The sequence below is a fragment of the Pan paniscus genome, chromosome 12, assembly GCF_029289425.2.
Source record: "Pan paniscus chromosome 12, NHGRI_mPanPan1-v2.0_pri, whole genome shotgun sequence".
Classification (NCBI taxonomy): domain Eukaryota; kingdom Metazoa; phylum Chordata; class Mammalia; order Primates; family Hominidae; genus Pan; species Pan paniscus.
In genome coordinates, this window is record NC_073261.2 from 51,146,984 (window position 1) to 51,435,341 (window position 288,358).

The 288,358-nt window shown below is 40.6% G+C and overlaps 2 protein-coding genes across 2 annotated transcripts; one reads left to right on the top strand and one right to left on the bottom strand.

Annotated features, from left to right (window-relative positions):
• The first annotated feature begins 41,473 nt into the window (after window positions 1-41,473).
• On the top strand, window positions 41,474-197,460 carry TACR1 (tachykinin receptor 1). Its single transcript, XM_003810318.4, has 5 exons — window positions 41,474-42,875; window positions 122,991-123,185; window positions 190,163-190,313; window positions 192,477-192,673; window positions 194,197-197,460. Exons 1-5 carry the CDS (start codon window positions 42,487-42,489, stop codon window positions 194,486-194,488), a joined length of 1,224 nt encoding a protein of 407 aa, XP_003810366.1. The 5' UTR covers window positions 41,474-42,486; the 3' UTR covers window positions 194,489-197,460.
• A 77,176-nt stretch (window positions 197,461-274,636) lies between these two features.
• On the bottom strand, window positions 274,637-285,875 carry POLE4 (DNA polymerase epsilon 4, accessory subunit). Its single transcript, XM_003810319.6, has 4 exons — window positions 285,470-285,875; window positions 284,937-285,021; window positions 284,220-284,261; window positions 274,637-274,960 (listed from the first exon to the last, which is right to left on the bottom strand). Exons 1-4 carry the CDS (start codon window positions 285,677-285,679, stop codon window positions 274,947-274,949), a joined length of 351 nt encoding a protein of 116 aa, XP_003810367.1. The 5' UTR covers window positions 285,680-285,875; the 3' UTR covers window positions 274,637-274,946.
• Window positions 285,876-288,358: the final 2,483 nt, after the last annotated feature.

A 288,358-nucleotide genomic window follows, 5' to 3' on the forward strand; every position in this document is an offset into this window, starting at 1 on the left:
TGCTTTCTACCTCTCCGTCTCTCTTGGGGGTTCGGTTGATTTCGCGAGGATGACTAATCATTCCAGTTTGCCCAGGACTGAAGGGTTCCCAGCATTTTGGACTTTCAGTGCTAAAAAAAAAGGAAGATCCAAGACAAACTAGGACAAGCTGGTCACCTTAATTCCACCCTTAAGTATTTCTCAAAACCCTCCACTTCCCATCATCCCCACTGCTTTAACTCAGACAACCACAGTCTCAAGTTAGAATTCCTCCAGTGGCTCTTGCTCTAGTCTCCTCGCTCCTAAACTTATCCTTTCCCATACATTCTCCATATTATTGATAAGATGCTCTTTCAGGGATGTAAATCTGATTAGCCCCAAATTAAGTCATCCATTAGCTCCTACTGTCTCAAGGATAACTTCTAACTGTTTAACACAATCCACTGCAAATCCTCCCGAATGTGGCTTTTGCCTGCCAGTTCCATTCCTTAATTCCCTCCCCTTTTTCACAGACATGTACACTCCAGTCATACCGAATGACTCGTAATTCCTTAAATATGCCATGGGATTAGATGCTTCTGGGTCTTCCCAACAAAATCTACCTAAATTGCTCTCCTCAGTTTCTTTACCACCTGGTAACCACCTACTTTTTACTGAAAATTCAGGTTCAGAGTCACCTCCTCAGGAAAGTTGTGTCTGATTCCCCTTCTCTACTCCAGCTTGAATTAAGTGTCACCCTTGCATGCATTGAGGTGCTCCCTGTACTGGGAGCTATCATGGCACTTATTGTGTTGTATTAACTTATGTATCAGTCTCTCTATTAGACCATGGAATTATTGAAGGGAGGTGATGTGATTTCTTCTCGTTAATTCCACTGCTTAGGATATGCCCAGAATAAGAAAAAACAAGGAACTGGGAGTTTGAAGGTTTGAGAAACAGTCCTGGCTCTCCCCTTAAAAAGCCACTTATTTCTCCTGGGCTGTGGCTTCCTGTCTTCCCTTTGCTTGGCTGCCACTTCTCATTTTTCAGGTCTTAGCTCATATATCACTGGCTCTGAGAAACCTTCCCTGATCCCCCAAGACAAGGTCAAGGTTTGGTTAAATCCCATAGCACCCTATTTTGCCCCCACTTGTTGTCTATAAATCTCATTAGTGGAGGAATTATTTCTGTCTTGTTTATCTCTGTCCCCAACATCTGGCATATTACCTGGCACATGGTAGAAAGTCAATAAATAATGGTTGGATTGATAAACTTTAAACTACAGGGCATCAAACAGAAGAAGATGATCTCTAAGATTCCTTTAGGCTCTAACCTTCTATCAAGCAGAGATAAAGCCCTATATTTCCACAGTGACCAAGAAGCATTAAATTATGATTGCCACCTTTGGAAACTGCTCTAAATGGCATTGTGTCATCCATTGTTCAGGCAAACACACATTCAGTCGAGTTTTTGCCAAAAGTAAGGGCATGATGAGATAGAAATTTGAGTAAAAAGGGTCATCTAAAAGCAATGCTAGAGAAAGAAGGAGCATGAAAGGCAAACTATTTGTTCCTCGTGAGTGCAGGAAATGATGCATCCTCACGAAAGGACCTGACGTCAACCCACAGCAGGCCACATAGAACCTTCTGGCATCCCAGTTGGGGAAGACCATGGATGCTCTGATACCTTGTCCATTCTACCTACTCCCACCACCAGGGACAGAGAGAGCCCTTAGGTCAGCCCAGGGACAGAGCAAGCCCTCAGGCCTGCTCTTACTGTTGCTAACCTGAAGAACCGTAACTGTCTTACTACACAGGCACCCCCAGCCTGAACCAAGCCTCCCTAGCTGTCTAAACTGCAATTTCTTCACCTCTCACTTTCCAGAAATCCCTGTAGCTCATGCCTGTCCAGCCTACTTTCCTTCTGACAACACTCTGTATTTTGGCAAGTGGAGGGAACTCAATTTTAATCACTGGCAGTGACGTCTTGTTGTTGCTATTCCTACATAATTATATTCTTCCTCAGAGAGTCACTTCCTATGTCCACTGATTACCACCATGGCTTCCTGCCCGTTATCTCCACAATACAGCTCTGTGTTAATTTTGTATCTAAAGAGAACATGGATCATTCATGAAGCCTTCGTCCAGTCGATTTCTTAAATTATTTGCCAAACATTATCCTCAAACCAGAACCGAAAACTTTCAAATGGCCAGACAAGATTAATGTATTGCTATTAGAAGGATTACTTGGATCCTAGAGATTTCTCTTCTTCTTCCTATTATTGTCATAGTGTTTCAATTTCCTCTCCTCATGAAGAAGCAGCTTAACGTAGAAAAAGCTTTAAAGTAAAATACAAGTCTCATGTCCAAAGGGCTGATTTTAGAACTTATGGAAGTTGGTGAATGATGAGAAAGAAGAAGGCTATGAAGAAGAATAGAAATTAACTTCTGTGGCGACCCCCGTGTGAGCCCTGAGGAGAAAGCGGCTGCAGACAGAAATGGAAGGCACTATTTCACTGAAAGACTCAGACACTGGGGTGCAAAGAGGGTCACACAAGAGGAAGATGGATAATGCCCCCAATTTCTTCTTACTCTTATGGTCAGAGAGTCTTGAGGGTGGCAGCTCATTGGTGGGTAGCTGGGACAGAGAACTACACAGGCCTCATTAAAGAAGGCTAGAGAAGGGTAAAGGAAATAACAAGTGCTATGTGGTAGCCAGAAGGATTTGTTAATAAGCCCTGATGAGAGAGTCTGTGGAAATAACTGGGAGTTTTCAGGGTCTAGAGGTCCCTTTAAGAAAGGAGAGGCCAGGATCCAGTGTAATCAGATTATTGTAGTTAATATGACCCTGAAATAAACTGTGGTCTCTGTGAACAGAGGTTACACATTGGAGGATCTAACCCAAGGTTTTTGATGAATTCTGACATGGTGCCCATTTGCAGAATAAAACAATCACTATTCATAGAATAAATCCAGGAGGGCATCTGCATCATGGCTGCCTGACCACTGGCAGAGTCATGTCTTGAAATATGTGCCAATGTTCAAAGATTAGGCTGGTCCCATTTCCTTTTTTCCCCAAGGAAGGAAAAAAATGAAGCTAGTTAACTTCCTGGGGGAGAACACTGATTGGGCTTGATATGGCGGACACAGAGTTGGACCTTCACAAATTTGTGAATAGCTTTAAGAGGGAAAATTATTAAATGAAGAGAAGTCCTAGAAGCCAGTATCAAAAGAAAACAAATTTATGAAATTATTTTTAATGGGGTCTTTCCTGGAGCTGGAAAAAAGACTTATGATAGCAAGTAAATTTGGATCAATTCAAACGCCCTTTGAATCCCCTGGGATGAGCTTCTGTGACAGGCAAGAGGGAAAGCAGTGACACCTGGAGGAGAAGCAAACAGTACACCAAGTGGACATGTTTGGAGACTCAGTGACTCCCAGTTCATGCAGAAGAAGATTTCGAAATTGGGTTAGAATGCACTGCTGAGATGGTGCCTGCCATGGTCTGAATGTTTGTGTACCCCCAGAATTCATATGATGAAACCTAATTACCAATGTGCTGGTATTAGAAGGTGGGGCCTTTGGGAGGTGATTAGGTAATGAGGGCAGAACTCTCATGAATGGCATTTAGTGCTTTTATAAAAGAGGTCCTAGAAAGCTGCCTTACTCCTTCCACCATGCAAGGACACAGCAAGAGGTTGCCATCTATGAACCAGGAAGTAGGCCCTCGCCAGACATCAAGTCAGCTGGTGCCTTGATTTGGACTTCTCAGCCTCCATAACTTGGAGAGACAAGCTTCAGTTTGTGGGCTGCCCAGATCATGGTATTCTTCTGTAGCATCCCAAACAGACTAAGACAGTGCCATAATGGCACGTCCCTGAGAAAAATCACAAAGTCAGTGTTTCTTCCATTAGAGGTCATTGGAGCCTTGAAGTGACTGACTGCTAAAAAGCAGGTGGAGATTTAACACGGCATCACAGTCCAGGCAAAACCACCCCCAGCTGGACCCATACCAAAAGTAATCATTACAAAAAATAGTGAAAAAGGGCCAGTAGATTTGAAGACTGGCTAATGCAGGCCTATTTGGAACTTGTGACAACAGACGCTATAAACAGTGACATGCTACTGTGGTTACTCAAACTGCTTTAAAGTCTCCAGGCCTCTTTAGATTTTCACTGTCACAGTTAATCAGGAGAAGCAAATGAACAGAAGAAAAAGCACAAGATACAGAAACCCTGCTTCAGGCTTTAGTGGTAGAAGTCAAAGCAAATATGGCCCAGCAATTTGAGATCATGTTGAGGTCATTAATGCTTTCAGGGGGTAGACAAGGCAAGGTCTTATCTCTGTTAGCAGAGAACCACCCCCAACACACACATAAACACACATACACACACACACACACAAACACACACATTATTCTGCAGGGAACAGGATGGGAATAATTTATCAGTTCCAATGGCTGGGATAAACCATCCTCTGACTGAAAAAAAATTAGAGGGAATATCGGAAAAGTATATTTCTTTTTTACATTATGAAAGAAAACACCTAAAGTGTCTTAAATATAAATGAGTAGTATGTTGGATAAGTATAAGTGAAGACTCACATAACCACCACATGGGACAAGAAATAGAACATTGCAAATCTCCTGTATGTTCCTTTTCATACACCCTAAAAATAAATACTACCCAGAATTTTTTTGGTAATTGCTTACTTTTTTTCTTTAAATTATTACTAATTAAACATGCATCCTTAAAATTATAGTTTACTTTTTCATGTTGTTGAATTTATATAGAGGAAATTTATTGTGCATAGTCCTCTATAGCTTGCTTTTTTTCCATTCAGCATTATGTTCATAAGATTCATTCATGTTTTTGTGTGTTATTCTAGTTGATTCATTCTCATTGCTGTATATTATTCCATTGTATGGCCATAGCACAATGTGTCTATATATACTACTGCTGATGGACATTTGTGTAGTTACTGGGACAACTATGAACAATGTTGCTGTCAACATTTTTGTCTGTGCATCTATTCATCTTCTCCACTTTCTCCATGGTACCCACCCAAGGGTGGAATTACTGGGTTGTATAGTTAGCATATGTATTAGACCAAGTTATTCAGAAAAATAGAACTGGTAGGATGTGTGTCTATATAGTTATAAAAATATTTGTTTTAAGACATTGGCTTTTGTAATTATGGAGGCTGGCAAGTTCGGAATCTACAGGATGCGCCAGCAGGCTGGAGACTCAGGAAAGAGCCAAGCATACAGTTCAGGTCCAAAGACCATCAGCTGCAATGTCCACCTATTTAAATGTTAATCTCATCCAAAACACCCTCACAGAAATATCCAGAATGTCTGACCACATATTTGAACAGCATGGTCCAGCCAAGCTGAGACATAAAATTAATTATCATAGTATATGTTCAACTTTTGTAAGTAAGACTATTTTCCAAAGTGACTGTACTAACATAGAGTCATTATGGGTGGGGATCTTCAACTTCTCATTAGGATATGGTTGACACTGATAAGCACCCTATTTTATTCCTATAGAATGAGTAGCCCCCCAAAACTCCCAGAGGAGTGGGGGTTCTGAAATAAGGCCTTGACTCCTGATGCTCAGTGGCTAATGTAATTGTCAAGTCTTTCTGTCATCAACAACAGGCCAGCTTTCTACTATAAAAACTGACAGGATGGGGTGCCTGTGTCTGAGTGCTGGCACTTCTGCCTGTGTTTTCCATCAGCAAATGATGTCACAGTCCACCGAATAGCACAATCAGGAACTCAGGTCTCGTCTCTGACTCTACCACCTGTTTATAGCTAATAACTCATCAGTTTCTATTGACTCTGCCTCCCATGACTCTGTCAAACTCATCCATGTCACTCTATCCTCTCTAAAACTACTCAAGTTCAGGCAGTCCCTTGCAAGCATCTCTTAACTGGATCCCTGCCTCCTGTCTTGCCCACTCCAATCCATTCTGGACTCTAAGAAGCCAGAATAATTTTTCTAATATATATCTGTGAAGTTATCACTCTCCTGCTTAAAATGCCCACTTTGACATTGAATGAATTCCTTTCTCCTTAATATGAATTAACAAAGCTCAGCACAATGAGAGCCCCTATCTGGGTTTTCTTTACTCTCTTCTCTTACTTCCTTCTCCCAATATTGCCCTCACAGCATTTCAACCACAGAAAACTTCTGTCAATTCCTTCAATGATCCACATTCTTTTTAGTCTCCAGGCTTTCACATACATAATCCTCTCTGCCTGGGATACTCTTTCTCCCATTCCATTCCTTTTATCTCATTAACTACTTACAACTCTTCAGGTTTTTGGCTAAGTGGAGACAATATTTTATGTTTATAAAATCTTGTTTAATATTTCCCTTTCTTAGGCACATGGAAAAGTACACTTCTCGGCCCTTATGATATTAGGGAAAGCTATATCACTAGCTTTTACCAATGAAATGTGATTAGAAGTGATGTGTGTCATTTCCAGCCTGTGGCAATGAAAGCTTCTGCCCGATTCTCATGTCTTGCTTCACCTGCTATTGCAAACTCAGAGGTCTCAAGTTGAGAAGGCAGAGCCTTAAGCCTGAAGGGGCAGCATCTCTGAGTGACTACAAAAAAAAAGAGTCAGTCATCCAAGCCGACAGCAGGCTTTGTGTGAGCAAAAAACAAGAGGTTTTGTTGTTGTTGTTGTTAACCCACTAAGCTTTGGAAATATTCCTGACCATAGCATGGCCTAGTATTTTCTGGCTAATACAGAAAATGGTGTCAGGAGTTGGATACTACCACAGTAAAAACTAATATATGTGGCATTGGCTTAGCAGATGGGTAGCAAAGGTAAGAAAATAGATATTCAATGCTGGGAAAACATTAATCCATGTTATAAAGTTGAAAATATTTAGTAAAATTGTTGTCTGTGAATACTTGGAAAAGACTTCCCTAGTGAAGTTGTTCAGCTCTAATGGAAGACACTGGAAAGAAGAAATTTAATAATCTGTGTTATTTGTTATTTGCTGCATTTGGTGAGGAATTACAAAAAGAGTTGGAATCAGGAAATTAAGCAGAAATGAAGAACAGACAGCTCAGAAATTCGTAGCTGTGAAGGACTGGAAAAGCCAATTTCTTTTATTCCTCAAATAGGAAGAGATAACAATGTTAAAAAAAAAAAAAAAGTCTTTGAGTGGTGGCAAAAGCCTGTTAAAATTCAGTCTTGGGTCAGAGATGAGGCTAAATGTGAAGCCTTTCAATAGACACTCAAGACCTTCTCCATTAAGACAGCTTGTGGGGGATGAAAAAGCAAAAATAGAGAACACGTATGAGAAGCGTGTTGTGATGGTTAATATTAAGAGTCAACTTGATTGGATCGAAGGATGCAAAGTACTGTCCCTGGATGTGTCTGTGAGGGTGCTGCCAAAGGAGATTAACATTTGAGTCAGTGAACTGGGAGACACAGACCTACCCTCAATCTGGGTGGCTAGCATAAAGCAGGCAGAAGAAGGTAGGAGAGGCCTACTTGCTGAGTCTTCCAGCCTTCATCTTTCTCCCATGATGGATGCTTCCTGCCTTTGAACATCAGACTCCAAGTTCTTTGGCTTTTGGACTCTTGAACTTACACCAGTGGTTTGTCAGTGGCTTTCAAGCCTTCAGCGACAGACTGAAGGCTGCACTGTCAGCTTCCCTACTTTTGACATTTGGGGACTCAGACTGGCTTCCTAGCTCTTCAGCTTGCAAATGTCTTATGCTGGGACTTCACTTTGTGATTGTGTGAGTCAATACTCCTTAATAAACTCCCCTTCATATATACATCTATCCAACTAGTTCTGTCCCTCTAGGGAACCCTGGCTAATACACATGTCTTGTAAAGAACTTTGGGTATAAGTACAGACACAAGACACTGAGAAGAATCAGATATGTTTTTGAAACAGTTAAGCTGTCAAAGAAACCAAGAATGAGGAAAAAAAGAAAATTATGACTGTTCAAGACTTTTAAATGACACTTGGGTCCCTCATTTTACAGAGGTAACAGCTGTGCTATACTCAAGGAGAAATACTCCTCAATGCTCCATTTAGATGTGACCATGAAGAAAAATGGGGAGAAAAGAACAAGGCTCCAAAAAGTAAGAACTAAGACCCAAAGCCACGGTGGATGAAGAAGCAAGATCAGGGTCTACTCAAGGAATCCTTCTTATCCCAAGCTCAGGGTTCTCAGCCTTGGCTTTATTGAACTTTTAGACTTAGTAATTTTTTTGTTAAGGGATGGGGGCTGTCCTGTGCATTGCAGGATGTTTAGCGGCATCCCTTACTTCTACCCACTAGATGCCAGTAGATTCTCTTCCCCAGTTGTGACAAAAAGAAATGTCTGGAGACATTGCCAAATGTCCCCTAAGGGATAAAATTGTCCCTGGCTGGTAATCACTGCTTTAGGTGAAAGGCATCCCATAAAGTCTGCCCAGGAGGATTTCCGAATTGCCATGGACTAGTGACTGCTATGTATTTCCTATCCTTCTCCCTTCTAAACAAGAATGTTTATTGTGATTTCCCCTGTCTTATTTTACAATTGCATATTTGGTGTATGGTGGAAGAACAGATACTCATCTATTTTTAGTTCATATGAGAATCTGTCAATATATTCATACCTAGAAACATTTAAATATGCATGCTGTACCATATTCTTAATCATCTAATTTATCCAGAAATCCTGGACTTTGAATTTGGTACAGTAACTGGCTGAGATACTGAATTGACTGTATTCTATGTGCGGAAGAGAGAATAAAATGGGTATCTGGTAGCCAGAAAGATGGATTGAGGCAGAGACAATGCCATTCAAAATTCTGTTTCACAGTCCTCCTTTCCGAGCTCATGACAATCACCGTTCCTAAGCTCTTTGCAGCTCAGGGGGACCATGTGACTAGTTCTGACCAAAGAACTGTGATTAGAATGCTTCTTACAGAAGCAAGAAATAAAACCCCATTAGTTAAGCCACTGGGATGTGGGGGCTGTTTGTTACTGCAGCATGGCATAGGCAGCTCAGATGTCACCCCATTGTGAAGCCTGCCCTGACTCTCCAGCTCAGGGCCAGGTTCCCTGTATGTGCTCCATGCTTCCCCTAATATTACATGTATCATGCTATATTGTACTTGCCTTTTTATATGTCTCTCTTGTTCGGAACAGGAATCATACTTATTTACTGTATGTGTAGCACAGAATCTGGCACTTGAATATTTGTTGAATGAACCGATAATGATTACTAATCTTATATTGTTGAGGTTGAAATGCACTGAACAGATTATAGAAAGATAGAGACAGCTGTTGTGACTGTTGATATCTCATGGAAATAGTAGAAGGGAAAAACCTTTGACTGGGCAAACACTACCCCATTAAAGGTTGTGGCTGATAACAAATATTTAATTATGTTCTCCATTAATCGTGGCAGACTTCCAACCAGAACGTGGAGAAAAGTAGAAAACAAAATAACTCCCAAACCATTTTCATCCCCAGCACTGTTCTAGAAAATTCCGTAAGCTGAGTTCAGGCAAATTTAACTTTGATGACTTTTCAATTTCTGAGACATGAAGGAGAGACTGAAAGTGCAGTGGGAGCAACACAGTTGTCTCTACAGAATGTGGTATGGGGTGTGTCAAAGCAACCTGAGCATCCTGAAGCTGAATGACTCAAGAGCATTCGAGGAAAGATCTATTGACAATTAATGACATGAAGAATCATATTACAGAACTGGTGTTTAACTGGACCATTACCAAGATCCAGAGTCCATATGCTTTCCCCATTGTGGTTATGAGAAAAATGTCTGGAAACATTTGAATATGTGTGGTGTATCATACTCTTAATTATCTGATTAATATTGATGATTACACAGCACCCCAAATAAAAGACATGTCGGATTACTTGATAGGAAGTCGGCAGTTCACTGTTTTACTATTTCAGAGTAGATATACCATATGCCACTGGCTCTTGAAGAGATAAAGAAAAACAGCCTTTATCTGCCTGGAAAGCTTTTATCCATTTCGAAAAGTGCCTCAAAAGGTTTCCAGAGCCCTTTTTAATTTTAATGCTTAAATAGAGAAGGTTGCAGATGAAAAAACTACTTGAAGATGCTCACATACATAAAAAGACATTAGAGAGGCAAAAGTCCTAAGTCACCTGGTTGAATCTTCTTTGAAATTATCCCTGGCCAATGCCAGCCTTATTGAAACTTTATAAAATATATTATATTGGTGTATACACCTATATACTATAGGTGTATAGTATTGTAGGTAAGAATGAGCACCGGCTCAGAAAAGATTTCTGCTATTACCTTCTGACCATGTCACAACATCTATTGAGGATTAAAGAACTATGCACAGTTCTATGAAAGAATTAAAGAATTTGTAGAATTTTAACTCTAAGAAAATTTGTAAAACAACATTTTAACATCATAAATTTTTTTAAAAATCTGACACCAGAGTATCAAGCCCAAGCTGGGGCAATGGTTAGAAAATAAAGTCAGGAATGTTTTCTCTTTGGAGGTTGGTAGGAAAAGGAATATGAGAAGGCTTTCAAAGCTTTGCTGCTCTGCTTGGTTCAGACTCCAGTGAAGGCATTAGCTGACCCTCACAAGCTTTCTCTTGTGGTTTTGAGGTTTTGTTTTGTTTTTTTAACTATTGCCAGTAAAACTATATTAGGAAGATGAAAGGAGTAAAAAGCCCATGATTTTGCCAGAAAACAACTGTCAAATAGCATGATTGAACACTTTGTCTATAAGGATAGAATTTTGGCTCTGAAGCCGGTGATCAATTTCCTTCATAGATATTTGCTGACAAAATATCCCATACCTGTGTGCTTACTAGTGCCAGCTTGTCACCTCAGAGAGCCAGGTAGAAGCCAAGGTGATCAGAGTGGGAGAAGATCAAGACCACAAGACATTAAGCTTCTCTGGGCTCATCTCCCACTAGAAGTAGAGACAGGCATTAAATCAGAGCATTATTCTGGTGGTGCACCTTGTAATAGGGAAACTGGGGGCAGTGGAGGGGGTATGGAGGAACTTCTATATTTTCTGCTCACTTTTTCTATAAACCTAAAACTGCTCTAAAAAAAAAAAAAAGTCTATTCATTAAAAATATATTGAAACAATTCCATACTTGTTAATAAATAGGTGCAGCCCACATCCCTTAGCTGTCTCTCACCCCAGCCAATCACCGGCCCCTCTCCCCTTCAGGCTTTGCCTTTTCTAGGTGCTTAGTAAAAGACTAAGAAACTGAGCACATGTTTCAATAGTCTCACTGGGCTGAAAATACCCAAAAAATGGAGTTTGGTGATCATGAGGAAGGAAGGATTCTTATCAATGTCCAGGTTTGTCACCTGGAGCTCCCAAAGAACATTACCCTAGGAGTAACAGTGAGCTGAAAATAGACCAGGCTTCATAAATACTAACTTTTTTCTACACCTTGATTGGATTAAAGTCATCCTAACCACATGCCAGGACCAGAAATAACTCCTCTCTGAGGAAATAAAACATCATCCTGCGCCTCTAATTATCCTATAATTTTTCAGACACCTTTTCTGTCATAAGATGAAAATAAATTAAGTATGCACAAAGACAATGATGGACGAAAATCAGGAGAAAAATAGATAATAGAAACAAACCCATAAGATATTCAGATATTGGGCTGGGCGCAGTGGCTCAGGCCTGTAATCCCAGCACTTTGGGAGGCCGAGGCGGGTAGATCACCTGAGGCCAGGAGTTCAAAACCAGCCTGACCAACATGGTGAAACTCTGTCTCTACTAAAAACACAAAAATTAGCCGGTCATGGTGGTGGGCACCTGTAATCCCAGCTACTCAGGAAGCTGAGGTAGGAGAATCGCTTGAACCCGGGAGGCGGAGGTTGCAGTGAGCTGAGATTGCGCAATTGCACTCCAGCCTGGGCGACAAGAGTGAAACTCTACCTCAAAAAAAAAAGATATTCAGATATTGGAATTATCAAGCATGGACATTAATGAAAATATAATTAATGTGTTTAAGAAAATAAGTAACAAGATGAAAAATTTCTGCACAGAACTGGAAACTTTATAAGAAATAAATGAAGATTCTGGAACTAAAACATAAAATATGCACAGCAAATGCTAACCAAAAAAAGTAGAGTAGCAATAGCAACATCAGAAAAAGTAGTTTTGAAAGCAGGAGATACAACTGGAGATGAAGAGGTACATTTTATAAGGATAAAAGGGTGAATTCAACTGATACATATATAAAATCTGTATAAACGTAAGCGTGTCCAAATTTACAAAGCAAAACCTATAAGAATTAAAACGTCTTTATTCCTTTCAACAATTATATACATGGAAATTCCAGAAGGAACCTAAAACTAAGTCATGAAAATTAAAAAGTGAGTTTACCAAAGTCTCAAATATAGGGTCAAACTACAAAGATCAATTATATATCTATATATAACAACACTTAGAAAGTAAAATTTGAAAAATTACCACTTACAACAAAATTGTCAAACATCTAGCAATGTATGTAATGAAAGATGTGCAAGACCTCCATATTGAAAACTACAAAACTTAATCAAAAAACATTAAGAAAACCTAAATACGCAGAGAGATGCAAACTATAGATTCAAAACAATTCCAATTTAATTTGCGGCAGAGTTTTGCTGGTTGTGGTTTGGTTTGGTCCTTTTTAAAATAAAAATTGGTTAGTTAATTGTAAAATGTGTGTGGAAATGCAAAAGGATAAGAAAAGCCAAGGCAATCTTGAAAAAAAATAAGGATTTATATTGCTAGATTATGAAACAGGTTATTATAGAGCTAAAGTGGTATTGAGGCAAGAATATACAAGTAGGTCAATGGAACAGAACAGATAATCCAAAAGTAGACCTTCTCATACAGGGATACCTGATTTATGGAAGACGTTGCACTGAAGACACTAGAAAAAGACATTCTTTTAAGTAAATTGTTCTAGGACAATTAAATATCTATGAGGATAAAGATGACTCGTAACCCCCAACTTCATACTATTCATATTTATCAATTTCAAGTAGATTATAGATCTGGAAGTAAAGTTAAAATAATCAAGTTAATGGAAGATAACAAGAGAACATCTTTATATCCTTGGGGCAGCAAGGATTTCTCAAAGTACAACCAAAAAAAAAAATTGGGATTTATTAAAATAAGGAATTTCAGACTGTTGAGAGACAAAGGCAAACCAGGGTACAGAAAGATTTGCAATACATATAACTGACAAAGAATCTATTTTTATTATGTATAACAAACTCTTACAAATCAATAAAAGAGACCAACAAATTTTAAAAATTAGACAAATAACTGGAACAAACACTACTAATATAATATGAAAAGGTGCTCAATTGCCTGTTCTCATTCATCAGAGAAATGCAAATTAAAACCACAGTAGGATGTATTATAGGTATCTCACCTACCAGAGTGGCATAAATTAAAAAGACTGACAATACCACTCATTGGTAAGGAAGTGAACAGTTATAAAATTCATGTGCTGCTGTGGGAGTGTAATTAGCACAAGCAATTACATGTTGGCAAGTATCTACTAAAGCTGAGCATATGCAAATCCTGTGACCTGGCAATTGTTCCCCCAGGCATATATCCAACAAAAACACATCAACATGTTAAAAAGACAGAGTAACATTATTCCTACTGCCAAAAATAATAATAAAAAATAAAAAATCAAGTGTCCATCAATAAATGAATGAGTATTTTCAAAAAAATGGAATGCTACATGGCAATGAAAACAAGCAAACTCTTGTTACAACAACGTAAATGAATCTCACAATTGTACTGCAGGGTGAAAGAGGCCAGACAGGTATGATTCCATCAATTTAAGGTTCAAAAACAGGCAAATCGAATCTATAGTTTTAGAAGCTAAGACACAGTTAACATTACACCTCAGCAACAATGAACATGTCTAGCACCCTGATTTTGACTCTTCAATACAATTTTCTACTAAAAAGAATGATAATTTCCTTCAGAGATAATCTTCAGTAATCCACTCACTTAAATTGACTTTCCTTCTTTCCCTGTTTTCCTCTTGCCAGACTCTGCTTTTTGCAATCACTTCCCAGCATAAATTACCCACAAGCAAGATCCTCTCTCTAGGCTTTGGAGGAAATCTAGGCTAAAACAACCGCATTTTGCAGCCACCACAGTAGTAACTGATTCAGGCAAAGATCATCAATGGACGCTAAATGGTTTAGGTATAAGATTGTTGAAGAACAAGATATTCACATGTTCTCAAAATGTCAACAACAGGTTACTTATTAATTACCAAGAAGATCTTTTCACAATGGTGAGATTCTGAGGACATTGCCTTAAGATGATTAACCAAAATTGAAAGCAACTGACATTAAGCACCTCCTGATACAATGCAATGGGATATATGCAGAATCCCCTTCGTAATGTTCTGGATAAAATATTTCTTAATGCAATCATGATGTAACAATCAGACACTTCCAGATTGTAAGACATTCTACAAAACTACTGGCATGGACTTTCCTTTTTTTTTTTTTTTTTTTTGAGACATAGTCTCACTCCGTTGCCCAGGCTGGGGTGCAGTGGTGCTATCTCAGCTCACTGCAACCTCTGCCTCCTGGGTTCAAGCAATCATCATGCCTCAGCTGGGATTATAGGCATGCCACCATGCCCAGCTAATTTTTGTATTTTTAGTAGAGACAGTTTTTTGCCATGTTGGCCAGGCTAGTCTCGAACTCCTGGCCTCAAGCAATCCACCCACCTCAGCCTCCCAAAGAGCTGGGATTACAGGTGTGAGCCACCGCGCCTGGCAACTTTTCAAAAAAATTTTTGAATATACAAGTTAGACTTTTCAAAAAATGCCAAGTTAGCATTTGTATTTTAGTTAGTATTTTCAAAAAATAATAACTTGGTATTTTTGAAAACACCAAGTTAGACTTTTCAAAAAATACCAAGTTAGTATTTTTTGAAAAGTCCATGCCAGTAGTCTTATAGAATGTCTTACAGTCTGGAAGTGTCAGATTGTTACATCATGATTGCATTAAGAAACATTTTATTAAGTGTGGCTCACACCTATAATCACAACAGTTTGAGAGGCTAAGGCAGGAGAACCCCTTGAGCCCAGGAGTTTGAAACCAGCCTGGGAAACATAGTGAGACCCTGTCTCTATAAAAATTTTTAAAAATAGCTGAATGTGGTGACATGCACCTGTAGTCCCAGCTACTTGGGAGGCTGAGGTGGGAGTATCTCTTAAGCCTGGGAAGTCAAGGCTACAGTGAGCTGTGATTGTCCCACTGCACTCCAGCCTGGGCAACAGAGCAAGACCTTTCTCAAAAAAACAAACAAAAAAAATACCAAATTCACTGAAAGATTTTTTTTTCAAATAATAAAAAGGCAGAGGAGTATTCAAGATTAGAGAAAATAAAGTAACATGACAATCAGATGAATGCAGCGTATGGTACATGATTGGGTCTGCATCAGAAAAAAAAAAAGCTAAAAAAGACATTTTAGGATGATTGGAAAAATTAAAAGTACACCATCAATTAGCTAATAGATAATAGACTGTTGTATTAGTGTTAAATACATGACAATATGACAATGTTATTTTCATTGTATAAGAAAACGTCTTTGACTTTAGGATGATGGATCTTAAACATTTTTTGTTTTTTAGAGCCAGAGTCTCACTTCGTCCCCCAGGCTGGAATGCAGTGTTGCAATCATAGCTCACTGCAGCCTCGACCTCCTGGGTTCAAGTGATCCTCTCACCTGAGCCTCCTAAGTAGCTGGGGCTACAGGCATTTGCCACCACACCCCAAACTGGATCTTAAACTTAAGCATATATCACAATCGCCTGAAGGGTTTATTAAAACACAAATTGTGTCCCTCCCCTATACTAGCACCTTCTCCTTCAACTGTTTCTGATTCAGTAGGTCTGGTCTGGGGCTCCAGAATTTGCATGAGCTCAATCAGGTATCCTCCCATTAAGGTAGAGGAGCATGTGGAGTGATGCAAAGGGAAATCCCTCAGCCAGCAACTGGCTGGACGGCCATCCAAAGGCAGCACTCTTGGCAGGGTGATTATTTTTCCTGTTATTGCCCTTTTCCATATGTAATTTTAAAAATTATTATGAATTACTTTGATAATAAATGAAATGGATACAATTTTAAGATTAAAAATTTTCCAATTCATGTTATGGAGCAGCATCTGAACCAGGCAGACCTAATTACCATCCTTCCAAGTCAAAAACCGGTGTCCAGCATGAATAGATGTATAGCAGAGCCTCTTCACAGTTGTTCTGGAGTGGGAACCGATGCTATCTGACAGGTTTCAATGTCTTCCCAGATCCTAGTGTGGTGCCTCCAGTGCTGAGGGATGAATGAGTTTAACTATAAATAGCTGCATCTGCAAAACTTGAGAAGATGGCAAAGCGCCAAAACATGTAGCCATCCTAAAGAGTCTCTATAACATCCAGGATCTGAGACATCACTCCAACTGGATATGGCTCAGAAGATGGCTTCATGTGACAAGGTTAACCACTTCCCCCAGCCACTGGTTGCCTGAAACTCAATTTGCCCAGAGACCTCAAAAGGCATGATGCTCAGGCCTGCCACATGTCACATCCAGGAGCCAAAACAAAGGAACAAGCAAACAATTATCAAGAGCGAAACCAGTTTTGTACAGAGGGATTTTGCAACAGGATAGTTTTGCCATTTTCCAGAAGAAAGTTTCATGAGTTAAGGGAATCACTTCAGCCACATCGATTTTTATAGTACAGGTTGCCAGAATGTATCCCTGATTTTCTTTAATAATTTTAGAGAATGTCACTTTTAAAATTTTACTTTTTTAATATTAAAAATGTTAATCATTAAAGATTTGGAAAATACTGAAAAGTAGAGAAAAGAACATTTTAATTGTTTCATATTACCCTGCTAATTTTTAGTGGGTCTCTTTTCAGTGTTTTCTCTCATAAGTAATATAAGTACTTATTTTTTACAGAATATGAATCAAATTACAGACACTATTTGGTACCCTGCCACTCTCAAACATCTTTGCCAAATCATTAAGGTTGAAAATATGATTTTTAATGGATAGTTTATGTTTCATTATAAGCATATGCGATGAATTAACCAACCCCAAGCTTCTATTATTGAATATTTAATTTATTTTTATTATTTGCTATTACACATAAAACTGCAGTTAGCCTTCCTAAACAAAAGTCCCTGGTTTTTATTGAGAATAAAAACCTAGAAATAAAGTCACTGGATCAAAGGGGTAAGTATTGTTTTAAGACTTTTAATACCTAATGTCATATTGTCCTCCAGAGAGTTTATGTCTATTTATACCTTTGCCAGCAAGGATTTGATGCCAAAGCCCTAGTAATAATGTCCATCCGCCTAGGGTCCCATATATACATCTGTCATTCAGTAACATGGGATCCAATAGGTGATTGGTTCAGGATTTGAGGATATTGGTTTCCAGCCATTAATTTCTTTGTATCAGGAAACAAGATACAAAGAGACAAGACCACAAATCAAGTGTTTAAAATTTATCAATGTAAGTCGTTATACTCGGTATTACGCAGTTTTCTCTTATTTTTTAAATCTCTGTTACTGCAGGTGTCTGTTTCTGTTTATAGATATAGTTTTTTGTTTATTTGAATTTTGTGTTTATTTCTTAAAATTTTAATCTGAAGTTTCAGTTCAAAAATTTTAATTCTTTATATAATAAATGACATTTTTAAACAGAACCATCTTTAGAGTAAATTTAAATTTTTTATGTTTTTGGAAGATAAGAACAATTATTGAGTTAATAAATTTTGTTTCTAAAAGAACTCTAATTGAGCCAATTTATTTATTTAATACTCTGTGTTTTAAAAGGGATGACAGCATATGAAAATATTGGTTAATACTGAGTTCTTCCTGTCAAATGTAATATATGTGAAACAGAGACACATTTAAATATATATGTTCATAGCTCTAATCTAGGGAAGGCATCACACTGGTGCTATAAATCCTGGGAAATAGAAGCGAAAACAAAACCATAATTAATATATTTATTAATGTTTCATCTACCGTGTATTCATTAGCTAGAATCTTAGTCTTTAAGAGGCATGCCTTTTTTTTTATTTTATTCCTCCTTTCTCTTCCACTTTGCAAAGAAACATTCAGACTCTTATACTTGCTCTGCATCTTCCTCAACTTTTCATATATACTCTTCTTTGTCAGATAGATACACTGAAATGCTGTTATCCTCCACTCATGCTGATATCAGTTTCCATCTCAGAAACTCACAGTACCCGCAACCCAATACGGATGTCAGTGGACCTAGAGCATCTGCTCGCTCTTGTGCTCCACCCCCGCCCCCATCCTAATAACAGCTTCTTTTCTTCCAATTGTCACTTAAATGGCAACTGTCAATCAGTTCAGCTAAAATAAAATAATTTGTTTAAGCCTGTTGTTGACAACTTTCTTCTCTAAAACTAACGCAGACAATCCCTAGGTCATTTACTCCCTAAAGGCATGCTGATGCCTCTCTGGCCCTCTAATAAACAAAGCCTTTGTGTAGCAGCTCTTCGGAAAGATCATAGCCTCTGTCCCTACTCTGGCTGAGCAGACCACACTGCCATCCACACCACCTCCAGTACAGAGGGGTCTCACCGCTCAGTACATAAACATCTGTGTGGAAAATGGCTGAAGTGAGATAAATGTTGCTTAGTGAGAGGAATAACATTCACATACAGTTATAATCTCAGTCAGTACTCATGTTATAAGTTAGAAGTGCTGACAAAAGGTCAAACAGGGTGCCTACACATAAAGCAGGTAGAGCAGTTCTGGCATATATAGACACTATAAGTGCCAGCTGCCTTTCTCTTCTTCCCCTGGCTTCTTGTTATTACTATTTAATTTTTATTCCTGTTTTGTGTTGGGAAGATTTACAGTTTGATGATTTCTGTTCTGTTGCTGCCATCCCACCTCATACTACCTTCCTAAAACCAACTATTTTTATGCAAATCAATCCAGTTTAATATGTATGTATTGCTCATCCACTTGAGTAAAGCACTGTATGGAAGGAGGTGCTAGAAAATGAATAGTAGAATAACATGGTTCCTGCTCTCAGGGAACTACAACCTAATTTGAAAAAGACATAATGCACACCAGACAGTTTATCTTATGAAAGGATGGCTAAGGAAGGGAGCCAGTGACTAATAGTAACTCATCAACTCTGCAGAGAAAGAAGGGAATGCCTCCACATCCGGCTTATGAGGACCTAAACATAGCTGCCATCACTCTCCCTGCCAATGTTGTCTTTCATCAGCCAAGTGGCTTCAGAACTTCAGGGCAGCTGGACGTAAGTGGGCCTTGAGAGCTCTGTTGGAGAGTTGGGCTGAGAAAATGACAGAATTGGGCAGGGCTTCCTCTGGCAGGCTGGGCATTGATGGGAGATCAGGATGGAGACCCAGAGGGAGGACCAAGACAGAGGAGCCTGGGTAGGATATGGCACTCAAAATGTCTCATGTACCCCATACATATATACACCGACTATGTACCCACAAACATTAAAGAAGACAATAACAAATAAATAAAATAAAATTGAGGGAAAATTTTAAAAACATCTGAGAATCGGAGTGCCCATCTGCCCCATGGTGGACCACTGATTCCTTACTATCCAAAAGGCCTAGAGGGAGAAGGAAGAATGAGCTAGGTCTCTCTGGCCCTGAGGCAGCAAAATGAAAGGCAGGGAGGCTTTCTGGAGGTATCCCAGCAGAGCTCTGATAACCTGCCAGCTTCTTGATTCAAGTAAGTGAAAGGAGGGGAAGGAACTAACCCTAACACTAATCCCCCCACTTTTTTAATGACCTGGGGAATCCCTTAATGCCCACTGTTTAGGGTACACCAACCACCAGACATGAGCCCTGATGACCCAATAAAGAAAATAATAACCATATCTTAATTATGCATAATGCTGCAATAAACATGGAAATACAGCTATCTCTTCAACATACTGATTTCATTTATTTGGATAAATATCCAGAGATGGAATTGCTGGATCATATGGTAGTTCTACTTTTTAATTTTTTGAGAAACCTCCGTACTGTTTTTCATAAGCACTGTACTATTTATATTCTCATCAACAGTGCACAAGGATTCCCTCTTAATCACAATTGTCAAGATATGGAATCAACCTAATTGTCCATCAATGAATGAATGAAGAAAATTATATATATAATTTTTATATAAATATATAATTTTATATAAATACATAATTATATAATTATATATATAATCCCACTCCATTTTGTGTGTGTGCATGTGTATGTACGTATGTGTGTATATACACAAAATGGAACGGAATGTTATTCCACCTTTAAAAAGAAAGAAATCCTGTCACTTGCAACGACATGGATGTTGGAGGACATCATGTTAAGTGAAATAAGCCAAGCACAGAAAGAAAATTATCACATTGTATTAGTCCGTTTTCATGCTGCTGATAAAGACATACCTGAGGCTGGGCAATTTACAAAACAAAGAGGTTTAATCGGACTTACAGTTCCACGTGGCTGAGGAAGCCTCACAATCATGGCAGAAAGCAATGAGGAGCACGTCCCGTCTTACATGGATGGCAGCAGGCAGAGAGAGAATGAGGAAGACACAAAAGTGGAAACTCCTGATAAAACCATCAAATCTCATGGACTTATTCACTACCACGAGAACAGAATGGGGGAAACTGCCTCCATGATTCAATTATCTCCCGCTGGGTCCCTCCCATGACATGTGGGAATTATGGGAATACAATTCAAGATGAGATTTGGGTGGGGACACAGAGCCAAACCGTATCACATATGATCTCACTTATATGTAGAATCTTAAAAAGTTGAATTCACAGAAATAGAGAGAAGAGTGGTGGTTACCAGGGGCTAGGGGGAAGAGGGCATGGAGAGATGTTGGTCAAAGGCTGCAAAGTTTCATTTAGATAAGAGTCATAAGTTCTGAAGATCTATTGCACGACATGGTAACTATAGTTAATAATAACCTACTATACACTTGAAAATTGCTAAAAGAGGAGACCTTAAACGTTCTCACCGTGGAAAAAATGATAAATATGTGAGGCAATTAATATGTTAATTAGTTTGGTTTAATTACTGCACAATGTATGCATGTATCAAAACATCATCACATTGTACCCCAAAAATATATACAATAAAAAATATAATGAAAACAAAAAAAAAAAGGAAAGAAAATAGCAATGTAAGCAAGGGTACCTCCTAAAAGAGAGCTCCTGAAAGAGCTCAAAGAACACCTGAGTAAAACGTAACAATAATGATGTATCTTTAAGGAGATTCAAGTGCAGTAAAAGTAAAACATGATCTTCAGAAGCTAAACAATAACTTTTGGCTAAAATATTCAGTAGCTGTATTGAAAGACACAAAGAAATGGCTTAGAAGATCAAATGCAATAAATATCTTTGAGCACAAAGCAGAAACATAAAAAAAGATAGAAACCATGAGAAAATTTTTGACACTTATAGAATTGCTTTCAATATTTTTTATGGCAACCTATGTTCCAAAAAGTAGAGTTTACATTGAAACCCTGTACACAGAGGAAAGTAATGAAAATAAAAGATTTACAAAATGATAATTACCCTTACTGTATCTATTATGCATTCTGACATTTTCTAGTCTGTGCTATCTTATTTTTTTAAGTGCTAGTCACCACCAAGAGGTCAGGAATAGTTTTTAAAACATTCACAGAATGAATGCAGGAGACATAGTGTCAGGCCTCTGAGCCCAAGCCAAGCCATCACATCCCCTGTGACTTGCACTTATATGCCCAGATGGCCTGAAGTAACTGAAGAATCACAAAAGAAGTGAATATGCCCTGCCCCACCTTAACTGATGACATTCCACCACAAAAGAAGTGTAAATGGCCGGTTCTTGCCTTAAGAGATGACATTACCTTGTGAAAGTCCTTTTCCTGGCTCATCCTGGCTCAAAAAGCACCCCCCCACTGAGCACCTTGCGACCCCCACTCCTGCCCGCCAGAGAACAACCCCCCTTTGACTGTAATTTTCCTTTACCTACCCAAATCCTATAAAACGGCCCCACCCCTATCTCCTTTCGCTGACTCTCTTTTCGGACTCAGCCCACCTGCACCCAGGTGAAATAAACAGCCATGTTGCTCACACAAAGCCTGTTTGGTGGTCTCTTCACACGGACGCGCATAAAATTTGGTGCCAAGACCTGGGACTCGCATCAGGGGACCTCCCTTGGGAGATCAATCTCCTGTCCTCCTACTCTTTGCTCCACGAGAAAGATCCACCTATGACCTCAGGTCCTCAGACCGACCAGCCCAAGAAACATCTCACCAATTTCAAATCCGGTAAGTGGCCTCTTTTTACTCTCTTCTCCAACCTCCCTCACTATCCCTCAACCTCTTTCTCCTTTCAATCTTGGCGCCACACTTCAATCTCTCCCTTCTCTTAATTTCAATTCCTTTCATTTTCTGGTATTTTCTGGTAGAGACAAAAGGAGACACATTTTATCCGTGGACCCAAAACTCCGGCGCTGGTCACGGACTGGGAAGGCAGCCTTCCCTTGGTGTTTAATCATTGCAGGGACACCTCTCTGATTATTCAGCCACGTTTCAAGGGTGTCAGACCACTCAGGGATGCCTGTCTTGGTCCTTCACCCTTAGCAGCAAGTCCCACTTTTCTGGGGAAGGGGCAAGTACCCCAACCCCTTCTCTCCTTGTCTCTACCCCTTCTCTGCTTTTCTGGGGAAAGGGCAAGTACCCCACCCCCTTCTCTCCTTGTCTCTACCCCTTCTCTGCTTTTCTGGGGGAGGGGCAAGTACCCCTCAACCCCTTCTCCTTCACCCTTAGCGGCAAGTCCCACTTTTCTAGGGGGCAAGAACCCCCAATCCCTTATTTCCACACCCCGACCTCTTATCTCTGTGCCCCAATCCCTTATTTCCACACCCCAACCTCTTATCTCTGTGCCCCAATTCCTTATTTTCATGCCCCAACCCTTTCTCTGCTTTTCTGGAGGGCAAGAAACCCCTACCCCTTCTCAGTGTCTCTACTCTTTTCTCTGGGCTTGCCCCCTTCACTATGGGCAAGCTTCCACCTTCCATTTCTCCTTCTTCTCCCTTAGCCTATATTCTTAAGAACTTAAAACCTCTTCAACTGTCACCTGACCTAAAATCTAAGCATCTTATTTTCTTCTGCAATGCTGCTTGACCCCAACACAAACTCGACAGTAGTTCCAAATAGCCGGAAAATGGCACTTTCAATTTTTCCATCCTACAAGATCTAAATAATTCTTGTCATAAAATGGGCAAATGGTCTGAGGTGCCTGATGTCCAGGCATTCTTTTACACAACAGTCCCTTCCTAGTCTCTGTGCCCAGTGCAACTCATCCCAAATCTTCCTTCTTTCCCTCCCGCCTGTCCCCTCAGTACCAACCCCAAGCGTCGCTGAGTCTTTCTAATCTTCCTTTTCTACAGACCCATCTGACCTCTCCCTTCCTCCCCAGGCTGCTCCTCGCCAGGCCGAGCTAGGTCCCAATTCTTCCTCAGCCTCTGCTCCTCCACCCTATAATCTTTTTATCACCTCCCCTCCTCACTCCTGGTCCGGCTTACAGTTTCGTTCCGTGACTAGCCCTCCCCCACCTGCCCAGCAATTTACTCCTAAAAAGGTGGCTAGAGCTAAAGCCATAGTCAAAGTTAATGCTCCTTTTTCTTTATCCCAAATCAGATAGTGTTTAGGCTCTTTTTCATCAAATATAAAAATCCAGCCCAGTTCATGACTTGTTTGGCAGCAACCCTGAGACACTTTACAGCCCTAGACCCTAAAATGTCAAAAAGCCGTCTTATTAAAATACACTTTATTACCCAATCTGCTCCCGACATTAAATAAAACTCCAAAAATTAAATTCCAGCCCTCGAACCCCACAACAGGATTTAATTAACCTCGCCTTCAAGGTGTACAATAATAGAAAAAAGTTGCAATTCCTTGCCTCCACTGTGAGACAAACCGCAGCCACATCTCCAGCACACAAGAACTTCCAAACGCCTGAACCACAGCGGCCAGGCGTTCCTCCAGAACCTCCTCCCCCAGGAGCTTGCTACATGTGCCGGAAATCTGGCCACTGGGCCAAGGAATGCCCACAGCCCGGGATTCCTCCTAAGCCGCGTCCCATCTGTGTAGGACCCCACCGAAAATCAGACTGTTCAACTTACCTGGCAGCCACTCCCAGAGCCCCTGGAACTCTGGCCCAAGGCTCTCTGACTGACTCCTTCCCAGATCTTCTTGGCTTAGCAGCTGAAGACTGACACTGCCCGATCACCTCGGAAGCCCCGTAGACCATCACGGACACCGAGCTTTGGGTAACTCTCACAGTGGAGAGTTTTGGGTAACTCTCATAAGTCCATCCCCTTCTTAATCTCATAAGTCCGTCCCCTTCTTAATCAACATGGAGGCTACCCACTCCACATTACCTTCTTTTCAAGGGCCCATTTCCCTTGCCTCCATAACTGTTGTGGGCATTGAAGGCCAGGCTTCTAAACCTCTTAAAACTCCCCAACTCTGGTGCCAACTTAGACAATACTCTTTTAAGCACTCCTTTTTAGTTATCCCCACCTGCCCAGTTCCCTTATTAGGCTGAGACACTTTAACTAAATTATCTGCTTCCGTGACTATTCCTGGAATAGTCTCATTGCCGCCCTTCTTCCCAATCCAAAGCCTCCTTTGTGTCCTCCTCTTGTACCCCCCACCTTAACCCACAAGTATAAGATACCTCTACTCCCTCCTTGGCGACCGATCATGCACCCCTTACCATCTCATTAAAACCTAATCACCCTTAACCCACTCAACGCCAGTATCCCATCCCACAGCACGCTTTAAAAAGATTAAAGCCTGTTATCACTCACCTGCTACGGCATGGCCTTTTAAAGCCTATAAACTCTCCTTACAATTCCCCCATTTTACCTGTCCTAAAACCAGACAAGCTTTACAAGTTAGTTCAGGATCTGCGCCTTATCAACCAAATTGTTTTGCCTATCCACCCCGTGGTGCCAAACCCATATACTCTCCTATCCTCAATACCTGCCTCTACAACCCATTATTCTGTTCTAGATCTCAAACATGCTTTCTTTACTATTCCTTTGCACCCTTAATCCCAGCCTCTCTTCGCTTTCACGTGGACTGACCCTGACACCCATCAAACTCAGCAAATTACCTAGGCTGTACTGCCTGCCGCAAAGTTTCACAGACAGCCCCCATTACTTCAATCAAGCCCAAATTTCTTCCTCATCTGTTACCTATCTCGGCATAATTCTCATAAAAACACACGTGCTCTCCCTGCCAATTGTGTCCGACTGATCTCTCAAACCCAAGCACCTTCTACAAAACAACAACTCCTTTCCTTCCTAGGCATGGTTAGCGCGGTCAGAATTCTTACACAAGAGCCAGGACCACACCCTGTAGCCTTTCTGTCCAAACGACTTGACCTTACTGTTTTAGCCTAGCCCTCATGTCTGCATGCAGCAGCTGCCACTGCTTTAATACTTTTAGAGGCCCTCAAAATCACAAACTATGCTCAACTCACTCTCTACAGTTCTCATAACTTCCAAAACCTATTTTCTTCCTCATACCTGATGCATATACTTTCTGCTTCCCGGCTCCTTCAGCTATACTCACTCTTTATTGAGTCTCCCACAATTACCATTGTTCCTGGCCCAGACTTCAATCTGGCCTCCCACATTATTCCTGATACCACACCTGACCCCCATAACTGTATCTCTCTGATCCACCTGACATTCACCCCATTTCCCCAAATTTCCTTCTTTCCTGTTCCTCACCCTGATCACGCTTGATTTATTGATGGCGGTTCCACCAGGCCTAATCGCCACACACCAGCAAAGGCAGGTTATGCTTTTGCATATACAAAAGTACAAGCTTATAGTACAAGCCACTAGCCCGCCTCTTAGAACCTCTCATTTCCTTTCCATCGTGGAAATCTATCCTCAAGGAAATAATTTCTTAGTGTTCCATCTGCTATTCTACTACTCCTCAGGGATTATTCAGGCCCCCTCCCTTCCCTACACATCAAGCTCGAGGATTTGCCCCACCCAGGACTGGCAAATTAGCTTTACTCAACATGCCCTGAGTCAGATAACTAAAATACCTCTTAGTCTAGGTAGACACTTTCATTGGATAGGTAGAGGCCTTTCCTACAGGGTCTGAGAAGGCCACCGCAGTCATTTCTTCCGTTCTGTCAGACATAATTCCTCAGTTTAGCCTTCCCACCTCAATACAGTCTGATAACAGATGAGCCTTTATTAGTCAAATCAGCCAAGCAGTTTTTCAGGCTCTTAGTATTCAGTGAAACCTTTATATCCCTTGTGGTCCCCCATCTTCAAGAAAAGTAGAATGGACTAAAGGTCTTTTAAAAACACACCTCACCAAGCTCAGCCACTAACTTAAAATGGACTGGACAATACTTTTACCACTTTCCCTCTCAGAATTCAGGCCTGTCCTCGGAATGCTACAGGGTACAGCCCATTTAAGCTCCTGTATAGACGCTCCTTTTTATGAGGCCCCAGTCTCATTCCAGACACCAGACCAACTTAGACTGTGCCCCAAAAAACTTGTCATCCCTACTATCTTCTGTCTAGTCATAGTCATATTCACCATTCTCAACTACTCATACATGCCCTGCTCTTGTTTACACTGCCGGTTTACACTGTTTTTCCAAGCCATCACAGCTGATATCTCCTGGTGCTATCCCCAAACTGCCACTCTTAACTCTTGAAGTAAATAAATAATCTTTGCTGGCAGGACTATGCTGAATCTCCTTAGGCACTCTCTAATCAGATGTCCTAGGTCCTCCCAATTCTTAGACCTTTTATACCTGTTTTTCTCCTTCTGTTATTCCATTTAGTTTCTCAATTCATCCAAAACCATATCCAGGCCATCACCAATCATTCTATATGACAAATGTTTCTTCTAACATCCCCACAATATCACCCCTTACACAAGACTTCCCTTCAGCTTAATCTCTCCCACTCTAGGTTCCCACGCTGCCCCTAATCCCGCTTGAAGCAGCCCTGAGAAACATCGCCCATTCTCTCTCCATACCACCCCCCAAAAATATTCGCCGCCCCAACACTTCAACACTATTTTGTTTTATTTTTCTTATTAATATAAGAAGGCAGGAATGTCAGGCCTCTGAGCCCAAGCCAAGCCATCGCATCCCCTGTGACTTGCACGTATACGCCCAGATGGCCTGAAGTAACTGAAGAATCACAAAAGAAGTGAAAAGGCCCTGCCCTGCCTTAACTGATGACATTCCACCACAAAAGAAGTGTAAATGGCCGGTCCTTGCCTTAAGTGATGACATTACCTTGTGAAAGTCCTTTTCCTGGCTCATCCTGGCTCAAAAAGCACCCCCACTGAGCACCTTGCGACCCCCACTCCTGCCTGCCAGAGAACAACCCCCCTTTGACTGTAATTTTCCTTTACCTACCCAAATCCTATAAAACGGCCCCACCCCTACCTCCCTTCGCTGACTCTCTTTTTGGACTCAGCCCACCTGCACCCAGGTGAAATAAACAGCCATGTTGCTCACACAAAGCCTGTTTGGTGGTCTCTTCACACGGACGCGCATGAAACATAGCATGCCAGCAATAAAATTCCCAAAGGAGAAAAAAAGGACCGATGAAGAAGAGGTAGTAATTTCAAAAAATACTAAAGGAATATTTCTTTGAGATGAAGAAAGGACTCACCTAGTTTCATGCTGGATTTAAAATAAAAGACTCACATATTTCCAAACTTGCTTGAAGATAAGACTTATTCAGGGGACTTGTTAAAAACACAGATTGCTGAACTCCAGCCCAGACAAACTAAATCAGAATTTTCAAGGGAACATAATAATGTTTATTTAATAATCACCTCAAGAGCTTCATATCATCTGATAATTTGGAAAACATTGGACCTATTTTAAGTTCCTCAAATCTTAATGTGCATATAAATCAATAAAATGCAGATTCTGGTTGAGTAGTCCTGGATCTGTTCAAGAATTTGCAACTAATTCCTGGTAATGCCAGTGCTGCTAGTTCAGGGACTAGGACTGAAATTATTTCTGGCTATAGTTGAAGATGAGATGCTTCTAACTTCATTTTTTAATACAAAACACTAATTCTAAAACCTGATCAAGAGAGAAAAGTAAAGAAAAAAATCTATACACAATCTCACATAGAGAAATAGATGCAAAAATTCAAAATAAAGCATTAGCAAGTTGAATCTAGCAATATATCAAAGGAATGACTTAGCCTCTGACCAAGCAGAACTTACGCCAGGAATGCAATGGCGGGTCAGTATTAGGAACAGCGTTGGAAGTATATCCACTTAATCCATTATGTCAACAAGTTAGTGGAAAAACTTACACAATCATCAACAGATTCTGAAAAAGGCATTTAAAAATAAAAGAAGCCATTTCTATTAATACTTCAAAGTAAAAAATAAAGTAGAAATAAACTGTAAAACATAAACATTATTTAGCAAATTTAATAAGAAATATTATTCTAAATGGTAAAAAAAAAAAAAAAAAACTAAAGCAACATTAATTTAAATTTGGAACCTATACAGAAATACCTGGTATCTTTTTTTTTTTTTTTTTTGAGATGGAGTTTCGCTCTTGTTTTATGTTTGTAGAGACTGGGTTTCACCGTGTCGGCTAGGCTGGTCTCGAACTCCTGACCTCAGGTGATCTGCCTGCCTCAGCCTCCCAAAGTGCTGAGATTACAGGCGTGAGCCACCATGCCCAGCCCTTGGTATTACTTTGAATTTAACATTGTCTTGGTAAGGTAAAGGAAATTAAGTGAGACAAGAAAATACTAGTTATGTGCTTGAAAACTAGGGAAACTCAATAAGCCACTAGAATAAATTTAAAAATTAGTAAAATGGCTAGGATATACAGCATATACATACATGCATAAACACACACACACATGCATAAACACACACACACAGAAGTCAATAGGTTTGATCTAACAAAGAAATGGAAAAATGTATTTCATTTACAATAGAAACAGAACCAACAAAATACATGGAAATGAAGTTAATCAAAAGACTAAAATTATTTTAGCCAACATTATAAAATCATTTTTGAAAGATATAAAATGAGACCTCAAGAAACAGAAAGGCATATCATGTTCCTGGATGAAAAAATGTAATATCAAAAATATAAATATTGTCAAAATTAACAAGTAAATTTCAGATAGTTTCAATTAGAATACTAATTCTACTGCAGTTTAGTCCCCTAAAATCTTCCAGAAATGAAGCCAGTCAACTGGCATGGCGTGTTTAATTGAATAAAAATTATTCAAGTTTAAATGTGGTTCCCAGAAATAAATAAGAAAAGCATTCAATGACCATTCAGGTGAACTTGTCTTACCAAATATCAGAATCTTTATTCCTGTAATAGTCAGGATGAGTTATTGCATGGTGAGTAACAAATTAATCCAAAGCTCTGGTGCCTTAACACCACAAAAGTTTATTTCTTGCTCATGCTACATGTCCGTAATGATTTGACAGGGGTCTGTGCTACACAGTCACTTGGCAATTCAAGGTGATAGAGACCTTCCATCTTGTAGCTGGATCATTTGGAACAAGGGGGCTTGGTAGTGGAAAGAGAATACATGAAGTAGTCTCTTTGTCTTTCTCTCTTTCTCTGTCTCTCTCTCTCTTTCTCTCTCTCTCACACACATACACACACATTTTTATGCTTCAGACTAGAAGTGACATACGTCATTTCCACTCACAACATATTGGACTAAATTAGTCACATGGCTCTGCCTGATTGCAAGTGATAGGGAAAGTAGGAAATTATGTGGTATATATAGCAATGCCATACGAATAGACAGATGGATCAGTAGGATGACTGGAGAATATAAATATTAAATCACATATGTTTGAAAACTTAATCTTTGACAATAATAATGGTTTAATTCACTAAGAACATGAATGCAGCTGTCAAAACCAGCTAACCACATGAAAGAAAATGAAAGTAAATATTTTCACTTCCTTTTAATCATATACAATAATAAAACTCCAGGTGAATTAAAGACCTATATGCAAAAAATAAGAAACCACCAAGAAAATCTGGGACACTATGTAAAAAAAGCCATACTGGAAAAGCTAAATACTATTAAAGCAAATATGACTACATAAAAATTGTGTAAGTTTTTGTGACAAATGTATCAATTCAAGAGAGAAATAATAGCATTAGAAATAAATATTTGAAATATTTATGAAAGGAAAAGCGTTTATATCTGTAAATATACAAAGAACACTAAGAAAAAAATGACTAGAAAGCAATTCAACAGAAAAGGGGCAAGAGATGTGAATAAACAATCTATAGGTAAGAAAATCCAAATAACCGAAAACAAAATAACAACAACAAAAAAACTTAAAGAAGTTCAAATTCTGTAGTAGTCAGGAAAATGTACACTCTATCATAACAGTGTTACAATATTTTATAGCCAACAGACTGATCAAACTAACAAGCCTAGTAACTGGAGTAGATGTGGGGAAAGGATAGTCTTAACTGCTAGTAAAATATACAGATTGCCTTTTTGAAAGGCAATCATTTAAATACAAATAGAGTCCTGCCACACTGCCACTGCCACTGGCATGAGCACACACAGGAACACTACAACCCCGCTCCCCTTGGTATCCCGCCCCAGTCTATACACATGCACCCTGCTACACTGCTGTGGCTGCTGGCATATGCGAGTAAGCCTGGATCCCACTGCCATCTCCCCAGTGAAGCGCTTTAGCCAGCACCACTCATCAGAGTGTTGTGGCCAATGGACTGAGAACACCTCAGCCCCTCCAGTGCAGAAGGTTCTTAACCTTAAGTGATCAGAGAACAAAGCCAGAAGACTGCTACCAGCCAAGCAGAATTAGAGAATGCAGCCCAGGAGTGCTGAGCTGAGCCTTAGTTTCCTAAAATCGTCCAGAAGTGAATCCAGTAGACTGAACCCACATTACGCCAAAATCAAACCTCCAAGGGCATCATAGAAGAGAAAAGCAAAATAACTCATCCAAAGGATAGCAGCTTCAAAGACTGAAGAAACATCAGCTCACACAGATGAGAAAGAACCAGCACAAGAACTCTGACAAATCAAAAAGCCAGTGTCTTCTTACCTCCAAATAATGACGGCACTAGTTTCCCAGAAATTGTTCTTAACCAGACTGAAATGACAGAAATATAATTCAGAATATGGATAGGAACATAAATCGTGGAGATTCAGGAGAAAGTTGAAACCCAATCCAATGACTCTAAGGAATACATTAAGACAACGTGAAAGATTATATGGCCATTTTAAGAAAGAACCAAACTGATCTGATAGAACTGAAAAGCTCACTGCAAGAATTTCACAGAACAGTTGTAAGTATTAACAGCAGAATTGACCATGCTGAGGAAAAAACTTCAGAGCTTGAAGACTGATTCTCCAAAATAACTCAGTCAGACAAAATAAAGAAAAAAGAATATGGAAGAATGGACAAAACCCCCAAGAAATATGGGGTTATGTAAAGAGACCAAATCTGCAATTTATTGGCATCCTCAAAAGAGAGAGAGAAAGCAAGCAACTTGGAAAACATATTTGGGGATATCATGCATAAAAATTTCCTCAACCTTGGCAGAGAGGCCAGCATTCAAATTCAGAGAATGCAGAGAACCCCTGTGAGATACTATACAAGGTTACCATCACCAAGATACATAGTCATCAGATTCTACAGGGTTGAGGAAACTGGCAGATAGGAGGCAGGACTAACATGCAACTCCCTCTTGGATGGACACAGCAGTGTGTGGAGACTCATACAATTAACCTTTGCTCCAAGAACTACTGCAGGAACACACCAGGAAATCCAAGAGAATCCACAGACCTCTTTGAAAGAGGCAGCTTACCACTGCAGGCCCCATGGGACAGCTGAAAAACTGCGAGTGTCTGTAGAGTGTAAGGGAAAACATCCACCCCCAAACATACATCCTCACAGGGAAAACTGAAAGTCCAGATCATAGCAGGAGTATTTGACCTTACCTGGGGCTGAAGCAGAATTAGAAAGCTGAGCAAAAAATGCAGGGAGAGGAAGCAGTGGGAAGAGCCCTGTGGGCACTCTGGGTCCCCAGGGAAGCAGTTTCTGAGTTTGTCTCCCAGGTCTTTGGGGAGGGCTGCCAGTGTAATTGAGGAAACACCACAGAGAGAAGAAAACTTCCAGGTGAACTTTGTAATAATTTTGACTGAACATGAAGTTTCCTGGACGGAATCTGGGGAAGGGGGTAAACGTGGAATGCAGATACAAGCACAGAAGCCGCAGCAGGTGGGGAGGTGCAAAACCTGAAAGCCCTGTTTGCTTTTTCAGAGGGAAGCCTTGCGGCCTGGGGCAACATCTCAGCCCTGCTTCTGACTGCCTAGAAATAAACTCAGTGCTGTTGCAGGGGCATGATGGGAGTGAGAATGGCCTTGCAGGCTGTGTGGGAATTGTGTGAGACCTGTCACTTGTCTGATTGCCCTGACCAGAACTTCCAATACTATGTTGAATAGAAACACATCCCATGCTCGTGGGTGGGTAGAATCAATTGTGAAAATGACCATACTGCCAAAAGCAATCTTCAGATTCAATGCAATTCTCATCAAAATATCACCATCATTCTTCACAGAACTAGAAAAAACAATCCTCAAATTAATACGAAACCAAAAAAGAGCCTGCATTGCTAAAGCAAGACTAAGCAAAAAGAACGAATCTGGAGACATCACATTACCAGACTTCGAACTATGCTATTAAGTCCATAGTCATCAAAACAGCATTGTACTTGTAACAAAAATAGGCCCATAGACCAATGGAACAGAATAAAGAACCCAGAAGTAAACCCAAATACTTAGAGTCAACTGATATTTGACAAAACAAACAAAAACATAAAGTGGGGAAAGGATACCCTATTCAACAAATGATGCTGGGATCACTGGCAAGCCATATGTAGAAGAATGAAACTGCATCCTAATCTCTCACATTATACAAAAATCAACTCAAGATTGACTAAAGACTTAAATCCAAGACTTAAAACCATAAAAATTCTAGAAGATATCATTGGAAAAAACTGTTCTAGACATTGGCTTAGGCAAAGACTTCATGACCAAGAACACAAAAGCAAATGCAACAAAAACAAAGATAAATAGGGGGACTTAATTAAACTAAAAAGCTTCTGCACAGAGAAAGAAATAATCAGCAGAGTAAAAAGACAACCCATAGAGTGGGAGGAAATCTTCACAAACTATGCATCAAACAAAGGACTAGTATCCAGAATCTACATGTAACTCAAACAAATCAGCAAGAAAAAAATAATAATAATCTCATCAACAAGTGCGTTAAGAACATGAATGGACAATTCTCAATAGAAGATATACAAATGGCCAACGAACATGAAAAAATGCTCAACATCACTAATTATCAGGGAAATGCAAATCAAAACCACAATGTAATATCACCTTACTCCCGCAAGAATGTCCATAATAAAAAAAATAGATGTTGGGCCAGGCGCAGTGGCTCACACCTGTAATCCCAACCCTTTGGGAGCCCAAGGCAGGCGGATCACCAGAGGTCAGGAGTTCGAGACCAGCCTGGCCACATGGTGAAACCCTATCTCTTCTAAAAATACATAAACTAACCAGGTGTGGTGCCACGTGTCTATAGTCCCAGCTACTTGGGAGGCTGAGGCAGGAGAATCGCTTGAACTCAGGAGGTGGAGGTTGCAGTGAGCTGAGATCATGCCACTGCACTCCAGCCTGGGCAACAGAGCAAGACTCTGTCTCCAAAAATAATAATAAGAGATGTTGGCATGGATGGGGCAGAAAGGGAACACTTTTACACTGCTGGTGGGAATGTAAACCACTGTGGAAAACAGTGTGGACATTCCTTAAAGAACTAAAAGTAGATTTACTGTTTGATCCAGCAATCCCATTACTGGGTATCTACCCAGAGGAAAAGAAGTTAATATACGAAAAACTTTTGCAAATGAAAAAATATGAAACCAGAACAAATGCCCATCAATCAATGAGTGAATAAAGAAACTGTGGTATATATATATGAGATGGAATACTACTCATATATATATGAGATGGAATACTGCATTCACAGTAATCCGGATGAGATTGGAGACCATTATTCTAAGTGAAGTAACTCAGGAATGGAAAACCAACATCTACTAGAGGCCCATCTCACATGCAATGACACCCACAGGCTCAAAGTAAAGGGATGGAGAAAAATCTACCAAGCAAAGGAAAACAGAAAAAAAGCAAGGATTGCTATCCTAAATTCAGACAAAATACTTTAAAGCAACAACAATCAAAAAAGACAAAGAAGGGCATTACATAATGGCAAAGGGAGTTCAATTGAACAAGAAGACCTAACTATCCTACATATAGATATAGATATATATCTCACCTTATATGTCCTATATATATATAATCTCTTTAAACATAAATATATAGGATAGTTAGATCTTCTTGTTCATATATACATATATATATATATGAACACCCAGATTCATAAATCAAGTTCTTAGAAACCTATGAAAGATTTAGATAGTCACACAATAATAGTGGGAGACTTTAACACCCCACTGTCAGTATTAGACAGATCATCAAGGAGGAAAACTAACGAAGATATTCGGGACCTGAACTCAACACTTGATCAATAGGAACTAACAGAACTCTCCATCCCAAAACAGCAGAATTTACATTCTTCTTAACTGTACATGGCACATACTCTAAAACTGATCACACAATCGCAATAAAACAACCCTCAGCAAATTAAAAAACAAAAACTAAATTATACCAACCACATTCTTGGACCACAGCTCAATAAAAATAGAAATCAATACTTTAAAAATTGCTCAAAACCATACAGTTACATGGAAATTAAACAACCTCCTTCTGAATGACTTTGGGTACAACGAAAATGACAATGTACAATTGTCATTTGGTATAATGACAATGAAATTAAGGCAGCAATCAAGAAATTCTTTAAAACCAGAAAGAATAAAGATACAACATACTAGAATCTCTGGGCACAGCTAAAGCAGTGTTAAAAGGGAAGTTTATACCACTAAACACTCACATGAAAAAGTTAGAAAGATCTCAAATTACCAACCTAACACCACACCTAGAGAAACTAGCAAACCAACCTCCAGACTAACAGAAGACAAGATATAGCCAAAACCAGAGCTGAACTGAAGGAAATTGAGATGTGAAAAGTCATACAAAAGATTGAGTCCAGCAGCTGGTTCTTTGAAAGAATGAGTAACATGGGTAGAATAGTATCTAGACTAACAAAGAAAAAAAGAGAGAAGATCCAAAAAAAAAAAAAAAACCCACACAATCAGAAATGACAAAGGAGATGTAGGGTTATTTCTAACCCTACAGAAATAAAAATTTTTAAAAACCTTTAGAGACTACTATGAACACCTCTATGCATACAAACTAGAAAACCTAGACAAAATGAATAAATTCCTGGAAACATGCAGCCTTCCAAGATTGAACCAGGAAGAAATTGAATCACTAAACAGACCAACGAGTTCTGAAACTGAATCAGCAATAAACAGCCTATCAATCAGAAAAAGCCTAGGACCAGATGGATTCACAGCCAAATTCTGCCAGATGTATAAAGAAGTGCTGGTACCATTCCTCCTGAAACTATTCTCAAAAATTGAGGAGGAAGGACTTCCTAATTCATTCCTTGAGGCCAGCATCATTCACATACTAAAACCTGGCAGAGACACAACAAAGAAGAAAACTTCAGACTAATATCCTTGATGAACATTGATGCAAAAATCCTCAACAAAATACCAGCAAACCCAATCCAGCAGCAAAACTAATCCACCATAATCAAGTAGGCTTTACCCCTGGGATGTAAAGTTGGTTCAACTATGCAATCAATAAATGTGATTCATCACATAAAGAAAACTAAAAACAAAAACCACATGATCGTCTCAATAGATGAAGAAAAGGCTTTTGATAAAATTCAACATCCCTTCATGTTAAAACCCCTCAGTAAACTAGGTATTGAAGGAACATACCTCAAAACAATAAGAGGCATCTATGACAAACCCACAGCCAATATCATTCTGAATGGGGAAAAACCGGAAACATTCCCCTAGAGAACCGGAACAAGGCAAAGATGCCCAATGTTACCACTCCTATTCAACATAGCACTGAATGTCCTAGCCAGAGCTATCAGGCAAGAGAAATAAATAGAAGACATTCACATAGGAAAAGAGGAAATGAAACTATCTCTGTTTGCAGATGATACCTATAAAACCCCATAGTCTCTGCCCAAAAGCACCTAGATCTGATAAATTCAGCAAAGTATCGGGATACAAAACCAATGTACAAAATCAGTAGCATTTCTACATACCAACCACATCGAAGCTGAGAGCCAAATCAAGAATTCAGTCTCATCAAGAATAGCCAAAAAATGAATAAAATACCTAGGAATACAACTAACAAGGGAAGCGAAAGATCTCTAAAACAAAAATCTCTACAACAAAACACTACTCAAAAAAATCAGAGATGACACAAACTAATGAAACAGCATTCCATGCTCTTAGATACGAAGAATCAGTATTGCTAGAATGGCCAAACTACCCAAAGCAATTTACAGATTCAATGTTATTCCTAACAACCAATGACATTCTTCACAAAATTAGAAAAACAATTTTAAAATTCCTATACAATCAAAAAAGAGCCTGAATAGCCAAGGCAATTCTAAACAAAATGAACAAAGCTAGAGACATCACATATCTAACTTCAAACTATACTACAAGGTTACAGTAACCAAAACAGCATACTACTGGTACAAAAACAGACACATGGACCATTAGAACAGAATAGAGAGCCCAGAAATAATGTCATACACCTATAATTATTTGATCTTTGACAAAGCCAACCCCAAAACAAGCAATGGAGAAAGAACTTCCTATTCAATAAGTGGCGCTGGGATAACTGACTAGCCATATGCAGAATACTGAAACTGAACCACTTCCTTACACCATATCCAAAAATTAACTCAAGATGTATTAAAGACTTAAATGTAAAACTATAAAAACCCTGGAAGATAACCTAGGATATATCATTCTGCACATAGGCCCTGGCAAAGATTTCATGATAAAGATGCCAAAAGCAATTGCAACACAAACAAAAATTGACAAATAGGACCTAATTAAACTAAAGAGCTTCTGCACAGCAAAAGAAATTATCAACAAAGCAAATGGACAACATATAGAATGGGAAAAAAATACTTGCAAACTCTGCATCTAACAAAGGTCTAATATCCAGAATCTGTAAAGAACTTAAATTAACAAGCAAAAAATAAACAGCCTCATTAAAAAGTAAGCGAAGGACATGAACACTTTTCAAAAGAAGACATACCCATGGCCAACAAGCATATGAAAAATTGCTCACCATCATTAATTATTAGAGAAATGTATATCAAAACTTCAATGAGATACCATCCCGTATCAGTCAGAATTGCTATTATTAAAAAGTCAAAAAGTAACAGATGCTGGTAAGGTTTCAAAGAAAAGGGAACACTTGTATACTGCTGGTGGGAATGTAAATTAGTTCAGCCATTGTAGAAAGCAGTGTGGCAATTTCTCAAAGAACTTAAAACAGAATTACCATTTGACCCAGAAATCTCATTATAGGGTATATACCCAAAGGGATACAAATTGTTCTACCATAAAGATACATGCACTGATATGTTTATTGCAGCAACTATTCACAATAGAAAAGACATGGACTCAACCTAAATGCCCATGAATGGTACACTGCATAAAGAAAATGTGGTACATAATTGTATATATACCACATATATAAATGTAGTATATATATACACGTGTAAATGGAATACTACACAGCCATAAAAAAGAACAAGATCATGTCCTTTGCAGCAACATGGATGGATCTGGAGGCCATTATTCTAAGCAAACTGAAGCAGGAACAGAAAACAAAATACTGCATATTCTCACTTATAAGTGAGAGCTAAACGCTGAGTACATATGGACACATAGAAAGGACAACAGACACTGGGCCCTACTTGTGGCTGGAGGGTGGGAGGAGGGTGAGGATCAAAAAACTACCTATCAGATACTAAGTTTATTACCTGGGTGACAAAATAATCTGTCCACCAAACCCCTGTGACACACAATTTATCTATATAACAAACCTGCACATGTTACTCCTGAACCCAAAATAAAAGTTTTTTAAAAACCATGCTGGTGTCTGTGTATGTGCAAATATATGGGCAAATTGCAAATAATTCATGTTTTCGCTTTAAAAAGTAATATATGAAGTTGGTATAGACTCTTAGTTATTTGTATAAAATATAGTAAATAATTCAAAGAAACAAAATTTTATTTAAAACTTTTAAAAATAAACAAATATGAATAGAAACTCACAACATATATATGCATATGCATAGGAATATAAATATAATCTACTTCCCAGCAATTCCACTTTGAATCTACCCCCATAGAAAGAAAACACCAGGATGTAGAGAATGTTTATTGTTAATTGCCTTTAGTGACAAAAACTGGAAACAAAGTTAATTTTCATGAATAGGGAATTGAATGTATAAATTACGGTGTATCCATAACATAGAAATAATATTTAACCACTGAAAAATGAGTTAAATCTATACCTGTTGACTCTGAAACAGCTGGGCAAAGTTTAGAGTGGGAAAAACAAAATACAGACAACAATGAAAGTCCTATATTTGCATTTACATGTGTGAATATTATGTATGTTTGTATTTCCATCTAGATAGTATCAAAGAGTCTGGACAAATAAGGAAGGATTTATACTACATTGTTAACAGCGTTTACTTTAAGATGTGTGATCCTGTGTTGAGTGTCAAGGAAGATGTTCAGTGAAAAGAGGAACCAAGGGGGAAAAAGGATAAGAAAACAAGAATATCAGCTCTTGGAGGGAAATAGTATGTATGGAATTTTATCTATATATTTGTGCAAAGCTGTAGGGGGAAAATTCATTGCTTTATAGATGGGTGATGCTAGATAAAGTGTCTCCTCATATCATAGGTATGAACCAAAAACAACTTCTGCTACTGTATAGCTGAGGCTTTTTTTTTTTTCTCAATGGTGAACCCATCATTAATATGCTTTTTTTTTTTTTAAGAAGAGAAACTAGCTTTAGCAAGTCATAAGGATTCCTAAGATATGGCTACCAGCCATGAAAATCCCGGAGTAGAAAGAAAAACAACCCCAAGCCAGACTCATCAACACACCAGAGTTGAAGGCCAGGGTAAGGAACGTAGGTGTCCCAGTGCCTGGCACCAGTTCCACCATTTGAGGTGGCTTTGGACTAGCATACCAAGCCTCAAAGTTAGCCGAGGGCTAGGCAGGATGGAGGCAGGGAGAGAAGGCGGGCTGATCTGCGCTCCAGTCCCTGTGCAAACCTGGAAGGTGAGCAGGGAGAAGAACCCCTGATGCCACCCCAGCCCCGCTCTGACCTGCAGGCTCATAGGTCGGCAGTCATTGTGGGACTTTAAGCAGAGTGACAAGGTTTGATTTATAAAACTTCAGCCTGAAATATTCGCCTTTTTTCCACCCTCCACCTCTTCCCATCCTAACTCATTCTTCAGGCTTCTTCATGGATGAGATTTTCTTCCATCTGTACGGATACCCCTCATTGTTGAGGTTAGGTGGCCTACCTCTTCTCTCCTCACTCAGGGCTTAGTACCTTTGGTCATCATAATACCGCCCATTTTGTATGGTTAATTGCTTCTTGTTTCTCTTTCTCCATACTGTAAGTGCTTGTTCACCCCCAGCCCCAGTGCCCAGCACAGTACCTGCTTCAAAATATCAACTTGCTGTACTAATGGAGGATAAATGGATTTATGTTTACTTTTTAGCTATTTCATATTTATTTTATATTTAGCTCTTAGTACATATTTAGATTTTATTCGATTAGCTTTCTTTTTCTCCCTTAACCACTAAGTAAAGTTCCTTTTGAAAACGTCAGCCTGGCTCCAATGGACAGGGAGAAAAAAGAAAAGATAACTTTAAACAGCTTGGAAGGAAAATTAAAGATAGAAAAGTTCCCCCCCCCCCCACCCCCCACCCTCCGCATCCCCTTCCCTCTCCCTTTTCCTCCCTCTCTCTGTCAGCTCTTTGAGATGGTGGTAGCCTCAAGGAGAGATCCAAGGTGGAGGAGGCATTCCCTTCCACAAAGAAGACCTCTTGTGCAGCCGCTCTAAATAAAGGGACGCTGTTCTCTTCAAGGCATCTCTAGAGTTTTCTATGCAGTGTTTACGGGTGCCTAGGAGAACCTGGCAAAGCAATGTGCGGTTCCTATATACGCTAAAATCCCAGGCTCCGAAAAAATACAGAGTGAAACAGCAGATTCTCCTCCCCGGCGTGGGATCCAATTTTTACCCGGCGTAAGTGTGTAGTAAATTTCCCAGCCTTAAAGCACTTCCCGAGCGATGCTTTGAGCGCTCGCGGTACCAGTGCGTAAACGCCGCTCCCCGGCTGGCGCGGGTGTGCGCCAACTCCAACCTGCGCGCAAGTCTGCCGGTGCGCGCTCCAGTCCCACAGCTCCGAGTCCCCGCAGTGAAAGGAGGGGGCGGTGCACCGGGGTAGATGGGCCCCTGAGGACTCCCGGGGTTCAGTTTTCCGCGGAACTCTGCCTGCAGCAGTCTGGCGGGAACGTGCTGCGGAGCTCATCCCATCTTGGCTTCTCCAAAAGGGTTTATACGGACTGGCGAGTCTTTCCCCTGCCTCCTCCAAGTGTCTGGCACCAGTTCTACCGTTTGAAATGGTCTTCGACTGGGATACGAGGCCTCAAAGTCAGAAGACGGCAGGGCAGGATGGAGGCGGGCAGAGAAGGCTGGCTGACCTGTCCTCCAGCCCCTATGCAAACCTGGAAGGGGAACAGGGAGAAGGACCACCGATGCCACCCCGGGCCCGGCTCTGGCCTGCAGGCTTGGCAGGCGCGGAGGCGGAGGCTGCCAGGTCCCCGGGAGGCAAACGCAGCGCCGCAGTGATTGCTGGCGGAGAGCCCAGAGCCGCGCGTCTGAGCGACAAGCTGCCTATGAGTGTGGCTCCTGCGCTCACCAAGATTCGCAGGGAGCTCAGCCCTGTCCCCAGTGATTGAGCAGAGGCTCATCCAGAGGGGTCAGGTGGAGGGCTCAAATGGAGCTTCTCCTGGAACGAGGGGCCAAGTCACCAGGGTGGCTGAGGAAAGTGTCCTCAAAGCTTAGAGTCTGTCACTTCCCAGGTGAATCTGCTAGCCAGGTAATGGAGCTAGATATTTTGTGGGGGTGTTTCCTAAACACAGCCTCAGGAAAGTTGTTTTCGGGACACCTGGACCAGGGAGTCGTCGCCTCTGGCTTCTCGGTAGCTGGAGCGCGGCCCGGAGCGCGGCGCTGGCACATCGCCCCCACACATGCCCGTTTCCCATTGCCACAGGCAAGCCGCCTCTGCAGAGCTGTCGCAGGGCTCTGGGCTTCATTCCCTGGAAGTTGATTGTCGTCCACTCCAGCTGTTTCCCAAATCCTTCCTTCCTCCCAGCACCCCTAGTGCAACGACGATTCCAGCTGCGGACCGCATCTGTGTCAGTTACTTCCAAGCCACCTACTGCCCCCTCGCGGAGTGCGTGGGGCTCCCGGCTCGCAGACTCCCACGGCAAGTAGCAAGCAGCAAAAGGCGTGGTAGCTGCGGCGGTGGAATGAGACAGTTGTCAACAGCTGGCGCAGCTGCCGCGCTGCGCACCGGGACTGGCGAGTACGCAGCCCAGGTACTGCCCCTTCCCAGTGACGTCTCTGCAGGGGGTTATAAAAGCCTCGTGCGCAGCTAACTCGCGAGCTGAGCAACCCGAACAGAGAGGTGCCCGCGAAACTGCAGGCGGCGGCAGCGGCAGCAAAAGCGAAGGAAAAATCTCCAGCTGGATACGGAGCTCCAGAATCCTGGCCATAGGCTCAGAACTTTTACAGGTCGCGCTGCAATGGGCCCCCACTTCGCTCCTAAGTCCTCACGCAGCACGGGGCTTTGCCTTTCCCTGCGGAGGAAGGGGAAATAGGAGTTGCAGGCAGCAGCAGGTGCATAAATGCGGGGGATCTCTTGCTTCCTAGAACTGTGACCGGTGGAATTTCTTTCCCTTTTTCAGTTTACCGCAAGAGAGATGCTGTCTCCAGACTTCTGAACTCAAATGTCTCCTGAAGCTTGAAAGTGGAGGAATTCAGAGCCACCGCGGGCAGGCGGGCAGTGCATCCAGCAGCGTTTATATTCTGAGCGCCAGTTCAGCTTTCAAAAAGAGTGCTGCCCAGAAAAAGCCTTCCACCCTCCTGCCTGGCTTTAGAAGGACCCTGAGCCCCAGGCGCCAGCCACAGGACTCTGCTGCAGAGGGGGGTTGTGTACAGATAGTAGGGCTTTACCGCCTAGCTTCGAAATGGATAACGTCCTCCCGGTGGACTCAGACCTCTCCCCAAACATCTCCACTAACACCTCGGAACCCAATCAGTTCGTGCAACCAGCCTGGCAAATTGTCCTTTGGGCAGCTGCCTACACGGTCATTGTGGTGACCTCTGTGGTGGGCAACGTGGTAGTGATGTGGATCATCTTAGCCCACAAAAGAATGAGGACAGTGACCAACTATTTTCTGGTGAACCTGGCCTTCGCGGAGGCCTCCATGGCTGCATTCAATACAGTGGTGAACTTCACCTATGCTGTCCACAACGAATGGTACTACGGCCTGTTCTACTGCAAGTTCCACAACTTCTTCCCCATCGCCGCTGTCTTCGCCAGTATCTACTCCATGACGGCTGTGGCCTTTGATAGGTGAGATTAGCCTTTGTGAAAAGGCGAGAAAGTGCTCATAGAGGACCATGGCATTGCTGTGAGGTTTGGAATTGGGTGGGGTATGGGTCAAGTGGAAGATTGGCCACTCTGAGGGTTTTTTTACTGATCAACTGAGTCATTTGTTGATGGGGAACTTCATCTTATGTATTTCAACTTTTTTTCCTCTTTTTTACCCATCACTCTCTCTCTTCCTTTCAACACACATCCCCCTTTTCTTCATTTAACTCCCCTTTCTTCATCTCTTCTCCACTCATCTTCCTGACACTTTCAACTTCTGCTTTGCTCCTTTCCATATATTCCTTCTCCCCTTTACCCTTGCAGGCTGCAAACAATACCTAGGGTTTGGTCAAAGGACTAGACCCTGGAAGGGGCTTTGTAAATTCCTCCAGGCCTGTTTTTCTGTCAGACAGCCTCTTGTTGCCTTCCTGTTTTAAGTACACCTAGAGGATTCTGGGACTTTCTGCTCCCACTGCAACTCTCCAGTTTGTTGTTGTAGTTGTTGTTGTTGTTTGGTTGGTTGGTTCGTTGGTTTTTGTTTGTTTGTTTGTTTGTTTGTTTTGGATGTGAAAGAGCATTTCATCAGTATCATAAGATACTCAGAATTCTAATGCAGTTTACTCTGTAATGCTAGGAATTCTCATTCAGGAATGAGAGACAGTTATACTATCCTTAAGAAACTCCACGGATAGGGATCCAGGAAGCTTACCCAAGAGGTGTTCTAAATTTCTCCTGCAATGTAAAATGTATGTATTTAGCCTGTCTCTATCCACAGAGAAACATGCTTGGCAAAGGCATTTGAGAGCTCTTCTGTTCCTGCAACCAACAGGTTAGGGTTCCCAAAGCTGACTGAAAGTGAAAAGGTTGGCATTTCAAACACTGGGGATGGTATTCTGGAATGAATGGCTCTTCAGGTAGCATGATGGAAAATTGATTATTGGAGCACAGCTCTGTTGGCATTGTCTCCTTTGTGAGTATCTTAGGTCTCCAATGTGTATGTCTATGTGTGCACAGGTGTTAAATGTTTGCCTGGGATGTGAAAGTATGCTTAAAACACCTACCACTGTGATTTTAAAATGGAGTCTTTTGATGTCCTTCCTGAGATAACTGAATGTGAGAAACCCAAAGAAGGAGCTAGGAGAAAACTTCAAAAAAAATTCCAAACTACTAACCCTCTTTGCATAAAGATTGTTTATAACTTGCAAATTATTAGAAGTCTTTTTTAGCTCCTGTAGTCAATGAACACTTTTAAAATCAGGGAAATCTTCATTTCCATCCTTTGCAGTGGTGTCCAAATACTGATTTGTTAGTTCCCTGTACATCTCTCTATATGCAGCTCCTATGTGCTTACTATGTTTTATGTAAAACAAATTGTGGAAAATCAGTTTGTATTTTAAATGTAGATGGTAAACCAATTACTCAAAGTGGGAGTGAAATGAATTATTTTGCAAATTTATCTTTTGTACTACACTGGTTTTCAGATATTCAGTTTGCTGAAAGTGAGGTTCACCTGTAAATCTTTCTGCATTGACATGCTCCTTTAATCTCATAGCAGCTTCCTTAAACTTAAAAAAGTCCATAGCATGATATAGAAGTGAATATCAGGGTAGTGAAACCTGATGCCAGTTCAGCCTTACAAACACTCTCTTGATGCCCCCTAAATTAGAGGGCAAGTTTTTTGGGGGGTTTTGTTTGTTTGCTTGCTTTTTCTGCACTGGGGCTTTGCACAAGCTCTAGGAAGACCTGTCAGTCAGTGTGAGCTGGAGCATTCAGTAGCTGATGGAGCACCAGCAGACAGCTCTCTCTTTTGGCTTACACAGACACATGTTCTGCAGCCCTGATCTTTCCTCTGGAACTTAGAAGGTTAGGGGTGGGGATAAGGGTCAGAGTCCGCACAGTGGATTGGGCAGGGAGCCAGATTTCAGCTCCGTTGTTGTGTTTCTCTAGGTAAACCACCGCAGAGCCCTGACCCTCTGTGATACCTGCTCAGTGAGACCAAAAGGTCTCGGATGCCAGAGCTTTAGGAAATGACAGCAACAGGGAATGTCACCATGTTTCCAACATGCAGATACAGCCCAGGGAGGTTACCAATGGCATTCCTAAGATTAGAGTTCAAGGTAGAATTAGGGATGAGACTTCAGGTCTCCGTCTCCATGTCTGCCAAGTGCTCCTTCTATTTTTTCTTGCTCAGCCTGGTGAGCACACTATAAACTCACCCCCTCAGGCCTTCCAATGAATGTATTTCCTGCATGTGTGGTCATCCATTCTCTCCCAAGAATGTATTGGAAAGAAAGGGGGCTTTAAGTCCTCTCCCTGTAAGTTATCTCCCTTTTCTCCAGCATGGAAATGCAGACTTAGAGGAAATATTAAATCAGCTGTTTGTATATTCCTTGAATTTTTAACAGACAACCTTTGAATCAAGTCTTTAAAAATAACAGCAATGTGGTTTTCCTGATTGTAAAATTAAACCTGTTCACTGCAGAAGACTTGGGAAATATGAAGAGCACAAAAATCCAATCCCCCTTACCTAACCGACCAGAAGCAACACCTGCTAACCTTTGAATTTCTCTTTTATGACTATTATACTACATAATTGAGGTTAGATTCTATATAATTTTGTAGCCTACATTTTTCCATTGGTATTAATGAAAGACTTTAATAACACCTTCCTGTGTTATTCAAAAGTTTTCAGAAACATAATCTTAATGGCTTCATACTATTCTATTATGTGAATATGCTATTATTATTTACGTAGTCATTTCTCTACTATTGTGTATTTAGGTGATTTCTAGATTTTTGCTATTATAATTAATAATCTAAGGAATATTTATATATGATAATTTTGTTTTGCCTTCTTATTTCCTTAAGATAGATCCCAATAAGTAGAATTACTACATCAAATAAAATGAATTTTTAAAAAGCTATATCTTCTCATTTTAAAGGATTTTTAAAGGAATTGTTGAGTCAAACTATCTTGGTAAACTTTGTCAAATTTCCTATTAGAATCAAGATATATGCGGAGAAAAAACTTCAGTTGCAGATTGCAGTACTAATTTAAATGTTTCCTGTAGTCTTTCTACAGGAAAAGTGGGGTGGGGTCAGGGAAGGAAAAAAAGGGATCGGGAGAAAGGAAGGGAAGATAGGAGAAGGAGGGGAGAGGGAAGAAAAGTGGGAGGTGGGAAGGGGATAGGAGAGGAGGGGAGGGAGGAAATATCTCCATTAGAAAGAGTTTTATTTTTTGAAGGCAGCGGTTACCTAGAATTTAAAAATGTTTCAGAGACAAATGTAGCTAAATAAGATCAGGTTTACCTCTATCTAAACTCCAACAAATACCAGGGATTTTAGCTATTGAAACTCTATAATTTCTCTGACTTAGAATTTAAAAATTCTTTACAACTATAAAACTAAAAGGTATGTATGATGTTTCATGAAATTTGAAGATGGGGGACACAGAGAGGTGATGACTCCCCCCTCAACAGCCCCGTTCCCCTAACCCCCATTTTCAGGAGTTAGTTCTATTATGATGCTCTGGCAAGTACTGTGGAGCAGAACCTAAGAAGGGAGTAGAGGAAGGGAGGCAATCTCCAAGCCCTGCAGGGAGCTGGGGAATGGGCAACAGATAACCTGATTTGAAACCATGCACATAGCAACAGGAGCAACAGGGAGGTCCAGACAAGCACTGGCCTGGTATCACTGTTTCCCTACCTGGTAGGGGCAAGCATAATTTCAGCAAAATGAAAGGTAGCAGTTGCTCACTCAGACTCCAAATAAAATGGTCTCTCTGAGACCAAAAAATATAGTTGCCCAGAGAGAGTAATGGTTGAAGGCAAAAGAGGAATTGAGCTCTCTGAGAGAGCTGATAATGCAAAAGAGGAACCTAGAACAAAAACATGAATAAATCACAAAAACTTTGTCCACTGAACTCATGTCTACACACTCTGTCCCAGCCATACTCAGCTACCAATTTAAATATCCTGCTTTCCAGGTCTCTATTAGACCTGCACTCTATCCTTGAACTTTACCTTGTTGGTTGAACTGCAATCTCATTGTTTATCTCAGAGCAGTCTTTCATCACCCCACCTGGAGGGGGAATTAAATTCCAGGATCCTTTGCACTAATTCGGATGGCCCTGGAAACCCATTACCATGCACTGCTGTGATGCTGTGAATGGCCATTCACTAGAAGCTCATTGGCCACAACTGGCCCTGTCTTTTCCAATGTCAGCATTGATGTGGATCAAAATGGAGTTTGTTAATTCTCAGATGGGTCATTTAGATTTCAGGGCCTTTCTTCAAGAGGTTCAACGCCCACCTCCTCTCTGGAGCTGCTCCGTTACACTTGCCACACTCTCTCCCTACTCCTGGGAGCCTGCAGTGTCCTGAATGGTCAAGGGTGTTACTTTTTTAAAAAACTGGAAGAAATCATAGTTTGAATTGGAGGCAAATAAAGAATAATTCTCAACATAAAAGCACATAGCACAAGCACAAGACACTGTTACTATTATTGTTGCTGAATTAGAATGAGGATCATGAGACAGAAACACCATCAAACTTAGATAAAGATATTCAGTCTATCAAGTGTTGATGCCATCAAGGTAAGGTGAGGTTTCCTAACTCACAGCCTTGTTTATTCCCTCAAAGGGCTATATATGAAGGCAAATAAGACTGATTTAGAGGTAACTAAAATATAAGGTATTAAGTAAAATGTTTCATATGGGTTGTACAGATATATTCTATAGGAGACAAGAGGAGGGACATCCTGCCCAGCAGTGATGAATGATCAAGGAAGACCTCAAGATAGGGCAACTGAGTTGGGCCTTGAAGATTAGATAAGATTTTTAGAGAAGTTGATTAAAAAAAAAGAAATGACCTTTCAGGTAGAAGAAGCTGTATGACAGAAGCATGGAAGTCAAATGTTGCAAAGTGCCTCAGGTCAATGACAGACTGATTCAACTGAAGTGAATTCACAGGTGAATCAGGGAATGAATTGAGGAGTTGCCCAGAAGAAAATGCGAATACTCTATGTTGAATTTGACGTGAAAATATAGCGATTAGTTGGAACGCCTGACAAGAAACTTGAGAAGTGAGGCTAGAGAATGACAAGCCAGGGATCAAAGAGACAATATCAGCACGGAATGGTAAGAGGAAATAAAATTAGATGGCAGTGAAGGGAATGACCTCTTTCCTCATCCATCCATCCATCCATCAAACCACTATTGAGCACTTACTGTGTGCCATATTCTGAGGCAGTAAGACATTGCCTTTGCCATTGTGTCTCAGTCTTTGGAGATTAACAAGGTCACGAACAGCATATAACCCAATGCAATCAATGCCATGCAGAGGGAGCAGAGTTAGAGCAAAGAACTCCCTTGGGAATATGGGAAAGACTTCCTGGTAAAAGGAGAAGAAGAAGAAGAGGGAGGGCAGTAGGGGAGCGAGGAGGGAGGGGAGAGAAAAGAGAAGGAGGAGACAGAATGAAAGGGAATGAAGAGAAAGAAGAGGAAAACGACAAAGAGGAAGAGGCAGCAAGGCACAGGGAAATGAATGTGGAGTTTTGTGTTTTAATTAACTTCAAGAACGCTGGATTGGGAATACTCATAATAATTTATTAATATCCATCATTTGGAAACTAGAAAGGAAGTTTTATGTTAATAAAATTGATAATGATATCTTTTATTTATGTTCCCTCCAGTCCATTGTCTCATTTAATCTTCATCGTGCCAATGAGGATTCTGTTTCAACCTGGAAGAGCGATTAGAAACAATTTCTTTTAGCATTGCCCTCCCACTCTCCACCCCCTCACAGCTTGAAGACCCATGCAATTTGCTTTTATGTGCCTTAGACATCTGCCTACATGCTCCTGCACTTGGTGGCTTTTGGATGATACCTCATTTAAGGAAAACTGTCGTTGGAGGCAGAAAAGCAATATAAGAGTCCTATCACACAAGAGAAAATACTAGAGGCCTTTTTGACAATTTTCCACCCAAATAAAAGTTCAACCCCACAACTTTCCAAACAGGGCCATTGTAAGAGTACCAAACTCTGCTCAAATATTCTACTCTATTTTTCCCATTTGTTAAATTCAATAAATTATTAAATCATCACAAAATTCTTCCTTTTCTTGAAATGAAATTTGCCTCTTTGGTTTTGGACTATTCCTACTTGTCTCAGGCCTCTTCCACGTAGCAGGCTTTCCAGTAAGTATAAGGATAAGGTATTAAGCTTCTATTTATCTTGAAGCATCCCCAGCTCTGGTTAACTGTCCCTGGTTCCTCCAACTTTACATCATCATCATTAGTCTCTACTGGTTATTTCCATTTGTTAATGGCCCTCTTAAAAGGAGATGACCAGAACAGAGTTACCTTACTACCATCACTCTGTCTAGCATCACCTAGACACCTAGGACTGGCATCCTCCCTAGTGACCTTGCTGTCCTCTTTGACTTAGCTCAGTGCTTATACTAAGATGCGGTCCTTGACCTGCAAGTCTAGCTGAGGGGTCCTTATATTTCCACAGCATTTATCCCATGGTGTTGCAACTGTCTGTACCTTGTCTATCTCTCCCACACCTCCCTGCTTACTAGATTGCAAGCTCCATGAAAACAGGGATCCCTTATTTTGTTTCCTGTTCCCAGAACCTATCCAAGTGCCTGGCACAGAGTAGGTACTCATTAAAATGTGTGCGTCATGAGCAAACTGACCATGCTTCTCTTCTGCACACATCAGCCAAAATCTAAAAACCAGACCCGATGCCTCAAGCAGACCGTATAGCACACTTACGATGCTGTGCCTTGATGCAAAAGAAAAACTGGGCCAAATTTCTCCCTACCATAAAGGTTTGTTACAAAATAGAATGCTTTTGATTCAGAACCCCCGTTCTAGAATAACCATGGTTTCTAACTCACACTTACTTCTTCCACACTCCAGTTGACTGAGCCCCACAGGATACCTGACCCACACCTTGCCACCCTCAACAGGTATTGTGCCCCAGGAAAAGACTTCCGATTGGAGGAGGTGCTTATCATTACCATCTTACTTCCCGTCTACCCAGGCATACCAGAGACTCAGAGAGATGAAAATGATAAGCACCTCCTCCATCTTATGGACCCTTCTCTGGCCTAACTGCTGTCAACCCCCTGGATTTTTCTCTAACACCCCCCACTAGCAGCAGGTGCACTCTCTCCTTTACTTGTCCTTGCTGAGGTGAAACCAGGAGAAACCTACCCTCCACCCAGCCCTCCAACTCCTGCATTGTTCACACCATATAAAAATACGATAGACACAGGAAAATTCCAGCATGAAGTGGTGCATGTGAAGTCCCATGTATGTGAGACTGACTGGGGAACTGGCTTACATTGCGCCAAACTTCTCTCTTGCCACCTTGAGAGACTTCAATTCCACCTCAGTGGAAGGGGAAATATGAAGCTCTCTGGATGAGGAGCACCAAAGATGAAGAGGTGCTTTATGATGACCTGGAGACATACGAATCAGCATGAGTTTTAATGCTACATATGAACTGCTCAAGGAAATTTGTCTAAGCAGCCCTGGGCCTAATCCTCTGCCCTTCTCTTGTATAGTTCTTAATCTACTTTCCAATTCAGCTTTATCACTATGTTTAATATTTGGGATTCCCTGTTGAGTGCCTTTCATGTCTTTTGTATGAGCGCACCCTTTAATAAACTTACTCCTAGCCTTTGGCAGTAGAATGGTTAGGAAAGAGCCCAGGCGATGGGTTCCAGTGCTGGTTCTACCACTTAGCAGCTATGTGTACATATGCAAGGTATTTAACCTATCTGGGCCCCCAGTTTCCTCAACTGATAAAATGGTTATAATGAAACTTACCTTGTAGAAGGTAAGAAGAGAGGGAAAGATTTGAAAAGTCTGACATCCACTAAATACCACTAAAATACCAATTAATAGTAATTAATATTATGCCCTCTAGTAAACTCTGACACACAATCATATCCATTATACGTGTCCATTCTTGTCTCAGCCTCCTCCTGGATTCCTTCTACATCAAGTACAATAGCTACAGGGTAAAACATTTATGTTCTTCCCCCTAAAGATGGTAGTTTAAAACTGTCCTGACTGGGTCAGCAAATCTCTTGCTAAATGCTTTTCAACATTCTTTCCATCTTTGGAAATGTACACACAGTCTACCAGTAGTCCATCATTTGGATATTGTATATCATGGTCCAGAAAACCCAAATGTTTTCTTTTACACCATCCCCTAAGCATTCATTTCCAATCCTTTATGTCGCAAAGTCACCACCCTTATATGGAGTGAGCATCATTGTTTAATATCTGAATGAGAATGTGTTCATTGCAAAAAGCTCTTATAGCTGTGTGAGTTTTAATTGATATTCAATTTGTTGAAGTTACAGTGTTTTTTAGCCTTTGAACATATTTTATAAATCATGGAAGTTTTCTTATAAATCTAGTTTGTGTGCATTAAAGTATGAAACATTCATTTGCCTTTGTTCTTTGACTAAAGCTCAATAAATCTTTAAACATGAGATAGAATACTTCCAACTAAGTATTTGAATACCATTTTCAAACTTAATCAAATCAATCTTACATATTTTTATTAGTCACAATTTTTATAAGCTTAACAAATCAAATAATCTTTCAAAATGTAAACAGTATTTATAAACTTGATTAATTAAATTCCTCTAAGCATTTCAAACTATACTCACAAATTTGATACATCTGGCTTTGTTAAAATCTTCAATTACAAATAGAAGAAACAAAATCTTTCTCAGGACTTACTTAGTTCTTGTAAGACTAATAAATCAAAATTTCTAAATTTAGCATACAAATTCTCTTAAAGCATTTCAACCTCCTGAGAATTAAACTGATAAATTCAGGTTCTCCTGAGCATCCAAACATTGACTACAAAATTAATTCATTAAATCCTCCTAGGTGTTACACTTAAAATTGCAAATCTTGTAAGTCAAATTCTCTAATATATCAGATTCTCATTTCCAACATCTTAAGAGCAAATCACATACAAAGCAATGTATATTGATCACAAAACTCACTACTACACATGCACTACTTACATAGAAGTACCATTTCTTTATTGCCTACTTACTTTTTAAAAATGCCTTCTTAGAGTTACAAAGTCATACAAACAAAAGTGGCAGAATCATCTTCTCTGTAAGAGGCAGCCGAGGTTCTGGAATCAGGGGTTGAGTTGGAGACCCAAATCTGGCTATGCCTCACAGGGGTCTTGCCCAGAGCTGCATCTCGATACCTGAGCCCCTCTCACAGTGGAGCTCTGCCTGCCTGGTGCCTACAGAGTCCACTCATGCTTTTTCCACTGGAATCGAGTTTTGTAGTTCCAGTGTAAATCCTTGACTGATTTGCATAGACGGAATCATGCACAGCCTCACCCCACCCCTAGTTTGCATCCTTTATCTACCTGATTAAAGTTAACTACATTCTACATTTTACCTTTTTATTGACATGAAAAAAATGACCAAAAAGAAAAAAGAATCACCACAAGACCTGGACCCTTAAGTTGCCTTTTTGAGATTCTGAGGTCATGAAAAATATGTGCCAGATTTTTTCTGGATGTATCCTATTTACTCACATAAATCATCAAAAATATTGTAGTATGTGTTGGGTTTAACAAAGCCAGGCTCTCAGTATGGTTCCAACCTGTACTCTTATAAAGAAGGTCCACAGAGCAGCTTTCTTTCCTCTTGGCATGAGGTCGTCAGTGGCAGGGACCTTCTTCCTGGAGCCTGAAAACCACCTAGTACCCTTGAATCCTCCAACTGGATGATTAGAGATTCCTTCTTTAAATTAACTGGGTTTCCCCTTGAGGCCAGAGCCTTATGGCTTTTTCATAGCTCTAGGAGTGCTGGGTTTCTTCACCTTCCCTTCCACTTTATTGCCATTATTTCAGATAATAAAAAATAATCTGCAATGATACTCTGCCTTTACAGCTCAGCCCAGTGCCCTAAGCCACAGATGGACTGATGAGCAGCCACCTTCACAAATCACACAGCTGCCTGAGCTCATGAGGGGAGAGTGCTGAGCAGTCATGCTAGCAACACCTCTGTTCTCTCTATCATAGAATATAACTGAGACACTAATTTTTAAAAACCTCATGTGCACATTGAGTGGCATGTGAGGAGATTAGGAGCATAAGCTTAAATACCCACTTTGTATGATTTATTAATTTTATTTTACTGTGGAGAAACATCCACTTGAATAGTTAATATGTTTTCATAAAAGAATTTGTCTGACTCTGAAAATGTTTAAACAAAAGAAAACCCTACAAACAACTGAGATACTCTTCTAAATAGTCCCAGGGAGCCAAGGGGAAATTTCAAATGCCTTTAGAATTCGTGATGGGAACCAAAATGAATGCAGCCCTGAGCTTGAAATACGAGTTAGCTCAACAACTTAGCTGGGCTCTTCAAACATGAGCTAGGAAGATAAAAGAGAAAACTTCATTGGAATTTTCATGATTTAACAAACTTCATTTTTAAAATTTGTTCCTGAAGTTCTTTTCTCTTCCCAGCTGGAATGATGAGGGGTCTGGAAGTTAATGTGTTAAAGATTCAGCTAGATTACCTGCCAAATCAAAGCCATCATAGGTTTTCAATGACCCAATTAGGACACTGTGATCCTAAGACTTTAGGCAGAATGCAAAGAAGGCGCAGATACTGTTTCCTTCGTTTTTGTTGGTTTCCCTCCAATAATGCTATAACCAGCTACAGTCTGCATTGAGGCACTCCCCAATCCTGCTTCACAAATGCATGAACCCAAATTACTGCTCCATTCCCTTCACAGCCAATCCAATTTAGTAAGTTGAGTTGAACCAAGAGAAGAGCAGCTAATGAAAATCACACTACGGTACAAACAATATGGACGTCTTTCTACCTCCAAGGTCCCATTTGTATCTTAAAATGGGAATGTGTTCATTCTAGTTACCTACTCCTTGAACAGGAAAGATTGTAGAGAATTAAAACAAACTTAGACCTCGGAACTGTGCCAATGTGGAATGTAAGAGGTGCCGGAGTTTAGGTAATACAGAAGTATCCAGAGTTTGGCTTTCAAAAAATAGTCCCAGGTATCCACCAAGGGGTCTGCTGGAGGATACTGGGGTGGGGATCTGTCACCACGAGCTGTCAAACTGCTGTGGAAAGATCTTTTCCTGTCACAGGCAGAATTATCTCTGCCCTGAGGTGCTAGTGCACTCTGCATTTGTTTGCGTATTTGCTTCTGTCTTCTTCAGACTTCTTGTAAGTCACTAATTGTTTTGATAAATATGTAATATCTTTACAACCTGGAAGGATGTTAAGAAGGGACTGTGGAATATATTCTCAGCCAGTCCAGTGGGTTGGGGTTAAGGGCAGCAGGGCAGTGCTGCTGAGATGGCCAAAGCAGATTCTTCACCTCTCCTGCATCTTCATCAATGAATTTGTGCTGTTTACAAATCCTGGGGCGAGGGCCAGTTTTCCAAGGGCTGGGCTTTCTGCCAGGGTCTGTCTGGACCCACACGTCATCTGGAAGCTTTCATCCTTTTTTCTTTGTCTGCATCTTTCCTTTCTTTTTTTCTCTGTACACCTGGATAAAAATTCCTTGCTTCATTTCCTCCCAATCCTTCCTCAGCGTTTTGAAAATAGCACAGCTTCAATAAATGTCAATGACTGAAAAATGGAGATGAAACAGATGAAAACAAAAACTGCTGTATATAAAACAGTTGATGAGTACAGCAATAGAAAAAAATGCAAATTACTAACATTCTGATTAAGCAGATGAGTCCGGAAGGATCCCGAAAGGATTCTTGAGGCTGTTCATTTAGGTAAGAACTTAAGCCACCTTTTTTTTTTTTTTAAGAAAAATAACTTACTATTGAATATTACCTGCACAACTCCAATGTTTTTCTGATCACATTTTAGTTTAAATTTAGTTTAATATAGTTAAATTATAAATAAATCGTAAAATATTACACACTTATTAAGGAGAATTAGCAACTTACAAAAAAATAGTTGGAAGAAAAATAAATGTAAAATCAACGCTCATCTCACTGCCCAAGCACCACTATTGTCAATTCTTAGGAATTATTTCATGCCAAGACTTTCTTTCTTTTCTTTCTTTTTTTTTTTTTTGAGACAGAGTCTTGCTGTGTTGCCCAGGGTGGAGTAAAATGGCACGATCTCAGCTCACTACAACTTCCGCCTCCCAGGTTCAAGCATTTCTCCTGCCTCAGCCTCCCGAGTAGCTGGGACTACAGGCGCGAGCCACCAAACCCAGCTAATTTTTGTATTTTTAGTAGAGACGGAGTTTCACCATGTTAGCCAGGATGATGTTGATCTCCTGACCTCGTGATCCGCCCGCCTCAGCCTCCCAAAGTGCTGGGATTACAGGCGTGAGCCACAGTGCCTGGCCCAAGACTTTCTTTCTATGCATAGAATCTTCATAATTATAGTCCTATAGCATATACAATTTTATTTTTGTTTTACATAATAAAGTAAGATATATTTTATGTAATAAACTTTATTCTATAAGATCATGCCAAGTGGTTACAAAGTATCGTAATTTAAATAATCCCTCATGCTTAAACCCTGGGGGGTGTTTTGAGATTTTGCTACAACATATAATTTGTCATCAATGTGTTTTAGCAAAACTAGCGCACATGGATGATTATTAGGATAAATCCTTAGAAGAAAAGTTGTTTGTTCAGAGTGTTAGCCATCTTAAGCCTTTTGCTTCATTCTGTTAAGCCACTCTTCCGAAAGCTTTAGTAATTTGCAGTGTGAAACAGAATATATAGATCCAACATATTGGAGTGTTCCTTTATCCATATTCCTAACAATTTTACAAAAATCTTTTCCAATTTAAAAGATTAAAATGTTAGTTATGTTTGCACTTCTTACTAGTGAGTATATTTTAATATATTTGTTATTCCTTTGTATTTGTGAATTAATAGAGCTTTAAATTTAAATCTTAATTTTTAAATTCCATATTGAATTGCAGAAACTGTATGTTGAGGCTATATTAAAGGCTATAACCTTTTGATGGTCATGTGATGTAAAAATTTTTTATATTCAGGTTAAAATGTTCATTTCTTTTTCAGTGATTATTTTATATTATTTTATGTTGTTATATGTATCTGCCTTTTCTTTTGTGCTTTCTCTCTTTGTTATTATGCTTAAAAAGACCTTCCTCAACTCAAAAGTAGGCAAATATGCATAAATAATTTCATTTACTGTACTTTTATAATTTAGTTGTTGTTTAATATTCCACTCCAGTAATTTAATATAATTAGATTACCTTTTTAAATGCCATATAAGTTTATCCTATTGTTCAAACACCATTTATTGATTGATCATTTCCCTACAGATTAGAAATATTACTTTTGTCCTACAATGAATTTTATTTATATTTAGGCTTTCTCTGATCTATCTACTTTGTTGACTATTTCTTTAATCGTATCAACATGCATATATGCTTCCTGATAAATTCTGGATTCATAATCTAAAACACCCTTATGGATAAGTCCTGTTGAAATTTTTACTGGAAATACAATAGATGCATTAAATTTAGAAATTAGCTTTGGAAAGAATTATTAGCATATCAAGTTTTTTTTCAGTGTATGAACATGATGCATAGTCTATGTAGTCGAGCTTTTAATATGATTTCTTTATAGTTTTTTACATTTTTCTTCTATAGATCCCACACATTTTTTAAAAAGTTGTATTATATATTGCATAATACATAATATAGAACCTAATATATATCATATTACCACATATGTTGTATATAAATTATATATATAAATTTAACATTTTTGGTTGCTAATGAAAATACAATATTTCCCCTTGGTTTTTTTTCTAATGGATTATTATTGGTGTACTAGAAGGCTATTGATTTTTTAATAGTTATTTTGAAACCAGCTATCTTAATAAGTCCTGTAATTCAGTTGAAGTTCTAATGATTTTTCTGGTTTTTTTTTCTCAGGTTTTCCTCAGATAATGGCATAGTCTATAAATCATTATCAGCTTTAATCTTACATCTAGTGTCTGTGTCCTTTACTTTTTTTATTAGATCTTTTAGAACAAGTTAATTAAAACTCATGATCATAAGCACCTTTTTTTTTAACCTGTGATGGTAATGTTTCTCTTAATATAAGTGTTAAATATGTTGCCCATTGGCTTAAGACAGACATTTTAAAATTACATCATTTAATTTCTAGTTTACTAAGAGATTTAATCAAATCTAGATACTTAATTTGCCAATTGTGTTTTTGGTATCTATTAATACATTTTTTCCTATTGCCTACTTTCCTAATCTTCAACTGTTCTAGAACTCCTAGAATAAACAATACCTGCTCTTGTGCTTTGTCCTTTTAGCACACTATTAGATTTACTTACTAACATTTCCTTTATGTTTTTGCATTCTTGCTATAAAATACAACTTACATAAGCTTTAATTTTTTAATGCTGTCTTTTCAAGTTTAGGTTTAGGGCCATGAATAAGTGAAATAACTATTTTCTAAAATTCTGTTGGCTGAAATAAGCGAACTTCAGTGAGAAGCTTTTCTTCCAACCAATTTCCTAAATAATATAAATTCCTTATTTTTCTCTGTTTACTCATCACACAGTAGCACAGGACTTTTGCTGAGCCCTTCAGGTGAAGCAAAAGAATAAAAGTAATAACACAATAACGTTATTGACACAGAAAACTAATGGGAATGGAGTCTTCACAGTAGTTTGAGGATTTTACTCCCTCAGCTTAAGGGCTCTACCAGAAAATGATATAAACGCAGAGAAAGAAACCCAGCCGTGTACTCCTTCCTGGGGTGATCAAGGCAAAAGCCAGCTTCGGACAGAGCAGGGGAGGGGCTACTGCAGCGGTTCTCAGTGAGCAGAACTTCGGTGCTCCATCTTTTTCCTGCCGTAGTACACGGTTTCCCCAGGAGACACATCCTCATGGGCACAGATTTTGACAAAACCCAGGGAAACGTAACAGATAAGCAAAGTATAGCAATGCAGAATTTTTCACTTGGCTGTGCATTTTGTAAGACATTTGACAAGACTGTGATTAATATAGCTGTTGATTTAAGGATCTCAATAATTAACCTTTTTAGAGAAAAAACATAGATAAACGTTGCAATTTTTAAAAATTAAACTTTTCTTTTAAAACACTAAGTTTCATTTTTTCGAGGCTCTCCCTTCCCATAAACTATACAGTAAGACAAGCAAGTAGATACTATTGAAGAAGAAATAGAAATAAATCTTACTTTGTGCCTCTAATGTATTCTTATTGCGTGTAAGTTATTGGCTTCTAACGTTATTTTTAATACAAGTCAAGTTTGGCACATTTTGTTTTTATCATGACTTTGCTTTATTGTTATCTTCTACTGACATTGAACACACTCATGCTTGTAAATGTAGATCTAAATATTTATAGAGCTCCTACATCATATATACCTGAGATTCAGGGATACAATGGCAAGAATCAAACATGATTTCTGCCCTTCAGGAGCTTGCAGTCAATTGGGAGAAATAAGTATTAATAAGACATTAATCCAATGATTATTCACATCATTGTATAATTTTAAACTGTTTAAGAGCTAGTAAAGAACATTAATGCTATGAGAGTACAAAAATACATCGCTTAACAATGGGGATACATTCTGAGAAATGCGTCATTGGGTGATTTTGTCATTGTGCAAACATCATGAAAAATGTGTAAGAACTTACACAAATCTAGATGGTATAGCCTACGATACACTTAGGCTATATATGGAATACCCTGTTACTCCTTGACTACAAACCTGTACAGCATGTAATTGTACTAAATACTGTAGGCAATTTGGAACACAATGGTAAGTTTTTGTCTATCCAAACATACCAACCCATAGAAAAGGTAATGTGTTGTGCTACGACATCACTAGGCAATAACAATCTTTCAGCTCCATTATAAACTCATGGAACCACCATCATATACTTAGTCTGTTATTGACTGAAACATTGTTTTGTGGCACATGGCTGTATATGAAAATTCACACTGTCAGTATGGCTCAGGGCTGAGATCTAAAGGAAGAGCGGGAGTTCAGGGTGAGAGTGTCAGGGGTGGGTATTGTGGCAGATACTATAGATTGACCACATACAAGCCATTTACAGTTGCCTCCCCTTTGCAGTCCCCTACTAGTGATGCTGTCCACATCCCAGCCTTCCTTGCAGGGAGCACAGGCCATGAGACAAATTTTGGGGCGATGGGGGTACAGGAGAAGTCCCTAGGTTGAGCGTCTCTTCCTGAATAAAAAGGCAATAGCCACAAGGAGAAATGCTTTTTCACTCTTAGCTTTCCCCTTTCTTGCTGTCTGAAACACAGGCGAGAGGCCTGGAGAAAGAACACCAGGTTTCATCTATGAGAACAAGCCCTGTCTATTCCTTAGCCTAAGCTAAGGGTTGTGGATCAGAAAGTTAGAAAGTACCTGGAATTCCCTTGAGTACATCACTGATCCACAGACCAGCTCTAAACTGACTAGCTCTGGGCTTCTTGTTAAGAAAAGCAATGAAATCGCTAGTTCTTTGAGCGCTTGATAAACAGATGTTCTGTTATTTGTAACCAAATATAGTCTTAGCTAATTAAGACGAGTGAGGTCAGGTTGGGAGGAAAGAATTGTAAACAAGTTAACTGCATTTATGAAAACCCTGGGCAGGAGGAAGCATGACTCCTTGGAGGATCAAATACTTTTTATTTATACTTTCCATCTCTTACATTAAAAATTTATTCATGAATAAAACTAAAACAAAAAGGGAAGAAACATAAAATCACAACTTATAAGCACTATGGTAATTCATTACCACCCCAACTATTAATGGAGCCTCAGTAACAAACTCACTGCAGGCTGGAGTTCAACTAGATAGTCTGAGCATTATTGGAATTTGACACTATGAATTCATCGTTTATTTCATACTCAGAAGAGCAAATGAATGAGTGACATGACCATAGGGATAATGTTAAATCCACTATGGTTTTTAAAAATAATTCTAATATCTCATTTTATATGGGGAAAGATAAATTAATTTTAACATCAGACAGTTAAGAACCTGTGGTCTGGAGTATGTTTTCTTTGTCTTTTTTTTTTTTCCCCCTTAATGAACTTGCTCAGATTATATTTCCTTTTTTTTCTTTTTAAATTATTTTCTAGATGTTTTTAAAGGAAATTTTGGAAAGAAGCTTTTCAAAATGATCCCTCAATTTTTAAATTCATATTTGTTTTTGAGGCTAATAAAATTAAGAGGAGTGGGAGAATGTTGAAGAGTGGTGTAGAAAAAATTGGTAATGATTCCAAATAGGAAGTTAGTATGATATGGAGGCAAAATATTATTCAAAACATAGGACTGGGGAAACAAGACTCCAGAGATTTGAGGGTGGAATTGGATGATTTAGTAGGCCATTAGATGTTTGCAAGAGAGTAAAGAGTTAGAAATGAGAATGTGGAAGAAGTTAAAGCTTCTCCCAGTTTACCAACTTGGCAGACTGCTAGACAGATGGTTAAATCAGGAACACGGAGCAGGTTGTAAAAGAGCATCTACATATTCACTGTAAAATGTCTACAATATCCACTGTAGAAATTCAACAGTTATTTACTGAGCCTCTGCTGTATCAGTTATATATTGCCACAATAATGTTGTGTAACAAACAACCACATGACCTTAGCAGTATACAATGAACTATTATTTAGTTCATTAGTTTGGAGCATTTAGTGAATTTGGGCTGTGCTTGTCTGAACCTTGTCTGGGCTCACTCACATGCCTGGGGCCAACCAGCTGCCAACTGATATAATCTGGGCCCTGGAGGGATGACTGGGGCCACTCGGCTCTGCTCCACATGCAATTCATGCTTCCACAGGCTAGCTAAGGTATGCTGTCATGGTTATCCTATCAGAGCAGGATAGTTTTGGATTTGAAAAGTGCAAAAAGCACACAGACACATGCAAGCACCTTCTCAAGTCTATGCTTGTGTCACATCTAATACCTCCCACTGGCCAAAGCAACTGCTACAACCAGACCAGATTTAATGTAGGGGAGCTATATTCTACCTCTTCAGTGACAAGAACTGCAAACACTCATAGAAAAGGGCAAGTATACAGAGAGGGATAAATAGTTGGGACCGTTAATGTAATTAATACACACATCAACTATATGCCAGTATTGTTCTAGATTCTAAGGATACAGCAAAGAACAATAAGAGCCCTTATTCTCCATTTAGAGTGATAGACACCAAGCAATAAACTATAAAATATGTAATTTTGAGTACCGACAAGGGTAAGAGGATAGAGAGTCATGGAAAGTAGAAGGAAGCTATTTAAAATAGGGAGATTACAGAAGGCTTTTCTGAAGAGATGGTACTTGAACAAAGACCTGGAACCTGCCATGTGATGATCTTAGTGAAGGACTTTCCAGGTAGAAGGGACAGCTAGAATAAAAGACCCCAAAGCAGGAATGATAAATTGGCAATAAAGCCTGAGTGAGTCAGGATTGGAGTGAGTCAGGGTAGAGGCTAGAGAAGAAGGCCATATAGACCACAATTATTAGTCAGGGCAGGCTATGATACGCCGGAGTAACAGGCAAACCCCCAAATCTCAATGGCTTTATCATGCAGTTTATTCATCACTCAGTCTAAGTCTACTCTAGCGTAGGCACAATTTCTGTCCTGAGAACCTCCCTGAAAATATTAGTTGGTTGCAGGTTGTTTCCATCATGTGGCTCAGCCATCTCAACCTGAGCTCCTTGGTTGCTACATTTAAGAAGGAAAGAACTGAGAATTGCACAGGAGGTTTAACCTGTCCCAGTCCAGAAGCAATACACATCACTTCTCTTCATAGTCCATTACCAAGAGCTAGTCACACGGCCAGGCCCAACTTCAAGGGCTCTGGAAAATGTGGGCAAGCCTATGAATATTTAGTGAGCATTAAAATTCTCTACCACCACAAGTTAAGCTTAGATTTCATTCTATGCATGATAAGAAGCAATCTGAGGATTATTAGCAGGGAAGGGACATGATCTTATCTACAGTTTTAAAAGATCATTTGGCTCATGTGTGGCAAATGGACAGTAAGGGGCCAAAAGTGGAAGCAGGAAGACCAGTTAGGAGCTCTCCTGTGGTGACCCCAGGAAAGAGATTATGGTAGCTAAAACCAGGGTCTGGTGGTAGACATGGTGAGAAGTAATCAGATTTGTGAGGCATTTTGAAAGTAAAGTCAAAGGATTTGCTGATGGAATATATGTGAAATAGAAGAGAAAAAAGCACAGTCAAGAATGACTGCTAGGTTTGATGCTGAGCAACTGGGAGAATGCTGATTTCATTTACAGAGATGGGGAAGACTGGAAAAGAAATAGGTTCAAGAACAGAAATGAGGAGTCATTTTGGTCCCAGGAAGTTTGAGATAGGCAGTAGATAGACAAGTAGAGATACTGCATGAATAAGCAGTTGATTTTTAAACCTGGAGTTCAGGAGAGCAATAATGTCTGGGATACAGATGTGGGACTTATTGACATATAACTAAAACCATAGGACTGTATACAATCACCCAAGAGAAAGAGGGAGATAGAGACATTTTCCCTGCCTGAGCCCTGGAGAACTCTAAATTTAGAAAATCAGGACGATGAGATGGAACTAGCAAATATGACCAACAAGGAATAATAGCTAGTGAGTTAAGAGAACTAATAGGTAAGTTATTCTGGAAGTTAAATAAGAAAGCATTTCGGGAAGAAGGAAGTACCTACGTGTCATAAACTGCTGACAAGTTAAGTAAAATGAGGACCAAGACTGGACCACTAGATTTGACAAGACGAGATCATTACTCACTCAAGAGTGGCTTCATTAAAGTGGTGAGCTAACAGAAGAATGTGAGGGGAGAAGTGGAGTTATAAGTGGGAGAAAAGAGAAAGTGTATTAGGTAGAAAGGTCATTGATTTAAGGGAGCTGTTTTTTTTTTTCAATGGGGAAAGGTATTGTAGCATGTTTGAATAGAAATAAGAATGGGGAAATTGTCAGGTGCAGTGGCTCACGCCTGTAATCCCAGCACTTTGGGAGGCTGAGGCGGGCAGATCACCTGAGGTCAGGAGTTTGAGACCAGCCTGGCCAACATGGTGAAACCCCGTCTCTACTAAAAATACAAAAATTAGCCAGGCGTGGTGGCGGGTGCCTGTAATCCCAGCTACTTGGGAGGCTGAGACAGGAGAATCGCTTGAACACAGGAGGCGGAGGTTGCAGTGAGCCGAGATGACACCATTGCACTCCAGCCTGGGCAACAAAGAGCGAAACTCTGTCTCAAAAAAAAAAAGAGAGAAATTGAAAGAAATGTATGATGCTAGTGAGGGATGAATGAATGTAGGAGCAAAGGTTTTAAGTGAGCATATGGGTCCAGGTTGTCCTTCAAAATGAAGTAGATCTTCTGGATCTAGAGGGAAGGTGGACATATGGGTAAAGGGGAAGATAGACTGGTAGATTTTATGATAAAATGACAGCTCATTTTTATTGCTTCTGTTTTCCCAAAGAAATAAAAAATAAGGTCATAGATGAAGGTGAGGAAGGAGGTGTTAGAGGTTGAGAGGAGAGGAAAAGTGAAATCATCATGTTGTGGAGCTGGAGGGTGAAGTGACTACAGAAATATTTGGGGATTGTCAAGCAATGTTGAAGCATCCCTTGAGATTTGTGAATTAATGGGAGAATTTAGAAATCAGTCAACATAACGTATGGCTTCCTATCATGTAGGCATAGAGCAGGCAGAGAATTATTAGCATTGGGGTTTTGTGAGAGGAGTAAAGTGGAGTCAAGGGCATATGTGAGGAGTGACTGTAGGGTGGTGGGTGGAATCTAAGTGAGGTAAACAAAGAAGCAAGGACGTGGGTAGGAGATAGAAGATAAAAGTGGTGCAATCAATGGGCTAGAGATCCTGATGAGTATTAAGAATTGTTGGACTTCAACTGAAAAGTGCATGAACTGGAAAGATAGGAGGCAATGGTCAGACAGTGAGAGGCTTAAAATAGACATTTTGAAAATGATGTAGTTATTGTTGATAACAAAGTCCAGATAATGATTTAACATGAAAGTGGAAGGCTAGAGGCAAGTGGAGACAACTACATTGGAAGTGAGGATGACAAGAAACTGAGTCAGGGAGTTGAATTAATCATGTATGTGGATACTATTGTCACCAAACGTGAAGACAGGAACAGTGGTGGGGATGAAGACAATGAGCCAGGGGTGAAAAGGTCCAACGAACGAGAGGGAATGAGCAATAAATGAGTCAAGAAATGGCTTCAACATGGTGCAGCAGGCAGATGGTGTAGTCATGTGCTTCAGAGGGGGTGGGGTCTGAAACAGAAAGACAGAGTAAAATTCTGGAAGTGGTGGTGGGGGGCAGCAAGTACTCCTGGTGCCGGCTCTGTGGTGGGTGGACTGTGGAGGAGGAACAGCCACCATCTGAGGTGACTGCAGTGTCGGAAGTGGTTTCCTGGAACAGCCAAGTTTGAGGTAGTGAAAAGGTGAAGGAAATCTTTGAAGAAGAGGATGAGGATTTTGCTGAAGACAGTGTTCCTTGGGGGTCAGGGAGAGCAGGAGACTACATCAGTGTAGGAAAATGTTTGGAGCCATATTGGAGATAAAAGCCTAGTCACTGTTAACTGGAGAAGCCCAGACCTCTGGTGGTGGTCAGGGAAGTAAGGAATGATGAGATTGGTCCTGGGGGTCATTAAGAGGAAGGCCCATCTTCCCAATTAGAGTTTCCTACTTGACATTAGACACTGAGACATCTTGTGATAAGGCAGGTGGTGCAGGGAGGACAAGGTAGAGGCCTTGCGGGGAGTACATGGGGCTCCATCAGAGTCCCCAAAGTCCTGCTGTGGAACAGCAGTCTAGATGAAGAGTCTCAGATGGCTAGCGGCCTCCCCCAGAAATCTTCTGGGAAAGTCCATTTGGGGAGTGGAATGCCACCAGAACTATAGAATCTATTATGAGGGAATTGCTTGATGAGCTCAGCAAGGATAGGCTCAGAGGAGTTTTAAAGGTGATTGAAGTTTTAAAGGAGATCGAAGGGAGTGAAACACAATGCATAGTGTTGGCGTGGAGAAGACTCTCCAACCGAGAGAGGCACCTGGAATCTGAGATGCCCATAGACGACTTAATGCTGTACTTAAAAAAAAAAAATGTATAATGTCTCCTTTACTATAATGAAAAAAATTTATAGATATTACAATCTACCTATATATGCAATTTCAAGGAAAAAATCAATATAATGTCCTAACTGTATTATAAAAGAGAATGAGAAAAAAGAAGTTTATAATAAAATACTCTGCTTTTCAATATGGAAATTGAACATCAGACACACAACATTAGGATAGAGGATGAATCTGCTAGGCTTACACTGTTATTTAAAATAAAAAGAATGTAGTAGCAATGGATGGCAGATACAAGAGTGGGGTTTCTTTTTTCTGTTTTCTTTTTTTTTTTTTTTTTGGACAGCTCAAACATAGTGAGCCATGCTACAGTCAGTAATGTGATTTCTGAAATGAGGATTAATTATCGGTAATAAAAGAAAATAAAATCTTCTTTGATGTATATGGTAGTTAGCTTCTGAGAAAATCCAGGATATCTGTTTTCAAAGTTCAAAATGTATGTTTTCTATGATAGGCAGAATAATGCCTTCCCAAGGATGTCTACATTGTAATCCCTAGAATGTGTGACTATGTCACTTTACACGGCACAGAGGACTTTACAGATGTGATTAAGCTAAGGATATTGAGATAGGGAAGTTTCCCTGGGCATTCTGGGTGGGCTCAATGTAATCACAAGCAGCCTCACAGTGAAAGTGGGAAGCAGGAGGATCAAAGTCAGCAGGAGGGTCAAAGTCAGAGAGAGATTTGAAGATGCTATGCTGCTGGCTTTGAAAACAGAGGCAAAGGCCATGAGCAAAGAAATAAAGGCAGCTTCTAGAATCTGAAAAAAGAAGGGTCAAAGTTATTCTCCTAGAGTCTCTGCAAGGACATCTTTATTTTAAGCCAGCAAAACTCACTTTGGATTTCTGAACCCCAGAACTGTGTGAAGAAATTTGTGTCGTTTTGAGCAGCAATAGGAACTATTCACTTTATTTATATTAAAATCAGAGATAAGTTCTAGGTTTGGGTAATTATAAGATTTTTCACCTGCATGAATATCTGGAGGGACATTCAAAAATCATTTGGGGCGTGGGACAATATTTCCTTGTGCAGGACCAATACCACTCACTGCAGGACATCTAGCATTCCTGGTTCCCACAACAAAATGCCAGGAGCTCCCCTGAGTCATTGTGACAAAACACACTTCCCACAAATATCCAGTTTGCAAAAGGAAGTACTCACCATCTAGAAGCAAAGGGATTTGAGGGAATTCATATCTGAGGACTTTTGTGAGCTAGAAACAGTGTCAAAGATACTTTCATTGGCCTTTAGTTACTTGGAACTCAGTAGCCTCAAAGGAGACATTATTTCAGAGTAAAAATCAATAAACTATTGGGATTCTGATCAATCTATAAAGACTCCTGAATTGATTTCTTAAAAGCCTGTGTGCAGCCCCTCATCATCCTCTGCCCCGAAATTGGGCCTGAGAACAGAATCTCTCTTTGGTAATAGAAGTCATCAAAATCCATAGCTATCTAGTTTCCTAGGGAGATATCGTTAATGAAATCCCCAACCATTATGCAAATTCTCACCAGGGAGAATTAATATGATTGAAATGGAAATAGAAGTGATTCTCCTTTCACTCTCCATTGCTATGGATTAAGAAGAGAGGAGAAAAAGAAACTTCTTTTACATTACACCTCTTCCTCTGTCAGCAACCATTTGTTATTACAGTAGTCCCCCCTTATCCACGGTTTCAATTTCTGCAGTTTCAGTTACCCACGGTCAACCAGGGTTTGAAAATATTAAATGGAAAATTTTACAAATAAACAATTCGTGAGTTTTACTTTGCACACCATTTTGAGTAGCCTGATGAAATTTCACACTGTCCCACTCCAGCCCACCCAGGACGTAAATCATCACTTTGTCCCAGTGTATCTACTGTCTATGCTACCTACCGTTAGTCACTTAATAGCCCTGTTGGTTATCAGATCAAAAAAACATAATTTAGTCTATATATATAGGGTTCAGTACTATCCATGGTTTCAGGCATCTGCTGGGGGTCTTGGAATGTAACCCCTGCAGGTAAGAGGAGACTACTCTATCTGCAAAGGTGTTGTATGCTTAGCAAGTGCTTTCGGTAGAAAATACTAGAAAACAATACAGAATAGTCTTCGGTGTTGCAGTGGATGTCATAACAATGATACTACTTGAGGGTTCAGTGGGGGATTTGGGGTATCATATCAAGAGAAAGGACCACAGAATTCGGAGATGGTAATGGCAGATTGGGAGCCAAGTCAGGAAAAGTCCCTGGGTTTTGGGAGTGAGGCAGGAGAGTGTGTGAGGAGTGAAGCAAAGAGAATGATTGTTTTGTTCCTGAGCTGCAGTGTTGTAATTAGCCCTCACCAGGGAGACTGGTGTTTAGCACATCAGGCTGTCTGTCCTCTGGGAAGGCCAAGTGGCTCAGAAAAAATGGAGCAGAGTAAGACACCTCATTACAGAACTGTTCTTTGCATAAGAACAGGAAGATCTCATTTCTGCCTTTCTCTTGACTTAACAATGTAGCTTGATCATTACCAAGTCAAAGGATGTTCTTTCTGGTGAGGGAAAAGTATGATGAATATTCCTTCAAGTTAAAAGAGTAGATAATTGTTGTGTAATTAGACAAAACTTCAATTTAGGATTGGTTGGAGGCTCACTCCTGCAGGAAGGTTAGGGAAGGAGCTGTTTCCTCCTTTTTCCCCAGCTTCATTGTAGAGATGGCAGCTGCTAAATTCCTTCAGTCATTTCCATTCTTCCTTCATTTTTGATGTTTCTTCTTTAGTTTAACAAGATTTATTTGTCAAGTAGACCAAAAGCCAACTTCCTTGATGGAAAATGACCCCTAATTATTATTCATGGTTTGATAAATAACCCCAAAAGTCATTAATACAATTGGCAGTGATGAGGTATAGTACAGTTACAGTAAAGCAGGCTCAAAAAAATCACTTATTTATAAACGAATATTTCATGACTGGAACTTCCGGATTAATCTGGCAGTCAGGCTTTATTCTTGCAATATAATACTCAGCAAAGTAGAAAAAATTATGGAAACCTACAACTGCATTGGGTACTAAGGTTAACAGCTGAATTTATACCAGTGAATGGGGGCAATTTTTACCGGATTGCAAGAAGTTTACCAAGCCTATCCATCCCCTGACCCCTTACCTGGAGTTGCACCTCCTCCAGGATTAAAGATGGAGGAGTCATTTGCCAGCACTGTTATGGGTTGAATTGTGTCCGCTCCTCACCCCCCACCCCAAGATTCATAAGTTGAAGTTCTAATCCCCAGTGTCTCAGAATGTGGCCTTATTTGCTGATAGGATTTTTAGAAGTAATAAGTTAAAATGAGATCATTAGGGTAGGCACCAATTCAGTATGACCAATATCCTGATTTTAAAAAAAAGGAAGTTCGGACACATAGAGGAAAGGCAATATGAAGAGATACGAGGAGAAGGTGGCCATCTGCAAGCCAAGGAAAAAGATCTGAATAAATCCTTCCCTGTATAACCCTCTGAAGGAACCAACTCTGCCAATTTCTGGACCTTGGACTTCTAGCCTTCAAAACTATAAATAAATTTCTATTTTTCAAACGAATGCAAGTACTTTCTGCTGTTAATAAGAGGAAGCAGGTATTGCAGATGCTGGGGCAAGTCATAATTTTCTGAGGTGACCAGAAGAATGTATTTGTTCCATTCTCTTTCCCACTTACGAGCCTCTTGTCCTGGGGAGCTACAACTTCTAGGGTACTGCAGAGCAAGGAGGAGACAGGGAAGGGACAGGGAACACACATCTCAGGCATCTGAGATGTGTGTTCAGGCCCCTTAGGGAAGACATGGAAGGGGGCTGCCTAGACGGGGGACAGCCCGAAAAGAAAAGTGTCCAAGGAACTTTTTTTTCTCATATTCCTTCTCAGATTAAAGAATTATGTGACTATTCTTTCTTACAGAGAAACAGGCATTTGCAAAAAGAGTAATTTCCACCTCGGTTCAGCAAAAGTACACAAAATTAACACTTTCTAGGTTCAAAAACTTGGGCTGGGGCTGTTCAGGGTGCCTTCCAGATTTAGATGCTAGAAAGGATTCTGCCAGTTATCAAATGCTCAATGGCCCCTGTTTGTCAAACCCAGGTTTGGCTGGTTCTCCATTCAAGAAAACAATGGGGTTTATAAGAAAGATTCTATAGCACAAGATGAGGAGAGCACTCTTCTGATGAATTAGAAAAGGCATTATTTTCAATAATTTAGCACAAGAAAGAGAAAACAATCAAAATATCTGCATGTATTAGTCCATTTTCATACTGCTATGAAGAAATACCTGAATTCCACCCATGGTCCCTCTCACGTCCTCACATTTCCAAACCAATCATGCCTTCCCAATATTCCCCCAAAGTCTCCGCTCACTTCAACATTAGCTCAAAAAAACACAGTCCAAAGTCTCATCTGAGACAAGGCAAGTCCCTTCTGCCTATGAGCCTGTAAAATCAAAAGCAAGTTAGTTACTTCCTAGATACAACGGGGATAAAGGCATTGGGTAAATAAACCCATTCCAAGTGGGAGAAATTGGCCAAAACAAAAGGGCTACAGGCCCCATGCAAGTCCAAAATCCAGCAAGGCAGTCAAATCTTAAAGTCCATGTCTCACATCCAGGTCACGCTGATGCAAGAGGAGGGCTCCCATGGTCTTGGGCAGCTCTGCTCCTGTGGCTTTGCAGGGTACAGTCCCCCTCCTGGCTGCTTTCATGGGCTGGCATTGTCTGTGGCTTTTCCAGGCACATAGTGCAAGCAGTCGGTGGATCTACTCTGGGGTCTGAAGGATGGTGGCCCTCTTCTGACAGCTCCACTAGGCAGTGCCCCAGTGGGAACTCTGTGTAGGGGTTGACCCCCACATTTCCCTCTGCACTGCCCTAGTAGAGGTTCTCTATGAGGGCTCACCCCTGCAGCACACCTTGGCCTGGACATCCAGGCATTTTCATACATCCTCTGAAATCTAGGCAGAGGTTCCCAAACATCAATTCTTGACTTTTGTGCACCCACAGACCCAACACCACATGTAAGCTGCCAAGGCATGGGGCTTGCACCCTCTGAAGCAATGGCCTGAGTTATACTTTGGCCCCTTTTAGCCACAGCTGGAACACAGGGCACCAACTCCAGAGACTGCACAAAGCAGCAAGGCCCCTGGCCCAGCCCATGAAACCATTTTTTCCTCCTAGGTTTCCTAGCTTGTGATGGGAGGGGCTGCAGTGAAGACCTCTGACATGCCCTGGAGACATTTTCCCCATTGTCCTGGAGATTAACATTTGGCTCCTCATTACTTACCGGCTTGAATTTCTCCTCATATCGCATCATCAGGCTGCAAATTTTCTGAATTTTTATGGTCTGCTTCTCTTTTAAACATAAGTTCCAATTCCAAACCATATCTTTGTGATTACATAAAACTGAATCCTTTGAACAATACCCAATTCACCTCTTGAACACTTTGCTGCTTAGAAATTTCTTCCGCCAGATGCCCTAAATCATCTCTCTCAAGTTCAAAGTTCCACAAATCTCTAGGGCAAGGGCAAAATGTTGCCAGTCTCTTTGCTAAAACATAATAAGAGCCACCTTTGCTCCAGTTCCCAGCAAGTTCCTCATCTCCATCTGAGACCACCTCAGCCTGGACTTTATTGTCCATATCACCATCAGCATTTTGGGGTCAAAGCCATTCAACAAGTCTCTAGGAAGTTCCAAACTTTCCCACATCTTCCTGTCTTCTGAGCCCTCCAAACTGTTCCAACCGCTGCCTGTTACCCAGTTCCAAAGTGGCTTCCACATTTTCAGGTATCTTTACAGCAACATCCCACTCTACCAGTACCAATTTACTGTATTAGTCTGTTCTCATGCTGCTAATAAAGACATACTCAGGATTGGGTAATTTATAAAGGAAAGAGGTTTAATTGACTCACAGTTCCACATGGCTAGGGAGGCCTCACAATCTTGGCTGAAGACAAATGAGTAGCAAAGTCATGTCTTACATGGCAACAGGCAAGAGAGCTTATGTAGGGGAATTCCTCTTTATAAAACCATCATATCTCCTGAGACTTATTCACTATCACAAGAACAGCATGGGAAAGACCCACCCCCATGACTCAATTACCTCCCAACAGTTCCCAACATGACACGTGGCAATTACGAAAGCTACAATTCAAAATAGGATTTGGGTGGGGACACAACCAAACCGTATCACTGCATTAGGTTCTCTGAATATACAAGAAAATGTTTCCTCTCTCAAATGGAAAAGTCAGATGATAAGAAAATCAAAAGGGTCTGGCTAAGAGAAAGGAAAAAAACAAAAGAAATCTAAAAATGCAATTTTGGAAATAAAATTGCATTGAAGGTAGTAACGGAAACAGAAAACCCAAATTTGTCATGTAGAAGAAAAATTCAAGCTCTAGAACAGAGATGAAAGGGGAAGAAAAAATGAAAACTGGAGAGAAAAATCATTAGTTATGAAAAAGACAAGCCAGAAATCCAACTCCACATACTAGTTATTCTTGAAAAAGAAACCAGCATAAGTTGAATAGCTATCATAAAATTACAATAGAATAAAACTTTCCTGAGCAGAATCTACTTTCCAGAATCAATATAAAACGGGCTCACATATTCAAAGTAACATCAATGGAAAAAAATCTATACCCATTAATATTCCTTTCACTTTATGGTAAAATTTTGAATTCCAGGTTTAAATTGTAAAATGTCTTCATCTATCCCAGCAAGAAAAATAAAAGATAACTAAAAGGAAACAAAAATTATTCTGATCTCAGTCTTCTGATAGATGGCAATAAATGTCAGACAGTAACTGAGCAAAATCCATATAGAATTTTTAGCAGAAAATATTATGACCTTATATACTTAGCCACATTGTTATTCATTGTTATTCCTGCATGAAAGATATTCTCAGATATGCAAGGTTTTGAGAGTAGAACCGTCACATCCTTTTCTCAGATAAAAACTAAACCAATACAAAGACATACTATAACTAGTGAATAAATGAATCAAAACTGAGGACTCAAAGGAGGAATAAACGATACAAAAGAAGTGATTATGAGAATTGTAATCTATCAAACATGATTTCCACTCAGTTGTTATATGTAATTAAATTGAAACCAAAAAATGAAATTTAAGAAAATAAGCCTTGAAAGAGATTTATATTTTATTAAAAACAATAATACTTTTCAGAAAGTATTAGATAAAGATTTAATTAGGGTTGGGAAGGTAGAAATAAGTATTTGCCTTAAGAAATAGAGCGATTGTAAATTAGGTTATTCTGATTTAATAATTAGAGAAATGTAGATTAAAGTGTATTTTACCTAATATTTCTTTGTATTTTTTTTCTGATTACAAAGGGAAGATGTGTTTATTTTGGAAAATAGAAAATCAAGTAGGGGAAAAAGTCTCTGGTAATTACAATACCCAGAAATAATCATTGCTACTATATTCACATTTCATCATTGGAACTAGGCTGCTGTACTTAAACAATTTTGTAATCTGCTTTTTCCATGTAACTAAATAGGTTCTTAACCAAAATGATTTTTAATTACTGATAGTAAATCAGCCCATTTGTATCAGTTTTCCATTGCTACTGTAACAAATTACCATAAATTTAATGGCTTGAAACAACCCAAACGTATTATCTTACAGTTGGGGAGAAGTCCGCCACAGATCAACAGTGAGCTGAAATCAAGGTGTTGGCAGAGCTGTGTTCTTTCCTGACACTGTAGGGGTGAATGTTTCCTTGCTTTTTCTAGCTTCTAGAGGCCAAAGGCATTCCTTGGCTCACTGCCCCCTTCCTCCATCTTCAAAGCCAGTAACACAGCATCTTTGTGACCATTCAGCTGCTACCATGCCTCTCTAGGACCACAGCTAAGAAAGATTCTCTGCCTTTTAAGGCCCCACCTGATTAGATTGGGCAGACCTAATTAACCAGGATGATATCCTTATCTCGAGGCCCTTAACTTAATGACATCTGCAAAGTCCTTTGTGCCATGTCAGGTAACATAATCACAGACTCCTGGGATTAGAGTTTAAACTTTTGGGAGTGGAGGGGCACTATTCTGCCTATCCCATTATTAGATGGTCATAGCTCATTTAACCAATTCTCCTTTGTTTGACATTTGTTTTGAGATTTTTAAAATAATAAACAACAAATATTCTTCTACATAGTCTGTGAAAACTGAGTATTTCCACAGGGCAAACTTCTAAAATTGGAATTTCAAGTCAAAGATTATTTTTTTAAATACCAAAACTCTTGACATGTTGGTGAATTTACTTCTTGAGAGTTCTGAACTCATCTTTCTCCAGTGGTGCATGAAAATGCCCAATTTTGCTTCTTGGCAACTGGGGACCATGTATCTGCTTCAATTATTTTTTTATATTTGACAATTTGATGAGTGAACAATGGTATCATTTTTCTATTTGAATTTATTGGCTTATTTCTTAAATTGGTTTGTAAGAGTTGTCTCTGTGTTAAGAATATTAACTCTTTTACTATAAGATACAAATATACTTCAAGTTGGTTATTTTTTCTTAATTTTTCTGAGATCTTTTTGACATTCAGAGTTCTACATAATATACCAAGCATTTATTTGTTCACTACTGATTTTTAGTTTAAAAAGTTCTCTGTCACCCCAAGATATTTGCCTCTATTTCCTTGTAGTTTTTGTATGAGTGAGATAATGAAATTTTTTTCCAAATAGTTTACCAATTGTGCCAGAAGGATGTCTTGGCAAATGTTTCTCTTTTCTATAAATTTATAATGTCATGGTACTTTATATTAAATTCTTGTAAGTAGTAGGGTTTGTTTCTAGGCATTTTATTACAGTTGTTTGATCCATCTTTCAATCCTCATGTTGATATCACAATGTTTTGATTATTAGGACTTTATTCTGATATCTGACAAGGCAAGCAGGTACCTTCTGCCACCCTCCTATACACACCATGCTACTCTCTGTTTCTGATCTATTGGGCCCATTTGCCAGTTTATTTTCCTATGTGAACTTTAGAATCATTAAGTCATGGTCCAAGAAGAATTTCACTGTGATTTTATTGGAATTGCATTAAAATATAAAAACATTGGGGGATAATTAATTTCCTTTCAATTATAAGCCTTCCATTTTTAAGTTTTCCATTTTACCTCTGACAAGCACTGAACGTATTTCTCATACAGATGTCCTGCACATTTTAGTTTCATTGTTCCTGTTGTTTATCTTTTTGTTGCTAAGTGTGGAAAAATATTTTTATTATCATAATATAGTCTTATTTATTGCTATTGTGAGCATATTTTTTTAAACTCCAATGTTTGCTATCTATTTAGTAACTAACTGCCTCTTGGTATTAGCTCAATTAGAACTACCATAAGCAGAAAGCACATTTTATTATAAGAACACTAAGGCATCTATAACCCAAATGCAGCACAGCAGCTGCATCTCAGAATGACCGAGAACTAGACTTTCCTATACCTGCACTTCTCTGTATGTCTGCTCCATCCTTCTCTCTTCCAACAAACAGTTTTCCTCAGATAACCTGAACCAAATAAAAGAGGATGTAACCTCTAATAGCCTCCAAGTTTTACATTTTACAACCCCAGCCGCCCACAATCTCTAGCCCACTCACTTGCTGTGCTCTCATTCTCTCACTCTTGCTCTCTTTGAAAATATCTTGAGACTATTGGCCAGATTGATTGCTATCTCTGGAAGAGTCAGTGAGAGCCCCAAGGCCAAAGACCAATAAAGGTGTGTGGGAGTGGGGTTTGGGGAGTGGTAAGACAGAAGGAGGGCTGATTGACTGGCCAACGACTAAGTTTTCATCACTATCCTCTGGAATGTTCAAGTCAGTTGATTATACTATTTTATTGAATTTCTTAAAGCAGCCTTCATATTAAAACACATTAAAATATGTTTAATATTTAAAATTTTAAAATATGTTTAATATTTAAATAGTGAACATTCAAAATATAATGGGAATGCTTTTATAATTTCATCATTCTATGTTTGTTGATTTGTGATACTTTTCATCCTGTAAAGAAAAGATTTGCCCTAATTTCTGAGATTTTATCAAAAATGGATATTGAATTTTACTGAATCAATTTGTAGTCTCTCTCCAGATGGCCACATGTTTTTCTCCCCTAAACTAATGATGTGACATTTTATTAAATAATGAATGTTTTAATATTAAATCATTTTTGTTTTAATAGAGCAATGTGCCTATATGATTGCATGTTTTGGATTGTCCCAGAGTCTCACTCCTCTCTAATCACAGTGAGGGGAAAAGTATCCCTTTAGGAAATGTACATTTGCATGACTTTTAATTAAAGGTTAAGGACTTAAAGGATATTTGTGTGCTTCTTTAACAGATGTCAGTTGTTTGAATTGGCCCATTGAAGTATGGGGGTTTTCTTGTTAAAAAGTCATTCCAAAAGGCTTGGCAAGAGTTTGCTATACAACGGAGAGACAGAGAAACATGAGCTGGGGAGTAGGCTCTGACAGAAGGTGGGCTGTCTTCCTGCCTCCACTGTTGGGCATTTGTCATATCAGAAGTGGAAGACAAAAAGAGCAGGGAGGATTTGCCATAATGAGTACCAGCGTTAGCCTGGGCGCACCATATTTTATGAGAACTCACTTTTAGGGGCAGAGAAGTCAAAGGCCCCTCCCAGACTACTCCAGTGGCCCAATGCTCTGACCTGAAGAATGGAAGATGGGGCCAGGTGCAGTGGCTCACGCCTGTAATCCTAGCACTTTGGAAGGCGGAGGCAGGGGCATCACGAGGTCAGGAGATTGAGACCATCCTGCCTAACAAGGTGAAACCCCTTCTCTACTAAAAATACAAAAAATTAGCTGGGCATGGTGGCAGGTGCCTGTAGTCCCAGCTACTCGGGAGGCTGAGGCAGGAGAGTGGTGTGAACCCTGGAGGCGAGCTTGCAGTGAGCCGAGATCGCGCCACTGCCCTCCAGCCTGGGTGACAGAGCGAGACTCTGTCTCAAAAAAATAAAATAAAATAAAATAAAATAAAATAAAAAAGAATGGAAGATGGGACACCAGCCCCAAGTGGGCATCGTCCCTTGAGTATCCTTAATTAAGGAGGTTGTAGTGAGCAGATAGATCCTCCTTCCTCTCATTCTTTCAGGATCTTTCGTTCAAAAAGGGATAAAGGCCAGAAGTGGGAGTTGTGACCAATTATGCTGAGGTATTTTGTCTTAGTGGTTTTCGTTATAGGAATCTAATCCAAACCCTCATCTAGCTTCTGACAAGCCCTTTGGGAAGATAGTAAGACTAACATGGATGCTCAGGTGGTTGATCCAATGCTCCTGCTCATGCTGGGTCCCATGCATCCACCCCTCCACACATCCTCTACAATAGGATGAATCATAAAATTCAGGAGAAGGATTGGGACAAGTTCAGTGTCACATGGTCATGGATCCAACTTCATGCCTTGACTTTGCTCTATCTATGGCTTCTTATAACTAATTATTTTCATAAAGTGTTAATGGAACTTGGGACTGAGCATTGTTAGCAACCTCTGCAGAGGCCAAGTTAAGGCTTGAGCTGGACCAATTAGCAGCGGGCATGGTGAGACAGGAGCCCAAATGACAGAGCCTTCCAGGAGCACTCGGAGCCAGTGTAACTACAGTCATAGAAAATTAATTCTGCTTCATGAAATTAATTCAGTGCTTTTACCTACTTTTCTTTGTACAGGAATAGTTTATATATCACATAATTTTTTTTTAAGTTTACCTTTCAAACTGCCTGAGCCCAAAGTCATTCAACAGATTATTTTTCATTTTCTTCCAAGACTATTGTCCTTTTTAGATTATCAGTTTATGCTTCAGTTGGACTGGGTCATTTGTATTTTGCCAGAAAATTATCTATTTCATGTACTGCATTCAATTTTCATTATTGTTATACCTTTTTAGATAATGTCTTTAATTCTTACAAGATAATTCATTTAGTCATAATTATTTTTCTATTATTTTTATTTTGTACAATATAAATATTGTCATTCCTGCTTTTTTTTTTTTTTTTTTTTAAGATGGAGTCTTGCTCTGTCACCCAGGCTGAAGTGCAGTGGCATGATTTCAGCTCACTGCAAGCTCTGCCTCCTGAGTTCACGCCATTCTCCTGCCTCAGCCTCCCGAGTAGCTGGGATCACAGGTGCCCGCCACCACGCCTGGCTAATATTTTGTATTTTTAGTAGAGACGGGGTTTCACCATGTTAGGCAGGATGGTCTTGATCTCCTGACCTCGTGAACCATCCGCCTCGGCCTCCCAAAGTGCTGGGATTACAGTTGTGAACCACTGCACCCGGCCCACTCCTGCTTTCTTAGTTTGTATTTGCTTGATTGTTTTTGTACCTCCATTTGTTTACTTTTTTAGGAGATTTTTTTTTCAAGACAAGGGTGATAATTTTATATCACTTCATGAAATACTCCAAAGAAATAGAAGAATCATTTTGTGCAAAATATAGACTGGTTAACTAACATGAAGAAACTTAAATGATTCATTTTAAATTTCATTGAATCAAATGACTAAATCCATGAAGAGTAATAATGCAATATTGGGATACAAATCACTCTCTCTCTCCCTTGCTCTCTTCCCTTACTACTAAGACATCTACATTTTTATATTGAATTGATTATTTTCTTCAAAATAAGTCATAAAATACTTCTAATGAAAACAACATTGAATATCATATTTTTAACACACCTGTGCACCAACTTTGTAGAATAAGTCATTAGGGAAGAAGTTCAGAGTTCACTGTTTCTATTTCAACTTTTTTCTCATTTATCTGATAAAGAGGTACTTTAAAAATTATAAGAAATCTGGCAACATTTACCTTTGCCCTGCCAAGCAATCCATTTAGAATTGCATTTAATAGAATATATGACTATGAAACACAAAACTTATTATTAAGACTTATGTAAATGCCTTTATTTTAGAGTTCGTACTCTGTGAGTTTGTACTGCTGTGAATTGATTCACATTTTCATTCAAGGCAAATAGATATTCTTAGGTCCTAAAGAACTTGAGCCCAAAAGGAAAGCACAAAAAAGCTTATGTAAGGGTAAAAAATTGATAAAAGTTGCCATAGACAAACCCTGACTTCTCTAGTTAGCACAGCACTTTGGTGCTTGCTCTCCCAAAGTCTCCTGTGAATCAATGGGGACTCTCCACCATCTGCTGACTCAGGGATCAAATCTCCCTCCATTCTGTGACACTGTCATTTCAACACATGACTTCCAAGTTTGCCATGACTGGGTAAGAGGGAAGTGGAAGTGTCATGTCAGCTCTTAACTGCCTTAGCTAGGAAGTGGCACACATCACTTTCACTCACATTTTGTTGGTTAGACTTATTCATACAGCCTTGCCTAGTTGCAAAGGGACTGGGAAGTATAATCTCTTATGGGACCAGGACAGGGAAAATATGAGGTAGGCCCAGTAGTCTCTTCCACACATGATAAATGCATAGTTCTTCATACTCAAGGATAGCAGATTGTAACTGGGATTCTAGCATGGAATTTTAACAACCTTGAAACATCAACAAAAATTTTGAGTCATCTATCTTTCAATGAAATGGTAATATACAATTAATGTGCAAAAAGATTTTAAGCAGAAAAAAGTGGAATCTTGAGTGTCTCTCAGACAAAAAATAGTGCACAAAAAATTACTAAAAATATCATCATATTGACCTTCAATTACAGGGAACTGTGTTCCTAACCAAGAAAGTCATGAAATATAATTAAGTATGTCTGAGATAAAACAGAACTCAAATAGATCTATTTCCTTTGATACATTTTTCACTTCTAGCTGGAGCTTCTCAGTTTTCACTGGCATGTTTTTTTCTAGTCCCAAGGTTCTCTTTCCTAAAATAGAAGAACTAAATATTGTAAACTTTCATATGAAGGCACTGGCACTCTTCCAGTACTATTTGGAGATCCAGAACCATTGGCCATTGGCTAGAATTAGTTAGGGAACAAAACACTGTGTGCCTCTAACACATTTTTTAAAGATTCTGTCATTTTGCTTAAAGAAATATTTAGGTGGGGTAATGAAAGCATGCAATACTTTAGGATGCCTTTGACCTTCATAAATCTGATTATGTAAACTTTTAATTGGATGGCTGTATTCTTTTGAATTTGTAAGTGTCACAAAGCAATAACATTTTATTCTAAAATGCACTTTCAGAACATTCTTTGGCTTACATTCTGCAAATGGATTTTCAATACGCTCCTGAGTGATATTAATTGGAAGGTTTCCAACATTTCCCCTCCCCCCAACACAGACTCACTCCTTTTTTTTTTTGGAAGAGTCAATACTTGTTAGCATCTCAATTGGTCTCCTCCTTCAATTTTGACAAATTCATCTAATATTCCCTCTGGACTAGTGATTACCTGATACACTCACTGACCTAGACTCAATATTGCCCATCTGTTTCTCTCTACAGAACTGATGAGAAGATATAGCTCAATATCCATAAGCCATATTTGTACACAAGTTGTCCATCTTTTAGTTTGTAACTTTTCCTGAGTAATAGTTTTTTTAGGAAGTCCATATGGTTTTTCACGTTTCTGACCTTTTAGAGTCATTTTCGTTTCATAAAAGTGTTTTAACCATTAATGTTTCATGTATTAGTGACTATGCTTTGTCTACTTCTGCTTCTATTTTAGGTGATTTGTTGTTCTCTCTACTGTTTTCATTTTTATACCTCCTTTACTACATGGACTATTTTCTTTGACTTTGTTTTGTCTCATGACTTGAAAGTTGCACATTCTGTTGTTATTTTCCTAGTAGTTTACATTAAAAATAACTTACTTGAAACTATTCTTTTCTTCCTATCAATGCCAAAAATAAAACTGTATTGATTGTACCTCTGTGAAAGATTAACATTTTAGTATGTATTTCTAATTCCCTTTTCTTTTCTCTCACTGTCCCAGTTTTTTATAGAATGTTAACTCATATTCTTACTATTAAATATTATGCTGTATATTTTCTCCTTAAAGAGCTATTTTTGACATTCGTAATAAGCCTCATAACGATATTATAACTATTAAGCTTTAATTTTCAATTTAAATGTTTGCAAGATTTGCCATAATTCTTTTAGTAAATAGCTTTCCTTTTTTAATATTCTTCTGAACCGTTTATCCCTAATGTCTTTGAGTAGTGTGGTTTTTGTTTGTTTTGGGGGGTTTGGTTTTTGTTTATTTTTCCAGGAATGGTATTGTGACTATACTTCCTGATCTCTTATATTCTTGAGAAGTTCTTTCTGTTACCTTAGCACAACTTAGGTAGACAATTATCACTCTATAAGATTTCTCATGTCATAATTTTGTAAATGTGGCTCTGTTATTTTCTGGCATTATAATAGAAGAAGATTAGAGCCCAGCCTGATATTTTTCCTTTATAGGCAAAATGTTTACCTTCTTGGATGGCTGGTAGAATTCTTTCCTTACCATTGCAATAAGAAAATATATCAGAATATCTCTGGATATGTATCCCCTCTCTCACGTATATTGATTTTGCTTAGTGTAAGCAGATCCCAACTTTTATTCATTAAGGAACTTTTTTTTCTGTTATGTCTTAAATCATTACTTCTGTTCAAATTGGTTAGTTCTCCTGTCCAGGAATCCCTATTTCCTCATTATTTTTTATTTTATTGTTCTTTTCCTTTTCATTCTGGAGCAACTTCTAAAGCTGGTTCTTTCATTTCTAATTTGCTTTTTTGCAATTTACCTGTTCTGATGCTGAATCCGATTTTGTAACTGCATTTTTAACTCTTTCAGAATTGTTTCTCATCTCAATCATTCTTTATTCCTGCCTTTTTGTCCCCAGCAAGTTCCTTTTTATTTCAGCTTCTATCCCTTTGATTTCCAGTCAGAACTGTTCCACAGTGTCCATGTTATGAATAGCTTTTAAAGTCCAAAACTACCATATTTTCTAATTTATTTTGGATTTATTTGGATAACAAATAAATCAAACAAAGATTTATTTGTTATAAATCTTCTTTCAAAACTGTTTTTTTCTGCCTTTTGAGCATTATGTTCCCCTCCTTTTATAATACATACTCATAATTCATTGTCATCAAGTTCATTTTTTTTTCTATTTACTCATTCTTTAATGTGCAAAGGTCTGCTCAGGAGAGATTTTCCTGTAAACTCCCAAAACTCCCAATGTATGTTTTTAATTTTGTTCCCCTGGCTATCCACATAACTGCTGCCACAATTCTTTTCTCAGATCTTATGAACAAGTGTTGTTTGATATTCTTACTTTCCAGCCCATCTTTTGCTGTCTTAAAGTCTTGTATGTAGTGTGAATATATTGCCATGGGGAGATATCCAGTCCCACTGCCTATCTTTTCATGAGTGGTATTGATTCCTGTAGAGTCAGACCTTCTTCCCAATTCTTTATGTGCCTGATCCAGCGAATGGTACCTCTATTGACATGTAGTAAATGCTCGGTAAATAGTTTCTCCAGGATTCAATATAACTCCCAGAATGCACTACGACTCTGTCAGACTCAGCTCTTTTTAGCTGCCACCCAGATCCTCTATGTATAAGCACTCCTAGTCACACAGCATTTTATGGGTAATTGTAGTCTCAAGCCAGTGCAAGAAAACAGTAACTAATATTAGGGAAAGTGTGGTGAAAATGGCTCTATTATTCTAGAAGTCAAACTGGGGCTAGCTTTCCTTTCTCTGCTGGGAAGACTCCATGTTTCTAAGGAAAGTATCTAGAGTGGGCATAGCTTTATTGACTAAAAAAAGATGGTAACCCTTATATTTTTTCCTGCCTGTAACTTCCTCAGAACTTTGGTTAGTGGAAATTCTTCCTGTTTCCTGGCATATCACTGAGGAATTCTCGGAGTTTCCAGTTTTACAGAAACTAGTTTCTCTTTGTTTTTTCTTAGTTATATCACAGGAATTTGGGGAGAGAAAAATCAGAATTTATTAGATTTTTAAATAAAAAGATAATACAATTAATTCATAATTATTTACATTTAACTGAGTTCTGTACTTACCAGTAGCCTCCTTTTCACATGTCTTTCTTATCTAAATTCTTTACTTTGGTTTGTGTTTCGGTTGGCTTGAGTATTTAACACTTTAAATAACGTAACTGAGGAGGGCTTGTGTTCAGGATATGCTTTCTGAACCTTTACAGACCTAAAATTAGTTGCCAGCCAAGCTGGACTAAAAATCAGGTCCCCTACAAAATTAGCTACTTTGGCCTTTCCTACAAAATTAGCTACATTGTTTGTCTCTCTAAAACATTTTTTAAAAAGGTACCAATAAAAAACTATTTTACCAGGTAGTGGTTGTGGTAAGAATTAAATGAGATAATACTTCTAAAGCACTTAACACAACAGTCTTCCAAAGTTGGTACAATTACTAGCTCCATTTACAGATGAAGAAGCAGATGCTCGAGGTTGAGATAACTTGCTGGAAGCTGCACAGCTGGTTGGTGGCAGAGCCAGGCCTGGGACATGGGACCGTTTGAGTTCGGAACAGAGGCCCAACTCCAGCTAAATCACCACACTGCAAGCATCTCACCCAACCACCCATTCCTCTCTTTTCAGTTCTGCTTCCTTTGTGACGCTGGGCATATTGATTTGAGGAATACTCAGCTTTCAGGTCCCAGCTGCCAAATTAGATTATGTTGCAAACATTCAGCTGTCTCCCTATGCAACATCACATACTCAGCAGGCATTTCAACAAAAATTAATTGATGAAAATATATGGCAATCACCCAGAGCTGATAAAAACAACTTTTAACCCTGCTGCTAAATACTAACAGATTCTAAGGTTAGAACTTTGCCTGAGGCCTGCGATAGAGCACTCTTCCCCCAGGACCATTTTAATTTTTGCTGTTTATCAAAATAAATACATATTTTTTGAGATTTTAGAAAATAGATGTCCTATTGCTGCCTTTTATAATAATCCCTCTTATTAAGCCAGACACTGGGAATACATAATATGCATTTTCTGCCTGGGAAAAAGGCAGAGAGCAAGGGAAAGTTAATAAGCTGTGGAAATCTCTCCATGTCCACTTGGTCAAATTAAAATTCTACTGATTACATAGTTGCCTGGAGTAATGCTTTTCCGATAAATGCTAGATCTTCGTCCATAGGAAGATCTCAGGAGACATTTACCCGAAGTGAATCAGATCCAAAGATAGTAAAAAGTGTTGGAGGACCCAGTTGGGTCATAGTTGGAGTCTTGTATTCTCTTTGCCCTTAACCATCTGTATGATCTTTGATGCATTCTTTACACAGCTAGGTTTCCATTTCTCAGTCTTAAAATAAGGTTTAGACCTAACCTATGAGGTAATAATGAGAATTTCCCAAACTCATGTGTGCATATGCAAGTTTCTTGAGAAACAGGCTCTAAACTAAAGCTCTTTTTGGTGGGGACTTGGACTCAGATTCTCTTACTTTCCTGTCTCTAGGTAGAAACACTGCAAATTGTTTTGCTGTTGTAAATTCTCTTTCAATAATCAGAAGATTTTCTTTCAGTCTATTTCCCACATCTTCCTGATAATGGCCAGTAGGCAGAACTGAAAGAACAGAATGAAATATTTGAATTGCTTAAAACCCACATCTCCCTGAATAAGATTAATACATGTATCAGGTTTTATTTCTTCTTCTTTTTTATAGAGGAACAGTTCCATCTAGTGTAAGGACAGGGCACTCCTCTTCCTGACTTCAACCCTTAGGTGGGGGATGTTCCCAGTATTGTCACAGTCCTGGCCCCAGGCTATTTCAGGGCTGCCTGGCCACTTACCTGCCCCTTCTTTGACACATTGTTTGTGAACAGGTGGAGGAACAAGGTGGGTACAATCCCCCTTCTTAACTCTTAACAATGCCAGCTCTGATTTTCCTATGTCAAATCCTGTCTTCGTAGGTCGTTATGATGCTTGTTTGTCAGGACCTGAGTCCTCTCTTTTGGGAGAGTAGGAAAGAGAAGCTTGAGTACCTACCCAAGTCACTGGGTAAGCCTTGCTTCCATAGGTGGATGAGGAGGACTACAGTGGGCAGATGGTAGGAAGGAAAATGAAAGGAAAGGGAATTTGTTTAGACTTGGAGGAGAGGGGTCTAGCTTTCCTCCAAGTCTCAGTTACCAGTTTGCTCCAAGGTGGTGCCTTTCCTTCTTCATCCTCCTCCTTATCAATCCCCCAACCCCTGCCCTGCCACTACCACAGACCTGAATACAAGCTGAGGAGATAATCCCTTCCAGCCTCTGTTTCTGAAAACCATTGATCCAGGTCAGCAGCTGGAATGCATGGGAGACATGAGTCCTTTGGAGAAATGGATGGAGCACCCAGCCCTGACTCCCATCTCCATCATGGGAGGAGAAGAACTGTCAGCTTCATAGTGCTGAGCATTCTTTCTCATTCTCTTAGTCATTTTAATGGAAATGCAGTGTATCCCTACATTTCACTATCTCTTTACTTCATTTAGAAGAAAACTAGACACTAATGAGCATACCCAAATCCAATGTAGAAAGACAGATTGAAACAGGGGTTGGTAAACTTTGTATGAAAGACCAGTATATTCATTTCCCAGGGCTGCTATAACAAATTACCACAAACTGGGTGGCTTGAAACAAAAGAAAATTATTTTCTCACTGTTAGGTAGACCAGAAGCCCAAAATCGAGGTGTTGGAAGGGCTGTGCTGCCTCCAGACACTCTTGGGTAGAATTCTTTCTTTTTTTTTTTGAGACAGAGTCTCGCTCTGTTACCCAGGCTGGAGTGCAGTGGCATGATCTCCACTCACTGCAAGCTCTGCCTCCCAGGTTCACACCATTCTCCTGCCTCAGCCTCCTGAGTAGCTGGGACCACAGGGGCCTGCCACCATGCCCAGCTAATTTTTTTTTTTTTTTTTTGTATTTTTGGTAAGGATGGTCTTGATCTCCTGACCTTGTGATCCGCCCGCCCCGGCCTCCCAAAGTGCTGGGATTACAGGCATGAGCCACCGCGCCCGGCCTCTTGGGTAAATTCTTACCTGCCATTTCCAGCTTCTGGTGGTTCCAGAGGTTCCTTGGCTTGTGGCTGCATAATTCCAGTCTCCACTTGTTGTGACATGGCCTTGTCCTCTGTGTGTCTCTTCTCCTCTTCTATCGCTTACAAGAATACTTGTTATCATATCGAGGACCCACCACAATAATTTGTATGCACAATATGATATTTGTCACACTATTCAACTCTGTGTTATAGCACAAAAGCAGCCATAGACAATATGTAAACAAATAGTGTGACTGTGTTCCAGGATATCTTAACTTATGGACACTGAAATTTGAATTTCATAGAATTTTTACTTGTGAAATATTCTTTTTATTTTTTTCAATCATTTAAAAATGTAAAAATTGTTCTTCACTCAGAAGCCATATAAAAAAATAGGCAGCAGGCCAGCTTTGGCCTATGGGCCATAATTTACCAATCCTGAGTTAGAATAATAGAATATATCCTAAACCATCTTGATTCCTTTTTGATGGTCTCCAATAACCTTCTAATAACTCCAGCTATCTGTTCTGTCTACATTATTCTAAGTGTTTCTATGTCTCTTGACATACATTTGACCACTCTCCTTTTTAAAACTCTCTCTCTTCTTATGTGGATATGATAAAATGTAAATGTAGCTTCACAAGAAATATAATAATGGAGGGTAATTGGTGATTTTCCAAGGCAGGAGGGTGGTTGTCCTGACCTTGTTTGTCTGTATCTGAGCTATGTGACCCTTAGAACAGGAGATGGTGGCCTCTCTGGATGGAATAGAGATTTTACAGGTGAGCTGGACCAGAAGAGCTGGTGATACACAGGTGGGGATTGAATGGGGCAGTTGTGAGGCACTTGTGGACATTAGAGAGGTAGAGATAGAGAGAGGAGAGAAAGGGGGAAGAAGGGCATGTAAGCAAAGGGAGGGGGAGATAGGAAAAAGAGGACAGGAGAGGCAGAAAGATGAGCCAAGGTTGCTCACGGCAAGAGAGGAAATTAAATCCAGATGATGCTAAGTGAGCTTGAGGCTCATTAAGCCATACCAGGCAAGAGGACAGTTAGAATTGTCCTTGAGCTGAAGAGGAGAACTACGTTAGGAGCTGCATTCCCAAGAATGGAGAGAGGGTCCTGGAAGGCTTGAGGATGGGCAAAGATGCTGGGGCTTGGGAACAGTCCCTCAACATTTTGGGGTTTTTAGATTTTTTTTGTTTGTTTTTTAAATGGAGGTCAAAGTGTAACAGCCTTCCAAAATAAACTAAGTTGTCCTTATGCAGCCCTTTCATTTGGTTTGAAAAGGTGAGGTCAGAGATGTTCATGCTCAGTGTGAATTTGGAGACGCAAAGGAGAGAGGCAGAGCACAGACTCATCTGGAGGAGAAAGGCAGCTTCCTGCCTCACTGCCCAGGACTGAGGTAGGGAGCAGGCCAAATGCGAACTTGGAAGCCAGTGGCAGAGGATGGGCCGAAAGGAGGGATAAGGGAGTGCCAGGAGCTAAGCAGTGCTGTGGAGAAGGTCTTTAGGGGACTCTTCCAACAGCAGCAGGGATGCAGGGTAGATAGACAGGGAGAGACCTGGGGCCAGAAAACCCAGAGAAGACAAGACAGTTAGGAGACTCCAGCCACAGTCCAGGCAACATGCACGAGGGCCTAACTTACAGTGGGGATGAAAGGGAATGATAGCTGGGAAACCCTCTTCAGAGGGAATCACCATGGCTCATTGGCTGACAGGTTGTCATTTCTCACTCACCTGTGCTGGGTTAGTGCTGAATCTCCACTGGGTTTCTTCAGGGTGTGTGTGTGTGTGCGCGTGCACGCGCGCTCTTGGCTGATTATCTCCCTGGGCCAAACTTCCAATTATAAATCTCCTGGAGTGAGTGGCTTCAGCAAAGCAGTCCTTCCTTGTGACATGCTCAGTCTGGAGGTTCTGACTACTCCCCCATGAGCTCTGTAGGGGAGCTGTTTGTTGTTTGGGATTTTCAGAAACAGGATTTTCCTGCTTGGGCAGCAACAGCATGACCCTGAGTGTTCAGATCCTGAGGGAGCCAGGAGCCGGGAGGAAGGCAGCAGCAGGCTCAGCTTCCTGTAGGCCAAGCATTGCTTTGGGCAGTGAGGGGGGCATCCAAGTGAACTTTAGTTGTGCACAGCAAGCCCCACACCCCCACCCTTCAATTAATCAGTGAGCCAGCAAGCTGGGCCTTTACTGAACTCCTACAGTGAGGCCAGCTTCCTTATCAAAAGTGAATGGCCTCATGGAGAGACCTCAGTCCCACACCCTGAATAAAGCTCAATAGTGCTGCCCACGATCAGTGATTCCAGGAAAAAAAATGTAATGAATCTGATTAGAATACTTAGAGTACACTGATGGCCTGGAATTAGCTTGAATAGGAAGAGAGGGTACGTGAGGAATTAAATCCTTGCACACAGGAGTTAAAACCACCTCCTCCCTTTTGCATCCCTGGTTGGTCCACCTGGATCCTCTGTCTTCACAACTTAAAAGGGTTAGCAGCCACATGGAAGGAAATAGGGAATGTGCCAGGTGAATTTCAGAAGTTTTGCTGTTGCTTCTCTCCAAGTTGTACACAATTTCAATAATACTCTAAGAATTAAGAGATGTATTTTAATGGGGTTTTTTTCTGATCCTAAAAACAAATCTTAGGTCATTAGATCTGGAAGAGACATCAGACCTTATGCTCTGCTTCCCTTGTAAAACTGAACGCCTTTAACAGCACAGCTCAGAATGCAGTCAGTCAATATTGACATTTCACAAGAGAGGTCAGTAATTCTCAGCAAGTGAGTAGCTGGTTCTAGCTCAGTCACCCCACTTAGGTGTCAGGACTATCTTCTGAGAAGCAGTCTTTCATAACATCCCACTGAGGCTTGGATGCCTTCAGAAAAGATTTCTGACAATTCCTGTGCTTTCTTGCCATAGCATCTTGTTAGACTCAGTCAAGGTGATTGTGTATTGTTCCTACCCTGCCCTCTGCTGAGCTTTTGCCTAAAAGAACTCTTATAAGAAGTCTTAGGCTGGCACGTGGCTCATGCCTGTAATCTCAGCAATTTGGGAGGCCAAGGTGGGCAGATCACAAAGTCAGGAGTTCAAGACCAGCCTGGCCAATATAGTGAAACCCCATCTCTACTAAAAAATACAAAAATTAGCCAGGTGTGGTGGTGCACGCCTGTAGTCCCAGCTACTCAGGAAGCTGAAACAGGAGAATCACTGGAACCCAGGAGGCAAAGGTTGCAGTGAGCTGAGATCGCGCTACTGCACTCCAGCCTGGTGACAGAGTGAGACTCCGTCTCACAAAATACCAAACAAACGAACAAAAAAGAAGTCTTGGCCCCATTTTCTTTGGAATTAATGGCTTTTGATCCACCCACTAGAAATGGTAGAGTGAGGTGTACAGTCTATTCTCCTAAGGAACAACCCCTTAGCAGTGAATTTCTCTAATGGGAATGCATTGGGGTGACTAAGAGAGCTGTGATCTATACACCTGTTTAGTGATATTTATCAATCATTTATTAAGCATTAATTGAGCATCTACTATGTACCAACTGCTAAGCTTCCTGTTTTCAGATTTAGAAGGAATCAGACATCTGACACTTTAACTCTCAGCCTCGGAGCATGTATTAGTCCATTTTCACACTTCTGATAAAGACATAACTGAGACTGGGAAGAAAAAGAAGTTTAATTGGACTTACAGCTCCACATGGCTAGGAGACCTCAGGATCATGGGGGGAGGCAAAAGACACTTCTTACTTGGCAGCGGCAAAAGAAAATGAGGAAGAAGCAAAAGCAGAAACCCCTGATAAAACCATCAGATCTCATGAGACTTATTTACTATCATGAGAATAGCATGGGAAACACTGGCCCCCATGATTCAATTACCTCCCCCTGGCTTCCTCCCACAACACGTGGGAATTATGGGAGATACAAATCAAATTGAGATTTGGGTAGGGAAACAGCCAAACCATATCATTCAGCCCTGGGCCCTACAGATCTCATGTTCTCACATTTCAAAACCAATCATGCATTTCCAACAGTCCCCCCAAAGTCTTAACTCATTTCATCATTAACCCATTAACCCACAGTCCGAAGTCTCATCTGAGGCAAGACAAGTCCCTTCCACCTATGATCCTGTAAAATCAAGAGCAAGCTAGTTACTGCCTAGACACAATGGGGGTACAGATATTGGGTAAATACAGCCATTCCAAATGGGAGAAATTGGCCAAAACAATACAGGGCTCATGCAAGTCTGAAATCCAATGGGCAGTCAAATTTTAAAGTTCCAGAATGATCTCCTTTGACTCCAGGTCTCACATCGAGGTCACAGTGATGCAAGAGGTAGGTTCCCATGGTCTTGGGCAGCTCCACGCCTGTGGCTTTGCAGGGTACAGCCTCCCTCCCAGCTACTTTCACAGGCTGGTGTTGAGTGTCTACAGCCTTTTCCAGGTGCATGGTGCAAGCTGTTGGTGCATCTGCTATTCTGGGGTCTGGAGGATGGTGGCCCTCTTCTCACAGCTCCACTAGGCAGTGTCCCAGTAGGAACTCTGTGTGGGGGCTCCAACCCCACATTTCCCTTCCACACTGCCCTAGCAGGGTTTCTCCATGAGGGCCCCACCCCTGCAGCAAACTTTTGACTGGGCATGCAGGTACTTCCATACGTCTTCCTAAATCTAGGCAAAGGTTCCCAAATCTCAATTCTTGACTTCTGTGCACCTGCAGGCTCAACACCATGTGGAAGCTGCCAAGGCTTGGGGCTTGCATCCTCTGAAGTCACAGCCCAAGCTGTACATTGGCCCCTTTCGGCCACAGCTGGAGTGGCTGGGACACAGGGCACCAAGTCCCTAGGCTACACACAGCACAGGGACCCTGGGCCAGATCCACAAAAACACTTTTTCCTTCTGGGCCTCTGGGCCTGTGATCGGAGGGGCTGCCATGAAGGTCTCTGACATGACCTGGAGACATTTTCCCCATGGTCTTGGGGATTAACATTAGGCTCCTTGCTACTTACGCAAACTTCTGCAGCCAGCTTGAATTTCTCCCCAGAAAATGAGTTTTTCTTTTCTATCGCATAGTCAGACTACAAATTTTCCAAACTTTTATGCTCTGCTTCCCTTATAAAACTGAATGCCTTTAACAGCATCCAAGTCACCTCTTGATTACTTTGCTGCTTAGAAATTTCTTCTGCCAGATACCCTAAATCAGCTCTTTCAAGTTCAAAGTTCCACAAATCTCTAGGGCAGGGGCAAAATGCCACCAATCTCTTTGCTAAAACATAACAAGAGTCACCTTTGCTCCAGTTCCCAACAAGTTCCTCATCTCCATCTGAGACCACCTTAGCCTGGATTTTATTGTCCATATTGCTATCAACATTTTGGGCAAAACCATTCAACAAGTCTCTAGGAAGTTCCAAACTTTCCCACATTTTTCTGTCTTCTTCTGAGGCCTCCCAAACTATTCCAATCTCTGCCTGTTACCCAGTTCCAAAGTGGCTTCCACATTTTCAGGTATCTTTTCAGCAATGCCCCACTCTACTGGTACCAGTTTATTGTATTTGTTCGTTTTCACACTGCTTATAAAAAACATACCCAAGACTGGGAAGAAAAAGAAGTTTAACTGGACTTACAGTTCTACATGGCTGGGGAGGCCTCACAATCATGGCAGGAGATTCACTGGTACCACTTCATATATGGTGGCAGCAAAAGAAAATGAGGAAGAAGCAAAAGCAGAAACCCCTGATAAACTCATCAGATCTCACGAGACTCATTCACTATCACAAGAAAGGCATGGGAAAGACAGGCCCCTATGATTCAATTACCTCCCCCGGGTCCCTCCCACAACATATGGAAATTACGGGAGATACAATTCAAGTTGAGATTTGCGTGGGGACACAGCCAAACCATATTAGAGCATATGCTTATTAAAGTTCCTACCTCACCAAATTGTAATTAAATTGTAGCATGTTTCTCTTTTTCACTAAATTCTGAGCTTTTCAAGGGCAATTCAGTGTCATTCACCTTTTTAAGCCTTATTCCTGGCAAAGCGTCTGGTGTTTCATAATGCTTAACAAATAGAGTTTGTACTGAATTCACCAGCACATCAAAAAGCTTATCCATCATTATCAAGTCAGCTTCATCTCTGGGATGCAAGGCTGGTTCAACATATGCAAATCAATAAAAGCATAATCCATCACATAAACGGAACCGATGACAAAAACTCATGATTATCTCAATAGATGCAGAAAAGGCCTTCGATAAAATTCAACACCGCTTCATGCTTAAAAACTCTCAATAAACTAGGTATTGATGGAACATATCTCAAAATAATAAGAGCTATTTATGACACACCCACAGCTAATATCATACTGAATGGGCAAAAACTGGAAACATTCCCTTTGAAAACCGGCACAAGACAAGGATGCCCTCTCTCACCACTCCTATTCAACATAGTATTGAAAGTTCTGGCCAGGGCAATCAGGCAGAGAAAGAAATAAAGGGTATTCAAGCAGGAAAAGAGGAAGTCAAATTGTCTCTGTTCGCAGATGACATGATTGTATATTTAGAAAACCCCAACATCTCAGCCCAAAAACTGCTTAAGCTGACAAGCAACTTCAGCAAAGTCCCAGGATACAAAATCAATGTGCAAAAATCACAAATGTTCCTATACACCAACAACAGACAAGCAGAGAGCCAAATCATGAGTGAACTCCCATTCACAATTGCTACAAAGAGAATCAAATACCCAGGAATAGAGTTAACAAGGGACATAAAAGATCTCTTCAAGGAGAACTACAAACCACTGCTCAAGGAAATGAGAGGACACAAACAAATGGAAAAACATCCCATCCTCATGGGTAGGAAGAATCAATATTGTGAAAATGGTCATACTGCCCAAAGTAATTTATAGATTCTTTTCTATTCCCATCAAACTACCTTTGACATTCTTCACAGATTTAGAAAAAAATACTTTAAATTTCATATGGAACCAAAAAAGAGCCTGTATAGCTAAGGGCTGGAGGCATCATGCTACCTGACTTCAAACTATACTACAAGGCTGGAGGCATCATGCTACCTGACTTCATACTATACTACAAGGCTACGGTAACCAAAACAGCATGGTACTGGTAGCAAAACAAACACATAGACCAATGGAACAGAACAGGGACCTCAGAAATAACACTACACATCTAAAACTATCTGATCTTTGACAAACTTGACAAAAACAAGCAATGGAGAAAGGATTCCCTATCTAATAAATGGTGCTGGGAAAACTGGCTAGCCATATGCAGAGAATTGAAACTGGACCCCTTCCTTACACCTTATACAAAAAATAACTCAAGATGGATTAAAGACTTAAATGTAAAACCCAAAACCATAAAAACCCTAGAAGAAAACCTAGGCAGTATCATTCAGGACATAGGCATGGGCAAAGATTTCATGATGAAAACACCAAAAGCAATTGCAACCAAAGCTGCAATTGACAAATGGGATCTAATTAAAATAAAGAGCTTCTGCACAGCAAAAGAAACTATCATCAGAATGAACAGGCAACCTACAGAATGGGAGAAAATTTTTGCAGTCTACCCATCTGACAAAGGTCTAATATCCAGAATTTACAAGGAACTTAAACAGATTTACAAGAAAAAGACAAGCAACTCCATCAAAAAGTGGGCAAAGGATATAAACATACACTTCTCAAAAGAGGACATTTATGCAGTCAACAAACATATGAAAAACAGCTTAACATTGATCATTAGAGAAATGCAAATCAAAAACCACAATGAGATACCATCTCAGGTCAGTCAGGATGGTGATTATTAAAAAATCAAGAAACAACAGATGCTGGAGAGGCTGTGGAGAAATAGGAATGCTTTTACATTGTTGGTGGGAATGTAAATTGATTCAACCGTTGTGGAAGACAGTGTGGTGATTCCTCAAGGATCTAGAACCAGAAAAACCATTTGACCCAGCAATCCCATTACTGGGTATATACCCAAAGGAATATAAATCATTCTACTATAAAGATACATGCATACGTATGTTTATTGCAGCACTATTTACAGTAGCAAAGACATGGAACCAACCCAAATGCCCATCAATTATAACTGGATTAAAAAAAGGTGGTACATATACACCATGGAATACTATGCAGCCATAAAAAGGAATGAGATCGGCCAGGTGTGGTGGCTCACAACTGTAATCGCAGCACTTTGGGAGGCCGAGATGGGTGGATCACGAGGTCAGGAGATCAAGACGATCCTGGCTAACACGTTGAAACCCCACCTCTACTAAAAAAACACAAAAAATTAGCCGGGTGTGGTGGCACATGCCTGTACTCCCAGCTACTCCTGAGGCTGAGGCAGGAGAATCGCTTGAACCTGGGGAGGCAGAGGTTGCAGTGAGCCAAGATTGCACCACTGCACTCCAGCCTGGCCCACAGAGCGAGACTCTGTATCAGAAAAAAAAAAAAAGGGAATGAGATCATGTCCTTTGCAGGGACTTGGATGAAGCTGAAAGCCATCATCCTCAACAAACTAACACAGGAACAGAAAACCAAACACCGCATTTTCTCACTCATAAGTTGGAGTTGAACAATGAAAACACACGGACACAGGGAGGGGAACAACACACGCTGGGGCCTGTGGAGCAGGAGGGGAGCAAGAGCATTAAAACGAATAGCTGATGCATGCGGGTCTTAAAACCTAGATGGCAGGTTGATAGGTGCAGCAAACCACCATGGCACACATATATGAACCTGCACATTCTGCACGTGTATCCCAGAACTTAAAGTAAAATAAATTTTTTTTTTTTTTTTTTTTTTTTTTTTGAGACGAGTCTGGCTCTGTCGCCCAGCTGGAGTGCAGTGGTGCCATCTCGGCTCACTGCAAGCTCCGCCTCCCGGGTTCACACCATTCTCCTGCCTCAGCCTCCCGAGTAGCTGGGACTACAGGCGCCCGCCACCACGCCTGGCTAATTTTTTTGTATTTCTAGTAGAGACAGGGTTTCACCGTGTTAGCCAGGATGGTCTCGATCTCCTGACCTCGTGATCCACCCGCCTCGGCCTCCCAAAGTGCTGGGATTACAGGCGTGAGCCACCACGCCCAGCCGAAAATAAAAATTTTAAAAATACACTTTATAGGGATGGATAAAGGATGAAAGGAATGTGGGGATAAACCCATTATGTTATGACCACTTGACAGTTGTCACTGGAATGTTCCCACTGAGGTTCTGGGGAAATATCAGCCCTATGGCCACACAACAGGAGTAAAGGAAAATTGAAATGTTAGCTGGTTTTGGCCATGTGCCAAGCATCTCAGGGTTCTCTTTGGTGGGGGCATTTTCCAGCTAAATTCTGGGAAGGAACATGGTGTTTATTTAAGTGCTGGCATCTGCTTAGACAAACAGGAAAATATTCTGCCACCTAACTTGACTGGAACAGGAATCCTACTCACCATCTGATGGCTGAAACAATGCACAGTATTGCAAAACATTTCAGATCATTTGACTTCCCCCAGCAGCTTAGTTTGCATCAGTGTAAATGCACACAGCAGATTGTGTTTCTGTGTTAAAAGGGTTACAGAACCCATCCTGGAATGAAACACTGGGACCACAGAAGAGGTGATGGGGAAATTGTTCAAGGCCATTATTTCAGTGCCATCATCATTAGCACATTTCATGTTAAAATATTGCCTGGAAGATCACCAGAACCAAAAATAATGCCATCTGTTTGTATAGTGGTTTATAGTTTAAAAAGCATTTTACAGTCATTATCACACTTTTTTACTGCAACTGCAACTCTATTTTATAGATGAGGAAATTGAGACTCATTAGGGTTTGGTGACTTCACTCAGTAACTAGTAGATTCCACATGTACTGGCTCCTCTATGGTTATTAGCATCACAAGTAACACAATGATCCTCATCTCCACTTTGGCACCCCCACAGCTGCAATGAATTAAATCTATTCTTGCCATTGTGACCAGTAATCTAGAAGCCAAATACAGTGGACTCTTCTTCATCCTTATCTTGCCTGATTCCTCTGTAACAAATGACCACATGGGCTACTCCCTACCTTTTGAGGCTGTCTTCTTTGGTTTCTAAGATGCTGCTGGCAGGGCATGGTGACTCATGCCTGTAATTCCAGCACTTTGGGGGGCCAAGGCTGGCAGATCGCCTGAGGTCAGGAGTTCGAGACCAGCCTGGTCAACATGGTGAAACATTGTGTATACTAAAAATACAAAAATTAGCCAGGCATAGTGGCACATGCCTGTAATCCCAGCTACTCAAGAGGCTGAGATGGGAGAATTGCTTGAACCTGGGACGTGGAGGTTGCAGTGAGCCGAGATTTCGCCACTGCACTCCAGACTGGGTGACAGAGAGAGACACCATCTGAAAAAAAAAAAAAAAATTTTAAAAAGGTGCTTCTCTCTCCTGGTTTTATGCCTTCCTCCTATGTCTTATACCACCCCTCCTTTACTGCCCGCTCTGTCCTGGCGTTCCTTGTGAATGTTAATATTCTCTAGGATTTGATCTTTGGCCACTTTCTCTTTGCATTCCCCACAGTGTTCTGGGAGATCTTATGGCTCCAACCACTCACTCTACAATAGTAACTCCCACATCTCTGTCACTGGATCTGTAATTCAAATCTCCCTACGGAATTCAAAATATATATCCCATCTACTTTCTGCACCTCTCCACCTGGATCTGCAATAAGAACCTCAAGTTCCACACACCTGAAAGTGACTGTATTAGAGTATTCCAACAGTGCAGTATTAGGTCTGCCCATTCAGCAGCATGTAATGCTTCTTTGCTTACTCAAATTTCTAATATTTCTTTTAGTAAAGGAATATTTGACAGTTTCATTCATATAAGTCCCACATATTTCAGTATGTGTTTATGTCTAGACATTATATACTCTCATGACCATTGTGAACTTATTTCCATTATATTATGTAAATGGCTATGCTGTTATATAGAAAAGTTATTGATCTTTAACACATTTGTTTTGAAACCAGCAGCATTCTGAAATTGAATTTTTCTTGTTTTTCAGTTGATTTTCTTTGGTTTTTTAGATAAGCTATCATCTACAATAATTATAGTTATCTCCTACTTTACACTATTTATATCTTATTCCTTTTTCTTGTCTTAGTTGCACTGACTCGCATTCCTAGAACAATGTTACTACTAATAATAATGGTCATTACCGTAGTTTCTGACTCACAGACAGACCACTTCCATTTTTCATCATTGCATTTAAGATATTTTCACCATTAAATAAAATATATACACTTTATTTAATTAAAGACATATTATTCTATTTCTATCTTATATTAGAAGTGATGATACATTTTTATTAAATGTCTTTTAGTCATCCAAAGAAATGATTATAAATTTTTTCTCTTTTGATCTAATCATATGATAAATGATATTAACAGTGAATCATCTTTATGGTAATGCTTTTTCTAGAAAGGATCCATTTAACTTAAAATCTTATTCAGCTCAGGCTGTGTTAATACATTCTAAATGTATTGATTATTGATTTCTTTCTAAAATTCCTACTATACTCTATTTTATCTCCTAAACCTACCCCTCATATCTCTTATATTTTACATATTGTATTCATCTCTATCTTTTGCTTCTTGGTTTTTGGGGAACTCCTCAAAGTGGACTTTCAAATCATCAATGTCATTTTCTGTCCTATCCAATCTGTTATTCATTGCTACCACTTCCGGTTAAAAATTTGAAATTTAAAATTTGAATTTACAAATTTATAATATAAATTCACATTTAATTTTTTAAATGTTTAACAGTAATATTTCTGATATCAGTTTGTTAGTTGTGGATAGAATGAGTGCTTGAATCTCAAGTCTCATTGATAATATGAATCAGTTTTCTTTTTGGTTATGTCTCACTTTTTGGAATAAGCTTCTTTTAGTGGAAAATATTTGCTCTGATTCTTCAGATGAGTTTCTTCAAACTGCTAAATCATTTCATAGACCCGGTGATTTTTCTGTTTATCCATCTTTCCTGAGAAAGCACTGTATGTCCATGGTTCCAAGTTAGGATCATTTCTCTCAGAGGCTGTGGGGATGCTTATTCAAATCTTATATCCAAGAAAAAGAAAAAGATAAATTTGCAGCTTCAGTTTGTGGCAACATAGTTGGCTGTGAGGAGCAGGAAGAGGCCACAGTGAAAGGCATCTGCACCAAAGAGAACTCATGTTGTGCTGAAGGATTCCTTCCAGTCTATCGTGAAGTCCACTTTATCTCAGAAGCCCACAGGCTGTGCCCACGCTTTAATTATCACACCTCTCCAGTCCAGGGAGCTCCATCGATCAGCTCCCACTGTACTTCTGTATACTTATGTAAGACCACACTTATTGTCCCAATAGTGGCCCCATGGAGTCTGGACCCTACGGCTGAAAGTTAGGAACATTTGTGCCAAGTTAAAGTTCCCCATGATCGTGGAAACTAGGAAAATAATTACCAAGGAAAACAGTCCTGTGGCAGGGAGCTTCACTGCTAAGCAGGTGAGGAATTGATCCTCCTCCTTTGTTCTATGTACCAGCATTAGAATATTCCCTCTACACGCTTGGAAGTTAGGGAGGTTACACTATGTACCCCGTTCACCCACTGCCTGAATCAACTTTTCCTTCATATGCACAGAATTGGGGGCAGTGGGCTCATCAGTCAATGCAGGCCACTAGCACCACATTTCACAATATATCAGGCAATACAATGCTGTGAGTAAGCGTCCAGTCTCCAGAGCCAGTCTCCTTGGGTCCAAATACTATTAGGTTGGTGCAAAAGTAATTGCGGTTTTTGCCAATTTGCTTTTATTTTGCACCAACCTAATATCACTAGTCATGAGACCGTTGGAGTTAGTAATCTTCCCTGTGCCATAGTTTCTTCATCTGTAACAGGAGGACAATAATAGCTCATCAGTGCAGCTAGTGACAGCACCTCCTTTATGGAATACCATGAAAACTCAATTAGCTAATAGATGCTGAACATTTCAGACAATGCCTACACACAGTAATGCTCGATCAATGTTAACCAATGCAAAAGAGTGCCAATACTTCTGGTTCGAAGAAGGCATCTTTCCCTGATGTTTTCTTTTTTTATAAATTTCTTTGGACATTTCAATGGAAGGAAGACAAGAGTTAAAGCTGGAAGAGTCATATTTCCATCTTGTTCCAGAAGTTCTAAAGTAATGTTTTCGAAAAGAAAACATTGTCAAAAATGTTTTGAAATGAAAATATGTCAAGAAAAAGTAAAATTCAAACTTGTTAGCAGTATCAGCAAAGCCAATCAGGATCCAGCCTGCTTTCTACCTTTTCTCTAACCCTGTCCTCGCTTGCACCTCAGACTATAGCCCAACCAAACCTCCTGGGTTCATTGTGGCAGCTCACACCACAGGGCCTCTGCTCAGGTGAGGCCTTCCAAGTGGAAAGTCCTTCCTCCCTCCCTTGTTAGCACCCCATGCACCTAACTTGCTTGTCTGTAATTCTGAGGGCTCACTTCAGATATTACCCCCTCTACAAAGCCCAGAATCACATCAGCTGACCCCTCCTTGGCATCCACCCTGCACCCAAAGTTCTCTATACTGTGTCTGTGAGACTTTACTCCACAACTATCATGATTGTTTCAATCAATGAGGGAGCTTATTAAAAGTATAGATAATGGCTCTGGAAGATTCCAATTCATTAGGCCATGGGTAGAGCCCAGGAATCCATATATTTATAAAACAACTGGGATGATTTTGAGAATCAGCCGAATTTGAGTTAATAACACACACCCTCTGATTTGATTGCCCTCTCCTCTGGTAACCTTCCCTCCCAGCTGGTTAACCTGACCTCTCCTCTGGTAACCTGCACTCCCCTCTGGTTAGCACATCCTACTCTCTAACAGCCTGTAAATTCCTTATTTGTCTTATCTGTCTTATGTCTCCAGCACCTTGCACAGTTCCTGGCACTCAAAAATGTGTTCATAAACGCATGAATAACTGAATGACCTCTTCCCTCCAGTGGATTAGATATTTCTATCATTATTATTCATTGCTTTTACCCACCACATTTGATTTTCAGAGACTTAACTGAAGAGCTTGTAAGAGAGACAGGAATAATTGTTTCTGGTTTGGCAACATACACTAGACTTGTTTGCTAAACTTACTGCGAACCTTCTGCCTTCTTGAGAAAGGAGGCCCAGGGGATAAGAGAGGCTATTGTGTAACAACCTTCTCCTGAGACCTAAATATTTGGCAACTTTAATCCTGGCACGAGAATTGGCACAAGGAATGAGAAAATGGAACACTCAGAAAGTGTGAGACGACACCTTAAATGGACTTAGTGGCGAGCTAGCCAGAAGGTGGAAGCAGAGGCTGGAGGCTCTAGGATTGAGCTTCATCTCCTCTCCACTCACTGCCTCCCCTCCAGTTGGTTTACTTTAGGCAAGGCATTAACTACCCTGAACTCTGTGTCCTCCTCCATAAAAGAGGGCTGAAAGCAGATTGTCACAGAATCATTTGAAATAGTATACATGAAAGTTCAAGTAGAGTGCAATAAATGTTTCCTTTCTCCTTTCTGTCACATCTCAAGCTGTGGCCTAGAAAACTGTAGAACAGTTGAGAGAAGCCAGCTAGAGCCCTGGGGTTGGACTCTCACAGTAGGGCAGATGTGGGGTATGAAGCTTCAGGAAACCAGAGAGAGTCTACTAAAGCCCAGTCCCAGGTATGAAAAACAGAGCAATGAAATTTGACCCTCCCGGAATATCCAAGAATCCTCATGGGATTTCTGTAATACATTTTGAGCACATATAAGTCCTCTTTGGGGAAAGAGCCATGCCTCATTCATCTGTGTATTTATTCCTAGTGCCCAATAGAGTGCCTGATATAGGACCAAGAAATATTTGTAAATTGAATAGTGGGTGGGCAAAGGCATAGCTTGGTACCTTCTCTCACTAGTTTCCTAGTTCTTTCCTAGTACCATCCTCCAAAGCTTTGAGTTTCTTTTTTTTTTTTCCTTGCCTCCATGCCTGGATGTGGTTAAGCCAACCAGACAGAGCTGTAATTCCTATGCTCCTAAGCTTCAAGGCTTCCAGAGTCTACATAGCTTCCCTCTGCATGGCAACTTTGAGCTTTCTGCTGTTAAATAAAGTTATAAGTGTTGTAAAGCGCTTTCATTAGGGAGGTTTTTATCTTGGAGAGGCAACAAGTTCTGTTCAATGGAATAGGGAAAAGTTAACATTTAAAACTCCAGCTATTTTCTGAGGATGGTGGGTCCTGTTATGAGTTGGCTTTGTTCTGCTGAGACCATATAAATGTGGATTTGCAAACTGGAGGAGCTAGAAGATCCTGAATACTAAAGGAAGAATGGCTTCTAGCTTCTGAGGTAATACTAGAGGGAGATAAGAGAGGAAGAGAGCTGAAAAGATTATATGTGTTGCCCAATGAGACCCTCCTGAGGTCTCTAAATACCCAGTTCTTACGAGACTCACCAGCTTTTATGGAAGTCTATAAAAGAGAGAGTTTTGTAACCATGTTAATGAGAAGGAAAAAAGAGATAGTCTACGGTATTTTGAACTAGTCACAATGGGAGCCATCAAAAGAAAGACAGTAAGAATTCTCACGTATCATGGATAGGGCTTTGGGCTTCATCAAGATTGTTAAACTGGGAGTTTGAGTCAGATTTATTCAGACCATTGGAGGGGCCAGAAAGAGACATCTCAAGTGATACCTGAGTCTTCTGAACTTGATATTATTCTAGACACCACAAGGAATGCATAATTCACACACAACCTGGTCCTTTTCCTCAAGGAGCTTACAATCTCATTGTGCAGACAAGATATAAAGCCACTGGGCAGCATGCCCTCAGGATGCATTTTAATTTCAACAGATAATGATGATGGAGAAGATTAGAGAAAGGCCTCAAGGAGGGCTTCTTAAGGGGCCACCCTGAGTTGAGTCTTCAGAGCGAGATGACAGTATTTGGTTTGGCAGAATCCCAGGAACAGCCTTTTCAAGAACTCCCTGACAGCGCCTCTTGAAACAGACGAACCAGGAACTACCCAAGACAAAAGCAACTCCATCCATTGCTCATTTTAAGCACATGCCTCACATGATCTGCTTGTGTAAACTTTGCAGGCAAATTTGATTTCCCTTTTCCTCGTACTGACCTTAAAAATCGTTTTTCCAAATGTACATTTACCTGCCTTTGCTTTTTTTTCAAAAAGTAAAACAAAACTTTTCTGCCACTTCCAACATTCCACCCTCATTTTCATTAGCCCCTTGCCTTTCCGAATTAACTTGAGTGGGAAAAGGTGTGCACTTACATCCACCCAGCCTCCTACCCCTAAAAATACTGTCTACATTCAATGCTAAGGAAAGGAGGCTACTTTGAGAATTTCAGAGTAGTAACTTCCAAAGGCTAATGGATGAATGTGAGTATTTCCATTCTCACTGTGGCCAGGAAAGATAGAGATAATCATATAGTACCCAGAAAATGACTGCTTCATATGATGAGGCTTTGATTTCCATTTTAATGGAAACATGTTCATTTAAAAGAAAGAAAAGCAGATTTCTGAACTATGTCTCCTCTCTCCGTTAACAACCTGGATGTGCACCTAGAATTAATGAGCTACATCTTTATTTCTATTTTGCTAAAGAGGCTGACCAGGGCTGTTGCATTACCTGATGTCTAATCTTTCCAGTGCTCCTCTCACGCCTCCCCTCACTGTTTTCCCCCTTCTGAATGCGATGTTAGTATTTTGGCTTTGTCTCAAATAAACTTACAAGTCGGGTTTTTATTTCTCCCCAACGGAGCCTCTCAAATCCCTTATCTTCAGCTCAACAGGAAGGAGATTACTTTGTTACCAGAATATTGAACACTGATGATTTACATGTTTATATGTTGGGAAAATAAAGCTCTGACATATTCTATTTCCTATACAACAGTTCCTAACTCTCTATGTAGAGACCTAGTGGCTTAAGGGCATAGAAAGATGCCACTGTCCACTGAGCAGCAAAGAAAGGACAGCTAAGCCCGTGTTCCAACGGAGCTGACCATGTGCATAGCTATACCTTCATGGCTGCAGTGGGGAAACCAGCCAGCATAGATTCTCCTTTGCTGCTCTCATTTTAATCAAAAAATTGCAGATGCTAAAGTCGGATAGCCTGGATTCAAATCCTGTCTGATCTCTGATCCTAGCCTGAGAGGCCTGTCCAGATTCCTCCTCTGCCCAAATTCCTTGCTAGCAGTGTGACCTTAGGCAAATGACTGAATTGCTTTGTGCCTCCGTTTTCTTAGGGGTAAAATATGGATGGTAATACCTGACTGATGGAGCAGTTCATAAGAAATGATAGCTATGAAGAGTCTACATGATACCTGGACAGCCCCATTGGTTAAATATCCTATGTTGAATGCTTAAACAAATGTTAATTTCATTTCCCTTTCCTTTAGAAGCCTTAATTAATATGTTAACTATTTAGTACAGAGGTCAGTAAACTATGGCCAGCAGATCAAATCCATCCATCCTTTATTTAATTTATTTTATAATAAATAAAATAGATCCCCTTGTTGCATGTTCTCATGACCGTTCTTTTTCATAGGACTTACCACAGTTGTAATTGCACACGTATTTGTAGGTTTAGTTAATTGCTATGCATCACTCTCATAAAACTGGAGCTTCCTGAGAGGAGGGGTGGTATTTATGATCTCTTCCTCTGTGTCCCAGCTCCTGCCATAGTGCCTGGCTCTGATAGGTACTCAGTATTTGAATGAATGAATGAATGAGTAGATGAGTCTCCAGGCTACCACCCAGCCATGGATCAAGACTACAGATTTGACCAATAAGGACAGAGCCAGGAGAGGCAGATCCCCCAGTCCTTGACATGACGACCGCCCAGCAGAAGCTTGTTTACCATGATATGTAATAACATACCACAGTCCAAAGCTTCATCAGAACACAACCACATCAACTGGGTGACACTCCCACCTGGATGGGCCTGTTCAAACATTTCCTCAGTTTCGAGTCAAGAAAATGGAACTTCTTCATGGAAAGAACCAATTCAGCCCTGTAGTGTATTTCTATAATACTTGAGTAGCCACCACCTTCCTTGGGAAGAAGGCAAGAGTCCAGGCTAGGTAGTTTTATTCATGGGTCGAAAGCAAAGTTTCAATGAGTTTATTCAAGCATTAATCTGCCCAAAGTAGAACTACCTCATGGTACACAGCACCTGGCACATAGGAGGTGGTGAAGATAAATAATTGCCAGCAGCAATGCTAAAATCTGTGACTGAGCCATTCCCAGTCCCCCGTCTTCCTGCTGGGCCTCTGCAGTATGGAACACTCACATACCCCTTTCAAAGTGGGGAATTTAAATCAGGCAGAACTGATGGGTGGGGGTCCCATCTCTACTATGTAACTGCTGCATATCCACGAACCCCAGTTTCCTCACCTGTTGTCAAGGGACAATGTGATGGTAAATGTTTATCTTTCCCAGTACACCTCACTACTGGCATTCTGAGTCAGTGCCGTTTTATCCATTGAAGCTATTAAGCTGTCTTGGATGTAAAAAGGTCCTGGGTAGCACTGATGAAGCCTACCACTATATGCTTAATACTCTGGAATGTCTTATGCCAAAGATCCCATCATAAAGAAACACAATAAAGATCTAAGAGTATAGAGAAAGTAGATGAGTATAGGAACGACAAAGACTTTCTAAATATGTCAAGCACTGGAAGATCCTAGGGGCCAAAGAGTCTTCCTGGACAGCTGGATTTCTTTTCTTTTTTCTTTTTTCTTTTTTTTTTGAGATGGAGCCTCTCTCTGTCACCCAGGCTGGAGGGCAGCGGTGTGATCTTGGCTCACTGCAAGCTCCGCCTCCCAGGTTCATGCCATTCTCCTGCCTCAGCCTTCCGAGTAGCTGGGACTACAGTTGCTCGCCACCACGCCCAGCTAAGTTTGATTTTGTATTGTTAGTAGAGATGGGGTTTCACTGTGTTAGCCAGGACGGTCTCGATCTCCTGACCTCGTGATCCGCCCACCTTGGCCTCCCAAAGTGCTGGGATTAAAGGCATGAGGCACCATGCCCTGCCCACAGCTGGATTTCTAAGAAATATTTTCTCTTGGACCTAGAAGATTCAGGGGATTGGAGGGCGCACCATGCGTGACCACTCTACCTATATGTCTAGGATTCTGTTTATAAAAACTCTATTTCATAAATACTAATTTTAAATAACTTGTAGAAGTGAAATAAAATAAGGTGTTCTTTCTATTAGAAAATATGGCCTTTTAATTATGCTCTGTAAAGACCTGGAATGTGTTGTTTGAAATCCTAAGGATGTCAGAAACATGCAAATTCTGGGTTTGCCTGAAGTCCAGTGGCCGCAGAGAGATTCAGTGTCCCCTAAAACACCAGAGGTGTTTGGAGGTTGGTATGCAGGCCAAAACTTGAGCTCACTACCTTAGTAGGACAGGACCGCAATCTTAGCTCCTTCTAAGGGTGCAGGTGTACAGCCACCGTTTATATTACTTTATTACTTCTTTTTTGGTACAAGAACAGTTTTCAGAATTTATCTGATTCAAATTAGGGTCTCATTACTGACAAAGAGGAGAGAACAAAAGTTGAGGTGGGCCACCAGCTGGCTGTGCTCTAGACAGTGATTAGATAGCCTTTCTGAGAATGGCGAATGGACATCTGATATAAAAAGCATCAGAGAATTTGAGGGAGGCACTGCTTTCTGGATGGGGGTGGGTGGATGGTCACTGACCCCACTGGGTACTCAGAAGTACATGAAAGCAGGTGAATCAAACTTGACAGAAAATGCATGCTGATGCAGCTGGAAGTTGAACCACTGCTATTCCAGATGTTTCACTAGACTCCTCCATCCCCTTCCTGGGCCCTATCCCATCTCCCATCCCACATCATTCCCAATCGTTTCTTAAGGATGGACCTTAGTGAAGTAAGAGTAACAAAGAGGAAAGTCTGAAGGATGGAGAAGTAATTTTCTGCACATTACTGGAAATCAGAAAATTATTTCTTTTCTTTTCTTTTTTTTTTTTTTTTGAGACAGAGTCTCACTGTATTGCCCAGGCTGGAGTGCAGTGGCGCAATCTCTGCTCACTGCAAGCTCTGCCTCCCGGGTTCACATCATTCTCCCGCCTCAGCTTCCTGAGTAGCTGGGACTACAGGTGCCCGCCACCATGCCCGGCTAATTTTTTGTATTTTTAGTAGAGATGGGGTTTCACCGTGTTAGCCAGGATGGTCTCGATCTCCTGACCTCGTGATCTGCCCACCTCGGCCTCCCAAAGTGCTGGGATTACAGGCATGAGACATGTTGACCCCACTCAGTTAAAAAAGGCCATATCAAATCTGTTGAGTCAAACCATCCTGCTTCATGTCAGGCAAAGTACCCGACTCAGTGGCAGGACCAGGTGAAATTTCAGGAGCCACTGGAATATGAATCATCCAGCTCCTTTTAAGACAACAGCCCCTGAAATGGCCCACAGCCATCTCTGTCAGTTGGCCTAGTCACCCAGGGAGCCTGCAACCACTCGGAGTAAATAGTCAAAAAGAAAGAAAGAAAATGTTGGGAGGCCTCAAAGCCTCTGGGTAGCCATGAAACAGAAACAAAGCCACTGAAGCTGTTCAAACAAATGTCTTTAATCTGTGACACCTGTCACCAAGGCACAGAAAGGGCACTGCAAGGTCAGAGGCCTTCATGACACAGTAGGAGAGGGAGTCCTTTCATGATCCCCTCAGAGGGCATTTTAAAGCTGGGCATAAATCTTGATCTTTTCTGTGTGTAGTTATTCTTATAAGTAGAATCCGATTTTAATAAATTCCATCAGCCCTCCAAATTGCTTTTTGTGGGAATAGAGGTTGGTGTTAATCAGTTTGTTGCTAGATATCACTTTCCTGAGCTTCTAAGTCTGTGTGTGAGATGGAGGTGCAGGCAGGTGCCTCTCTGTAGTGAAGGAACATTCACCGCCCAGGCAGGCCCCAGCACTGCTCCTCCCTTCTGCTTCCACGGGAGCCTGGCAGAGGCAAGGTTGGGGCTGCCTAGGCCGGATGGTGGGCTCGTTGCTGTGTGGACCAAGGAGGACTTGCTCTCCTTCCCCTTTACCTAAAAATGTTCAGATGGTCAAACCTGGTGGGGAAGAGCAGGAGAGTCCCGGGGCCTCAAGCTGAGTTGGTACGAAACGTAGCTTTAGTTCTCTCCAACCTGCCTCAGCTCTTTCCTCCTATTTTCTGACATAGACAATTGACACTTCTGCAGTTTTATGTAAAGTGTTATGCAAAAGCAGCTTCAAGACAACGTTCCCCCATTCCTTCAGCTTGATTTCTTCCCCAGCCCTTCTAATGTAGAAATTCTGGAGCCACTCCTGACTTCAAGCACAGCCTGGCCTCAGATTCCATCTTAAGTGTCCATACCACCTCTCTGGGCCCCACTGTCTTCATGTGCCTAGTGAGGGGACTGAAACAAACAGCCTTCAATCCCCCTCCCCATCCTAACAGCCTACATACTCACTGAGGTCCCATGCACCATGAGTATACAAGGAACACTCATGCTAACCCCAATCCCTGACTCAAGCTACTTCTAGCCTGGTGAGATACCATTGACCTAACAATTTCTCCTTGAAGCCCAGGCCAAGAGACCATACAAACTGATAATTAGAATATCGTCATCTGATTGAGACCCCGGCCTAAGCCAGTTGTAGGCATCACAGATCTCCTAGGTAGTCTACCAGGCATTCTGCTCTGCCATCATGCACCCCCAGCTGTCTATGATCTTCCTGGAGCTCTGAATGTGGCCTGATACACCATCAGGAGTTGCCTTTCTTCCTATCTTTCCTGTGCCTAAATGTCTGTTTGGTGAGACTCCTAACAATGCCTCACATAACAATTACAATTTCTTAACTTTTGTCTTATTTGATCTTCACAATAATCAGGTGTGATGGAAAAGTTAAAGCGCCTGTTATGACTTTGACCATTTTTGATGAGAGTAAGGGGACTTTGAGAGATGCTGGTTCAGGGATGCTGTAAGATGAGGCAGGAATCACAGAGGGGATAGGCTTTGCTGGAGCAGGGGGAAGGCAGCCCAGTTCCACCTTCATTCAGGCCCTAGACTCATTCACAGACCTTACAGAACATCTGCAGAAACTGTTCACCAAGAAGAAAACTAAGACTCAAAGAAGAGGTGATTTGCCAAAAGTGCATACCTGTCAGTGGCAGAAAAACAAAAAACTAGAACTCTGTTCTTTCTGACTCAGGTGGCTTGGCAGATGAGTTTTTGTTGTTGTTAATACACTGCACTAATAAGCACGTCTTTAGCATGTCCTCTGCTGTGAGCTGATAAGGATGAAGAAGTGAGGGTCAAGCCCCTTGGACTTCTTACTCATGTCTCCCAAGGAAGTAGCCACAGCACAGGGCAGGAAGGAAGGCTGGAGTGAGGGCTGTACAGAGGGCTCTGGAAATGAAGAGGCTGGGCTGTGCCCTGTGAGATGATGTGCCTGGGTTTCTTTCTACAAGGTCCAAGTTCCGCCAACCCCTGCCCACACCCATGTGCTTCCTTCTTGCTTGGGGAGGTGCTTTTCTCCACCTGTGCAATCCTGACATTCACAATCTGTGCTGCTTCATCCTCTGGCAATGATCCACTAGTTCCTGGTGTCCCTAGTGAGCCTCTAACAACCATTCTTAGAAGTGAGATTTGCAAAAAGATGGTGAAACAGAATGCGAAATGGAGAGGGGAGAATATAGGGGAGGTGGGAGAGGGTGAATCAGGCTCCTCCTCCACAGGAAAGCTAGGTCTTAAGGTCCCCCTGCAAGGAAGCAATTCATTCCAGCAAACTCTGGAGGAGGCCCAATATGCAGCTGCTGGGTGTTAGTGCCCCATTTACCGGTCTGCAGTTTCAGCAATCATCATGCTGAAGTGTCTCTGTGGAATTAGCATGTGGGGACTACAGGGATGAATAATTCTACTCCAATTTACTTTCTCCCATAAAATCCTATTTAAGTTATAAATTGAGTATTTCCATCCTTGACAGCAGCTATTAAGCCGACGCCACTGCCTCATTGGCCTTTTGCTGTTTTGAGTATCTTTGGGCGCCTGGCCCTGGATCCAGCCAGTAGCACGGATAGCACGGGCGCCTGGACACTGGATCCAGCCAGTAGCACCAGGTGTCCTGGGTACCCTGGGTTTCAGCTAGGCACTGAATCTCTGGAAAGAGACCACATGGCCTCTGGAAGTCACAAAGATAGGAAGGGGAATGTGAACAAGTGTTGGGTGCCTGCTATGCACCAGAATTTGTCTAGTCCCTTCATGCATATTATCTTGTTCAGCATCACTGCCCAGTAAATACTATCAATCCTTATTTCAGAATGAGAAAACTGAGATTCTAAGAAATCACTTAAAGAAAGATTAAGTAGCTGAAAAAGCAATAAGTAAGAGCAATGGGGAGAGGGAAAGAGATATGTCCTGTGCTGGGGGCCGCATGGGAAGAGGAAAGTCATAATTCAGGCAGCAGGGGTTCCACTGCCAGAGAATCCAAACTAAGGAAGTCCTATATCACCAGTAAGACAGGCCACAGGGTGGTCTGTAAACACAGAGCTGGGAAATGTTTACTTTCTGGAGAGCCTATTTCTCTCTTGCTCTCTGTTTGGCAGCCCTGGTCCCAGCAACTTTCATGTATTCCTTTGAAAGCTAGAATTCTCTCTGAGCACTTCACCAGCAGAGGCCTGTGAGACCTTGTCTTTCCTCACTCAATCCTCTAGCCTTGTTTCTTCATCAACATCTGAGAGTCAACATCTCTGCCTGCTTAATAGAAAGAAGAAAGGGATCGTTAAGTTAATCAGCTGGTAGTTACTAAGGAGCTTTCTTGTGCCTGGTCAGGTGCCATGGGGATTCAATGAAATAGAAGATGCAATACTGACTCCTGATAAGCATCTAATGAAATGTTGAAACAGATTATAAATAGCCATTCATTTTTGCTTCTCTGGGCTTCTGTATATGCTGTGGCCTTCTCCTAGAAAGTATGTTGCACACAGCTTTCCATAGATTGTGCATGCCAGCTCAACCTTTCAGGTCAAATTCAAACGTCACCTCCACCGAGAAACTCCCCCAACCTCCCTGCCCAGGCGTAAATGACCTCCTGTCTGCTCATGCTTCTAACGCATTATAAGTCCTCTGGAGCACACAGCAAATTGCGTCTTTATTATCATGTGTGTCCTTCTCCAGAGACAGCCACTCCTTCAGAACATGAATATACTGAGCCCTTCTCTGACATATAGAAAGGGGGTTAAATAAGGCTTATTGAATGAGTGAGTTAAAAAGCAGGACAGGAAAAAGTATGGATGTGTTACCAGAAAGGCATCCCGATCCAGGCCCCAAGAGAGGGTTCTTGGATCTCGTGCAAGAAAGAATTCAGGGCAAGTCCATAAAGTGAAAGCAAGTTTATTAAGAAAGTAAAGGAATAAAGAATGGCTACTCCACAGGCAGAGCAGCCCCAAGGGCTGCTGGTTGCTTGTTTTTATGATTATTTCTTAGTTACATGCTAAATAAGGGGTGGATTATTCATGCCTCCCCTTTTTAGACCGTGCAGGGTAACTTCCTGATGTTGCCATGGCATTTGTAAACTGTCATAGCACTGGTGGGAGTGTAACAGTGAGGACGACCAGGAGTCATCCTTCTGGGCTCCAAAACCAAGAAGTCTCTTCGCCATCTTGGTTTTGGTGGGGTTTGGCCAGCTTCTTTACTGCAAACTGTTTTATCAGCAAGGTCTTAATGAACTGTATCTTGTATCTTGTGCCTACCTCTTATGTCACCCTGTGATTTAGAATGCCTAACCGTCTGGGAATGCAGCCCGGTAGGTTTCAGCCTCATTTTACACAGCTCCTATTCAAGATGGAGTTACTCTGGTTCAGATGTCCCTGACAAATATATATGTTTATATGTTCAGAGAAAAGAAGGTTGCACTCATGGTTGACAGTGAGTGTGAGGATCCTGGATAGTGCCTTGATAAAAAGCAAACCAAAGGCGCCGAAGCCAGACTGCCAAGTTTAAACCCAGCCCCAACACTTGGTGGATGAGTTACTTAACTTCTCTGTGCCTCAATTTCCTCATCTGGAAACTGGAGGTCATAACATTAGCCTGCCTCAAAGAGTTAGTGAAAGATGAAATGAATTAATGCAAAGAAAGTACATAGAATGGAGTGTGCTTGGTATGTTAACTACGTGTTACTCCTAAGGACTGAAGTCAAAGAGAAGCATTACCTTTATATCTTCCTGTATTCTTTAAATGTTTACTTGGAACAATTAGACAAAAGAAAAATGAAAAATAAGACAGCAGCAAAGTGACAGACTAGATATCCTGATTGCTGCTCTTGAAATTAAATCAAAAATGCCGAATAAGATACCACACACAAAAAATTTTTTCTTCTTAAATCATTCATTGTCTTGCAAGAAGTAAAAAATGCTCAAGTCAAAATTTAAATAATGGCAGGAATTCTACATATTGACAGCAGTGAAGCTGGCTTTTGTCTTAAGGGCTTTTGACCTTGACCTTGACTCACAGAGTATGGGGACAAGAAACAAAGCCTAGGACCTGCCCAAGGTGGGTTGTCTAATAGGCCACCTTCCCTTAAAGTTGGAAACCAAAAAGCTATATCCTCAGTGTAAAAGAGAACTAGAAACGAATGCCTAGCCTGCCAACAGCTGCAGGAAACTTGCCCATCTCCAACCTTGGTGCTGTCGACAGAAAACAAAAAAAATCTCTTCTGAGAGTTCGTAGCAGAAAAAGTATCCTCACATGGGGATGCAGACCAAATTCATTTAAGTTGGTTGGTCTAAAACAAACCTCACTCTGAAATCCAGTTTACAGTGGTCCCAGTCTGGAAGTATTCCCAGGTTTCTGGCAAAAACAATTGTATATCATCTCTGAAGGAACCCACCTTCAACAAGGCATCAACGAATTCTCAAAGATAAAGTTCCAAAGAAAATAAGCAGTATGCAGTGAGCATAAAACAGATAATGGAAGAGGTTGCCATGAGTGAGAACCTGCAGAAGCAAACCCAGAGACTTAAGCTATTAGAGTTAACAGAGACACTAAATATAAATTATGTTTATTATGTATAATGAAATAAAAAGAAGCCTGACAATATGAGGAGTGAGTAAAAATTATAAAGAATGACTAGATTTTTTTAAAATATGCAATCAAAATTCTAAAAATGAACAATAATAACAGTTGAAATATAAAACTCAGTGGATGAATCTAATAGCAGATTAGACTTGCTGAAGAGAGTCAGTGAACTGGAAGATCCAAAAAAATTAACCAGAATGCAGCACAGAGGTACAGAAGGTTAGATTTAAGAGATAAAACTAAGAAGACAAAACTAAGTTGTCTTAGTTGATAGGTTGTTTCATTTTAGTGTTTTGCCAAATTTAATCACTATAATTGTGAGAAACGAAATTTTCTCAATTTTATACTTTATTTTGATAGAGAATATTAACAATTTACTAAAAAATAAGAAATCCATCAAAAGATTCTTTCCTCTAATCAAAATATTCCTAAGAGCCAATCAAGAATTTCCAAATTAAATTGTGCACCCCATAGGAGCTTTCAGTTTTTATTTCATGCAGTTTGTCTCTGGCTTTTATAGAAATGAATTTCAATGTCTTTTTTGTTTGCCAGATTTGTATTGAGAAATTGCAACTTGCCAAAAGCTTCAGAAGTTAAAAATGTAGGAGTACTCCATTGAAAATATTTTGATTTACAATTTTCAACTAATTTTAAATAAAATATAACCAAAACTCTGAGGACTCATTTACAAAAAGTTTGGTACTGTTACTTAGGTTAATTCATAAAACAGTCAAAGGCTCAAACACTTTTAAAATACTATGTAGTATACTTTTGTATTCATCATACAAAAACACACCCAAAATAAATTAGTTCAGTTACTGTATACCTACAAAACTTTTTATAAATTTCAACTACTGCTTCTATTTCAATTAGTAAGATACCACAGTTTATTTGTACATAGTTGCAAATTATGTGTATCACAACCTATTACAAGTACATTTCTGTTCCATGGGTTTCTTAATTTAGTAAGTGCATTATTTTTACCATAGTGTATTCATATTAGTACCAAAACAAATTAATCTTCACTGCTGAACTTTGAAATGGACTCATGATAACATTCACAACAATGTCCATTCTTTCACCTTCCAAAAACTTTGAATCTATGAATTGAATTTTTTAAAGAATTGGCTCATTATTGGCAGGGTGCGGGGGCTCACACCTGTAATCCCAGCACTTTGGGAGGCCAAGGCGGGCAGATCACAAGGTCAGGAGATCGAGACCATCCTGGCTAACACAGTGAAACCCAGTCTCTACTAAAAATACAAAAAATTAGCCAAGCATGGTGGCGGGCACCTGTAGTCCCAGCTACTCGGGAGGCTGAGACAGGAGAATGACGTGAACCCAGGAGGCGGAGCTTGCAGTGAGCTGAGATAGTGCCACTGCACTCCAGCCTGGGTGACAGAGAGACTCTGTCTCAAAAAAAAAAAAGAAAAAAAATTGGCTCATTATTGATATTAACTGATTTTCTATTTGAAAACTCTGATGACACTGATAGAAAATTAGAATCATTTAGCTATTTGCCAAATTCTTCTGATAACTGAGCCAACATATTAATAGCTATTACTCGACCTTTTGTACATGCACAAGAAACACTGGAGTTGAAAAAGAGTGAAGTTAATTTAGAAGAACGGTCATTTAATCTAAGCGAGAAGCCATGCTTCACAGAATGATGAGCAAATGCACCATTTTCCCTGCATAGGTTAAATAATTGTCTTTGAGCACGGTTGTCTTAAAATAACTACTAACTTTTGGTGTAGATGCTGCTGCTGCTTCAGCAGATGTGTGTCTTTTGGTTTTCACAGGTTCAGTGATTAACGCCTTGGTGTGATAAAAGGTAGATGTCTAAAATCATTTTGTGCAAGTTACACATTCATCATCAACTTTTATGAAAAGCAGAAATCCAGTACTAAACTTTTCATTTGATGTGTGCTTCTTTGAAATTATAACTTATTGCTGTCAAAGATTTTTTTAACTAAGAAAGCACTATCAAAAATAAATAAACAGTTGTGGATTTACACTATACAAGAAAAAGCAAAATCACTGTAGCAAGGGTGCCCAAATAATCTTCATACTCTCCAGAGAAGGATTACTCAGCATCTTTCCTGTTCATGTTACTTAAACTGTTAGGGGCTTCCTGCTGAGCCTGCCACCCCATCTGGTGGCTGCAGGCACAGGACACAGCACAACAGACTGGTACATCAGGTGCCTGGCAGGGGCAGCAGCACTGAATAAGGCTGAGCCCCTGAGTCTGAGTACACTTCATTTGATTAGTGGTTGTCTTACCTGCTATACTTCAGTAGGAGACATTTTCAAGGCTGGGATTAGGGTGAGGCAAGTGTAGCATTTGCCTGGGGTGCAAAATTTAAGGGGACCCCAAAAATTCAGTAATCAAGACAAATAATATTTTAATGCAATACATTAAGATATCAAACTTAATGCACAAAAATCTATGATTAACAAAATATCAAAATTTTAAATAAAGACAGGATTTAATTCTTCACTTGCACTGTGAGTGCCTCACTCACCTCACTCCAATCCCAGCCCACAGATTCTGGCTTTTTAGGTCGAATAAAAGAGATCTGTGGGAGAAGAGAGGCTACCCTGAGTGAGGAGGAGGCAGGGAAATATCATTCCCCCTCCTAGTCCTTCCTTTGGCCCCAAGTGCCTCTGCTTTAAGTTTTCTGCTGCCAAAATTAAAAGTCAAGCCTATGGTCACCCAGAAAACATGCTTACCACTTGGGGAAAGAGGATGCTAGAGAATCAGGGAAACTCTAAATATACTTGTGAGTGACTGCAGCAGTTTTTACATAGCCTGCCAGGCCCAATGGAACGGATGATTCAGCCCTCCAAAAAATGCATCATTTTCTTAAGATTTCAAAAAATTGTTTATTTGTTTTAATTGACACGTAATAATTGTACATAGTTGTGAGGTGCAGTGTGATATTTTGATACATCTATACAATGTGTAATGGTCATATCAGGGTAATTAGCATATCCATCACCTCAAACATTTAGTATTTTGGGGGGTTGGGAACATTCAAAATCCATTCAACAATTTATTTTGTATTTTCAAATAGCTAAAAGAAATGCATCTTTGATGTTGTTCACAAAAACTTCAAAATTGGTCAGAAGAGAGCATTAATTATTTAATAACTTAATATCAAGGTCACACTGCATAAGATGAAAATACAATTCTAAGATTATGGCCAACTACATTTTCCTAACTAGCTTACCAGAGAGGACTACTCAATACTGCAGTGACAGCAGTGGCCAAAAAGCACAGTGTCAACGATTTTAAAGATGCCCTAAATTTGAACTTCTTTCCATTATTGAGTTTCCACTAAAATCATGAAGTTCAATCAGTGCAATTCCCCTTTCCCTTACAGTAATTAAAAGCTCAAAGACATTACAATCCAAACTACTCTCTTCTTTCTTTTTTTCTTACTCTGCTGCCGGAGCTAATGTGGTCCTATTATCACCTCCCCAGTCAAATTTCTATAAACCTGAGTCTCCCGTGTGTCACCACACACCTCCTACCTAAGTTTTAGCTCTAAATTGCAAACAGGTCAATGTCACAAAGGATCCAGTTTGTCCCAGTAGCATCAGCCTTTTGCCCAAGGGATAGCTATTGCTGTGTGTGTCTGTCTTACACATGTCAGCACAGCCTCAGGGGTGGAGTCCCAAATGCAAGCATGAGATTCCATATAGGAAGAAAACAGTAGCTCACAAATGTTGTGAGCTACCTAACAAGTAGCTTCTGCCAATCCTTGACAGAAGCCCTCAAGCTGGAAGTGAAATGGTACATTACTTTACTCACCTTCCATTGTGTTACAAACTTGCTACCATTTCTCTTTTCAGGGAGAAAAAAATGCGCGCTCTGTCTTCCTGCTTCACCCCAGCCACTCCCACCCCCAGTCCCACCCCTGAGGGGTAGCATTTTATTGTGAATGGCAGGATCCCAGCGATTAGCTGACTGATACTCCTAGTGTTGCTCATTCCCAGTGCTTACTGTCTGGCCCACCTGCTGGCAGAAACACTCAGAATATTATACATAACTTGGACCTTCACTGTTTTTTCCCCTTCATTCACATCAGACCTTAGTGATACATATTTTTATGGTAGCCCTGGCTCTGCAAAAATCAAAGGGCTTAACCTGGGCTGCTTAGGGGACACCTTCTATGTATGCCCAACTAGGGCGCTTTATCAATCCTGGCTTAGTGCCTCACATTCCAAAATAGCATTAAGGAGTTCACTGTGGAAAGAATACTCCAGAATTGTATCTGTCCCTTTGAAAGCTTGTCTTTTAAGACTAGTCTGAATGCCCTAAGTGGAGCCGCCAGCTTGCAACTGCTGAATGAAGATGGAGTTCTTTGGTCAAACATCAGCTGGCACATCCAGGCAAACTTTTACCAGTTGTGTAAGGCTCTTTGGTAAGTTTCCCAAAAGACAAAAATATATGTGAACACAACCCCTGCCCTCAGGAAGATTACCGTCCAGTGATGGGATAGAACAGGAGCACAGATTGTTCTGCTATAAAATAAAATGAGATGGTTCCATAAGGGAGGACAGCTAACAGGAGTATGGGAGGGTATTCAATAGAATGTGGTTATGATTATATCCAAGAGATTTTTGAACGATTGAAAAAGTTTTCCTGAAAGAGATGGGTTCTGATCCACATTTAAAGGATAAACAAAATTTCTACAGATAGTAGTGAGATAGGAAGTAGAATCTAGACAAGGCTGGAAGGCTCCCAGGGTCTGGAATCACCTCCTCTCATGAGCTCCTACATCAGGTACTTTGTTTCCTAATAGCCCAAGGACTCTATTTCTGAATCTTCTTTGAACAATATGGGTCATTGTTTGATCACACATGAGACAGAACAGCTCAAACAACAGTCAACTGCATCCCCTCCTTCACTTTACCCTAAACTGTCGCAGGCCTTCAAATCCATCTGACTTTGTACCCATTTTTTATGGTCTTGTTAATGGCGCCCTTGCTATCAGCTAGCACCTTTTGAAGTGGGTCCACTGATGATGCTGTGAATCAGCACTGGGCATGGAGATCAAAACCTCATGCTTTTTAGAATTGTGCACAACATAGCAGTGAGGATGCGAAGACTCTGCTGCTAATATTAATAAACAATAATTAATTAATAATAAAAATGACTTAGTGGTGTGTGAACTTTGTGTCATCTCTGCAGGCTGCTAAAGGCCTCTTTGGTTATAGCTTTGTGAGCTTGAGCTTAGCTGAATAGATAAGGATGCTGGTTGAGTGATATGCTTAAATAACATCCCTGAATTTCGATGATAAAAAAATATCCTGGAAGAAAATCTCAACTGATGAAATGTTAGTGACCTCAGGTAAAAAGACTGTGTGCTCCCTAAAATGGAGGGAGGATGGAAGGAGAATGGGTGGAGCAATTTGTTCAGAAGAAGAGCCAGAGGGTGATGCCATATAGAAAGACAGAATCCAAATTTACTTCTGTCAATAGTATATAAATGTTCCCTTTTCTCCACAACCTCACCAGCATCTGTTATTTTTTGACTTTTCAAAATAGCCATTCTGACTGGTATGAGATGGTATCTCATTGAAGTTTTGATTTGCATTTCTCTAAGGATCAGTGATATTGAGATTTTTTTCATATGCTTGGGGCCACAGGTATGTCTTCTTTGAAAAGTGTCTGTTCATGTCCTTTGCCCACTTTTTAATGGGGTTGTTTGTTTTTCTCTTGTAAATTAGTTTAAGTCTCTTACAGATGCTGGATATTAGACCGTTGTCAGATGGATAGTTTACAAATATTTCCTCCCATTCTGTAGGCTGTCTGTATGCTCTGTTGATAGTTTCTTTTGCTGTGCAGAAGCTCTTAAGTTTAATTAGATCCCATTTGTCAATTTTTGCTTTTGTTGCAATTGCTTTTGGTGTCCTTGTAATGAAATCTTTGTCCCTTCCTTTGTCCAGGAGGGTGTCGCCTAGGTTGCCTTCCAGGGCTTTTATAGCTTTGGGTTTCACATTCAAGTCTTTATTCCTTGAAGAGCTAAAATCAGAACTACCATTTGACCCAGCAATCCCATTACTGGGTATATACCCAGAGGAATATAAATCCTTTTATTATAAGGATACATGCACGCATATGTTCATTGCAGTACTATTCACAATAGCAAAGACATGGAATCAGCCTAAATGCCCATCAGTGACAGATGGGATTTTTAAATGTGGTACATATACACCATGGAATACTATATATATAATTCTTCCATAAAAAAGAATGAAATCATGTATTTTACGGGAACATGAATGGAGTTGGAGGCTATTATCCTTAGCAAAATAACACAGGAACAGAAAATCAAATACCACATGTTCCCACTTATAAGTGGGAACTAAATGATGAGAACTGATGAACACAAAGAAGGAAACAACAGACATTGGGTTCTACTTCAGGGTGGAGAGTGAGAGGAGGGAGAGAAGCAGAAAAAATAACTATTGGGTACTAGCTTAATATGGGTCATGAAATAATCTGTGCAACAAACCCCTGTAACATGGGTTTATCTATAGAACAAACCTGGCACATGTACCCCTGAACCTAAAATCAAAGCTATAAAAAACTAAGAAAGACTGAATCCTGCACAGTTCCCAACGTATAGTCAACACAAAAGTTAGTCAACAAGTAGGTATTGAGGCTTTATTTAGGGGCTTAATGTCAAGAGATAAAAAATTCTGAAGAGCCAATTCCAGTGAGGTCACTCCTTCAGGATGATCCTGGGTGTCTATATGACAGAAAACACTTTGAGCAATAATTATTCTCACATAACAGTCTTACATGTGTTGAGACTGGGAGGAATAAAGGTATAACATGTATGTTTTTCTCCTTTTACACTTATTTTCACTCAACAAGCATTCATGGAGCCACTGCTATGTGCCAAGATATCATTTATGCAACCAAACTTTCAATGAGTATTTACTACATCCTCAGCACCTGGGCAGGCCAAGGACCTGTGGAGGGTGAAAAGAGAAAAGAAGGATATGCAATTAGAAAAATAAAGGCCCGGCGCGGTGGCTCATGCCTGTAATCCCAGCACTTTGGGAGGCCGAGGACAGTGAATCACTTAAGTTAGGAGTTCAAGACCAGCCTGGCAAACATGGTGAAACCCCTTCTCTACTAAAAATGCAAAAAAATTAGCTAGGCATGGTGGCAGGCACCTGTAATCCCAGCTACTTGGGACACTGAGGCATGAGAATTGCTGGAACCCGGGAGGCAGAGGCTGCAGTGAGCCGAGATCATACCACTGCACTCCAGTCTGGGCAACAGAGCGAGACTCCATCTCAAAACAAAAAAAAGAAAGAATAGAAAAAAAAGAAAAGAAAAGAAAATAGAAAATAAAGTGACGCGTGGTCAACACAAGGTTTAGAGATCTTCACAGCAGTAAAGGCAGGCAACAAACACAGCCACAAGGACGTGATGACTGGGCCAAGTTGTGAAAATAAACAGGAACAGCCAGGAAGGGATCGAGGAGGAAAAACATCCCAGATTGACCACTGTGCTCACGTTAGAACCAGGGTCTTATCTGATTCTTGGTCATGACTGGCCGTAGACCACCTTACTGACTGCTTGTGGGACACAGGAGTTATCTACCCAATGAGTTCCCATCTGCCAAAGGTAAAGAGTGTTTCTGAATATCACACAATCTTCTCCTATGGTTCTAATTCCTCCTGCTCTTCGCTTCCTGTAAACTAGACCAGGGGACAGCAAGCTATGGGCCAGGGACCAAATGCAGCCTACCTCCTGTTTTTGTAAATAAAATGTTATTATCATACAGTCATGCCCAATAGTTTCTTTGCTGTCTGTGGCTGTTTTCACACTACAAAGATAGAGTTTGATAATTACAACTGAAACTATATGGACCACGAAACTCAAAATATGTAATATCTGTCTTTCCCAGAAAAAAATTGCCAACCCTTGAGCTAGACTATAGCAGCCATACTCTCAGCTATTACCACCCTGGTTATCTGAACTCAGGAAGATATGGTCCCTTAAAGGAAACTTGTAACACCCCAGGAGTGAGTGGGAGAAGTGAGGGCAGAAACTGGAATTAGATGAGAAAGACTGTGGAAGAAGGGCCCCACTGGACAAATCTCATAGTAGAGGAAAGACGTTCTCTCTGCTGAGTGATTTGGGACTGGTATAGCAGGAAGTTATGAAGATACTGCCGCTTGTCAGAGGATTGAAATTCCTTTTCACAATAAGATTGTTTTCACTCTGCCTACAAGAAAAAACAAATGTGCAGCAGAGAGTTCTTTTTATAAAGCAACATCATGCAAGAGGAAGGCTACATCTCAGGTTTTTCAGCTGGGAGGACACATACAATTCAAATCAGTGCTGATGGCCCTCAGTGGGACTGGAACCACCTGAAGTAAAGAACATAATCCATATCCCACACGCCTCCAGATCCCTGTCGCTGGCAGCCTAATGATTAATGCTTACACCAGAAAGACGTTTCATTGACTGCCTTAGAGTCCCATGAGCACGGTGCAGTCAATAAATATTTATTGAATGTATTTTCCTTGGGTTTGCAGCACTTGCTCCGTAATATCTTATAACCAAATAAGCAAGAATTGCTCAGGCTGGTTCCAGATAAATATATAAATGTATGTTAATGGATCCTAGCTAGAAGTGGGGAGTAGGAAAGAAAATATTCATCCATCTGTGTACAGGTTATCCAAATGGTACTAGCTTTTGGGTGAGTAAGAAAAAAACATGCTAAATGAGCCCCAGAAATGAGGATTGCAAGAGAGGGATAGAAGAAAGGAGGAAAGAGAGGAAAGGAGGGAAGGAAGGAGGGAGGGAGATTTATAAACACCTCTGTTTTGAACAAATGAACATATACACATTTTTTAAAGCCAGTCTTTTTTATTCTCTCTGGCTTTATGTGGGTAATACTTTCATCTGCCACTAAAATGGCTCCTACACTAAAGAACGGTAGAGAGTTAACTGAAATGGGTTCCCAAATTGCAATTTTTGCAATAAGGATAAAATATGGCTTTCTGCCACCCATTTGGAGTTACAGTGCCAATACGCTGGTGCAATCCCCCATAAGCCCAGTCACATTAGATTCTGAATGGTGTATCGCCAATTCGAGCATGGGGAGTGGTGTTAGGATTTGTTTATTTAAGACTGAGCATTTATCCTGAATGAGAAACAAATTAAAATCTTGCATTTGAGGTAATATTAAAAGAGGGCAATGTAATTACCACATTCTCCCCTGAGCATCCGCCTCAAGTTCCTGTGAAGCCTGAGAATGCACAGCTGCCAGTGAGGGTAGGAACTATGCAGTGCTGGAGGTGAGATAAGGCATCTTCACCGCTGCATTTCCAGCTTTGTAGGGGGAAAACAATTTGCGTTTGGGAAATAATCCAACAAGCAATCCTATGGTTTTAATACAAACACTCAAAGAGGTTCTGGCCATGACCATCTGGGTCCAGCCCTTCACTGAATTGGAAAGACGGCAACGATAATGGTTGAACAGGCCCGCATGTGTTGGCTCTGATTCTGAGTTTCCCCTACCCACCACACCCCATGATTGAAGAGGATACAGGGCTCCACCACTGTCAGGCATCAAGGAAGACACAGGTCTAGGGGAGAAATCAACACTTCTCAGGGTCCTTTTCAAGGGACTACCCCAGAGATGGAAGGTCATCTAGTCTATGGTGTCCTGGACCTGCCTTGGCAGTAGTCACGGCCATTTTGGGGTAACCTAAAGAAACAGACAATGTTTGATTTGTAACATATTGAGAGTTGTTTTTGCCCTTTTGATGACCTTCAGACAGCATTTGAGTGATAGGCTTTATAGCATCAACAGAACCAGGGAAACTTGCCCAGAGATTTATAGATTACTACACACCCCCAACATCATAACTTTTCCAAGTCCGTTCCTATAATTCCACTCTCTCCTCACTTTAAGACCACCTACCCACTTTCTAAAAGAGGCAGAAGAAAGAGTTTCTAGGAGTTTCCTTCCTGGGAGTCGTCATGATTTCTGATATAAAGGTTGGCATGAAGTGTCCTCCTAGTAGACAGACTCTATACACTAAACACCTTCAGTGGCCCTTACAGACCAGAGAGGGAAATCCCAGGTCCCTAGCACAAAAATGCAGAGAAAAGTTTCTAAAGTTTACAGTGATAAGAGGATGCTCAAGGAAGCCTTCATGCAAACAAAGCCTAATCCTAACATGGAGAAACAAGAAAGCTCCAAACACTTCCTCCCATTGGGGCAGGATGCTCAGCAGGCTCACCCCAAATCCAGCACACCTGTCGAATACCCTCCGGTAGACCACCTGCCATTCCAGGGCTTGAGTGTCTCCGCAGCTCCCCTAAGACTCTAAGGTATTGATCCAATTACCACTTGAGATCACTTATCCTACTGTTGTGTTTTGAGCTGCTTATTGATGCACCTTTTCTCCCTGGAGAAATTACAAGCTTACAGCCCAGAAGGAAACGCTGTGCTCTACGTGTGGCAGGTGTCCAGTGGGAATTTATTGAGCGCATACTGAATAAAATTGCTTTACTTGTAACCCTGGTCCTAATTCTGGTCTAGAGATCCTAGGAGTCCAAAGAATACAGTAAAAGAATTATGTGGAATGATGTGGAGCCAGCTGACAGCTCTGCTGCTCTTTGCAGATTTTTGAAGTCTCCGTTGACCATTCTGTCTCATGGACGTCAGAGACACCTGACTGTCAGAGAATCAATGTGTGATTCTGAGGTTTTGTCAGATAATATTTAAATGCCAAAGGCCCTATAAGACATTATTCCTTCTCTTTTAAAAAATGCTTATTTTAAGGTATAGAGCTATAAACTTTGCAAGAAAAATATGCAGAGAGAGATGTCTTTTAAAATGAAAGAGGCAGAATTGATGTGCTTATCATTGATATGAAAGGCTGATATGAAATACTTATCCTTCAAATCTCTGCAACATCTCAGGGGCTGTGCACAAACTCAAACATGTGGACACATTCATTCAGATGACACTGTTTAGTGCCAGAGCCCGGGAATGAAGAGATGGAGGAATGGCTCCAGACATGAAGTCATCATTTGCTGTGCTCCCCTCTTCCTGCAATGAAGTGTCATCCACACTGGTCCTTTGTGCACTCTAGTCTGTCTGCCTCAGCAGGTGGAGACCGTCTTTCTCTTCATGAAGTATGTATAGTTAGCCATACACTGACTCCTAGATGCTCAAAGAATTGATGAAGATTTCTCCAGGAGCTGTTGTTTTTTGCTGACTTTAGGCCAATGCTTTGTCACAGAGACATGTTTACTTCCCCTCAAATTGTACGGACCGAGGTAGGACTGCTAATCTTTTATAATATCACATAAGGACTGAAAAAAAGTACTATTCTGATCACCATTATCCCTTAATCTAGAAAGAATGAAAGTCAGTCCTTACATTGAATAAATTTACAACATTGTTCTTATTTTTCTAATTTCACTTACCTGTACTTGGCTGTCCTGTCCCCAGCACAAGCATTTCAATGGTGAAAATGTCTCTCCTTGAATGCTGCTAGATAGGTTCTGAAATACTGAAAAATCTAGCTGGCTTTTCTTACACATGTTGGCATTGTATGGCATATCACAAAGCTTAAGGATAGAATATGGAAAAGGAATTGGAAAATAATTGTACAAATCATCAGGAATCAAAGGGTTTCCGTGAATTTTCTTATTGGCAGGAAAAATATGGAATCTCTGATACAGATTTTGGTGACCAGATCAGAACTTTGTTCTTTCTTCTCTGTTCCAGGTACATGGCCATCATACATCCCCTCCAGCCCCGGCTGTCAGCCACAGCCACCAAAGTGGTCATCTGTGTCATCTGGGTCCTGGCTCTCCTGCTGGCCTTCCCCCAGGGCTACTACTCAACCACAGAGACCATGCCCAGCAGAGTCGTGTGCATGATCGAATGGCCAGAGCATCCGAACAAGATTTATGAGAAAGTGTGAGTAGAGATGACTCCCCATGCCAAAGAAACGATGGTGCAGGCTGCCTTTCTGGCCCCTTCTTGTTCTTTCTTTCTTTCCATATTCTTTTGTTGGTACAGATTTAATGTGTATCTGCAAGCATTTCTCACATATACCCTCATATCAGGTTGATATGTCCACAGTTATCAGGGGACTATAGTATCCCAAATACTATTCTGAGCATTGAAAGATAATTTTTGAAGTGTAAGATCTAGATCCTGTTATAGCAGAGCTATATCCCTCGGGCCTTTTACCAGAGACATTACCCTGCCGGGGTCTGCCTTTCTTTGCCTAGGAACTTTTTCCTAAGCTACAGAATGCCGCTCTTCTCTCCTGCACAGGTTGCGGGAAGGTGGGGAATTACCTCCTCCCACTCCCAGCAGCTCTCAACAATGACTGAGGGGCTGCTCTGTCTATGGAGTAGCCATTCTTTTATACCTTTACCTTCTTTATAAACTTGCTTTCACTTTGCACTGCCAAAAAAAAAGAACAATGCCTAAGGGGAGCTGGCATCTGAACACCCATCTCTCACCCCTCAGGGGAGTGTGTCTCTGTGGTTTGTGTTTTACATCATGTCCGAGCTTTCCTTGTGGGATTAATCTCCACGGGTAGCTGCCTGGGTAATGTACTCTTTATTGGCCACTGCGTCTTCCCTATATCACCGCTCCCTTTTCCTACTGGTGTTTCTTCTCCCGAATAAGGTACTTGCACTTGAAAATCTTGAGATAAGGATTCCCCTTTGTGGAAGACCAAAACAATACACCTACACCCAGGATTTTACAGCTGGAGAAACAGAATATATGCAGGTGAAACAAATGGGAAGGTCAGGCCAGGCACTGAGACCTTATGAGTTACAGGTCCCTGACAGGGCAGACATACTTATCTTCTAGGTGCCTGCCTGATCACATTTAGGGTTTTTCGAAGTATCCCAGCAATTTTCTCCAAGACTTATCCTTGAAACAACATTGAAATGGCATATCTTTGTTTCGTTCTGCTCAAGTGAGCCACAATGTGACATTTATATTACAGTTAGTTTTCTGGACTCAGAGCACATGGATAATGTGGATCTTTTTGAAAGCCCTCTATAATTCTCCAATCTCAGGTTTTTTATGTGAATCATAAAAGAACACTGGTGTTAGAATCAAAAGATCTGAATGTTAATTACAAGATTGCCAGTTACTGGCCATATGACCCTGGGCAAGGGTCACAGCCTCTCCTCGTTATTAAAATGAGAGATAATAGAGCTCTGTTTCCTATAAACAATTCTTGTGAAGATCAAACGAGATAATGTATTCTCACCTTGTAAGCTACTAAATGCCATACAAAAGGTATGAACCAAATTCATCAGATAGCAGTATAATTATGAGACCTTTAAACTTAAGTTAAAATGGGACACCATACCTGTCATTTCCCCCAAGCTTTGAGGGCTGAAAGCCTGTTGCACACAGTTACCCTGCTGCATCTGTTCCATGAGCATGGAAATATAGCTTGCCAGAAAGCAATACATAAAGCTCAGACATCGCCTTCCAGACACAGACAGTGGGATTTAATCGATCAAGCAATGGAGGGATTAATGCTCCGCCTAGGAAATATCGAAAATTATTCTTTCAAATGAAACTACAAGCCTGAGCAAGTTCCCAGAGGGAGAAAGAACACAGCTTTACAAGCCATACAGAACCTGTGAACATGTTCAAGCCAGAAGGTTTCCTCAAAAGGGAAAAAAAAAATCTCCGAATTAAAGCTCGTTATATAAACTGTTTCAGAAATATCTCCCATCGTTTCCATGGGCTGTAGCTCAGCTCTTAGTTTTCATGGTCTTTTCAAAATCTGATCACTTTCTACAACTTTTGTTTCAAAATACTCATAGTTCTTTAATCTTACAACAAATTCAAAGTTTAACTTGGAAATAAAGATTAATTTTCCCATAGATCTCTGGGGTCTTTTCCAAAAAAGAATAATATTTTGGGGGAGTCTTAATTTTGAACATTTTGGTGTTTTATGCTTATGAATGACTAGAAAATCTCTTTGAGACTCAACGTGATGTGTTGGATTGTCTTATTTCCTTGCTTTGAGAATTTAGGGTAGCTGCTACTGGATGTACAGTTATGTTTGCCATTGTTGTTTATTTCATCATTTTAACCTAAAAAATAAGCTTGGCTTATCTATTCATGAAGTGTAACATGTTTATTGATACAATAGTAAATCAAAATAGTATATTTGTCATTCACTTAATGACAGTGATGGAAACATAAGTGCATAGCATAGCTTTATTCAAACCTATTTTCTTTTTGTCAGTATCCTTCATAATACATTATATTATTTTTCTAAACAATTTCAATTTTACCATGTCTAAACAAACTACTTAATTATATTCTCTTCTTTTAGAAGAAATGATTGCCACTTTCACAGTACACAACAATCCCAAATTTGAAACCAGATGGAAACTTGTTTTGAGGCAGTATAATAATTAGAAGAGTGTGTGTTCTGGAGTTAGATGAGCGATCAGCTCCCAGTCCCATCACTCTCTAGCAGAGTCATAATGGTCAAGCAATTTAAGGCTCTGAGCCTAATAGTACAGACAGTCCCCCATTTCCAAAGATTCAACTTGCAATTTTTCAACTTTACAATGGTGGGAAAATGATATGCATTCAGTATAAACTGTAATTTGGGTATTCATACAACCATTCTGTTTTTCATTTTCAGTATAATTTTCAATAAATTACATGATAGTCAACACTTTATTATAAAATAGGATCTGTGTTATATGATTTTGTCCAATTGTAGGCTAATGTAGGTGTTCTGAGCACATGTAAGGTAGACTAGGCTAAACTAGGATGTTTGGTAGGTTAGGTGTGGTAAGTGCATTTTCAACTTAAAATATTTTCAATTTATGATGGGTTTATCTGGATCTAACCCTATTGTAAGTCGAGGAGCAGCTGTACATTCCACAAAGAAGCATTGAGAGATGTAATTAAAAATAACCTATATGAAGTCCTCAGCCTAGTGCCCTGGATAGGGGTAAGGGTCTAGTGAATGTTAACTACCAATGTTAGCATCATTCACTAATCTGGGTTCACTGGAAGATGACAGGCAGCAAACAGTGTGATGGGCAGATGCTTAGACCCAATTTAATTGATGAATAATTGTGTAAGCTAATTACATAAAATGTTTTGTGAAAAATCTCAGGTTGCTGCACCTGCCTTCTGGCTGTATGGTGGACCTTCAACCATGATCATTCATTCAAACTCTTTACTAACGTTTGCAAATACAGTTAAACTAACGTTTACTAAAACATCAATTAAATTAAGCACTACTAAAGACAGGAAATCCAATAAAAGAATGGGCAAAGGTTTTGAACATGGGCTTCACACACACACACACACACACACACACACACACAATCCACAAAGTCAATAAATATTATGAGGAGGCACACAACTTCATTTGTTACCAGTGAAATGCAAATTAAAGTGATAATGAGATCTTACTACACAGCCAGCAAACTAGAAAATATTAAGAAATCTGATAAAACTAAGTGTTTCAAACTAAGCAATAAGAACATTTGTCAACTGCTAGAAGAAGTATAAATTGATAATTACATTGGAAAATACTTTTTTTTTTTTTTGAGACGGAGTTTCACTCTTGTTTCCCAGGCTGGAGTGCAATGGCACTATCTCAGCTCAGTGCAACCTCTGCCTCCTGGGTTCAAGTGAGTCTCCTGCCTCAGCTTCCGGAGTAGCTGGGATTACAGGCGCCCATCACCACGCCTAGCTAATTTTTTGTATTTTTAGTAGAGACAGGGTTTCACCATGTTGGCCAGGCTGGTCTTGAACTCCTAACCTCAGGTGATCCGCCGGCCTTGCCCTCCCAAAGTGCTGGGATTGCAGGCATAAGCCACCGTGCCCAGCCCAGAAAATACTTTTATACTGTCTAGAAAAGAAGAAGCTATGCATACCCTATAACTCAGAAATTTCACTTGCAGGTAATTACCCTAAAAAAAACCCATGCACATATACACTCAATTACATCAAACATAATGTTCCCATCAGCATTACTCTTAATACACCCCAAACTGGAGATGTTTCAAATATCCATCATCAGTAGAATGGATAAAACAAACAAAAAAAATTGTGGAGCCCAGTGCAGTGGCTCATGCCTGTAATCCCAGCACTTTGGGAGGCCCAGGCAGGTGGATCACGTAAGCTCAGGAGTTCAAGACCAGCCTGGGCAACATGATGAAACCCCCTCTCTACAAATAAATTAGCTCTGTGTGGTGGCAAGTTGACCTGTGGTCCCAGATACTCGGGAGGCTGAGGTGGGAGGATCACTTGAGCCTGGGAGGCAGAGGTTGAGAGGAGCTGAGGTCACTCCACTGCACTTCAGCCTGGGTGACAGAGTGAAATCCTGTCTCAAAGAAGGAAAAAAAAAGTGGTGCCTTATAAAAATTTAAAGTGCCTTATATAAGTACAAGTCAACACAAACACAGATTGTTTCCCTCTTTATAACACAAAATATAGCCTATTATGCAAACTGTTATGCACCTTGTTTTTTTAAACTCAGTATGTCTTAGAGATATTTCCATATTATTCATAAAGAGCTTCTCTTTTTTTTTTTTTTTTTTTTTTTTTTTTGAGACGGAGTCTTGCTCTGTCGCCCAGGCTGGAGTGCAGTGGCGCGATCTCGGCTCACTGCAAGCTCCACCTCCCGGGTTCACGCCATTCTCCTGCCTCAGCCTCCCGAGTAGCTGGGACTACAGGCGCCCGCTACCATGCCCGGCTAAATTTTTTGTATTTTTAGCAGAGACGGGGTTTCACGGTGTTAGCCAGGATGGTCTCGATCTCCTGACCTCGTGATCCACCCGCCTCGGCCTCCCAAAGTGCTGGGATTACAGGCGTGAGCCACCGCACCCAGCCCCTTCTCTATTCTTTTTTTAGTATTCCGCTTTTTGAATGTATGCTATTATTTAACTAATCATTTATTGGTGGACTTCAGATTGTCTTCAACGGTTTGCTATTACAGAGTGCCACCATGAATAACATTTATATATATATATCATGCAAGAATACCTATAGCATAAAATCTCAAAAATAGACTATATCATCTTAATTTTGATATTTGCCCTCCATACAAGGTTGTACTAATTTACATTCTCACCTGCAATGTGTGAGAGTTCCTGTTTCTCCACAGCCTCACCAGCAAAGTATATCATCAAGCTTTTAGATTTTTACCCATCTGATGGGGGAAAATAATGAGAATGGGATCTCATAGTTAAAATGCTCATTTCCCTTTTAGGAGTGGGGATGAACATCTTTTTATAATTTAATAGTCATTCATATATATATATTTTATAATCTGCTTATTTCGTTTACCATATCATAGACAATTTCTATGTTATTAAAATTGTTTCTATGACATGATGTGAAGACACACACACACACACACACACACACACACACATATGTTAACAAATCCCCTCCTTTGAAAATTTATTACTTCAGTGGTTTCTCTTAACTGACTGGTAAGATAAACCACCAGCTTCAAAGTTAGCTGCTTCTAGCTATATTCCTAGATCCCTGGGGGAACTGGCTCAGTTTTATCTACCATTCCCTGTCTGCGTTTACAATTCACAGTTATAGATAATTATGCTAACATTATAACATTCATGAAAATGGGGAGTTAGGCTCATCATTAATATAATATTATCATAATTTGTAACTAAGTCCTGCAATAATTAGCAACCCAGCAGCTTAGCGTGGCTGCTCTGGCAAAACTATGACACTACACAGGAAGTTCTAGGAAGGTGGAGATGACTGACAGGTGATAAAGATTTTACATGTAATCAAAGGTGACTCTTCCCATTGAAGAAGAAAGCACAGAGAAAGAAAGTTGAATGTATAAAGAAGAAAAATTTGGCTTTGCAAAATGCATTGACCCTTTCCTTTTTTCTGTAAAAACTGTGAGGAGCATGCAGTAGCTTTCAAAGTTAATCAGAGCTAAGCCCATTCTTGTAGTTGTTATGTGGGCTGTAGGGTGGCAATGGTCTCAGAAGGTACTAGGGCAATGCCCCTGAGGACAAGGAAGATGAATGAGCCAACATTTCTTCATCAGAGAACCCACAACCAAGGCCAAGAAAAAATCTGTAATGAGGATGAAAAATGAAAAAGACATCCAAAAAAATGAGATTTAGACAAGCTGGGAATTTCTGCTTCCCTGAGTCATTTATTAATATTGGTCATATGTCATTTTCTGATAATTAAATTTCTATGTACATAATTTTATGGTAGAGTTTTAGCAAGAAGTAAGACATTCCTATTCTTAATTCTAAATATTACCAATAATAGTGGGAGGGGAGGCTATGTTAGAAAACAGAATTGTTCATTTAATTAACTGGATATTTTGTGGAAATGTGAGTGAATATGAATATGTTAGCTCTAATATAATTCTCTACAGGTACCAACTGTAACAGCAGACTACAAAAATATGCCATTGTCATTATTTACAGCACTTCATCTTTTGTATATTATGATTCATTATCAAAAATCAGCCGAAATTTTTATATCTATGTGTATTCTTTACTTTCGTTCACAATAATAAAAATTGAAAATCACCTCATTAACAGGGAGTAAGAGAGGAATATTTAAAAATATACCTACAGCACTACTTCTTAAATTTTCCGTCTTCTTGATTATTTTACAAATTAAAAAAAAAATGTGGATCCTTTGGCAAGCTGCTCTAGGCCTTGGCCAAAGGGGTGTCAACATATTTGTGTTTCCAGGATTGATTGTTTATGCTAGCTGTTGTGATTACTCTCTTCCCCTGACACCCACTACACTTATAAATACAGCCCAGAGCCCCTAGTATTATCGCTTTGGTTGATGAAAAGCAATTAAACTGAGAGGGAAAAGTGCATTGACACTGCAGGGGAAGATGCTAGCATAAACACATGCCCTTAACCTTGACTCCCAGACAGAAATCAGAGTGAACAAAGTAAAAAAAAAAAAAAAAAAAAAGGAAGAAGAAAAAAGGAGGAAAGCCAACGTTACTGCAGAAACTAGGAAGGTTGCCACACAAATGCCAGAAATTTTACTACATTTCTGGTAGACATTGTGCAGATGGCGCCAAACAGGAGGCAGCCACCAAGGGCTTTATGGCCTCTACATACCAGTAGCCCCTAATTAGGAGGTGAAAGTGTGAGCCTTGAAGCCTTGAGAAAGATGGGTCCACCCAATTTAGGACTCCTTTGGGGTGCTGCCATCAACTTCCGGAGGCAGCTGTCCTCAGATGGAGAAAGAGAAAGCACAGAGGCCAGAGAGCATAACTCACAATAAGATTAAATGGATGATTTTCCACAAAACCATAAATTATCAAACTGATACAGCTTGGAGGTAAAGGGGAATGAAACTACTGTTCAAAAATTACATTTACAAAAGGCACTGGGATCAAAATCTGTGCAGGGAAAAATCTTTCAAATACCCTTATAAGCTCTTCAAGAGCACAGAACAATATGGAAATCTTGCTCATTTATTATGGAGATTTGGTAAAACCTAAATATAGAAAGCTAACAAAGACAACTCCAAAAACAAACCTTCAGACCAACTCCATTTACAAATATAGATGCAAACATCCCAATTAAAACGTTCACCAAAAAAATAAAAATTATATTGAAACAGCAATGTTATGTTTTTGAGCATGACTTTTTCCAGCAAATAATACTAGCAAATAAATTATCAGGAAATCTGTTATTATATTTCTTCAAATTAAATTGTTAAAGGGGAGCATCATATATTTGTCTCAAGAAATGCCAAAATTAAATTTGTTAAAATGTAGTGTTGAAGAAAAAAGTAGCTTATTTCAGCAATAATTATTCAGCAATAATCCTTGACAAAATAAAATGAAAAATGGATTTCCTTTTCAAAAAAAAAAGTGAAAACCCGTAGAATAATTAAGAAATAGCCAGAACTTATGTGAGGAAAATGAAAAATATCATGCTAATTTAGACTTTACTGGACGGCATAAGAAAATATTTGAGAACTACATTCCACATGATTCAAAACACAGAAAGTGTTTAAGGATATATAGAAAACAGTTTCCCTTCTATCTTTATATAATTCCTAAGGATATCAGTTCTTCTCAAACTATTCCTAAGAGTACGTTTAGGCAGTTTGATAAAGTGAATCATCTGAAAGAGTTAATGGATAAAACTCGTTCAAGAAAATAATAAACAACAATAATTAATTTTTATATCAGCAAAATAACTTTTAAGAGAATGATAATAAATGACTTGCCATTCGAGATATCAAAATACTCAGTACTAGGGGTAGAATCATTTAATAAAAGCAGACTAGAAATTACACACGCACACACAAAAACTCAAACGTATAAAATTTTGTGTTTAGTATGTGCTAAAGATAGCATGTCAAATTTGTAAGGATTATTCCATCACTATTTTTGGAAACCTGAATAACCTAAAATTGTAGGATTCTGTACTTGAATGAGTTTGTAGATTACTCTCTATACTACCGCTGCCCACAACTTGGAGAGTCACAGTATATAATAGCATATTGGAGCCTTTGAGAGGGTTTCCTTTTTAAATTTTTTTAAAAAATTTATACATATTTGTGTGGTTTAGAAATCAGGAAGTATAAAAAAGTAATTAGGAAAAGGTTTCTCTCTCTCTCTCTCTCTCATACTCGCCCTGTTTCTACCCCTACCACTTTATGGATAACCACCATTCTTGGTTTCCAATGAACCTTCTAACATTTCTTTATGCCATCTAAGAAAGTGTAAACATATATTCTTACTGTCTCTTTTCTTAATGCACAATACAATATACAGTATACCCTATTCTGACTTTTTCTGTTAACAATCTTGGATATCCTTTCCCATCAGTATTGCAAGCATTCTCACATCTTTTCTTTACAGCTGCATAGTATTCTTTATATGGAGAAACCATAATTTACTTATCCAGTATGATATTGACATATATTTGCATTGTGTCTAATGTTTTGCCACTTCAAATTCTATTACAAAGACTAGTCTCCATCCCAGTAAGTATTGCAGTGAAGAAATCCAGTGGTTTTGCTTAAACCTTGTGCTTCTCAAACTTATTTGATTGTGGAATCCTTCTTTTGATTAATCCTGTAAACATCACACAGAAGTATTATCCATAAAACATATTCTGGGGAAACTCTGGACTAACCATAAAACTGGATTCCTTTCTCACAACTTAAAACCAATATAAATTCCAAATAAATTGGGATGGAGTAGAGGCTTTCAATGCATAACCCTCAAGGCAGAAGCCAAAATGAAAGATTGCTGGTTTGCATATATAAATAGATACACACATACAGATATAGTTATAGATGTGTTTGTTAAATTCTCTATATCAGGAAACTCCATGAAGAACTTCTGCATGTGACAAACTGAGAAAAAGATTATAATATATGAGAAAAACTAACATAGAGGACTGCAACTTATCAATAAGAGTAAAGCAACCCTCAAAAAACTACAGCTCATAAAAGAATATGAAAAATTATATTCCAAATAATGTATACAATTTTTCCTTTATTTGAGTGGCCCATGTTAAACTTAATGAAAATGTTAAGTATCAATGAGGTTATGGGGAAGGTGGGAGCTGTTTTCAGGAGCATAGTTTGACAATATCTGTCAAAGTTTTCAAATGTGTAGTTGATTTGAATCAGCAATTACATTCTTAGAAAGTCTTAACAGCAATTATATTATGTAAGATTTTGTCAGCATGGTTTATAGAGCTGTAAAATTAGAAACAAATATCAAATCATAAAAGATCGATTAAAGAAATGATGGATCATTCATACAAAAAACTATACAGCTGTTAAAATGGCATTATACAAGCACATTAATTAATGTGAAAATATTAATAATACCGATCATATATTATCATAATATTATTTATCATAATATTATAATCAGTAAATAAAGCAGGCTTCAAAGTAATATGTGCAGTTAGTGCCCCTTGTATGTTTCATGAAGTGTATTCATGCACTTATGGATTATAGGTAAAAAGTCTGGAAAATTATGCAGCAAAATTTAATATGCAATGTTTTTGCCTTTGATGTGGAATTATAGGTCATCTAAAATTTTTACTTTAGCTTTTCTGCAATTTAAAATAATTTATCTATACTGAAAATAAATTATTGCCTTGACTGCATTTTTTAATTAAGTAAAGTGAAATTTTTAAGACATCTACTTCTAGAATAAAAATATTATCACTTGAAAAAAATCACCAAGAAATAAAAAGATGAGATAAAATGAATATATGAAAAATAGACCACAATCATTTTCTCTCTAAATTCTTAAGACACTGTTCCATGGTCTTCCAATATTTACTTAAGTGAAGAAATCTGATACCATCTGATTTTTTTCCCATTTTACATAATTTGTGATTTCTGCCTGCATACATTTAAGATTTTTCTTTATCTTATTGTAATGCTTCATTTCGTACTGTATTTTCAAAAGCCGCGCCAGAAGACATGTATATGTAGAGGATTTTGTCATTTTCTGTCATTGCTGAGACCTTTTAATCTAAAGTCAGATCTCTAGTTCAGGGAAATTCTCCTTTAAAAACACATTTTTTTAATGGCCTGCCCTCTTTTCTGCTCTCCTTTCAGAGTTACTGCTACACATAAATTGTGTACTTTCCATGTCCCTTACTATTTTACTAACTTGATTATTTCTTTTCACCATTTTGTGGTTTCTGGGTGAATTCTTAGGCATTTCTGATGAAACTGTAAGATGAAGAGATTATCTGCTGTTCACGGCTTCCTCTGCATTTTTAATGTTGTAATCCTGTTTTTATTTGAAAGCAGTATTTTCTGCCCTTTTCATAAGTGAAACAGCATTTTTAATTCTGTAATCATGTTTTCATTTGAAAGAAGTATTTTCTGCCCTTCTCATAAGTGCAACAGCCTCTCAAATCTCGTTTAAAAACAAATATGGAATTACTTTGAATTTCCACCTGTTTCTTGAAGTAAGCTATCTCACAAAGAGACATTTACTTTTCTTCCCACATTAGCTTCAGCAAACATCCAACCATTTTCCCTTTTTGTTCATTCTAATAACTGTAGTCCGGTATGGAGAGTTAAAATAGATTCCAAGTTAAAGGGGTCTCTACTCAAGTCTTTCAATTCCAGATTTAAAAAGGAGTACGTGTGGCTTTGCTGTGGTTCTGCCCTTCCCAGCTGCCTCAACACTGTACAGGAGCAGCCTGAGGATATTCAGAGCCCTGCCCTCTCCCTCATTAGTCATTACGGTTCATGTCTCCAAATATTCAAGCCAATGGGAAGTGCACATTGGCCCGCGAGCTGTCAGTTTCTTACCCCGATGCCGATTGTACATCCCAAAGGTGACAGAAGGTTCAAGGTTTGTCCTCACCCCTTCTCTCAAGCCCTTCCTCAGCTCCACCCTGCAGCCTTCAGCACTGCAGCAAGTTCCTTACAATTGTTTTCCCAAACAGGTTGTTCTTCCTGCAGCTGCCCAGATCCTCCTTCAGTTTGGTCTCAGCTGCTCAGTAACTGAAGAAATTTATTCTGGCCAGTGGGTGACCTCCTGCACTTGTTTCCAGAGCTGAGACGAATTTTTATATTCCTTTGATAATCTCAGGAACCATTTCAGAGGGAAAAGGAATTAACTACACGGAGCTTAAATTTGAGTATTATGTACAAATTTTGAAATGATTTTGAAATGATTTTATTTTTTCCAGCTGGTGATACATCAAAGTAATTTAGTTTTGTGAGCTTATCTTTTATCTAGCCAATTTATTGATTCTAATAATGATTAAGCTGTTTTTCTCTAGGAATACAATCATATCATCTATAAATAATGATTTTGTCTCCATCTTTCTAGTGGTTATGCCTCTTATTTCTGCTTCATGTTGTATTGTAAGACCATAACTTTCACAGTATTAAGTAATAATAATTTTGTTAACTTTCTTACTTTTCTGGAAACACCTACAATACTTCACCATTAAGTAAGTTTTGGGTTATTGGTTTCACAATTAAGTTCAATGTTCAATGAACTGCTGAGAAGACTGTTTATCAATAGTCACACATTTTATTATTTTTAAGAAGCATTATACTATTCCTAGTACGACAGAGTTTTGTAAAAATATATCAGCATCTGTTGAGAAAAGTATATTTTTAATGTACCCCATGTATGCAAATCATTTTAATTCTATTCCCTGTGTCTCTTGAATAAATCTTAGTTGGTCATGGTAAGTTATGCTTTTAATATACTGACTAGTTATATTACATAGGATTTTTATATCAATATCAAAAAGTAATATTTGTTTGGTTTTCTGTGTGCTGTCTTTGTCAGATTTTGGTATCAAGGCTAGGGATGCTTTTAAAAACTGTCTTTGTTTTCCAAAATAGCATTGGAATTAGCAAAGGAACTTACCCATAAAACCAGCTGGCCCTTGAGCCCTTTATGAAAGAAACTCTGTAATACATTTTATTTCATCACTGCCACTTTTAGTTTTTCTGCTTTTTCAATTTGTTAATTTATATTTTTAAGAAAAAAATCTATTTCATAGTGACTTTTTAATTTAATAACATACAATTATACATCATCTTTTCACATTTTTAATTTCTACTTCCTCTATTTTTTCCAAAATACTTGCCAAAATAGTTTATTTACCAATTCTATTGCCTTTCATTCTTTAATGTATCTTTTATTTTTATTTTTCTCCCCCTACCTAAGTTCGTTTAAATGCACATTTTCTGGATTTTTTATTTTAATACTCAGTTCATTTATTTTCAATTGTCAAATAGTGAAAACATCTACCAATAAAATTCATTTTGTCTCCATTCCATAAACGCTGATATATAGTGCTCTCGTATTCTTTACTTTTTAAACAATCTACCACTACCTAAATTTTTTTATTGACTCAATAGGTATTTAGAAAAATTTTAAGTCCAATGTATTTCAAGTTTTCTTTCTTTCTTTTCTCCTTCCTTTCTTCCTTCCTTTCTTCTTTCCTTGCTTCCTCCATTCCCCCTTCCTTCTTTCATCCTTGCCTCCATTCCCTTTCCTTCCTTTCTTATGCAAAACAGACTATGGCATATACCAAAGGTTACCTTCTGGGACTTATTAGAATGCTCTTTTGGGCCTGAAATATGGAGACAGATGAGGATTCAAAGTTGGTTAGTGAATCATCTTATTGTTTTGTTCAATTTGTTGCTGTTATGGATTTTTGATAACTTATCCAATCACAGAGTGAGAGTGATACCTTAAAATCTTTCATTGTAATTGTCCTTCTGCTAAATTCTCTTTATATTTTTAAAAGCTTTGCCTTACATGTGCTGAAGATATGTTTGTTTTCACTATAGATTATACGTTTAGTAACAGAAAATATATTTATATCTCTATTTAGTGCTTTTTTGCCATTAACACTACTTCCTGTAATATTAATAGTAACACCTCTGATTTGTTTACTTATACTTTTTCATCATTTTGTTTTAGTTTTTTCCATATATTTAGTTTTCCTCTATCATTTTGTTGTGAGAATTCCTCTTACATACAGTATATTTTGATATCGGTTCATAACTTAAGATTCTTTTTTCTTTTAATAGGCTAGTTGAACATTTCCACACTCATTGTCTTTATCTATATATATTGTTATAGTTGGTCTTCTTTCATCATTTGGTTTAATACTTTCTGGTTTCTGTTTCCTCTTTTTTCTATTTTTCCTTTATAGATGGTTTGTTGACTATTATCTTTGGTAATTTCAAAGATACATATGTTTTATTTCGTTATATAAATAGTTATCCTAAAGTTTTTTTTAAAATGTTCCCTACTTCCATAGCTATTAACATTTACAATATTTATAATGTCACTTGGCATTATATTGACAACTATTGACATAATTTTAATAACAGAATTCATTTTTTACTTCCATTTATAGGAAAAGGAAATTTGTCACTTTCTATTCTCATATTCCCTTGCCAGTTTTTCTGTTAATAACCTGGAGTTTATAACCTGTGTGTTCTACAATATATGTCAGCATTCTCAAAGTGTAGTAACAAAACTCCTGCGATACATTTAAGAGGTATATGAGGTTAAAATTACTTATATAAAGACAGGAAGACATTATTTACCTTTTTCATTCTCTCATGAGTCTACAGTAGAGTTTTTCAGAGGTTCCATGATTTCTGATATCACAACACACTGAATATAGAAGCAGATATGAGAATCCAGATGTCTATCAACCTAGCTATTAAAGGGATTTGCAAAAATGCAAAACAATGCCCCTCTCTTTAATAATTTTTTTGAAATAAATAGAATAGTTTGTAATTCATGTATTATTTATGTTAACTTTCGATGAGTTTATCATTGCCATTTTTAATAAAGTTACATTTTAGCACAGTTTTAGATTTACAGAAAAGTTGCAAAGATAGTACAAAAAGTTTTCAGATACTCCACACTCAGTTTTTCTTAGTATTTATGTCTGATAGTATAGTACATTTATCACAATGAATAAACTCAATATTTATAAATAATTCATAACTAAAATCCGTACTTTTTTCCCAGTTTTTCTTTAGTGTCTTTTTCCTGTTCCAGGATCCCATCCGGGACGCCACATTACATTCATGTCTCTTTAGGCTCCTCTTGGTTGTGACAGTTTCTCAGACTTCCCTTGTTTGTGATGTCTTTGATAGTTTCAAGGCATAGTGATCAGGTTTTTTGTGGCAGATCCCTCAGTTGGAATTTTTTTGACATTTTTTTCATGATTACACAGGGGTAATATGTTTTAGGGAAAAAAACATAGAGGTAGAGTTCCATTCTTGTCACCTCATTAGAGGGTATATGCTATCGATATGACTTACTACTATTGATGTTAATCTTTTTTCAGCTTTATTGAAGTATATTTGACTCATAAAAGTATGTGCATTTATGGCGTACAATAAGATGTTTTCATACATTGGGAAATGATTAAACCAAGCTGATTAAAACATTTGTCACTTCAATACTTATCATTTCTTTCATGGTGAGAACATTTAAGATCTACTCTCTTAGCAATTTTCAAGTGTACGGTGCATTATTATTAACTATAGTCATTATGTTGTACAATAGATTGCTGCAACTTATTCATCCTAAGTGACACTTTGTGCCCTTTGACCAACATCTCCATTCCCCTCCACCTCCAGCCCCTAGAAACTACCATTCTACTCCCTGTTTTTATGAGTTCAACTGTTTTAGAGTCCACATGTCAATGAGATCGTGCAGTACTTGTCTTTCTCTGCCTAGCTTATTTTACTTAGCATAATGTCCTCTGGGTTCATCCATGTTGTCACACATGAAAGCATCTTCTTTTTTAAAGCTGAATCATATTCCATTGTGTATATTTATCACATTTTCTTTATCTATTAATCCATTGAGGAACACAGGTTGATTCTATATCTTGGTTATTGTGAATAATGCTGCAATAAACATGGAAATGCAAATATCTTGTCAACATACTGATTTCATTTCTTTCAGATATATACCCACAAGTAGGTTTGCTGAACCATATGATATTTCTATTTTTAATTTTTTTAGGAACTTCCGTATGGTTTTCCACAATGGCTGTAATATTTTACATTCCCATCAACCATGCACAAGTATTCCCTTTTCTCTACACCCTCTCCAACACTTGTTATCTCTTGTCTGTTTAGTAATAGCCATCATAACAGTTCTGAGCTGATAGCTCATTGTGGTTTTAACTTGTATTTCCCTGATGATTAGTGCTGCTGAGCATTTTTCTCATATACCTGAAAGCCATTTGTATGTCATATTTTGAGAATTTTTCCTCCTGTTATTGATTTCTAGTTTCATATCACTGTGGTCAAAAAAGATACTTGATATGATTTCAGTCTTCTTAAATTTGATAAGACTTGTTTTACATCCTAACATGTTATCTGTTTTGGAGAGTATTCTGTGTGTGCTTGAAAGGAATGTGTATTCTGCTGCTATTGGATGGAATGTGCCATATATGTCTGTCAGGTACATTTGGTCTAAAGTATGTTTCAAGTCCTATGTTTCCTTAGTAATTTTCTGTCTAGATGATTTATCCATTGTTGAAGTGGCTTATTAAAGTCCCCTACTATTATTGTGTTGCTGTCTATCTCTCCCTTAAGACCCATTAAATTAATATTTGTTTTATATAGTTGGGTGCATATATATTTACAATTGTTATATTCTCTTGATGAATTGACCCCTTTATCATTATATAATTATATTATTTTCCTCTTTTTGCAGTTTTGACTTAAAGTCTGATACAAGTATATCTACACCTGCTCATTTTTCGTTTGGATGGCGTATCTTTTTCTACCCCTTCACTTTCAGTCTTTGTGTGTCCTTAAAGCCAAAATGAGTCTCTTACAGGCAGAATATACTTTAGTCTTAATTTTTCAATCCATTAAGCACTCTGTGTCCTTTGATTGGAGAATTTAATTCACTTATTTTCTGTTTTCAAGGTAATTATGGATAGGTACATACTACTGCCATTTGGTCAATTGTTTTCTGGTTGTTTTGTAGATTCTTTGTTGCTTTCTTCCTCTCTTGCTCTCCTCCTTTGTGATTTGACTATTTTCTATAATAGTATGCTTTGATTCCTTTCTCTTTATCTTTTATGTATCTACTTTATGTTTCTGCTTTGTGGTTACCATGAGGCTTATGTAAAATATCTGACAGTTATAACAGTCTATTTGAAACTGATAACAACTTAGGCTTGTATCCCCTACTCCACCATCTTTGTCAGATTTCTCCACAAATACTAAAATTATTATTTTTCCCCTCTTTCCCATACTCTAGTCTTTGGAAGGAAGTTACTGTGTGAAGGCTATCCTTAAGGAGTAGAGAGGAATGTTCCTACTCCTTTACTGCAGAGTAGCTACATAAATTCTTCGCAATTTTTATGCACTGAAGATTTGTCTCTTCTCCATCATTTACATATTTACTTATTTATTTATTCAATCATTTATTTATGTTAGTATGGACTCATGGGTATTTATTTTGGTCTCAGGGTATAATTTCTTTGAGTTACTCAATTTATTTTATTGCTCAAATTGTTCCAGTTTTGGCCATTGGGGCCACTTTCAGGTTGCTTCTGTATCTCTTTGACATACCCCATTATGATATATTCCATACTTACAGGGATTCGAGGGTTTTGTTTTGTTTTTAGTTTCTAGTTTTGTGCTTTTTGTGTTGTGTCGTGTGTTTTGAGGACTTTCTTACTTTGTGCTACTACAGGATGCTCCAGGCTCATCTTGTATATTTGCTGCCCCAGTTCTACAATCAACCACTTCTCTAAGAAACCCTGGTTTCTTCTATTAGGGAATGCTATTAGAAACCAACACTTGGGCTCTAGGTATATTATTGTTATTTTTAAACAACTTAACAAACACTGTCAAATGGTTCTCCGCTTTTGTTTCTAATATAGTAAGTATTGATAGATATAACCCACATGAACAAAAGTTCTTTGGGAGTCCTCAATTATTTTTATTAGTGTAAAGAAATACCAAGACCAAATAAGTTGGGAACAAGTAATAGAGATCTGCTCTCTTGAAAATGTTTTCTATTCCATTTCATAATTATGGTCCACAAACAATGATTTACTGTCATCTCTATATATTTTTATTTTACTGATAATCACCAGTTTATTAGTTCTATGGCCTCATTATTTTGAATTTTCAGTTTTGATCCATCATCCATCATTCTGAATCATGTCTTTTGGTAGTTTCTCTGCAGAAAATAGTACTTTCTTACATATGTGATAATACCTTTATTTGGCATGTACTTACCAATGGCTGCTTGATTGGGTATAAATTGTGGGAATATCACGATTTATAAATATATAAATAATTTTTTTTCTTTTAAGCTCAGCATAGATTGCTCCTTTGTTGTCTGAAGGCAAAGTGATATCTTCTTTTGTGGATAACCTAATATGTACCCCCCAAGATACTTGTATGATTATATGTTAATCTAGAAAATCCAAACAGGATTTAAATAGTAAGTCTTCCCATAACCTAACACTTACTGTCAATGTTCAGACCAAGATATATTTTAGATCTGAAAAAAAAATTTACTCTATTACAGTTAGAACCTTTGGCTTCAAATAATAGAAATAAGATCGTGTATCAATTAGTTCCTGCTGCGTAACAAATCATTCCGAAACTTAGTGGTTTAAAGTAACAACTGTCCATTTAGGTCATGATTTTGTGGATTGCTGGCTGCTCTGGTTTGTGCCAGCTCAACTGAATTCTGTGGGAGTGTCTCATATGTCTGCAGTCACCTATGGGTCATGTGGCTGCTGGATAACCTAGGAAGCCTTATTCACTTATCTTGTACTTGGAAGATTGTCAACCAGGATGACAGAGGTAACTGAACCATGTGTTTCTCATTACCCAACAGGCGAGTTTAAGCTTCTTTATGGTGGCCTGAGTTCAAAAGCAGGAAGAAAGGACAAACCCCATGGCACTAATGCTTTTTGAGCCTCTGCTTATCTCACATATGCCAGCATGCCACTAGTCAAGCAACCCATATGGCATGTCTTTATTTTTATTTTTTTATTTTTTTATTTTTTATTTTTGGAGAGACAGAGTCTCACCCCATCACTCAGCCTGGAGTGCAGTGGCACAATCTCGGTTCACTGCAACCTCCACCTCCAGGGTTCAAGCAATGCGGCTCAGCCTCCTGAGTAGTTGGAACTACAGGCATGTGCTACCATGCCCAGCTAATTTTTGTATTTTCAGTAGAGATGAAGTTTCACCATATAGGTCAGGCTGGTCTTGAACTCCTGACCCCAAATGATCTGCCTGCCTTGGCCTCCCAAAGTGCTGGGATCACAGGTGTGAGCCACCGTGCCCGGCCTTTATTTTCAATTGCCAAAGAGAACCTAGCATTTCTTTATCAGGTGCAGTTCCAGAATCATGATGACGATTTGCCCAATGTGAGTCAAGAGCTCACTCCCAAAGTAATCTACAGTGGAGCTACCACTCATGAGCTATGTGACTTTGGCAAGTTACTTTTTACTCCTCTGAGCCTCAGTTTCCTCAATATGAAAATTAGGAATAATAATATTACCTACATCATCAGTTATTGTGAGGATTAGATAAAATATTGTATATAAAACCCTTAGCACAGTGTCTGGTACACAGTGATCATTCACCTACCTTTAAGATGCTTTATTTATTAGTATTACTAATATGGAAAGTCTTGAAGTATCATTAATGAGAGGACTTATTCAAAAGATGCTTACATCATTTTTATTTTTTGCTTCATCTCTATTATTTTTATCTCTTTCAGAAAATCTTCTTATTAGAAGCTAGGATTGCTGAGAATCTCACTTCTATTTCTATTATATTCTTATCTTTATTTTCACCTTGTTTTCCTTTTTCTAAAATATTCTCAGTGAATAATCAACTTGTCCTCTGCCTGACTAATTCAGTTTTCTGCCATGTCCAACATGTTATTCATCATTCTTTTTTTTTTAATACAGCAACCACATTTTTCATCATGGTTGTCTGGGTATAGACATTGGAACTCATTTCATGGAAGTCTCCTTTTGTTTCTTGAAGACAGATGTTATTAAGTACACAAATTAGCTATTTCAACAGTATTTTTTTCTTATAGTAATCTATTTCAGGGGACACATTTATGTTACCAAAAATATTCAGTGAATTGAAGGTTGCATTCTTCTGAACCACAAAATTTCCTTATAGTTACCAAGAACATTATTTTTTGACTTATTCTCACAATGAGAGAGCTATGGCTCTGCAATGTGATTTATCATTTTATTCATTCACTTAGCAAATATTTATGAACCCTTACTTTATAGTACGTACTATGCTATAGATAAAACAATGACCTATCACACTCGTCACCTTAAAGCTCTTAGAGTCTACTGGACACTCGGGCGGGAAGCAAGCATGTGGATACAGTAGTTAGTGCTGCAATAAATCCACAGTGCCGTTCATTACCACAGAGTCATGAAATGCTCAACAGACCAAGACAGTAATCAGCTGAGTCCTGGAGGTTAGATATGAGTTAGTCATATGGCATTTGGAGGATGAGGGAAGCAAATCAGTAAGCAGAGTTTGTTGGAAAAAAGAATTCCAAATCGAGACAACCACATGCACAAAGATTTGAAAGAGAGGTTATAATTTATGCCAAAGAAACTAAATTTAAAAATAATAATTGCTAGCATTCATTATGCACCTATGATGTTCCAGGCACTCTGCCAAGAACTTTGCATGCATCATCTCATTTCATCCCCTCAGCAGCTCAAAGTGGTAGGCAAACTGTCCAAGATGCTCCAGCAAGTATGTGGCAAAACCAGAATCTGAACTGAGGGAGTCTGTCTTTGGAACTCACTTATTAGCTACTACATCATCCTGCCTCTCTGAAAAAACTCAGCATGGCTATGTGGAGTGTGTGATGTGTGTGGGGGTGTGGGTGGCATGGTAGGTGAGGAAGAATGGGAATAAGGGAAGAGATCCCAGGCTGGAAATCATAAAGAGTATTGTAGGATCACTGAGTTTATGCTTTATTCTAACAATAATGGGGAATAAATGCTGGAAGAAGACGGTGGTCATGAAACGCCTGTGAAATGCATCCCAGTGGACATATGTGTTCTGTGAGGTCTGAGGTATGGATATAAAAACGTGAGTCATAAGCTCATAGATGGATTTACAACCTTGGGGACAGATTAATCACCTGGGGAGATCTGGCTGAAGAAGGTCTAGAAAAAGCCCTGAGGAAGTCGATGGAAAAGGAGGACTTGATAAAAGGGGCTGTGAGCCAGTGGCCAGCAGGATAGGAGGGAAACTAGAGGTGTGGTGTCTGAGAACGCAAGGAAAGGGGCCCAAGAATCTGCAGTGACATCAGTCAACCTGGCCGCGCAAACCTCTCCCTGGGTTCAGCCTCTGGGGCAGCTGTGGGCAAGAATGTGGGTGGCTGGATTCATCTCAGCCTGAGATTTTTATCAGATGAGTATCATAGAAGGAGGAAAGAGTAAGGGAATTGGAGGTGACTTGTATAGGAGTGATTAGATTGATGGACAAGGAAGGAAAGAAAACATGAAGAGTCTGAGGAATAGGAAGAAAATGTCAGGTTCAGTGAATGTGAGTTTCCACAGAGAGAATTGTAACAGCAGAAGTACTCAGGCAAGTGACTTGGGAGGATGGACATGGTATTTATGGACAGGATGTTTTAAAAAGTCATGCATATCCCAGGTGTGGCCAGGATGCAGATAACTGATGCAAAAGAGAGACGGAGCTCACTGGAGATGAGGAGTCTCAGCACTGAGATGCCAGAGTGCTGGGTGGTCCTCCTCAAGGAGGATGAAGTCACTGGGTGAGACAGAGGCTGGGATAGTGAGGGAGGCTCTGAGCCAGAGCTGAGGTCCTCAGTGATCAGGGAAGAGTGACCAGGAGGCTGGAGAGTGACAGCAGCAAGTGAAAAAGAAGATGTGGCAGGATATGTGCTCCTCAGAGGGGTGGCATCTGACAGGACACAAGGGGAAGTGGTCTGGAAGTGGCACGGAGGAGCAGGAGAACCCTCACTCCACCTGCTGGTTCTGAGGGGAATAAATGTGAGAGCAAGAAAAGAAAAAAAAAAAAAAAAGCCTTAATTTGCAAGAACTACAAAGAGCACATATTCTCAGGAAGCAGCCAGAGTTCTATTAAGGCTGCAATTAAAAAGAACATTCCTAAAATTTCAAGTATTGACAGGAGATTGCCTGCCACAAAGCAGGAACCCAAAGGCAGAGCAGGAGAGTTTGAGAGGAAAGTGGGAGAGACTGGGTTAGCTAATGGGACCAACCCAGAAGTTGGGAGATGAGAATCCACTCCTGGAGCAAGCTGGATGTGGTGGGGAGCAAGGCTGGTAGGGATGTGGGTTTCAGGGACTGAAGCCTGGAAGTCTCTTAACAGATGAGAGTCGCTCACTTCAAGGCTTTGTGGTCCTCAAGGATTGGCCAATATTGAGGCAGCTATTCTCAGAGGTCTCTCTTCATCTTTCTCATCAGACAACTGCTCCCTCAGGCATCTCCAAGAAATATTTCTGGGATATTTGAGGATGAATTTTAAGGTAAAAAAGATAATTTTCTATGAAAAACTAGAAACAAACCCAATGTGCCATGATATGGTCTGGTTTGATTATGCATTAGAATATTCTATATTCTAAAATGAAAACATCTAGGACAAATTTGTGATAACATGAGAAAATGCTCATGTTATGTTTGGGTAAAAAAAGGAAACAGAACTGCAGTATGGTAATGACAATGATGTAAAAACTAAGCACTAAAAGCAATCTATGCATAGAATTGTCTTTCTTTCTTGAGAATGGAATATATCAAATTATTAAGTCTTTTTGGAGAATGAATCTGTCTCCTAGTACTTTTTTTCTCTCTGCATCTGCCCTGCATTTCTATGATCTTCAGATTTTCTATGGTATGTGTATTATTTTTTAACAGAATGTGTGGCATATTCAGCAGTGTGCCAGAGCCAGCTGGCAAAAGCCAACTGTGCACATCTCTTCCCAACTCCATGTTCAGTGACATCACATTGTATTTTGAAATTGTAATTAGCTATAGCCCAAGTATTGACACCACAGAATGCTACAAACTGGGGATGTTTTTCTTTTCAAAGAGCCAAGTGTTACCAGCATACCACTGGCCTTGTACTACCACCAGGAACAGGTAAGGATTGGAGAGACCAAATGCTCCATTTGTCCTTACCTTAATGCAGATCCCTAGGGAGGAGAGAAATCACTTGTTCACATTTCAGCTGAGCAAGAGAAAAAAACAAAATATCTCTTGGATTTAAAGAGTAAATAATAGTTGCCTCAAGTTTGGGTGACCCTGGGCATGGACAGTGGTCAGATGCTCACCCCAAGACTGAGAATAGGAAGGGTGCCTGAGACTGGCTTAGCCTCCCACAGTCTTCTGTGATGACTCTTCTGTGATGATCTGTCACTGTCATTACTTTTAACATGTTGAGCCCCATGATTTTGCCATCTATTTAAAAAGATCCAGGTTGTCTCTAATCCTGAATGTGCCATTTACTAGGTAAGAGAATGTTTAGGTCAAGTCTCCAAATACTTATGTACTTCACAGAACAGAAATAGTTTCACCACCTACAGTAGGAAAAAAAAACTAATGAAGAAATGGTGTTGCTGAAAACCCAGAGTGGGAAAGGATCAAAGAAATGTTAGCAAGTTATTTCACCTAGTTCCTTCGTTGTAGAACATTTTTTAAGTACTGTGTACCTACTCAGAACAAAAGACTGAAAAAAAACACTTCGCTCTCTTTATTTGACCACATTTATCACTCCCATGAAAAATTAATTGACTGTTTAATTGTGGTCAGAAGGCACCTACTTCTATTCTTCCCACCAAATGCACAAGGAAATGGGGAACTTGGGCTAGTCTTTCAGAAGTGCATGTGGTAAAGAGGAGAGAAAAATAACACTTAACTTTATGAGGCAACATGCTATAGTAATGTCATTTTCCAGGATACAAGAGACTTGAACACATTATCTGACTGAATGATGGAAGTACTGGAAGATACAAGAGAGATAGGGGTTGACTGTTGGAGCAAAGTCCTGAAAGGGGTGTAATAGAATGGGGTGTGAGCCCACATGGAGGGTTTGGCCCTGGGTCTGAGGAGGATCTCATCTTCCACTGAAGCAAGAGAGAAGAATGAGTGGATGTGCAGAGGTAAAGAGAGAAGTTGAGATACCTATGTTGGAAGCTCTCAATATTCTCAGTGAAGTGGGAGGCAAGGTCACTGACAGAAAGAAGTGAGAAGGTTCTGGAATGTATACCATAAACAACATGAGAGGGTGTAGTAAGGCCCCAGCTGAACCAGTTTTGCAGCTATGCATTCATGATAACAAACAAAATCCAGATATTTGCAAAGCTCTAAATATGTACCAAAGTGTCATTTACACATCTCTCTATTTGCACAATAGCCCTGTACAATATAAAGTGCAATTATCGTATCCAATCTTAAATTAAGAATACAACACAACGTGATCAAGAAATTTACCCCAATTCACACAATTAAATTTATCCATCACACAACTGGTGATGCCAGGATTTAAATCCAGATCTTCCAAATCCAAATCTGGCACCCTTTCATGCTACCAGGGCATTTTCAAGCTGGACTCTGAGTTGCACGGGGAGTTCTGAGGAGCCTCCACTGGGACTGGCTGATGTTTAGGGAGAGCAGAGGGGCCCTGCTTCCACTTGAGTATAGCTCTTCTTTTCAAACATGTTAACCCAACCACTCCAAGATGTTCAAAGAGCAGCACAGGCCAAAGGCTGGTATCCAGAGGAAAGGAGAGGGATTTCATGAGTTTTACAATCAACTGCTCTCCCCAGTGCCCAGAAGAGCACTGCAGAATCTGATTGCTTCACAGATGAAGAGGACTTGACTTTGTACATGTCCCCTTTTGTACAAAGTTGCCCCTCACTGCCTCCACTATTTCTCACCTTGACCCTAAGCCTTAGAGGCTGTCAAAATAGTTGCTCTAACAAAATAATCCAAAACCCCAGATCCTTATCACAACAAAACTTTATTTCTCACTCACAGTGTAAGTCCCGCCCAGGCCAGGAGAATCTTTCTCCTTAGTCAGGAACTTGGGTGATGGAGGCTCTGCCATCTTGTAGCTGTACCACCTGGAGCATCTAGAAGGGCACACAGAAGGGACAGGGGGGTGGACGAAGCATCCTAAGAGGACTTGACTGGAAGTGATGCCTCACTTCTGCTCACATACCCACTTGCCAGAGTCAGTCAACTAACTATAATGAAGACCAGTCATGAGGGAGAGCTCCTGGATATTAGGCGAGCGCTAATTCTCCTGACCCAAAAGCCCCTGTCCTGAGGGTAAGCCCAGTTTCTTTACCTAAGCATTTAAGGCCTTCCCTACTTTGACAGAATGAGTCCATCCAACAGTGCCCACTTTTGCAAAACTGATCCATTCGTGCCAGTGCTTAAACCTCAGCCCCTGCTTTCTTCCCTCTCGAAAGGCCCTCCCTCCCTGCTGATCCAACCCTACCCTTCTCCAAGATTTAGATCAACATCACCTCTTCTGTGAGGTTGTCCAGACTCCTTACCCTCCAGTGAATTCCCTCCTCTAATGGAGGCTGTGGAAAGAGAGCAGTATACAATGCTAGCATCTCTGGCTGATTACCTGAAGCCTAACCAAAATATGAACTGGGTTACAGCCACGAAAATTAAAATCATGTGCAGGTGTGCCACCACCCAAGTGTGCACCCTCAGGGAGAGTGAAGGAACAAGAAAAGGGTGAAATCCAGCCACATGTCCACTTCCTCAGCCAGGGTGACTCAAAGCAGTCAAACAGACACCAGACATTTTCAGAAAGCTTACCATGTGCTAAACACAGGAACAGACCCTATGGAAGAACCAAGGGACACAATTCCCCGCCCTTGCCCTCATGGAGAGGATCACAGAGCATGACTCTCACTCCATCCTCACTCCCAGTCAGTGGTCAAGTTCTATCGATCCTCAGAGGACTCTCATACTTACTGTAGCTTCTCTATCCTAAAGGCTACTGCTGTGAGTGAATTCCTCATCATTGCTAATCTGAATGATTCCAGTCATATTCTAGCTGTTCTCTTTGCCATCTTGGGCAAAAAAATAATAATAATTATATATATATATATATATATATATATATATATATATATATATATATATGTTTCTGCTTCCTCAGCTTGCAATTTCCATTCCCACAAACTCTGCATATTGAAATTCTTGCCCATCCTTGAATGCTGAATGCAAATGGCACATCTCTCATCACTACCACTGCCACCACCTTCACTGCTGCCACCACCATTTCCACCACTTCCTCACCTCCACCACCTCCACCTCTATCACCACCATCATCATCACCACCACCATCATGTCCATCTCCACCACTACCACCATCACTATCACCAATGCAACCACTGCCATTATCACCACAAGCACCACAACTCACTGTCTTGGAGAACCCTCACTACAGAAGGGTTTGAGAATCACAAACTATGCAGACTTGACATTCTGTAAATGTTGTTTGCTTTAAGAGGCCAGCTACCATGCAGGGAGACTTCAAAGACCACTGTGGTCCCTGGACTACAGTGAATACCCCTCCTAGTGATAAACAATTTCATGGCTCCTGGAAAAATCAAGGAAATGAAGCTTTGGTTCTATTTTCTTAATACTTTACCCGACGAAATTCCATAGCCTACTTACTTCTCTTTATTTTAATTCAAAGAGTATTTATGGAACATTTAATCTGGACCTGGAACAATGCTTTAACTCTCTTGTTTATTCAACTTTATCCCTTCCATTTAGAAAACTGTAGAGGTTTTTTCCCCATGGCATCCTATAATTAAATCAGCACCAACAGCATTGTCATCAACCACTCACAAATCTGTTTTCAAGAGCTATTTGCATGTGGTGCTATCTGCACATGGGACAGAGTATCTTAAACAAAACCATGAAAACATGGTGTCAGGTAAGAGCACTAAACTGTTCAGAGTTCAAAGATTCAGCTTCTAGTCCTGGCTTTGCCTCTAACATGCTGTGTGACCTGAGTACGTCTGTGCTTCTCTGTGGGCCTGTTTCCTCACATGTAGAAAGAGAGAGCCTCTTAAACGAGATCAATTCTAATACCCCAGGATTCTAAGGCAAAAACACTCAGCTTTGTCTTGTTACCCCACAGGTAAATCCAGTTATCAACGGAATAGCCATGAAACTTTTCCGTTTAAAATGCCTAACAGCATTCTTATACTTAATAAGAATAATATATATTATTCTTATTTATAAATGACTATCTGCCAAACAGCCTATATGGTTGGTTGCTGAAGTGTTACAAATCAAACAGAATGTGCTAGTTGTAACCCCACAAAGACTTAAAACAGCACCCAACCAAATACAAGGCAGGGAGCTCCTGCAGTCTACGCAGATGGGTGGGCTCAGGGGCTGCAGACTCCTGTCTACTTCACAGATGTTAAAGCCTTTGTCCTCAATGCCCACCCATAACGTTTCATTAGTGTCTATAACCTGTGCAGCCTGGAGTTTGTTGAGAATTCCACAGGGGAGATTAGCAGTAGATCAGACTCATTCTGCTCCAAGTTGACTGATGGAGAAAATCTAGCTAAGAGAGCAAGGCTTACAGCTGTCACTGACAAGCCTTCTGCTTCCTTTCATTGCCCAGCCTCTAATTCCTGAGATTTGTGAAACTTTTGCTGCAATAGATGCTATGCAAAGATGGAAAATTTAAATTTTTAGTGTTCAGGTATAGTCATTTTCTGCTCTGTGGAAAGTCATACAGGAGAACTGATTTGTGAAGAAGAAGAAAATCAGGATTAAACATGTGTAGGCTGTTGTATATTGTAACAATGAAACTGCAACATATTGTCACCTTCTCTCCTCTCCCCTTCTCCTTTGCACTCTTAAGGGGTCCCACTCTCAGATACACAGCCTGTTTCTCCTGTTGCCTGCCTCCCACTGGTGGATGATTAATAACTCACAAAGACATTGTAAATGAATTTAGTTTACTACACATAAAATAACTTTTCCTGTAGATGAGTAGTTGAAAACTTTTGATCAGGAATTTTCTTATTTTGATAGCTTTAATTCCATTTCTCCATATCTTTGCAACTCTCACTGAATGGTGATCAGTGAGATTGGTCTAGTGAACCAGATTATAGAGGATCCCATGTATCTGCCCAGAAAGTAGGGTTCTGATCTTCTGGGTGAGGCAATTCCAAGTGGTCTTTGGAGGCCGCCTTACCCCTCTCCCAGGAGCTTTCACAGATGGAGTAGCTGTGAGAATCCAGTGGGGCTCTGAGTCTCCAGTCTACACTCAACCAGTGTAGAGTGACAGGTGAGCTTGGGTGGCTGGACACAGTCGGTTCAGTTATTCTGACCATAGGAGGCTCATTCCAGAGCTACTTTATCCAGTGCTAGATTTTCTTGATCCATCTATAAATCTTTTGAAAATTGTGCTACAATGTCCCCATTTCCCATTTTCTAGCATCTCTCTGAATCATTCTTCTAAGTTACCAAGTAAAGTTTTTATTGATGAAAATGATGATGATAATGTACAAGGAAAAAAATCTTTTTTTTTTAACCCCAATGACTGCCCAAAGAGAGTAAGTCCTATTAACTGGCAGGGACTTGGTTTTCTGAGCACCACAATGCATTAAGGGTCATGAGTTTGGAAATTAAAGCTGGTGGTGTTGCATTCTGCATAATCAAGCAGGGAGGTTTTTAAAATTGGGGGAGGGATGGGAGGTAGGAACCAGTGAGGCTTAGCACCGTGTGAGGAAAGGCAACTCAGAATGTGAATATTAAGTTGTTTGCTACAGTGTATGTGATATAAACCCTCTCTTATGTCACCCTACAAGATCATCACCCTCTGCTGCTCACTAGTGTGTGTATGTGCTTTTGAGAGAACTAAATAGCATGCTAGGTTCTGCATTCAGATTTGTTTGAAACAAAAACAAACACCTCACACTGATGTTATGCCCATTTCCTCATATAAAGTTCTCCTCACAATCTTTGGAGATAGATATCATTGTCCTTATTTAATAGATGAAGATTGTTTGTAAACTGAGGCTTACAGAACTTACATAACCTGTCCACAGCCGTACATTAGTGAGGGGAAGAACTGCTTCTTCCCCATGTGGGCTTCCTTTTGCCCAACTTCCAGCATCAAGGAGCCCCAAGAGTGCATGGCACTGCCCATACAGCAGATAAGTCACAGAGCCAACCAAGAGAATGTGAGTGAATCCCTCTTCTTAAGTTTTGGAACACACTTCTAGAGTTCACGTCAGGTCATTTGTTGTGCCTAGGTCTGTCAGTCATGGCTAAGAGTGATATGAAAAAGTAGAAGACACAGGACAGATCAGAAAGGAGAAAGGAACACAGGCTGTGACTCAGGGTAGAATCCCAGCCCTGTTGCACTAACAGACTCACTTAAGCAAGTTGGGTTTTATAACAGTTATGAACGTTAGTTTTTCTCATCTTTAAAATAGGTATTATAGTACCTCCCTTATAGGATTATGGAAAAGATTGGAACTGACACAGTTGAAGGGTCTACCAGGCCCTTGTGAATGAGAAATGTCATGTTATTATTGGTCATGAACCATGCTGTTAAACTGCCTGTAATCTCCTAGAATGTGAAATCTGAGGAGGGCTTGAGCATCACCCAATTCAACTCCTTATCTATAAAATGGAGTAAAGGAGATCCAGAATGGTTGAGTAATTTCCCAAGTTCACCATGAGTTATGGTAGAGTTAGGAGCGGAAATTCAGGGGAGATTTTTTTTTTTTTTTCACCTACGAGCCCATAAGAAATTGAGGACTACAGGAAGGAGTTCTGTGAAGCACTATAATGTGTGAGATAAAAAATTTACTCCATGAGCAATCAGAAGGAGGTAGAATTGATGCAAACCGAGCCAAGAATGAAGGTTATATCTTGATTAGAACTTGAAGGAAGAGTAGAATGCTAATGGACAGAGAGTGGCTGCCTTTTCAGATAAGGTGAGAAGTGCTGGAAGCTTAGCTAGGTGGCCCCGTTTCCACAGTGTGACTAAGAACAGACCAGTCTGAGAGATAACAGAAGCAGGGAGACCTGTATGGTCCAAGTTCAGAAGTGTCCTGAGTTATAAGCACAAGTTACTCAGGAACACTTCTGAACTGGGACCACACACTCTACTCTTCAGAGAGGATGACTTTGGGATCATAAGGGATACATTCTTGGTGACACCATGGGTCTGATGGGGAACGGTCACCACTCTTCCTTGGGAAATTTTTGTCCTAATTCTCAAAAGGTGTAAGAGAGCATATAGATTAAAATAGTGGTGATTGGGGATGGGATAACAACTAGCTGACATTTGTTGCTCATTATGTGAGAAACTTGCACTTAGTTTCTTACCTACAGTTTCCAGGCTATAGGTAAATTTAAACATTTTTTGCTTGACAATTGGTTGAGTTTGTCTAAAGACTTGGGATCAATAGAAAGGAATGTTTGGTGCAATAAGAGGTTGTGGAGACCAAAGTTTTGTCATGCAGGTGAAGCTTTTAGCTAGCAGGCTTCAGAGAGAACAGGCTGTGAAATGTTTAAAGTCCGTGTTGATGTTAATGCCCCATACAGGTATGATGAGGCCTGTTCGACCCCACTTCCCTTCATGGCCTGAACCAGTCTTTCAGATTAAATTTTAAGAGCCCTGGCTGAGGAGGAAGTCTGTTTAGATGGTTGGGGGGCCTTAGAATTTTATTTTTGGTTTACAAAGTAAATTATATCATATGTTAGAAAGTGAAAAGTGCTATGGAAAGAAAAGAAAAAGCAGAACAGGATAGGAGGATGGACATTCAGGGGAGGGCACAGCAGGGAACTGCACACCCCAGCAAGATGGTCATGTCATTGAGAAGTGACCTTTGAGCAGACTTGAAGGAGGTGGGGAGTATATTTGTTTTAGCAAATGTATGTGGTAAGTCCTAACACTCTTCTTATTGGCAAAACAATGAAATACAGGCAATTAGTTGAATGGTGATGATGATGATTTTGATGAAGATTAAGATGGTAATGAGCTGCTGGTGCATTTATTTTAGTCTAGGTGGTGCTTTCCAGAAATTTGTTTGTTTGAGATTTGTAAAACCTTTGTAATGTACTGTGGTTTGGCTGGGTTGAGAGGACATGGGGTGGTAGTGGTGACAAAGCCAAGACCTTCAAGCCCAGATTCCCCTTCACTGCTCCCAGTGTCTACATTAAGAATTTAAACTCTCTCGGCCTCACTTTCCTCACCTCTCATCTAAGGTACTGACAGCCTCAGCCACCAGCGCACCATGTGACTCAGCAATGTGTCCACATGGCCAAACATCTCATTTCTCTAAAACATGCAGAAGTAAAGTCTTCTACATATGATTTCATTTAATGAAAGGGCTCCACTTATTTTTTTAAAGTTTGAAACCATTGCCTTAGTCTCTAAGGTCTCTTTTAAGTCATCAGATACTTTCAGGCAAGAGTGATGACTCCCTAAAGGGTGCTCTTAACCTGCTCATGTTTAACGTAATCTCAATGGTTTGTCTTTCTGTTTTCAGAGTAAAACCCAGGAGGAGTCCAATGAAAAGTTAAGCGAAAGACATTAGGTCCACACATTTATCAGATCAAGTTTGAGCAGAGTCCTGGAGGAGGTGAGGGCAGGGGCTGCCAGTGGAGGTGGTGAGAAGTGCTATTCTTCTTGGTATATCTTTGAAGGGAGAGCTAGAAGATTTTACCAATGAAAGAAAGCTCTCATTTATGCAAAAGGCAAGTCATTCTGTACCTACTATATAAGGTCATGATAGCTGTGATCTCCAGGAGATGAAGAATTCTCTACCAGTGGGCATATGGTAAAGATATGGGTTATGGTATCCCCTTCGCCCCTGAATCTTGAATCATTATTCCCTTCTTTATTCCCGTGGCTTGGGTTGATTCTCCTCACTCCCTGCAATTTCCTTTTCTCTAATTTCACATCTTCTCCCTCTTCCCCATAGCTCATCTGCTTTAGCTCAGTGGACTAATTTAGAGCTCTGTACCTGCCTTGCAGCCCTGTGTTCTAGGCCAAAGGGCAGCACATATGGTGAAGTTAATTGAACCTGTGTGATTCAGTTAGGGTGCATTAAAAATAGAAACCACTATAATCAGATGGAAAAGTGCCTACATGCATCCCAAGAGAGCTTGATGCTCTCTGTGGGAAACTGCCAAACTCACAGGAGGGTGGGGGCAGCATGTGGAAAGGGAAGGAAGAGAACCACACGCAGCTAAAGCAGATGAGCTATGGGGAAGAGGGAGAAGATGTGAAATTAGAGAAAAGGAAATTGCAGGGAGTGAGGAGAATCAACCCAAGCCACGGGAATAAAGAAGGGAATAATGATTCAAGATTCAGGGGCGAAGGGGATACCATAACCCATATCTTTACCATATGCCCATGCTGGACTTCCTTGTCACCGATCCGCCTAAACCCCCATCACCCCACACATGGTGATTATGGTCTAAAGCACAGGGGTCTCCTCCACCTGCTAGAAGGAGGAGAGGACAGAGGAGTGCCCCCTGCCATGCAGACAGCACCTGCAGGAAGCCTCCAGCAGTCTGCAGGAGGAACATAACAAACACATTTATACACTCATTCAGTGAATATTTATTGAGTCTCTAACCCTGGGATACAACAGTGAACAAAACAAACATTATCCCTCTAGCTACTTAAAACCAAGTAGTAAACACATACTTTATATAATTATATAATCATGTTGACTATATATCATTGGCTGTGATAAGCACTTTGATAGAAAAGTTCAGGCCCTCATGACAGCAAATAAAAAGACTGGAGATTTCAGGAGCTAAGCTTTGAGGAGTTAGCTGCGTGGAGAGGGAAGGAAGGAGGGTGTATTCCAGGCAAAGAGCACTGCAGGGCCAGAACATAAGGGTGGACAGCAGGACCTGATCAAGGACAAGAGCCAGGGCTAGCCAATGTGGCTGGAGCAGGGTGCAGAGGAGAGTGGGCTGAGTGCGGCCACAGAAGGAGCAGGAGCAGGTCAGGCAAAGCATCACTGGCTACATGGATGGTTTGAGTCTTTAACTCAAAAGAAATAGGTTGTAGTTTTCAGCTAACAAGATCCAGCTGCAAGGTAGACGTCAGCTAGAGAAATGAGGACCGAGACATGGGGGGACTACAGATGAGGGAAGTTCATTCCACCACAAAGGAGAGCTTTCCTTAGAAGGATTCCAAAAACAATCCCTGCATGCCTGCCACTGGAGGCTGAGTTCATCATCAGTGAGTAGTTCTTTATGTAATGCTATGTAGCACTTTGCCAAATACCACTAACAGCAAAGAGGCAATGAGACTCCTGAACCTGCTACAGCTGTGACAGATGTTTAAGTCTCAATATCAAAAACATTTCAAATTTTCCAAGGGGATAGACCAGTTATGTCTAAATGACTGGACTTCAGCAGGGGAAAAGTGATTAAGAATGGCAAGGAAGTGAACAGAAATCCAATTATTTACTGTTTCAAATGGCAAGAGGTGAGGGGAGTCACTGACAATGTGGAGATACAGCTGGGGAAATGTTAACTAGCACAAAACGGCGTTTAATCACAGATTTCTGCTTAAAGTTGCTTGGGTTGGTGGGGCTTCCTTAGGCAAGGGTTTTAATTAGTTTCAAGTTTACACTTCTACAGCCTTTCTTAATAGTAAGTTCTGTCAAATGTGCATGGTGAATGATGATTGTTGTTTGCAACCATCTATTAATGGTGTCTTCCAAACACTCCAGAGAGAAAAGCACTTTTTGCAAAGGGAGGTTTGCAGAAGTTTATCACTGGTAGTCTTTGGGGAAGAACTACTGGGATATCTTCTACTGGATCTGTTACCAGGTCATCTTACTTCAACATTCTAGACCAGCACTGTCAATATAAATAACATGCAAACTACAAATGCAAGATGCAAATGGAATTTTTAATTTTCTAGTAGCCACATTTCTTAATGTACGAATAAGTGAAACAAATTTTAAGAGTATATATTGTTGAACCTATATATCCATAGTAGTATCATTTCAACATGTTACCCATATAAAAAGTATGAATGACATATTTTCTATTCTTTGGGTATAGGTGTGAGTGTGGGTGTGTACTTGTCTTCAAAATTCAATGTGTATTTTAAACTTACAGCACAGGTCAATTGGACCAGCCACATTTCAAGGCTCATTGGCCACATGTGGCTACCATATTGGGCAAGATGGGTCTAAACAGTGATGATTTCTCTTACCAGATTGAAGATTTCACATTTTATTGAAAGGTGAAAGTCATTGTCACATTGACAATGACTCTCAAAATCCCCACTGCTAGGAAAGATGACCTAAGAGTACCTGAATCTGACACTGTCATCACAAACTCAGAGGCCAAAGTTGAATTAAACATTCTCTCTCTTTTGAAACTTCCCCATTTCCGATTATCATCCTTATTTTTGGATTCCATTTGCAATAATTTAGTCCCTTTTATTATTCCTTTGAAGTGTCTCTCATATCCATCCTTCCCCTACACTGCCAAAACCTTGACCAGGCCCTTTTCCTCACATATGGACCATTGAAATAGCATCATAATCCCCCATTTCACAAAATCAGGCTTGTTTCCTCTTGGAGATATAGTACAATGGACTGGGTGTATGAGACTCCCCAACCTGGTTCATTCATTCAGTCAGTCAGTCAGTAAATATTTATTGAGTGTCCACTGTGTGCCAAGTACTGCACTTGGACCTGAGAATAATTTGCACTTTATAAAACAGGCATGATAAATCTTACAAGACAGTTGTCTTATCTCAGTGATAAGTAATTTAAAATTCTGTTTTAAGACATGCAAAAACGTATCACGGACTAGAATATAAAATCTGCATGAAGTTTTTAGATAAAACAAGAGATTTTATATAAATGTCTAGACTTGACATGCATAGCCTAGGGCTATGCTCTCAGTCTCCCCAGAGGATACACATTCCCAGTTCCTCTGCTGTGAGAAGCAACTTTCCTGGAAAAGTTTGAGGAGACCAATAATTGTTCCTCCTCTTCCATTTTCTCTCTCCTCAACCCAAACAACACAGAACTGTTAAGATGACCTTGTTACAGCCCAGTTTCATAGTCACTTTGGGTTTAACTGAAGAGCTCTTGATCTCTGGGAACTTCTAAGAACATGAAACTAATACTCCAGAAACTATTACTTTCATAATTAAATTCTATACTGGGTAGTGCCAACTAATCTACGGTGTCACATACAATAGCTTCTCTAAAAATACTGGTGCATACTAGTGGTGTACATAAAGAATTCCAGAGGTGATCACAGAAAGAGAATGAGTTTATGGAATGAAGAAATCTGAAAATGTTCTAACAAGTGAGTAGAGCTTCAATAAGATATGAAAAAAGGGTGGGAATTTAACCCCAGGGAAGAGTAGGGAGAGTGGCTGGGACTGGAAGGAATCAAAAGTGACTGACTCCAGCCAGGTCACCGTTATTACCCTCATTATCTCCCAGACATTGCTTAGTCATTCACATGCCTTGGAATTCCTTCCCAACCCAACAGCTAGCTCAAGGCAAAAGTCAGATCCCACCTCCTCAAATCCTCCATGATATTTGCAGTTAATTTCAGTAAGAATTAACTTTCTCCCAATCTTAATATTCTGAAGTATAAGTAATAAACATGCAACAATCTTTTGCAAGATTGGAGAGTAACTACTTCCTCCAGTGCGATTGTGCTAGGACCAATGGGTTTATATGCCCATTGTGCAGTAACAGACCAATTCCACTGAGACAGAAGTGGCAGAGAAAGAGAAATGATTGCAGGACACCAAGTGAGGAGATGGGAGAAGACCCTCAAATTTATCTCCCCAAGGAGTTCTGGGCTGGGTTTTTTAGGAGATCATGGAGGGTAAGGGGCTGGAAAATTGGGGGTGTTGACTGGTTGGAGTAAGGGGGATAAAATCAGCTTCTGACAGGCAAACTTCTTTGGACCTTGTGATGCAGCAACTGCCCAAGGTGATGCATCGGCTTAAGAAATGTTGGTTTCTCCCAATGAGAACAAAGACACAACATACCAGAATCTCTGGGACACATTTAAAGCAGTGTGTAGAGGGAAATTTATAGCACTAAATGCCCACAAGAGAAAGCAGGAAAGATCTAAAATTGACACCATAACATCACAATTAAAAGAACTAGAGAAGCAAGAGCAAACACATTCAAAAGCTAGCAGAAGGCAAGAAATAACTAAGATCAGAGCGGAACTGAAGGAGATAGAGACATAAAAAACCCTTCAAATAATCAATGAATCCAGGAGCTAATTTTCTGAAAAGATCGACAAAATTGATAGACCACTAGCAAGATTAATAAAAAAGAAAAGAGAGAAGAATCAAATAGACTAATTAAAAAATGATAAAGGGGATATCACCACCGATCCCACAGAAATACAAACTACCATCAGAGAATACTATAAACACCTCTACACAAATAAACTAGAAAATCTAGAAGAAATAGATAAATTCCTCCACACATACACCCTCCCAAGACTAAACCAGGAAGAAGTTGAATCTCTGAATAGACCAATAACAGGCTCTGAAATTAAGGCAATAATTAATAGCTTACCAACCAAAAAAAGTCCAGGACCAGACGGACTCACAGCTGAATTCTACCAGAGGTACAAGGAGGAGCTGGTACCATTCCTTCTGAAACTATTCCAAACAATAGAAAAAGAGGGAATCCTCCCTAACTCATTTTATGAGGCCAACATCATCCTGATACCAAAGCCTGGAAGAGACACAACCAAAAAAGAGAATTTTAGACCAATATCCCTGATGAACATTGATGCGAAAATCTGGCAAACCGAATCCAGCAGCACATCAAAAAGCTTATCCACCATGATCAAGTGGGTTTCATCCCTGGGATGCAAGGCTGGTTCAATAGACGCAAATCAATAAATGTAATCCAGCATATAACCAGAACCAAAGACAAAAACCACATGATTATCTCAATAGATGCAGAAAAGGCCTTCGAAAAAATTCAACAGCCCTTCATGCTAAAAACTCTCAATAAATTAGGTATTGATGGGACATATCTCAAAATGATAAGAGCTATTTATGACAAACCCACAGCCAATATCATACTGAATGGGCAAAAACTGGAAGCATTCCCTTTGAAAACTGGCACAAGACAGGGATGCCCTCTCTCACCACTCCTATTCAACATAGTGTTGGAAGTTCTGGCCAGGGCAATCGGGCAGGAGAAAGAAATAAAGGGTATTCAATTAGGAAAAGAGGAAGTCAAATTGTCCCTGTTTGCAGATGACATGATTGTATATCTAGAAAACCCCATGGTCTCAGCCCAAAATCTCCTTAAGCTGATAAGCAACTTCAGCAAAGTCTCAGGATGCAAAATCAATGTGCAAAAATCACAAGCATTCTTATACACCAATAACAGACAAACAGAGAGCCAAATCATGAGTGAATTCCCATTCACAATTGCTTCATAGAGAATAAAATACCTAGGAATCCAACTTACAAGGGAAGTGAAGGACCTCTTCAAGGAGAACTACAAATCACTGCTCAAGGAAATAAAAGAGGATACAAACAAATGGAATAACATTCCATGCTCATGGATAGGAAGAATCAATATCACGAAAATGGCCATACTGCCCAAGGTAATTTATAGATTCAATGCCATTCCCATCAAGCTACCAATGACTTTCTTCACAGAATTGGAAAAAACTACTTTAAAGTTCATATGGAACCAAAAAAGAGCCTGCATTGCCAAGTCAATCCTAAGCCAAAAGAACAAAGCTGGAGGCATCACGCTACCTGACTTCAAACTATACTACAAGGCTACAGTAACCAAAACAGCATGGTACTGGTACCAAAACAGAGATATAGATCAATGGAACAGAACACAGCCCTCAGAAATAATACCACACATCTACAACCATCTGATCTTTGACAAACCTGACAAAAACAAGAAATGGGAAAGGGATTCCCTGTTTAACAAATGGTGCTGGGAAAACTGGCTAGCCATATGTAGAAAACTGAAACCGGATCCCTTCCTTACACCTTATACAAAAATTAATTCACGATGGATTAAAGACTTAAATGTTAGACCTAAAACCATAAAAACCCTAGAAGAAAACCTAGGCAATACCATTCAGGACATAGGCATGGGCAAGGACTTCATGACTAAAACACCAAAAGCAATGGCAACAAAAGCCAAAATTGACAAATGGGATCTAATTAAACTAAAGAGCTTCTGCACAGCAAAAGAAACTACCATCAGAGTGAATAGGCAACCTAGAGAATGGGAGAAAATTTTTGCAATCTACTCATCTGACAAAGGGCTAATATCCAGAATCTACAATGAACTCAAACAAATTTACAAGAAAAAAACAAACAACCCCATCAAAAAGTGCATGAAGGATATGAACAGACACTTCTCAAAAGAAGACATTTATGCAGCCAAAAGACACATGAAAAAATGCTCATCATCACTGGCCATCAGAGAAATGCAAATCAAAACCACAATGAGATCATCTCACACCAGTTAGAATGGCAATCATTAAAAAGTCAGGAAACAACAGGTGCTGGAGAGGATGTGGAGAAATAGGAACACTTTTACACTGTTGGTGGGACTGTAAACTAGTTCAACCATTGTGGAAGACAGTGTGGCGATTCCTCAGGGATCTAGAACTGGAAATACCATTTGACCCAGCCATCCCATTACTGGGTATATACCCAAAGGAATATAAATCATGCTGCTATAAAGACACATGCACACGTATGTTTATTGTGGCACTACTCACAATAGCAAAGACTTGGAACCAACCAACCCAAATGTCCATAAATGATAGACTGGATTAAGAAAATGTGGCACATATACACCATGGAATACTATGCAGCCATGAAAAAGGATGAGTTCATGTCCTTTGTAGGGACATGGAGGAAGCTGGAAACCATCACTCTCAGCAAACTATCACAAGGACAAAAAACCAAACACTGCATGTTCTCACTCATAGATGGGAATTGAACAATGAGAACACTTGGACACAGGAAGGGAAACATCACACCCCAGAGCCTGTTGTGGGGTGGGGGGAGTGGGGAGGGATAGCATTAGGAGATATACCTAATGTAAATGATGAGTTAATGGGTGCAGCACACCAACATAGCACATGTATACATATGTAACAAACCTGCATGTTGTGCACATGTACCCTAGAATTTAAAGTATAATAAAAAATACACATATATATTTTTTAAAAAAAAGAAATGTTGGTTTCTCCCTTCTACAAGCTACTGTAGCACTCAGACCTATAACTAACATTTGCAACTCAGAAACAAGAGCAGAGTCTGCATATCATCTCTAAATATTTAAGTTATAGGTCATGCTAATAAATGATGAATTAAAATCTCTATCCCTTACCTTGAAAAACATGCATTAATGTGGACCTGGAGGCCAGATTTGAACCCCTGGACTCCTTGGAATTATTTGTGGAAACTTGCCCTTGCGGGACAATGCAGCCAGCCCATAGCTCTCATCCTGGCCCACTTTCTTTTCCACCCCTCCCTGACTCTGCCCCCAACCTAGAGGGGTCTTATACATGTGACACCCCAATCTCTACATCCAGGTTATTTTCACCCTTTGGCTACCCCTAAGGCAAAAAGAGCAGGATGGTCCACCCTTGGAGAGACTAATCCAATGGAAGAGGCTCACACAGGCTGTAGAAGAGGCTCCAGGGAATTTCAGCATCCCCTGTCTAACAGCATAATGAGGGTAGAGGGTTCTTGGTCCTGCAGATTTTTCACCATATGGTGGTGGGCTGGTCATGGAAGAGCCTTCGTGGGACCCCTGTATCACAGGACCAAGGACAGGAACCCCTCTTGCCTTCATATAAAGGTAGGCCTGGCAGCACTAACACACGCCTGTTATACAATTTTTTGTTAATTATTATACAGTCTTGTTTTGTTTACTAATTTACATCGTGTTTCTATATTCAAAGTGATTTCCCCCAGGGCAGGCCTGGCTCTTCTTTTGTATTCCTCCTAGCACCTCTGGTGTGGTGAATTGAGAGGCTGATGCATTGATTGGCATGCCCGTTTTTCTCTCGAGCAATCTGCCATAGGGCCTGGAATTATAGCAATTTCCCAGTTGGTTTTATAAAGATAATCCTTCCCTCACTCTTCCTGACTCATTCATCCATTCTCATTCTGTCTTTTCTATTTCCTTATCTGGTTTCTACCCATGGCTTCCTTCCTTCCAATTATCCCCATCCCAGGTGGAGATGGTTTAAGAAGTATTTCTTTTGTATGTGCTAATCTATCAGCTAATAGGGTAATAACTGAGTAATAATTACATCAACAACAATAATATTTGGGTGCATTTTTTAACTTTCCTAAGTATTTTCACACCAGTTATTTCTATATATCCTCATAACAGGCCTGGGAAGTAGGCAATGGATCTGCTAACCCCGCCTGGAAATAGGAAAGGATAAAAGACTTATTTAAGCTCATGAGATTGGTGAATAGAAGAGCTTGAATGAAGGCTCTGATCTTCTGTCCTCTGTAGTTAGGTGATTTCCCCCTAAACCAAGTGATGGCTCTAGACATCAGGTTCCTAAGCCAGCTAATAATGCTCTTATATAGTGGGCAATTCAATATGTTTCCAAAGTTCTGATCTAGGAAGACTATAAAATCTAACTATAACTGACCCAATGGGACAGTGATTGTGGGAATAAAAAATCCAGATAAATAGCTATTTTTGAGCATACCAATGGCGATAGATGCTCAAGTGAAGAGATGATGGTTGTGTGTGTATGCCTGCATGTGTGTGTGCATGTGTGTTGTCATGCATGTGCTCTGTGTGAGTTCTGCCTCTTGAAGAGCCAACCTTTTCCCAGGACGGAGTGACTGAGCACTGCATTTCTCTTCCTCAGCACATTTCAAAGGGACGTTTAGCATTCAGCCCTTTGAAATGTGCATTATACTCTTTTAAATATTTATACCAACTTAATTAGAAAGTTTTAATTGCATTTAGATTTCTAATTTCAGTAACAATTAACCTTATCTCAATCTTACTATCTTGAAGTATAAGTAATAGATATATAATAACCTTTTGCAAGATTGGAGGGTAACTGCTTCTAGTGCTATGATCTGTGGACAGAACAACTTAATTATTTCAAAATTAGTTTCTGCCAAACTTCTCTGTACCTTGTGATGCAGCAACCTGCCCAGGGTGACACAGCTGCTGATGCAGTATGGTGGTTTCTCCACCTGCAGTCTTTCTTTCTTCCCCAGATAACTCCAAAGACCAACATGGGATCAATACTCCAGAACATTGTTACGACTGGGTTAACCCCCTGCAGAGCAATCTCTCAGAGGATGAATGGAAATGACTCATTCCAGAGTGAGACCAAAAAAAAAAAAAAAAAGGGCATTAGGTTTAGATGCACAGTTTGGACTTTCCCTGAGATGTAAATGAATCCAGTTTGAACACAGAGGGTGAAGTGGGGGAACCTTCAAGAGAAAGAATAAATATGGAACAAGTGAAATCAAGGAGGCAGAAAATCACAAGGTATTTTTGGCAACAAATTGTCCATGGTGCCTGGAGATAGCACTGGGTACCACTGGTGTAGGGGTACATTAGGAGGGAAATCAAGAAAGACAGACTGGGCATGGTGGGGCTACCAGTGGACAGCAGGGAGGACATCACAGGCAGCAGCACTGGCCCAAGTGCCAAATTTAACACTTTAACCAGTAGAAAGTAACTGGGTTTGGGGAATAGAAATCTGGCACGAATGGGGAAGATGGGTTGGAAGGGAGAAAGACTACACACAGAGAGACATGCTCAGGAAACTTATTATAGTAGCTCATTCAAAATGATAGCAACCCTACAGCAGCGGCCATGTGTTGGACAGGAAGGGAAGTATATGAAAGAGAGAGTGAAAAGCTGTCACATGGAAGAGGCATGGGACTTACTTTGGGTTGCTCCAGAGAGCAAAATTAGGACAAATGAATGGAAGGGATGTGAAGGCGTATCATGTGGCTTCTATGTAAAGGCAACTTCAGGAATAATTACTCCTGGAAATTAATGGTATAGGCTGCCTGGTGAGGTGGTGAGCTCCCCAGCACTGGTAGGACCTCAAGCACAGACAGGATTTTGATGTTTCGATGTGTTTGCCAGAGTGTATGGTTACTTTACCTGAACTTGAGAATATTTTGTCACATTTTTCCCTTAAAATACTGAGACTCTTCAGGATTTGTGACTAGATGGAGAGTGAGTAGGAAAAGGGGGTCTAAAGCAACGAAAGCTCTCTTCACCCAGAACCTACAAAAGATGGATCATGGTGCTCAGCATTTTGCATACAGAATGATTATCAGAAAAGGAATAAATAAACCTGGAATAGCCATCGTTTGAAAACCACTTAGAATTACTATTTGCTCTTCTGATGCAAAGAAAATCCTTAGTTTCCCTGAATACACTCCTACAAGGGCACAGTTTCATGTTTGTTCTACCCCCATGATGTTGGAAATGGCACAAATGATGTGACTGGAGTAGGTTCAGGTGGAACATGGGAAAGCAAACAAAGATGCCATTGGATATATTGGCTAGAAGAAGAGTATCTTAATACAAAGAAAAAAATAATAAAATAGAGACAAGGTAGAGACTAATAGAAATTAAACTCTTATTATTTTAAATAATTTTAAGTTTTTATCTAGCTCCTACCATGAGGCAGGTACTGTGCTAGGCTCTTTAAATGAATCATCTCATTTGATCCTCACAACCTCCTGTGAGGAGGGCTATAATCTCTTCTCTACAGATACATAAATTGAGATTCAGAGAGTTTAGAAATCACTCAAGGTCATGCAACTTAAAAAAAAAAACATGCAAAACTCCAAGTTCAAAAGAGACAAGAGCCCAAATAGAATCTGAATGGGGGCACTGAACTAGGCTCATAATTCAGCTAACAAGTATTGTAGTCAAAATCGTCACACTTCACAGCTCTTTCAGGTAAGCTCTGTGCCACTGTTCTAGACCTCCGTGATGGTAGTAGAGACCTACCTCGGTGATCTGGGGAACACCCCCTCACTCTTGATTTGAAACACCGTCCTGCTGCAGTAATAGCAGTTATGCCAGTAGAGAAGTGGCTAATTCAATCTCAGGAGTCCTAGGTTAAAATGCAGATTCTCCAGAAGAGGTAATGCAATAGATATGAATGAGCTTTCCAACTTGAGCTCACTGATTCAAGTTTGATTATGGGAAGAAAATGAGATGAACACAGAGCTTGGACTGACTAAAATTGGGAAATTGGAGGAGAAAGGAAAGAGGAAAAGATCATTAATGGGTTATATTCCTGGGTGGCTTCCCTTGTACCTCTTATCTGGGGATGGGTACAGCTCCATACTCCCAAGGATGCCCCTAAATTCTCATTAGATTTGAAGTACAAGACAGGAGGGCTGGTCTGTGTTGTTCATCACTGTTACCCCAGCATCTCAGGCCTGATCCACAGTAAACACCAAAAAAATTCAATAAATGGACACAGGAATTAATGAATGCAGACACTGACCTGTTACCTGCAGGCTTCTGCCTCAGGATAGCCTGCTAAGCATCATTTACCAGGATGTTTGTGTATTGTGTTGTTCCCACATCAATTATCAGATACTTGTGGATTTTACCAACAACCTCTCCTCTCAGCTTCTTCTGGAAGAGTCTACCTTACAGGAATGAAAATTCACAGTAGGTCCATCTAACTTCTTACTGGAGGTGTCCTACCCACTGGAGAAGGTGGTTATAGTACAAACAGTGCAGTCCTTAGTTTTAAAAGACCTGAGTTCAAATCACCACTATCCAAAGTATTCTCTCTCTGAACCTCTGTTCTCATCAGTAAAATTAAAATAATAGGCCGGGTGCGGTGGCTCATGCCTGTAATCCCAGCACTTTGGGAGGCCAAGGTGGGTGGATCACCTGAGGTCAGGAATTCGAGACCAGCCTGACCAACATGGAGAAACCCCATCTCTACTAAAAATACAAAATTAGCCAGGCATGGTGGCACATGCCTGTAATCCAAGCTACTCAGGAGGCTGAAGCAGGAGATTCGCTTGAACCCAGAAGGCGGAAGTTACGGTGAGCCAAGATCGCGCCATTGCACTCCAGCCTGGGCAACAAGAGCGAAACTCTGTCTCAAATGATAATAATAATAATAGATGTGTGGTGAAAATTACATGAAATTACCTGTGTAAAGCGGAAGCTAGTAGGCACCTGGTAAATTTTAGCTCACTTCCCCCTTCCTACTGAATAAAAAAGTCAATTAACAAAAGAGATATCCTACCAAAACTTAGAGTTCTCAGGCCTCACCAAAGATGCGAAGGCCTCAGAAGTTAGAACCCAATCCCATCACTTCAGAAATGAGGAAGAGATGTAGAGACAAGCAGCACCTTGGCTAACGTTGCCCCAGTGATTGTCAGGTCCAGAAAACCAGCACCAGGCTCCTGACTCCTGGTCTTGGGCTCCATGTTACCAAACTAGCATTTCCCAGTTCATCTTTTTATGCTGCGTTTGAAATTACCATTTAGGGAAGCTGTACTCCAAGCTTTCACAGATGGCCCCTTCCATGTTTCCAAGCATGCATGTCCTGTTAGTGTCAGCCCGCCAGTGGAATCAGTCTATACTGACTTCCTCTCTCACCGCCTAATTGACTCTGAGAGACAAACCAAACATGTAGCTCCAAGAAGCTGGGTCTATGAGTTTTCACTCTGTTGGCCCTTGAGCTGACAAAAAGGTTTATAAGCTTCTGTGTGTGCAAAGCTGCCTGCAATCGGTAAGGGGGATTTGAGAGTGGCGTTTTCAGGAAAGACAACAGGTGATGGATTCTCCTGGGACATGCTGAGTTAACAGCGCCAGCTGCCACTGGTCTCGGAAGCATCCATCATGTGACAAGGCTTTTTCCAGGCACTGACTGGCATGGGAGTATGGTTATTTCATGGAGTCCTCACCCATCTGGTCCAATTCCCTCTTTTCAGGTACGAGAAACTAAGGTCTAACAAAAGGAAGAGACTTGCTTAAAGTCCAGTAGAAAATAAGAAAGGACAGAATAAGCAGCAAAGGCAGATCAAAGCACAAACCTGCCATTCATATGCTGTGTTTCAATCTCCCACTATGGTTGTGAATTTGTCCAATTCTTCTATTAATTCTGTTGGGATTTGCTTTATACACACTGAAGACATGTTATGTAGATTCAAACAAGTTATAGCTTTATGGTGATTTTGTAAAAACTATGAATTCCTAATGTTGGACATTAAGATTATATATTCCTATTTTTGCTTTAACGTCATTTGTCTGATGTTAACATATTTACTTCTAGCTTAAAATATCTTCTTCTGTCCTTTTAATCTGAGTCTTTACATTTCACATATGTCTCTAACAAACAGCAATTAGCTGAATTTGTTCTTGTTGTTATTGTTGCTGTTTAAACACATTCTTACCATCCCTGTCCTTTTAACTGATGAATTTAGTTTTTACATTTATTGTGAACATTGACATATTTTGATTTATTCTGCCTTATTTTCCTAAAATAGTTATCATATATTTTTATTTTTACAAATGAATGTATATAGCATATATGTAAGTATGGGACATAATAATAATTTGAAACAAGTAATCCTAATACCCATCTTGTGAACTAAAGCATTATTAGGTCATAGAATCCCTCTCTTCGTATGATTCCTGAGGCCCAAGTACAAGAGCTTCTCTCCGACATATGTTTTAAAGTGAAATTCATTTGGGTTTGCACATGTTCAACTTTGTAAGATAATTGTTTTCCAAAGTAGGTGCACGAATTTACACACCCACCAGCAGTAAATAAGAGTTCCTGTTGTAGCATGTCCATACCAACACCTGGTATTGTCAGACTTTTTATTTCTTCCCTAGCTAGTAAATGTAAAATGCTATCCTATTGTGGTCTTAATTTGTATATCCCTGAGGAAAGAGACAGTTAAGCAGGAGGGAATAATCAGCTGTGTAGAATGCTGCTTCTCAGCTTTAATGGTTTAATGGGTCACTCTTCTTAAAGCTGCCTGCATTTTAACATGGGACAATTCCTGGACTCAAAAGAATAGATCTTAAATAGTGGATGATAAGCCCTGTCACATGCCAGTGAGGGAAAATGACAGCAGGTTCTCAGTGCTTCCACATCTAAAGTGACCAACCATCCTGGTTTTCCTAGAACTGAGGGGTTTCCCTAGATGTGGGGCTTTTAGTTTTGAAACTGGGAAAACCCCAGGTAAATCAAGACCAGCTGGTTACCAAACCACGCTACACACATAGATGTTCCCTGACCCTGTTAGTACTAAAATGCTTTATTCCATGCACAGAGCCTAATCCTCATGCACACACACAACCCAAACACAACTGCCTTCTCCATGGCAGAAGGCAGCCTATAGACTATGATCTGAAGCCACCTTCTTGCCTGGAAAAAAAAAAATCCCTGCCTTCAGGGGCCATTCCTTAATGGCTAAGGTGAGTGAAAGAATTTTCTCACTTTAAAAGAAAAATCTGGGTCATATTACTTTTTATTATAGTGTATTCCTCACTAGCTGCTCTTCTTAAAGTTTCTATTTCCCCAGTCTGGGGAAATGTGACATCTTAACAAGACATTTCAAAGCTGACACAACAAGCTCTAGGGCCAATCTTCCTGGGAGAATGAGCCACATGCTGTAGGGCCGTGTTATAAGGACATGAAATCTGAGCTCTGCCTTCCCTACAAGACCCAGGGGCTCCAGATAGATGCCTATGTCTAAAAGCAGGTTTAACAGAGCTCTTGCTAGAGGCTGAAGTTTCAGGGAATTAAAGTGACAGGAATCCCTGTTGTCAATTTCTCTCCTTTGCAACAAGTCACAACTACACAGCCAACACTTGCCACTTGCCTCAGTTTCTCACCCTGCTAATGAGCTTGATGCTCCTGGTGAGTAGAGCTGGCATCCAGGAGCACAGGTTACAGCTTGCCCCGCTTGTGAAAATATTTTGATTTTTCATTTCCATTTGGTAAATAGTATTACATAACAAGCATTTTTTAAAAATAAGTAGAAACATAAATTGTGGTATGTATGCTTTATCTCAGGCACTAACCATACTATATAATATCAAGATACATTTTTGATTTGGGCAATGCACAGAATGAGAGGGGTAGGTACCACCACAGATCTATTTCAGGGGTTGAGGAGTTGCCTTCAGGTTCACAGCCCTTGAGTAGGAAAGGGCCTCACAGCTGTGCTGAGGAGAACATATTCTGTACATGTCTAAAAGTAATGCCTCGCCCTACCCAGCAGAAACAGCCCTTCTGGTGAGAAGTGGCCTTTCCTATGTGAGGCTATAGGAAGGAGAATCTGCCCAGGGCCTCATCACAGGCCAGAAGAGTGAGTGAGTTTCCCGGCAAATGGCAGGAGGATTTTCTTCTCTGTGCCTGGTCTCCAGACAGAGGAGCCTCCTGTCAGCTCCCACCTCCCCCCAGACCCACTGCCCCCTCCTGCCAGACCAGCCTCAGTGGGTGCCCACCTGACACCTGACACCAGCCAGGGAAATCCTGACCTTCACCTTCTCTTCCTTTATTCCCTCTTGTTTTCTTTCCCTCTTTGGCCTTGGTGCCACTTAGTTACAGGGCTCAAACCAGTTGCTGCCTTTCCTTACCTTACCAGCCAATTCCAACCTCATGTATGGTCCCCTTGCCACACACACTTACTCCCTTGAAGGGGGATGTCAGTCCAAAGAAGTTGGCTCTAAGCCCTGGTCACCAGGTAGTCACCACCTACTACTCCATTCTTCTCCTCTTAGAAATAAAGTGACTGTGTGAGAATTCCACTGAGTGTCCACACACAAAAGATGTGGGAGCTGTCTTTAAAATGGAGCTTCTCTGTAAAAATTAGACTGCTGGGTTTAGGAACACCTAAAGCTCCAATCAGGGTGATTGTGAGTAGGTGGAAATGAAGTCAGCTGTGCTGTAGCTCTTCTGGAAGGTGACTATAGATTCTCAGGGGTTTCCAAACACCAGGTCTCTATTCCTGTGAGTAGTGAGGTTTTCCTCTTATATAGAGAGGTTTCTATATTTAAAAATCTGACTTTTTTGCTGAGATTATTTGTTTTCTGGTGTTGAGATAGTATTTAATGAATGTGGTGATGATGACAATAGTTGTTTAGTCTAGTTTAGTTTAGCTCAGCTTAGTTTTTTAATGTTTTTATTTGGCAGAATAAGAGACTGAAAAAAATCTACATCAATCCTCAAATTTTGTTTAAACATTTTCCATAAAACGCAGAAAACTTGGAACCATAGACCTTGAAGATTTGAGGAAAAAAGTCCTGAAGTTGGTCTCATCCTCCTAAGTCACCTCCAGGACACCAGATGTGTGCCAGGCGCTGTGCAAAGGCAGCAGAGCTGGGTGCCCTCAGGGCAAGCATATCCATCCTCCTGACACTCAGATCCTCACTGTGGAGTGGAGTGCACATGCCCTTCAGGCTATCAGAGTCTGATGCCAGGAAGCCCTGGAATCAACCAAAGAACCCTCCAGGTGCCATATCTGATTGTGATCTGCGACCCTACTAATCTGGCCAATGCCAATGCCCAGTTTGGGTTAGGCTTAGGGTTAGGGTTAGGGTTAGAGTTGGGCTTTTCATGCTCTCATGGACGATCCCCAACCTCAACTTTTCTGCCCTATATTTTCCTTATATTTTCTTCCCTCTCACATCTGGGTCTCCAAGGAATGCCAGCAAAAGACGGGAAACCAGGCTAGTTGTGGCCATATTGATTATGATACTTGGCGATCTTTCAGCACTTCTCTTACTGATGCCATCAGCTGCCTTCTTGTGGCTGGTCTCAGATCGCTAATCCCGTCCTGCATCCTTGACCTGGCAGACGACTCACATCAGACTCACTGAGAAGACAGAAACTGGATCCTTTCTTTCTTTCCTTCCCTTCTCTCCCTCTGTGCCCTGGATCCCTGTTCCTGCTCCTCCTGAGCTGACCCTAACTAACTCCTACTTCACGGTGCCATTGACTCCTTGTCTTTCACCCACAAATCCACTCTGTGCTCCCCCTAGACTAAACACTGGCCTCCTGGCTGCCACTCCTCCAGTCCCTCCTTAGCACAAACAAACATCTATGCTACGCTTGCTGCAGTTATTTTTTTCATGACGTACGTACTCCTTCAGTTCCTGCTATCTGGCTTTTGTCTCCATCCCGACACTGAAATTGCTCATGAGTGACCTGATAATTGTCAAACCCAGTGGTTTGTTCTCAGTTCTCTCTTCCAGTTTGGCAAGGGCATGAGAGATAGCAAAGAGAGGGAGAGCAGGAGGGAGCATTGATGGAGCAGGCACTCTATGCCAAGCATTAATCTGGGCACTAAGTAGTAAGAATTAAGGTTGGGAATTACATTATGGAGAGTTTTAACTGTCGTGCTAAGGAGTTTGTGCTTAATTTCATAGGCAATTGGAAGCCTGGACAGGAAGGTCATTTGTATCAATGATCAGAGCAGGGTTTTAGAAAACTTAATCTGTGGTTGATAACATAGGGAGTGGAGAAGAAAGATATGTGAGGTCTCTGGTTTATAGGAGCCTGCAGAGCACTTGGAAGTAAAGCTAATGTGCACGAAATGAAGAACTGCACAAGGCATCAGTTAATCAAAATGTAAGTCGATGTTGAATGCTCTGGGATATGAGAGCGGGAAGGGATTAGGAAGACCATACTGGTTCAGAGAATCTCCCAGCAGCACAAGATGGACCTTGAAGAAGGATAAGATTTGGATTGGTGCCAGAGAAGGGAGGGCATCTCAGTAGCCTAAATAAGGCCAGTGAAGGCACAGCGTTGGCAAGAGTTGGGCCCAGCCTAGGCTGCTTTCCTCTATAATGGTTGTAATTCAGCCCCTTCCCTTTACAGTTTTAAGCGGATGACTTTAGATTTTTCCCTTACAGCAGGGATCAACACATTTTTCTAAGAGGCCAAGTAGTAGATATTTGATGCTTGGCAGGTCCTACAGTCTCTTCCACAGCTAATCCACTCAGCCACCGGAGCACGAAAACAGCCACAGGCAATACTTGGGGTGAACGGGCATGACTGTGTTCCAAGGACATTTTATTTACAGATATTGACATTTGAATTTTGTAATTTTTACATGCCATAAAACAATATTCTTCTTTGTTTTTTTTTTCCCTGGTCATTTAAAAATATAAAAACCATTCTTAATTTGCAAGCCATATAAAAACAGATGGCGACTTGCTTTGAACTGGGGCCATAGTTTGCGGCCCCTGCCATAGAGGACTAGGACATGGAGCCCATGGAATTGGAGGGTCTGGGTCCATGTCTGACCTCTGCCACTCACCAGATGCATGGCTATGCATAGCCTGCTTACCTGTCTGTATCTCAGCTTCCTCACCTGCAAAGTAGAGCTAAGGATATAGCAATACATGTCTTCTCTGGTTGTTATGAGAATTAAATGAGTAAAAATTCTTGAACCCATGAAATTTACCCAGAGACACATAGGAGAAACAATGCAGAAAATAAAAGCGTGGCTAGAAGAAACTTGAAGCTTGTTGCCATGAGGCTTAGGGTCTGGTTCGAGGTCGGCTGTGTGACCTTTGGAGGCCATTTCCTTAGTTTCTGCTTATGTAAAATAGGATAATTTTACTCACTCTGAAGGATACATGTGGGAAGAAATGGCATAATCAACATGATTTCATTTGGAAAAGTTAACAAGGCTCTGTACCACCCAGCATCTAGATGGTGGTTTTTATTCTCCAATAAAAGGAACCAGGGCTCCTTAGAGTAATGGCTGATTCTATGTCAGAAGCAGTGCACTTACATGAGCCTGAAGTACCTTGTATTTCCAGAAAAGAAGTGCTCAAAACACACACACACACACACACACACACACACACACACACACAATGTTGGGGGTAGGTCAATTGAATGGGCTCCTAATGTCCAAAGTTGAAGCAATTAGAGCAAAATAAATGACATAATATTGAATTATAATGCCAAATATATAATAAATTTCATGAGTCCATACTATAAAGGATTGAATAAATAAATAATAAATGAGATAGAATAGACAAACCTCCCACACAGGATAATTCCAAAAATTTCATACAGATATCTGTCTTCAAGGGAGGAGCATGACTCCTCATCCTGTGAATGTGGGCAGCACATGGTGTCTTGCTTCCAAAGATTAGAGTATGGAAAGAAAGAAAAAAGAGTGTCTACACAGTGGAGAAACCTGACAATGCTGTCTCAGCCTGGAGATCAAGCAACAGTGATAAATAATAATAATAGCATGTACCCTTGATATGATGTGATAAGAATGGCACTTCCTCCCAAAAAGCCATAACCCCATTCTAATCATGAGAAAAACATCAGACAAATTCCAGATAAGGGACTGTCTACAAAATATCTGACCAATACTCCTCAAAACAATCAATGTTATCAAAAACAAGGAAAGTCTGAGAAACTGTCACAGCCCAAAGGGGTTTAAGGAGACATGGCAAGTAAATTTAATGTGAGATCTTGGAGCAGAAAAACAATTAGAGAAAAACTAAGGATATCTCAGTAAAGTGTGGACTTTCAGTTAATACTATGCCAATATTAGTTCATAAATTGTAACAAATGTACTACACTAATAACATGTTAGTAAAAGGGGGCACTGGCTGTGGAATAGCCACTGTGAAACTCTGTTTTATCTTTGCAACTTTTCTGTAAATCTAAATTATTCTAAAATAAAATTGTTATTTTTTAAAACTCAGTATATTAATATATACATATATAGATATAGATATACATATACACATATATGTGTATACTGTATTAGTCTGTTCTCACACTGCTAATAAAGACATACCCAAGACTGCATAATTTATAGAGGAAAGATGTTTAATGGACTTACAGTTCCACATGGCTGGGGAGTCCTCACAATCATGGCGGAAGGCAAAGGAGTGGCAAAGTCACATCTTACATGGTGGCAGACAAGAGAGCTGGTGCAGGGGAACTCCCTCTTATAAAACCATCACATCTCGTGAGACTTATTCATTTTCACGAGAACAGCACAGGAAAGACTCACCCCCATGATTCAATTACCTTCCACCAGGTACCCTCTATGACAAGTGGGAATTATGGGAGCTACAATTCAAAATGAGATTTGGGTGGGGACACAGCCAAACAGTATCATGTACATATAATTTTTAAAAGTATGTATGCCATACTGATGGCATTCCTTCCCATATAGTTTTATAATTCTTTCCATCCTGGACAACACTAATCTCTACAATGGAGAATTCTTGGGCCAGTTACTTAAACAGTCTCTCAGGGTCAAGTGGATTGCACAACTCAAGGGGGTGCTATTTACCCAATAGTCTCTGTGAATGGTGTCCTGAGTTATGCTAAGGGAAGTCTGTAAGCACTTTGCAATGTTTGTACCTAAGTTTTACTATCTGTAACACAGAGATTGCTGTTGGGAGAACTGAATGAAGTTATATATGTAAGGCATTTAAAAGAGAGCCTGGCATATAGGAAACACTGTATCAGTGTCAGCTATTAATATGTTTATGGTGGTAGTAGTGGTAGTTATTATTATTGTTACTAGAATGCTTCCAAATCATGCCCTGAGTTTTCCCAGCTCTTTCCATCCAGCTGTGCCCTTATGATGGTTAATTTTGCATGTCACCTTGGCAAGGCTACTTGTTAAACACTAGTCCATATGTTGCTGTGAAGGTATTTGTAAATGTGATTAACATTTACAAAGAGTTGGCTTTAACTAAGGCAGCTTACCCTCCATGATGTGAGGGATCCTCATGCAATCAGTTGAAGGCTTTAAGGGCAAATGCTGAGATTTTCTAGAAAGAAAGGAATTGTGCCTCAAGACCACATCAACTCTTACCTGAGTTCCCAGCCTACCAGCCTGCCTTGCAAATGTTAAACTTGCCAACCCCCACAGTTGTGTAAGCCAATTTCTTAAAATAAATAAATCTCAATAGATAGATAAATAGCTACTTAGAGACATAGACATAGATATCTCCTATTGGCTCTGTTTCTGCAGAGAACCCTGACTGATACACCCTTCCAGTCCCAGTCTTCATTATATCTTGCCCAGATTAAAGTGCAGCCTCTTACCGGGGCCCAGGCTTGCATGTCTAACCAAATCAAAGCCAGATCATATCCCACCCTGCCTAACCCCTTCAGTGACTTTACTTGGCACTTTGCAGGCCCAGCTCCTGACAGCATGGCCTATAGGACCCTAGAGGCTGTGGCCCCCACCACATCTCATGGCCCTCACCCCTCAACCCCTCCACTCAAGCCACAGAGGCATTCTGTTATCTTCTCCAATGTGCCCAGCACATTTGGACCTTAGGGCCTCTGTGCCTGCTTTTGTCTCTGCATGGGGCACCCACCACTGCACCCTTCAGGTCGCTGCTTTGAACTTCAGGTCTCTGTTAAACATTACCTTAACAGAGTCCTTTGTGTGGACACCCCTGGTACTCTCTACCACTCCCCTTGTTTGGCTCCTCTATTCACTTAGCAACATTTATGATTTTATATTTATTTGCTGATGTATCTGTTTATTATCTGTCTTCCCCACTATATTTGAAGCATCTCAAAGGCAGGGACCATGTCGTTTCTATTCACCATTATATCCTCAGCACCTAGTACAAAATAGAAGGTTCATGAAAAATTGGGTGGCTGAACCCCTGGGGCCTAGCAGCAACTATGCAGCCTCCTCTTCCCATGTTCCTCGCCCATAACTGAAGATGCTACCTCAACACACGGCTGGCCCCAAACCTGAACAGGTGACTTTGCTAACAATATATATGAAGCCTTTATAAAGCCTAAATCTGCATGATTCAGCATCTAAGAACTGTGAAGTTGAGGAAGCCTGGCTTAATTAGCAAAAGTGATAAAATAGAAATTCCATTAAAAAGTGCCCCAAACAACTGTCCACCACAATACCTATTAAACAAAAGTCCCTGTCTTAGCTAACCTCCTGCTCTCATAATCTCCCACTGCTCCCCTCGGACCCTCTCCATTCAAAACCTCCTCTCCCTCATCCAATCTGCATAGACTTTCTGTCTGAATTGCATAGATTAGCTTAGCTTTTCTTCCAGCAATAAAGACCTTTTTTTTGTAAGACAAGGAGGTTGCATAAAAGATAGTCCAGAAATTATTAGATTCTCTTTGGATGCCTTGGGGAGGTAGAAAAATCTGTCAACACTCCCACATTAAATGTTTGTCCTCTCACATACAATTCACAACAGACTTCAAATTGATTAATGTAGTATCCTTGATAATTTCTTGTGAGACACATAAATTGCATTGCCCAATTTGTTAATGGAAACTGTAGACTGGCAGCCTATGTGCCTCATGGCATAATGGTCTATTGTCTATGCTGGGAAACTTTTGGCTAAGAAAAGAAAGTAGGGTGTTTGTCTTTCCCACATATTTCAGTTAACCGAGAGTCTCTCTGGGCTCAGGGTTCAAGACAGGAACAGGCTGTGGAAATACAAGAATGAATCCAGATATGAAATGGAATCGAAGACTTGGCCGCATTCCAGTCACTCGTCTAGATGAATTTCAATCCTGGGCCTGCTTTTTTAAGCTACACAATTTTTCAATAAATTATCTGCCATTATAAAATGCTGCAGATAATTTTTGTGCTTGATGTATTTGTTAATTCTTGAAAAACTGTGGTTTCCCCGCTCTGAGTGACATTTATCCATTCTTCTTCTTAGCTCATCTGAGCAGAAAGAGAAAGAAATGCACAGGGTTGAAATGACACAAGGACTGATCTGTTTTCTATTCCCATTTCAACCCTGAGTGACTTGAACAAGGCAATTACCTTCCTTATACCTTAATTTTTCCTGTTGAAAGGAGGTTAGCAATATCTCTCTTTTACCCAAAGTCCCAGAGGTAATGAGATGAAGTGGAATCCACTCTCCAGAAACACCTTTACAATGAAACTACTGCAGGTAGAAAATATGAAATTTCTACATCTTCTAAGCCGATAGCTATTTACATTGTATTGCACTTGACAATAAATTTCCTCAGAAGAAAAGGTTCCTGGCCAGTTGTTAGTAGTGGCTGTATTAAGATTTGTCTTGTTGAGAGTACATATTTTCAGGGCACAGCAAAGAGAATGGGCACTTAGCATCAGGGTTGTGAGTCTGGATGCTTAGTCCAGACTTAGAGACATGGATGGCTATTAGTCACAGGCTATTGGGACTAAAACTGTTTTGATTATTTTAAGTGCTTTTTCAAACTCCAGAGAGAGATGAGAGGAAGTGTAAAATACCAACCAACACCCACATTTATGGTGTAACTTACGTATATCAACAAATGTTTACTCATATCCGTTGGCACCAATTGAAGCAGTTTCTAAACAATGTCCCACCAAAAATAAGCTGATTTGGAGTGCTTGACAGAATGATAAAGTACAAGCTTCACTTCTGCATGTATCCAATCCGTCTCCCACAACCCCCACCCCCAGCTCAGTGTTCATTCCAGCTGCTGCATCGAGAGAAGCTCATCCCAGATCTGTCCCTGCCTACCCACCCAGCAAAAAGCCTTCCACTGCGGCGACGCGATACTCAGCTAACTCAACCTCAAGCAGAGCACAACACAATAGAATTAAGACCCATCTAGAGGGTTTGAGAGTGGGTGGATTATATCAGCAAAACATGTATCAGTACCCACTGATACTCAGAGCAAATGTCACATATAAAATGCAGCCTTGTCCTCAATAGGGTTGCAGTATTCCAAGGGGATTTGCAAAACTCATGCTACAGTGGTTTAAAACAAAACACCCCACATACTGGAAAACTGCACCATGACATGGTAAGGAATGTAGGGGTTGGGAGGTGGGCACTGTGTGGTGTGTAATGAATTCGACCTCATAAAATGCATGCTGCTTTCTTGCTAGGTTACTGAAATGCCTAATGAATACTGGTTGGTCCAGGTGCCGGCTGCAGATTTGCGCCACCTGGTGGCAGTTACCTGCCTCACATTTCTGTATCTGGGGCCGGAGGACTTGCAGAACATCCTCAGAGATTCCAGGAATCTTCACATGACTGATATCATCTTGCCAGGCTGGAAAGGCTGACCAGGGAGCATAATGCAGATTCAGGAGGTCCCTTTCTGTCTCCCTGCTGCCTGAGGCAGGGTCTCCCTCTCCACCACATCCTCTTCTCCACCCTAAGAACCTTAACTTACCACTAGGAGCTTTGTGGTCGCCACCAGCCCTGGCCTGCCCACTTGTCTCCACTCTGGGAAACAGTCACTCTCCTTTATTTCCTCAAAGCCCCACTACCATGGAATTTTTGGATGAGGCATATTTTACTAAAGATTTGAGGAGCTGAATCGGGGAATTACAGCCTAGGACAAAATTGTGTTTTCTTGAATTCGCACTCAGATACCACTGTTCTTTACAATGCATTGAGCAGCCATCCCTGCAGGAAATGTCTTGCTGGCTGTGTCCTTTTGGAAGTCCCTCTTCCAACCATGGGGCTCAGGTGCACTTGCACTCTTTCTCGCCCCTCTTTCTGTCATGCTTAATATGGTATCTTTTTCCCTTTTTCTTGTTACCTGTACTCTTTATATTTTTTTCCCACATAGATCAATTTAGCATTTTCACTCCCCACCTAAATTAGGCTTCTGCCCTATTTTTTCCTATCCCAAAATACAATAAGCTCCCCAGCCAACCCAAAGACCATCTAACTTGTTCTCTCTCAGCAATTCAAAGCCTGCAGAAGCTTTAGAATTCAAGTTTTGTTTGTTTCTCTTAACATATCTACCCAGTTGAAATTTCAGGCAGGACTATCAGCCACTTGCCTCCTCAAACACCATTACTGCCCTGCCTCCTCTCCCTAAGCAGACTGAAGGGAGGAGGAGTGTGGGTGAGGGAGCTCAGCTTCTTCCTGCATGAGTCTGTATTTCAATGTCTCTCGTTAGAGCATTCCCAGACTCTTGAGCCATTCCTAGCAATGCACCCTTTTCAGAACCTTTTTTTTTTTTTCCTAACACTGCTGCCCAAGAAAGAATCTGTAAGGGGGCCATGAGGTCCAAGGCAGACCAACAACATTCACCACTACACTTCATCATGCATGTCATGCTGGGAAGGGCCAGTGGATTTACAACCTGATCTCTTCTGAGAAGCTGCCAACCTGGCTGTAAATAACTGAGACCATTCTCTAACCTTCTTCGTAAGAAATGTGCAGGTCTGAAGATATTTTATTTTAAAAACTAAGTAAAATTCAGGACATTCTAATGGTGTAGCCACTATTAAGGGTTCATTTGTTCAACAATTAAAGTCCTACGTGTTCTGAGTTAAGACCAGAGTAATCCAGGTCGGTTTCTATCCCAGAAATAAGAGGAGATTTGTACTGCCATAGATAAAGGATGTGTTACAAAGTCATAAAAGTTGAGATGGTGCAGAGCTGACACCAGTAAGGAGGGATAGATGAAGGAAACAGAAGAAAAACCCAGAAACAGAGCCAACAATATAGTGAGTGGTATGTGGTCCAAGTGCAAATTCAAATCATCAGGAAAAGGATAGAGTATCCAATAAGTGGTCCTGGGAAAAGTGTAAGCAATGTTGGAGAAAAAAATATTTGGAGTTTCTTCTCATAATACTCAACAAAATAAATCCTTAATGGGCTGAATAGTTATAATGCAAATAAACAAATAAATAAATATCAGTAAATGTTTTTGTGATTTTGAAATGGAGAAGGTCCTTCTAAGTATAACACAATAGAAGCCATAAAGAGTTCTTTCCAAATTAGGAAAGACAATATGACCACCCCAATATACAACTGAGTAAATTATACAAGCAGTCAGTTCACAAAAGAAGAAATGAAAATGATTAAAAAGCATAATTATTGATATGGTTTGGCTGTGTCCCCACTCAAATCTCATCTTGAATTCCCACGTGTTGTGAAAAGGACCCAGTGGGAGGTAATTGAGTCATGGGAGCAGGTCTTTCCCATGCTGTTCTCGTGATAGTGAATAAGTCTCACAAGATCTGATAGTTTTAAAAAGAGGAGTTTCCCTGCACAAGTTTTTCTCCTGTCTGCCACCATGTGAGATGTGCCTTTCACCTTCCGCCATGATTATGAGGCCTCCCAACCCATGTGGAACTATAAGTCCAATAAAACTCTTTATTTTGGAAATTGCCCAGTCTCAGGTATGTCTTTATCAGCATGAAAACAGACTAATACAATTATAAAATTTTAAGTTACAATGAGTTAAGAATTATAATTAAAGTAGAGAACCATGTATGACCTATCATGTTGGCAAAAACTATGATACCTGATAATGCCCAGTGCAGCTGTGCAAACGAAAGGGTAATCTCATAAACTGGTACAGACTGGCATGTGTTTTCTGGAAAATGACAGTATATATCAAACCTTTTAAAAACCCTTTAACTTAGTTCTGGTGACTTTAACTTTGGGAAATAAAAATGGGAGCAACAACACATATTTGAATATGTTAATTAAAGTATCGCTTAAATATTAGATCATTGTAAATAACTCAAATGTCCCGAATAGAAGAAATAGAAGACTAGCTAAATCACTATGGTACCTCCATGCAATAGAACATTATTGCAGCTATTAAAAATTTTGTTATAGAAATATTTATTGACATAAAAAGATGATTGTGACATAGTGTTGTTTTTAAAGTAATCTAACAGTATTCTTATGTGTGTAAAAATATGAGTGTGTGTAGGAAGATATCAGGAAGATAGAGGAAGATATCAATCCATTTTCTCAGAATTTATTTCTAGGTGATATAATTAGAAAAACCTTTGAAGTTTTTTTCAATGCTTGTCTGTATTTTCAAATCGACGATGAGTATATAGTACTTGTAGTGAGAAACCTATCTATTAAAGAAGAAAGAGGTAAGAAAAGCTCAGGCACTCAGGCTCTTTGCCTGAAGGCTCTCACTCAAGCAGATGCTGGGCCAATTTCTGAGGAGGACGCTGTCAACAGGGCTTCTTGCTGGATGAGGGGGACAAATCCGGCGAGAATTCTAATGTTTTTTGAAACCCAAGATGATATTTTTCTATGAAGTATTTCCTTGGTGCTGATTTTGTGATGAAAATAGAGGAGCACCACATGGGCTCTGCCTAGAAGGAACATTTAATCTAATCAAGCAGATGAAATAGTCGTATATAAAAAGTAACCTGGAGAACAACACAACGAAATTCTGACTTGTGCAATTTGAGCAGAGACTGCAGTAAGAATTTGCTTCCTTCCCTGTCTTGTTCATGGGTAGGTGTCAGTGTGGCCTTCCCTCTGAGGAGCTGCCCCATGGGAATTGACTCCACCAGAAGGCAGCAGCATTTGAGCATGGGGATCCTGTGACGCCAGTTCTTCCATGAATTTAAGTGCATGCGCTTGAGCATCCACCTTGATTGGTCACCCCATCATGAGACAGGGCGACTCTGGGACATTCCTGCCCAGAGCTTATGTCTGGATGCAGTTGATGGAGGCTTGGTCCTGGCCTGTCTCTGCAGAAAGATGGGACATGTACTCGTGTCGCTATAACCCAGGGAAGACTGGGTGATGTGTCAGAGAGGTACAGAGGGCTTCATATCCCCTATCCTTTCAACCAAACACACAGACAGCTTCCTTCGGCCCTTGGCCCCATTTAACGACTGCTCTCTCCTCTCCCTTTCATGGCCAAGTATATTAAGAATGGAATCTACACCTACTGCTTCCACTTCCTCACTTCCCACTCGACTCACCTGGTCCATCATCACCTTCTCTGACGATGCCACTAAAATTGAATCTGCCCTGGGTCTCTGATGTCCAAAGCAGAGAGCAAGTTCCTACCCTCATCCTCCCTCCCCTCAGAGGCAGGCTGTACCCGCCCCTGGAGTCTCTCTCCCTCCTGCCCCTCCCTCTCCCCTCCAGCCTCTCCCCTGGAATTGCCCCCAACCGCAAGATGTGAACCTCCTCTCTTCTCATGGCCATCTTGCATCCGCTTGTCTTCTTATGGTTTTTGGACACATGAGGACTCCCAAATCTAATACCAGCCCAAATCCAGATACAGACATCTAACTGCTGGCCCTCAAAGTCAACATATCCAAAAGGCAATCTACCAACTTTGCCCGACAAGCCTGTTCCTCTTCCCTGGGTCCCCACACTAGTGACAGTCACCTTCACTCCCCCATTCACCCAGGCCAGAAATTCAGGTAAATTCTGCCATCCACAGCCAAGTCCACCAGCTCTTCCCTCAAGCCACAGTGCTTCCTGAATCTCTCCCCTCATATCATCCATCCATCCTGCCACAGCCCTCACTCAGGCCAGCGCCACTTCCTGCCAGGCCCGCAGAGCACCCCAAAGGCTCACTGCCTCCGGACTTTTCCACCTCCATCCATGCTCCACTATTGCCAGAGCACAAGTATCTGACCATGTTCATTCTCTGTTTAAAACCACCTCATGGTTTTCCACCAACTTCAAAATAAATCACAATTCTCCAGTCTGTCATAAAAGGCCCTTTGTGATTTGCTTCTGTCTTCCTTTCCAGCCAAGTCTTGTGGCACTTCCTCACACAGCCATGTCCTTTTCAGTTCTAATGGCATCTTAGTACCTGCCTCATGCCAGGCTCCTCCCCCATGCCTTTGCACTTGCTCCCTCCCCTCCCTATAGTGCCCAACTCACCTGCCTACCTCCTACTTGTATATCAGGGCTTAGCCATGCAATTCCTCCTCCAGGAAGCTTCCCTGACCAGCTTGGTTGAATATCTCACCAATGCATTATGCACTAACGCACATGTACAAAACACTGGACCATGTATTTAGGCTTATTTTTAATTTTTACATTGTATCTATATTTGAAAAAGGCTCACTCATGCCTCCCCTTAATGTCTCCACTCCCCTTGAAGAGGTAACCACTGTCAGCCACTTCCCATGGCACACTCTTTGGCACTACTCCCCTGCAGACTGTGAGCTCCGGAAGAAGAAAACAATGACTAGAACTCTCCTCAGTGTCCCCAGCCCCTAGCACCGGACCAGATATAGAACAGGTGCTGAATAAATCTTTGCTGAATTTATCGATTAACCAGTTGCAATTTTTGCCTGCCTGCAAGAGAACTTTCAAAGGTCTTTGGAATTTGGCTCTAACATCCAGATGTGAGTGAACCAATAAATACATGAGTATTGCTTTCTTTTACTATCAAGAAGCCACATGGACCTGAAATTTTTTTTCCAGGAAGTAAAAAGTCAAGCATCTAGCACCATGCTGTGAGAAGGAGAGAAAGCCTGAAGGACATTTGAGGAAGAGCAGGAGGAACGAGGCTGCTCAGCTTGTATCAAATGAGAGATGGCCTCAAAAGCCCTCAATGCAAAGGGGGCTCTGGGGAACAGCAGGTTCATGGTCACCTTGCATTTGCAGGACCATCCCAGGAGGTTTGCAGATTCAGGTTTGTTTGTGACATAGGATAAAGTGTGAAAGCTACGTGACCACAGGTTTTTCACTGGGTTTAAGGAGGAACTGCATCAGTTGCAGCTACCAGCATCAAAAGTCTCAGTGCCAGTAATTCTCAGCCCCAGCTGCACAGGAGTATCACCTGGAGAGCTTCTAGATCTCTGGTGCCCAAAGCTGCACTGCAGGCCCATTAAATCAGAAGCTCTAGAGTGGGATCTACACATTGGAATTTTTCAAGGCTCCCTAGGCAATTCCAATGTGCAACCAAGACCAAGAGCTATGTGCTTCCAACTTGAACATACACAGGAATTACTGGGTAGTCTTGTTAAAATGCATATTCTGATTTTGTCCCTCTGGGGTGGAGCCTGAGAGTCTGCATCTGTAATAGGCTTCCAAGGGTTGCTGATGTAGCTCAGCTTTAGAAGTAGTGAGCAGCCTGTCACAGGGGTATTCAAGAAGATTCTGGATGATTATGTGGTATGGATATTGCAAAGAATGGTAATGCACTGGATTGGGGTTGGGATTATATCAATGCTCTTCGACCTTTCTGTAACAGCTGAAATTTTCTACCCACCCACCCCGAAACAATATCATCCACAGAAAGCCAATATGTAAACCCAGCAAAGCAGAACTATCTCATTAGAATAAAGATGGAGAACCCAGAGCTGTGCCCTCTTGGCTGCCTTCTTCCCCTACCTTAAGGCACCCAGAGTCTCCTCCAAGTACATTATGAAGACACCTAGTTATTATTTAATTAGCCTATCAACCTTGATTTCAAATGCTGAGGATTATTTCAGAAACTGAAACTGTTCTTGCTTTCAACAATGATCCCACTAGTGAGATATAAGGAAACCTAGATTAATGAGCACCAAGATATTGTGGCATTAAGGACAAGGGAATCTGCAGGATTTGAGGCTACATGGTCTGCATTCAGCAAGCTTATCCTGTAAAATGTGTCAAGCCTCATTCACTGCTTACAGGGATGAACAAAGGCATGAAGTTGTTGCTTGAGCCTTCCTTCTGAAAGTTCCGATAAGCTCATCCGCAGGATTTAATGATCAAAATCATGGTGCTGGGTTCTCTCAGGTCTATGACAACCCAGCACATATCTCACCAGGTGGGGGTCAGCCAGTCTCTTCTGTTGCTGTCTCTTGCTGTTGCTGTTATGTTCACTTATAGTGCATCCTTAACCCTAGATCTCTTCTCCCAAGGCAGATATTAATTCTGAGAGCTGATAAAATCCTAACTGGCAGAAATCTAGGAAATAGCAGAATGAAAGCCAAAGCAAGCATAGAGCCACACAAAATAAGATTGTGCTGGCTCATTGACCAGCTCTCTAAAATAATGATTTTAACAAATATATACATATAAATAGACATATCTCCAGTTAACTACAAGACATGATTTTAAAAAATACTTTTCTGAAAAAGACATCAAGATGAAAAAAAGTATTTAATTTTATGTTTTCTAATAATGGAATTTCATTGATTTGACCTACATTCACTTATAATTTTTGATAAGTTGGACACTGTTTGGATTGAGCATTTGTAATTTCTATGTAAATGGGGTTTATCTAAGCAATATTTAGAAGGATGTGTTTAACCTTTTATCTCATCCAAGGATCAAATCTGCCTTTTATTTTTCAGTGGGGATGTGGCACGGGGAGGGTGTAGTTGTCAAGTGCCTGGGGGGAGCAAAAGACTGCGAATCTGGAAACCTAGAATGCCAGCTTAGCTGAATTTTTCTTACATAATTTATTACTAAATTTTATTGTGATAAAATATGTATAACAAAATTTGCCATTTTATAGTGTACAATTCAGTGACACCAAGTAAATTCACAATGTTGTGCAACCATCACCACCATCCATTTCCAGAGATACTTCATTTTGACCTTTCTGTAACAGCTGAAATTTTCTACCCACCCACCCTTAAACAAAGTTATCCACATCTTTATCTCAAACAGATTCTGTACCCATTAGACAATAACTCCCATCTCCTCCCTCCAACTCCTGGTAAACCTCTCATCTACTTTCTGTCTCCATGAATTTGCCTATTCTATATAGATCATATAAACGCAATCCTGCAATGCTTTTCCTTTTGTGTCTGACTTATTCAGTTAGCAGAATGTTCGCAGGCTTCATCCATGTTGTCGCACATGTCATAACATCCTTCTTTTTTAAGGTTGAATGTTTCACTCGCGTCCATGTGAAGAGACCACCCAACAGGTTTTGTGTGAGCAACAAGGCTGTTTATTCCACCTGGGGGCAGGCGGGCTGAGTCCAAAAAGAGAGTCAGTGAAGGGAGATAGGGGTGGGGTCATTTTATAGGATTTGGGTAGGTAGTGGAAAATTACAGTCAAAGGGGGTTGTTCCCTGGTGGGCAGGGGCGGGGGACACAAGGTGCTCAGTAGGGGAGCTTTTGAGCCAGGATGAGCCAGGAGAAGGAATTTCACAAGGTAATGTCATCAGTTAAGGCAGGAACAGACCATTTTCACTTCTTTTGTGATTCTTCAGTTACTTCAGGCCATCTGGATGTATACGTGCAGGTCACAGGGGATATGATGGCTTAGCTTGGGCTCAGAGGCCTGACAGAATGATATTCCATTGCAAGTATAAGCCACATTTTGTTTGTCCATTCATCTATTCGTGGGCATTTGGGTTGTTTCCACCTTTTAGCTGTCGTGAATGATGTTGTGTGCAGATTCAAATAATGTCTGTTTGAGTCCTGGCTTTCAATTTTTGGTGTCTATACCTAAAAATAGAATTGCTGGATCCTATTTCTATGTTGTATTTAATTATCTCTATAGGAACATGGAAAAACCAATGCTCCTGACTGTAACACATTTTAGCTGAAATTAAGCCCATTTTTTTTGTTGTTTTCAAATAAATAACAATAACTTTTGCTTCTTTAAAAAGGGAGGGATTTTTTAAAGGCTGATAAATTATGTTTACGTATTTATCTTTGCATGTTCATAATGATCTGATCTGTGATTTCACAAAGGGAAAGAGCAGATTGTATTTTGTATTCAGGTATGGTGTGGCCAACAGATCAGGACATGGTTACCACTGAAAGACACTTTATTACTCACAGTTCCCAAGCTGAAGGGCCACGGCCCCACACCAAGCCAAGCCACACAGGAAAGCCTTTATTGGGGTTTTCTCAGGAAGGAGCAGGCAAGGCCGGGTAAACAGGTTTAAGATTGGCTGGTTTGAATAACTTCGGCAGGCTCCGGAGTGTAGGAGCTGCCCCTAGTTGTCTGATGCCTGCCGTTGGGTGATTAGGGCAGGAAAATAGTGTCCTACCCTGTAAGAGCCCAAGAAAGCAAGCAAGTGGAAGTATGGGCTTTGTTTCGGTTAGTTTGCATATGAAAGGCATCCAAGTGGAAAGTTGTTTGTTTTCCAAAGGAATTAGCTCTGCCTGAAACAGTCCCTCCCTGAGCTGCAGGGACCCAGATGCCAAAGTATCAGATACAGAACCAGAAAACACAGTTAATACACACTTTAATAAAGTCATTAAATCACGGACAACAATGGAGTCCCAATAGACTTGCATACCTAAGGTCTGAAACAGTTCTCAGTGCTAGATGTCTATTACAGTAACTTGGGGGAAGTTTCTAAAATGTAATTTCCTGCTCCCAACCTCAAGTCAATTGAATGAATACCTTTGGGCACTGATCATTTTAAAAGTTTCCCTGGTGATTCTCTTTCACATTTGCGGCTGAGAACCGTTGGCCTCAGACAATGTTTCTCAAAGTTCTGAACCACAAACAGCAACATCGGCATCTCTTGAGAACTTGTTAGAAATGCAAATTCTCAGGCCCACCCCAGCCCTGCTGAGTCAGAAACTCTGGGTGGGACCCAGCCCTGTGGGGTTGTCGAAGCCCTCCAGGTGATACTGAAGCCCACTCAAGTTTGAGGGCCACTGGTCCAGGGTAAGGAGTATCGGCGAGTTGACCATAGTGTCCCTCCCATCACACTCAGACCCAATCTTGCTCAGTGCCCTGTAGCAATGTCTCAGCAAAGCTCAGCTAACATGTTTTGGTCACAAACTATTAGTCTGCATGAGGCAGGGCTGTTCTTTCAGGTAGGAGAAGTCAGTGCAATTTGGAGGTTTTCAAGTTCTCCCTGCCCCTGTAGTCTCCAAACATTTTGCTTACAAGCAATGCCATTACAGCAACCAGGAGGGACTGAGATCAGCTAGGAAACACAATATGCTGTCCCTGCCATGGTGGTTGGAGAGCCCTGAGGCTCCCAAAGGAGGCGACAATTCAGAGGGCTTTGAAAGCCAGGTGAGACTGGAGCAGCCTGTCTGCACAGAACACATGCACTCACACCCTGCTTGGTGCAATCTGTGATTTGTCACTTAAGCAGTCTTTGAGTATCTACAAATGCAAATTTGATATGCAGAGGGACTGAATAAGTAGCAAAAACTGTGGGGCTTTACAAAGAAGTGATTAAAAGCAAACAGTATCTACAAAGGAGAAATTGAGTGAATAAGTGGGTTTTCCTCATTGGAAGAAAATCATTGCATAAAATAATCATGAATGGTAAACAGAGTGGAAGAAAAAAATCATTGGGTGGCTTTTCTCCATTGACAAAAGGCTGGTTTTCTGACATCACAGACCTGGATTCTAATCTCAGCTCCTCCCTTTACCAGCTGTGAATTTGGGAAAATTAATTAAATTCTAAATGTGGTTTCCTCGTCTACAAAATGGGATTGATAGTACCTACCCAATCATTTGCTTAAGGATTAAATAAGATAATGCTAGTAAAATGCTTGGCTTTGTGCTTTTCATCAACACTCAAATTTAACTACCATTTCTGCTATTAATACTATCATTAGCATTATTATTAGCACAGTGACCTAGAGTAAGTGCCCCCAAACATTAGCTGTTCTTCCTAGTATTATTATTATTATTATTAGGAATTCTGAGTATCTCCATTATACTCACATCTAAGAAAAGGGCTGTAACTAACCAGACAAACCAAGGACCCCCAAACCCCCAAGAAAAATATATTTTCCCAAAATTCAAAAACCTTATTTAAGTCTGAAAAGGAGCCTTCCCTTTAACAGAAAAGGATAAATTGTGCTGCTGTAACAAACCTCAATATCTCAGTGGCTTAACACCACAAAGGTTTATTTCTTGCTCATGTCCCAGTCAAATGTGAGTCAGTTGGCACCTGTCCTCCAATGGGTAATTCAGGGACCCAGGCAGCTTCTATCTGAAGATATATTCTTAAAGCCCAGGCTTAGAAATGGCTTATGCTATGTGGCTTTCACCCACCCACTAATTCTAGTTCTAGGATTACTCTTATCTCTCTCATTCAGGCTAATTATTCTGATACCGATAAATTCACTTATCACATAGCATAAACTGGGCCTTATCAACCATCATGGTAGTTCTCAACTGAACGTACTAGTTGGTCTACAACCCTGCACTAAGTTGAGCATAAGTGTAGTCTGGCGGGTATGAATTGAGTGGTATAATTACTTCCTTCATTCAGAGACTATACTTCTATTAATGTAGCCTGAGTTTGCATTCTTGTTTTGGGGGGTGGTGTGGGGCAAGTGATATTGAACTGATCATCAACTGAAATCGCTATGGGTATACAACAGATTCAGTGCCCTGTCATCAATGTTTTCTTTTTTTTAAATCTGAACAGGAGTATTCATTATGGAAAAAGTCCACAAGAAAAACATAAATTGAAAAGATTTGTTTTCTGTAGTGTATTCATTAGTATTACCTATCCACCCTATGCAGGTGACAAGTCTCCCTGGAGTGGGCTTTACAGCCCAAGCTTATTAATGGCATATGCTGAGAAAGGTAGCTGCCAAACCTTGACTGCAATAACAATAACAAAAATTAAAAACCTAAAATAATAAGTATCTTATACTGACCTTTCCTGTTTACCTTGCTGTAGGTACCACATCTGTGTGACTGTGCTGATCTACTTCCTCCCCCTGCTGGTGATTGGCTATGCATACACCGTAGTGGGAATCACACTATGGGCCAGTGAGATCCCCGGGGACTCCTCTGACCGCTACCACGAGCAAGTCTCTGCCAAGCGCAAGGTGAGCAGGGGACAGGCAGAACTAACCCACCCTGGCACAGACAACAGGCTGTCGAGAAGGGATGGCACACTTGTGAGCCCCAGAGGCAGCTAGCACAAAATATCCCTAGGTATGGGGAGCAACAGAGAGGAGGAGAGGAATCTTTCTTCAGTGTCTTTGGAACCCAGATCTGGCTGGACAGTCATGAGCCACTTCGCTTGCTCTTAAAGAGTAATTGCAACCTCTTGATCCATTAAAACACACACACACACACACACACACACACTTAAATAAAAAATCAGTGAAGAGTGATTTGGTCCTCTTCTTAAAGTTTGACAAGATAATACATTCACGTGGTTCAAACATCAAAAGGCATTCAAAGGAACAAAATTATAGTGATGAAGAACGGATCAGGGGTTTCCAGGAGTCAGTGTTTGAGGGGGCTTGGGAGGAGTGGCCTACAAAGCGAGAGCATGAGTGAGTTTCTTTGCAGTGATGGAGCAGCTCTGTATCCTGACTGTGGTGGTGTTTTCATCTATACCTGTGATGAAATTTCATAAATCTATACACCAAAAAAAACAGTGCATGTAAAAACTGGCAAAAACCCAAATATAGTCAGTAGTTTGATGAATGGTCAGTGTCCTGGTTTTGATAATGTGGTATGGTTATGTAAGATGATATCATTGGAGGAGGCTAGGTGAAGAGTACGTGGAACTGCTTTGCACCACCTTTGCAACTTCTCGAGGGCCTTCAATTCGTTCAAAACGAAACATTTAAAAAAATTTAATTCTTATCATGGAAAGCCTCTCTCCCTTCTAGATCTGTCATCTATCCAGGTCCCAAGCTTGCACACACACACGCACACACACACACAGATATGCATACAATGGTAACCATTGTTATCTGTTTCTTAACCCTTCTAGCTATTGGCACTTATAAATAAGTAAATATATATTATTTTCTCTTCTTTTTTACACAAATAGTAAATACACACTGTTCTCACTTATTTCACTTAAAATTGACAAGATTTTTGAAAATCAGTATATAAAGAGCTTTCTCATTCCTTTTTTTTTTCTTTGGTACTTCTTTGCTTAGTATTCTCTGTTGGTACTTCTCTGCATAGCATTGTATGAATGCTGTAGAGTTCTTTGCTAAAGATGCCTTGGGAAGGGGTTACATCGCATGGTGTCTTAGTCCATTTGGGCTGATGTAACAAAATGCCTTTGACTGGGAGCTTATAAAAAATAGAAATTGATTTCTCACAGCTCTAGTGGCTGAAAGGCCCAAGATCAAAGCACAGACGGATTTGGTGTTTCAGGAGGGCCTGCTTCCTGGTTCATGGATGGCACTTTCTAAGTCCTCAGATGGTGGAAGGGGCAAGGGGTCTTTCTCAGGCCTATTTTATAAGGGCACTAATTTAATTGATGAGGGCTGTGACCTGAAGACCTAATTAGTTCCCAAAGGCCACCTCCTAATACCATCACCTTAGGGGTTAGGATTTCAACATATAAATTTGAAGTGACACAAACATTCAGATCATAGTATCCAGTATTCACAAAACCTTTTAAATCGCTTTTAAACATCTGGCACTCTCTGACTGCAGCTAGTCAAATCTTTTCCCTTCTCCTTCCCTCCCCTTCAGTCTCAAAACCAAGCAGCTTGCCCTAGCTCACTGCATCTCCCCTTGTCCCACCCCTTCTGCTGTGCCCGCCCACCCAGCCTGCTGTTCCAGGCCTTTTCCTCCTGAACACCCTTTCACCTTTGCTCATTAATTTGTCTCCCTGTGTTCCTCCAGTCATGAAGAATAATGTAACACAGTAGTCCCCAAATGTGAGTATGCATCAGAATCATCTGAAGGGTTTGTCACACTCAGAATTTGGGGTCCTATCCCCAGAGTTTCTGATTTAGTAAGTCTGAAATAGGGTCCAAGAATTTGCATTTCTAACAAGCTCTGAGGAGATGGTGATGATGCTGGTTCTGGGACCACACTCTGAGAACAGCTGACATAACCAAAGTCCTGTAGCACCATACAGTAAAGATCCTTTCTCCTCCTTGAAGGGGCTTCTTTTAAATGCTTCTCGCTTCATCCCATACTGTGCACAGTGAGGGCGTGGGAGGAGAGAGGAAGCAGCCATGAGAGAGGGGGATGTGCTGGTGGTCTCACCTGTCTCACCCTCTTGCCAGGTGGTCAAAATGATGATTGTCGTGGTGTGCACCTTCGCCATCTGCTGGCTGCCCTTCCACATCTTCTTCCTTCTGCCCTACATCAACCCAGATCTCTACCTGAAGAAGTTTATCCAGCAGGTCTACCTGGCCATCATGTGGCTGGCCATGAGCTCCACTATGTACAACCCCATCATCTACTGCTGCCTCAATGACAGGTGAGGATCCCAACCCCATGAGCTCTCCAGGGGCCACAAGACCATCTACATACACAGTGGCCAAGCGGCCATCCTAAATGAGTAAACCCAGCTGTGAGACAAGAGGGACAAGTGGGGACTGCAGCTAACTTGTTATCACACAACTCGGCCTGGCTGATTATCACCATCCAGGAATGGGAGCCCGGAGTGGACTGATTTTCTTTTTTTCTTTTCCAAGGGGAACCAGAAATCCATATTATTGTCCAAAGTCTTCTGATTCATAAATACTGGCAACTAGTGGGGGAATTAAAAACTTCTGTGGTTAATGCATGTAAGGCAGGTCTGCAAGCTGGATCCAGGCTCCAGGCCACGGCCTGTGAGTTTGTTCACTCTGCTCTATGGATCCAGTACGCAGCGGGCTATGCATGCAGAAAGAGAATTTCATCCCCCCACAGAGCACATTCGCCCTCTCTGATCTCTCACTGTCTTTTTCCCATTCCATCTTACGATCTGAGCAGCTTTACCCATTTTCTTCCAGCAGTTCCAGCAGGACAAGGTAAGGCAAAAAGGAATTGTGACCCCAGAGGCCTGATTCCTGCCCTCACTTAGTCAAAGGGGTTGGGGAGAGCCATCCTGCAGCAGAAGCCAATGTCAGAGAAGTAAGAGAAGGCAGAGCCCATCAAGAATGGTGGTCAGCATTAGGGAATTCACCATGGGGTGCAGAGGGCTCCCAAAAGCAGGCAGGGACACATAGTGGCTGCAGCACAGTCTGTCATCCAGAGCACCACCAGCCTCTGGATGGGGAAGGAGGCGGGAGAGGAATAAAATGCTTGTTACCATCTTTATATCCATCAGTCCTCAGCCTGTAAGGTGCCTTCTGTGAATTAGACACTCAGGTACTAGGAATTTGGGGAAAGACATTCTCTTCAACTTGTCCAAAGGGTCTCTGTTAGTCTAACTGACACATTCACCCTTATTTCTAAGAGTTTCATGACCCGCCTACACTTTTTTTAGGTTAAGTCTAGCAGCATGCCTTTAAGTAAAGGTTAATTCTTCCTATTTAACAACCAGAGAAACTGAGGCACACTGAAGAAACATGATTGGCAGAGAGTCCTCCTTCAGTTAACAGGCTACTCGAGGGGAAGGACTGAATCTTGATATGTGTTTTTACCACCCAGTAACTAGCACAGTGCTGTGCACATAGTAAACACTTGGTGAATGCGTTTTGTTGAGGTAGAATTGACTCAAAGTCTGCTGACCCCATGTGAGGGGAGACAGCATAGTTCAGGGCCACCCCCAGTAAAGACGTATTTCACATAAAGATTGTTCCAGTGTTGGATTTTTTTTTTCTAGTCTTGGATTTGACCTTGTTGACTGACCCTTAAGCCTTTTTGGCCTCAGCATCTCCAGCTGTCATTGAATTTTAAAAACAATAACAGAATCACGCTTGCGTATGTCTATGTGTTAACAAGCTGATGCAGTGGTGGGCAGCCCTCTGAGCAGGCCGTCCCAAAGGGTCACCTCTTCATCTGCTCACTCTCCAGGTTCCGTCTGGGCTTCAAGCATGCCTTCCGGTGCTGCCCCTTCATCAGCGCCGGCGACTATGAGGGGCTGGAAATGAAATCTACCCGGTATCTCCAGACCCAGGGCAGTGTGTACAAAGTCAGCCGCCTGGAGACCACCATCTCCACAGTGGTGGGGGCCCACGAGGAGGAGCCAGAGGACGGCCCCAAGGCCACACCCTCGTCCCTGGACCTGACCTCCAACTGCTCTTCACGAAGTGACTCCAAGACCATGACAGAGAGCTTCAGCTTCTCCTCCAATGTGCTCTCCTAGGCCACAGGGCCTTTGGCAGGTGCAGCCCCCACTGCCTTTGACCTGCCTCCCTTCATGCATGGAAATTCCCTTCATCTGGAACCATCAGAAACACCCTCACATTGGGACTTGCAAAAAGGGTCAGTATGGCTTAGGGAAAACATTCCATCCTCGAGTCAAAAAATCTCAATTCTTCCCTATCTTTGCCACCCTCATGCTGTGTGACTCAAACCAAATCACTGAACTTTGCTGAGCCTGTAAAATAAAAGGTCGGACCAGCTTCTCCCAAAAGCCCATTCATTCCATTCTGGAAGTGACTTTGGCTGCATGCGAGTGCTCATTTCAGGATGAATTCTGCAGCACAGCTGCGGACCCGGAAGACTCATTTTCCTGGAGCCCCGTGTTACTTCAATAAAGTTATCTCAGATTAGCCTCCTGCAGCTGGAGGCTCCTATCACCCCAGCCTACGCTTGACAGGGTGAACAAAAGAAGGCACCACATAACATCTAAATGAAAAATTTAGCCCTGTCTTCTAAGCATCTGTGAAAAGAAACATATGTATTCCCCTTTTTGGCATCTCAGTATTTCAATACATTTATACATCATAAGATTGAGAACCTCAGGCTTCCACATTATGTCCCCAGTGACTGTCCTGAGCAGCCGACGCAAGCAGAATATGTCCACTGATACCTGCTAATGTCTCTTACAGACCAGGAATTGGGAGACTTGCACTACATTTAATGTGTAGTTGACCCTCTTTTCCTACTTGTAAACAAGGGGACTGAACTAGATAATCTAAGTGTTCCTTCGAATCTTAACATCCCGTGGTTCAAGGATTGTATGAGTTTTTTGTTTGTTTTACCAAAAAAAACAAAACGAAGAATAAAAGAATAGAAAAGAATAGGAGCAGTGAGTCTTGTAACTAATACCCAGTTCCTGGAGATGTAGCAACTGCTAAGGCCATCTGTAACTATCCATCTCAGACATTCTCCCATTTATCTTAAAATCCTGAGTACATTCCTTCTCATGGAAGGTTTTGGCTTTTGACAGAGCAGAGGACTTCATGCCAAGGCCTGCATCCACCCAGCTTTAGTAGGCAGAATTTCATAGCTGCAGAACACTGTCAGAGAAGACAAATGTGGGCTCCCTGCTTTAACCTTTTGGGTATTTTAGGGTGGGGGCCCTAACCTTCATTCTTAGTTTTACACTAGCATCGTGCTCATATGTGCGACAAGCAAGAAGGCTGCACTTTGCAGCTGCACTTCTGGGAAGAGGGCATCTTGCATCTTCCCTTCAGATTCTCTGAATGTCTCCTCCCTGCTCCATGGCTTTGCCAGCTTCCTGTCTCTAAGGGGTAGAATGACTCATCAACCCTAAAGGACAGTCAGTCTTCCAAGAGCCATGAACTGAATGCTTTATATCCTAATTTAGATTTAGAGTTTCCAGAAGGTGAGCATGCAGTTTTGTTTTGTTTTTTTTTCTGTCTCCCAAATCTGTGTTTTTTCCAGATATGGCTGGAAGCAGAAGCTTCATGTAACATCCATGAATGTCCTCCTGGTAGTTTGCATAATGGATGCACATGTGCCGCATCCATAACATTAAGGGGAGAATAATGCATGGTTTACAGCCTTTGCCAGCCCTGCTGGCTCTAATTCTACCAGGGCATCCACAGGCCTGGGGGAAGAAGAAACAGTATAAGCCAGAAAACCTCAAGAACTACATTCTCTAAAGCAGCATGGAAAGTTTTAAATAAACTAAGTGAAGCCAGATCATTGCAGATATATAAATGGAAGACAAAATTTAGAAGCAACAAAAGTTAGTGCCCTAAGCATTAGTCATACTTCCAATAGAGAATCTTGCTGTGTATGGATTACTCACTTTGGAAGAATGTAAAGAGCTAACATGATTATGAGAAGTACCTGAGAAGATGGTGTCAAGAAGTTGGGGACACTCCATCTATGGAAGAGAAGGTTAGAGTTGAGCTCAACGAGGATTAACTGAGTGCCTCCTCTGGACTTTGCCCTGAACTGGGAACACACAGCCCCTGCAGCTCTTGAGGAGCCTACCTTATTGGCCATCACTAACTAACTCACCAGTCCTAGTGAGTCTAAGCTGCCCAGCAGTCTTGGAGGCATCTGAGAGGACAGATTCTCCACAGAATTCTAAAAACCCACACTCAACATGGGCAGTCAAGCCAAAGACTGGGACCTTTGAAGAGCCTCTGGAATGAGAGTTCTCTGGGGTACTTCCAAAGGGAGCTGGCAGTCAGTCCAGGGGACCTAAAGGAATTTGGTTGAACAGTATCATCTCTGTGCATAGTAAGAGGGAATGTTGGGTGGTCCGGGCAGTTTCCAATATGGCAAAGCATCTGCTTGGACAGTGCCAGCAAGCCTTCCTCTGACCCAGTCTCCAATGTCCACTAACTTATAAAAATGTCATCAACTCCCACATGTGAGAAACACCATGATTTGTACTGTGCATGGGTCACATTCTTATTCTAGAAATGCATCACCCTGTGTTTATCCAAGTGTGTTTACTTGGTGTAATGTCCAGTAGTAATAGAATATGAAATATCAAGGAACCATCTTTGTTACGTGACTTCCAAAATGTGAGATCTCATTGCTGTCACTGTGATATTTGTATTGTGCGAATCTCTTCCTCCTCTTCCTCCTCATGCTTTCTCAGGGAGGAGCCCTGATGTATATCATGAACTCACAGTTCCTAGACCACAGTAATTGAGGGGCGGTGGGGGGGCCTTTATCGGAGAAGCTAGAGAACAAGAGTCCTTCTCCTCCTTATCCCCCAACAGAATGCTAAGAGACAAGGACTGAGTGGAATCCTGGAGAAAGGGGACTCAGGAACTGACCTCATTGGCCTGATTTGTGAGGAGAGGAGTATAAGTGGAGAGGGGCCATTCCTGAGGTTTCCATGTTTTCCAGCCTGGTCTCCTGGAAAGAATCTTTATACAGAAATAAAGTATGTGTTTCACTCTCTCGTGCCTCTGTCTCTTCTCTAGGGGTCCTAAACATCCTATATGATGCTAAATGGGATGGTACTAGAAACCCTAATAACTTGCATAGCTAGAAGGATGGAATCAATGTTCAGTAAACTCTTAACTCTGTGATGAAATGGGTTGGGAAGATGTGGGAACAGTTCCCAGGTTGAGATCTGGGAAGGGAGGTGGGATTATGCGAAATGACAGTGACGTTGCCTATGAATAAAGCTGTGTCAGGATGCAGACACAACAGAGTTATAAGCACAAGAGGTTTTGTAGGACAGGAGGTTGGGGGGAATAACATCTGAGAAAGACAAAGGGGAAAGAAAGCAGAAGTACTCAGGGACAGCCTTCAGACCACCATGCCAATCTGACACCTGGGAAAAAAGGGGTGGTTAGGAAGAGCCTCAGACTGTGGTGCAGCTCCCAGCCCAACACGTGCAAAGATTGCCCAGAGAGACACTGCACGTTAGCAGAATGGCCAGGCCTGATGCCCTGCAGTGCTCAGCCACTGGCTGGGGCTCTCTAGGGAAAGTGTTCTGTGTTTGAACACCATGGTGGATGCTGCAGCCCTGCAGCTGGAGGCTGTCAGCCAAGTGCCCTGCCATTCTTCCTCAAAGAGGGATCTGAGCCATGTACCTCCACAACTACCACCCAAGCTTTGATCCAGCCCCCTGTGTTTGAAAACACAAGACAGGAAACCTGTGGCAGGCTTTGAAACATCAGTGATAATCCCTGTGAGCCCTGGCAGTCTGCCTCCTACACCTTGGGTTGCCTATCCTCTGTGCCACCTCACCCCCAGCAGCTCCATCAAAAGAACAATAAGCAGTTGGTAACAGACTTGTAGTGGCAACAACTGCAAAGGCACTGAAAGAGGGAATTTTGAGAAGATAGACTATCCAACACAGTTAGTATCAGAAACAAGTAAATAAAGATGTTTTATTTAAATTGAGGCATCTTCAACAGGGGTATGTGGATAAGCTTTAAGGAATCCACAAGTCCCCTCCAAGATCCCCACAAATCATATGTCAAACATTGTGTGTGTTTAATAAGAGGTGCAATTAAAGCTGAATCTTCTCAAAAGAAATCATTCACCCTCTGCTCCCCAGGAGGAGGAGACAATTTAAATTGTTTATAAAAGAGTGGCAAGGAACTGGAGACTTTCAGAGCGGTGAGAGGCAGATGAGCCCCGGGAGAACCAGAATGGTTGCTGGGAAGCTAGAAACAGCTTTGGAATAAAATCATAGCTCACCTCAGATACTCAGATGAGTTAAAGCTGTAGAATGTCATTTAAAATATTTGTGGCAGTAAAAACGCCAAATTCATGATGAAGGGGTATGCTCACTCTTCACTTGTTAGCTGAGGGAAGACTACAAATTGAAGAAATTATAAATCAAGAAATAACACAGGATGCGGAGTGCAGACATTCCCGTGCAGAGGCAAAGTTGTTTTCACTTATTCCTAGGCACGTGTGGCCTGCCTGCACAATGAAAGTGCTCAGCGCTGGGCACCACAACTGGCTTTAGTGATACTCTCTAATGGAGCTCCTGAGCTCAGAACCCAAGAGCAGTATTTCAGTCACGGCTCCCAGCACAGCGGGTATGGTGGGGACACACCAAGTATGTTCTTCTCCTTCATCTTCAAAGGTGAAAGGAGCATCTGATTGTAGAAATTGCTTCTCTGAACCCCACAGGCAATGCTCTGAGACACTGTTATTTATTTCTACCCAGTTCAGGAAAACAGAGGAAGAGGACGGAGGCCATGGAGCCTCATATCTCACAAGCACCAAATTCAGCATCAAGGAGTTGCATACTTTGGTCCTGGCTTCTCTCTCAAGCTGGGCGGCTTGCAAGGGGAAAGGACTGACAATTAGAAACAAGTGACTAAACAACATCAGCAATGACATGAACCCTAAGGGCTAGCTGCCCTGTCGCAGTCACTATCTGATGGCATGTTAGCTGTACATATTCCAGTAGCTGCAGAGATTTTCATACAGATTCAAAATTAGGTTCCCTACATTTTGTGTATCTCTCTCTCTCTCTCTTGTTCTCTCTTCCACCTTCTTTCCTTCCTTTTTCTTTTTACTTCCAGTTTCTGTTTGTTTTCTACTCTTTCATCTGACACTGCTCCCAACCCTGGAAGCCCTCTCCTCCCAACGCTCTCTATGCTGAAATCTCTAGGTTTTATCTCACTACTCTAGATGCTTTACTGATGCACCAATTAATAGAAGACTTGGTATGTGTTATAGACTGCAGCTTTGTGTCCTTCCCCAAATTCAAATGCTGAAACCATCATCCAATGTGATGAGCCAAGAGCTTTGGGAATTAATTAGGTCATGAGGGAGGTGCCCTCGTGATGGGATTAGTCCTTTATAAGAGACACAAGGGAGCTTGTGTCTCTCTCTCTCTGCTCTCTGCCATAGGAAGGACAAGGTAAGAACATGGCCATCAGCAAACTAGGAAGAGTGCCCTGACCAGAAACTGACCATATTGACACAGCGACCTTGGACTTCTAGCTTCCAGAACTGTAGGAAATAAATTTCTATTGTTTATGCTTCTCAGTCTATGGCATTCTGATATAGCAGCCCCAGCTACCTAAGACAATGAGAATCTATCCATCCCTACTCACAAATTCCCGTTATCCATCTCTCCAAAGCCCCTCACCCATCATATGTAGTCACTCACCCACACTCTCCCTTTATTCCCTAACACTCTCACCCACTTTCCCAAACTGAGATGGCTTTCACAGTAGGATGCCCAAGTTGGTCCCAACACTAAAAAGAAGCAGCTGAACAGAAGAAGGCACTACAGCTGTTCTACACCAGCATGCAGGACCTCAGAGCTCATCCCCAGTGATCACCAAGGGCAGGCGGACCTTGCCTTTCCTGTGTGTTCCCCTCATGCTGCAGAGCTGTTTGGCCTGGGTGTTCATCTGTATACTAAATGGGGTGGGAAAAGACACACAGTGCAAGATACCCCCAAGGTCCTTGCTTGATAGAGGAAAAGGGCACATGAGTGAAAATAGAAATGTATGCTCCCAAAAGTTTGAAGCTCTGAAAAGTGGAAGAACAAAACTGCTTCCTTCCCTCTCCCCATTTCAAATGTTATAATAATGACTACGATAACAACAGGCATTACTCTGTAGATCTTGTGCCAAGCACTGTATGTGCATTATCACATTTAATCCTCATACTCCATGAAATCAGTATCATTGTCCTTAATTTAATTTGAGAACAATGGGGCATAGTTGAAGTAACTTCTCTGAAATTTCTTTGCCAGAAGTGAATCTCAGTGATGACCAATTCCAAAAGCCCAAGGTCTTAAGAAAGATCCTCTTCTGTCTCTTTTACTTATCATATTCCTGGACCTCTATCCTTTTCTTAAAGATGCCCCAACACAGGCTGGCATGACCTCCCTACACACATTGCCAGGAAGCTAGTTGATATGGTAGTATTTCAAGGAGCAGCAAGCTTCCATAAACCCATTAGATCACTGGACAAATATTTCAAAGGGTAAGTTGTCTTCACAGTCACTATAGTGATCCCTACGATTAGGTAAGATGTGCAGCCAGACTCTAACTATGATTTGAAGAGTGCTTGTCAAGATTTCCCACTGAAATTAATCTTGGTACATTTAGTCTTGAGTGCACAAAATTCCCCAGATATCTATTTGTTTGGAGAATAAAGTCTTCTTTTAGAAAGACAAATGTCATTGGGCAGGATAATATCTCATGTTTACAACTAACAAGTTAGATATCCCTGTCCTGCCCATAAGGCCAAACTCACCTAGATATTGGGGTCAGGAGTGTGGAGTGGGACTGCTTGATTGCCTGAGAAAATGAGGGTGTCCTGAGGCTAAGATGAGCCAGAAAATTACCTAAAAGGCTGCCCACAGGATTGCTGATTCGGGAAAGAAAGGTAAGCTCAGTACCCAAGCAAAGGAACCAGGAATTTGAAAACTAAAGGGACCAAGTGAATGGTTTTCAAACCCTAATGTGCATAATTTACTTAGTAAGTTGGCCAAAATCTGGATTCCTGGCCTCATTCCCAGTGATCCTGAGCGCTGGCTAGGCCAAGGAATCTGCATTTTAACAAGCATGTCAGTGATTATAGTGCAGATGGCCCATGGCACCACCAGAGTAGGCAAAATAGAAACAGAAAATGGGCTGGAAAGTCGATGAGGAGGGGCTTTGACAGGAAAGAACGAAGTACGAGCAGATGAACGGAGGGGATTCCTAACACGCAGGCTTGCCTCACGTGGTCAAGGTAGCCTCTCAAAGGACTGGGCATGAGAAGCTGACTGAGTGCATGGATGCAGGGTCAGCACCACCAGAGGGAAGAGAGACAGTGGAAGGAGCTGTAGGGAGGTGCGGTTACCACCCAATCCACTTCTCAACTTTGCCCTATCTGGATATTCCCAATGTTATTTTTTCCAACATTTTAATTCTATTCCTCTGAAGGAAGGAAGCTCACTATCCCCCACCTACTACTTCCTGTTTTAGTCTTCCTTTATGGAAATTTGCCAAATCAAAACTAAAATCTAACACTTTCACTTTCTAGATTTTCAGACATATGCCATAGCAGCTGACTTCTGGGAGGCCCTAATCTTGAGTGGTGTCCAACTCAGAGTGGAATTGTTTGTGTTTCCTAAATTCTAAAACAATTCCCAGAGCATTTTATAGGAAAATTTTTTATACAATCCTAACATTCAACCCAGTTTTATGGCTTTGTTGATTACTTACAGCTTCCCTTTTATGCTCAACTCAGATTCATATCCAAGCAAGGAAAGAAGTCTATATAATAGAGCAATATTTTTTATGTGGGCAGTGGGAAAGAGCGAGAAGGAAACTGAAAAGCAATTGAGACAAAAACAGCAGAAGTCAGATAAATTTTTCTCTTCTAACAAGTAAAAAAAAAAATAATAAAAACTATAACCCACAACTCTTCCCAGTTTTAACCATCTTTAGATAACAGTACTGGGTTCCATGATATATCATGATGACAGGAACAGCCTCCAGCATGTGGTTAGGAGCTGGGTACACAGTATCTGCATATTCCTTTTTGGCTACATAATAAGAGAAAGGCTAACTGTGAGATTTCCCAAAACCCATTCTTTCAACAAATATTTATCAAAACCCTAGAAATATTTCTTCACAGAATATAACTCATTCCCATGGACGGAGGGCAATGTTGGTGCTTTGATACACCAGAAATAATCTTTGATGACCCCTGTGACAAGAAATATAAAGCACCCTTTGAGCCAGGGCACCTAGCTCTTCATTCATTCACTCTTTGATCTCCTGCAACACACCAGGCCCAGTGCTGGCATCAGGATGCAACAGGAGTAAAAACAGACATGGTTCCCACTAGAAAACAGCTTTCAGGCTTATGGAAATATATGCTAATCAAATCACCCCACTAATGAGAGTATAATTAACAGCTGAGATAAGGATGATTAACGGAAGAAAGGCTCTTTTATGAGAGCCGGTAACAATAACAAAAAAACTGGATCCACAACTTGAGGTCAGGAAAATCTTCCCTGAGAAAGCGAGACCCTGAAGAAGAGCAAGAGTTCATTAGACAGAGAAGGGAAAGACTTTTCCAAGAACTGGTGTGGAGAAAGTCCTGTGACTAAAGAGAATATAGCATTTTGAGGTACTGAAAAAACAAGAACAATGTGCCTGCTTGGAAGAGGGAGGAGAGCGTAGCAGGTGAGGCTGGAAAAGAGGGAGGCAGAGAGTGTTGGAGAACCTTGTAGGCCATGATAAGAATTAGCAAAGGAAGTCACCAAAAGATTTAGGAAGTGGTAGAATCAATCTGCTTTTGGAAAAGATCACTCCAGCTGAAGGGAAGCTAAATTAAAAGACAATTGTTATCATTCAAGGAAGAAGAGATGGGGTCTTGGACTAAATTGGTGGGTGTGGATGGGTAGGAAATGGATGAATTTTAGAAGTCTTTAGAAACTATATGAGAAACTTTTGTTTGGTGATGGCACTGGCTGTAAGGAGAGGGGAGGTTTCAAGGGTGAATTTGGCTTTTCTTATGTAACTAGGTGAATGATGCCACCAGTTATTGAAACAAAGAACATTGGGATACCAAGCTTGGGAGAGGAGAGAAGCAGAAATATTATGGGTTTGATTTAAACATGCTATGTGAGATAACTTTTAGACGTCAAAGAAGGCATCAACTAAGCAGTTGGGCTGAGAATATAAATTTGCAGTTCAATTACAGATGGCAGTCGATGCTATGGGCATGAATAAACTTGCCAAGTGTGATAGCACTGGGTAATCAACTGCAACTTTTAATAGCTGAGTAGAAGAGGAGTCAGATTGTGCCCAGAGAGAAGAAAGGAAAACAGGGAATGTGGTGCCTTGGAGGCCAATGAAAGAGAATATTCCAAGAAAAGATTTCTGTGATGTTGAATACTGAGAATTAATAGAGAAAGAGGGGAAATAGAAAATTCCTGGTAAGTTTAATGATAAAAAGATCAGTGGTGGCCTTACCAAGAGCTGTTTGAAAGGAGTCATGAGTTAAAAGCAGATCACAGTGAGCTGAAGAATGAACACATGATGAAGAAAGAAATAGAAATGCAAACCTACAGAACTCCTTCTAAAAGGCTAGTTTAGAAGTAGAGGGCAGAGAAGATGGTAGCTAGAGGTAGTATGGGACCAAGGGAGATATTTTAAATTTGTATTTGTTGTTCAATAAAATAGACTTGAACATAATTTCCTGCCTCGAAGGATAATCCTTTTGAGATGGCACAGCTGAATATACAGGAGAGAAAACAGAGAATTATTAGTGGACAATTTCTGAGAAAGCAGGACAGTGGAAAGCAGAGCACAGCAGGAAAATGGCAGACAAAGGGGGAAGGCAGTCTAGCAGACTCAATGGTTGGATATCAGAGAAATTCTTCTGGCTGATGGTTTCAATTTTTTCTGAGATGCAGAAAGCAAGGTCTTCTACTAGGAAGGAGGCAGGAAGTTGTGGAACAGGGCTATAAGCATACAGAAGATTTCAAATAATCATTGCAGATTCCCTAGAAACTGATTTAGTAGTTCTGGGGCAGTGCCTCCAAATCAACATTTTAAACAAATCACACAGCTGATTCTGATACAGGGATCAGGCTTTGAGAAACACTGGCCAAGAGTTTCAAGACATGTTCCTTTTTGTGACCTCATGTGAAACCCACCATCAAGAGCAGAAGAAATAGATGTTTCCAAAAAGATCATACTGGAGTACACAATTCCAGGGAGTTGTTTGACCAAAGCAGCTCTGGAGCCATTCTTGACCTTATGGGAAATTTAATAGATCTTAATTCAGTTCCAAGGCACTCAGTATTAACTCAAACTAGTCTTTTATTCTGAATTTAGGTCCTTGTTCTAATAGCAAGGTGCAATGAACTGAAGGTTTGTGCCCCCACCTCCAAAATTCATGGGCTGAAACCTAATCACCAATGTTATGGTACTTGGAAGAGGGTCCTTTGGGAAATTAGATCTTGAGGATGAAGCTCTCATGAATGAGCCTAGATCCGTATAAAACAGACTCCAGAGAGGTCTTTGTTCCTCTTTGTCATGTGAGGACACAGCAAGAAGACAACTGTCTATGAACAGGGAAGACAGTCCTCACCAAACACTGAATCTGCTGTTGCCTTGATCTTGGACTTCCCACCCTCCTGAACTGTGAGAAAAAAAATGTCTGTTATTCAAGTCTGTGGTATTTTTCTTACTAGCTGGATCAGACTTAGAGACCAGGATTATATTTTGTCCATGTTCCACTCAACCATGTTCCACTCAACCCTTCCATCCCCAGAATTACCACGAGTTACAACACTAATCCTTATCTAATTTATCTATGAGAATTTCAAGGTAACGATACATGAGTATGCACAAAAAGATAGATCAACACCAACTTCACCCAGCTTAATTTTGAAAGAATAACTGTACAAGTTTTACAAAAGCATTGTAACTATGCCAAGATTATACATCTTGACACAAAAATAGTTTCTGTCCATGAATTTGAAGCCTGAGGATAGATTGATGAACTCTACAAAGGGTCTTACTTGGTTTTTTGTCATCTTCTTAATGAACTTCCCCTCATCTTTGCTTGGTTAACTGCCATTTATCCTTCAAATCCTAGATCAAATGTTACTTTCTTGGAAATGTTTCCCATCACCCTCAGTCCCATTCCAAATAGATCCCCACATTTATTCTCTCTTATATCATCCTGTTCTCTTCCTTCATGGCACTATCACAATTTCCAATATAAATTATTTGTATGACTTTTTTAAAGTATGTTATCTCTATTAGATTATAAATCCTATGGCAAGGAATTTAGTTTTGCTTTACAATGTACACCCATTTCTTAGCACGTATCAGGCACAAAGTGCTGATTTTAGATTAGATTAGCTTAATAAATATCTTTTGAGTAAATACAGTAAATGAGTGAGTAAATAATTGAGATAGAATGAAGTTTAATAGGGGCTGATAATATATAGCTGTGTTTGAAATCTATTTTTTCTTCATACCAAATATTCAATTAAGAGATCCAAATCTGAAATATGTCTCTAGAGTGAAGCTAGCAGAGGGTTTAAATATTACTTATAGAGAAATAGCTCTATGATTAGGAAAAAATAATTAGTTATCCTTTTTTGAAGATGGGTAAACCCCATTTTGAGTTTCCGAGGTACACAAGGAGACTATATTGCTTAATATTAGATGGTTCGCATATAGTGATATGCTGGTAAATATTTAATAACTAGCTCTCTGGAAAAAAATATTTTTGTAACAGTTGCTGGTTTTCCCAGTGTAAATATTACCACTGTGGCCAATTTCAAACTACCAATGATTCAATAACCATCTCACTAAATTTCTAAAAAAATGGACAATTGACTCTCACAAGGTGGTACAGACCAGTCGTAGTACACTATTACAGACATGGTACTGAAGTGCTGAAAATTTTCTAAGTCACCATCTTCTCTGCCATGTTTGATAATATAACCCTTGGTAACTGAATCAAGGACTTCATTCAAGAGTTAAAGTAGATCAGGCCAGGCATGGTGGCTCGTGCCTGTAATCCTAACATTTTGGGAGGCCGAGGTGGGTGGATCACTTGAGATCAGGAGTTTGAGACCAGCCTGGCCAACATGGAGAAACCCTGTCTCTACTAAAAATACAAAAATTAGCCAGGCATGGTGGCACATACCTGTAATTCCAGCTACTCAGGAGGCTAAGGCAGGAGAATTGCTTGAACCCAGGAGGCGGAGGTTCAGATCACTGAACTGAAATCAGACCACTGAACTCCAGCCTGGGTGACAGAGTGAGACTCCGTCTTAAAAACAAACAAACAAACTAACAAAGTTAGAGTAGATCAATAGATCAAACTTCTTTCTAAGAAAGAAAACAAATCTGGCACTTTTTGAAATTATCACCATGGCTCATTTCTGTATAGAAGCAGGCTGACTTCCCCAGTTCCATCTGGGAATGATACTGGAGAGAGGCTTTCAACTTTAATAAATCTGTATAAACTACATCCGGTCATTTGGAACATCACAGGGTCCACATATACATTAGGAAGTCAACCCTACGCCATCCTTGCTGGTTTCCAGAGCAACATGTAGTGATAGCCCTCCAAGCACTAGTCAGTCTAACTGAGAGATGTGATACCCAGAAAAGAAAATCTAAGGCAGTGGCTTTCAAATTTTTTTGACTGGTCACTTAGTCAGAGAAAGCTATTCCAGTAGACAAAATTCCATGAGGACAACACCCTGGAACAAAGACGTTTTGAGAAGATCATACAAACAGTAACTTCAGCAATACTGTTAATGCAAATATACATCATAGCCCATTGTGGGGCTAGCCAAACGAACTTCAGAAAAATAAATTAATACATTAAAAATCAAGCACAGTTTCCAAGGAAAAGTCCAATAAACTCAGGGTACTGCTAATGATGAACTGATAAGAAGCCCTCCCATTCTCTGATCTTTGCAGTGTTATCAAGCATTGTGGAGTAGCCAGACTTCTTGGTAGAATGCTGAATTAGGATCCTCAGCAAATTTTAGTATAATGTTAATGTGAGTTTTTTGAACACCAAATTTTAGTAACCCTTAATATTTCACTTAGTAGTTACTGGTAAGCAACTTACTGAAAGTCTCTAGAATTGCACATCTTTGCCCTTAATTAATTTGTATTTTTTAAATTAGTTCCCTCCTCAACTGATGGATCCTCATGGCTTACTGCATGGCCAAGAACCATATCTGAGATGTGTTGTCTAGGAGTTGTGCAATCCAGCCATTCCTCTAGGTCCCCTATGCTCTGTTACTTGATCCTATGAGGCAGCCCCATGCTTGGACCGCATTAGCTGTGGCTCCTGTTGGACACCTTCACTGTGCTCTTGGCTAAAAACAACTAAATACAAACTGCTTCTGCATTTGCTATAAAACAGTTATTGTGAATATTATTAGTGTTTATTAATGCATCAATGTATTTACTAATTACATTAATAATTATTAAATTGTTTTTAAATAATGTAATTAATTACATTAATAATTATTAAATTATTGAGGACCTTAACCATTAAATTATTAAAAACAATATTAATTTAATGATCTAATATATATGTAATTTTAGATCATGCTGATGATAATAGTTAATGTTTATTTGAGTTTACTATGTGTCAATCACAAGTCTAAGGGTTCAGCATGTTCTGCTTTGTTTAATCTTCATATATCCCTAAGGAAGAAGGTGCTATTATAAGTCCATTTAGCCACAATGTCACACCACAGTCCTTAAATAATCTCTGCATGAGAATTTTTTTTGAAGTTTACTGCCAAGAAAATTTTGACTCTACTGGGAAACTGCTGTACTTCCTCCTTCCTGATCTTGAGTTGTGTAATATTCATTGCATGTCTTTTATCCCTGGATTCCAGAAACTTCACAATAGAATTTTGAGTCTCACACAGGCTGGTGTTATCTTATCATTAGTATACTTGTTTCCATGTATTTATCTTTGTCTGACTCCCTTTTCATTTTATTTGCTTTGTTGCATATATTCTTGCTAATAATTGCCTCAGAACTTTTTGGAAAGAGGAAAAGCAGAAATAAATTTAATTAAACACACAAAAAATACACACTTTGACTTTATCCTAAGAGCATTACACCTGAGGAATCAGTAAATGGAGATTGAGAACGACAGCCCCATCACTTGGGACAAGCTTGAAACAATTTGGGAAGTAAAATATCTTTTCCTGGAGCTTCCAGGATATGATGGCTATTCGTATGTTTTAATGAAAATAGAGTTATTGACTCTCATCTGGGGAGAGCCCTGAGATCTACAGTAAAGCTCTTGGCCAGAATATCAGAGGTCTTTAAAGGAGGTGGAATTTCTCCTATTATAGAAATCATCGGCCGGGCGCGGTGGCTCACGCTTGTAATCCCAGCACTTTGGGAGGCCGAGGCAGGTGGAACACGAGGTCAGGAGTTCGAGACCAGCGCAGCCTACATAGTGAAACCCCGTCTCTACTAAAAATACAAAAATCGGCCGGGTGTGGTGGCACACGCCTGTAGTCCCAGCTACTCGGGAGGCTGAGGTGGGAGAACCGCTTGAACCCAGGAGGCAGAGGTTGCAGTGAGCTGAGACCATGCCATTCCACTCCAGCCTGGGTGACAGAGTGAAACTCTGTCTCAAAAAAAAAAAGGAAAAAAAAAAGAAATCATCCCAGAAGCAGCTATCTTAGTACATATGCACCTATTCAGTAGTGCCCTTTGCTGTAATATGATACATTACTTAAGGGAAATTTTTTTTTTTTTTTTTTTTTTTTTTTTGAGACGGAGTCTCGCTCTGTCGCCCAGGCTGGAGTGCAGTGGCGCGATCTCGGCTCACTGCAAGCTCCGCCTCCCGGGTTCACGCCATTCTCCTGCCTCAGCCTCCCGAGTAGCTGGGACTACAGGCGCCCGCTACCACGCCCGGCTAATTTTTTGTATTTTTAGTAGAGACGGGGTTTCACCGTGTTAGCCAGGATGGTCTCGATCTCCTGACCTCGTGATCCGGCCGCCTCGGCCTCCCAAAGTGCTGGGATTACAGGCGTGAGCCACCGCGCCCGGCCTAAGGGAAATATTTTATTTATAAAATGTTTTAACCTTACGCATGCATGTGTTGCTAGGGGTCAGAGGAACAAAGAATTATGCAACTATCACACTCTGTTTCCTCTGGCAAATGAGTACAGCTGCTCATAAGAGTCAACATATAAGAAAATAATAATAATAATAATGTATTCAGAATAAAAAGGTTTATTACAACTCTTTTCTTTTATCTAATGGGATATGATATTGTCAGTGGGCATCAAGCAATGGGTCTAGAAATGCCAAATATTTTATTTTATTTATTTTTTGAGATAAAGTCTCACTCTGTTGCCCAGGCTAGAGTGCAGTGGCATGATCTCGGCTCACTAGAGCCTCCACCTTCCAGGCTCAAGCGAGTCTCCTGCCTCAGCCTCCCAAGTAGCTAGGATTACAGGTGTGAACCACAACACCCAGCTGATTTTTTGTATTTTTAGTAGAGACAGGGTTTCACCATGTTGGCGAGGCTGGTCTTGAACTCCCGATCTCAGGTGATCCACCCACCTTTGCCTCCCAAAGTGCTGGGATTACAGGTGTGAGCCACTGTGCCTGGCCAAGTATTGCATTTTAGCAGCTATGGTGACCACAGAAATGTGGTCATATGACACTTAAAATTTCTTGGGACGTGTGGTTTAAAGCTTAATAACAAATGGCATTTACTATTTGAATTTCATCAAAAAAGAAATTTTAAACACAAAGTAATTGCACTTCTTTCTGTGTCTCTCATCAGACTTTTCTTAGCCAATTCCTGCTGTAGTTCCATGCAGACCTAGAACTCAGAATGACATGAACCCCTTTATCACTCTAATGGTTCTAGCCATCCTCAGCAATGGTGCTTGCAATCTAAATTTTGATTGCTCAGAATCTCGGACTTTATTAGAGTTCCAAAAGAGTTTTAATTACTTCCTTAAAAGTTTATGCTTCAACTGATGAGGATGATTTATTATGAACTTGTAATTTAAGAAAAAAACCTCTCAGTTTGTTAAATTTACTTCCTCTTAAACCTCTGTGCTCAGAATGCTTGATTAGGATCTAGGAATTTGTATCTGGTTTAAAGAATTTTGTAATCTAACAAAATACTCCAGATTTTCATTCTTTTTCTTTTCTTTTCTTTTTAATTCCTCTCTTTAAAGCAAAAGGCACACCTGTAGCCTTTGGTTTAGGAGGTGTAAGAAGTATCTGCATCCAGAAAGAATGAGTAAGGCTCTGTTCATCCCACCCCTTCTCTGTAGACCAGCATTTCTCAACTTCAGTGTGTGTGTAAATAACCCGAACATCTGGTTAAACTGCAACATCTGATTCAGTAGATTCAGGATAGGACCTGAGATGTGATTTTCTAACAGCTCCCAGGTGATGCTGCTGGAGCTGCCTCACAGACCACACCTAGAAAAGTGAGGAGCTGTAGGATCTGGAGCACTGCACAACACATGCAACTGTAAATGTATGAGTAGCCACAATAAAAAATTAAGAAGAAGTAGGCAGAAATAATTTAACAATATGTTTATTTAACCTATCAAAATATTATTTCAACATGTGATCAATTTAAACATTATTAATGAGATATTTACATTTTTTTCATTCTAAATCTTCAAAATCCAGTGTGGATTTGTCTTAGTCCATTTTATATTTCTGTAACAGAATATGACAGACTAGATAATTTATAATAAACAGAAATTTATTTGGCTCACAGTTTTAGAGTCTGGGAAATCCAAAAGGATGGCACCAGCATCTGGCAAGGGCCTTCATGCTGTGTCATCCCACGACAAAAGGTGGAAAGATGAGAGAGGGTGAGAGACAGGAGAGAGCCAAACTTTCATAACAAACTCACTCCTGTGATAATGACATTGCTCCATTCATGAGGGCAGAGTTGTCATGACAATCATTTCTTATTAGCCCCATCTCCCAACACTGTTGCACTGGGGATTAAATTGCTACCACACGAACTTTGTGAACATGTTCAAATCATAATGGTATTTTACATTTACAGCACATCTTAAACTACACTAACCACATTTCAAGTGCTCAGTGCTCACATGTGGCTAGTGGCTGCTGTATCAAACAGTGTAGGTCTAGAGGGTCTCACTGTTTCCTTGAAGAAATTCTGTCCAATAACTTTTGAGTGTTACAGAAATCTGTGACTGTCAGGATGTGAGATCACCCAAGATGACTATCTTTAGAGTGAGGGCTGCACCTAAGCTGAAAATGGCCGTTCTAATTTGAAAGATGAGTTTATTCAAAAGCAATACAGCCTCCCTGGGTGGCAAAAGCCTCTTGTGCATTGGCCACAGACTTAGCACTGTCTTCTTTGCCTTGGCACTTCCTGGTTGCAAGTTAAACAAGGCCCATGGGTAAGAGAAGGCACAGAAGTTTTGAGGCCTGAAAGCAGTTTAAGGGGCTAGGTCAAAATGTATGAGATGGGAAGTAATAAGCCAGGATACAAGCAGAGACCAGGTAGTACAAGTCCTAGAAATCCTCACTTAGGGGTTTGAATTTTATTTAAGAGCAATGAGGAACCATTCAAAGGTTTTAAACAGAGAAATATGATCAGGCTTTCATTTGACTTATTTATTTATTTATTTATTTATTTATTTATTTATTTATTTATTTATTTATTTATTTGAGATAGGGCCCCAGTCTTTTGCCCAGGCTGGAGTGCAGCAAAGTGATCATAACTCACCGCAACCTCAAACTCCTGGGCTCAAGTGATCCTCCTGCCTCGGCCTCCCAAAGCACTGGGATTACAGACCTAAGCCACCGTGCCCAGTCCAGGTTTTCATCTTAGAAAGATCTGTTAGCAACAATGGAAACAATTTCTGAATGAAGACAAGATTGAAAGCAAGGAGACTAGTTAGAAAACTTTTTCAGAAATCCCAGTAAAAGATGATAATGGCCTGAGTTAGGACACTAGTTCTGAGATTGGAATAAAAAGACAAAAAATTTTTATTTATACTTTGGTGATAGATTAGCGAAAGAAAAATGATGAGAGAAGAATCAGGGATGATGCTCACATATATCAGACAGGACCTAAAACAGAAACTCAAATTAGAACATCAAGAGGATTAATAAAGGCATTGTTGAGAGAGGTGCGGACAGGGTGTAGGGGAGCCACAGAGATCAAGCAGTCCCCAGAGGTGGAGCTTATACCACCCACAGGCCTGAAGGCACAAGCGAAAGCAGCAGTTACTTGACCTAGAAAGACAGCGTTGTGTAACAAGGGCTGCCATGAGAGAAACAGTGACCTCTGGTTGAACAACACAGCCAAAGAGAGGCAAACCAGCAGCATGAGCCTGCGGGAAAAATATCCAGTTCTCACTCTCCTCCCTTCTTGTTTCTTTATAGGACTCCCCATTGGCTGACCCCTCCCAGAAGCCAGAAAGCAAGGGAGTCCTTTGGTGTGGTCCATACAGCACCCACCTGGATGCAGAAGAGGATAAAGACAGAGAGGCTCTGGAGAGGTAACGGAAGATATCTGGCAAGCCAGTTTTCTGGCCGAGGTGTCTGTGTGGAGCCATTTGTTGAGATAGAGGACAGCAGGATGCTGGTGTGGAAGGAAGAGGGTTATCGTGTGTCTCAGACTCACACTCATCCCTGGCATCTCTTTCTAGTTGATGTGATCTTGCAACCCCCAATCCTCAACTCTTTCTGTTAAGACCCCCAAAAAAGAAGGGAGAATCACCATGAACTTGTAACAGCTCCTTATGGTCTCCCTGATTGCTTTCCAGTTCTACAATCCATTCTCAACACACCTCTGCAAATATCAATCAGGTCATGTTTTGATTGCCTTGCTTAAAGGCCTTCAGTGGTTTCCCACTGCTCTCAGAATAAAATCCAAACTCTCAGCCACAACCCACAAGGTGCTGTAGATCTGGGCTCTGCCCTGCCTTTGACCAATCTTTCACCCACTCACCCCACACTGTCTTCTCTCCAACCCCCACTCACTATGGGGTGTACTTCTCCCACATCCCCATACGTGGGCAGTGGGTTCCCTCTCAGCTCCCCATTAGCTCTCTGGGGAGTACTCCCAGACCCTACCAAAGTAGGAGCTCCCCCATCCCAGCTTCCCTAGCACTTATTATGACATGAAATTGCCTTACTTTTTACTCTCTTCTTCCAGTAGGAAAAAAAGCTCCAGTATATACCTAGGTATCTTGCCAGTCTTATAATTGCTGTTATCCTCCAGCTAGAAAAGGGCCTGGCCCATAGCTAGTGCTCAAAAAATACACGGTACATTGACCACAAGTATGAATAAGTACAAAATGCCAGTCTCACAAATGGATCATCTCAGAGGAAGCAAGTGGGTTTCCTACTCTGACTCTGAGAGCTGTACAGCTAGGACCTGAGCTGGGTGCAGGGCCTAGGCCTCCATGAAGACCCAGGGCCATGTATGCATGATCTAGTGCATGATCTGCACATGAGGTTTTCATATACATGAACATATACCTGTGGAAATTTAAAGAAAGGAGAATATGTTAAATTAAATACTACCCTTCATGCACATTACCAATACCCCCACCTCAGAGGTAACACTAGTAACAGGTCCCTGTGCAGTCCTCCCTACTCTACACTTAAATACATACACAATATACATATATACACATACACATGGTATATATTATACAAATATATATAAGCTATGTATATAAAAAGTATTTATATATATATACTTATCTACTTCTGCTTTTAAAATACAGATATATACTTTAAATGTATACACACGTCTATGGATACACGTATATTTAAATACAAGCATATATATACTTCTCTACTTCTACATTTAAATATATAAATAGCTTGGCTTTTTGTGTAAACAGAAACATCCTATTTGAATTTTATCATGTGGCCCTTTCACTAAACAATATGTCTAAAATATATTTTTATATCAGTACAAACAGATTTATCACTGTTTAACTGCCACGTAACATCAAGACTTCACAAATTATTTAATCACCCCCCTCTGGGTAAATATGTAGGTTATTTGCTCCTTGCGCACAAGTACAATTATTTCTTCATGGTGTAAACAGCATTTGTGGGTGAGAATGGAAATAGGCATGAGATTTGTCTCCTGAGTTAGAAATGGATGGCCAATTCCACTTCCCCCATCTCCCAACAAACCCAATGCTTAACAGAATTCTGAGATGGCTGCTATATTTGCCATTTCCCCACCCCAATCCAGCTAGCTCTTCTCCATTTTCCTTTGGGGAGATTTTGGGGGGAAGGGAGAGGGTACATGAGCCAAGCTGGCCCCAAGACACAATTTGCAGTGCAAAAAAAAAAAAATTAAGGACACTTGCTCAACAATTATTAAGAGTTTCAAGAGTTTCAAAAAAAATTAAGGACACTTGTTCAAGAATTATTAAGAGTTTCAATTATTAAGAGTTTCAAGTTTAATGCTGTGCATTAAACTAAGCAGGGGCCTTTTGAAGACAGGTACACACCCCTGAAGCCAGCCCTGGTTAGCCTGTTGGATTCTTGAGAGGAGAGCCACAGTGGGGAAAGCAGGGAAGCTAAGTCACCTCCTGCACACAGCTCTGCAGAGACATCCACTCATTCCTGCAACCAGATCCCCAGGACCACCTGGCCTCTGCCCTTTCCTTTCCAAGGCTTGGCTGTCTATTCTCTGGCTTTGCCTATAATTCTATGAGCTCTCACCTCATTCCAAAACTTTCTTTCAGTTTTCTTTTGTTTTTCTTTGCAAGTTCCTGTGGCTTGCACTAATTGACATGGGAAGTCAACAAGTGATTCCCATTTATTGGGTGTATTTTTATACTAGACTTAGGGGATGAAGCAGTGAACACTCAGCAAGATCCCTGCTTTCATAGAGCCTCCCTAATGTAACACAAAAACAGTAAGTCAATGAATAAATAAATAATTTCAAACAGTAAAAGGTACTAGGAAGAAAATAAACAGGATGATATGACAGAGGGTATCTCAGGAGAGGAGCACTCCCGGTTCAGGGCCTTGGTACCAGCTGTTCCCTCTCTGGGAACACCATTTCCCAGACATTCCCTTTGCTCACTCTCTCATCTTACCCATTTCCTACTCAACTGTCACCTTATCAAGGTAGCTTCCTCTAACAACCCTATTAAAATGGCCCTGGCTCCAATTCCTGTTCTTATTTCTTCTCCCCTGATTCTGCTTTTATTTAATTCATAGTATTTGTCACTACCTGATGCACTGTATACTTATTTTTTTACTTTTGAACTATCTGACTCCGCCTGACCTGATGGGAACAGTCCATAGAGAAGAGGGGTTTCATCTTTGTTCATGGCTGCACCATTGTGCACCATTGCACTGAGAACAGCACATGGCGCTGAGTAGACGCTCAACAAATATTTGTTGAGTGAATAAATGTGAAAATGAATGACTGAGAGTGGTCAGAGAAGGCCTGTCTGAGAAAGCAACTTTAAGGCTGAAACCTAATGAGGAAAAGGAGATGGCCATGTGTAGAATGATCCGTGCAAAGGAAGTAGCAAGTGTAAAAACACAGCAATGGAAACGTGGTTCTTGTGCTTGCAGGACAGAAAGACAATGTCAGCATCCATTTCACCCTGACTTGAGGTGAAAAGAGGCTTAAGGACAACTATGGTAGCACAGGCCACTGGGGCTCAGACCACCTGCAGAGTTCTACCCACTGCTGTCCTCTGGGTCCACAGATGGTCATCTACCACTGTCTCTGGTGGCAGTGCCAGAGCCCCCTGGCTGCCCCAGGCTGTGACGGCAGCCGGTGTGAGGTCAGGGGCCTGACTGTGGGCAGCAGGTATGGCAGCTGGAGGCTGGCTGGATGCAGGGACCATGAGATGGTAAATGCCTGCCAATCAGGGTGGTGCTACCAGAACCTCACAGTTCTTAGAGGATGCAAGGTGCTGCTTGAGATGAGTGAGGCAGATGGGGTTTAGAACATGATGGATCACCGAAGAAACCATAGGCAGAGAGGTGCAAAGGAGTGTCTATGGCACATGGTGATGCTTCTGAAACCTCAGGTCCATCCTGTGTTGGTACAAAATAGGGTGTTTTATAAGCAAGAAAGTAGCTGGTACGTGATGATACCATCAACAGGACTGGCTAGTACTAGGCACAGTGCAGCCAGTTCTCTCTCCTTCCACCATGACAGATGTCTCTTCTCAGTCATAGCACTCTGCTGTTGCTGAGCCCAGAAACTGACCCAAAACCCTTCACAATGCAGCATTCCAGGCAGTCACCACTAACTGATTGGAGTTGGCATGCAACATGTACTTGCCAATCCTAACCTACAGGCTGATGCCCAGAAGTCACCAGGGCAGAGTTTCAAGTGCCTCATTGGGAATTTACAAAAAAAGGAGTCTTTCTACCTATAGATCCGCAAACCCAATTTTGCAGCTTTAAGCTTCTTTCTTGAACTATAACAAACCTACAGGAAGGTATACAGATTGTAAGGCCACAGCTTGTGAATTATCACAAAATGACCACACAGCCACTCAAATCAAGAAATAGAGTATTACCAACACCTAGGACCTCCCCTCACCCCCTGCCAATCACTTCAACATCTCTCCTCCCAAGGGGAACTACTATCCTGACTTCAAACACCATAAATAAGTTCTGCCTAATTTCAACTTTGTATAAATAAAAGCAGACAGTATGCACTTGTTTGTGTTTGGCTTTTTTCAGTCATTATATTTGTGAGAGTCATCCATGTTGCTGGGGGGAGGTACTACTGTTAGAATATATAAGGCCTTGGGCCAGGTGCAATGGCTCACGCCTATAATCCCAGCACTGTGGGAGGCCAAGGCGGGCAAATCACCTGAGGTCAGGAGTTTGAGACCAGCCTGGCCAACATGGTAAAACCCCAACTCTACTAATAATACAAAAATTCGCTGGGCTTGGTGGCGGGCATCTGTAATCCCAGCTACTAGGGAGGCTGAGGCATTAGAATCGCTGGAACGGGAGGTGGAGATAGCAGTGAACTGAGTTTGCGCCACTGCACTCCAGCCTTGGTAACAGAGTGAAACTGTGTCTCAAAACAAAAACAAACAAACAACAACAACAAAACTATATATATATGGCCTTGGAAGCCAATCTAAGGACTTGAGTCTTTACTTCAAGCAAGATGGAAAGCCAGGGTGTTTTTTGAGCAATGGCATGATGCCCTACAATTTATACTTCTAAATGACGGTTCTGACCGAAATGTGAGAATAGCTGGTAGACCCACAATGGCAGAAGCAGGGAGATCAGTCAGGAGGCTCCTGCAATAACCCAGTGAGAGTGATGGGGCTTGGACCAGGGGGACGTACAGAGGTGGAGAGAAGTGGTCTGTTTCCAGCTGTATTTTGAAGGCAGAAACAAGAGGATTTGCTGGTGGACTGCAGGTTGGTGTGAGAGAAAGGGAGGAGTCAATAATGACTGCAGGATTTGGGAACTGAGTAACTGGGGAATGGAGCTACCATCCTCTGAGATAGAGAAGGCTGCAGAACGGGCATACTGGGGTCAGGGGATCAAAAATTCTGTTTGAGGCCTTTCAAGTTAGAGATGCCTATAGTCATCCAAGTGGAAGCATCACATAGGCAGTTAGTTGTAGGAACCTATGGTCCAGACAGAGGTCAGCATGAAGATGACTTAGCATCAGTCTATAGATGGTATTTAAAGCCACAGAACTTGTGAGATCACAAGGCACATAATAATAGAAAGAAAGGACAACTGCAAGTCTGGCATCTGAGCTGAGCCTAAAGAATGAGCAGGATCCCATAAGTGAAAAAGAAGGAAAAGACAAATGAATGATAATAGCAGTAGTTGGCATTTACTGAATTCCTACTCTGCATCAGGCTCTACACTAAGCACTCACACCATCATCCCATTATCGCATTTAGCCCCCACAGCAACTACATAAAGCAAGAGCTATTTACCATCCCCATATTACAGATGAGAACACTGAGACTTGAAAGAGTCAAATTTGTTCAAGTTCTGGAAGTGATAAATCTGGGCTTGGAATCCAGACAGTCTGGTTCTGAAGTCCTCATGCCTAAATACTATTCTATACTACCTGACCATGGACATTCCAGGCAGGCTAACAAGATGTACAAGTGTATGGAAATGCAAGTATAACCCAGATATTCCCATGAAATATCAAAATAAAATGACCAGCCCTCTATCTCACATAAACACAGGATCTTGCTCACCTTCCTCAATATCCTTAGGGGTTCACTTTTTCCTAGAACTATGTCTTTGGGAGAAGTAGAGGTTTAGCTCATGTCCACTGCTGAGGCAGCCCAAGCTAGATCTGGTTCTGCTGTTCCCTGACTCTGAACCTGGGCCTCCAACTCTGGATTTCTGATCAGCACACTTTGCTCCTGATCAAAGCTCAGAACCCAAGGCTCACCACCTTCCCATCTTATGTATATCCCCCATGCACATACCCACCCCCAAAACACTAACACACTACTGCAGCATCCTCAGACTTTTACTAAAAGGAATAATGGTGGGGACAACGTCACAGCACAGAACTAGTAGCCACTTAAAGCTGATTAGGCATCATTATCCTAAAGTTCAGATCAAGAGCAATCAGATCAAGAGCAAGACTTGACTAACTGGGCCATAAAGTAAAGATCTGCATAGGAAGAAGGAGGGAGGCACCTGCCTCTCACAGGGCCCTAGGCATTGTGGGGAGGGGAAGAAAGAGAAAGAGTAAAAATTAAGAGATGTATTCTCATTTTACCTCCCCAAGATTTAGCTCAGAAGAGGGAGGAATGCCCCATTTAACACTCACAAACCAGATAAAACTTATTGCTAATTTTGTGTCCACTGCTTGAGTGGTGTAAGGCTCATGAAGACTCAGTCAAACACAGACAAAGGAACAGGATCATCATTTTCTCTTCTCGTTTGATGCAACACTTTTTATATATACATTTCAGAAACACACTATAGTTTTGTTTTTTTCGTTAAAATTAACATTTTTCTGTTGTCATTAAAAATTTTGTATAATTATTTTTATATTTTCGAAATATGTCTAGAGGTGTCTACTATAATTTGATTAACTATCACCCGATTTAGGCTTACTTTTTCCATTTTCACTGTTGTAAATAATGAGGTGATAAGCTCTTTGCATTCCTGGTTATTTCCTAGAAGTGAAAAAGTTAAAATTAATGAATACCATTTTCAATAAGTTCTGCCACATTGTTTTGCAGAAATAAAATACTAAAATTAACAATTATAGCAGCAGTGGATGAATGAACCGATTTCACCAAAACCTTATGATCATTTATTCAACAAATGTTTATCAAAGATCTGTTATGAGCTAGTCATTATTCTGCATGCGGGGGATATGGTGATAAATGAGACACAAAACATCTCTTTTCTCAGGGAGCTTCAATATAGAATACATCATGTAGCAGTAAGTTCTGTGAAAGAAAATAAAACAGGGTAAAGGGATACAGCAGAGACCTGGCAGCCACCTGGAACAAATCTTACCAGCTGCCTGTTTCTGTAAGTAAAGCTTTATTGAAGCACTGCCACAGCCATTCATTTAAGTATTGTCTGAGACTGCTTTCCTCTGCAATGGAAAAGTTGAGTGGTTGCCGTAGAGACCATATGGCCCACAAAGCCCCATGTGTTGGCAGCACCCAGTTTGTTAGAGTAAGACTGGGCCAAAGCATCCTGGGATGCAGTAGTGGTATGGTAGACTAACTGCTGTAACAAATAGACCCCAAAGCGGATGGTGGCTCATACACAACAGGAATTTATTCTTGTTCTCATTACAGTAGTGGATATGGGAATAACAAGCAGGCTCCAATCTATCTGGGTCTTTCAGGGACCCAGAATTGACAAGGCTTTGCTTTCTTCAACACTTGGCTTCAAGGTTATCCTGGGGTTGCCTTCTATTCTGGCCAGCCAGAAGGAACAAAAAACATGATGTATTTCTATGCGGGAGGCTTTTAGGGGCCCAGTCCACAAAAGGCTTACATCAGTTCCACCAACTCTCCATTGGCTGGAACGCAGGCACAGGGTGGCACCTGACTGTGTGGGAAATGTGGTCCATGGCTGCTCAGCATTTCCCAGCATGATGCTTGGAGCAAGCAGGCCATCTCTGTCTGAGAGAGGATACAGCTTCCAATTTTCAACCAGACTTGGCAATCCACTGTGCTTTATTGTGCATTTCTTTGATTAACACTAAAGTTGATATATAAAATGTGTTTCGTTTTGTTTTTATTTTCTTTTCTTTTGTTTTTGAGTCTGAGTTTCACTCTTGGCGCCCAGTCTGGAGTGCAATGGCGTGATCTCGGCTCACTGCAACCTTTGCCTCCTGGGTTCAAGCGATTCTCCTGCCTCAGCCTCCTGTGTAGCTGGATTTACAGGCATCTACCACCACACCCAACTAATTTTTGTATTTTTAGTAGAGATGGTGTTTCACCATGTTGGCCAGGCTGGTCTCAAACTCCTGACCTCAGGTGATCCCCCCACCTTGGCCTCCCAAAGTGCTGGGAATACAGGCGATATATAAAATGTTTTAGGGCCAGCCCCAGTCATTCACACCTGTAATCCCAGCACTTTGGGAGGCAGAGGCAGGAGGATCACTTGCAGCCAGGAGTTCGAAACCATCCCGGGCAATATAGCAAACCCTTGCTCCCTCTACTCCCCCTGTCTCTAATAAAAAGTGAATAAAGCTTTATAATATATGTATTAGTCATTTATAATTTCTCCTTTCTGAATTTTCCATCTTCTTGTTCTTTGTTCATTGAGATCTCAGAATTTTTTAAATCATTTTTATGAGGGCTTAAATGATTAAAACTTATAATCCCCATTTGTTGTTTTCCTTCTCATTTTTACATCATTTTTTAAGAGTGGAAAATTTAAAACTTTATGTAATCAATTCTATGTGTTTTTTCTTTGTAATTCCTTCTGTTTTCTACTGGGAGATTTTTTTTACCTATTTAGAGATTAAATACATAATCTCTTCCTTGCTGGTTTTTTTCAAGTTTTTTTTAAAGCTTTGCATACACTTCTAAGTGAGGTTCTAAGTTAACTGCTTTTGAAAATAGCCAATTTTCTCAACACCAGTTACTAAACAATTCATGTCTTTGTAATAGATTTGTGATGACTCATTTGCTACATTTTAAGCTAGTTAGTCTTCTAGAGTGTGCGTCTATTCTTTATCACATGGTCTTAATTCAGTACCATGAAACTTTGTTACATTTTTATAGTCTTTTCATATATTATATTCACATCTAGTAAGGTAAGTCCTTCCTATATTACTTCTTGCTTAAATATTTTAAGAGTATTTCTCATGTTTTAATAATTTTTATCTCATTGCAAAAATAATAAATACGAATTTTTATTTCAAAAATGCAACACGAAAGTAGAAAGCTTTTAGTTAACTTTAGATAATTGTTTAAATTCCTTTTAAATTTCTATCACTATTCTAATTGTGTCTATATGATATCCACAGATTAATTTGGGAAACCAACATCTTCAAAACATAGAAAAAGCTCCCCATTTGTTGTTTTATGGTTTTCAGGAACACTTTTTGACTTTCTTCATATAGATCCAGTGTATTTCTTGTCAATTTTATTCCTAAGTATTTTATAGTTTCATGGTATTTAAATATAAAATTTTTTTCTATTTTATTTGTACCTGGTGTTTGTTGGCATGTTGAAAAGCTATTACTTTGTACATAGTTATGTTGTAGCTGGTCATATAGGTTTTCAATTAATTTTCTTACACTTCCTAGAGAAACGATCATATTCTCTAGCAAACAAAATTAATGACCTATTTTTGTAAATAAATTTATAGTTCTTTTTGTGCTGCTTTTCAGTTCTTGCTTCACCACAGCCCCTAGCACAGTGTTGTGTAATCCACAGTCCACAGGGCCCTAGCATTCCATGAATTTGAAAAATGCTGGATCCTTTATCTCCCTCTCATAGGTTCTCTACTTACATTGGAGTGTTGAGGGCTTTGAAAAGTCATGTGATAAAGAATCCTAGCTAAACTTATTCAACCTTTCATCACTATTATACATCCACTAATATGCAAAACATCCACTAATATGCCTCAGGACAATGGCAGTCCTGTCTCCAACACCCCCATGCCACAGCCTGTGTTCTCTTATCCTTTCCTACCCAGACCTTCCACAGCCACCACTGCTTGGAAAACCTGTGTTACTGGATTGAAGTTAGGGTAATTCTGCATAATTTCCTAAACAATGCTGAAAAACAGCTGTGATAAAAAGGCATCCTTTGATTCATTAATGTGATGTACAGTATATAGGTAAATCTGCTTGTGTTCTCTTTTTTCTCCTGAACAGACTTGCCAGAAGTTTATATAACTTATTGCTTTTTTTAAGAGCCTACTCTTTGATTTATCAATGCTATACTTTTTGTGGGTGTTAATTCAATAATCACTGTTTTTATATTTATTGTGTTTTCCTCCTACTTTCCTTAAATGTATTTTGCCATTATCTCTTCTAACTTGGGGAGCTAGGTACTTAGTTCATCTATTTTTGTATTTACAACTACATATCAAACTGTATGGAACTTAGCCAAATGCCAACATGCTCCCATTATTAGAGAAAAGAAAGGGAGAAAAAAGATTAACTCATTAAATTTCAGGCTCATTGCTTCTCTCACAGAATCTAATACATTAATTAAACTTTATCTCAAAAAGAGCTAACATAGATAAAAATAGAGAACTACTGGCTTTTTGAAACAACTTTGAAAAACTAATGAGGTGTGGAGAACTGGAACATCCAGAGTCCCTTCAGCTCCAGGCAAATCAAAGTCATGCAACAAGCATAGAAAGAGCTCAGCCAAACTTCATACCCCATCTTCCAGGGCTCTTTTGAAAGTAAAGGTTGGTCTTATATTCAGTTCAAATTTGTCCTACAATTTTGGAGTCTGCTTATTTGGGTTCCTTCCAGAGGCCAATCTTGAGGCAAGAATCCCCAAGCAAAGTATTTTATTGGGGAGGCAATCCCAGATAGCACCATTAGGCGAGTAGGGAAGTGAGATGAGCAAGGAAGGAAGTCAGTGAAAGGATTATTATCAAGCAAGCTAACACATAAGCAACTGGAGCTTGATTCTGCTGTGGAACTCCAAGACCAGTGTAGAGCATGGTCCTCAGGGTTGTCCCACCCCCAGGGTGAGCGGTTGGGGTATTCACATACACCGACTTCTGTCAATCAGTGGAAGGCTGCTGAGGGTAGGGGCGCTGCTGGCCTGCAGCTCCCACGGGAAAAGCCCACAATTTCGGAAATGCAGGCGCTGGCAGTCAGATGTCAGACCAGGGTGCAGTAAGTGGTAAAGGCGAGGGGATAAGACAGCAGCGGAGAGCGATGGGATGGGGAGTGCCCTGGCAGCCATTATAGGGGCATTGGATGTTCTTCTCCTCAACCAGCCATAAATATCTCACCCAGGCTTGAGAACGTGCCTGGAGTTACTTATGGACTAATTTGCTTTCTGAGAGATATAAAAGGGACTTTTTTCTAGGGTTAACCCATGACCTACTATACTGTCATCATCAGAGATGTGCAACAAAGAAGGAGCACAGGTTGTGTCTGACCGTGGACGCTGTCCAGAGATAGTCAAGCTACGTGCGTGGGAGCAAGGGCTGAGGATGGTAAAGTGAGGAGACGTCAGAGGTCCCTGGGGGTGTTGCTAAAGGGATTCAAACTTTAGGGAGTTGAGATGGACTGGGGAACAGAAAGCACAGAGGAGACAAATTGCACCTTCATGACAATTTTATTGTCTTAATAATTGCTTTCCTCTTCTAGGGAGTCCCCTTGCTACAAGATCCTAAACCGTTGTTAAGAAAAATGTCATGTCTCCTATGTGTAGTTCTATCTGGATGACCTTGAGTCAATTTCTTCACTGCTGAATAGGAAGGGAAATAAAAACTGCTTCACCAGGAGAGTAGTTGCAACAACTGATTAGATGAAAGGAAAGCCCTGTGATTAATAAGTGCTCGCTAATAAAAGTAAGTCCTCTTCACAAGAATTTGTTCAGCTTAATTAATGTGACAATCTGTTCTCCAAAGCACAACATAAATGCAATATAAATAAAAGGGATTTGACCCTACTTGTCATTGCCAATTTCCCAATAGTGGAGAATAATAAAATCTACGTTCCAGTCAGCTCTTTATGCAGATAAATTCACTCTCTGAAATGATATCTTGAAAATTAAAATGCATTCTTATCAATATCATGATCTTTTAATAAATGTAGTTTTCTCCCATTCATTAGCTGAGTTTTATAAACTACTTACTACAGCCACAGTACAACAGTCACCAATAGTACTGGCCTTTATTTTGCTGTATGGAACTCTGAGTAGATACTATGAAAATGCTTTTCCTCTGCAGAAAATATATTACCTAGGTCATTGTCACCTGTCTGCATTTTTGACAAATGGCTTCCTCAACTAAAACCCTTACATGCTGCCAGGCACGGTGGCTCACACCTGTAATCCCAGCACTTTGGGAGGCCAAGGCGGGCAGATCACCTGAGGTCAGGAGTTCGAGACTAGCCTGGCCAACATGATGAAACTCCGTCTCTACTAAAAATACAAAAATTAGCTGGGCTTCGTGGCAGGCGCCTGTAATCCCAGCTACTAGGGAGACTGAGGCAGGAGAATCGCTTGAACCCAGGAGGCGGAGGTTGCAGTGAGCTGAGATCACGCCATTGTAATCCAGCCTGGGAGGCAAGAGCGAGACTTTGCCTCAAAATAAATAACTAAATAAATAAATAAAACTCTTACATGCCAATTTGCAATTCTGTTTTCCTCCCTATTTCTGGTGACAAACAACAGTGTCCCCATAAAACTCCTTCCCTGATTTCAGCTTAAATGTAGAACCCAGGGAATCACTGTACTAGGCTCAGTATCTATGCCACTCAGGTCCATGCACATGCCTTGCTTTCTGGCCCTAGAAGTAGCTTATGATCATGGAGCCAGGTCACTGCTGCTGCCACCACAGCCACAGGTTGAGAAGCCCCATGCACAGAGCAGACTAAGAAAGATTGCTGCACCTGCAAACCTGCCCACTTCTGGTGACGTAGCCAGGGGTACGGTGAGGTTACACCCCCTAGAGTGACTTTGATCACTGGTAGACAAAGTGGGGTTGGAGCTGGGAGATAACTTCTTTTCCCTTTCTTCTCCAGGTGGACTATTTGGAAACTCGGAAGGTGTACTATAAAACCACACAATTAGCTGCACTTAAGACTCTGAGACCAGATCAATAATATGCCTCCTTATACTTCTTTTCTTTTTTTCTCTTTTCTGTATGTTATGTGGTAAAATGCATATAATACATGTATAAAAATATATATAATACATATAGTTAAGTGGCATAAAATTTGCCATCTTATTTCTAAATGTTTACAATACATTAGTGTCATCTATGCACACATCATTGTGCAACAGATCTCTAGGACTTTTGCATCTTGCAGAACTGAAACTCTGTTCCCACTGAACAGCAACTCCTCTATCCCCCTCCCTACAGTTCCTGGCAACCACCATTCTGCTTTCTGTTTCCACTTCTGTTTGACTACTTTAGATACCTCAAGTAAGTGGAATCATGCTGTATGTATTTGTCTTTGTGATTGGCTTATTTCACTTAGCCAGTGTCCTTAATGTTCTCAAGGGTTCATCTGTGTTTTTGCCAATCACATAGTTTTCTTCTTTTTTAAGGCTGAATAGTATTCCATCCTGTATATATAGCACATTTTCTTTATTCATTTTTCCATCAATGGACCTGTAGGTTGCTTCCATCTCTTGGCTGTTGTGAATAATGCTGCAATGAACATGGGTGTGCAAATAACTCTTTGTGATCCTGTTTTCAATTCCTTTGGATGTGAACCCACACCTCCTTATATTTGCACTGTTTCTTTCCCTACCTCACTTCCTTTTTCCCTCACTCCTGGTCCCTGGGGCCTGTGCCAGTAATGTGCTGGTGAATATTTAATATCTGGCTCTCAAGTGTAGTTCCAATGTAAATGTTGGCTGATATTTTCGTTTAAATTAATAAGTAAGATGAAAGGGAAAGTACAAACACATGTGTCTGAACTGTAATCGTCATGGCATGAACAATTTCTTTGTTGTATTGGACAACAGTTTTCACATTCCGGAAGAACATTTCAATTTTACATAGTATTCCTAATATAATGGCTCCAAACATGACATGGTTTTAAGTTTAATTTGTAATATTAACATTTTCTTCTTTACTTTCTTAACTCTATACAATCAACAAGACAAATCAAGCCCTGATTTGTAGCCTTTGCCTCTATCTGTGATGTACAGTACTCCCAAAATGTCTGATTTCAACCTAACAACATAATGTTACTGGAAGTGGAGTTGCTCTGATAATACATTTTTTTGGTATATCCATAATAAATGTAAATAACCTCAAAAGCATAGATAATAGAAAAATATAGTCAAATAATTAGGGAGTCATGAGTTTTGGGTATTTATTGCTTTTGTTTTTAATATAATTTCTTCTAATTGTACGTTTATGTAATTTAATTATTAAAAATTAAATGGCTGTGTTTAACAACAATCTCTGAAAATTAAATGATCAGCTTTTGTGAGGCAGTTCAAGCTAGCTCTAGCACACCACTGGTCTGCATTCCTAAACAAAATATAAAGCCATAAGCTTTTCTTCTCCAGCTTTATTTAGGTAAAATTAACAAATAAAAATTATGTGTAGGCTAGGTGCAGGGGCTCATGCCTGTAATCCCAATACATTGGGAGGCCAAGGTGGGAGGATCACTTGAGGCCCGGAATTTGAGACCAGACTGTGCAATATAGACAGACTTCATCTCTACAAAAAATTTAAAAATGAGCCAGTTCGTGATGGGTGCCTGTAGTCCCAGATACTCAGAAGGCTGAGGCAGGAGGATCACTTGAGCCCAGAAGGTCGAGGCTGCAATGAGTCATGATCATACCACTGCTCTCCAGCATAGCTGGCAATAGAGCAAGACCCTGTCTCAAAAAATAAATAAATAAATAAAACTATATATATTTAAGGTATAAAATGTGATGCTTTGATATGTATATACATTGTGGAATGATTACCACCACTATCACGCTAATTAACATATACGTTATCTTAGTTATTATTGTGTGTAGCAACATTTAAGATTACTCTTTCAGCAAATTTCAAGTATACAATCCAGCATTGGTTACTAGAGTCACTGTACTATGCATTAGACCTCCAGAACTATTCATCCTGCCTAACTAAAACTTTGTACCCTTGACCAACATCTCTGCATTTCTCCCAACTCCCAGCCCCTGGAAACCACCATTCTACTCTTTGCTTCTATAAGTTTGACTTTTTTAGATTCTACCTAACCATGAGATCATGCAGCATTTGTCTTTCTGTGCCTGGCTTATTTAACTTAGCTTAATGTCCTCCAGGTTCATTCATATTGTCACAATAGCAGAATTGTCGTCTTTTTTAAGGCTGAAGAATATTCCGCTGTAGGTATACATGTACAGTTTCTTAATCCATTCATCCATTGATGGACACTTAGGCTGATTCCACATCTTGGTTATTGTGAGTAATGCTGCAATAAATATGGAAGCACAGATATCTCACTGAGATACTGATTTCATTTCTTTTGAAATACCATAGAAGTGGGATTGCTGGATCATATGGTATTATATGTTTAAATTTTGAGGCACTTCCATACTGTTTTTCATAATAGCTGTACTAATTTGCTTTGCAACCAACTGTATACAAGGGTTCCCTTTTCTCCACATTCTCATCAAGACTTGCTATCTTTTGTCTTTTTGATAACAGCCATTCTAACATGTTTGAGGTGATATCCCATTGTCATTTTGATTTGCGTTTCTCTGATGCTTAGTGACATTGAGCACCTTCTCATATAACTGTTGGCCATTTTTATGTTTTCTTTGGAAAAATGTTTATTTGGGTCCTTTGCCCATTTTTAATCAGGTTATTTGTTTCTTTGCTATTGAATTGTGTAAGTTCCTTAAGTATTTTCGATATTAACCCCTTATCAGATGCATGGCTTACAAATATCTTCTCCCATTCATAGGTTGTCTCTTCACGTAGTTGATTGTTTCATTTCCTGCACAGAAGAAGCTTTTTAGTTTGAAGTAATCCCATTTGGATGTAATCACATCCAAAAAATCATTTCTAAGACCAATGTCAAGAAGTCCTATTTTTTTTCTACTAGTTTTACAGTTTGGGGTCTTATGTTTAAGTCTTAATCCATTTCGAATTGAATTTTGTAAATTGTATGAGATAAGGGTCCAGTTTCATTCTTCTGCATGGGGAGATCCAGTTTTCCCAAAACCATTTATTGAAGAAACTATCTTTTCCCCATGTGTGTTCCTGACACCTTTGTCAAAGATTAATGAATCATAATCATGTGAGTTTATTTCTGGGCTTGGCTTTCTGTTCTGTTCCACTGACTTATGCATCTGTTTTTATGCCAGTAACATGCTTTTTTGATTACTATAGCTTTGTTGTATATTTTGAAATCAAGTAGTGTGATGCTTCCACTTTTGTTCTTTATGTTCAAGATTGCTTTGGCTACTCTTGGCTTTTCATGGCTCCGTATAAACTTTAGTATTGTTTTTTCTACTTCTGTGAAAAAATGTCATTAGAACTTTGATAGGGATTGCATTAAATCTGTAGATTGCTTTGGGTAATATAGACACTTGAACAATATTAATTCTTCCAATTCATGAACATAGGATATTTTTCCATTTATTTGTGACTTCTTGGATTTCTGTCATCAGTTCTTTATAGTTTTCAATGTATAGAGCTTTCACCTGCTTGGTTAAATTTATTCCAAAGTTTTTTTATGCTCTTAAAAATGGAATCATTTTCTTAATTTCTTTCAAGGGCTAGTTCCTTGTTAGTGTATAGAAACTAATGTATAGTTCATGTATAGCTACTAATTTTTTGTATGTTAATTTTGTATTCTGCCACTTTACTTAATTTGTTTATTAGTTCTAGTAGCTTGGGGGTAGAGCTTTTCTGGGTTTTCTAAATATAAGATCATGCCATCTGCAAGCAGAGAAAATTTTAGTTTTTCTTTTCCAATTTGGATGCCTTTTATTTCTTTTTCTTGCCTAATTGCTCTGGTTAGGACTTCAATACTACATTAAAGAAGATGTGACCAAAGTGGGCATCATTATCTTTTTCCTGATCTTAGAGGAAAGGCTTTCAGCTTTTTACTGTTGTGTATGGTGTTAGCTGTGGGGTTGTCATATATGGCCTTTATTATGTTGAGGCATATTTCTTCTATATCTCCTTTATTGAACGTTTTTATCATAAAAGGATGCTGAATTTTGTCAAATGTTTTTGCTGTCTCTATTTAGATAATCATATGATTTTTATCCTTCATTTTGTTAATATGGTGTATCACATTTATCAATTTGCATATGTTAAACCATTCTTACATGCTTGGAATAAATCCCACTTGTTCATGGTGTAAGATCCTTTTAAGGTGTTGTTGAATTCAGTTTATTAGTTACACCATAAACTTTTACCTTGGGTTCTGCTTTCTAGGCAAATAGACTATGAGAAATACCCTCAAAACAATTGTGAAACACTTTATTCTTTCTTATTAGTTTAGCCTTTTCTTCCCCCATTTATCTACTTATTAAAAAGGAAAAGAGAGAAAAAAAAAACCCACAGCACTCAACAGTAGCCAAAACCCTCATAATCCTCCTCAAATATTTTATTCTTCATAAAGCCCCTGGAACCTTTATACCATTCTGAGGCAAAGAAGGGTTGAAGGAGAAAGCCCTACAGTACAATTCCCCTCTCATCCAACAGGATGGGGACTCAGAGTTGGTTTTATTTTATTTAAATTTACAAGGTTGTGCCTTTGTTCACAGAGCACAGCCCCCTCCTGGTCTGTCCCTGCTTCCATCACTTAACCCCATAACAAATAGGGAGGGTGGCAGGGGACTATCAGAGAACCATAAAGGAGGAATGCCAAAATTAAGAGTCTGTGTCCCCTCCCATTTGGAAATGTTGGTCCTTGGATTTTCCTCTCATGATCAAATCATCTCCATTGGAAATCTTGTTGACCCCTTGTAAGGTGCAACCCGTTCGTGAGCAGTGCAAGATTCCACACTCTCACATTTTTATCACAAAATATCTCTAGGATGTCCACATGAATTCCCCAATCCTGGCCCTCAGAAGATGATGAGATGAGGAGCAAATTTTGTAAATTTCAGAGAATGCCACATTCTCTGAAGCCCTCCTGCCTGTCAGTGCCCAGACTCCCACTGCATGCCTTTGCCACCAGTTGCTAATTGCCTGCTCCTGTACTTGCATTTCAGAAGGTGGCCTGTTGCTCACTCAGCAACTCCAGACCAGCTTCAGACTGGGAAAGCCAGTACACATTTCTCCTGTCAGGTGGACTAAATCACACTTTCTTCAATCACATCTGAAACCTTTCCAATTTATTTTTTTCTTGGGTACTCTCTCTCAGCCCTCAGGTACTATATAGTTTCCTTATATCTTATAGTGATTCTTTTTTTTTTTTTTCACTCTGTCGCCCAGGCTGGAGTGCAGTGACACAATCTCAGCTCATCGCCTCCTGCGTTCAAGCGATTCTCCTCTCTCAGCCTCCCCAGTAACTGGGACAAGAGGCATGCGCCTCCCAGCTAATTTTTGTAGTTTTTGTAGGCATGGAGTTTCACCATGTTGGCCAGGCTGGTCTCGAACTCCTGACCTCAAGTGATCCACCCACCTCGGCCTGCCAAAGTGCTGGGATTACAGGTGCAAGCCACCGTGCCCAGCCTCTTTTTATCATATTTAATAATTCTCATATTAAGCTTCTGCTTAAGCTACTGTGTTTTACATCACTTGATTTGATCTAGACTGCTACAACTAAGAACAACTTCATCTTTTCCTAAGAATTGGTGAGGGCTGGAGACTGAGGCCATCCCTGAGAGGTGGGTCAGGAGGAAATTCCAGTTCTGCAGGCAGCAGCAGATCCTGAAGGCACCCTCTCTAGCCAGCACCTACTTTTAACACGGACCTTCTGCCACATCACAACCTTTTCAGGTGGATGCAGCTTGCTAGGTATGAACATAGCCACAGAGCTCAGTACCCCATTCTTAATGCCACACTATTTCTCTTCCATTCCCATACAAAAATCCTATATCCCTTAAAACTCACACCACAGGTTTTCATCTCCCTCTGGATGTGAGGAAAGGAGATCATCTTCTGACATCTCTCACCCACTGAGCATCCAGAGTTGTCAGCTGATCTGACCGATTACTTTGGCAAACCTTTCTTCTTTCACCTGAGTACATCCTTTCTTTGGCCCTTGATTTGTAACATTTCCCACATCCCAATACAGAAAAGTGGTTAAGGGTGTGGGCTCTCCAGCCTATGTGTGTGGTTCGAGCCCCACCTCTGACTAGCTCTGTGACTTTAGATACGCTACTTCACCTCTCTCTGCCTCAGTGCCTTCACACATGTAGTGGGTATGAAATAGTAGCACCTATATCATGGGACTGGTAGAGAAGTTAATGCATTTAAAGTACTTTGATTTCCTGGCCCACAAATGCCCAGTAAGTTTAGCTAACATTGTGATTCATTTTATAATCATCTTCATGGGTTGTTTTGTTTTGTTTTGTTTTGTTTTGTTTTGTTTGAGATGGAGTCTGGCTCTGTCACCCAGGCTCGAGTGCAGTAGCACGATCTCGGCTCACTGCAACCTTCACCTCCTGGGTTCAAGCAATTCTCCTGCCTCAGCCTCCAGAGTAGCTGGGATTACAGGCATGCACCACCACACCCGGCTAATTTTTTGTATTTTTAGTGGGGACAGGGTTTCACCATGTTGGCCAGGTTGATCCCGAACTCCTGACCTCAGGTGATCCACCCTCCTCGGCCTCCCAAAGTGCTAGGATTACAGATGTGAGCCACCATGCCCGGCCTTCATGGGCGTTTTTATCATTCATATAGGTGAACCATTCCACACATCAGCCTTACAGTTTGACTATCTTAGCTCTATAGATTCCCCCACCCCACTCTGATTAGGCTGCCATGACAAAATACCACAGATTGAGTGGCTTAAACAACAGACACTTATTTGCCCACAGCTCTGGAGGCTAGAAGAGTCCATGATCAAGATGCGAACCAATTCGGTTTCTGGTGAAGGCTCTCTTCCTGGCTTACAGCTGGCCATCTTCTCTCTTTGTCCTTGTATGGCCTTTCCTCTGTGCATGTGGGGAGAGAGAGAGAGCTCTTGAGTGTCTCTTTCTCTATAAGAACTTTATGTTTCCAGGCCGGGAGCAGTGGCTCACACCTGTAATCCCAGCATTTTGGGAGGCCAAGGCAGGTGGATCACGAGGTCAGGAGATCGAGACCATCCTGGCTAATACGGTGAAACCCATCTTTACTAGAAATACAAAAAAATTAGCCGGGCATGGGGGCAGGCGCCTGTAGTCCCAGCTACTCGGGAGGCTGAGGCAGGAGAATGGCATGAACCCGGGAGGCAGAGCTTGCAGTGAGCCGAGATTGCACCACTGCACTCCAGCCTGGGCAACAGAGCTAGACTCCGTCTCAAAAAAAAAAAAAAAAAAAAACTTTATGTTTTCCCATTAGAGCCTTATTTAATTAGGGTCTCACCCTTTAAATTAACCTTAAGTATCTCCTTAAAGACACAATAATGACAGACCCTTATTGGGGTTAACTGACCTAATTTAACCTTAACTACCTCCTTAATGGCCCAATATCCAAATACACTCACGTTGCATGGTATAGGGCTTTGACATATGAATTCGGCAGGGGTTGCTATTCAGTCCATAACAGGCACACACTTCCAAAGTGCACCCTGGAACATGTCATTTTTCTGGAAACGTTAACACCAGCCATGATTTCCTGTCCTTCAAGCTCTCCAGTGCCCTTATTCTCACTGCATCTGCTCTCTGACTTGCCTGGGTCCTTCCATTTCTCTCTGTCATCACCTCCTCAGTTCCCTACTCTGCTCACTCTTTTCCCCTCTTACATTGGACCCATAATTGACACTCCATGAACCCCTGGGGTTAGGCATTTTAGGATACCTATTGCATCACCTCTTCTGGGCATCCCCAAGAAATGTGTGTTTGAGAATCTTCAGGTGGGCTTCACAACCACATCCTATTCCCCGAGTGTTGAAATGATGCCCAACAGGATGTCACCCATTTGGGAAGGAGGACCTCTAGAAAACGCAGAGATGGGCAGCAATCCTGGATCCATTGGATACTACAATAGTTCATCCCTCAATTCCCTGCCAGGACAGCAGCACGAGAAAAACAGCTGAGGAGAGAACTTGCCCTCACCATCCCATGTTGCCAGTGAGTAGAATGGGCTCTCTAATCCCTGCTACTTCTTAATTGTCCTGCTGCTGGACAAATTCCGAATCATGCTAAATGTTTATCTGTTTTCTTTCCACCTCCTATTCACCCTCAATCAGCTTCTCTCAACCTCAGTTTCCCCATATGTAAAAATTCAAAAAGAGACATCGCTTAGGAGAGAAATAAAAATTATATTAGATAATACATATATAAATAATACCTGAAACTTAATAGCCCCTTAATGCTAGTTCTTGCCCCATTTATTAACATTTGCATTTTATGTATTTATTATGTATTATAAGGGACATATAATAACTTTACATTGGGTGGATATAAAAAGAAAAAACTACCAATAATTCTACCACCTTAACACAGCTATTTCCCATTTTATGTATCTTTGATTATATGAGCATATATTTTTAGGGCACTACAGTTAAGTGTGCATAAAATTTTATATCATTACTTTCCTATGTTGCTGTCATCTCTGTAATTAAAACTTTCCTGACTTCATAATATTTGATCAGGGGAATGCAATATGAGTTAATCATCCTTCTATCATTGAGTAGTTAAGTTGGTTCCAATGTTTTCCTATGATAGAATGGGCTTGCAGTAAACAATTTTGTGTTTATTACTTTTTTCCCCTTATTTGGGATTTTTCCTTCTGACTTATTCCTGGAAGTGAAATCTCTGTGTCACAAACTGTAAATATTTTTTGAGCTGCTGGTGCATTTGGCCTAGTTGCCTCCCAAAGCATTTCCAGCAGTGTCCACTGCCACCAGTAGTGACCGAGAGGGAGTAGTGGCTTTTTTTTTTTTTTTTTTTTTTGAGACAGTGTCTTGCTCTGTCGCCCAGGCGGGAGTGCAGTGGTGCAATCTCAGCTCACTGCAACCTCTGCCTCCCGGGTTCAAGCAATTCTCCTGCCTCAGCCTCCCAAGTAGCTGGGACTACAGGTGTGTGCCACCACGCCCAGCTAATTTTTTGTATTTTTTTTTTTTTTTTTTTTTTAGTAGAGACGGGGTTTCACCATGTTAGCCAGGATGGTCTCGATCTCCTGGCCTCGTGATCTGACTGCCTTGGCCTCCCAAAATGCTGGGATGACAGGCATGAGTCACTGTGCCTGGCCAGCAGTGGCATTTTAAAAAGGACATTTGTTATTCTCCAGGTGTATGTGCCTAGTTATCTAAAGAATTTAAAACCAAGAATGGTCAACTCCCTCAGGCTACTTGACCCGAAGGGGAAGGCAGTGAGCATATAGCTTTATTTTCATGTACTATTTTTTCTAAAATAATTGCTCTCCAGAGATAGATCATCCCTTGCCTCTCTTTGTTGTTACAGCTTCCTTTTCCATGCCAATCCTGAATTCTCATCATATCCAGCCAGGCACAGGCTCTCTCATTAATCATGTAAACAGGACAGCTGTGGACAGTATTTCAATCTCATGGATGCTCCTGCTGCTCATAACACAGTTTTATTTTTGCTGGACTAAATTCCAGAGGAAGAGAGACATGAACAAGGAAGCAGGTGAACAAGGCCTCCTCACCCAGTAACACCTTAGTGGGATCCCCAGGATCCAGGAACAGACGCTTACCCTTGCAAGTCCCAAAAGTCAATTTTGCCTGATCTCCAGCACTACGGGAAAGCCACACAAAAAAAGGTGGATTTGCCCAAACCAAATCCAGGCAAAGTGGTGATTTTTTTTATTAATGATTAGAGCATGGGGATAATGTATAAATTTGAGACATTGTATTCCAAAAAGAACCTGAGCAAGGGAAACAGTTCATAACTGAGTCAATCAATCTGAAGAGATGGAGAGAAACAGGAGTTCTTGATTTGGTAACCTGGTAAGATGGAGAGCCAGGCAGCTAAAGACTGAGGAGTAGAAACATGAGTGGATGGAAAAGGGAGGAGCTTGCATAATGGGGAGTAGAGTGCCATGGTCGTATTGAACCCTGTGCTAAGGGTGCAAGGACACAATGGGATGAGAAGGTTCAGTGAGAAGGACATTCAGGGTGAAGATGGAGTGGGGATTTGTAGCAGCAGCAGCTCCCCTCCAGTGCCCAGGCAGTATGCTACCTCTGGCTTCAGTCTGCAGGTCATCAGAGGTGAATGCAGATGTGCAGGGTTTGGGCTGAGGTCCCACTGGGATTCAGACCAGGAGCCCCAGCCTGAACCCAGCCAGGACCCCTCAGTGACCTGAGGGGCCACACTTTGGTTGGACCCAGGTAACGCATATAGGTGTGAGCCTTGCACACCAACACACACAGCCACCCACTCTGGCCTTAGACAGGCATCTCCTAAGGTACCCCAGGAGGCCTGGAACCTCCTTGATTGATTCTGGGGTGCTTACGTGTCCCAGTTCTGTAGTTGTAGGCAGGAGGTTTGTGAGGAATTTCCCAGAAACAAGTTGCCTTGCTCTCTCTTTCTAGGATGGAGCATCTGCCTATTGGTTCAGCCTGCCTGAAACTCAGCAGATGGCGCACAGTTCCCAGCTGGTGAGCACTCCAGTGGGAATTGGACAGAGAAAGCTAATCAGCCGGGAAGAAGTGGTTGGCGTTAAATAGGATAATTTGCTTTGAAGCACCCAAGTCACCCATAATGCAATCATTCCCCTCCTCATGGTGAAAGTCAAAAGAGCAGAGATTTTCTTAGCTATTCCCAGTCCTCAGGGACTTCTTCATATGCAAGAGCTTAGCTTGTAAGGTGGATTTCTTTTCTTTTAGGAAATTTTGAGGTTGTGGTGAGGGCATATCTGTCAAGTGAAGTATTTACTCATTAGACATCTCTGCCATACCCCAGAAACTGCGACAGTTTATCAGTTTAAGTGCATTTGGTTACGAGTGACAAAATCTCTGGCTAACAAGGCTTAAATGATGAAGATATTTAATTATCTCACAGAACCCAAAGTCTGGACATAGTGCCAGAATTGTCACAGCAGCTCAACTATGGCAGCAGGAGCCCAAGATCTTCCCATCTCTCCCCTCTGCTCCTCTCAGTGAGTAAGCCATGTATTCCAATGCCTTCCACAGCCCCAAGCATCACAACCTTATACAACCTCCTAAAGAGGGAGAAAAGGATCAGAGACAAGAGTTTCCACTCACATGGACTTCTCTTTTCACCAAGGGATTAGATCTTTCCGGAAGCCCTCAAAAGACTAGGGCTGGATCACATGGCCATCTGTACATCAATCACTGGCAAAGGAGGATAGAATTACTTCATTGGCTTAGACCACTGTGGTTCATTCCTTGAAGATGAGCACAATATCCTGAGAACAGAACTGAGATTCAATCATTAAAGAGGAGGCAGAGGCCTGGCTTGGTGACTCATGCCTGTAATCTCAGCACTTTGGGAGGCCGAGGAGGGAGGATCACCTGAGGTCAGGAGTTTGAGACCACCCTGGCCAACATGGTGAAATACCCTCTCCACTAAATCCAAAAATTAGCTGGGCACCGTGGTACACGCCTGTAATCCTAGCTACTTGGGTGGCTGAGGCAGGAGAATCACTTGAACCCAGAAGGCAGAAGTTGCAGTGAGCCAAGATGGCGCCATTGTACTCCAGCATGGGCAACAGAGTGAGACTCCATTTCAAAAAAAAAAAGAGGAGGTAGAAATAGCTGGTGGGAGGCTACCTCTAGTGTTTGCCACAGCCAGGCATGAGGGAGATAGTGATGAATAAGATAGGCATAGTCTCTGCCCTCATGGAGCTTACAGTTCAGTGAATAAGATAGACAAGAAACAACCCCTAAATATATGATCTAAAATTGCTCTGATCACTATGAATGAAAAGCTGGGGCTTATGAAACAAAATCTCATTGAGATTAGAAGGTAAGGTAGCTTCCATCACTCATTACATTCATCTTTCATTGTGGCCGCAGGGTGGTTTCCTAAGCCACCTGTTTCAGACCAGGTTCTCCAGTTCGAATCTGGGGTAGCAGGCAGAATAATGTCCCCCGCCTAAGACATGCATTCCCTAGTTCCTAGAACCTGTGAAACATTACCTTACATTGCAAAAGGGACTTTGCATATGTGATGAAGTTAAGGATCTTGAGATGGGGAGGTGATCCTGGATTATCTGGGTGGGCCCAATGTAATCACACATGAGTCCTTATGAGAGAGGCAGGAGGGTCAAAGGGAGAGATGTTATGGTAGAAGCAGAGGTCAGAGTGATGCAGCCTCAAGCCAAGGACTGTGGGCAGCATCTAGAAGCTGGAAAAGGCCAGGAACAGATTCTCTCCTGTAACTTCCACAAGGAACACATTTCTGCTGACACCTTAATTTTAGCCCCATAAGATACATTTTAGACATCTGAGCCCCAAAACTGTGAGATAATAAATTGGTATGGTATCAAGCCATTAAGTTTGTGGTAATTTGTTACAGCAGCAACCAGAAACAGGGTTACATCCAGTGAGTCCCAGTTCAAACTCATAACATCTGCATGCACCTATGCATACCTGTAGATGAAAACCACAGGGAACCTGGGGGAGGAGCAATGTCAATCATTTTGAACAACTTTAATCTAAGGGTAGGTGACATAAAATGAGTTGCTGCAATATTTTCATGAATCCGTCCTCTTCCTCCCTCTTAAGGGACATATTGGGAGGCTTAGTGTTTTCTGAGTAATCTCTAAAATATAATCTGAGTTCATTATATTGGGGTTCTCTCTAAGCTGAACTTCCCAAATGCCCATCATCTGCTGTACATAATAGAGAGCATGCCTTAAGACTGTAGGCTTCCTCTCAGAGAAACACAGAAACAGCTAACAATATTTTTCAGCAATTCTTGAGAGCTGGTGCTGGTGCTGGAATAATCTGTATCAGGAGGAGGATTCTGCTGTACGTCTCACCTGCGATCTACTAATGCAAGTCAATCTTGAGCCTTCCCTTGAGAGCAGACATGAAGATCAAGAGGTGCTGAGAAAGTCTTTTGTAGGACTCAGGAAGAAAACTTAATGAGACAAAGGCATTCAACCATCATCGTGTGGACAGAGAAACTATTATTATAGCACATGCCTAAAAGAAAGTAAAATAAGATCAAAGGGAATGTTCCAACAAAAATAAAAAATATGATAATATGGCCAGGCACAGTGGCTCACACCTGTAATCTCAGCACTTTGGGAGGGCGAGGCGGGTGGATCACCTGAAGTCAGGAGTTCGAGACCAGCATGGCCAACATGGTGAAACCCTGTCTCTACTAACAATACAAAAAATTAGCTGGGGATAGTGGCAGGCATCTGTAATCCCAGCTACTCGGGAGGCTGAGGCACGAGAATCACTTGAAACCGGGAGGCTGAGGTTGCAGTGAGCCAAGATCGCACCACTGCACTCCAGCCTGGACGACAAAGCAAGACTCTGTCTCAAAATAGAATAAAATAAAATAATAAAATAAAAATTTGATAATATGAAGAAATATAAAATCCCAATGATTTTTTGGTCCTATAAAGGGCCAAAAAGTCATTTTATGAAATTGAAATGGCCACCAAAATCCTCTCCACCCCTTTCTGCCCAGCCCCATTGCCACTGCCTTGGCATAAGCTCTCAACATCTCTTGCTGGTTTTAGCTTTCTCACAAGTCTTTCTCCTGCAGCACTTTCCAGTCCATTCTCCACACTCCTGCCAGAGTGGATTTTAAAAACATGAATCTCATCAAATCACTTCCCTGCTAAAAATAATTTGCTGACTCCCAAGGACAGGCACCTGATAGAAAAAGTATTTTTTACACATGGCACATGTATATTTTTTATACATGTATGAGCTGGTCTACCTCCCACTGCACACTACCTCTTACCCTCAGCCTACATACAGGTCAACCACACTGAGCTGACTGAGCATGCTGTGCTGTTTTAGGACTCCATATATTCACGCATGCCCTTCTACCCGTCACCAATGCCCGTTCACCCACCCCATCCTAAATCCACCTAGCAAATTTCAACTCATTTGCTAAGACTAAATGCAAACATCACTTTCTTAGTAGTCTTCCCAGCCCATTCAGAGTTGATCTTCACTGGCCATCAATGCTCATCTCTCCAGTAGCTATTATCACACTGTATTACTCTTGTTTTTATATATGTGCCCTCTTACCCAGACCGTGGGCTTCCTGAAAAAAAGAGCCTGGCTTAGTCAGCCTTATATCCCTGGCAGCTAACAAAGTCATGCACTCAATAAATGTGTATTGAAAGCATATGAATTAGAGGTTGTATTTGGCTGCCTGTAACAGTGGCACAAACATAAACTTGTGGGAATTATTTTTCCTCACATACTAAGACTGGAGGTTGGAGGTCCAAGGCTGCTGCATCAGTGCTATGGTGACATCAATGCCCCAGGTACTGTCTATGTTTCTGCTTCTCTTCTTTGAGCTTGGTCACCTCAAGTTGCCTGGTGTCTGCTCTCCATTCCAGAAAGGAGGAAAAAGAAGAATGTGGCAAGGATTAAAGGAGCTCTGTCTATATCATGAAGGCAAAACTTTCTAAAATATCCTTGCCAACTTCTACTTATATCTCATTGGCCAGAACTGTGTCACACTGCCACCCTTAGCTGCAAGGACAACTGGGAAATGTAGTTTACTAGCTGGGCATATTGCCATTCTGAACAAAATCAGCATTTTCTTAGAAAGAATTAGATAATAAACATTGCATAGGCACTGAGCACAGAACGTGTAAATGGGAGCATGCATGAGAAATTGAGACTTAACAAGGTGCAATTAAGACAGTAACACCTTGGTAAAAGCTATACTCAGAGGTAAAGCTTCTGAGGACCAAGGTACCCAGTCCAGGGTCAAGCACAGAGAACACTTTCTATAGTGGTTCTCCTTCCAGTTGTGGAGCTTTTTTAAAAAATTCAGATGCCCTGGCCCACCCTCATGACACAGAATCAAAATCTCAGAGGTTGGGAATCTAAAATGTAGGTCTACCACCACTGTGTATAACTGATGCAACCATAGGGCATGGTCTGGCAGACACGTGTGGCTTTTGAAAACTGTACAGGTTTTTTTTACTGCATGACCAGGGTTCACCCTCGGCCTTGGATGCTTGCCCTTTGGTTTAAGCCTCAAAATCAAACCTCAGATAAGAAGATGGGCATATCATGCAGTGGCTAAGGGCATGGGCCCTAGAATCAGACTGTTTCAGCTCCTCCCCTTACTAGCAGTGTGTGTAATCTTAAGGTAGTTGATGTCTCTGTGAATCATTTTATTATCTTCAAAATGAGAATAATAGTCTATATCTCATAGGGTTATTAAGATAATCAAAGAATAATACCAGTATAGAATTTGGGTTATAGTCTGGCACAGAGTAAGCATTCAAAAGATATTTGGTACTGATGTCTGTACCTAACAGATGCAGATCTGATACCCTAGATCTGTGAGCAAAGAGTGAGGAGATTGTATTCATTTGGTTTGTTGAAGATGCCTTTTACTAGGTTAAAGAAATTCCCTTCTATTTGGTGTTAACTGAGAACTTTTATCACATATCGGTGTTGAATTTTGTCAAATGCTTTTTCTGCAACTACTGAGATGATAATTTGATTTTTCTCTCTTAATCTGTTAATGTGATTGTTGCATTGATTTTTTAAATGTTAAACCAAACTCACATATCTGGAATTAAACCCCATTTTGGTCATGTTGTTTTATATCTTTTTTTATGTTGTTGGATTTGATTTGCTAATTGTCAAGAATTTTTGTGGCTATGTTCAGAAGGATATTGATCTGTAGCTATCTTTTTTTCTTGTAATGTCATTCTGATTTTGATATCAGAGTAATGCTGGCCTTATAAAATAAGTTAGAAAATATTCTCTCATCTAATTTCTGAGAGAGTTTATATATACAATTGATATTCTTTCTTCCTTAAATGTTTGCTAGAAATCATCAGCGAAAAAATGTGGGCATGGAGTTTTCTTTGTGGGAATGTATATAATTATATATTCAATTTATTCACAAATGCACGGCTAGTGATTTTATTCCATTGGAAAAAATGATCTCTGCATCTATGAAGATATGTCACAGTACCTCCTTTACTGTTCCTTGCATGAAACACAATTACATACAACTCGTTGGCCAAGGCTTGCCCCGTGGAAGCACAATGCAAGTTGCAACACCCACTGGGACCCAGGACCTCAGCTTAGATTCCAGCTGAGGTAAAGAGAGACCACTGTCAAGTTGGGCCTGAATATAGCTTCCCTAGCAGTTCGCTTTATGTGGGGGAATGATGAGCCAGGAGGATGAAATTACTCTACTTGGGCCCCAGCTGAAACCACAAGCATGTTTGAGCATGCTGGATATTACACAATTCTGGGGGCCCCGTTTGCATTCAAGATATCATAGTTTGCATATTTGTTACAAGTTTTCCAGCAGATATCAGGGAAGTCTCTTGAGGAAGACGTGCTGACCTCAACTGACTAGTGAGCCTGCAGCATCCTTGAAGAGGATCCTGTGCCTAAGACAGCAGGCAAAGCCAACCAATTCATTTATTCACTGGTCCTACAAATATTTATTGTGTGTCTCCTATGTGTCAGATATCAGTCTAGGAGCTGGTGTCTTCCTGGTGTGTGTTGTTGGAAAAATTATTTTATCTCAAAGTAAACACAGATATACTACTGAGTCAAAAGCATAATTGATGTAAACTATTAATATTAAAATTTTAAAAAGCATTCAAAAATGGTTAAGTTCCTGTAATTCCAATCGTGGGCCTCCAGGCCTCTTAAGGGTGCACAATCTTTTTCTGTCTGGAGAGGTCCTTTACCTTAAAGGAACAATTATCCCTTAATTAACAACAACATCAAAAGTTTATGGAAGCCAGTCATCAAATATAGTATATGCTTTTTTTTCAAGTACACGTGAAACATTTGCCAAAATTAAAAATATACTAGGCCACAAAATAAGTCCCAATCAATTTCAAATGTTTGAAACATGCAGAATATTATTTTCTAACTACAGTGGAATTATTTTAGAAAAAAAGTAATAAAAAGATAATTAGAAAAATCTTAAAATTAAGCAATATATTTCTGGGAAAAAAACATCTGGGTCCAAGAAGAAATCATAATTATTCTGAACTTAATTAGAATATGACATATCAAAATGTTTAGGATGCAGCTAATGTAGTATTTAGAGGAAAATGTAGAGCTTTAAGAACTTGCATTAGAAAAAAGGCTGAAAATAAATTATCTTAGTATATATTTCAAAAATTATTTAAAAATCAACAAGTTAAAATATATTCAAAGCACTTACGGCCTGGTACATTATAAGTACCACATAAGAATTAGCTATCATTCTTACTACCTAGCTTAGGTGGAAAAAAATAAGTACTATATATAGTACGCGGTACCACAACTTACCAAATTCCTTGCACTGGAATTTGGGCTTAAAGCCAATACGTTAAAAAAATAACAATTCTCATTTTATTTTATTGATTTATTTTTGACAAATATATGACTGTTTCAGTTCTCCTCTTCTGTGTAACAAACTATTCCAACACTCAGTTGCTTAAAACAATGCCATTTTATCGCACAGAATTTTGTGGGCTGGGAGTTTAGGCAGGGCTTAGCAACCCTCTTCTCCATGTGGCTTTAGCAAGGCTCATGAGGCTGGAGTCAGCTGCTGAAGAGGCTGGGCTGAAGGTTCAAGATGGCCTTGTCACATGACTAGGCCTTGGTGCCGGCTGTCAGCTGGCACACATTGATTCTTCTCCACATTGCCCCTCTCTCCACATGGTCCAGTTGCTCGTTCTCCCGGATACCTATTACCATGTGGCTCATCTCAAACAGGATAGGCTAGACTTTTCGTGGACAGTGAGAGGACTAAGAGAGTGAAAACAGAATCTGCAGGGCCTCTTAGGCCTAGCATTGGAAGTTGCACCATGTCACTTTATTTGTGTTCTACTGGTCAAAGAAAGTCATAGACCAGTACAGTTCAAAGAGCATGGAAATAGACTGCACTTTTTGATGGAGAAAATTGGCAAAGTCACATTGAAAAAGGAGGAGGGATTGCTGCCCACATCTTTGGAAGCAATACACCACAGGGACTTTAAACAATTTACTCATACTCTCTGCTCCTCAGTTCCACCATCTGTTTGGAGGATAATAATAGTTCTTAAATTAAGAGTGGTTGTGAAAATTAAATAGAAAAAATTATGAAACACTCAGATGTGTCTAGCACAGTGATCCACAAACTCGGTGTGTATCAGAATCATCTGAAGGGCTTATTAAAAAAAGATTCCTTGGCCCCACCCTCTAAAAAGTTTTTAATTGAGCAGATCTGGGGCAAAGCCCCAAATTGCATTTTTAACAAGCCCTCAGGTGACACTGCTCTTCTACCAGTCTAATAGGTCAGGTGGAGCACACATCATTGTTAGCTTTTTTTATTTTAAAAGAAAGGAGGAAAAAAGATTATGGAGACCTTTGTTGTTTCCATCCTGAAGGCACAAGGAAGTAAAAGTTATTGTTTTTCCCCACTGAAGGACATAGTTAATGTGTATAAAAAAAAAAAAAAACTGTTGTAAAGCAGGACTCAGTGGAAGAGCCTTTGAATGCTGTGGTTTGCTGAGTAACAGTGAATGAGGAATCGTCCCTGAAGAAGCAGGTTTGGAGCTATTGAGTGAGAGATGAATAGAAAGTAGACAGAAAAGGAAGGGAGTGCCTTCCAGGTAGGGGAAATGCATGAAAAGATGTTCATCAGCCACAGACACTGTGCATGCTGTTTAATTGCATCAATTTTTTAAAAATCAGGCAGTGTGGCAGAAGTGTACAGGAATAGAAGAATATTCATTTCTACCCAATCCCCAGGCCTCAACAGCCCTGTTTCTCTATTGTAGAATCGGGATGCCCAGCTTTGTCAGCTCCAGGGTACCAGCCAGGCCTCTCCACGTTATCATGGTAACAGAATCCCCTCATCCCTCTTGTTTTTTTCTCACCAACTATTCAAGAGAATGAAATGCCATGACACTAGGATCTCTCCCATCTTTCTATTGAATTTCTTTGGGAACTGCACATTCTCGGGTGCGATCTGGAAGTTTTCAGGATTCGGGTCTCTTTGGTGGGTAACCCTTGTCAGAAATCCATCTCTTTGTGTTCTGAAGCAACATATAACCTTGCATTTTAGTTATGGGAGAACTTGACTTTGCATTCTAGGTCCCTGTTTTCTGTGACTATGAATATATTTGTGTTTTCTCAAAGAGAAATAAGTACATGCAGTTTAAATACCAAATTTATTCCAGCCCTATGGCACATCGTCCTGCTCGATAAGTGTCCTCAGACAAGGAAAGGAAAGCATGATTTAACCTAGGTGCTGATACTAAAAGGATTACTTGGGTTGTCAGAGGCTTTTTTAGAGTCAGTTCTCATGTTTTCATATAATCTATTTTAATTTAAGAGAATCCTCAAAATTATGTTACTCAGATCATCTACACCAGAGATTCGCACACTTAAGCCTGCATCAGAATCCCCTGAAGGGCTTGTTCAAACACAGCCTGCTGGACCCCGCCCCACCACTTCTGATTCAGCAGGTGCAGACTGGGGTCCGAGCACTTATATTTCTAACAAGTTTCCAGGTGATGTTGAGGCTGCTGGTCTGGGGACCACACTTGGAGAACTACTAATGGTCACTGAGGCTAGTTAGTAATGATAGATGCAGGAGGCAGATAAGGCAGGGTCCCCGGAAAATCTCCGACCTGCCCCACAAGTGTTTGTGCCAGATGTTTTTGTACAGATGAGGGAACCTGCACAAGGTCTTGCCTGGGCATGATTGCAGCAGGCCCACATGCACTGGGGAAATGGGATGGAACCACCAGGAATTCACGCCTTACGCAGGAGGAGGAGTAGGTCCTCTTCAGCTCGTGTGCGGTGGCCTGGTATTCAATCTGTAAAGTGGGAGTTTGTTGAGAAGACCTCCTCTTTCTTTGCTGAGAGCTTTCTTTTTGCCTAATGAATCCATCCTCCTCACCTTTCAATGTGTCCATGTGCCTAATTTTTCTTGGTTGTGAGACAAGAACCCGGATTTTAGCTGAACTAAGGAGCAAAAATTCCTGTATCATTAAGCTATGAATGATCAAAATTTGCAAACTCCTGAAATGCACCTCTGGTTTGCCTGTTAAAAGCAAGGGCTGAGAAAGGACTCTCGCAGTACTTGGAGACAGATAGACGATACTAGCTCCACATCTACATCCCTCCCTCACCCAAATAACTGGATCACCTTAGGGCGAGTCATTAAGGCTCTCTAAATTTCAATCTTACCTGAAAAAAAAAATACCCTCTTACCTAACCTTGCAAAATTATTATTCCAATTAAACAAGATAAAGCGTGAGAGACTACTCAGTCAGTGGGACTGCCATACAAACATAAGTTAAAAGTGTCGCAGCAGGCCGGGAACAGTGGCTTACACCTGTAATCCCAGCACTTTGGGAGGCCGAGGTGGGTGGATCTCCTGAGGTCAGGAGTTTGAAACCAGCCTGGCCAACATGGTGAAACCCTGTCTCTACTAAAAATACAAAAAATTAGCTGGGTGTGGTGGCAGGTGCCTATAATCCCAGCTACTCAGGAGGCTGAGGCAGGAGAATCGCTTGAACCTGGGAGGTAGAAGTTGCAGTGAGCCAAGATCACGCCATTACACTCCAGCCTGGGCAACAAGCACGAAACTCCATCTCAAAAAAAAAAAAAAAAAAAAAAAAGTGTTGCAGCCAAGACTAATTATTTTATAACCGTTGAAGTGAAATTCCATTTATGCCCCAAGGGTACTTCAAAGATTATCTTCTCAGGGTCTGGTCCATAATCCTCACAGGCAGAATTGATTCTTTTCTCATCAGAGCTTCCACGTTACTTGTTGTATACTTCTCTTTTAACACTTCATTTCTGTCAGATGTAAAATGTAATGAATTACACGCCTGTCTCCCCCAAAGATCCTGAGCTTCTTGAAGACAGGGCACACAACTTTTTTTTTAACCTTTCTTCATTCTTGGCATAGTGTTATATAATTTTTAGGCTTCAGATAACCATTGAAGGTCACTGAGGCTAGTCAGTAAGCTGTGAATTAATGAATTAATTGACTAAGCAAATTCAGATTACATATCCTTGACTTCCAGGTAAGATGACAGCATATAAACAGTGTCTACTGCATTCTCCCATACAACCTCACCATCCACAAAATATGTATATAATATATATGCTATATGTTAAATCTAATATATATTTGTAGATATATACACTATATGCTATATGTTAAATCTAATATATATTTGTAGATATATACACACATATACACATATTTATACACACACACATATATACACACACATAACACACACACTTAACAAAGAGTGAACTCAAGAAACTAAACATTTTGTTCTGCATGACTGGCCTGACCTGAGCTTCTGGAGCCAGCATGGCTCTCCCAGTTGCCATGGTTCAGGTAATCTCAACACAGACTCTTTGAAAGCTGGAAGCAAGCTTGGTAGTGAGCAACTCCCATTCCCAAACTAGATGGTTGGCCTCTACCAGAACTGGCTCCCAAGACAGTACAGAGATTTGCCAGAGCTGAGGTCATCTTATGATATGACTCCCAGTGCTGTGCGGGGAGCATTGGCCTTGACCTTGTAAGCCTAAGTGGAGTCAGGGACACCAGGATTAGTGAGGATCTATATAATGCTTTTAGTTGCCTTGACCACTAAAATTCTGCAACTGCAAAACCCAACCCTAATCCCACCCCTCCTCCCCTCCTATTTCTTTCTTAAAGATGCTGGTTAAAGAGAAGAGAGGGTGGAATGTGAAGAGAAGTGAACACCAGTAATTTTCAAGAAGCCCATCTGGGAATCACTGAAATACCTTTGACTAACCAGGAAGCTCCCACACCTTGCCATATCTTGGCTAGCAGCTGCCAGGAGTAAGTGTAGGTGACTTACCAAGGGTCTTGGCTCCAAGCTCAGAAGGGAGCACCCTCTCAGCTGGAACTCAAGCCTAGTACCAGATGAATTGTAAAGTCCTAACATAATGGGGGGCACTTCTGCATATACATGTATCTGGAAACATCTTCCCCTAGGCAGCATGTTTATCTGCAATCTTTGGCATGGGGTACAGAGGGTAGATTCTGATGGGGAACTTAGGCAATGCTGGCTACAGAAGTGTGAGATGCAGTGGGAGAGGCAGGTACTTCAGATGGCTCAGTGACAGACCCCCAGCCAGAGGAAGCCACAGATGGTCCAAGGAGGGGCGCACCAAAGGCCACAGCAATGGGAAACAGACTGCATCTGCTGCTCATTCTTCTCACCCACAGCCCCACACAGGGGTGATCTCCGTGGTGCCTCACCTGCAGGGTATGGAGTATCCATATGCATAAGTCTCCTATGAATGTGGTTTTTATGAGACTGTCTCTGAATTTCTGGCACACAAAGCAAAGACCCAACCGTGGAACTGATGCACCTCTGGGGCTCTAACCTGAGCACCTACATTCCTTCCTCTCTCCTCAACTTCTGTCCTCTTGAATGTCAGTACAGAACAGAAAATATTTAAACAACACTTTCCAATCCAATTCACATTTTTAAAAATATTTTAATCAACTCAAGTTTTTGTCATCCGAAGTTGGGCACAGCTTTATTATTGTTATGCAAATATTCCCAGAAACACATTTCCTCCTTAAACTACCACTGGAAATAAAATACCTAGGAGGCCTTTCATTTGTAACTGTCACTCAACCTTTCTAAGTCCAGCAAGATAAATGGGTTATGGAGAATTTTCTTTGGTTATGTTCTGCACCCTTAGTGTGTGCTCACCTAAAAGAATTCTTGCTCTATGCTTGTAAAACATGAAGAAGGATAAATTTCTGGTTATCTTTTAAAGGGAATTTCTGGTGATGTTCAGTATGAAAATCCCTAGAAGAGTAACCCTCCAAATTTTTGACTGAAGCCCTGAGTGACACTTAAAATCACCCTCCATCACCCCTGGTCCTTTATCACTTATCCAACTTTGGTGGAGGCAGGCACTGTGACCATTCTTGTCATCGGATTCATAACTCTCTCATCTATTATTTAAGGGAATGGCCAACAGGATGCACAAAGCTTCATGTGTTTACAGAGCCTGGATTTTTCTATCCTATCAAGTAATTTTGAAGTGTTTTGTTGTTGTTGTTTGTTTTTTTTGTTTTTTTTTTTTTTTGAGACAGAGTCTTGCTCTGTCATCCAGGCTGGAGTGCAGTGGCACAATCTCAGCTCACTTCAACCTCCACCTCCCAGGTTCAAGCACCACCACGCCCAGCGAATTTTTGTAATTTAGTAGAGACAGGGTTTCACCATGTTGACCAGGCTGGTCTCAAACTCCTGACCTCAAGTGATCTGCCAACCTCAGCCCCACAAAGTGCTGGGATTACAGGTGTGAGCCACCGTGCCTGGCCAAGGTGGTTTCTTCAAACCAGCTAGAAAGCTGACTCTTTGTGAAGGTGACTCAGACAAAAGCCAGCGACAACAGGGAAGCTATGAGAAGGAAGCTCATTCAATCCAAGGCAGGCTTTAATCAGCAGCACTTTACCTGGCCCAGAAGAAAGAAGAAAGAGGCCCTGACTTTGCATCTAAAGAACTCTTAGAAGAAAAGAGAGAGAAGAAAACTCCAAAGAAACCTCTCGGCCTCTACACCCCCTACTCTCATTGGCCAGAGGGAAGCTTTCTAATGCAGACAACCCTCACTTAAAATCTCTTAGCACAGCCTACAAAGGTGGTTGAACCCATGGAAGTATAAGGCCTTTATTGTGTGTCCAGGCTATTGGGCCTCACCCAAAAGGGAGAAAGAATATCATTTCAACAAGAAAGAATATCTTGTTACATACACATACACCCATGTATAAGTTAAAAAAAAAAAAAAAAAAAAAAAGCTCTGGAAAAATTAGACAAGAAATAACCTACAGTGATAAACTCTAGGGGTGAAATGGGGACCAAGAGAGAGGAAATTTTACTTTTCATTTGTTAATTTTGCTTATAATATCATGTATTACTTTTAAAACTAAACCAACATCTAGTGAATACATTTTAAGATATGAAGGAGATTTATATATCAAAAGGAGATTTATAGATCAAAAGACCTCATTGATAGGATGGTAAGTGAAACACCAAACAGTTACAAAGTATATGGGAAAAAATGATCTCATTTACAACAACCAAAGAGATAAAATTCAAAACATGGGCAAAATCTACAAGAAGTAAATTTTAAGATTCTACTGAGGGACATAAAAGATAATTGAATAAATGAAAAACCATACCCTGTCTTTGAAAGACTCAGTAATTTAAAGATGTCAATTCTCCCCTAAATTAAACTATAAATTTAATATCATCTCAATAAAAATGCCAATAGATTGAGGCGGGGGGGTGGGGGGGAACCTATACAAGTTTCTATGAAAAAAATAAAAATAAAAGATGGGCCAGAAAAACTCTTTTAGCTCCAGCAGAGAGCAGAACATTTTGTAGTGTTCTGGTAATTAAAACAATTTGGGGCACTCCTGGGCAAACACAACCATTGAAACATCATTAAAAGGACAGTGAAATAATAAAAGGGAAAACCAAAAATCCAAAGAGAAGGGGAGGGGCAGAGGAAGCTATAAATGAGGCGCCTTTATAGCCTTTATTCCTAATGAAGGAAGGCAGTAAGGATGATGCACCTCACCATCCCTATTGCCTTCCTTAATTCTGCCCACACCTCCAAAAACTGACTCTTTACTAAAGTCTCCTGAATGGTCTGAGTGCCTGTGTTTCCTGCCAGGATGCTTGTTGATACAAATAACATTGTGTGACTTTTTAAAATCTTGTACAAACCCAAGTTACAGTCTTAAAAAATATTAATGACCTGTTTTCTTTTCAAAATGTCAAAATCATGGGAAACAAAAGTCTGAAGATCTAATGTAAATTTAAAAAGACATAAAACCTAAATAAATGGTGTGATCCTGGATTGCAATTGAACCAGAAAGAAAAGATCACTATGAAATTACTGTAAAGGACTTTATTCAGAGTAGAAGATGATATAACAATGAGGACAAGATCACAATGCCCCTTCAGACACCCAGAAAGTATCAGGACAATGTTCTGAGGGAGGCAGGAATGAGGCAAGGAACTGAAAAAAGGGAGACAGGTGGGAAGTCTATTTACAGGGCACTGAGAAACCCCTTGTCCTTTCCCCAACTCTGCCAAGTAAATAATGTCCCCAACTCTCCCACTCGATACCATTGATTTATTCTCTGGGGAAACAAAAACGGAAAACTATAATGATTATCCACCTAGCATCTAGCTTATACCCAGCCAAACTACCAAGCCAGCATAAGGCTAGAAGAAAGGAATTTTCAGACATATAACGTCCCCAGAATACTGTCCTGGCTAGAAGCTACTGAAGAAGTGCCCCCCAAACTTCCATGAGCACAGGAGTCACCTGAGGATCTTATAAACTGTGCATTCTGATTCTGAAGGTCTGAGATTCCACATTTCTACAGATCTCAGATGATATTGTTGCTGCTAGTCCCTGAGCTACACTTTGAGCAGCAAGATACTACAGCAGCAGTTTTCAAAGTGTGGTCCAGAGACCACTGGAGGCTCAGAGACACTTTCAGGAATCAGCGAGGTCGTCACTTTTCCAACTACATATCTGTGTGATAACAGATTTTCTTCACATACCTCGATCAAAACAATACATCAAACCAGATCTGAGCATCTAGATGTCTTCTCTTTTTTTTTTGGAATGTGATGTATGCTGAACCCCTACAGCTGTCTTCTAATAAGCCAGACATTAAAGAGATTTGCAAACGTGTAAAGCAATGCCTCTCTTCTCAGTAATGTTTTTGTCTTTAAAAATATAGTTGTTTTTCATAAACAATGTTACTTATGTTAATATGTAATATGTTTTATTATTTTGAAATTAATAAATATTTTAATGATCTCTCAGTTTTAATTTCTAGGATGGCAAATAAATGTTGGTAAAGATAACCACATCGACAAAAATTCTTTGGGGTCCTAAATAATTTTTAAGAATGTAAAAGGATCCTGAGACCATGATGTTTAAGAACAGCTGTACTAGAGAATATGCTCCAGGAGGAAGATAAAGGACCTAGAAAATAGGGACTCCAATACAGAAAACAGAAGAGAGAAGCCATGACAACAGCTGTATTGGCTTTCTCCGGCTGATGTAGCAAATTACCACGTAATGGCTTAAAACAACTCAAGTTTATTACCTCACAGTTTCTGCAGGCCAGAAACCCAGGCACAGAGTGGCTTAGCTGATTCTCTGCTTATAGCCTCACACTATATCAAGATGTTGATAGGGCACATTCCTTTCTGGAGGCTTTGCAGTTAAGTCTGCTTCCAAGCTCATTCAGGTTGTTGGTAGAATTCAGTTCCATATAGTTGTGGTAAGGTAGGAGATCAGCAAGACTCGTCTTCCGAGCACTGATCACAAGACCCCACTGAACAAAACAGGAGCTGATTTAAACCAGCCAAGACCAGCTAGGGCTAGGAATCATAACACATTTGCATAAGACACTCCCACCAGCAGCACAGCAGTTTACAAATGCCATGGCAATGACCGGGAAGTTACTTTATATGGTTCTAGGAACTCCCTGCCTCTTTTCCAAAAAGGTTGTGAATAATCTGCCCTTGTGTAGCATGCAAGTAAGAGTGGGTATAAATATAGCTACCAAGCAATCCACGAGTGCCCCTCTGTGCCGCCCTATGAGATAGCCCTGCGCCCTCTATGGAGCAGCCATTTTGCTGTACACTATTGCTCTAATAAATTTGTTTTCTTTCACTGTCAGCTCCCTCTTGAATTCTTTCCTGAGTGAAGCCAAGAATCTTCCCTGGCTGAGCCCCAATTTTGGGGTTGACCCGTGTCAGTAGGATGGAGGTCCCTGTTTCCATGGGGTCAGTCTCAGCAGCTTCTAGAGGCCACTCATGATTCCTAGCTCATGATTCCCTTCCTCCATCATCAAAGCTAGCAACAGCAAGTCAGGCTTTCTCATGCTTCAAATCTCTCTCACCTCTCCCTCCACCTCATCTTTCCAGCTACATCTCCCTGACTGACTTTTCTGCCTTCCTCTTCTGCTTCTAAGGGCTCATGTGATTACACTGGGCTCACCACGATATTCTTCCTATTTTAAGGTCAGCTGATTAGTAACCTTTCTAACATCTACAAAGTGTCCCACAGTAGAAACTAGACCAGTGTCTGACTGAAGAACCAGTAGATGGAATCTTAAAGAACATCTTTAGAATTCCGCCTACCACAACAGCATAGGGAAACTTCCAGATAACAGCAGGTAGAAGGTCTAGGGCCTGACCAATCCCGATTGGAGCGGGCTGACAGGAATATAAAATAAAAGAAGCAGATATGTTAGAGCATATGAAAATATTTCTAGAGAGTTTAGATGAGCTTAGCAAGAAGTTTGTTAAAAGCTAGACAAATTAAAAAAACAATGTGCTTATTGCTCCAGAAAAAAGGAATTTAAAAAGAAAGGAAGCTCAACCATCATGAAGCCCTTGGCTTAAACAATCTTTGCAGTCATAATAATGTAAACACTGACTATTGATTTAACAACAACAAAATATGTAACTGTGATGGGAGTAGAGGAAGGGAAAATAGGAGAAGCAAGTCAATTGATAAACTGAAAACTAGCAGTATATTGTTTAGAAATATGCAAGGGCTCAGTAGAACACGATGGAAATGAACTAGAACAGCTGGAGGTGGTTGTCTCTGAGGAGCAGGACTGGGTAGGGGTGGACAGTGTGTTCCTCATTTGATGCTGTTAGCATGGTGCCCAGTGTTGTGGCTTTGCCCTGCTTTCCCACTGTCAGTTTCCCCATCTACTCTGCCCTCCTCTGCCCTGCCCTGGGCCCCAGGAAGCTGACCTTGCTGCTCCGTTGCCCCTGGGGCCTGGTTGAATTCACCCAATGGAAGGCATGGCAGAGATAAAGGGGTAGAAGGAGGGAGAGGGGCTCCTGCGACATCCTGCACTGGGCGGAGCTCCCACGCGGGGGCTTCATTTCTTCTCCAAGCTCCGGATCTCTCCTGGCTTTTGTCCTGTGTCCACTCCCCTTACCCCTTCAGATCTAGAAACGAGATTGGCTTCTGCTGTTGCCCTCCCCTGAGCACCTCACCATCCCTATTGCATTCCTTAATTCTGCCCACATCTCTGAAAATTGTCTCTTTATTAAAGTCTCTTGAATAGCCTGAGTGCCTGTGTTTTCTGCCAGGACGCTGGCAGATACAAATAACATTGTGTGACTTTTCAAAATATTGTACAAACTCAAATTATAGTCTAAAAAAATATTAATAGCCTGTTTTCTTAAAAAAATGTCAAAATCTTGGGAAACAAAGTCTGAAGATCTCATCTACTTTAAAGAAGACAAAAAGAAAAAGACATTAAAAACTAAATAAATGGAGTAATTCTGGATTGCAATTGAACCAGAAAAAAAATGACTGAAAATTACTGTAAAGGACATTATTCAGACAACTGAGAGAATCTGAATAAATTCCTTAGATTAAATAATAGCATTGTAACAATGATAAATCTCCCGATTTTGAGCATGGTACTGTGGTGATCTAAGTGAAAGTCCTTGTTCTGAGGAAATAGTTACTAAAGTAGGCATAAAAGGACATCATGTCTGCAACTTCCTCTTAAATGGTTCAGAATGAAAATTTCAGTGATAACATAGTATAGGTAATAAAGAGAGTGAGAAATTAAGCTAGATGATAGAAATTCTTTGTACGAATTTTGCAACTCGAGTTTGGATTTCAAAGTATAAAGTTTCAAAAAATATATATTGATTATTTTGAAATTAAAAGTAAACAGTTTGGTACTAGTCCATGAATAGACAGATCAGTGTAAGAGAATAGAGGATCCATGAATACATATATTCAAGCACACAGAGATTTAATACAGTAAAAGGGTGGCATTGCAAAACATCGTGTACCAAGGGCAGGGTGGGAAAGGATTACTTTTATTTATTTTTTATGTTTTTTTAATTATACTTTAAATTCTAGTGCATATGTGCACAATGTGCAAGTTTGATACATAGGTGTACATGTCATGTTGGTTTGCTGCACCCATCAACTCATCATTTACATTAGGTGTTTCTCCTAATGCTATCCCTCTCCCAGCCCCCCACCCCCCGATAGGCCCCGGTGTGTGATGTTCCCCGCCCTGTGTCCAAGTGTTCTTATTGTTCAATTCCCACCTATGAGTGAGAACATGTGGTGTTTGGTTTTCTGTGTTGTGATAGTTTGCTGAAACTAATGGTTTCCAACTTCATCCATGTCCCTGCGAAGGACATGAACTCATCCTTTTTTATGGCTGCATAGTATTACATGGTGTACACATGCCACATTTTCTTAATCCAGTCTATCATTGATGAACATTTGGGTTGGTTCCAAGTCTTTGCTGTTGTGAATAGTGCTGCAATAAACATATGTGTGCATGTGTCTTTATAGTAGCATGATTTATAATCCTTTGGGTGTATACCGAGTAATGGGATCGCTGGGTCAAATGGTATTGCTAGTTCTAGATCTTTGAGGAATCGCCACACGGTCTTCCACAATGGTTGAACTAATTTACACTCCCAATAACAGTGTAAAAGCATTACTATTTCTCCACATCCTCTCCAGCATCTGTTGTTTCCTGACTTTTTAATGATCACCATTCTAACTGGCAATGAGATGGTATCTCATTGTGGTTTTGATTTGCATTTCTCTGATGACCAGTGAAGATGAGCACTTTTTCATGTGTCTGTTGACTGCATAAATGTCTTCTTTTGAGAAGTGTCTGTTCATATCCTTTGCCCACTTTTTGATGGGGTTGTTTGTTTTTTTCTTGTAAATTTGTTTGAGTTCTTTGTAGATTCTGGATATTAGCCCTTTGTCAGATGGGTAGATTGCAAAAATTTTCTCCCATTCTGTAGGTTGCCTGTTCACTCTGATGGTAGTTTCTTTTGCCATGCAGAAGCTCTTTAATTAGATCCCATTTGTCTATTTTGGCTTTTGTTGCCATTGCTTTTGGTGTTTTAGTCATGAAGTCCTTGCCCATTCCTATGTCCTGAATGGTATTGCCTGGGTTTTCTTCTAGGGTTTTTTATGGTTTTAGGTCTAACATTTAAGTCTTTAATCCATCGTGAATTAATTTTTGTATAAGGTATAAGGAAGGGATCCAGTTTCAGCTTTCTACATATGGCTAGCCAGTTTTCCCAGCACCATTTATTAAATAGGGAATCCTTTTCCCATTTCTTGTTTTTGTCAGGTTTGTCAAAGACCAGATGGTTGTAGGTGTGGTGTTATTTCTGAGGCCTCTGTTCCATTCCATTGGTCTATATCGCTGTTTTGGTACCAGCACCATGCTGTTTTGGTTACTGTAGGCTTGTAGTGTAGTTTGAAGTCAGGTAGCGTGATGCCTCCAGCTTTGTTCTTTTGTCTTAGGATTGTCTTAGCAAAGCGGGCTCTTTTTTAGTTCCATATGAACTTTAAAGTAGTTTTTTCCAATTCTGTGAAGAAAGTCATTGGTAGCTTGATGGGGATGGCATTGAATCTATAAATTACCTGGGGCAGTATGGCCATTTTCATGATATTAATTTTTCCTATCCATGAGCATGGAATTTTCTTCCATTTGTTTGTGTCCTCTTTTATTTCGTTGAGCAGTGGTCTATAGTTCTTCCTGAAGAGGTCCTTCACATCCCTTGTAAGTTGGATTCCTAGGTATTTTATTCTCTTTGAAGCAATTGTGAATGGGAGTTCGCTCATGATTTGGCTCTCTGTTTGTCTGTTATTGGTGTATAGGAATGCTTGTGATTTTTGCACATTGATTTTGTGTCCTGAGACTTTGCTAAAGTTGCTTATCAGCTTAAGGAGATTTTGGGCTGAGACGATGGGGTTTTCTAAATATACAATCATGTCATCTGCAAACAGGGACAATTTGACTTCCTCTTTTCCTAATTGAATACCCTTTATTTCTTTCTCTTGCCTGATTGCCCTGGCCAGAACTTCCAACACTATTTAGAATATGAGTGGTGAGAGGGGGCATCCTTGTCTTGTGCCGGTTTTCAAAGAGAATGCTTCCAGTTTTCGCCCATTCAGTATGATATTGGCTGTGGGTTTGTCATAAACAGCTCTTATTATTTTGAGATATGCTCCATCAATACCTAGTTTTTAGCATGAAGGGCTGTTGAATTTTTTCGAAGGTCTTTTCTGTATCTATTGAGATAATAATGTGGTTTTTGTCATTGGTTCTGTTTATGTGATGGATTATGTTTATTGATTTGCATATGTTGAATCAGCCTTGCATCCCAGGGATGAAGCCAACTTGATCGTGGTGGATAAGCTTTTTGGTGTGTTGCTGGATTCGGTTTGCCAGTATTTTATTAAGGATTTTTGCATCGATGTTCATCAGGGATATTGGTCTAAAATTCTCTTTTTTTGTTGTGTCTCTGCCAGGCTTTGGTATCAGGATGATGCTGGCCTCATAAAATGAGTTAGGGAGGATTCTCTCTTTTTCTATTGATTGGAATCGTTTCAAAAGGAATGGTACCAGCTCCTCTTTGTACCTCTGGTAGAATTCGGCTGTGAATCCATCTGGTCCTGGACTTCTTTTGGTTGGTAGGCTATTAATTATTGCCTCAATTTCAAAGCCTGTTATTGGTCTTCCTGGTTTAGTCTTGGGAGGGTGTATGTGCCAAGGAATTTAGGGAACGGGTTACTTTTAAAATGGTATATTGAAGCCAGGCCCTGTGGCTCACACCTGTAATCCCAGCACTTTGTGAGGCTGAGGCAGGCAGATCACTTGAGGTCAGGAGTTCGAGACCAGCCTGACCGTCTCTACTGAAAAAATACAAAACTTAGCTGGGTGTAGTGGCACAGCTACTCGGGAGGCTGAGGCAGGAGGATCACTTGAACCTGGCAGGTGGAGGTCACAGTAAGCTGAGATCATGCCACTGCACTCCAGCCTGTGCAATGGAGTAAGAATCTGCCTCAAAAAAAAGAATAAAAAATAAAATGACATATGGAAAACTGAGTACTCAGAAAATCAGTAAAGTTGGATTCCTATGTCACTCTATGGGCCAAAATTAATCCCAGATGGATCCAAAATTTAAACATTAAAAGAAAACAAAAGAATATTGAAAAAGAAAAGCTTGGGAGGAAGGAGAACTAGTAGGAGGGAGAGGCCACCTGTCTCCAGGCACCTGTGTGTTCAGTCCCACTGCAGCTGGTTGCAGTCTCCTGCCTAGCCCTGACCAGTCCTCTGACTGGTCCTTCAAGTCAAAAATTAACAGTGCAAAGATCACTGGGGGTCGGGGTGGACTGGACTTCATCATAACACTAGCGGCAGCATCAATCAGCATTTGCTGGTCAGCAGTAAGCTGCCCTGCTGCAGACAGTCAGGTGCCCCCGACGAGCTCAGGGCTTGCAGGACAGCTGCAGGGTCCTCATGGGACCTGCTCTGTGGGGAAGTGTAGCTGTGCTGCTGGCTGTCCAGCTTCCTGTTCTTCCTGCCCATTTTTCAAATCTGCTTATTTAGCCTTCCTGCTTATTTTATGAGCTACTGTACATTAAATTATTTTTCTGTTTAAAATCAACGGTTCATTTGCTGCTGACAACTTAGAATGTTAACTACACACATATATTTTTAACATAAATTGGGTGTGTCAACATGTGTGTTTCACATATGTACCATTATATGGCTTGCTTTTTGCCTTAAAATTATATATCTATGAATATGAAATTTGCATACAAAAAGGTTGGAAGGTTAACACAGCAAACTGGTAACAGTTGTTACCTATGGGGATAGTGAGATTGACTGTGGAGTGGGAGTAAAAAGAACTTACATTTTTTAATCTATCTTCTGTGGTTTTAATTTTCCATAGTAATCATAGATTTACCTTTTACTCTTTTAAACCAAAAACATCTTAATGAGATTTTTGAGATCAATCTTCTATTTGTCTTACAGCAGACCCTGAGTGGGGACACTGAGGCTGTAATGACAAAACAGACAGACCCCATCATTCCCTAATGGAGCTGGCGATCCAATGGGAGGCTCAGACTGGGAAACAGGCAATTACTCAACAGTGTGGCGAGCCCTGTGATGGGAAGAGAGAGGGATATGGGATCCCAGAGTAAGGGCATTTACCTGCCTCTAGAGGGTGGACAGGAAAACCTTCCTGGCCTCAGACTTAAACAGTGAGTAGGAGTTAGGCAGGCAAACAGGGGAGAGGAGAAGAGGCAGAAAGTACACCAGGCAGGGTGAACAGCATCAGTGAAGCCTCAGACCAGGGCTTCCTCAGGAACTCCAAAGAGGCTGAAGCACAGGGAGGGGAGAGGGGGAAATCAGCATAGAAAGGTGGGCAATGTCCCATAACAAAAACTTTTTGAAGTCTTACTAAGCAGTGTGGACCTTATCCGAGGGCCTGAGGGCAGTCACAGGAGGACTGCATTCCCTTTAGAATGATCCCTTAGCTGTCTTTTCTCCATGAGATTTCATCAGCTGTGAAGCAAGCATGCTTATTCTCAGTGTCTCACAAATGCAAAATTCTTTTTAAAAATACTGGGTAGTGTTTTCCTAGCTTCAACTGAAGGGGGACCCTCCATCCATCTGTCCCCAGCTTTTGAATCCTGGCTCTCAAGGCTAACTTAAATAGATACTTTCCTTCAGGACTGACTATACCATCATTCCTAAACCACTAGCTATATAAAATTGTGAGAATCAGACCCTGGGAGAAATCTTGCCCTTTACAGAAGTTGAGTGCAGTGGAATTCCCTTGTCAAATCCTCCACAGGTCTATTCAGCAGTAGATCACAAGCTCTCTTGGGAATCTTCTCTCCCCATTTTGATTATGTCTGACATTTTTCTCTACTAGGATACTTGTTCCGAATTACAGACCTTCTCACTTTTACAAACTGTCATGAAATCACTATTTCATGTCACTCATGATTATGAGGGACATTAAGAGAAAACAAAAACCCAATTTAGCTTTCGTTTTTAACATGCGCCATATAGTAACAATTTAAAGAGGAGGAATCTAGAAATTATCCCTAAAATTTTCATCCAGCATTCACCAGATTAGTATTTTATTATTTCTAAACACAGAAGGCACAAAGTTTCTTTTTAGCAGGTAAGACAAATAAGAAATACTGTCACACAATGTTATGAAATACAGTTTCACAGATGCTTATTCTGAAATGACACATTTCTTTAAAATGCATTGACAGTCTCTAGTGAATTCATTATCTTTACTCAGGTAATTTTAAAAGCTAAATGTTGATCTCTGTTTTGTGACACTGGTGTGACATCCCTGAGATGAGAGCAGATAATTTCTACAGCTGTCACTGCCCTGCAGCGCCCTAGTCAGTCTCTATTTATCTTTTCTAATAAGGTAGAGATGCGCTCATTATCGGCTCATCAAGAAACATCACGAGCTGACCAGCACAGACATCTTTTTAAAAGCATGTCTTTCTCCTTTTGCTATCCTGCACTCTATTAGGGAGTGGGGAGTGCAAGGGACATGTTGTCTGTCTTTGGCTGTCCAGCTCTCCAGCTGTCTCCAAAGAGCCCCTTCATGGTAACATTAATAATCTCAGTGAATATTTCTCAGGCCAAGAAACCTGGGATTGTCAGCACATCAAACGAACCTTTTTCTCAGAAACATACTCTCATTAGCCAAGCTCAGTGTCTGATGTACATGTCTGGTGTTTCCCTTATGTGTCTTTGAAATAGCCCTCATTACTTATTTAGAGCTTTTGTTACCATAGGCAACCCACACTCAGAACAGGAAAGTCTGGAAGGCTCAGTATGCATTACTGAAGGCCAAGATTATAGGTAAGAAAAGCTACGATAGCAATGTCTAATGTTGACTGAACATGATGTGCCAAGCACTGTGCTGAGAGTGTTAGTAGTGTTATCTCATGGGACCCCCACAATAACCTCATGAAATTGTGATGGGTATTATAAAGCAGGCTTAGAAATGCTCATATGAGCATTCTACACAGTCATACAGTTAAGAGTTGCAAAGATGAGATGCTGTGGCTTAGGCTTCTGGATGTCCACTAAAATCTGTCACTTGACCATAATAATAGAGTTGTACCTGGGCACACGGCCTCCTGGCCAGATACTGTATTTCCTAGCTGTTTTTGAAGTAGGGATTGGCCAGTTAACTAAGTGTGGTCAATGGGATTTGAACTAAAATAATGTGTGCAACTTCTGGGTCATTGCCAACTTAAAAACAAGCACCTTGTCCTACTAACACTCTCCTTCCTCTTCCTGTGAAGTAGAACTAGACTTGGAGACCTCCCACCTTTGATCTAGAGTTGCTCTTTTAAGTACAGTAACCACTAGCCACCTGCAGCTATTTACATTTAAATTAATTAAAATCAATTAATATTAAAATTTTAGTTCAATTTTTATTTTGAACTAATCACATTGGTTCAGTCACACTAGCCACATTTCAACTGCTCAATAGCCAGATGTAGCTGCTGACTGTCATATTATACACCATGGATGTAGAACATTTCCATCATCACAGAAAATTCTATTGGACAGTGCTATAGTAAGGAAAGACAAAGCAGTAAGATGAAGAGCCTGGGTCCCAGAATAACCCCATGCAACTGAGCTGCCCTGCTAGTCTAGATCAGTTGAAGTGTTACATGGAAGAGAAATAAACTTCTACTTTATTTAAGCCAGTATGTTCTAGGCATATTTGTTACAACAAATTAATCTTTACACTAATACAGAAAACCGTGCCTGTCATTGCCAGGTAATTCAGCACAACAGCCAGTGAGTGGCAGTGCTCTCTGCCTTGTGTTGAGACTGGACATTTGTGTTTCAATTCTTTTGGACCTGGTCCACGATGCCCCACCCTCAATGAGGCCAGATCATCTCCTCCTGATTCTACAGCTTTTCCTTTCTCTTTCTTCCTCCCCCAACTCATCTGAAACATCGAAATATTTATAGAATTTTATAAATATGGGCATAATGCAGTCTGCAGTCTCCCAAGTATCAGTGACCAAAATGCCTCAATTCCTTCTTATATCACTTCCTGTGGGAAATTTTCTTTTAACATATGTGTTTTCTGGTAATATAGAATTTTCTAAGAACATATTCCTTGCCCGTATCCCTTGCTTGTCCGTGGCTTGGCGAGTCAGCAATCTACAAGTGGAATCACTCACGAGGACTGAAATATTCCAAGTACATATGGCCACCACATCCTCTCATCTCCCCACAGTGAAGCAACAAGGATTGACAGATCATAGCCAGAAATGGCCCCATTCATTCACAAAGAGAAATCAATGTCACAGTGAATGCAAATAGTCCAACTTCCCATAACAAGCACCTTCTCTCCCTACAGACAGAGTTACGTAGGAAGCCAAGTCAGCATCAAACTGTTGCTTGGAAAAGGTGGGCTCAGAACAAAGGAAGTTGGATATATGATTGCAGTGTTTAAAGGTACCTGAATGGGACAGGCTGACAGGTCTGTCTTGCCAATGGGACCATAGCACTATACACAGAGGCACTGACTAAGGCTCTAGTGACCCCATGTAGTATAGAACAGGCCCTAGCAACATTTGTCTCTGGGACTCCTTCCTCACCTTCATCACTGACCAGTGTCCCCTACTACTGATGCCTTCTTTTAGATATATTTGATCAGGTCAAGTTGAGTCTGAGGCTGAATCGCTTTATTTTAAGGTTCTACTCTCAAGGGACAATCTTCCTACCTCTTGTTCCAAATTCTTGGGGAGAGCCCACCACAGCTTGCATACTAGAGCATATTATTCGGAGCAGAAGGCTCTTGATTATGGTATTCTGAGCAGATGCTCACACATTTCCTTTGCACTACAAGAAATTTTTCAAGCAGGGACAATACAATTCTGAGGTTCAGATAACTTGTAATGAATGATACATGAGAACTGTGTGTATTAAACTCCGTATGTGGCTTGAAAAAAGTCTGGGAGGCTTCTGGGCCAGAATCCATTGAAAAGTGTAATTGTCATTTCTCAGAAAACTCAGGGGAAATTTCTAAAATCATCACAGCCTAACCCTGATTTTGAAATCGCCCTTGCAAAGATTATAACAGTGAGACAAATATGGCATGGTTGACTCCATCTTGCCTGTAGCCTCACTCTCTCCCAAGTAGCTGGGATTACAGGTGAGTGCCACCATGCCTGGCTAATTTTTGTATTTTTAGTAGAAACGGGGTTTCACCATGTTGCCCAGGCTGGTCTCGAACTCCTGGCCTCAAGTGATCCTCCTGCCTCAGCCTCCCAAAGTGCTGGGATTATAGGTTCATGCCACCATGCCCAGCCCATGTATAACTCTTTTAGTGGATATATGTTTTCATGTTCCTTAAGTAAGTGCCTAAGGCAATTGCTAGTTTATAGGATAGGTGATGTTTAGTTTTATTGCAGTAACATTTCAAATGTTGTCTTTAACACATGAAAACATGTACATCACATCCTTGGACAAGGTTAGGTGAGGATGGACAAGACACACAAAGGTATTTACACTTACATGCACACACTCTCTAAAGAGGACATGTCATTAGCATGATTAATTATTGGCCACTATCCAGTTCTGTATGTTTGTAACTCTCCATGGAGAAATGGAGATCTGGGACAATGGGTGGATTTTGTTTTTAGGAAGTCTGACTTCAGAGGGAATTAAATTGAAGGCCTCAAGTGATTTGCTAACCGGGGAGAGAAATCAAGGAGTAGGTATGGCCAGCAGGCTGCTAGCTGCTTCCTCCACTGCCACCAATGAAGGATTGAAGAGGTGGTCCAATATTGCCTTGTGGTAAGCCCTCACAGCACCACCCACACAGTCAGTTCTACTCGTGTCTGGAAACCTCATTTTGACAGCTTTCAGGGATCTTAGAGACCATCGCAGTGTAGCTTGCTGAAAATAAGCCCTGGAATCACATTGGCTGGATTCAAATCCCAGCTCTAACCCTAATTCCTATGTGACCTTTGGTCTAAGCCTCAGTTTTCTCATTTGTACAATGGAGATAATAGTACCTTCTGCACAGAGCTGTCAGGAAACTTAAATGAGATCTTGCACCTCAAGTGCTTAACACAGGGCCCAAAACAATGGGTGCTCCAAGTATACCCTCTATCGTTATCATGTCTACATCCTCGTTTTAGAGAAACAGTGGACCAAGAAAGCAGAGTGTCCCACCAGTGCTAAACAGCTAGGGAAGAGCAGAGTGAGAGTTAACTTAGGTCTGTTGACTCCAAATCCATGCCCCTTCTGCCTCAGCATGCTACCTTCTTCAATGAGGCTAGGGGCTCAAAAAGGCAACTTTCTCCAACCTATCTGGGCCCAATGCAGTCTGTGCAGAAAACCTAGAAGACATTTGTGGCTGAATGCAGGTCATTCCTAGAGAATGAGGGGGGTGGAATCATGGAATTACAGTTCAGGCTAGGCTCCACCACTTAATTTCTCACTCTCTTTATTACCTATACTATATTATCACTGAAATTTTTATTCTGAACCATTTAAGAGGAAGTTGCACTTGTGAGCATTCAAGCTCACTCTTTTAATATCTCTGAGCCTACTTCCTCTTCTGTGATGTGGGAATAATAATGCATCATGAGAATGCCTGGCATATTGTAGCACTCTACAAGTGAGATCCTTGTTGCCTTTGGGGCTCTAACTCCTGTAGTGGAACAGAGATCATTGTCCAAGAGGAGCTATCACCTCCCAGGTCCCAGAGAACACAGAGAAAAAAAGTGTAACCTGGCTTCTAGAAAACTGGGAGATTTTATCGCTCTTGGGAAACCAATAGGCAACACTGGGACAAGCAATCTCAGGGCCAGCTCAGAGATTTACTGTTTAGTCCCAGCCTAGTATCACAAAGTTTTTCCAGTCTCCTCCTAGTTCTTCTGGTCCCTCCTCACATCACAACAATGTGCATCATATACTAAGCAATGCAGAAAAAAATACAGACAAAGGATTAAAAAAAATTGCATCACCTAGAAATAACCATCATTAAGTAAAAATCACTTTACACATACTTCCATGAGAGAAAGATGGGTAGAATGAGCAGACAGGTAAACAGAAATACTTACATAAAATAATACAACACCTATTTTAATTACAAAATACTAAAGCTGCCTTTACGAAAATTTAACAGAAGGAAAAGCTCCAAGTGAAAATGAACTTTATGCTGGACTTCGAATGTTTCTTCGGCATAAGAAAAATGATTTCTGAACACACTCCTTGAAGGTTAAGAGACTATAAAAATTTAAGAAATTCAAGCTATTTTTAAGGCCAGGCGTGGTGGCTCATGCCTGTAATCCCAGCACTTCGGGAGGCCGAGGCGGGTGGATCACAAGTTCAAGAGATTGAGACCATTCTGGCCAACATGGTGAAACGCCATCTCTAATAAAAATACAAAAATTAGCTGGGCATAGTGGTGTGTGCCCGTAATCCCAGCTACTCGGGAGGCTGAGGCAGGAGAATTGCTTAAACCCAGGAGGCAGAGGTTGCAGTGAGCTGAGATTGCGCCACTGCACTACAGCCTGGTGACAGAGCGAGACTCTGTCTCAAAAAAAAAAAAAAAAAGAAAAAGAAAAAAAAGAAATTCAAGCTTTTTTTTAAATCATGTTTCCGTTTTAGAGAGTATAAATTGACTGGCAATGAAAAGTGAGGTCTGCAAACTCCCCTTCATTTCTTTACGTATTAGTTAGCTTTTGGGCTCGTTTCATTGAGTTTATGATGTTACTATTCTGTAATTTAAACACTCAGGAGGAATTTTCTTCTGTACCTTGGACTATGCTTTCTTCTAGACTGGGCTCCTTGCCTTTTGGACTTTTTGTTTTTGCTCTTGCTTATTATATAGTTGTGCTATTTCTTTTCACTCTGCTCATGTTTGGGCAGTCTTTCCATTTTGCTGTGATATAATAATAACAATATTACCTGACACCACTATATGGCACTTACTATGTGCCAGGTGCTGTTCTAAGAGCTTTCCATATATTAAACTCATTTAATCTTCACAAGAATCCTGAGGTATTATCACTATTCCCATTTTACAGATTAGAAAGTTTCAGCACAAAGAAATTAAGTAACTTGTTCAAGTAACTTAATCTTTTTTTTTTTTTTTTGACACAGAGTCTCGCTCTGTCGCCCAGGCGGAGTGCAGTGGCGCTATCTCGGCTCACTGCAAGCTCCGCCTCCTAGGTGCACTCCTGCCTCAGCCTCCTGAGTGGCTGGGACTACAGGCGCCCGCAACCACGCCCGGCTAACTTTTTGTATTTTTAGTAGAGACGGGGTTTCACCATATTGGCCAGGCTGGTCTCAATATCCCGAGCTCGTGATCAGCCCGCCTCGGCCTCCCAAAGTGCTGGGATTACAGGCGTGAGCCACCGCGCCCGGCCGTAACTTAATCTCTTAATGGTGAAGTGGATATGTCTCACAGAGTCTCCTTTCTCGAATGCCTCCTAAGTAGCAGATAAGAAACTAGGGATTCTGGCTCCAGCATCCATTTTCTTGGCCACTTTACTTTCCACTATACCTGAGATCAATTTGTGCTCTCAACTGAGCTGCAGTTTGAGGGCGCTTCTATGTATTTCTATATACCTGACCTGAAGGTATGGTGAGTGGAGAGGGACGATTCAGCTTAGAAGGTGTGCCATCTTGGAGGTTTAACACACAGTACTAGGATTTACTCCACCTAGTTGGAGCTACATTCCATCCCCTTAGCTCTAGATGCATCCTCTAGCTTAGCCTATAGCCCTCACATCCACTGAAGAGTTCATCTCCACCTGCTTCACCCATTTCTCCCCAGGAACCCTTTCCACTTCTCCACAGTCAGAAAAGGGAAAAGCTACCAACCCTTTGGTTTAATTTCCTCCTGACCGAGAGTATAAAAACTCTCAAGATTTGGGTGACTCATAGTTATGACTTCTGGCAGATGGGTTTAGAAACCTTTCTGTGTCATGCACTTCCTCTCAATTCTAGAATCTTCCATGTCATTCCTTATTCACTTGTTCAAGTTTGTGGCACTGCAACGTGCCCCATTCCTTGATTGCTGGGGCAAAATATTTTGCTAATTTGTATGAACTTGGTGGGGGGGCAGGGATTGCTCATTTATTAAATTAGGCATTAGAGAGACTGTGAGACATATCTACTTCACCATCCTCATCCAGATATGCATACAGCATACCATCCATTTTTCTTGAAGATTCCAAGTTAGCTAGATATTGTAGATCTGATCAGGGAAACTAGATTCCTACAGGAAAGGAAGGAAGAAGAAACACAAAACTTTAAACAGTATAAAAATTACAGGATGGTACAGAGAACATTCTGAGCTAATTAGAGGAAAAAAAGAAAAATGCTTTAAGTGTTAAGATGTCCAGAGATATGAAGCCTTGAATGAGGAATGTCAGATCCCTGATTCAGATACAATGAAGAAATCAGGAACACATTTTAAATTTCCTAGGTCGAGCGCAGTGGCTCATGTCTGTAATCCCAACACTTTGGGAGGCCAAGGCAGGTGGATCACTTGAGGTCAGGAGTTTGAGACCAGCCTGGCCAACATGGTGAAACTCTGTCTCTACCAAAAATATAAAAAATCAGCCGGGTGTGGTGGCACATGCCTGTAATCCCAGGTACTTGGGAGGCTGAGGCAAGAGAATCACTTGAACCCAGGAGGCAGAGGTTGCAGTGAGCCGAGATCATGCCACTGCACTCCAGCCTGGGCGACAGAGCAAGACTCCATCTCAAAATAAATAAATAAATAGTACAGTTTTCTACTTTTTAGCATAATTTTCTCTGATTCTTTTTGAATATTAGTCCTTCATACTGTTAATATGAGATTTCAATAGCTTGCTTTTCCCCATCTCCAAGCATGATCTTTACCATCAGGAAATTCCACGTTAGTGCTCCCAGCCAGATATACTGGGAATGCCTGGTCTCTTTCTGACCCATTAGCCCGTCACTGATAGACACTGAGGCAGGAGGAGGGCACAGGAGTTGGTGACCATAAAGGAAGCCCTGCTTCTCCACAGGGGCTTATACCAAAAGGTGGAAAAGTGAGGAGTCCCCTGGAAGGCACAGGTGCCTCATTTGAGTCATCTCACCAGCAGAGCTGAGTGCAGCTAAGAACCATTTATAAGATTTTTTTCAAAATTTAATGTCTTGTGGAACTAGGAGAAAATATTTACATAATACATATCTGGTAAATGCAAATTAAAACCACAATGAAATACCCCTACACACCTATTATAATGGCGAAAATTTTTAATACCAACTGCTGACATGGATGCAAAACAACTGAAATTCTTAAACACTGCTGGTGTAAGTACAAAATGGTACAGCCACTTTGGAAAATAGTTGGCATTTTCTTTAATAATTAAACATACACTTAAAAAAGATCCAGCAATCCTACTCCTATATACCTAAGAGACAACAAAAAGTGATGTTCACACGAAAACCTATAAGCAAATGTTACAGTAGCATTATTCATAATCACTAAAAACTGAAAGTCTCAAATGCCCTTCAATTGGCAGACAAACAGATTGTGGTACTTACATCCCATACAACAAAACACTATTCAACAATAAAAAGGAACATACTACTGATAGCATGCAACATGGATGAACCTTAAATGCCTTATGCTAAATTGAAGCCAGACTCAAAAAGCTACATACTGTGTGATTTGATTTATACGACATTCTGGAGGTGGAAAATCACAGGGACAATAGATTACTGGTTTCCACGGACATTATTGGTGGGATGGGTTGACTACAAAGGCGTGGCATGAGGGAATTTTGTGGTGATATAACTGTTCTATACCTTGTGATGGTGATTTTAGGTATTTAATGTTCAGAGCTCTACACTAAAATAGGTAAATATTGCTGAAAAAAATAAAGTTCACAAAAGAAAAATATGTCCTGTGGAAAAAACTTTAAAATAATCCACTTAATTGGTAAGAGAAAGCTCAGGAAGGGTAAGTGATTAACACATCATGGGAGATAATGAGTAGCAGGATGAAAACCAGTGTCTCCCGGACCCCATCCAGGATCCTTTCCACTACAGTAGTATTCCTGATTTTTTTTTTTACCTTGACTTTCAGTGAGAAGTATATTAGTTTTCTATTGCTGCTATAATAACTTACCACAAATTCAGCAGCTTAGACATTTATTTTCCTCAGAGTTCTGCAGGCCAGAGGTCCAGTATGGCATAACTAGATTCTCTGCTCGGGGTTTCACAAGGCCAAAGCAAATGTGTCAGAATGTGTCAGCTGGCCCGGCTGTTCTGAGGAGGCTTGAGGGGAAAACCCACATTCAACTGGACAGACTACCAGCAGAATTCCGTTCCATGTGGTTGTAAGACTGAGGCTGTTTCCTCACTGTTGATCATCACTCTCAGTGTCTAAATCTGCCCAGATTTCCTGCCTTATGCCCCTCTCCATCTTCAAAGCCAGCAACAGGCCTTGTCCTTTTCATGCCTTAAATCTGACAGCCCCTTCCGCCCTCAGCTGGCGGAAAGCTGTTTTTAAGAGCTCACGTAATTACTCTGGGCCTGCACAAACAATCCAGGATAATCTACTTGAAGGTCAACAGATTAGTAACATGACTTATACCTGCAAAATCTCTTCTGTCATGTAATGTAACACATTCAGGGGCATAACACCAGCAGGTGAAGGTGATGGGGGCCTCCCTTCTGCCCACCATATACTTTTTACACAATAACCTAATCTACACACGTGTAAATGAAACAATTACAACACTTACCTTTACTAAATTCAACATTGTTACTACTTCAAAATGCTAGTGGCAACACACTTTGATTTCATACCCCACTGAGCTGCAAACTGTAATCTGAGTTTATCTTGAAAACGGACCACGGTGTCCTTTTAAATTCCCATTGGCAATGATAATAGGAGGCCTACAGAAGGCCTCTGGGGTCTGTTTCATGCTCAAAATCATATGCAACGTTATAGAACTAATTACAAGAAAAACAAGACAATCCCCAGTTAGGGAGATCCTACAGAATACCCAGCCAGCACTACTCAGGCTGTCAAGGTCGTGAAAAATGAGGAAAGACTAAGAAACTGCCATAGACCAGTGAAGACTGGGACAACATGACAAGTAAATGTGATATAGTAACATGGATCTGGGAATAGAAAAGGAGTATTAATGAAGAAAATGATGAAATCCAAATAGACTGTAGTTAACAGTAACCTATAAATGTCAGTTTCTCAGTTGTGACAAATGTACTTGGTAATGTTGTTAACAATGGGGAAACTAGGTAAGGGACATATGAGACTTCTCTCTACTACCTTTGCAACTCTTCTGCAAATCTAGTATTACTCCAAAATAAAGCTTATTTTTTAAATGTGACAGTACTGAACATCTGTGCATCATTCCAGGGAGCAAATCCCATGGACTATTTTAAAAATGGTCCATGACCCAGTAATACTTGAGAACCACTGTCCAAGGCTTCCTGCTGCTTTCCTTAACTGCTACTTTCTAGGTACTCTGCCTCCTTCCTGTTATGTCACCCACACCTTTCCTCCAAACCAAAATTTAGCCAGGGACTGCACGATGTAGGGAATGAGGAATGATTATTTAATAAGTATGAAGTTTCAGCTTGGGAAGATTTTTAAAGTTCTGGAGATAGATGATGGGGTTAGTTGCACAACAATGTGAATGTACTTAATGCCACTATATGCTTAAGAATTGTTATAAAAGTAAATTTTACTTTATGTACAATTTACCACAATTTTTTAAAATGAGGTACTAGTAGATGCTATATAGCATGGATAATCCTTAAAAACATTATCAAAGTGAAAAAACCCAGACACAATAGACCACATTGTTACATGATTCCATTCATATGAAAATGGTCAACATTAGACAGATCAACGAGACAGAAAGTCAACAAGGATACCCAGGAATTGATCTCAGCTCTGCACCAAGCAGACCTAATAGACATCTACAGAACTCTCCACCCCAAATCAACAGAATATACATTTTTTTAGCACCACACCACACCTATTCCAAAATTGACCACATACTTGGAAGTAAAGCTCTCCTCAGCAAATGTAAAAGAACAGAAATTATAACAAACTATCTCTCAGACCACAGTGCAATGAAACGAGAACTCAGGAATAAGAATCTCACTCAAAACCGCTCAACTACATGGAAACTGAACAACCTGCTCCTGAATGACTACTGGCTACATAACGAAATGAAGGCAGAAATAAAGATGTTCTTTGAAACCAACGAGAACAAAGACACAACATACCAGAATCTCTGGGACACATTCAAAGCAGTGTGTAGAGGGAAATTTATAGCACTAAATGCCCACAAGAGAAAGCAGGAAAGATCCAAAATTGACACCCTAACATCACAATTAAAAGAACTAGAAAAGCAAGAGCAAACACATTCAAAAGCTAGCAGAAGGCAAGAAATAACTAAGATCAGAGCAGAACTGAAGGAAATAGAGACACAAAAAACCCTTCAAAAAATTAACGAATCCAGGAGCTGGTTTTTTGAAAGGATCAACAAAATTGATAGACCGCTAGCAAGACAAATAAAGAAAAAGAGAGAGAAGAATCAAACAGACGCAATAAAAAATGATAAAGGGGATATCACCACCGATCCCACAGAAATACAAACTACCATCAGAGAATACTACAAACCCCTCTACGCAAATAAACTAGAAGATCTAGAAGAAATGGATAAATTCCTCGACACATACACTCTCCCAAGACTAAAGCAGGAAGAAGTTGAATCTCTGAATAGACCAATAACAGGAGCTGAAATTGTGGCAATAATCAATAGCTTACCAACCAAAAAGAGTCCAGGACCAGATGGATTCACAGCCGAATTCAACCAGAGGTACAAGGAGGAACTGGTACCATTCCTTCTGAAACTATTCCAATCAATAGAAAAAGAGGGAATCCTCCCTAACTCATTTTATGAGGCCAGCATCATCCTGATACCAAAGCCGGGCAGAGACACAACCAAAAAAGAGAATTTTAGACCAATATCCCTGATGAACACTGATGCAAAAATCCTCAATAAAATACTGGCAAACCGAATCCAGCAGCACATCAAAAAGCTTATCCACCATGATCAAGTGGGCTTCATCCCTGGGATGCAAGACTGGTTCAATAGACGCAAATCAATAAATGTAATCCAGCATATAACCAGAACCAAAGACAAAAACCACATGATTATCTCAATAGATGCAGAAAAGGCCTTTGACAAAATTCAACAACACTTCATGCTAAACACTCTCAATAAATTAGGTATTGATGGGACGTATCTCAAAATCATAAGAGCTATCTATGACAAACCCACAGCCAATAGCATACTTAATGGGCAAAAACTGGAAGCATTCCCTTTGAAAACTGGCACAAGACAGGGATGCCCTCTCTCACCACTCCTATTCAACATAGTGTTGGAAGTTCTGGCCAGGGCAATTAGGCAGGAGAAGGAAATAAAGAGTATTCAGCTAGGAAAAGAGGAAGTCAAATTGTCCCTGTTTGCAGATGACATGATTGTATATCTAGAAAACCCCATTGTCTCAGCCCAAAATCTCCTTAAGCTGATAAGCAACTTCAGCAAAGTCTCAGGATACAAAATCAATGTGCAAAAATCACAATCATTCTTATACACCAACAACAGACAAACAGAGAGCCAAATCATGAGTGAACTCCCATTCACAATTGCTTCAAAGAGAATAAAATACCTAAGAATCCAACTTACAAGGGATGTGAAAGACCTCTTCAAGGAGAACTACAAACCACTGCTCAAGAAAATAAAAGAGGATACAAACAAATGGAAGAACATTCCATGCTCATGGGTAGGAAGAATCAATATCGTGAAAATGGCCATACTGCCCAAGGTAATTTACAGATTCAATGCCATCCCCATCAAGCTACCAATGACTTTCTTTACAGAATTGGAAAAAACTACTTTAAAGTTCATACAGAACCAAAAAAGAGCCCGCATCGCCAAGTCAATCCTAAGCCAAAAAAAACAAAGCTGGAGGCATCACACTACCTGACTTCAAACTATACTATAAGGCTACAGTAACCAAAACAGCATGGTACTGGTACCAAAACAGAGATATAGATCAATGGAACAGAACAGAGCCCTCAGAAATAACACCGCATATCTACAACTATCTGATCTTTGACAAACCTGAGAAAAACAAGCAATGGGGAAAGGATTCCCTATTTAATAAATGGTGCTGGGAAAACTGGCTAGCCATATGTACAAAGCTGAAACTGGATCCCTTCCTTACACCTTATACAAAAATCAATTCAAGATGGATTAAAGACTTAAACGTTAGACCTAAAACCATAAAAACCCTAGAAGAAAACCTAGGCATTACCATTCAGGACATAGGCATGGGCAAGGACTTCATGTCTAAAACACCAAAAGCAATGGCAACAAAAGACAAAATTGACAAATAGGATCTAATTAAACTAAAGAGTTCTGCACAGCAAAAGAAACTACCATCAGAGTGAAGAGGCAACCTACAAAATGGGAGAAAATTTTTGCAACCTACTCATCTGACAAAGGGCTAATATCCAGAATCTACAATGAACTCAAACAAATTTACAAGAAAAAAACAAACAACCCCATCAAAAAGTGGGCAAAGGACATGAACAGACACTTCTCAAAAGAAGACATTTATGCAGCCAAAAAACACATGAAAAAATGCTCACCATCACTGGCCATCAGAGAAATGCAAATCAAAACCACAATGAGATACCATTTCACACCAGTTAGAATGGCAATCATTCAAAAGTCAGGAAACAACAGGTGCTGGAGAGGATGTGGAGAAATAGGAACACTTTTACACTGTTGGTGGGACTGTAAACTAGTTCAACCTTTGTGGAAGTCAGTGTGGCAATTCCTCAGGGATCTAGAACTGGAAATACCATTTGACCCAGCCATCCCATTACTGCGTATATACCCAAAGGACTATAAATCATGCTGCTATAAAGACACATGCACACGTATGTTTATTGCAGCATTATTCACAATAGCAAAGACTTGGAACCAACCCAAATGTCCAACAATGATAGACTGGATTAAGAAAATGTGGCACATATGCACCATGGAATACTATGCAGCCATAAAAAATGATGAGCTCATGTCCTTTGTAGGGACATGGATGAAATTGGAAATCATCATTCTCGGTAAACTATCCCAAGAACAAAAAACCAAACACCACATATTCTCACTCATAGGTGGGAACTGAACAATGAGAACACATGGACACAGGAAGGGGAACATCACACTCTGGGGACTGTTGTGGGGTGGGGGGAGGGGGGAGGGACAGCACTGGGAGATATACCTAATGCTAGATGACGAGTTAGTGGGTGCAGCGCACCAGCATGGCACATGTATACATATGTAACTAACCTGCACATTGTGCACATGTACCCTAAAACTTAAAGTATAATAATAATAAATAAATAAATAAATAAAATGTTCTAAAATCGACTGTGATGACTGCTGTACATATTTGTGAATATACTAAATACCACTGAATTGTACACTTTAAATTGGTGAAATATAGAGTATGTGGATATGTCAATAAATAAAACTTAAAAAAAATTTAACTGGCTTTCAATCTAGGACCATATTTATTTGAACTCCTGAGGGCAAGTGGTGTTCCATAAATTCTGGAACCACTTTCTGGTGATGTGCTGGAAAAATAAAAGAACAAAATTAATGAAAGGACTGTATGTTAGAATGGCTGGCAGGGAAGATCAGGAAGGTCTGTGACCAGGTATGGTGACTCTCCAGTCACAGGGTAGGAACAAAGACGAGATTATAAAACACACTGGACTGAGGTTGATCAAAAACCTTTATTCTGGTCCTCATCATTCAGGAAGCCACTTATGCAGAACACTTTCTTCATCTCTGCTCTAAGCAGCAGCAGCTGCATCCAGGCTTGATATGGAAGACAGACAGAAATAGTGGAAGACCTTGCAGAGAAGAGCTAATTGATGAGATCTCTGCTTATCCCGGCATAGGTGAAGGCAGAACAGGAAGAGTGTGTGTAAGTGCAAAGACTCCGTTCTTCAAAGCTGAGGCCTGTGCAGAGGGGTGAACTGAAGGCTTCAGATGAAGGCTCACAAAACTGCCCCGCTCGGCAATCAATCTAAAGTACCTAAACATACAAAGAGCAATGAGTATATCAGGGGACCTCAGAAGCTGGATTAGTGTAACAAGCTGGGCAAATTTAATGCAGAAGAGGCTCCGGTATTGGCAGCAGTTCTCCAAGACCAAAATACTAATTTTGAGGATGATCCATCCAAAATATCCCCAGGGAAAACATGTCATTACAGATGGTGGGCAGTTAGGAATTAAGCATACTAGTCGGAAGAGCTAGAATTAGAAGTGGGAAAAGGGCTAAGAAGTCGTTGTGTTAGTTAATGAACATTGATGAAGACCATATAAGAAAAGAATAATATAAAATAAATGAGGTAAACTCTCTAATTAAAGAGTTTATAATCTTTTTAGAAAGTTTCAGTTCCAGATGGGGGACTGGGCCCACAAGTACGTATGCCCTCCCATCCAAGATTCCATTCAAAAGGTAAAAAAGTTTAAAAAGTATAAATCTACAACAAATAGGGGCCCACTGGCAGTTAATGGATTTCAACAAAAAACTGAGTAACAGAAACCTGATCAAAGTATGCTTATAAATAGAGCAGAGGAAAAAGGAGCCTAGAATGAACAGAGGGGGCTGCAGCAGAAGAGGAGGCCCATATGCCTGAAAGAACCATGAGGAAGCTCCAGGCTCAAGTCCCCAGGAATGGTGATGTGAGATGAAAATGGGTTAATGACCAGAGGGTCTGTATGACAAACAGTTGCCCCTATCTCCCCACAACCCTCCCCACAGGCAGGACAACCAGAAGACAGGCATTTAAACCTAACTTGGAAAAAAAAAAAAAAAACAAAGATCACAGGGCTCTCTTCTAAAGAACCAAATGAACTATATGGAGAAAACTAGAACAGCCTCTAAAACTGCCAGCTTCCCACAGCAAAGCATTCTGCATTCATACCCTCGGGGTCACCCAGGACAACATCTGGTCCCACCCCTGTTCACCCTAAAGCAAAGCTGCCAGGCAACAACCACCCCCTCATCCCATACACACACACACAGTTACCAAACAGCCTTATTCCCTTATTCTTAAATAGAATGAAAATCACCAGGTATCTGAAGAAAGCTACACAGTTGAAAGGATACCAAAACTTTTTTTAATGACCTAGATAATATAGGGAAAATAAAAACATAAGAAAAATACAGCAAAAACACTTCTAATTTAAAAAAAAATAGAGGTGCTTTTCATAATGGCAAGTTCCTGTTGAGATCAACTGAGAAAGCTAAATAAAATATATAAGAAAAGGAAATCTTCAGGAATTGAAGAGACATCAAGAAAAAGCAAATGTGAAATCTAGAGACGGTAAGAACACAAAACAAACCCAGCCTCCAATGCTACTTCTGCTCTCATGACATCTGCCAATCTGAAAAAGCTGAGAAACTGGGCAGTTATTTGGGTAGGCTGAAGGAACCAAGAGTCAAATCCCTGAGTCTACCCAAGTAAGGAAGTCTGACACCCATCTTTTTTAAGCTAGAGCCCAAAAGGCTGCCCCCTCAGAGTAAGGACGAACTGGAATTTAATCAGTGCCCCTTCACAGGCCTGCAGCCTGAGTTCATATCAGTATGATAGTCCAGAAACCTTCAAGTCTTAGATCTGGATTCAGAAGTCCTGCACTGATAATGGCTGTAGGTGGCTTCAGGAGCAAATGGAAATCTTCTTTGGAGAAAGTATCACCATATGGCCTCAAATTATCTAACAAATACTTTTTAAAGACAATAACCATTATCCAAAGATAGGCATATAGGGGGATAAAAGGCCATGTGACAGTACCAAAAGAAACAACAGACAAAAAGACAGTCTCAAGAGACTATGGATGTTAGATTCGGCACAGACTAGCAAACAAAAAACTCAAAAGGCTTTGAATATTAGATCATATATTGGATGGAACATTGACTATAAAACAACTGTGTTTACTATGTTTACAGAACTAAAAGACAAACTTCAAAATACCTGCAGAAAATAAGAACAACAAAAAGTACTCACAAAAATTGCTTGATACTTTATTAAGCTAAAAAAAAAGACAACAGATTTGGAAAGGAACCAAACAGAACTCATAGTACTGAAAAATACGAAAACTGAAACTAAAAAAAAAAACCAAAAAAAATAGTTTAAAGGAAATGAGACAAATGGAGAGAATAAACTGGAAGATCAGAAAAAATTACACAGAATGCATACTAGAGAGGCAAAATTATGATTGAGTTTTTACATATATTTAATGGGAATCCCAGAGAGAGACACAGGAAAGAACAAAGCAGAGCCAATAGCTGAAGAGACACTCGCTGAGAATTTTCCAGGACAGATGAAAGACATTAATCCATAGATTCAAGAAGCTCAAACAAACTACATAAAAAGAAATCCACACCTCTGTACATCAGAGTGAAACCACAGAAAATCAAAGTGAAAATCTTAAAAGCAGACAAAAAACAAAAAGGATAAACTAGCTTCAAAAGAATTACAAACAGGTAATTTCTCTATAGAAAACATAGAAGCCAAAAAAAAAAAAACAGTAAAATGATAGCTTCAATGTGCTAAAAGAAAATAATTTTCCACCTAGAATTTATATTCAACAAATTATCCTCCAACAATGAAATTCAAGGCATTTTCATAAGAAAAAAATGAGAGAGTCAGTTACCAGACCATACTAAATGAAGTTCTAAATGACTTATTTCAGGAAGAAGAAAATGATCACAAATGGAGGATCGGAAATACAGAAAGGAGGCCAAGCACAGCAGCTCACGCCTGTAATCCCAGCACTTGGGAGGCCAAGGCAGGCAGATGACTTGAGGTCAGGAGTTTGAGACTAGCCTGGTCAACATGGTGAAACCCCATCTCTACTAAAAATACAAAAAAAACTAGCCAGGCGTGGTGGTGCATGCCTGTAATTCCAGCTACTTGGGAGGCTGAGACATGAGAATCACTCGAACCCAGGAGGCAGAGGTTGCAGTGAGCTGAGATCGCACCACTGCACTCCAGCCTGGGTGACGAAATGAAACTGTCTCAAAAATAATAATAATACAGAAAGGAAAGAAAAGCAAAGATAGTATGTGACTAAATCCATATATCATTGACTGCATAATTCAGGAATAAAAATGCCTTATGTAGATTGACAAAGACAAAACAAAAATACATGACAATAACAGCACATAAATTAAGAGACGAGGAATTTGAAAATTGAGTTAATGGATCCTGAGATCTCAATTTGTTGAGAATGAGGGGAAAGGTACTAAATAGGCTTTGATAAATTAAGGACTTACATAGTAACTGATAATCACTAAAAGAATAGAAATAGAGCATATAACTTCCAAGCTGATAGAGGGAAAAAAATCAAATAATAATCCAAAAGAAGGCCAAAAATTGAGAGAAAAAAAAAAAAACAAAACATAAAACAAGCAAATAGAAAGCAGGACAAAATAAGACAATAGAATTCAAACTCATAGATATGACCAATTACATTAAACATATATAAATGACGTGCTCCAGTTATAGACACAGACTGTCTGAATTTAGGAAAATAATCCAGTTAAATTCTGTTCACAAATATATGGAAAGATAAAAATTAAAAGATTTACAAAAATCCATACCGTGCAAATAAATACTAACTAAAGAAAGCTGATAAGCTTTAATAATATTAAACAAAATAGACTTTAGGGCACAAAGCAGTTAGAAATAACAATAGCCAATTTACAAATATAAAAGGCTCAATCACCAACAATATATAACAACATTAAATTTGTATATATCTAATCACATGGTTTCATAATATATAATGAAAGAATAGACCCAGAAATATAAGTAGAAATAGTCCATAATCATAGCAGGAGAGTTTTAACACACAACTCTTTGAAACAGGTAAAATAAGCAGACAGAAGAAATTCAGTAAGAACACAGAAAATCTAAATTATACAATAACCAAATTTGGCATTGCAACCCCTCTAACAGCATCACTGAATTCCATCAAATATTCAAAAACAAAATAATTCCAATCTTTCAATAAGTTTTCCAGAGAATAGATAAGATAAAAAGTGGGCCAGGCGCGGTGGCTCACGCCTGTAATCCCAACACTTTGGGAGGCTGAGGCGGGTGGACCTTGAACACCTGAGGTCAGGAGTTCAAGACCAGCCTGACCAACATGGCAAAACCCCATCTCTACTAAAATACAAAAATTATCGGGGTGTGGTGGTGCGAGCCTGTAATCCCAGCTACTCGAGAGGCTGAGGCAGGAGAATCACTTGAACCCAGGAGGCAGAGGTTGCAATGAGCTGAGATCGTACCACTGTACTCCACCCTGGGCAACAGAGTGAGACTCCATCCCCCATCAAAAAAAAAAAAAAAATAGATAAAAAGTGTATAATTGCCAATGAATTGTATGAAGCTCACACACAGTATGAAAAAAAAAGACTAATCTCTTTTATAAACAGGGATGCAACATTCATAATCTGTTAAAAAATCTACATAAAATCTACAGTAAGCATAATTACTAGGTAAATACTGAAAGCTTTCCCTTGGAAGTCAAAAATGCCTGCTCTTACCACTTCCATGCAACACTGTACTAGAGATTCTAGCCAGTACAGTAGGGCAAGAAAAAAATATATAAAGATAAGGATTGGAAAGAACTTCACAAAATTATTGGCAGATGATATACTACTATGTAATTAAAGAAATTCAAAAATCAACAGATATGTCATTCAAATTATTAAGAACTACATCAAAACAAAATTTTTAAGTAAAAAAACTAAGAATAACAGCTAAGAAAGATGCTGGTTGCAAAATTAACATAAAATCAATTATATTTCTAAATACAGCAATATTTAGAAAATAAAATTTTCTTTAGAAAGATACCATTAACAATATCATCAAAAATATTAAGTACTTACAGAACAACATTTAACAAAATACATCAAGATTTCTTCAGGTAAAATAATTTATTAAAAACTAAATATTAATAAATGTTAAAGTAGACCATATTTATAAAATGAAAGGTTCACTATTGTAAAGATATCGTTTCTTCCCCACAGTAATTTATAAATTCAATACAATCCCAATTAATATCTCTTTTTGTGGAATTTGACAGATTCTAAAATGTACATGAAAATGCAAAGATTCAAAAATAGCAAAGATACTTAGAAAAAAACAAGGTGGAAAGATCTGCTCTCTCAGATAAAGCTACCATAACTGAGACAGTATAGTACTGATGTGAGAATACCCATCAATGGAAAAGAGATACAAATAGATCAATGGAAGAGAACAGAAAGGCCAGAAACAGCCTTGATTGATAAGAAAGGTAGCACTGCAAAGCAGTGAGATGACGATATGGACAAGCGGATATCTAAATATGAAGACACAAATGAGACTGGACCCCCAACCCAATACACAAAAATTCAACTCCACTGTTATGAAAGACAAAACTATAAAGATTTTAGCATATAGAGAATGTCTTCATGACAATACAGTAGGGAATGTTTTCTAAAATGAACACAAATAGCATTAGTTATAAGGAAAAAAATTGATACATTTGATTACCTTTATATTTTAATGCGTATCAAAAGACAACCTTTTAAGGAGTGAAAAGGCAGGAAAAGATACGTCTCATATACTAAAAAAGATTCATATCTAAAATATAACAAGCATGGCTGGGCGCAGTGGCTCACACCTGTAATCCCAGCACCTTGGAAGGCGGAGGCAGGCAGATCACTTGAGGTCAGGAGTTCGAGACCAGCCTGGCCAACACAGTGAAACCCCATCTCTACCAAAAAAATGCCAAAATTAGCCAGGCGTGGTGGTACACGCCTGTAGTCCCAGTTACGTGAGAATCTCTTGAACATGGGGGGGGGGGGAGCTGCATTGAGCAGAGATCATGCCACTGCATTCCAGCCTGGATAACAAAGCAAGACTCCACATCAAAAAAAAAAATAAATAAAAATGAAATAAAATACAGCAAGCATTTTTATAAGTCAATAAGAAAAAGGACAAAAATAGCTAACAGAAAAATAGACGACACCCCTCAAAAAAACATGGGCATGTATATGAAAAGACGCCCAATGTCACCCACAATCAGGGCAATACGAATTAACACCACATGCAACTATCACTTACATTCAATAACAGCTTGTCAAAAATAAAAAACTCTGGTAATACCAAGTGTGGGTAAGAATGAGAAGCAATGGGAATTATCATGCACTGCTGGTAGGAATGTGAATTGGAATACAGGAAGTTCAGCAGTACCTGCCAAAGATGGAGATACGAATACTCTATATAGCCTAGGTCCCAGCAGTATTATATATTTTATACACACATATACATCCACCCTAGAGAAATATGTACAAGATTGTTCACAGCAAATTGTTTATAATAGGAGAAATAAGGTTTCCCAAATATCAACATTAAAATAGTTCAATTGTGGTACTGTCATATAGCAAGGAACACGAACAAATGAGTTATGTGCAATCACACAGATGAATCTCATAAATGTGTTAACTTAAAACAGTTGTGTGACAGATGTTGACCAACGAATGCATACGGTTTGGTTCCATTTGCAGAGAGTTCAACAAAACAAAACTAAACCTTAGTGTTCAGGGATCCATGCTTACATAGTAAGCTATAAAGAAAAGGAAGTAATTACCAAAAAAGTTAGGAAACAGTAATGTCGGGAAAGGGGATGAGAATAGGTATGATGAAGAATGAATATATGTGGGACTCTGGGGGCTGACAATACCCTATCTCTTGGCCAAGATGGTGGTTACGAGGGTGTTCATTTTATCATTTATTGACTTTACATTTACAGCACACACTTTACATACGTTGTATTTCATAAGACTTAGAAAAAGAATATACATATACACATACAAACATATTTGCATAAAATATCCAGATTGCAGAAGAAAACTAGTAACAGTTGTTTGCAGGGAGGAGACCTGAATGAGGAATTAAGGGACAGAGAGAAGGTAGAGAAAGACTGTTTACAGTCCTAGTTTTCAACTTCTACAATCAACCAGAGATAAAGCATGGAAGATTTAATTGTGATAAGATACAAATGTTATTAGCTTTGACAGTGTCAAATTACTAGATAACACAAATTGATAGCTAGATGTGAACTAGAAAGGGAAAAGGGATACGTGCACTAATAGTCATACTTTACAAACTGGGGAGTCAAGGAATACATTAAAAATTGGACACAACAACCAAAGACATCCTAGTATGTTATATAAACTGTAAAGGTAAAGAAACTAAAACTAGTGATACAACTACCAAAAATCAGAAAGACAGCAGGGGATTTATGGGGTTCTACAGGTTAGCCAAATCTTCATTTATCACAGCAGCAAGTCAATACATACCGTCTACAGCTGACAAACCAATGGGTAAGCATATTAGTTAGAAATAAACGTAACCACCAGAAAAGCTCAAAACACAAACAAAACAGTGGGTGGACAGCAGCTGTACTTCATTATAAGCCATTAGGTAACGATTTGATTTTCAAGTATGGATATGTATTATAAAAACGAAAAAAATGTATTTACTTAGACCATACACACCTAAGGACATAAGAACATTTATTTTACCCAGTAAAAAATAATATAATGCAGACTGAATCCACAGGGGCTATGATGGCTAACATTCAGATCTACCAATGTAGGACAGAGCAAAGGGATTCAATTACAGAGATAAATGAGGATGAAAGCAGAGGATGAAAATAAACACACCAATCATTCAATAAATGGCCATTTATTAAAAATCCAAGCTAAGCACTATGCTGTGATAGAGGCTAGAGTGGAAAACTACATAAGACCAACCCACTTCTATTCCTAGTACCCTCCAGTTTATTTTCCCCAGGGCAGCAATGTTGTGCACTTTAAATACAAATCTGATCATATCACTCATGTCTTTGAAAAGCTGGTAATTGAAAATGAAGAGGTAAAGTAGGCTCCAAACATTTTTGACTGCAGAACTTACAGAAAGTCTGTCACAAGGAGTGCCTGCCTTAGGTACGACTAACAAAAGTTAATTTTAAGAAAAATGAGTAGGTGGAAAGAGAGGCTGAAGAAAAATCTGCAAATTAAAAGAATGCTCAATAGTCTAGACATAGAGCTGGCCATGGTAGTCTATCTAAGACATTTAAAAAATATCTATCAAAAGGACCAGGGGCCTAGGTTGACAGGGAGATGCGGAACAAAGGAGTAAAAAAGAGTGGAATAAATCAAGATATTTCTAAAGGTAATAAGGCTTGAAGGAGGTAATGAGAACACCCTGGGAGAATAAGGATACATGGCTTTTGCTAAGCTATTCAATCAAAATACATGTGTCGCTCAACAACAAGGATACATCCTGAGAAATGCATCACATCTTCAGGCAATTTCAGCACTGTGTGAACACCATAGAGGGTACCTACACAAAGCTAGATGGTATAGCCTACTACACACTTAGTCTACAGGGTATACCTATTGTTGTCAGGTTACAAACCTGAACAGCATGTTACTGTACTGAATACTGCAGGCAACTGTAACATGATGATAAGTGTATTTAAACATATCTAAACATAGAAAAGGTAATGTATTTCATTAGGATGTTATGACCACTACCTCACTGGGCAAAAGGAATTTTTCAGCTCCATTATAATCTGATGGGACCACCCTCATGTGAGCAGTCCATGGCTGACCAAAGTTATTATGCAGCACATGACTACATACGTGTAGTGAAGAGTAAGCTGATCAGATTGAAGAATTAAGTAGCAGAAATCGCTCTGAGGCTAGGTAGCTAAAATTAGGTATTTCAATATTTTCTTTTTTAATGACAAAATTTAGTTAGCACACAAGTTAATCCATGACTCCTAAAAATACAGACAAGTACAAGTCTTATTGCAGCAAAATAATCACTTCACACAGATTGTTGAAGAAAAAAGAACAAGCGGTGACCCTTTAAATGTTGACAATTGTTTCTGATCTGTAACATGATAAGGAGGGGCAAGCCTGATATTTAGGGATGGCGATCAAGGTAGGAATCGAACTTTCGAATTCATCTAACTCCACTGGGATCTTTATATTCCCTCCTATTTCTTTATGGTTAGCAATTTTCAGGTAGAAATTTTAATTCCCCAAGGGAGAAAACTGAACCTCACTAGGTTTAGCAAGTTACTTTTTTCTATCCTAATAGCAAGTACGGAGAATTATCCCTACAAAAACAAGAAGCAGGCATCTGTTTTATGAGATTTTGAATTTCACATCAACATGCAAAAGACAGGTGGAAATGATTGCCCACTGAGAGGGAACTCACCTTCCAGAAAAGCAAATTCATCCACAGCTTCTATTGCATTATCTGAAACACAAGGAAAAGAGATACCTGACTAACTTCAGCCATGCTGACGTCAGTCAGAAAACAGCACAATCTGCAGTGAAGGGCATGAGGCTTTGGGCAAATGAGGGCATTTATAAGATGCGTCCCTTGCTGCCTTGAGATCCATATCTACTCTATCAGCAACTCATATATATTAGCTGTCTCCCTAGAAGAGTAAGAAAAGTGTAGGCAAATACCATTCAACGCGGGGGTTGGGGCCTCCTAAATTACACCTAAATTATTTATTCGCTTTGCTCTTAAAGTTGTCAGAGAAGAACGTGGCAATAGACGCAGGGCGCATGAGAATACGGTATACGAAATCTTACACAGGTGAGAGTTACCAGCCAGACAAGAGTCAGAAATCAAATCCACAGTTGCTAGGTGAAAAAGAAGTATCTTTTTCTGGTGCAATTTGGCAGAAGGTATGAAGGGATCCAGTCCGCTATAGCAACCCCAGACACCTTCACACACTGCCCCGCCACCCCAAGCAGACAGCCTCTACAGGTAGGGCTTCCTGGCACTGTGGCCAACAGAAACCATCCTGGGGAGAGACGCTGTGGCACCTCTCAGATCAGAGTGACGTCTTCTCAACCTGCACAAGGGGAAACCAGCCCAGCCCTCCCTTGTCTGTCCCCAGACACTGCAGTGCCACTCTACCCAAGTCTCTCCTCTGAAGGGTTTTCCTTTTTCCCTGCTGAGCGCAACAGTAGGCATCTTTTGCAATGGTCTCCACAAACAGTTCCTGTGAAGTAAAAAAGCAAAGTTTTAGTAATGGGTTCTAACACACCGAGGAGGTGAGGGCTCCGGTTTGTGGGTGGGGGCAGAAAGGGAGAAGAAAGGCTCGGGGCAAGAAAATGTTCTGGAAGCTAAGATTGTCCTGGACTTCATGAAGATCCATTCCGCTACCCTCTTCCCAGTATTCTCTCTCATTCACTAAAGACTCCTACAAGTTCTGTACGAGGCCCTGGAGATACAAATTAAAGTCACTCACTATCCAGGTCCTCAACAAGAGGGAGGAGTGTTAACAAAACTCGCATAGGTCCCCGGCCCCTTTCCTCCGCCTTCCGGGTCCACGCCCACATCTCAAAACCCGGGCCACGCCGCCCTAAGCCCCGCCCGCGGGAGGCCCCGAGGCCCCGCCCCACACTCCACCTCCCCCACCCCCGCGTGCCCTCGCGCTGCGGGCGCACCGCGGCTCGTGCCAGAATGAAGATGGCTTCCTGTCCCGCTAGCGTCACGTCGGGATCTGCCTTCACCAAGGCCTTCACTCGCGCCAGAGGCAATCTCGAGAGGCGAGCCCCAGGCACACTCGTTGGGGCCTGGGGCTGCGAGACCGCTGCCTCCCCAGCAGGTCCCTCCTCCTCTCGGGGCGTCCCGCTTCCTGCCGCCGCCGCCGCCATCCCGGCCTTGAGCGTGCTGCGCGCGGCCGCCGACTGTGCGCGCGCATGCGGCGCAGGCCCTTTCCCGCGCGGGCTGGAGGCCACACCCTGTGTAGGCGCGCGGCTCCGCCCCTACGCGGCAGTGCGCTGCCAGGAAACCCGGTGGGCGGGGGTCGGGCTCCGGCTCTTCCCACGCGCCTAGCCACCCGTGGGCTGTCGTGCACTTGGTTGACGCTACCGGCGACCCTCTGGCCCCGTCGGGCCTGTGGAGCCCAGGCACCTCCCATTGGTGCCTGTGCCGGGCTGGTGAGGGGAGAAATCTAGACCAGGCTCGCAAGAGTCTCCGTCGAAACAGAGTGTGCATATTCCAAGGCTAACGAGGGCACGTGTCCGAGGGAGGCCCGGCCCTGGAGGGCCCAGCATCGTGGAAGAGGGTGCCAAGGAGGCAGCGAAATCTGGACCAAATTCAAGGATAACCAGTTATAGATGCTCTTGAAGGAGGGTTAGGGCTTTTGGCAGGCAGAAATGAAGAAATTCAGCCCAGCCAGAGGAAACAAGAAAAAGCCATGGAGGCTAGAAAAGATGAAATTGTGGTGGTGAGGCATCCACGTTTGTTCAAAAAGAGGTTGCATCACAGCTTTGGTTCTCAAATTTGACCTCAAGATCCCTTTACGGTCTTAAAGATTGTTAAAGAGCCCAGGGAGCTTTTGTTTCTGTCAGTTATATCAATACTTACTATATTAGAATTAAAGTTTTAAAATATTGATTTAAAATTACTAATGCGTTACTAGCTAACAAACAACATTTTTATGACAAGTAATTTTTTTTAAATCTAGTAAGAAAAGTCTCTAATGTCTGATTTCATGTGAGAACTGGATTCTCTAGCTGCTTCTGTTGCTAACGTTAGCACTTCTCAGGTAGCTCTTAAAAAACTACTGGCCGGGCGCGGTGGCTCACGCCTGTAATCCCAGCACTTTGGGAGACCGAGGCGGGCGGATCACGAGGTCAGGAGATCGAGACCAACCTGGCTAACACGGTGAAACCCCGTCTCTACTAAAAATACAAAAAAAATTAGCCGGGCGTGGTAGCGGGCGCCTGTAGTCCCAGCTACTCGGGAGGCTGAGGCAGGAGAATGGCGTGAACCCGGGAGGCGGAGCTTGCAGTGAGCCAAGATCGCGCCACTGCACTCCAGCCTGGGCGACAGAGCGAGACTCCGTCTCAAAAAAAAAAAAAAAAAAAAAAAAAACTACTACATCTTGAGAGAATGTGAATGAAAAAGACAACCTCATAGTAGTATTAAGAAAATAATTTTGGCCTCATGGACTCCTGAAAAGGGTCTCCAGAAAATTCCCACCCCCATGAATCCCCACACCACACTTTGAGGTCTGATAGCGTAGAGAAACAGTTAATATTTAAAATAGGTTTAATCTAAGTCAATCATAATAGTGAACACCTTTAAACATTTACTATGTGCATGATTCAAAGTGTTTTAGATTTATGTAAATCATAACTTCTGTAATTTTCACAATACCCTATTGAGGTAAATATTATAACCTTATTTTTCAAACCTTATTTGAAAAAATTGAGGTGCAGAGTGGTTACTGAGTCACATACACAGGGCAGAATGTGGTGAAGCCAAGATGAAGCTGAATTAAACACATCTGAAATCACTCAGTTCCAAAATTATGTAGTAAACTCTGACTGGTGTAGGAGTGGAAAGGTGTGAAACCTTTCTTTACCCATTTTAAGGGTCACAGCTGACACTCCTATAACACACACAAAAAGCCTAACAAGTCTAATCAAAGTTTTACATGACATGAGAGTCCAAAAATGCAGACCATGAGACCTAGAGGAAACTATTTTTATGCTTAGGTTATATGAAGAAGGGATGGCTGTGTAGAAATGTGATTAGAGGCCTGGTACGGTGGGTCACACTTGTAATCCCAACACTTTGGGAAGCCAAGGCAGGAGGACCGCCTGAGCCCAGGAGTTTGAGACCAGCCTGGGCAACAGATGGAGACCCCATTTCTACACACACACACACACACACACACACAAATTAGCTGGGTATTGTGATCCTATAGTCCTAGCTACTTGGGAGGCTGAGGTGGGAGAGTTGCTTGAGCCCAGGAGTTCAAGGTTACAGTGAGCAATGATTGCACCACTGCACTCCAGCCTGGGCGACAGAGACAGACCCAGTGTCTTAAAAAGAAAAAGAAATGGGATTGGACAAAAAGGGAATGATGATAATCTAATGGTAATAGACTGAATGGGGAAACCCAGCAAGGCCTGTCTGTTCATATTCTTCTTGGCCTCCCTGTGTAGCATTCCTTCTGGTATTAGGGCAGGACCCTTCTGGAATGAGGGTCTTCAAGGGAGAAGGCAGAAAATAACCTTTCTAGGTTTTACGACTTGCTTGGAGGAAGGAGAATTCTAGTTTCTATGACCTGCCTTGGGAAAGAGGAATTCTGATTTCCATGACTCACTGCGAAGAGTGGTGATGTTACAGTGGGTAGCTAGTCAGACACGAACAGGGCAGGATAGGGCCCCCACGCTCCACCAGGAATGTCAGAAGATCATCAGGTGATGGTCAGACAGTGGTCACACCGCCTCTCTAAAATAATAATTGCTCATAGCCAGCGCCAGGGAAAGGCAGTTTCCCTATAGATAGAAAAACCCTGAAACGGATGATCAGGAGCT

What these genes read in the sequence shown, in the direction of transcription:
- TACR1 (XM_003810318.4), top strand. Translation starts at nt 42,487, where the DNA reads ATGGATAACGTCCTCCCGGTGGACTCAGACCTCTCCCCAAACATCTCC. An exon ending in ACGGCTGTGGCCTTTGATAG is followed by an intron (nt 42,876 to 122,990) that starts GTGAGATTAGCC and finishes TCTCTGTTCCAG; the next exon opens with GTACATGGCCATCATACATC. An exon ending in AAGTCTCTGCCAAGCGCAAG is followed by an intron (nt 190,314 to 192,476) that starts GTGAGCAGGGGA and finishes CCCTCTTGCCAG; the next exon opens with GTGGTCAAAATGATGATTGT.
- POLE4 (XM_003810319.6), bottom strand. Translation starts at nt 285,679, where the DNA reads ATGGCGGCGGCGGCGGCAGGAAGCGGGACGCCCCGAGAGGAGGAGGGA. An exon ending in TCATTCTGGCACGAGCCGCG is followed by an intron (nt 285,022 to 285,469) that starts GTGCGCCCGCAG and finishes TTTACTTCACAG; the next exon opens with GAACTGTTTGTGGAGACCAT. An exon ending in CCTTCAGAGGAGAGACTTGG is followed by an intron (nt 284,262 to 284,936) that starts GTAGAGTGGCAC and finishes CTTGTGTTTCAG; the next exon opens with ATAATGCAATAGAAGCTGTG.